This window comes from Stegodyphus dumicola, chromosome 7, assembly GCF_044657685.1.
Source record: "Stegodyphus dumicola isolate Sdum_Otavi_A_Nest chromosome 7, ASM4465768v1".
Taxonomy (NCBI): Eukaryota; Metazoa; Arthropoda; class Arachnida; order Araneae; family Eresidae; genus Stegodyphus; species Stegodyphus dumicola.
In genome coordinates, this window is record NC_140774.1 from 12844661 (window position 1) to 13067616 (window position 222956).

The 222956-nt window shown below is 32.5% G+C and overlaps 4 protein-coding genes across 4 annotated transcripts; 2 read left to right on the plus strand and 2 right to left on the minus strand.

Annotated features, from left to right (window-relative positions):
- Positions 1 to 57458: 57458 nt before the first annotated feature.
- Positions 57459 to 78133, minus strand: Thor (eukaryotic translation initiation factor 4E binding protein thor). Its single transcript, XM_035371180.2, has 3 exons — positions 77857 to 78133; positions 58634 to 58801; positions 57459 to 57933 (listed from the first exon to the last, which is right to left on the minus strand). Exons 1-3 carry the CDS (start codon positions 77999 to 78001, stop codon positions 57896 to 57898), a joined length of 351 nt encoding a protein of 116 aa, XP_035227071.1. The 5' UTR covers positions 78002 to 78133; the 3' UTR covers positions 57459 to 57895.
- A 238-nt stretch (positions 78134 to 78371) lies between these two features.
- Positions 78372 to 117199, plus strand: LOC118199343 (alpha-2-macroglobulin receptor-associated protein). The gene is made up of 7 exons (XM_035371178.2): positions 78372 to 78615; positions 93179 to 93320; positions 99919 to 100080; positions 108429 to 108530; positions 111409 to 111653; positions 114661 to 114798; positions 117086 to 117199. The coding sequence occupies exons 1-7, from the start codon at positions 78454 to 78456 to the stop codon at positions 117143 to 117145; spliced, it is 1011 nt and encodes a 336-aa protein (XP_035227069.1). The 5' UTR covers positions 78372 to 78453; the 3' UTR covers positions 117146 to 117199.
- Positions 117200 to 117506: 307 nt separating this feature from the next.
- LOC118199344 (NFU1 iron-sulfur cluster scaffold homolog, mitochondrial-like) lies at positions 117507 to 148863 on the minus strand. Its single transcript, XM_035371179.2, has 7 exons — positions 148709 to 148863; positions 147441 to 147532; positions 140227 to 140429; positions 132989 to 133103; positions 126763 to 126866; positions 122432 to 122566; positions 117507 to 117727 (listed from the first exon to the last, which is right to left on the minus strand). Exons 1-7 carry the CDS (start codon positions 148780 to 148782, stop codon positions 117650 to 117652), a joined length of 801 nt encoding a protein of 266 aa, XP_035227070.2. The 5' UTR covers positions 148783 to 148863; the 3' UTR covers positions 117507 to 117649.
- Positions 148864 to 150805: 1942 nt separating this feature from the next.
- Positions 150806 to 211306, plus strand: LOC118199342 (glycine--tRNA ligase-like). Its single transcript, XM_085821350.1, has 18 exons — positions 150806 to 151307; positions 151491 to 151592; positions 153986 to 154088; positions 164892 to 165033; positions 169869 to 169957; positions 171117 to 171193; positions 176729 to 176874; positions 181780 to 181923; positions 185710 to 185872; positions 186865 to 187029; positions 189685 to 189800; positions 190633 to 190723; positions 194788 to 194930; positions 197902 to 197987; positions 200173 to 200282; positions 200377 to 200470; positions 208340 to 208527; positions 210427 to 211306. The coding sequence occupies exons 1-18, from the start codon at positions 151044 to 151046 to the stop codon at positions 210538 to 210540; spliced, it is 2337 nt and encodes a 778-aa protein (XP_085677476.1). The 5' UTR covers positions 150806 to 151043; the 3' UTR covers positions 210541 to 211306.
- The last annotated feature ends 11650 nt before the right edge of the window (positions 211307 to 222956 follow it).

A 222956-nucleotide genomic window follows, 5' to 3' on the forward strand; every position in this document is an offset into this window, starting at 1 on the left:
AGAAATTAAATAATGAAAAATCTGCATAAATGTATGTATATTTCTCGTATTGTGATAAAACAACGGTACATAGAGTCATCGAATTTTGAATAACGTAATCTCCAACGAATATGAGCATGTGGAAGACCAAATTTGAAATTTGAAATTTGTTTTATGATCGATTTCCTATTTTTTAAAACTTTGACGAATTTTGATTAACAAACTCAAGGATTTCAAAGCGAGCAATGGCAACGTTGTGCAGAAAAAAACATTTTTATCTCCAGCGCGTGAGTCTCTGTACCGGAAATTCTAAAGATATGCTCGTTTTAAAACTATTTTGCGATATTGCTGTTGCACTGGATCTTATGGTTTAAGTGCGAGGAACATGATATTTAATAAAGAAAGGTAACACACAAAATGTTAAAAAAACGCCCCTTTGGACGTAATTTAAAATCTGAAACATTTCAGATTTTTTTTTTTTTTTTTTCCTTTTCTCTGCACAACATTGCCATTGCTCGCTTTGAGTTTGTTAATCAAAATTCGTTAAAGTTTTATAAAATATGAAGTCGATGATAAAACAAATTCCAACAAAGCTAAAAAAACAAACAAAAGCTAAAAAAAAAGATAATGTTCACCAGCTCTTTTGCCGAGGCACGTGGTTCAGAGAAAAAATATTTGTAGAACCCTGTGCGAAGACTATTTAGCAAGATGTAAGTGGAAATACATTGTGACCTTCGATGATGAAGCATAAGTTTACCTAAATGAGAAAAAAAAAAAAAAAAAAAAAAAACTGAAAGCTTTCAGATCTTATATGCACAAAGGGGAGTTTTTTTTTTTAACATTTTGAGTGTTACCTCTATTTATTAAATATCATGTTCTTCGCACTTAAACCATAAAATTCAGTTCAAGAGCAATATCGCAAAATAATTTTAAATTGAGCTTATCTCTAGAATTTCCGATACACAGTAAATCCCTGGAGACAAAAAAAATTTTTTTTTTTTTTTTTTTTTTCTGTACAACATTTCCATTGCTCGCTTTGAGTTTGTTAATCGAAATTCGTTAAAGTTTTACAAAATATGAAGTCGATGATAAAACAAATTCCAAATTTCCAATTTGGCTTTCAGATGTCCATATTCGCAGTAGGATTACGTCATTGGATAACTCAAGATACCATTGTTTTCTCACAATGCGAGAAACATACATACATTTATGCAGATTCTTCATCATTTAATTTCTTCAAATGTAATACAGGGCGATAATATTTGGTGGCAACAGTTTGAAAAGTGAAACGAACATTCAGAATGATTCGATGCAAAATTGCAAAACGAAAACAATAGTCCCTCAGGGAGAAAGTGCCTTTGGACTAAAAAAAAAGTGGGGCTGGTCTATTTATTATCGAAAATTAAGAGAAAAACGTATACAAATCTGCTTCTGTCAATGCAAAGAAAGTTTCAGTAAGAAGTTTTTTTTTTAAGATTGTCTCAGGATTCTATTACAATATAATCCACGTACGTACTTTCTAATCATGTTTCTAATCTTTCTAACCATCTTTCAAATGTTAAAATCAACTCAACGTTTTTCCAGAGAAATTTTTAGGTCTAATATCTACAGAAATTCCCTTTCTTTATCCCAGTGACTAGAAGAGTGAAACTTCAAGACAAAGCAACAAGTCATACTTCGAAAAGTGTTACTGTATCCTTTAAAGAAATGAAGACTGATATAGGTATTGCATATATACCTTTTCAACACATTCCAGCGAAGTCATCTCTGACGTTTCTTTCGCCTATGGACTACTGCGCCTTTAGCATCTTTAAAAAAGGTTAGTGGAAGAGGAATGAAAATCAATACTCCTCGAGATTTTATGAGAAGCCCTTTCGTGAAAATCACTAAGCAGACTTACAGTCCAGGAAAAAGGCTATGAGGCAGAAAATTTAAAGAAATACTCTTTGTATTTTAAACATTAATTAAATGGCCCGGAAATCGTTCTAAAAATGTATAAACACATTCTATATTAGCTTATAAGCTAATGCTTTAGGTTTGTTTGCTGTTTTTTAATCGTAACAAAAATGTATCTTCCGTTCACCAACTTTAAAAATTAAGTTCTTATCAATAAAATTTCGGAAACTGTTTGCAAGCTGTAATATGATGTTAATTAGTTTTTGATTGTTTCTTACATTTCGTCATAGCAACGGAGGATCATCTACTCTTACATTTTGTCACAGCAAAGCATTTCCCTGGTTTATTTAATAACAAAAAAGCATAAAATGTTAGCTTCTGATTTTGTTAAATTAAAAATTATTGGTAATTTTTAATTTTTTGGAGTTTATTTATAGTATGAATATGAATAAGTTATATAAATATATGAATAAGTTACTAGCCAAACGGGGCTGTAGCCCAGAAGGGCTATTGGTTTCAAAATGGCATTTTGTGGCGTTTCGCTATAAACGGTGAATCAGTTTTTAAAATGTTGCCATCAAATATTATCGTCCTGTATTATATTTAAAGAAATTAAATAATGAAAAATCTGCATGAATGAATGTATATTTCTCGTACTGTGAAAAAAAAACGACTGTACCCAGAGCCATAAATTTTTGAATAACGTAATCCTCCTCCCGAACATGGGCACCCGGACGCCTGAATTTTGAATTCCAAATTTGTTTTATTATCTATTCCATATCATTGTAAAAATTTAGCGAATTTATTAAGAAACTCAACGATTTCAAAGCTAGCAGTGAAAACACTGTACGGGAAAAAACAGTTTTATCTTCAGCACGCGTGGCCGTCTATCGGAAATTCTAAAGATAGGCTGTTTAAAATATTTTTAGCCAAAAGGAATATTAACACAAATGCTCTCGAAACATGTATGTGTATGTAAATAAAAAGAACGCCCCTTTGGGCGTAATATAAAATCTGAAAGCTTTCAGATTGTTTTCTTTTCTTTTCTTTTCTTTTTTTTTTTTTTTTTTATTACGTATTGATTTTTTGTCTTGTTTTAATAACATTTATATATATCGAATATTATTCACGATCTTTTTAGCTTCGTCGACTATACTAACAACAGTATTAACAATCTCAGTTAAAAACACTAAATCTGGCAGTCAAAACTAATTTGTTATGAGGTAATTAAAATGTATGTATTTCAGGGAAATAATAAGACTGAAAAATTTCTTAATACATCTTCAGAAGAATTAATACTCAAGTTAATGAGCAAAAATTATAAGGTATTTCTCCCGCCTTCTTGGCATGCCTTCGTGGTGTGGTGGTCTGCACGCTCAGCACGTAATTGAGAGGTCCGTATTTCGACTCCTGGCGAAAGTGTTGCATATTTTTCATCTTGCCTGCTTCCAAAAAATACCTAATGTCTCTACAATGTTATTAAAAGCAATACTCACTAAACAGAGCGCATACCGTTAGTTCATCTCATCTGTTTTCGGACACTTGTATTATTGAAATTTATTTGCATATATCTTGTAGTAAATATTGAAACAATGACGCAAAGTTGGTAGCGCAAATGGCGTTAGCCCGGAAGGGCTATTAATTTCATTTTGTCATTTTGCGTTGATTCACTGTAAATGTCGGCTCATTTTTTAAATTGTTGCCACTAAATATTACAGCCCTGCATTATATTTAAAGAAATTAAATAATGAAGAATCTACATGAATGTATGTATGCTTCTCGCACTGCCAAAAAACAGCAGTACCTAGAGACATCAAATTTTTAAGTTGTCCTTCACTAGAATATGGGCATCTGGAAGCCCTAACTTGGAATTTGTTTTAATATCTATTATATATTTCGTAAAAATTTGACGAATTTTTGAATAACAAACTCAGCGATTTTAAAGTTTTAAAGGAAGTAACGGCAATCTCCGGCCAGGAGGGGGGAAAAAAAAAAAAAAAATCTCCAAATACGCGAGATTGTGTATCGGAAATTCTAAAGATAGGTTTTTTTTTTTTTTTTTTTTTTTTTTTTAATTTTGTGAAATTGTTGTTGAATTGAATTTTATGATTTAAGTATGAATAACATGATATTTAATAAATAAAGGTAACACACAAAACGTTTAAAATGCCTCTTAGGGCGTAATATAAAATCTGAAAGCTTTCAGTTTTTTTTTTTTTTTCTTTCTTTCTTTATTTTAAGCGCTTGCTTGTTGCAAAATAAATGTTATCAAAATATTCCTTGTAATAAATCATTTATTCAAAAAGTGTTAAACAGTAACTCTCATAATAGTTTCGATACTCGAATGTTTTGTTGAAATGTATTGGCATAGTGTGTTTCTCGTTATAATATTTTGGTTTAAATGAAAATACATCCCAAAAATTATTGTCTGTTATTATTAACAATTCCATATTTGAAATGAGCATGAGAAGACCCTACAAATTGACAACAAGTTGTGTTAGATATTTAATTATTTATCATTTTGAAGAGAATAAAATTATTCGAAATACTCCACAGTTCCTTGATATAAAGCATTCAACTATTTTCAATGTTAAAAAACGATAGAAATTGCATGGAACTGTCGAAAGTATACTGTAGTGTGCACCCATATTTAATGCTAACACCTAGAAATCTGAGGCTTAAATGAAAAATCAAACGAGACCCAAAATATAACAGTGCAAAGCTCGCAGTGGGTTCAGAAGAGCTGTCTGCAATCAGATATAACCCTTAAACTATTAGATATATAGATATGGATATGGTAAAGTGTGGTGGACACTCTTTTTTAACCACTAGCAATGAGGGTATTGTTTAGTTGCATTAATTATCCAGATAACTTAAACTCCACAGAGCCTACGATGGGCCCAGCCAAGCGTTGCTTGCAATACGTAGTATTTGGTGCTTTCCACGCCACGGGCTCTGCCCATTTCGACAGGTATTGGATCTCTCTACAGCCCCGTCTGGTGTTTGTTGTCAGATTTGATAAGATCTTTTTTTTTTTTTTTCCCCATTGATGCTTTTACAGGTTGGTGCCTCTCGCACTTGCACGCTATGGAGAACAGCTCCAGTTTTTTTTCCCCTACTTTGTGGCGATTAGGTGCGATGTTTGATGTCACATTCTACGATTTTGCGTGAAATTGTTAGGTTTTTGGACACATCTGCTTTTGCGATAGAGTGTTAGAATTTGATAAGTCAGAAGGTTCTCATCAGGTTTTCATTGTTAAAAGTCTCATTGTCAGCTATATTACTCGATTTTTGTAGTTGTATGCAGTTTTCCTCTTACAGTATATGTTGTGCCACTTTTGGAAATAGGACGTTATTTCAATTTCACTTTTTGCTAGTGAATATCTTTGTTACGCTATTTTAAATTTATTTAAGTACTAAGCCTAGCTAAGCAGTCATTTGTTTACATTTTGAACTGTTTTTTTTTTTTTTTTTTTTTTTTTTTTTTTTTTGTTTGAAGATATTCTGAGTTTTTATGTATTTTTATCTTGCCGAGAAGTGAGAACTAAATTGACTGAATGAGAAGTATATCTCTAATGAAATTCGAGAAACTAAGTTGACATGAAGTGCGGCAAAAATTTGTGTAATTTAATAGGACGTATGAGGAAGTCATGTGTGTCCACATGAGATTTTCTACACAGAGTGTTACTGTATTTAACTCACTGTAAATTTAGAAACAGTTGTCTAATGTTTATAATTTGTTTTATAAGGAACGTACATGATAGGCAACGCATTTTAATACATTGGGGGTACACTCAGACACTCCTGGCCGCGAAGTGGCCTCATGGTAAAAAAAAAAAGAGTGACTCCGAAAGAACATCAGATACAAAATAAATAATACATAATACAAAATATAAATAAGATACAAATAAAACTCAAATATAAAATAAAAATAGGGAAAAACATATAACAAACACTCACGAACATACAAACAAAAATTAACACAAAGGACAACATCAGATCAGAATTCCAATTACACCTCGATTAGCATTCATAAATTTAAGGACATCTTGTGCAAAAGATATAAAAGCCTTGATATCAAAATTATCATTAGCATTATCAATTTTGTAAACCTTCCTCTGATCGGCGAAAATAGAACAGTCCTCCACAAAATGTTTCGCGTCTCCAATGGCATTACAAAAAGTACAAAGTTCATTATTTTGTAAGTTGAATATCTTAAAATAAGAGGATTGAATTTGAAAAAGAATTTCAATTTTGTAATAATAGGATCTATACATTTCCTTACATGTTAGTACATAAGTATATGAAAATTAAATAAATTGTTTCAAATCTGAAGTTCAGATTAGAAGACATATAAAAAGAAAGAAATAAAAACATTGTTTGAAAAAGGTTCAGATTTTAACGGTCTCCCATAACCATAATGATGGCTCTTTTAAAATTTAATAGGATATGTGCCATTTCAGGCTTTCCCAGTCAAAGCTTTTTTAAAAATCGTACCATTTTAGCATCTTTTGATAGCATTTTCTTTCTGCTTTTTCCTTCAGCGTCAACGCAAAATCCGATAACGCAATAGAAAGCCACGTGATTCTGAAATTTGAATGAAGTGATGTCAGTATGACGTCACGCTCTGTGCCATATTCGTGGCATTACCAGTCATGTCATCAAGTCAAGTTTAATCTTTTAAACTTACTCGTAGTTTAGGCACTGCTTAGACAAACCATAACATTGGTGATTATCCCTAATACGTAAAACAAGATGCTTTTAAAATCTGATTACAGTTCATTGTTCTTCTTCTTATTATTATTACTTTGAAACAGGATCGTGTCGATTTCTAAAGATCAGTCGCAGATAAAATATTTTGAGAATTCTACATACGTCTTGAGAATTGAAACAATGTAAGCAAAAAATGGAAACTTTTGAGGATGTAAGCAAGCATTAAATTTGGATTAAAAATGCAGTTCTTCAAAGAATCGCGAAAACCGTTAGTAATATTGCTATCACAGTTTTTAATTAAATAGATTAATATTTTGCATTTTTTTAAATGTGACTTTAGAGAAGATTAAAACTTTAAGTTATACTATATAGAAAAATGGATTTTTTTTTTACAACCATCTGCCTAAGGAAGTTACTCTATGGTGGGAAAACAAAAGATATGTTTTCCTTATAGTGACATAATTGTTCTTTATGACCTTAAAAAGCCTCCTTTTTTTCCTTATTTCTCTCAACATTTATTCCGAAGTGACTTAAAACACGCGAATTTTACCCCACAATTTTACTCCTCCAATGTCTTCCCTCCAATTATTAATGAAAGGTTAAAAATAGAAAGGCTAAAAAAGTGCGATTTTTTATGTTCTTATCTGAAACACCTGAAAAAAGCGTTGAAAAAAAAGGTCTGTAATAGCACAGTTTTTGTTGCCTGAATTGAGAAAGTCCAAAATCGGACATAATGGTTTATCACTAGAGATTATCAATATAGATGGCCTAAGTGGAGAATTACATAAAGCGTTCTTACAAAGTTTGTTCTTCGTACAAACTTACTGCATACACAGCAACATATTCGTCTCAAACTGCATAATCAAAAATACAAGATCTGAAGAATTTTTAGTTAAGAATGAACTCACCTTTCTATCAAGTGTACATACTTTTTTTAATTCCTCCAGAAACGTAAATTTAAAAAAAAAAAAAAAAAAAAAAAAAAAAAAAAAAAAAACTGTCTTTTAGTGACGAACACGTGTTGCTTACAGTCTATCCTTAGATCACTCATTAAACTGAACATTGTTTTACCTTTAACGTTCTACACGCTAGTGAAACCATAATATGAAACCTGTTTGGTCAAAATTAGAGCACCAGGATCTTCTTGAGCAATAATGCCACTGTTGTCCCTCTCTAGGGTAGGTGAACATGATCAAAATATCGACGTCTTTATGAAGTGAAAGTCTTATGCTTTTCACAGTAAAACATTATTAACATCAGGGCCTAGTATACAAAACTGGAAATCAGGGAAAAACCCGTTATAAAGACCACCTACCCTAATTATTTAAATGTAGTCGATATCACTGATGTGAATTATATTTCATGTAAAGAACATTTCATATAAAGTATTTCATGAAATGACCTAATGAATCAACATTTTTCATTCAAAGTTATTAAAACAAAAATAAATAAGTATTTGACGTTTCTGTACGCTTTGTTTTCAGGATTTTCGTTTGGTTGCAAAAAATGTAATTTTACACATTTTAATTACATTAAAAAAAATCTGTTGTGTACACCACATGACTTCCTTGTACGGAATATTAAATTATACGCATTTGTTTCTTGCATTTCTTTTAAACTTATTGGATTTAATTAAATCTATTTCGCCGACAGCGCATAAACCACAATAGAATAAAGGCATTCTTTAAAATTCACTCTATTTGTTTAACATAGCGACACTCTGGCACTAGGTTCACTTAACAGTATTATATTTCGTTCATATTATAACTCAGAATGCACAAAATGTATATCATTTAAAGAATTATCTAATCGTTGCCACATGTTCTTTTCAAATACTATAATAAAGCTAGAACGATGTAAAAAAGAAATTAAGCAAACAAAATAAAAAAGAAACAGTTTTTCACAGACGATTGAGTATTTCTCATTCAATTAATTCAGTTTTCACTTCGCGACAAGACAAAAATACATAAAAGCTCAAAATATCTGTATTAAAAATTACTAATTATTAAAAATTAAATTACTAATTATTAAAAATTAAGTAAATTTTAAACACTTATTTCCTCGACAAAAATTCCAGAAAGGATTAAGCATGATTTAATTCGAAATAATAAATGAAGGCGTTATTTTTGTTGTTGCGAAGCTTAGTCTCTCTAGATTGGCAACAAATCTACAATTTTGCTGTTTTAAATGTAAACAAATATGTCCGCCATGTTATTTAAAACTTAACCGCACTTAAACAGCTTTTAAATTGTTGATAATTGTACAAATATTGCATCCAGAATTACGAAAGGCATAAAAACCTTAACCGGAAGATAAGCATAACATAATTCAATCATTTTTAAAGCAAAAAATGTACAATTTACAAACATATAAGAGTAAAGAAACTGAGATCACTGTGCCGAGTAACAAAGTGGATATATATATAAATATAGTATTTATATACGTTTCGTGCGGCCGATTGCAACCAAAATACGAGGTGCACATCTACATGTTATAGCAGTCCTATATACAAAATTTCAACGTTCTGAGGCTACTCGTTTTTGAGTTATGCGAGATACGTACGTACGTACGCACGTACGTACATACGTTCGTACAGACGCCACGAAAAATTCTCTTCAGAATTAATTTTAAAGCAGTTTTACAATTTTTTTTGGAGGAAACGAGTCTTATTCTGTCCTTACGTACAGATATCACGCAAAAACATCGTTAAATTGCATTCGATAGCGGTCAAAATGGATATTTTCGTTGAAATATGCTGCCTGAAACTTTTCGCGATTACAATACTTCCTTTTTACTTCGTACAAGGAAGTAAAAACGTAGTTCTAGGAACACGATTTTGCATTTATTTACTATTACTTTAAATGTAATCCATTGTAAATGCATTGTCTCATTTTCCATTCGAGTCTGTTGCCATTCGGCAAAATGTAAGATCTTTTGAATTTAATTTGTCTGCTATTGAATAACAAAACTAAGCTATTTAAAAGCAAAAAAGCAAAGGTGCAGTTCATAAGAATATTATATTTTGACTTCCGAATCGGATTGATTTAAATGTTTGTAGCTCATGATATATCTAATTAAAAACAGTATCTTTTTAGAGTTTTCCCAAACAGGGACTGTTCATGCGATGCGTGCGTTGTTATACAACAATTTCAAATTAACTAGAAGTGGACTGTACTAAATATTTTATTCGACAACTTTAATCAAATGCGTGTCATCTTTCAAGCGATGACTTACTACTAATAACAACAGCAATAAAAAAACTGAGTAAGCGTTTACAGGGTTGCTGTAATGAACATCTGCGCCATGCAAGGCGCCAAGAAGAGAAAAAATGACGTAATCTTACAGTTAAATAGTCTTAATGACTTAACATACCCCCCGGCATTGAAGGGTTACTTCAATAATTTCGTGCGATAATACTCATAATAACCCACAAAATTGTACAATTACTACCTTATACAATAATGCAATACGAATAACATCTCTTAATTCAATATAATAATATACAATTTTCAATACAAAATTTTATACACAATACAATGTACAATACAAGTTTTATAACAATAAGCTAACACTTAACTAACTTTGGAAGCTTCTTCTTGGGGTAAAATTGCAATTTTTGTAATTCCACGCTTAATGATGCCCTTTGCTGTCTGTATTTCTACTACTCTAACCTTACCGTCAACTCCAGGAAAAATTCTTGTAATGCGCCCTAACACCCATCTACAAACAGGAAGCTCATCCCCCTTAACTAGTACTAGCATACCTATTTTAATATTCGTTTGTTCTACCTTCCATTTTGAACGCTGTTGTAGTGTGTTTAAATAGTCCCTATGCCAACGATTCCATATCAACTGGACAAATCTGGTAGTTCGTTTCCATCTTGAGAGTCTGTTTTCAGGTATATCAATTAATTCGGGTTCTACTATAGCATTCAAGGGTCTTCCAATGAGAAAATGACCTGGTGTTAATGCCTCTAAATCATTTACATCGGAAGATAAGGGAGTAATAGGGCGAGAATTTAAAACAGACTCTATCTGAGTTACTACAGTTAATAACTCCTCGAAAGTCAACCTTGCATTACCTACAATCCGCTTTAAGTGATATTTCACGGATTTTATTCCAGATTCCCATAGTCCACCAAAATTAGGTGTCCGTGGGGGAATAAACTTCCATACTATTCCTTCTTCACCTAAATAATCTGCTAATTTTTTGTCAGGATTTCTAATTAAATTGTTAATTCTTTGCAATTCGGCATTTGTGCCAACGAAATTTTTTGCATTGTCTGAGAAAATGATTGAGCATTTTCCGCGCCTAGCAATAAATCTCTTTAAGGTGGCAATAAATGCGTCAGTGGTGAGTTCACTCACTAGTTCGAGATGCACTGCCTTTGTTATAAGGCAAATGAAAAGAGCTAAATATACCTTATGAAGAGTTCCTTTCCTCTGTCCGTTGTACCTAATAAAAAATGGACCGCAAAAATCGGTGCCGACATGATTAAAGGGTGAGCTTGGATTTACGCGCTCTGCAGGTAATGACCCCATAATTTGTTCGATAGTGACTGGTTTATTTTTACTACAAATTATACATTCATGGGTAATCTTTCTAGTTAAATTCTTACCTTGTAATGGCCAAAATTTCTGTCTCATAAAACACAATAATGTTTGCGAACCTACGTGTAAATATTTCCGATGATAATGCTCAGCAATCAGCTTAGTTAGTTTGCATTTAACAGGCAAAATTATTTGATGTTTTTGTGAAAACATTACATTGGCCCCTTGTAATCGGCCTCCTACTCTCATTACATTATTTGCATCCAAAAAAGGGTTCAAAGAAAGTAAATTACTTTTATTATTAACGGGTTTACCTTATGCGAGGGAGTTGTAATCTGAATAAAAACTACATTTTTGAACCTCTCTTACTAAAAAGGATTCTGCCTCATTTAACTCCTTTGAACTTACTCCTCCTGTTCTTCTCTGTGCTCCTTTCTGTTTTGAACACCTAGAGTTCCAAATGAACCTGAAAATATAACTAACAATACGTAATAATTTTAAATAATTGTTAGTGATATCTAGGACATTATCAATAAATTTTGAAGGCAAAGTGCATAAATAAGCAATGTCAGTTCTTTTTCTCAGTTCATTAGAAAATGTCTCTGTTTTTTTTTAATTGTTCAAAGTCAATGTTCTTGTTAGGTATGACACCCTCACTCAAGAATGGAGGACCTTTCCACCACACATCAGCATCATGCAGCTTGTCAAAATTCAGTCCTCGGGAAATAAGGTCTGCTGGGTTCTCCTCTGAATGCACATAATTCCATTGGCATGTATGTGTTAGCTCTTGGATCTGCAACACTCAATTAGCAACAAAAGTTTTTAGTACATACGGGGGATTCTGAAGCCACGCTAACACTATGGTTGAGTCACACCACAGACATATTTTGCTGATGTCCAATTTCAATAAAGGCACCACCTTTGCAACAAGCTGTGCTAGCAGTACAGCTGCGCAGAGTTCCAGTTGAGGTACTGTCAGCGGTTTTAGTGGAGCTACTCTGGACTTGCTGCAAAGCAAATGTGAAGATAAATTATTGTCACTTCTACAGCGTAAATAGATGGCTACTCCGTATGCGTGTTCTGATGCATCTGAAAATCCATGAATTTGTATATCATAAAAACTATCCTGTAAAACATATCTACTGACTTTCAAATTGTTGATAGATTGCATTGAATCAATAAAAAGTTGCCAATCCTTAATTATCCTTTCGGGTAGCGGATCGTTCCAATCAAGCTTCAATAACCAAAGTCTTTGGATGAAGATTTTTGCTTTTGTTATCCCTGGACCAAGCAGTCCTAATGGATCATAAATGCGAGCAATATCAGACAACACTGTTCTCTTTGTGTAAGTAGTTGGTTTCTTGATCGTTGATTTGTACGAAAAACAATCTATCCTTGGATTCCATAATAATCCTAAAGTTTTGATGCTCTGATCGTCATCGAAATTACTGAAAGAATATTCCTCTTGTCCATCCGGAAACTGCAAAAGATCAGGATGATTAGCACACCATCTGTGCAGACGCATTCCTCCACGTGATAATAGGTTAATCAATTGCGACTGTAATTCTTTAGCCTCTATTAGAGTATGGGCTCCTGTGAGTACGTCATCGACATAAAAATCCCTTTGTACTATTGGCGCTGCTAACGAAAAATTGTTTTTCTCGTCTTCTGCTAATTGATTAAGTGTGCGTGTTGCTAGATATGGTGCGTTGGAAGTACCGTAAGTTATAGTCTTCAGTCTATAGACCTTAACTGGTTCTTCTTCACTACTCTTCCATAAGATGCGTAATAAATCTCTTTGATGTTCTTTAATCAAAATCTGACGATACATTTTTACAATGTCTGCTGTGAAGGCAATTTTATGCGTTCGAAATCTGCAAATAATATCAAATAGTTCGTCTTGAACTAACCTTCCATTCAGTAGAATATCGTTTAACGAAATTCCAGTAGTCGTAGGAGCAGCGGCATCGAACACTATCCTAAATTTAGTGCTAGGTTTCTCGGGCCTGAAAACCCCATGGTGAGGAAGATAATATGAGAAACTAGAGCTATCCCCTTCATCAATTTCTTCGAAATGGCCTAATTCATTATATTCCTTAATGAAATCTTCGTATAAGTGTTTCATTGCGGGATTGCGAGTGAAGCGTTTAAGTAGATAATTCAGTCTTTTGCTAGCGTTTTCTCTCGATTCCCCTAAAAGGCTAAGTCCTTCCTCCTTAATTGGCATTTCCACTACATATCTGCCATCATCTTGCCTCGTGTGTGTACGAAGAAAATGCTGTTCACAAAATTCCTCTTCCTGACTTTTCACTTTTTTTGCTTCATTAATACCTTCAATCTCCCAAAACCTTCTCATGTTGTCAGATAAATTATCCCCATTTTCCACAAACCCACAAAAATTATCAACACTGCCTTGCTGCGGCATGCGTACTGACCCGCTAACGATGTATCCAAAAACTGACTGATGGAGAATCAGGTCTTGCATATTTATTCTATTTGTTCCCAGTAAATCAAAAAATATTTCGTTAGATAATAAAACATGTATTTGACCAGGTTTATAAAACTCTGGATCAGCTAAACCAATAAGTTGCAACTGCTTAACATCAGGAATGTTTATACGAGGGCTATCCAGAAAGTAGATTACGTTTCCGTCTGTGTCCGCTAGGGGCGGGGCTAGCGCGGCCATCTTGGGGTCAGAGCGTTGCGCAGCTCAGTCTGCATCTAGCCGTGCTAGTGAGAGGTTCGTGCTGTGCTCCGTTCAGATACTGTGACGGTTTGAAATGTCTGCGTTAATTGAAAATCCCGCGAGCTGCGAGGTGCGCTCAGTAATAAGGTTTCTGACTGCAAAAAACTGTAAACCGATAGAAATCTATCGGCAGCTTCGTGAAGTGTATGGGGACAACATTATCACTGAAGGTGGAGTGCGTCAGTGGGTCATAAGATTTCAAAATGGCCGAACCAATGTTCACGACGAAGATCGAAGTGGGAGACCCAGCATAGTGACCGCCGAACTTCTCGAAAAAGTCGATGCTAAAGTCCGTGAAAATCGAAATTTCACAATAACGGAACTTTCTTTGAGTTTTCCACAAATTTCGCGAAGTTTGTTGCACGAAATCATCAGCGAAAAGCTTGGTTACCACAAGTTTTGTGCAAGATGGATTCCAAGAGATGCAAGAAGAGGTAACGAAGTGGTTGAAGGCGCAGGCGGCCGAATTTTTCGACGAAGGAATTTCCAAGCTCGTACATCGCTACGATAAATGCCTTAATTTGTATGGTGACTATGTAGAAAAGTAGTATTTGAGTGTGGCTTTCATCTGTATATAATAAAATTTGTTTCCTATACTTTGTTTATTTTTTTATTCCAAAACGTAATCTACTTTCTGGATATAGCCCTCGTATATCTAGCAGGCGTTACGCGAGTTATTTTTGGAACAACAAAAAATTGTAAGGTACGAATAAAATCTCTAGTAGCGTTAGCGATGGTTGCTATAGCTTTTTCCTTAACACCCATAACTGTACCATTGATATCTGAAATAGAAGCGTTTATTTTTCTTTTCTTCAAATTCAATAACTCAGCACCTTCTTTAATAATGAAATTATTTTGAGAACCGGAATCCAGCAAGGCTCTCAGCGAGATAAATTTTCCATCATTACCCTTAACGAAAATAATTGCAGTTGAAAGTAGAACTTGTTTATTAAAAGAACTGGAAATATTCAACGCAGTACCGTTAATGGACTTTGCTTGGTTGGTTTCATTAGTGTCACTAACCTTTTGGCTGCTTGCCATTGGAGTAAATGTATCAGCATTTGGAGAAAGATTACTGCTTAATTTATTAGTCTTGTTTGTGATTTGATTCGATGTGCCGTTTGCTTTATCGAAATTTTCTTCATTTCGATCAAAATGTAAGAGCGAATTGTGAAATTTCTGACATTTTCTGCATGTATTAGAACTTTTACAGTCCTTGATTGTGTGGACCGAAGATAAACAATTGAAACATAGTTTTTTGGTCTTTACAAACTCAAATCGTTTCTTGACTGTTAGATTTAAGAATTGCGCACATTTCAACAATAAATGATCAGCTTTACAATAAGGACAATTTTTTGAATTTTCCGAAAGTGATGTAAGAGCTTTGGTATTAAATGAACGTTTCGATTCCCCATGCGGAGGTTTGTAATGTGATAGGGTGCGAGCGTGTTCCTTCAAAAAACATGTCAGTTGTTTAACCGTTCCTATCTCGTCTTTTTTAAGTGACCTTTCCCACCAACACCGAGTATTTCTATCCAACTTTTCAACTAATAAATAAACAATTAACGTGTCTGAAAATTCTTCCACCTTTTGCTCCAATGCTTCCAAGGATCGTAAACATTCATGCACCTTATCGATAAATTTTAAAAGCGACGAAGTAGAATCACTCGTTTGAGGTATAGAAATTAATTTCTTTATGATAGAATTGATCAAATCTTTTTTGTTGCAATAGCGATCAACCAACAGATTCCATGCTATGTCATAATTCGAATCTGAAATTGGAATGGACTGAATAATATTTAAAGCGTCTGCCTTACACGAACTCTTTAAATATTGCAATTTTTGCGCATTAGTTAATTTGCTATTTTTATGCACAGCTGCGAAAAATAAATCCTCAAATTCAATCCATTCTTCGATTTTCCCACTAAATATTGGAAGAGACAATTTAGGCAATTTTATATCCGAAACAATTATGTCTTTACTCGAACCTTTTTCATTTGAGCAGCTATTCCTTTGAGAACTAACTGATCTCAGAAATTTTTCTTTTAATTTTCAAATGAATTTCATCGAGATTATCTACTACATTTTCCTTTTCCTTAATGAATTCGTCAGTGTCCTTTTCTTCACAATGTGCAAATAAAGAATCGAAAATGTTACTTAATTCCTTTTTAAATTCTAATATTTTTGATTCGTATAACTCCAATAAGGAAATATCTGCTTCATCCACTGTAGAATTTACCTTATTTTCAAACTTTCTGATGCTGCATTTTAAACTCTTTTTGTTAGCTTTATATCACTTACCGTGATTGCAGATTTCTCGACAGCAACACCGGAAATGAACGATGACACAGTATCCAATCTTAATTGCGTAATCCACACGAAAACGAAAGCATTCCAAACACTCTATATGAAGTTATCCGTAATACAACCAAACGAAAGTATTCCAAATGTTCTAAAAAGTTAATTTTAGCAACGATGTCTTTTACCTGTGGCTCGACGGGCCATAAAGTGTTCATGCGATGCGTGCGTTGTTATACAACAATTTCAAATTAACTAGAAGTGGACTGTACTAAATATTTTATTCGACAACTTTAATCAAATGCGTGTCATCTTTCAAGCGATGACTTACTACTAATAACAACAGCAATAAAAAAAAACTGAGTAAGCGTTTACAGGGTTGCTGTAATGACATCTGCGCCATGCAAGGCGCCAAGAAGAGAAAAAATGACGTAATCTTACAGTTAAATAGTCTTAATGACTTAACATGGACTATTCCCCTCTTTTGGGAGGCGGGGAGGGAATTTCATAATTTCGGGTTTCTGGGGCAATGCAGTCAGCCTTTTACTAACCTGTTACGTATTTAGTTTTAGTTTATGAATATAAAAAACTACTTTTATCAAGTTTTTGCATTTATCAATATTTTCTATACTTTTTCTTGTTTAATTTCTAAAATAGATTTAAAATAATCTAAATTTAAATAAATATATATGTACTTTCTGAGTTTGGGAAAGGGAGGGGAGAGTGGTCGTACAGCAATGGTGAAAGAGCTGCATGGAGCAAAAAACGATGAAAACCACTGTTATAGAATTACATTATACATTTTTTAACTTTTCAAATATAAAGAAGTCTCCATATCATGTATTAAATATACAGCAGTCCCCATGTAAATTTAAATGTGTGTTCATTTAACATCGTATAAAATGCTTCGCTATTCCACCTAGGCCATCTCTATTGCTGTACTGATAAACCGTATTAAACTTCTGAACAGTCCTTTTAGGGAAATGTTCAAATCCGAATTCTTTCATATTTTTTCTTAATTTGTTTGTATTCCTTCCCTGATATACATGGGAGGGGAGGGGAAAAAAGAAGAAAAAAGAGAGGGAAAACGAAGAGCCTAATGAATTACGTATAGAGATATGATTAATTGTTTTTGTTGTTGCTAATGCTCACTTGTCCGACCTACAGTCATCTCAAGCCCACGAAATTCCTCGTGGCAAGGAGCGCAAGTTTACGCCTGTCGTTAGTAACACTCTTGAGCACCTAAAGAGGTTATCTCATCTAGCGACAGCCCCTGCTAGACGAGACTTTTCTAAGAAACAAGATTCTGGTAGCATCAAGGAGGATAGAAGAGACCTCCTTGGTGCTACCAAAATCTCGTGGAATAGACCTCATTGGAATATCATATTCTAACCTCCTTGGGTAGCACTGGTTTAAACGAGAGGATTCCTAGTAAAAACAGCTCCGCTGGAAGCGAAGTCCCGCCTAGCTACGGAAACGATATACCGGCTACGCGGGATTCTTTGAAACTTCGCCGAATATGTTTCGGCTTCAGTTCTGTCCCGGGTAAAGACCAACCAATAAGACGAAAAATCTGCTTCTGAAGGTTCACGTGATCCCAATTTGAACAATAATCGATTACTGTTTGGCGTTCAAGTCTTTGTAGTAAGGAAAAACCTAGCTATGTAGGTTTCGTAGAAATGTGCGAGTTCTGAGAATTGTCCCTTTCGACGTCCAGTCCCTCGTAGCGGAAACATATGTGATTGGGACTTTACAGGTGACAGTGCGATTTAGCTCAGTTCCGTCCCCAGTTATAATGGAGAGCATCCCGGAGGGGGACGGGTCTCCCACTCCTCTTCCCTTACCACCACCTCTCGATAGAACTTTCGGCTCACACCATATTTGGAGTGTCCCCATGCCGCAAAGACACTATACATTTACAAGCATCCAAGCCTTCTCCGGGATTCGAACCCAGCCCTTCGGTACTGCAGTCAGTGACGCTAACCACTATACCGGTTGGGCGACAATTTAATTGTTTAGTAATTCAATAAGCAAGCACAAGAATAAAATGTAGAATTAAGTAATTCATTCTTTTAAACGAGGAATAAATAATTCCCTTTATGATTCCTTCTTCTCCTTATTGAGTGGCATTTATATCTTGACCTGCTTAATTAATTTTCAGTTGTTGAAAGAACCATGGCATCTCACTCGCTGTAAATCATAATTTAATAATCTATAGTTTGAGAATAAGAAATAAAGAGCGCAGAACGTTTTAGTACATTTTCTGTAATTAAATAATAATTAATTCAAATGAAAAAGGCCCATAAAATTTAATATGAGTTGCTGGAATATGCTAAAACAGGGATGTCAAACTCATAGGTACACTTGGGCCAAACAAACAAGGTTTAACTTTAGGCGGGCCGAAAAAATAAATAAATAAATAAATATTCATAGAAACGTAGATTTATTTCGAATAATACAATAATAAACATATATATATATTTATATAGAAAAGAACAAGAAAAATTTAAAAATTTAATGTTTACGTCCTGATACTTGACATCTCTTCTCTGCTATTATCTTTCCTATTTCGGGAGAAATTTTGTTTGCAGTGATAACTTTCAACGCTGACCCAAGGTGAGCATCATTAATACGGTTTCTAATAGGAGACTTATTACCTTTCATGACTAAAAATAACTGCTCGCACCGATAAGTGCTACCAAACATGGAAATAATTTCATATGCGAATTTTCGAGTATTTTCAAACCTGGCTGGTAAATATTTGTAAAATTCAGGCACGCCCACTTCAATGAATTTTGCTTTCGAATTTGAGTTGCATTGAATCTCGATCACCTCAATTTGCATATGGCTGGGTACTGAGTCAATACTTGAGAAAATCGAAGAAAACAAAAAAAAAAAAAAAAAAAAAAAAAAAAAAAAAAAATTGTCTTCGAGGGAACTAAAATCATTAAACCTCGTTTCAAATTCAGTTGTTAAATTTACAATTTTTTCTGCGTATTTTTGATACGAACAAGTATCATCTAAACTTGATTTGTTCATGCTGCACGTCGGGAAGTGCGTCAAATCTTCATTTTTAAGTTGTTTTCCCCAAAGAATTAGTTGACATTTGAATGCTTTAATTATGTCAAACATGTTCGTAATGATATGATCTTTTCCTTGTAACGATAAATTTAAATCGGTTAAGTGTTTGGTTATATCAACCAAAAAAGATAAATCTTGTAACCATATTGGATCGTAAAACAAACTTACGTCTTGATTTTTCGTTTTTAAAAACTGACATATTTCTTCTTTCAAATCCCAGAATTGTTTGAGAATCTTGGAGCAAGATAACCAACGTACCTCGGTATAGTAGGGCAAACCTCAATATTCACTATCTAACTCACTTAAGAAAGCAGTGAATTGACGCTGACTTAAACCTCGAAATCTTATCAAATTTATAACTTTTTTTTATATATGACAAAACATTCTCCATATTTATTACTTTCGTGCATAGAACTTCTTGATGTATAATAAAATGCATATGATGAATGTTTGAACCGTGAATTTCACTAAGTTTTTTTTCTTAATAATGCTACCAAGCCCTTGTTTTTCCCGGTCATTGATGGAGCGCCATCTGTAGCTACAGAATTTAATTTTGCCAAAGGTAGATTGTATTTCTGCAGAAGTCCAAAAACACAAGTAAATATATCTTCTCCTGTGGTAGTACCAGGCATCGGTATTAGTTCCAGTAATTCCTCAAAAATGTTAAAATTCTTGTCACAAGAACGAAGAAACACTGCTAATTGAGCTTTGCCACTAATGTCCGTGCTCTCGTCACAGGCAATGGAGAAACTTTCGAAACTAGATGATTTTGCTTTGATCTGATCACTTAAATTCGCGGCTAAATCAGTAACTCTTTCAGCAACTGTATTTCGAGACAATGAAATTGATTGAAAAGCCTTCACATTATCAGGACAAACAATTTCTCCAGCTTTCATTAGGCATTCCTTGATGAAATCACCGTCAGTAAAAGGCTTCGAATGTTTAGCTATCAACTCGGACAAGACGTAGCTTGCATGTACCGCCGCTTCACTTTCTTGCAATACTTTACTAAACATGGACTGTTGCTTTTTCACTCCTAACTTGAGCTCTTTCAACTTTTCTTCTCTCATTAATCCTTCGTAATTGTTATATTTCGATTTGTGTTGTTCGTATGACGTTTAATATTATATACTTTGGTACATTAATAGTTATTATTACATATCAAGCAGATTATTTTATCTTTTATTTCACAGCAAAAATATTCCCATTTTACTTGGAATATTCTATGTTCGTCAGCGATTTTTCGTTTAATTTTACTGCCACTTGGTTTTGATATAGACATACTGAATACAAAGGGCTGGAATAAACACGGTTAACGTTAAAAAGTTAACAAAAAATTATTCTTTCCACAAGAGATAAATCAAAATGCTGAAATATTTCTTCAAAAATATTCTAACAGTATCACAAAATGTCAAACGTTTAGCAAAAATCAATTCAAAACAGAGAAACTAATTCTATCTCACAGCGAAATCGCTACAAATCAATCACAGCATTAAGTAAACAACAGTTCGCTAGAACTACAGCTACTGCTGAGATGAGTTGTTTGTTCTCGGCTTTTATAAGCTTTATAATTAATTTCTCGAATATACTGGAAACATCTATAAATATCTGGATTTTTGTGGACGGCAACAGCAATTACGAGATATTTATTTATTAGGTATTAAATGCACGCGCTGTTCTATTTTTAACCTTCCAACGCAGCTGTCTTTTCAAAAATCGTCTGCGTTGCTAAGGCAACATGAAGCAAATCTAATTACAATTTCTAAATAAAAAAAACTAACAAAATAAATAACTATGAAATCCGTAACAATATGAATTAAGTAATAATTAATAATAAAGCAAAGTGCATGCACATGCATGCACCAATACAGTGTCTCAAAAAAGTGATGGGACACTTGTGCTTTACAAAAGGAAACTGCAATAAAATAAATTTAAAAAACATGTAAATTCTTTGTGGGTGTGTTTCATACTTAAATTTAGTAACAATTATTACATAACATACATTTTCTCAAATATTAAAATATTAATTTAATAAAAATACAATTGTTTAGAACGGAGCAGAAAATGGCTCACTTAAGTGATGGGACAGTTACTTTTCCATCAAATATTTATCCAAAAATTTTACTTTTTAAAAGGTTTTAATATTTTGTTGGATTTCCTTTCACTTTTAAAACATGATTTAATCTTCTTGGGATGGATTCGACTAATTTTTTTGTGATTTCTGGAGTGATTTTACCCCATTCTTCTTGAAGCACCGATTTTAATTATTGTTTAAAGAAATGGTGTGTTTGCGAATTCTTGATTCCAATTCTTGCCAAATATTCTCTATGGGATTTAATTGTGGAGATTGTGGGAGTGTTTTTATTATTTCAGGACAGTTATACAGCAGCCAGAGTCTAACGTTCAAAGCACTGTGCTTAGGGTCATTGTCCTGGTAGAATTTAAAATCGTTGTGAAGGTTCAATTTTCGTGCTGAAGATTTCAAATTTTGATTTAAAATGTCAATATACTTGTACTGATCCATTATACTGTCAATAAAAACAAGATTACCAACTCCAGCGGATGACATATACCCCATACCATAACTCCTTCTCCACCATGTTTTACTGTTGGTACCAAGTTCTGTTTGCGAAATTCTTCCCTGGGTTTTCTCCACACCAAGATTCTACCGTCAGAACCAAATATATTAAATTTACTCTCATCAGCAAATATAACTTCATTCCAGTAATCAGAATTCTTATTTATGTTGGATTTTGCGAAAGCCAGTCTGAGTTTTCTATTCTTTTCACTTACGAAGAATTTTTTCCTGGCTGCTCTACCGTGATATCCAGTAGATCGAATTACTCTTCTAATAGTCTCAGAATTAACAATTACTCCATATAATGCTTGTAAATCAGCAGCAACTTTAGGAGCACTCATGCTTGGATTTTTTTAAATATTTCGAACGATAATCGCTTTATTCCATTGGATAGCTTTGATGGTCGGCCAGGTCTTCTTTATCCTGAATCATATGATCTTTTTATATCGTTTAATGATATTGAAAATTTTGAATGACTGAAGTTAACTGTTTCAGTAGTTTCTCTAATAGATTTTCCACGTTCAATATGCAAATTAATAACTAATTTTCGAATTCCAGGCAAAGTTTCTTTTCGTTTAGCATTCATGGCTGCACAAAGCTAAAAAACACAAAAATTCCAAAACAAACTGGAGAGAAATACTGCAGACGATTTTATAAATTATTGGCAATTGCTTTTGAGTAAAAATAAATACCCAAAAGATATTTTTATTGCTTACTTCAGACGATTTTTGTTGCATAGTACGTAGTGTCCCATCACTTAAGTGAGCCATTTCTGCTCCGTTCTAAACAATTGTATTTTTATTAAATTAATAGTTTAATATTTTGAGAAATGTATGTTATGTAATAATTGTTACTAAATTTAAGTATGAAACACACCCACAAAAAATTGTACATGCTTTTTAAATTTATTTTATTGCAGTTTCCTTTTGTAAAGCACAAGTGTCCCATCGCTTTTTTGAGACACTGTATATCGTACAAAACTATGATTGGAAAACTGAGACCATGAGTTCGACCACATTCGGCTATCGGGGGATGCGTACAAGTTCTGAGTGCACGTGTCCCCCAAAAGCCGAAGGTAGCTAGCTGAACGCAAGCTACTCACGCATTTGTAATTTAAGTAGTGTGTGTGTCAGCTCGCTGTGAGTAATCTAACAACACTGAATTAATTATCGTTAATTACTTAGCAGTAAACATTTCATTTTTTTTCTTCGTCGATATGTTATTTTATTATTATATATTATTATTTGCCGATATATTGGCCGGGCCGCAAAATGTTTGTTGTGGGCCGCGAGTTTGACATCCTTGTGCTAAAAGGTATTTTCTCCCTCCTTTCAGCATGCTTTCGTGGTATATTTGCAATCACACTCGACACGTATTTGAAGGGGTTCAGGATGGTTCGAGTCCCGGCAAGGACACTGCACATTGTTCACACGTCTCCCATAAAAAAAAATAAAAAATAAAAAAAAAATAAATTCTCATGCCTTCCACAAATGGCGCCGAGACGATAACTCGCCATACCAGGATTTGGCGATTGGGTCGCCTAATTTCTTGTCGTCCTTTAAAAAAGGGGAAGTATATAAGTTTTTCTCCCTCCTTTCCTCATGCCTTCGTAGCGTAACTGGAAGTCTACGCGTATTCGAGAGGTTCAGGGTTCGAGTTCCGGCGAGGGCATTGCGCATTTTTTTACGTCTCTTGCTTCAAAACAGATTACTGACTCTACAGTGGCGCCCGAACTAAAAGGTAGTGGATGATAATTCGTCACCCACCAGGATTGGTGACTGCATTCCTTAATCTCCAGGGGGTGTATATAAGATGTTTTCTTCCTCCTTTCCGCATGCTTCATGGTGTAATTGTAAGTATATTCGACGCGCATTCGAGAGATCCAGGGTTCGAGGCAAGGGCATTGCATATTTTTCATGTCTCCTGCATTAAAAAAAAAAAAAAAAAAAAAAAAAAAAAAAAACACTAATGTTTTTAAAATTCTCTAAAAAAGCAAGTTGAAAATTCTAATTAAAGAAGATTAGATGTTCAAAATTTTAAATTGCTGTAAAAAGTTTGTAGTTGTAATATTCTGGTTAAGTTGAGCGTTCTCATAGAAAAAGTATATTTTGAAAATTCTAACGAAAGACGTTCACAGCTATGAAAAATTTAATTGCTTTGTAGTAAATCTTGTAAAAAGTTGTAGTTGTAATAATCTAGTAAGTTGAATATTCCAATAGGAACATTTCAAATGAGAAAAAAATCGAATAAAGTTCTGCTTGACACTTTACTGAATACTTTACTTTGGTTAGGTTAGGTTGGTTTGTATGTTGAAACATACGACAGCCATTTGCCTAAGGAGAAGATGGACTTGCTAAAGGAAACGGTCTCGCATTCACGTTACTTATGAAGAAAACCTCCCAAACACCTATACAACTTCGTTTCGGGCCCCGGTCAAACTACCACTGGCACAAGGGTCTTAACCACTCGGCTATTGCTGGTCTAGGTAGATTGGAGACCCTTTAAAAGTGGGCGAGTGGAGCACGTCCCTTTTTTTCCGTGTAGAAACTAAGCCCTAATTAATATAAACATTACTTTGCATAGAACATTAATTGTCAGGATAATTAGTTACAATTATTTTTACATCTCCGAAAATTATAGTTAAAAGTAAATTGACTGTAATTCCAAGAGATAAAAAAATAGGACGTAATAATTCCATAAAGAATATATTTTTTAAAATTGTTACACAAAATTACACAAAAATATCGAAAAACTCAATTGTTCATGATAATCACCTAAAAATTTGCGAATTTGAGTTGCCAATTGTTGTGTTATATACAAGCTTTAAGCTAATATTAAATGAATGTTTCCCGAGCATTTTTATGCTTTCTGATTACATACTTACTGATCGATGCCTCATAAGCACTCATGAGCAGATAAAAAAGTAGCACTGCATTTTTGACAGGCCATCCTCATTTTAACAATGCATAAATATATTACATGCTTTTCTTTAGCATCAGCATCATTGTTCTAACATAGCAATTTTTGCCCTACAAAACTAAAAATCACAAATTATTGCCTGTCGAAGAGGCATTGTGAATATAAAAGTTAAGAGAGCTGTGTTATATCGAGTTAAGTTATAAGGAATAAAAACAATGCATTTATTCAAAGTTGGACAACATATTTCCTCAAATGGTGATTTATCCTAGTGATTTCACGTGAATTTACGTATATTATTATCAAACAGAAGCTAGCTGAGCATCTCTGTTCTCTATAGTACCATAGGTGATTAGGGTATTTATTGCTGTACTTAGCTTAACAATAAGAATCCAGACAAGTTTTGAAATTCGAGATCTTCAAACCCCCCTGGAAGTTGCATTGAGGTAGGAAGTAAGATGGAGTCGCCCTAAACAAGTTTCTCCCGTACCCTGCTCTGAAGCATCGGCGATCCCTACGTGGTGACCAAAACATTGGGTCATTTACCATTGAGTTCTATGGGATTTGACGCGTTTGGATGTAAATATTTTGTAATTACGTCGTAAATATACATATAAATGTATATATTTTCTTTTCTTACAACACTTCAGAGTCCTAAGTATGTGAAAACAACATATTTTTAAACAACATTTCATTCTGAACGGAATTAAATGCTATACTTTTCGCAGAGCAGTTTTCTCAGAATGGTTTAATTTGAATGAAATATTTTCACAAGTTTTCGTTAATTACATTAGAAAAAAAAATTAAGGTAATTCGATTTTATTCGGTTAAGGTACAAAAATTAAGATCAAAGTTTATTGTATTATTAATATTAAAATTATGCATTATTTCTTTTCTATTTATAGAGCTACTTCCTAAAATACTTTCTTAAATATGACATGATTTTTTGGCTTCTGAGGCATCTTTTAAATCGAAAAATGTAAGTCAATTTATAATTAATGCTCTATTCGGTTCATTTTAAATTAGAGAATTATTAGGAATTAGCGAAATAAGTATTTCGCTAATTCCTAATAATTAAATAGATATTAAATAGTACTTGACTTTCTCTGAACATTTCTGAAAGGGAATAAAATAAGTTTTTTTTTTTTTTTTTTTTTTTTTAAAGTATTATTTAAAACTTGTAACTGAGTTATTATAAAATGTAAAGGGAATAATTCTTTTAATTATACTTATCAGATTTTTTTTTTTTACCCTTCATTTCAACAATACATATTCCAAAACTCTTTATTACGTTATTAAGTGCGCATCTCATAGCATTTGCTTTACGATACCTTTTAACAGATTGCTTTCCAATACGAACAATTCTTGCTTAAATAGTTTTATAACGTATTTGTCAACAGGATTTCAATTTATGTTTACAATTCAATATTAATGTTATTATATATTTAGATAACATTTATAATCATTATAAATTAGATACATTTAATAATTAGATTTCTTCACAGTACTTTCACAGTTGTTTATAAGTGAATAAATTCTTCATTTCAAATACATTTATAAATAATTTAATGAATATTTAAGTATTTTGCCAAAGGCAGGTACATGCTTTTTGCAAGCACATGCATAAATACCCATACATATTTCCTATTTTTCATTTCCGGCATGTGCAAATCTTTAATTTCTGTGCATTCACTATATTTTTCGTGTAAAGTAATTTACATTAATTTAGCATACACCCGAAAGTTTTACATAAAAAATATATATGAATATAATTTGAATGAAAATTATAAGTATTATTTTTAATACCCACTCAAAGGTCAGTTTTTCTTCAAAATTCCTCCACGATGGCATCTCTCTCTTTAGGCAGATGGCCCTTGCATGCGTTACTCTATTTAATCTGACCTATGTGCCTAATTACAAATATTTTAACATACATAATTTTATATTTATAAAACGCGTAAGCCCAAAGTGATTATTTTTCAGATATATAAAATTAAAACGATAGGTTTAAAATGAGCAGCAGTAAAGCCTCTCCTCTAAAAAATTTTAAAAGGTACATGTTACAATAATATATGGATGTGAAAAAAATTTGTTTTATTTAAAACATTTTGACGTTTGTAAAATAAAATAAAAGTAGCGAATACTCTATCAAGGGTATCGAAAGACGTACACAATTTTAAATGTACCGTAAGGTATTTTTCATTCTTTAAGCATAACATTTTTCTTAAAATCTATATTTTTGTAGTGCAACAGCTTATAATTTTATAAAGCAAATTCATAATCAAAATCGCTGTTGTTAGTTATCGAAAAATAACCAAGATGTGATTTTTGCGTAAATGTCACTAAACTATACAAATTGCTATTATCCATCACACTATGAATGTTTCTTTCATGCGAAAGTGTCCCTTTTTCGATTTCTATGGAACTGTCGTGTGTCGAAATACTATCAGAATCTTGTCAAGCGAGCTTCTGAATGTAAACAAAGAACACCCTGTTTGGTGACCCAAGCTTCAAAGCAGTGCTTCACTTCTAGCGCGGAATGGCCCCTTCTCCCTTTCCTACCTCCATGGGAGGTTGGGTATTTCGAAGATCTTCCACCCCTCTTTCCCTACCGCCAACCGAGAGGATTTCAGCTCGTTGTGTATTTTGAGTGCTTCTTTCCCGCATAGATACTATACGTTTCAAACATTTAACACTTCTCCGGAAATACTTCAATACAATAGTCAGCATCATTAACCACTATCTCGTCTGCGCAGCCTGTATTATAAACATGTATAGGTAGAAATAGGCGGGATACCAGAATTTCACCATTGGTCGTACATGTATAGTCCCGCTCCAATTTTGAGAGAGAATATCCCAAAGGCGGTCCTAGGGTTTCCCACCCCTATTTCTCTTCCACCAACCTCTCGAGAGGATTTCGACTTGAAGTACCCCTTTCCCGCACAGATACGGTCCGTTTATAAACATCCATGCCTACTCCGGAATTCGAACCCGGGCATTTTGGTACGACAATTAGCGTCGCAAACCATTATCGAGCAAACTAAAATTCTTCTGTAGAATATTGTTTGACGCGTGTTGTTTATTATACAAAGCCAGAAATACATTTAAATTTTTATACAGTATAAGTACTACTAAGGTTGAAACATGTAGGTTGAAACAATGGGTTAAAAATGCATATATGAAATACTAGTATCATTTTCCATTTTTTTTTTTTTTTTTTTTTTTTTTTTTTTTTTAAGGAATGCATTGACACTTTTCGAAGTATGACTTGTTACATTGTCTTGATGAAGTCGCACTCTTTGAAAGTGGAAATGGAATTTTTTCTGTAATTATCATACATAAAACATTCTCTGGATAACATAATGAGTAGATTTTAACTTTTCGAAACTTTCTTTGCATTGACGGAACCAGGTTTGTACATTTTTTTGTCTTTGTTTTCTATAATAAGTAGAGCTTTTTTTTTGTTGCAGTCAGACAGGTGTAAGCCCATGCATCCAGGTGCATAATGTATTTCTCCATCTGTGTCCTGCTAAATACTTCTGGTACAATGTCCTACAAATTGTTCTACATTACACATGCCTTGGCAAAAGCTTATGAGCATTATATTTTTAAGCTTTTCTAAGTTGTAAATCTTATTTATTATTTTGCTATTTTATTTATTGTTGCTACAAACGTATTTAAAGACTTTGCAACTGATTTCTGTGTCAGGGGATTTTTCTTTTGTTACCAATGGTTTAACTGTAGACAGATTAGAAAACAGTACCTACATTTTTCGGGTATACGTTTGGAATCGTCTTTCCACGTAGAAGTAATGATTGACGGTTTTTCCTTTTCCCATTAATAATGTTGCGTATTTTGCATTTAAAATTTTTATTATCATGTATTTCACAACAGGAATAGGAGTATTTATTTCTCTTCGGAAAGCGTAAAAACACAGCCTTCAATCCACAGCTTGTTTACGTAAGGCATTTTGAAAGAATAAATTTAAAAGTAGCAGACGATATTTCTTGTTTCAAATAATAAACTGTTGCCAGAAATGTTTTATTTCAAATAACTTTTTTTAACTCTTGGTCAAAATTGTTCTAAAAATTTACAAACACCCTCTTTAGTAGTAATTATATACTAAAAAATTGCTTTCGGAGGTGGTCCGCGGAAAATTCTAGTTTATAAAAGTGGTTCCCGACTTAAAGAAAGTTTGAAATACACTGTTTTAAGTGATTCACAACAGATGACAAAATATAATATTAATTTAATTAATCAACACTTCACAATAATACAGGAATTGAAAATCGAATGGAAGTTAGTAAGTGCTATAATTTTTTAACATTCTTTTTATATTTCAAGAATTTTAATTTATTTGCAATTTGTGTAAAAATATTAGGTTCATTTATTATTAACATTTACCTTTATGGAGAAGATACAAAAGTTTTATCCTCGTATGCTCGCGATGCAAAATTCAAGGAAAAATGACTAACATTTGGCAGTCGTCCAGTAATTGTGATGTCTAAGGAAGCATTTATAAAAATAATATTTAATTCGATTGGTATCAGGTTTACCACTGATTGCTTTTCCAAATGCTATTTTACAGTAATAACTAGCCACACTCTGATAAAATATAAACCTTCAATTTGATACTATTTATACTTGTAGATATTTACGAGTGCTGTGCTGAATCTTAATTCATTAGTGACCCTTATTAACTTCACTATTTACACCGATATTCTCTGTTTGTTTCCTAGATTTGAAATTGGGAGGGGAAGCTGTTATTTAATGATTCATATTTATTACTCGAAATACAAACAAAGCAGTAGCAAATAGAGACTGAGGTAAGAATATTACATAATTAGTTATGCAATAAATTTATATGAGAAATTAATTTACTTTACTGTTATTTTGATTACGAATTCTACAGAGATTTTAATCACAGTTATTAGCAACTGAAAATTGGCCTTGGATGTGTGTACTAAAATGTTTCAGAAATGCAGAATATAATTTGACCTTGTTCATTAGCGCATCACAAATAACATTATGCGGGATTCATATGTGTAACACGCGTGCACATGATGTAGAAGCTTTACCCACATTGAATTCAGGTCGAGGTAAATCTGAGGAAATATATCCTTTGATGAAACTGTGCTTAGAAACGTAGAAGGAAAAAAAGTGATGAAAAGAAAATATAAATTGAAAAATTATATGAAATTTGCGGGAGTGATTTTAGAGATCTTTGAATAATAAATAATACATATAGTTTCACATGACTTAATTCCAGGAAATTTATTTTAATTTTAAAAGAATTAAAAATGCGATGTTGTAGGAAAAATTGATGAAATTGAAACTAAAAGCTCAGTAGACTAAAGCAGCAACTCCCAAACAGTGTTCCCTGGAGCCTTAAGGGCTTTGCATACACTTTCTAGGAACTCTGCGGCTGCTTCAGGAAAATCAAATAAATAAAAATTGAGTGACATTTAAAAAAGGGGGGGGGAGGAAAGTAAGAAAGAAAGTCTGAAAGGCTAACATACTGCTCCTAATACATTTTTACCCTTTTTAGCTTTATTATTAAGCATCCCTTTCTTTGAAATAAAAACCGCATAGAATTCAACACCAAAATGGTAAAATATTTAAAAACAGCATATCTTTAGAACTCCCGATAGAATATTAGGGGTTGTCACACATTTTTTACTTCCTTATGCGAAGTATTGTAATCTCGAAAAATTTTGGGTAGCATATTTCAAAGGAAATATCCATTTTGAAGATTACCAAATCCATTTATTTTATTTATTTATTTTTTTTTTTTCCGTGACATCTGTGCGTACGGGAAAATAAAGAATTTTTCTTTTTTTTTTCAAACGAATTGTAAGATGGATTTGAAATGGATTCAGAAGAGACTTTTTCGTGACGTTTATACGTATGTAGGTATGTATCTCGCATAAACAGCGCAGGATTTACGTATAAGCTACACAAGATATAGCTTAATGCCTCACTTTCTTGGATGCCCCCGAAAAATTAAAATATAGTATAACAGACTTATAAAGGGTCTCATATCTCAAATAGCTTAGGGCCTTATCAAGTCTAAATCCGGCTCTGAGCATAAAGCAAAAATTATTAGTCGTAGAAGGTTGAAATTTTGTATATGGGACAGCTATATAAGATTTAGTTGTGCACCTCCCTTTTTTATTGCTATCGGCAATACCAAACGTATATATAATGCCCACCTCCTTACCAGGCTTAATAAGTCCTTACTCGGCCTTTATTTTTGCAATCGTTTGTCGCAGTCATATACTTTCAGTTACAGAAGTATTTTAGATGACGAAAATATTCCTGCTTTGGCAATGTCAAATTTAAAAAAAATTCATTTTCGACAAACAACGAAATCTAACTTTTAATGTGATCTTCCGGTTCCTATAATTGTATTTAGGAAAGTTTTATACTCGTTATGAAAAAATAAAAACCAAGAAGTTTGACTCGAGAACGACAAAAGTTGATCTTGATATTTTATTTCAAATTTACAGTTTTTGATGTCATTTTCAACTTGCCTTGGGGAAGTGTTTAATTAAATTAGAATATTTCGAGGAAATAAGTTCAGATGAAGGCCGTTTAAATGCCGTCATATTTTTTGTAGTGTCCACATCATATTTTTTTATATCCACTGTATATATATGTATGTATATATACAGCGAATAAATAAAAATAAAAATAAAAAAACTTTCTTCGAAAACCACCTGCTCGAAAAGCCAGCCGCTTAGAGGCGCTATCAAAGAAATAAAAAAGTGTATAAAAATTTGAGTGAGTCCAAATAGTGTCCTTTCATAAAAATATACATGACATCTCATGATTTATATGCATTTTTTTAAAATCAATCCGATCAAAGTAGAAAAAATATTTTAAGAACTGCGTTTATTGCTTTTTTTAGTCATTTGGCTTGCTACTAAGTAATCGAAAGATTAAATTTGAAAGTTAAATATCTTGTGCTCACTGAATAGCAACATGCTGGTGCTTAGAAGTAATTAGTATTCTGTTTGAGGTAATGTCAATATATTGCTTTCAGTAGTCTAATTTGTGTATTAAAAGATAAGTACCTTACATTTACTCAATGGCGACTTCCACTTACGACACTAGTCTTCAATGGCGGGCACTTGTTCTGAATCGGTGAGATGGCATGATTAGTGAGCCTAGATTTGGCGAGAATCACCGTATCATCGGCGTAACAGACAAGAAGCATATTGTGATCATCTTGTAGACTGGGGACGTCGTTAGTGTAGATAATACACAAAATCGATCCTAAAATACTTCCTTGTGGAATTCCCGCTAAGATAACCTTGGGAGAAGAATAGGAGTTGCGTGTCGTACGATAAAAGTCCTGTTATCCAGGAAGGACTCGAGTATCAGGATTAGCTCGCGAGGTAGGTTCATTCTAATAAGCTTGCAGATGAGACCCTCATGCCAGACGCGGCCACATCTAGCATGAGGACGCAACACTGAGCCTTGTTGTGCAAGGAATTCATCTACTCAGGTTAACTGCTTCGTAGTTGAGAGTCCCTTACGGAAGCCGTATTGGACATCACTGATGGCATGCAAGTACTGTTGAAGTCTGTGATAGATAATTCTTTCAAGGAGTTTTGCCAATGTAGAAAGCAGACTGATGGGACGATAGCTAGTAGGAGAATCTGGAGACTTGAGATGTTTAAGAATTATTTCAAAATACGAGTAGGAGAATGTTTGGTAATGTCCTTAATTTCAGCAGGAGAAGTAAACTTCATAATATTTTTTTTGGGGGGGAGGGAGAGGAGATGCATTCGTTGACAAATTTCATAATATCTTGATCAGATGTAGGATTTGTGGGGAAATTATTTGGTCTAAACTGATTTTGGAGAAAATCAGCAAAAACTTTAGCTTTCTTGTCGTCAGTGTAGGCAGTGGAATGCTCGCTCCTGATTGGTTGGGAGTGGGGCCAGCTCGTTTTCAGCATACGAACGTAACGCCAAAAGGAATCAGCTTCTAAATTGAGTTGGTCGTTCTTGTTCTGCCTATTGTTTGATCTATGTTCACTGATGAGATGTTTAATTTTGCGATTAAGTTGATTAATTTTGGTCTTCACAGAAGAACTCATGTTTTCTAGTTTCACTTTTATGCCTCGTGAATTACGGTTGGGCCGAGTTTTCGACCCGAAGATCTTTACTTCACAATTTTGTCCCCTTACTGGGGCAGTCGTAGTGAAATGAGAAAGGAGATCCACTTAATTTAAGTGGAAAATTCTTGAGTTTTAGCTGTATTAAATTCTTGAGACGTTGGTAGTCAAAGTCCGAAAGAGTGTCGCCATCTGGTGATAGTGAAGAAAACTTTAAAGTTGAGAAGTCCGCAAATGTGTGTATTCGGAAGCTTAGTGAGAAAATCTTTATCTGTGGGTGGGAGTGGCAGAACTTTTATTTCTTCAGTTTTTTCGAATCTTCTTTTATAAACCTCACAACCACGATAAGACGATACGTGTTCTTGAGAACAAAATAAACATTTAGGTTTCTTGATTTTCTTTAAGAGTGCAAGTATTATTTCTGTGATTACCGGTGCATTTAACACATTTATTCTGTTTATAGCAATTTGTTTAGGAATGGCCGAACTCATGCCAATTATAGTATTGGATGGTTCTTTTCTTGGGGGTGTTTTGTTTCAATGATAATGTTAAAATCGAAAATATTATTGAGTCTATGAATATTTTCTCTTGCTGGATTGCGGTGAAGTTCAAGAAAGTAAATCGGGAGTAAAATTTTATGATTTTCTATTTTCTTCGAGAATTATTTTACTTTAATTATCGGGAAACCTCTTCTAGAAAGATCGTTTTGTATTTCTGATTCAGTGATGGTGCTGGGCATATTTTTCAAAATAACTTTAATAGTAGCTTCATTATTTAATTGGTAGGAGTGAAATTGGATGCCTGACTTTTTAAGCTTTTCTACTGTAATTTGGAAGTTATCAGAATTTTTGGTTTGAAGATATATTTCTCTATTTTTCATGTCTGCTTCGATGCTATCCTTACAAATCTCCATGCACACTTTGTGAATGGATTTCCAATCTGGATTTCTTTCAGTGATAACAATTGGTGAGATTTTTCTTGAAGATTTATTTTCGGTTCTTATCTGTTCAGTATCAAATGTAGTAAATCTATTTTTTTTTTTTTTTGGTGGTATATCAGATTTCTTAGTTAAATTAGTGATTGGTTTGTAGGTAGGTTTTGGTTGGCGAACGCCATTCAGTTTTATCCTTTGTGAATTTCCTGTGTTTTTATGTGTTTAGAAGGGCTATTAGGTGAAGTGGAATTTTATTCGGTATTTTTCTTAATATTTTCGTCCGTATTTTCGTGAGTCTGAATTTCTGAATTTTGATTAGTTAAGTCAGTGCTTGGAATAATATCTCCGAAGGGCATATTAAGAATTTGCTGATGTAATTCAAGCTCTTCGTTTATAGCGAGTAAAACACGTCGATTCATTGGGGATAGTTCTTTATCATTGTCGTGTCCGCTTAACAATTTCTCTCTATCAGTTTCTAAGAACTTTATACGTTCTAACCTCCAAATTGGGGAGTTTGGTGGATAAACTGAGGGATGTGATGGAACTTCGTTCATTTTTGCGCTCTGGTTGCCTTTCTTCCTAGTTTTCATGTTGCTCGAAATGATACCGTTAAGTAATGCCGTGGAGAGTCACCATTAATACCATAAAGATACTTACACGCAAGTCTGGCTGAAATCGCTGTAAGAGGCGAAAAAACATGAACTAGACTCTTCGAGCTCAAACGTTCGATTATGATGACTTTCTGCTTCTCGAAATTACTGGAAGGCATATGAGTGCCGAATTACTGTTACAGCTACATAGAGCATCAATTACAATTATTCAATTACGATAAGTGTTACGATGATATAGGGATCGGAACAAAATGTCGCCAAATGAACTCAAAGTTTGGCGACGAGAATTAGTTGCCAAAACTGATGGCGATATCTCTCCAAACTAGCGAGCTATAGTCATTTACTCAGTGTTTAATTGACGTGACCCTGTATTCTTACGATTTCAGCATAGCATTGTCTCTCTAGATTTTCTTTTCATGTTACATTATATACAGAAAAATACAACGGGGGGGGGGAGAAAAGAAAAAAAAAAAAAGAGAGAGAGAACAAATAGAATTAAAATAAAAAAAAACTAAAACTTACATCCTTAATCCTTAAGAGAAATCCGCCAAGTTATATTTTGTGCCTTTAGTTCTGTTCTTCTGCTAGCACTAATTATGCGCTATTTCACCACCACTAATTTCAAAATTATCGTAATGTAAGATTAACAGACGGCGAAGCTTAGCAAGCTCTCTCACTCCTCTGTGCTCCTTATCTCCGTTTATTGGCTCTTCCTTGAACTGAATGCCCAAATGATTTCTTGGAAATGCACATTTGAGAAATTTCTCGTTCATTCTCAACCCTTCGCGAATTCCGGAAATAAGCTCGAAATTTAACCCCATATAAATTTAGACAAGTTAATGGATTACGTCATTTCACAATGAATTTATATAATAGTAGCATAATGAGTTTTTAGTGATTTTTCTGTGTCTCTGAATTGCTCGTGAGGTTTAGTTGTATAATTAGTGGATATTACTTAATAAAGTGTTTTATGTACTCGTACATTTGAATTCGTTACTTACTGTGATGGATTATTGACTTCAGAAGAACCGCTCTCACATTTCATGGAACTGAACGTAGTAGCAACATTTTGTTTCGGGGGGGCAGAGAATGACGCCCTATTTGTGGTAGTTTTGAATGGTGAAGAATATGTGCAATTGGCCGAAACTGAAATTTTTGGCAAATGAATCTATCATTACGAAGAAAACAAATGCCGCAAATTATTGCTGCAAGCATCAGAGCTTAAACTGCGGACCCAGGCTCCGGTACTTCTTAGTTTTGGGAGCAAATCATAATTATAGCCGCAGCACACTGGAGTCCTAAATAAGAAAGCTCCGGCACTTCTTTTATGTAACTGAACAACAAATTCAGCAGAAATCTGATCTTGAAATTTTTTTAATAATGTTACGAAATGTACAGGCGCGGTAAGATGGCTTCCCCGCAAAGAAGATTTAGGGTTGCCACATTTGGCGAGAAATCGCTCATTTGGCGACAAAATTCGTGATATGCCATGGACGGATGGAGAACCTTCTGGAACGAATTCTTACGGTTTAGCCCAGAGTGTTCTCGAACACAAGCCGAAAGCTATATAAACCCTGCTGGTCCGCAGTCAGTTAGAGTGTGCTTCGAGAGTGCGAGTTGTTAGTTTCGAGTAGTTGGTGTCTCGTCTAGCGAGTCAATCCCTGCAGAGTCGATCGAGTTGACAGCCGAGCAGCGAGTGCCGAATGGGTCTTCGAGTGCACTGAAAGAGTCTCGTAGTGTATCGCGGTTAGTGCATCGTCGAGAGAGCGTGTTGAGCTCCGGGAACGACTGAACCGAAGAGTCGGGAGCTGTGCTCTGTGTGTCGTCGAGTGCATCGCGAGTTATAGCGTGGAGAGTCTCGAGAGTACATGGTTCCGAGAACGACCGAGCAGAGTCGGGAGCTGTACTCTGGTGCTTTGCAGTGAAGCTGTCTCCACCGTTATTGCCTGATAACCTGAAGGCTGTTTCCCTGATCGAGTCAGCGTGTTTATAGTAGTTTATCGACGACTGTAAAAACGTGATTTTGGAGCTGTCCTGTGGCTAAATAATGTGTGTTTTGATACTTCATTAAGTGCTGTCGTCATTATTCACTCCAAATCTACAGAAACCCCGTACGAACGTGAAGGAAGAAAAAAACGTAACAACTGGTGTCAGAAGAAAAAAACGTAACAACTGGTGTCAGAAGAAAAAAAACGTAACAATAATAAAATTATGTTAAAAGCCAATTGTAACTTCTGAATACATGCCTCTCTTTCCTTGGGAAACAAACCCTTAGTCGGATGGGGCGACTTTTAATGAAAGAAAAGTCTCAACCTACATGTCAAAGGGTTATTCTCCTGAAAGGACAATGAATTTATGACACTTGTGTAAAGTTTTCGTTCTAACGCTAGTGTATTCCCGTGGAAAAGAGCACCTGCAGACTTTCCGGGAAGATGTAACCAAAGACAGGGATGAAAATTGTCATTTGTTGCTTATCACCTAACCATCGGATTCGGGGAAAATTTGTTTCCGTGTCATATTCCTCTTGACAGCTAGAATTATACTGACAAGAGTTCGTGGTCAGATGGTCGGACAGGACTCTCTTTTTGGTTTCATATTTACAGATCATCTGGTAAAATTTCCTCTATATTCTATTGCTGTTTCTAGCATTCTCTGTAGGCTTACTGGTAACGCTTTAACCATTTTAACGTTTTTCATTGGTATGCTGGAAAAAGGAATGATCTTTATTTCTATCATCCCTTTAAAATAGTTCATTATATTCAAAGCTTAAATTCAAATGGAGACCGGTTGAGCTATTTCTAATTTTTTTGTGCGAAATTTAAATTCCAGCCACAGTGTCAAACCTCGGTCCAGTACTTTATTTTATTATTTACTATTTTTATTTAATATCTTGTTAAATTTTTATTTCTTTCTTTACATTTTATTAAATTTTAATTATTATAACCAATAATTACTTAATTATTTTAATAATTAATTATTTAATTTTTAATTGCTTTATTAGCTATTTTATTAGTCCAAAGGCGTTTTCCCCCTCAAGGACTACTGTTTTAATTTTACGATTTTGCGTTGAAAACTTTAAAAGGTTGTATCACTTAAAATCGTTGCTACCAAATACTATCGCCCTGTATTGAATTTGAAGAAATAAAATAATAGCTAAATAATAAATGTACGTATGTTTCTTGCATTGTGATAAAGCAATGTTACCTAGAGCCATCCAATTTTGAATGACGTAATCCTTCTGCGAATATAGGCATCTGAAAGCCCAAATTTGAAATTTGTTTTATTAACGATTTCATATCTTGTAAAACTTTAACGAATTTTTGATTAACAAACTCAACGATTTGAAAGCGAGCAATTGCAACACTCTACGGGGGGGGGACCTTTTTCTCTCCAGCGCGTGGAACTGTGTATTGGAAATTCTAAAAATATGCTCATTTTAAAATTATTTTGCGGCATTGCTGTTGAACTGAATTTTATGGTTTAAGTGCAAAGAACATATTTAATAAATAAAGGTAACACACGAAACGTTAAAACGACGCCGCTTTGGACATAACTTAAAATCTGAAACCTTTCAGATTTTTTTTTTTTTTTTTAAATTTATTTCTTCTTGTTTCTGTTTCCTGGTGGTGTTCCACAGCGCTCCGTCACTTTAAATTTTAGAAATTAAGCCCTGGCAAGCATTAAGTGTCGTCTTTTAACAAGAAACACATACTGGTGTGCGTGGATAAGGAATATATCTATTGTTTACCTTTGCCAAATAGTTTCATAATCGAATCTAACATTCAAGATTTAAACCGGCGAAAATCTGAAAGATTTGCTTGAATACTATTTTCTGAGAGAACAACAGAAGGTTCTTCTTGATAATGGGATCTGAATATGTAAAGCGTTCAAGTGCAAAATGCGCTTGTAATAACTTACTTACATCTTCTTTATCGGTGGTTCTTGTGTTCTATTGGCCAAACAAAGACACTTTCCTTTAACTAAATCTATTTAATGAAGAGAAGACTATGTACAAATATTATATACAGATTACAGAGTATCTAGTTTATGTGACTCTCAACCACTCTCATCAACCTCTCAAACCTCTCTGCTGAAAACTCTTAATTAGCTAAACATACGGGCGGCGCAGCGCCCTCTATCTCTTTTTTTTCTACATCACTCCCCACCTGTACTCTTTAATAAGAGTACACAAACTTACTTACATAACAATATCAACATTAATTAATAATGGATTAATACTAAATGGTATGACATATATAAATGAATAATATAAAAGAATAATCTATACTAGTATATATCAAAGCCACAAATGAACATAATAATTAATAATATAATAAAACTCAATAATATCAAAAGTTCTAAATTAAATCTCGAAAGGATATAACATCTGGATCGATCTCCTGAATTGTCCTTTGGGCGTGCGAACAAAGCACGCTCGAACATGTCCATCTCTTCCTATAATCACGTTTTCAATTACACCCATGTCCCAAAGTAGTTTGGATTGTTTTGGTCCTTCTACCAACACAACGTCTCCAGTCTTAATGTTCCGCTCAGTTTTAGGATTAGCAAAGTTATGCGCATTTCTAAGATGGAGTAAATATTGCTCTTTCCACTTGATCCATGTTAATTTTAAGAGCTTAGATTGGTAAAGCTTCCTCCTGGTTAAAGTCTCTTTGTCGGATAACTTGTTAAAATTTTCCAAGAAATGCTCGGGAAAGTTAAATGTACCACGTCCTGGCAATAAAAACTGTGAAGGTATGAGCGGGCGAGGTTCACCCAGCTCGTTGCTCTCGTATGTTAGAGGTCTATTATTTAGCACACACTCGAGTTCAGTTAATATTGTAGAGAGCTCTTCGAAAGTCAGTAATGCTCTCCCTAAGATTTTCTTCAGAGGTTCCTTGATGCTTCTCATCAAATGCTCCCAGAACCCTCCCCACCATGGGGAACGCTCAGGTATGAATTTCCATGTTACCTCTTTGGATGTCAAGAAATCACTCACACTTGGATCTGCTTTGATTCTTTTAAATCCTTTAATTATTTCACATGTGCTGCGGAAATTCTTGGCATTATCTGAATAAATCACTTTGCAGCTCCCTCTTCTTGCTAAAAAACGTCGTAATGAAAAAATGAAACTTTTTGCTGACATATCTGAAACCACTTCAATGTGTACAGCACGAGTGACGGCGCATGTAAATAAGGCTATGTACACCTTTTTGTGGTTATCCGCTTTTTCTCTAATAGTAACTGCTCCCGTTAAGTCGATGCCTACAACCGTGAAAGGATTACTTTGGACTACACGATCTCTGGGTAACTGACCCGTTAACTGTTTGGCGGGCTTCACTGCAAACTTTTTACACACCAGACAAGTGTTAATAACTTTCTTTACTACTTGTCTTCCTTTAGGTATCCAAAATTTATTCCTGACTTTGGATAATGTTGCCATGACTCCTGAATGGAATACTTTTATGTGTTCACTAAATATCACTAGTTCGGTGAACTTCCTTTTGGGCAGAATAATGGGATGTTTTTCGTCATCTATTAATTCTGCTTGTTCCAAACGACCTCTGACACGCAAAATACCTCTACTGTCCATATATGGTGCTAAACTGTAAAGCTTAGAATCTGGTGTTATTAGATTATTCCTCTCTAGTTGTTGAATATCCGAAAAGTAATTCGCTCTCTGTACTTGTTTTATCCAGTACTCCTCAGCTTCTTGGATCTCCAATACAGTAAGAGGACCTTCTTCACAGGCACGTTTTCTTAGCTTGGCGACAAACCGCTTTACCCAAGCTGTAACTCTCAACAATTTTTCGAGACTGCTGAATTTGGTAATGTCTAACGCATTTTCTTCTTCTGGAATAGTCATTTGAACATAAGTGCTTAAACGTTCTAAATTTTGAGAATCAGTTTCTACTTTAAACTTCTGCTCAGGCCATTGATCTTCAGAATCTTTCAACCATTATGGACCATGCCACCAGTTATTATCTTTCACCAATGCATTTGCTGTTTCACCACGAGTTAATTTATCTGCTGAGTTTTCCGACCCTGGACAATATTTCCACTTATCAGGCGAGGTACAGTCTTGTATTTCTGCAACTCTATTCGACACGAACTGCTTCCACTCACGCGCTGACCCCTTTATCCACCACAAGCAAATTTCGGAGTCCGTCCACAGAACTAACCTACCTACCAAATCCTGAAATATTTTCAATAAATATTTTCCTAACCTAGCTGCAATTACAGCCCCCATCAATTCCAACCTAGGGAGGGACAACTTTTTTAACGGAGCTATCCTACTCTTCGACATTATAAACGACGTACATACCTCTCCTCTCTCATTCTTATATCTAAAATATGCCACCGCTCCATATGCCACTACTGACGCATCACTGAAAATATGAATTTCAACCGACTGACCTTTACTTAGAACTTCTGTAAAGTAGTACCTCTCTATTTTCAACGCGTTTAATTCCTCAATTTCAGCGCACCACTTTATCCATTTGCACCTTAACTCCTTTGGCAACTCTGCATCCCACTCCAAACCTCTCTCCCATATTTCCTGCATCAGTCTCTTAACTCGCACCACAAATGGAGAAATAAATCCGACTGGGTCAAACACCTTAACTGCTGTGCTTAAAACCGATCTTTTACTATTTCTCAACGATTCCAAACTACTCAACAATGATGTAACATCTACTCTCAAACCATCCTCTTCTAAGTTCCACACCAAGCCTAACACTTTCAAATTACTATCTCTCTCAGACCTACTTTCTTCACACAACCCTTTTTGAACCCACAAGTCACACAGCTCTTTAGAATTAGTGCTTAGCTTTCTCAAATTAAAACTCGCGTCTCTCAAAATAGATACCGCCTCTGATGAAAGACTGAAAGCTGATTCTACACTTTCCCCTCCATAACACAAATCGTCTGCATACAGTGAGCTATTTAGCATCTCGACACAGTTTTTGTTTGTTTCCGCATATTTCTTTAAATGATGTTTGATCGTTGCACTCAATAAAAACGGTGAACAATTACATCCAAATAATACTCTGTTCATTTGCATAATTTTAAAGTCCTCACTGTCATTATCAGGATACCAGAGAAATTTTAAATATTGCCTATCTTCCCTTGCTATCCCAATCATCAAAAACGCCTTTTCTATGTCACCGCAGAATCCAATTTTAAATTTTCGAAAGGAAAGAATGATATCCAAAATATTCGGATTTAGGTTTGGGCCCTTTTCTAAGCAATCGTTTAACGATAGCTTTCCTCTTTCGCAACTGCTGCAATTAAATACCATTCGAACTTGAGTGCTTTTTTTATCTTTACGGACCACTGCTCGGAATGGCATAAAGTATCCCTCTCTCGTATCCTCACACTCTTGAATAATGTTGTTTTGTGTCTGAAATTTAATTATTTCCATAAACTGTTCCCTCACAAAGCTGTTACTTTTTAACTCTCGCTGCACCCTTTCGAACTGCCTTTTCGCTAAACCAAAATTATTTTCCAAATGCTCTGGACTCCTATTCCACAACAAGCGAGCCTCATACCTCCCGTCTACATATTTCAAATCCTCTTCAAATTGTTTAATTATTCGCTCATCGCCAGAACCCCTTTCCGACGCGCACTCAGAGATTCCTAGACTTTCAATCTCCCAAAGCTGACGAATCTGATCCGATATTTTTAATTCCTCTTCCGAATCGATGTGTATAAACAAGCCGGTGGAGTCTGACCCTGAACTTAACTTCTTACTCTCTCCCCCCACTCTACCACTCAACGTCCAACCGAATATGCTTTCATGCAGTACTAAATAGTCTGTTAACCGATGTGTTTTCCCCGTTAAGATGCAGTTCAAGTAATCATTCCCAATTAAAATCTGTACCTCTGCCATTTCACTATCGCAGCTGTCAGATAAGTGAAATCCTTGTTGGCGAAGATTGTTTATAATTTCTGCAGATGGCCTGGGTAATGCATTGGAACATATGGTTTTTACTTCGAGTGCTTCGATGATTAGAGTGAACCCTGTCTTATTTTTTAGAGAAAGTCTTTTTCTTTTAAATTCTCGCACTGGCGGATTCGAAGATGCAAATGTATGAATTCTTAATCTTTCTTTACCAATAGTTGGTAAACTTGCTTTTCTGGAAATAGACTGACAAACATAAGATCTTTCGGAAGCTGAATCGCATAACAACCTAACGTTAAATGTGGAATTATTTCCTACCAGTTGACCTCTCAATGTCTGATAATAAATCACGTCATTAGGAATTTGCTTGCTCAGTGTTTCGAGGAATAGTGAACTAACGTTTGTCTCTTTTGCTGCGCTCGCAGTATTTTTAATGGATTTATTTTCTTGCCCTTCTGCATCACACAGGCTCTCTAAATGCGACAAAGATTTGCAAATATTACATTTAACCCATTTTGCCTTACAAAATGGTTTTTTGTGGCCCTTTTTTAAACAGCGCTTGCACTTAAATTGATCGTATAATGCTTTGTGTTTCTCTGAAATACTTAAGTCGCAGTCTTTAGAAAGGTGAGATTTAAGACAAAAGTCGCACATATAATTTTCGACTGATGTATTAAGCGTCGCCGCTGATACCATTTTCTTTTTAATTGGAGCAACACTCTTACGATAGTTGTCGGTATTTCTTTCACTGGTTATCGAAAGTTTTTGTTGTTTAAGACCCAGAGTTAGTGACTTTTCGCGCGCTTCTACTTCTCTCTTTAGAAACAACAATAAATCTGACACTGTTGACTCTGTGTCGACCTTTTGCTCCCTACTAAACTGTAACACTAAATCTTGCGGTATACACTTATATAAAATAGGAAGTAATAGATTGCCGTAAGAATTAAAATTAATATCTAATGTCTCTAAACTTCTTGTTTGAACTGTTATTTCATCATATAGTTTTCTTAAACTGGATACATCACTTGATCGGCGTACTGGCTCTAAAGCTAGGAGAACGTTCATATGCGCGCTAACTAATATTTCTTTTTTCCCAAATCTGTGAGTTAAGATTTCGATGGCCTTTATATAGTTTTCTCCTATTAATGGCAATCCGCTTATAGCTTTTGCAGCTGAACCGGTGAGTAAAGATCTTAAATAGTTAAACTTCTCAACATCTTGAAGCGTATTGTTTTCGTGAATGGCAGCTTTATACTGTGCCCAAAATTCAGTAAATTTACATAAATCGCCGCTGAAAGTTTCTAAAGTAATGCGAGGCAATTTAGTATTATAATTAGTTTTGATTTCCGAAAAGTGAAGTTGTTCCGGTTTTACCCACATTTTGAATATATCTATTGACTTTAGATTTACATCTAATGATGGATTCGCTGTATTCTAAACAATGTTCTACTTCTGTCTCTAATTCCTGAACAGTGCTTTGAGCATTAATAACTTCATCATATTTTAACAAGCTAGTTTCTCTCTCGATTAACACTGAAAGTGATTCCTGCAACACTTCTAGGTTCGGATTCTCGCCTTGCAATTCCTCATCTAATTTCCTTATTAATTTTGTTACACTGGTACGAACCGAACCTCTAATTTTTCTATTTCTCTCGACAGTTTCTTCAAAACTCATTATCAAAGATAAATTGCATGCAGATAAAATGAAATGACTCACCTTCTGGCCTGATGCTACCAAAACCTGAAGTATGTAATAACTTACTTACATCTTCTTTATCGGTGGTTCTTGTGTTCTATTGGCCAAACAAAGACACTTTCCTTTAACTAAATCTATTTAATGAAGAGAAGACTATGTACAAATATTATATACAGATTACAGAGTATCTAGTTTATGTGACTCTCAACCACTCTCATCAACCTCTCAAACCTCTCTGCTGAAAACTCTTAATTAGCTAAACATACGGGCGACGCAGCGCCCTCTATCTCTTTTTTTTCTACAGCGCTTAGGCCATTTTATTTATCAGGAATTATTGTATATCATTACATCAATAAAATTCATGGTAATTTATTTTTCTCAAGAATGTTTTTACTTTTCAGGAATAAAAGTACTATCTAGGAATCTCATGTTCATGTGAATAAAATCTTAGTACCACCAAGGGCTGACGCTAGGCTTTTCGCCGTCCGGTGCAATCCCTGAAACTTCCAAATTTTGTCGTATGGTTTCTTCAAATGCTAAATACACTTATTTCCAAAAGTTAAGCACGGAGAGGAAAATGCTAATTTCCGGAAGCCAATCAGAATTGAAGAGAATGCAATTCGCTGCAGAGGTAGATGGAAGTATGCAAATATGTTAGGTAACAGCCAATCGCGCTTTCATGTCAAGAAATATGCAAAAACGGCAGTCTTATAAGAAGCCAGCTTTACAGAACAATTAAGTTGGAGAATTCGATGAGATATTTACGTTTTGAGCTTGTTCTTTTCAGTTCGTTGTTACGATTTTTTTCTGAAGAATTTGATCAAGAATAATCAGAATTTGATTTTTGAAAACGTTTATTTGACTGATTAATTACCTTCGGGTAGAAAATGTCCTTTTATAGGACACCACTCGATAGTTCTGATGAAGAGGACTACCGAAGCGAGCGTTCGTCCAAATCCAACAAGACCTATCCATTGAAGAAAGAGGATTTCATACTTATGGCCAAAGAAAAGAAAAGTAAAGCAAAAAAGGCGAAAACTATGTCAGATACGGAAAGCGAACAACCAAGTAAGAAGAAAGATGTCAAACCTGGTAAGGAAAAAAGAGACATTCAAACACCGAATGGAGAAGCTACTGATGAACAGACACCAGAAGATTTATCAATGGGAAATGATGATTACATCCCAAAATTCAAGTCATGTTCTGAAGAAGAAATCCGGGAGCATATTTCATAAGTGCACATCTGTGTAGCCACCGAGGGAATGGCTTCTAGGATGGACCAATGGGCATCCAGTAATATTTATGTCATGTCACATTACTTATCGCGCGCTTTAAGATTTAAGCAGGATGGTTGAAAATATTTTGCCACGCAATTTTCTGTAAAAAATAATTAAAGCATCGTCGCTTTCTTCTGAAAATTTTATTGCGAAGTTAGATCAAATATAAGCTATTGTAACGATTGTGTAATAAATATAAGCAGTTGTGTCGATTGTGTAATAAATATAAGCAATTGTGACGATTTCAGTACTTGGTTGAAAGAATTTGAGATGAATACAAACACATATTGGATATTCTGCAAAAATATCCACGTGAAATATTACTTAATAACTAGTGTAAATAAGATGAAGAAAGAAATATGTTTTAAACGTCTGAGCCCAAGTGCTATTTTTACATAAAACTATGCATATGAGAAAAATGTTTACACCAATTATATATGTAAATTGGAGTCAGCACTTTTTATTGCAGTCTACATGAAAAAGCTGTTCTATAATAATAGTCAGTGCAGAATTTTATTCAAAGTTAACTTTTCTAATTTGCATTCGTATGTACATTTAGTATGTTAACTTTCACATTTAATAATAACTGCTCACTCTTAAATGCACTGTCTACACAAGAAAAATTCGTGAAACAGAATGAATTTATCTTATTCACAACGAGTATATTGAATTTATTCACATACAACTTTTAATGTTAACAATAGATATAATCAAGTCATACGTAATATGTATTCTGAATTTCACTATGTATTGTATTCACTTTCAAAATCAAAAGAATGCAAAACACTAAATTCATTGTAACACTTCCAGTCCTTCTCAGCTGAATAATAATAATAATAATAATAATAATAATAATAAAAACTGTACACTCGAATCCTCTGAATCCACAGGTGTTAGTAATTGCATAATATTCTAGGCTAATAGTAGCTTGAGTCATCTTCTCGATGTAAAGAGCGATGATGTGCCGTGAATATCAATCACTACGAGATTTTCTACTGTTACACCATACATTTATAACTGCGAAACAGTAAACAACATACGCTCACATGCACGACAATTAAGCATCACTAGAGCAAAGAAGCTCATTGGTCGATTTTGGAAACCCCTCCCCCAGTGGCTCCGCTGATGTGCACTTGTGAAATATGCAATCCGGGACCAGATTGCGAAATTTGGATTTTACGTAATTTACAATTACTTTCATAAAAGAACTAAGGGTGAGATGGATGTAGAGACATTCACGAAAAAATTTTATCCAGGGCAGATAACTGAAAGAGGAACAGACAGCAGGGAACAAGAATGGATTTCTCCTAAGAAAACCGCGAAAGTATCAGAAAACGAAGCTCCAATGGAAGTTACGATGGAAAATCGATTTGAGCAGCTAAGTGAAGTAGAAGGTACGGAAGAAGAAGGAGGAGCCGAAAAAGAGGAAACTCCACCCCCAATAGTTTTCCAGCAAAGCGAAGTGGATTGGCCTAAAATTTATGAAATCCTTATCAATACCTGCAGTGAAGAATTCGAAGCCGATATGAAAATGAAACTACTATATGGTTATTTAAAGTCAGTAGACGATTACAGAAAAGCAACTCTGGTTTTGCAGAAAAGAAATATACCATTTCATACTTTCCAGTTACTCAGCGAAAAACCTATTAAGGTTGTTCTTAAGGGCCTCCCATCGACGATGAAGGAAGAAATAATCCAGGCAGATCTGGAGAGAAGGAAATTCCCGATAAGTAAAGTCAAGCAGTTTTCCAGACGAAGAGGAGACGCTATCGAGAAACTTCCGATTTTCCTGTTGGAGCTGAAGAAAACGAAGGAAGGACGTGCAATTCATGGACTTAACAATATGTTAAGTGTTAATGTCAAGATCGAGAAGTTTGCCCCCAAAAAACGCGTAATTCAATGCTATAGATGTCAAGATTATGGACATTCGCAACATCTTTGCTCAAATCCTGAGCGATGCTGCAAGTGTGGACAGCACCATAGAAGTAAAGAATGTCCTCTAAAGCCAGAAGAAAAACCTAAGTGCATCTTCTGCTCACTACCGCATGTAAGTTCATACAGGGGTTGCCCCGTGTACAAGAAGCGATATGAAGCAAAGAAGCAGCAGGCGAAGCCAGCAGCTAAGATCCCTACCCCGGCAGATTTTTCGAAATTCATCGAAACTGAGGAAGACAGCAGTAAAACCGAGATGAAACCTCTCTACAGTGATAGAGTAAAGAAAAAATTGGAAAACCCACCCACAGAGTACAAGGATATCATAAACTGGATCCAAGATCCTAAAATCAAAAAATTTCTGAACAGTATGGTTGAGCACGTTGAGAAGATACGCGCTGCAAAAACCACGGCTGAGAAGTTTACTGCCGGGTTCAAAGCAGCCATGACACTGATGAGATTTCTGAAAGTGAAGAGTAATCACCAGCTTAGAAGCATTTGAGGGAATTTCACTATGTTTACGATTTCTTTCACTTTTTCAACACACAGGTTTCCCTGTTTACAGCAGCAGAGCTCGGGGTCAGTACTTGGGTGGGTGACCCCCCACGTGACTGGCCTCGACGTATCATCTTTCTTCTAGTGAAGATACATCACAGCTTGTACGGCGGCCAGATGCTTGAACCCTCCTTCTCCAAAGTCTACTTGACCAACTCACGTGCATTAGCACATGTCCCTGCTTCACCTTTGTCGGTGCGGTGTAAATCACCTTAATTTTTAATTCTTCCCAATGCCTTAGGGCATATCTCCAAAAGAGACGGTTAAAGTAGCAGAGGCTACTAAATGCCGCCTAACCATTCACTCGATTTCGATTTCGAGGGTTACAGAAGTTGATTGTAGTGCTGATAGAAGGTGTTTAAAACTTTCGTACAATTTGTTTTCAAGAAATACGTGTTTCTATGACTTCCAGAAGACGAATGGAGGATTCTGGGCGCTGGCGTGCTGTGGGGCGCATTGAAGCAGGACAATCGATCACAGATGTTGCTCTTTCCTTTGGTCTTCATCATTCTGTAATTTCACGTTTATGGAAACAATTCCAAGCCACACAGACAGTTGTCCGAAGGCCCGTAGCCGGTCGCCCAAGAATTGATTTCCACGGGGTTTGTAGAGTTACAAACCCCGTGGAAGATTGATATATTGCTATCGTAGCCAAGTGGGATCGCAGAGCGACCTCCACACGTCTGACATCTATGGTTACAGCGTGCATTGGTAAGGCGATTTGCAGCTACTGTACGCCAAAGATTACATATGAGTGGACTATACCTCGAGTTTGTGTTCCTCTATTCGTCCAATCAAGAGGGGCACGATTTCAATGCTGCCGGGAATATGTCAATTGGAATGAGTCTGACTGGGGCAAAGTCATGTTTACTGATGAGTCAAGATTTGCTCTGGAGCCAGATGACAAGCGTATAAGGATATGGCGTGAACAACGAACACGCAATCCGTCCTAAAACATCACGCATTCCGAGGCGGAAGCATTATGGTGTGGGCAGGGATTTCATTAGGATACCGCACCGACCTGCACATCTTTAAACGGGGTTCTTTGACGGCTGTCCGGTATCGAGATGAAGTCCTAGAACCCATTTTGAGATTGTACGTACGCTGCAGCAGTTGGCCCTACTTTTGTTTTAATGGACGATAACGCACGTTCCCATAGAGCTGACATCGTCGATGACTACCTGGAGAGCGAAGGGATTGCGCGTATGGCGTGGCCAGCATATTCGCCCGACCTTAATCCCATTGAAAATCTTTGGGATGCTCTCGGCCGTGCTGTATCTTCACGTTTCCCACCTCCAACCACTCTTATTGAGCTGGAAACTGCTCTACAAGAGGAATGGCGATTGCTTAATTTTGCGGTGGTTGACCACCTCATTGAAAGCATGATCACAAGATGTAAACTTTACACACAGATGAGGGGGATCACATACCCTATAAATGTCCTTTTTTTCATTTTATGCTGTTTATTTTCACTTTATACATAATTCTGTTTAAGTCTCCAGTATGTCATTCTCTGATAACTTACAAAAATTTAATATAGTTTATATTTCTGTATATAATTGCTGATTTTGTTTTATGCATAAATATATATGCTACTTTCCTGCCGAATTTTGTGTCAATTAAAGCAGTATTTGTTGATTTTTTTGCATTTTACATCTTCGTGCTTAACTTTTGGAAGTGAGTGTATTTTGCCGCTCATCAATTCTGCCGTTCGGTGAAACTTTGCGCCAGTTCTGGTAACATATCAACGCATTACAAATACCGTTTAGTGATTAAATGCAGTCTCATTAGTGCAACTGAGCGATAACACACCGACAGTCTGAAAGATCCCCCCTCCCAGGTGATGCCAGGAATTGCTGACTTATCTGTGAGACAGTTTTATCTCTAAACAGGAGCTACCAAGGTCAGAAGCTATAAAATCTTTCTCTTTTCGAAGCTGGAGACAATGATGTCAATCAAAGTGAGTTCGTTCGCTGGTTGGAAAACTACATACGCATCGTTATCATATTAATGGAAACAGGGATTTACGAGTCAATGACGTTGATGTCAATACGCTTGTAGCATAGTAAATTTCGACAGAATAAGATTGCTAAACATTCGAAGTTCGTTCTAAGTTTGATACCCAGTGAACAGGCTGGCAAACATGAGAAAAAGGCCATGTGTGTTTTTCCATAATCAATTATCCAACCAATCAACTCTAGTGCAAGAGGATGGGGGTTAGAAGAATGTTTATTTGATAATGACAAATCACACGATGACTACTTGCAATGCAGTTATTCTATTCATCGGGATTCGAATCACGGTTGGGGTTACCATTATTCAATACTAGTATTAATTGGCAACTGGCAAGGGCAGATTTCGAGGAATTTTCTCACGTGCCGGAGACTATAGCGCCGCCTCGTCATCTGATTTGGATGTTTTAAAAACGAATGATATAAGCTGAAAATTTTTGTATCTTTATGCCGGGACACCCTTATTTCTTGGTGAATAATGTCCAATTTGTAAAAAGATGCCGATATCTGTGCAGATTGACGGCCCCGTTCAGACCCACTCGATCTGACCCCAGCCACAGATGAGGGCAATTCTTAAGAAGAAATAAAGAAGCCGAAAAACTGTAATCGTTATTAATAAACATACCGTTCGATTCCACAAACATGACGCAGCATAACAGTCTAGTGGAAACAACGCAATATATTTGCAGAGCGTGATCTCTCTAAGAAAAAATTTCTGGTTATCAAAATCTGACAAGCAATAAAATAGGAAATTATCAATGTTTTGCCATTTCAGTTTCATGTCTGCATAACGTCCGTATTTCTATATAAATCTCACTGTGCTTATTCAACCCTGACACTGAATCGCTCGAAAACGTGACGCTATGTTAGCGCAATAAATGATTACAGTCGAACATCTGTTCTATTGTAAACCATACTCGTATGAAGGTCATTCACTTCAGAATGTACGCGTATTTGTTTTGCTTAGGAATTATAATTTTCTGTATCGGATATTAAATGACTAAACCTTTCGAATTTCTTTTGAATACAACTGACTACAGTCACTAGAAAATCAACGTTTTTTCTAATATTATATTAATTAAGTTCATGATAGAAATTGCGCAATTGTTTTAAAATAATTGCGTAGCCGAATGATACTGTTCATGAGTCATTTGACTCAAATGATTTGTTATATTCTGGACGCTGAAAAAATGTTTATAATATATTTAGCAACTTGTAAAATACATTCCGATGACCTCAGAGATAATGTGACTTACGTATATCTAATTTAAACAATGTAAACGGCTTCAGGGATCATGACACACTTCATATCCTGTCCTCTGAACTTCTTCATGTTTTTATTTTCAGGTTCACTTAACTGACAACTGGCAAAAACCTGCAAATCTACGCAGGCTACGACCAGTATATAGTAGAAAATGGAATGGAATGGAGGGATCATGTGACTTATAGCTAATGTAAAACAATGTTATTCTTCCTCTACCGGAATGCGAGTCATTACTTGTGCCACCATATTCTGGGGATTGTGAAAAAAGTCACATTTTTTAAATCACCATAACATACTTTTCTTTTGATTTTATATAAAATCTACATCCATATAATGTTGTTTTATATCTCTATTTATGCATATCTGATTTACCTCTTCCATACATTTTAAGCAACATAGTCTCATCAATTCGTTCTCTACAATTTTCTGCATTCTAATCACCATTTAAAGGATTTCCACAAATCACTTTTAGTTTTCATAAATGTAACTTAAATATTCAGGATCACTGGTTAATTCTTTGAGAATCAATAAAAGCTACTTCCTTTGTTTTGACCTCTTTAACTTTTGAGAACTGTTTTTAGAAAATGAAATTTCTTTTCTTCTTGTTCAGTATGTTACCAACTTTTACATAAAACCAATTCTTAAGACATCGAAGATGAAAGCATACTAAGCACTCTGACAATATTTTATTAATCCCTAGAAGTAACATCTTCCTTTTCAAATAGAATTTTTTACAATGTATGTTTCTGCCCCAACTATTGCGCTCGCATGAAAAGCAACAATATTTTATGTATCCAAAGAAAACAACTCTATTCAGAAAAATAAAGTTATAGCTTTTCTATATATAACATAAATCGATTTAATTTTTTGAAGGGCCTTTATATTTAATTTCACAAAATTATTCTTCAGATTTCCATTGATGAATAATGAGCATATTTTAAACTTGCATTGCTGAGCAAAGACTTCATAAGTCTTGCATGTGTAGCACTGACAGATAGTCAGTTTCATTATAAAGCTTTCAGCTTGCTTTTAAGGTTACAGAAAAAACATTCGTTCTTCAAGATTATGCTCCTTAATTAAAATTTTAAGCTGCAATAATCCACTTAAAAAAAAAAAAAAAAAAAAAAAAAAATTAAATACTTACTGTTTTAAAGAAATTTTTACACTTTTGTGCTAGTTAATCTCAGATATTGTCACTCTGAAGAATCTTATACTAATATTATCCATTAAAAAATAAAAATAAGAAAAAGACTGATCCAAAAACATACGATTACCAAGAGAAAAGACCATTCCTACCCGTGGTGACACCCAAAAAGGAGAGAGGAATGACAGCCAACACACCTTCTTTTATTAACCTTGTGAGAATTGTAACTTATATTCATATTCTTCAATACTGTTCTAGATATAAAATTCTTCTGTATTTTATTATTATTTCTTGCTTTTAGGACGATACTTTTAAGGTTTGCGTTTAACAGAATTTATAGCAACATGTTTTGTGTTTACGTATTTTTCTCTTACACAGAATTGTAATCTTTCCATCCTGGGAGCAACAAAGCTGGAATTGTATAAATAGCTTGAATCGAACAAAGAATATGGGGGTAACAATTCTGAAAATTCCGGGAAAAAAAAAAAAAAAAGCAACCCCACTACCGATCCTTCCACAGTTCATGCTACAGTATACAAATACACGCCGGAAAGCTACTGAATTCAGTGGTGGATATCTGCAAGATTTAGCAGTTAGCTAAACTGGTTTGGTTTGGTTTACTCTGAGAGTAATTTTTGAGAATTGATGATAGTTCTTGTGTGCTGAGGAGGAATCGAGTAATATCTGCATTCTCCTCAAACTATTTATCGTGGCGTGTGTTGTGAATCTTTATGATAAATTGTTCATTTCTGCCTTCTATTATCAGAAGTTTTTATTTAAAAAACATTAACAAACTTGTAGCTGGCAATAATATGTACATATTTTCATGTTTTAGTATTTGTTAAGCATAAAACTGTTTAAAATTCAAAATAATAAAAATCAAAGATTTAATTATTTTTTTCTGAAAAGCTATACTGTCAGCATAGCCTTGCAAAAGCTACAGATCATAAACCCAAGATAGACAGCATGTAGCTTTATATGTAAACTTAAACTCTTTATTAGATAAATTTCTATTAAATAATAGCAGCCAGAATTATTTCTATATAAAAAGAGTGAAATAAATTAAATCTTGTTAGTTTGTATTTTAGTAAAATTTTATTAATAGAATTCGGAATCTTTTCCCACATATTTATTTACACTGGTCATCAAAATTAAAGGATAATGAGAAAAAATAGGCTCACTACGTTAATGTTGCAACTAATACCCAATGCTGTAGTTATTTATGTTGATGAAATATAATTGAACACAAAATTGTCTGTAGTGTCAGCTGGAAGTCCTGTCTGTAGTGTTGTTTAAATTGAATGTGGTTTTGAAGAGTATTCAGCATTCAGTAGTTATGGCTCAACGGCATCATTTAAATGAAGTTCAAAAGTGGCGAATAATTGGTAGAATCGAGGGAGTCAAACACAAATGGAGGTTGTCCAAGATTTGAATATCACTCAAAGTGTCATATCAAGAGTTTGGAGCCGCTTAAACACTGGATCAGTTGATAGACAGCCTGATCAAGGAGGACCAAGAGCAACAACTGCGTCAGAAAGGTGTCTTCTGTCATTATTGGGCCAAGGAAACTGAGAAGCGACTACAAAAGATTTGGCTTTAGACATCCAGAACAAGAACTTGAATTAGCTGTTCTACTGCTGCCCAAAGGCTTAACGAGGTTAGACTGTTTGAGAGGAAACCAATATTTTGTGCACCACTCACTCCAGCTTCTAAAGTGGCCCATTTAAACTGGTTCCATTGTCATGTTCAATGGAGCCAAGACAAGTGGGACAGAGTATTGTTTACTTACGAGTCCAGATATAGTCTGAACAATGATTCTAGATATGTTTTGATCTGGAGAGAGGAAGGAACATGCAACTTGTCTTCTCTTGTATGTGACATATCCAGGATGTATGTGACATATCCAGGATATTTGGGAAGGAATTATGACAAATGGGCGTACTGAGCTATGCAACTTTCAAGGAAGTTCTGTAACTACTCAGAGAGATATGTGAAGTAATGGAACCCCAAGTTAAGACTGTTTAGGAGTGCTGTTGCCTTAAGAGTTTTTGCAAACGGATGGCAATGGAATAGAAGATACCACTCAAATGGACTGGCCACCTTACTCACCCAACTGAGCATGCATGGGATGCCTTAGGGCACCAAATTTCAGAATGCCAAATTCCTCCCTGGATCCTCCAGGAGCTGAAAAGTGCACTTTAGATGAGTGGCGTGCAATTCTACTATACTTGATCAACATTTTGGTAAAGTCTATGAAATCATGATGTGAGGTATGCATATCTGCCCTAGGTGACTATAACTTCCAGATATTGGTAGCTAACTGTATAAATAGCCAAAGGTCATACTGCAAGTTTGTTAAGGCATTCTTAGAAGAATTTTTGTGCGCAGTTTGGATGTAGAAGAATGCACCACATTTTTGCGCTCCACAGAAAATACAATCTTATTTCTCTGTTAATAAATGGAGCTCTTAGGTAATGATGGAAAGAGAGCAAGGAAGTTGTTACTGAACACACTACAGAACTTTTCAATTCCCACTATGAAGAACTTGCACTTGGATGACGGGAAGAAACTTAATCTAAACTCTGGAAAATAAACAAATAAAATTAAAAAAATTACAAGGGGGTAGAGACAATTTCAAAATTAAAAGAGTTAAATCTCATTATAGTTCGCATAAATATCCTTAAGATACTGGCAGCCCCACTTGGTACATTGATCAGTGAAAAATGAGCATGAACTGAAATCACAGACATAGCTGCCAACCTTGAAATATAAAAAACTGGGAGGTTCACCCACACAATAAGGGAGTTTCTGAGAGGTTTTCACACGCAGTGGCACCATTTTAAAGGAACTCACAATTGATTTAAATTTTTTTTACAAAACATGATTCAGTTCATTCAATTATTTATAACAAAATTAAATATAAATATTTAATAATTAAACATTTAGTTAAATATTTAGATTAAATTTAACTTTTTTTTTTAAACCTTCATTGGCCACTATTACGATCAGAAGTGGTGGCCACTTTATTATGAAAGCACCTAATTAAATACAAATATTTAATAATAAAACATTTGGTTAATAAATAACAATCTGTAACAAAATTAAATACAAATATTTAATAATTAAACATTTGGTTGAATATTCAGATTATATTTTACAATTTTTTTGTTCCCCCCCCCCATTGGCCACAACTAAGATTGGAAGTGGTGGCCACTTTATTACGAAAGCACCTAGTAATGGGCCACTGTTACCTCCAATGAATGGAAAATTACAGGCATGCCCTCTTTGGGATTCCAACTCGAGCCTTTGGTATAACAGTAGGTTCCCCCAATCACATGAGAGGCAGGCAATTTTACAAATGTCAACGATATAACTCAGATGAAATAAAATTTAGTACGGAAAAATATGTTGAATATCACTAAAGATGGGTGAAGGAAATTTGCACAATTTAAGCATCATTATTTAATAATGAACAGATTTTGTTTTATTGTTGAAATATCATTTTTGAAGAAAAAAAAATTAAAAAAATGGAAGAATTGGCATCCATAACTTAGCAGCTATGGATGCGGTTTGCAGCATTTAGTACAGCATGGAGAAAACACATTTTATTCACCATGTGCTGACGAAAGAAGAAGTATTATATCCCACTCAGAAAGTAAAATTATGAATTTTTCAGCTAATACAAAAGATGATCCTCACATTATTAAAACTCCTAAATTCTCTTGACTAGGAACTCCTGATGACCTCCTAAATCGAGGAATATAATTTTAAATTTAATGAAAAGTGAGTAATGAGCTCGGAAGAAATAAAAATATGTTTGTCCCCCCTTTTTTTGAAACCTTTATTAATCCAGGCTTCAGAGTAGGATTCATATGTAATGATCATATACAAACAGGAAATTATTGAATTTTATTTAATGAATACAATGGAATGTCTTACACGTTGCTTTATGTAATTATCTGCCATTAGAATAAAACTGTTCCAGCAGCATGAAAGCTTCTTAATTCTAAAAGAATAAAAGTCTTTTGACTATATGTTGTTTAATTTTTTTCAGTGTCAATAAGCTCATTAGACTCGAATACTAAATAAGCATGCAATGGGAAAAAAAAAAAAAAAAAAAAAAAAAAAAAAAAAACACTTTCATTCTGCAATGCACTTATGTTTATCCCAAGTCCAAAAACTTATTTCCATCAATTTTTATGATGCTGCAGAAGTTCTGTGACTGCAACTAATCTTCTTTGTGTTCAGGCATGAAAAGATGCAAACCCATCTCATGTTCAACTTAAAATAATCTGTAACTAATGTTTTCGCATTGCTAATACTTATTTTAAGGTCTTAGCAATTTCTTTGACAGTTAACCTCCAACTGACCCAAATTAATGCATCAGTGGCAGTCAGCTTGTATTCATCAATTGTGGTTCTTAGACAACAAGCATGGTGTTCATTTTCAACTTTAAGACTCGATGCTCACTTCTATACCATTTTCAATCTGAAAAAAATCTGAGATCATTGTTAGGTCAAAATCTAATAATGATTCACTTGCAACACCGTTCCAACATGTTGATTATAATTAACAAAAGTTATGGAGAGAAAAACTAGCAATACGATTCCTAATTTCAAACATGTATGCATTTGCTAATTAAGTCAAGATTACACTGCACAATTATGAAAACACAGCTAAAAAATTACTGTTCATATCTGGAAGTCCCTTATATTCCACTCTTTTAAAAATTCTTATGGTAATAAGTTTATCAGCATTTATAAACTCTGAATTATAAACAACAGTAATGCTTTATTTTTGGTAAAAACTAACTACTAAGTACAACCCTTTCTCCATCACATATATGAAGAAAAACTACCTTATGTCTTTTAGCTAGATTTTACTATCATTATCAGTCTGACATAAACAAAGTTTTATGCAGTGAATCCTTTGGTAGTTTTGCTTAGAAATTGGGAGGTAATTTAATAAGGCAAAGCAATGAACTTATTTAGGGAAAAATAAGAACTTCATATTTTTAAATCTTTAATATTTCAATTTCACATATTTTATATGTCATGCATACACTTATTTCCATATAGATCCTGAAATGTGATGCTTGCAAAGCTAATATTAGTCAAAATACAGAGCCTCATATAATCAATTGTAGATATAACAATAAACCCGTGGAAGGGGGGGGAACCTCTCTTGACTCGCAAACCCCAAAAAAGATAACTTCCAAAAAAGCTGTAAAACAATAAAGAACATTCAATAAACCACAAAAATAACAACTTTTATTAAAAAGCAATCTTTACTTCCGCTAACCTTGGCCATGCAACAAAAACAAGTAAATCATATAGAAGTAAGTATATCGCAAGATCAGTCTATAACAATAAAACACTTCAGTATAAATGGTGGTATTTGTACTGAACACAATAAAATCCTGGACCGTTACTGCTTAGAAAACAATTATGCAGAATTCATTTTAACTCATTTTATGATCTTTCAAAAAAGCAAAAGATATTCAATCAACGTAATATTTTTAACAAATAAATCAAATACAACAAATATGGCTTATCACAGATACAATCTGTGATGACCGAAATATAAGACTTGTTTTGTTAGCCAAAAAGTGGCTTTAAATCAAGAAACAGGTAATGGCACGGGATATCCAAGGTTTAAGCTTAAGTTTTCTGAAGAAAGTAAGTTTCACACATCCATTGTAAACAGAGCATCCTCATGGTTTTCTGAAAATATAAATAAGCAAATATTCAGTGTTCAGCTGGTGGGGGGAAAAGGACTTAACAGAACAAATGAATATCACAATATAAAATTAATGAAACAGTTTTCACTTTAATGTAATAATAAAAGATATTTAATATAATGAAATGTAAAAATAATACACTTAACACAACACATGGTCATATAATAAATATAGAATTGAAATCAACCCACATTAAAAAAAAATTTTAAGGCTACTAAATACAATCCAACATATGGAATCTTAACCTTTAAGATTACATGTAATATCTCTAGAAATGAACAAGATCCTAAAACTCAGTTAAAACTGAATTCTTGCAGGTAACTCAAACCAAAGCAATTAAAAGATAGCTTGACATAAAAGCTAGTTATCCTCACACCAAAAACTGGCACTTACGTGGAACTTTATGTAATATAACATAAAGTCACATAAATGTTTACAAAACTGTTCAAAATACTAACAATATATAATCTTTTCACAATAGCATGCTCAAATCAATACATAAAACAAAATTTGCCAATTAATGTTATTTAACTTTATTTAGGATTTATATATTAAATATTCTGTACAAATTTAACATAATTAAGGCTTCTGGGACACTTTCTTAATATGCAAGGTCAGAAAATCATTATAAATGTATTTTCTAAGGATGAAACTTAATTAGAAAAAGAGTTCAAAAAAGCTACCTTGTTTATCTGCAGCAGTGCCTTCAGCAATAGTACCATTCTCCTTTGGTTTATTCTGATTGAGACTAGTAATTCCTGGTATGTTAGGTAGATTCTTTGGAGGGGTTCGAGCAATAGGGGAATTGCGCATTTGCATTAAAAAAGCTCTATCGTATATAATTCGAGTTCCTGTAAAATAAAAACGCAATTAAAATGAATTTGAATTTACTAGCTCTCATAAGAAGAAATTTGTAAATATCTTTATAAAAGTATAAATAATTAAAAATTCATCATTATTAATATTCATGATTAAAAAATCAGCATTATTCTCTCAACAAGTGAGGCTTTAATTATAACAATTTTAATTACAAGTTTATCAGAATATAGGCTATTACTGGACTAAAGCAACAAACATTAAAGGGTGACAAATCACACCAGAACAAACATTTTACACCATAGAATGCACAGAAGCAAATGCAGCAGCTATAAGCTCGAGCAGGCCTTGGCAATTTATGACTTTCAGTCACTGAGAGTCCATTTCATAATTTTGATTGACCCACTTCAGTTCCGAAAATAAAGTCCAATATATAAAAATAAATTATAAAACATAAGTATGAATAGAATGCTTGAAGGATTCATACAAAAAATTAAACTGAAATAATGACTTCTTATTTGATTATAAAGCTGCAGTAAAGAATATGCATTTTTATTTAAAAAAATAAAAAACTTTAATATAATTTCAAGAAGAAATCCATAATATTGGCAATGCCGATTTGTAAACCTGAATTCCAAAAAACTGGCCTTGCCATTTTGTCTGCATTATAAAGTCAAGCAAATATTTTTACACATGAAATTTTTTTAAATTAAAAACGAGCAGCCTAATTTATGAAAATTTAAATGCTAGTATTTGCCTTAAGACAAATACTAAATACAAATAAAAAAATGGGCAAAAGCCCAAATTTGGAATTTTTTTTATCAACTATTTCATATTTTGTAAAACTTTCAGGAATTTTTTTATTAACAAACTCAATGATTTGAAAGCGAGCTGTGGCAAAACTTCACGAGGAGGGGGGGGGGGAACTTCTTTATCTCCGGCGCGCCAGACTCTGTATCGGAAATTCTAAAGATATGCTCATTTTAAAATTATTTTGCGATACTGCAATTGAACTTAATTTTATGGTTTGAGAACATGATGTTTGATAAATAAAGGTAACACACAAAACGTTAAAAAAACGCCCCTTTAGAAGTAATTTAAAATCTGAAAAACTTTTCAAATTTTTTTATTACTTTTTTTGGGGGGCAGTAATTTTTTTTTAATTAAAATTTTTTGAAGAAAGGTTTAACAATTAAAATGTCATTTTTCTCCCACAGTTTTCAATGTTTTTTCCAAATTTTCTTATTGTATTTATTAGAGAGTTCTTAATAACTTTAATGATCGATTTTGCAAATAATGAATTAGTTTCTAAGAAAAATAAAAACATATTTTTATGTAAAAACTTTGAAACAAATATCTCATTCCCATTTTCATTTCAAATAAATTTCTTTTCAGTATTTTGCAAAACCTATCCTTGTTTCTATAAAGTATATAATTTTAAATAAGCGGTAAAAATATTAAATAATTTAGGCCATATCTATATAATTTTTAGGATATTAAATAAAAGGATTTATCGAAAAAATGCAAACTGAGAAAAAGCACTTTAAAAAATATAAACGGCCTAAATTGTCATTCAATCATTTCAAATTCTTAAAAATGTTATTACTGAATTTCAATATATATATATATATATATTTGTTTACAGCACCATTCTCTTTATAAAAGTTCCATCTTCCTTAAGATTTAAAGGACCAGCCCGTACGTTGTTGTAATTTTTGATTAATAGCAGACCGCTATTTATTTTATTTTATTTTTACATTGCTCGGAGTTGCAATTGCTTTTAACACCCTAATGTGTATTTCAGCGGACGCATCGGGAAAAAGGAACAGAGCAGTGAAGCTCCAAAAAAGGATTTATTTTAAAAAAGATATATTCGGGAATACTAATGTTCTTTTATAAAAATTTTTTCGCATTAAAAAAGAGCTTCAATGGTCTGTTTCGGCGAAACGCGTAATGGTATTTAACCTAGTTCGACAATCAGTTTTTTTCCCATGAAAAGCCAATTGAGAGTACGAGTGGGTTAATTTACCATTTTCCGCTATATAATTATAGTATTTTGTTTTATTGCAATTTGTGTCTTTATTTTAATTTTTACTTTTTATGTATTGGCATTTTTACAATCTATGTCTTTTATATGTACTTTCCTTGTATATTTTTCCGTCGATCTATTTTTCATGTGAGTTAACTTTTCACATATCACAACGGTCAGATTAATATTTTCGTGCATTAGCAAGTCTTCCAGCACTAATTTTGGCAGTTTTTTCCAGACAAATTTCTTCTTAGTTTTTATTGTTGTAATACTGCGTTAAAACATTTCGTGGAGCTACAGCTCCTGGTAACTTTTTAGCAAGATCGCTGCAATGTTTCTATCTACTGCTATTATTATTATATATATATATATATAATATAAAACCTAGTGGTATTCAATTGGTTAATATAAACATAAATTATAAGCTTTTATTTAAAATCTTCGTAAAACAGGTTTAAAACAATTTTAATGCATGAATTAATTATAACATTTTTTCTAAAACGACAAATTCAAAAACAATATTAAAATGTTTATAATTAATGTAAATAATATTAATTTGACGTTTTATTCATTTTTTTCCCAAAAAGCAGAGTTTGAAATTTTAACAGCCAGAAAACATTTTATTTAAAGCCATTCAGCAATATATGTGATTTCTTTTCTTCTTTTAACCATTTGGTCTCGTATATAAATTGCATTTTAAATTAATTTAAGTGTATTTTAGTTAACTAAAAAGTTAAACTCCGATAGCAATAGTAAACAATGCCAAAAAAGATGTGAGCAAACGTTAGAAATCTGCCAATCCGATCCACGTTTCTGATATCATTCATTGCTCGCAGTGGCTTACGAATTGAGGGATGGAAGACGATGTGCATCTGAACCAGTCCTGAAGGTGAAACTGCTTCATATCCCTGTTTCTCCCTAATAGAAACGGTGGCTGCGTGAAAAAGCATTGCATGTGAACGGGGCTTAAGAGGCAGAAAAATGGAAGTTAGCCATGGGAAAAAAAAAAACAAAAAAGAGTTGGGAATTTTAAAAGGGAATGAAACTTTGGCCATAGTGCCCAGGCCAAAAGAAAGGAAGGTTGTTAAATGCAAGTGCGTCTTCAGGAGAATACTTTATAAAGATGGACAGGTGGAAAGACATAAAGCTCTTTTTAGTTGTTCGTGGCTGCATCCAAGTTGAAGGAATTGACGCAGGAGAAGTTTTGTCCTGTAACATGAGTTAGAACTATATTAGCATTCTCAGTTGAGCAGCATTGACAGTTTCATCAGGTGGATATTACTGCAGCCTATTCAAATGGAAAATTAAGTTAGCAATTTTCATGGAACAGCCACCAGTGAATCTGCATGACAAGTCTTTATGGTCTTCATCAGTCTGGGAGAGAGTGGAATATCTGCCTGGATAAATTTTTTAAGTCAGCTAACCTAACAAGATTCAGAGCAGACCCTTGCGTTTACTTCAATAAGGAAAAAGAGTTAATTGTAAGTGTGTACATGATGACTCCTCGTAATGACCAGCAAAGTTTCCATTATTCAGGAATTTACGGACAATATTGCTGCCACATTTAAAATCAAGGACTTAAATAGAAATACATCACCTTCTTTCCATGAGGATAAGCAGAACAGAAGAACTCATGATCAGAAACAATCGATATGCTAAAGGAGCATCAACACCATTAGATCCAGGTATGAAATATACACAAGCCATTAAGGATCATATGTTGGATGCTGAAGGAGCATATAGGCAGGCTGTTGGAGGACTATTGTACCTGGCAGGAGGAACAAGGCCTGATTTAACCTTTGCTAACATTTACATGAGCCAGTTCAATAACTGTCCAAGCAAGGATTAGGCTGCAATACAACCTATTCTTCGTTACGTAAAACATATCAAAGAATTAAAACTGACTTTACAAGACTGAAAAAGATTTGGAAGTGTTCTTTGATTCCGATTGGGCTGGTGATAAGATTGATAGACGATCATTCAGTGCCTATGTTGTATTGCTAGCAGCTGGAGCTGTCTTGTGGAGCAGTAAGGAGCAACAAATGCATGCCTTGTCAACAATTGAAGCTAAGTGCTTCTCAATGTGCTACGCAGCCAAGGAAGTGCTGTTGTTCCAAAACGTTTTGCAAGAAATTGTGGAAGAACATTTTTTTTAACTTCCCTCAAAACATATTTGTTGATAATCAGGGTGCCATTTCTTTAGCTAAAACCCATGTTACTTCAGAGCATAATAAACATATTGAACTCACACATTTTTTTCTTAAGAGAGAAGACCGAATAGAAGTTGTTGAACCTTACCTATGTTCCTTCCAGTTCAAATGCAACAGAATCGTAGACTAAGAATGTGAAAAAGAAACCCTTGTATAGCCAAAAGTTCAATGTAGGACTGAGGGAAATTTCATCCCGGGGGAGTATTACAAATGACTTTCATATCTGTGATTACATTTCCCATTATATTTTTGCAATCTGTGTGGCAACACGCTTTTCATTTCTTTTCTTTCTGGCAATGTTTTCAGATACTGTCCCTGTATTTCCTTTTACCATGTTCCTTTTGGGTGCTTAATAATATATGTTAATACAGATGATGTTTTACTTGTCTCCATTCATAACGTTAGACCTTTAACATGAATGACTAACATTTTGATGAACTCGTTTGTCAGATAGCAAAGCTCGAGTTCCTACTTATTTAAGTTCTTTTAAATGCTATATCCATAGTTTATATTCGCTGATTAACTAATTTAACTAATTAAATAAATTACAACCCATTATTATCTAACTAAAGAATAATCTGTTCCTTCAAACTTCAAGTGGAACAAATGGCGTTAAGTTAGATGGGATTTCCATCAACTTTCACAGTCGACAAAAAAGTATGAAGTACCCTAACTATTCAATGAACTACTAATAATTTTCAAGTGGCCACTAACAGATTTTGATAGGATATCAGAGAATATGAGGGTTATCTGTTTCATGGAAGAATACCTTCATAGAGGATTTTTTTAAGAAATTGGCTCATGTTTCCATTACATAAGAACTCAGCAGATTGAACCACTTATATGCTTGGCTCATGTTTCCATTACATAAGAACTCAGCAGATTGAACTGTAATGTCACTTATATGCTTATTATTATTAAAAGTGGAGTTTCTGATAATAATAGAGAAATAATTCAGCAAATAGTATGACTACCAGTGCCCCATTTTAATATTCAGTTTAATAAACAAATTGGTCAAATCAATCAGCATTCAATTTATCAATGCTTCTACCTCACAATCAAAATTTAATCAATGCATGAATGTTTTAATCTTTTTCACAGCTTATCTACTTCCTATGATATATCAATGATACTGCAATTTTATCATGAACATGTTGAAATTGCTGGATTAAAGTTGATAAGTTTTTCACTGTTTCAGTTTTTAAAGCAAAATTCTGGTGTCTGCTAAACCTTTTGGATAAGGTTTCTTCATTGAATATTTTCGTTACAGCTACTTTATTCACTTAATAATTATGCTATAAAAGTTTAAAAGCCAAAACAAGATTGATAGTAAATACACATATTCTAATGACAGTACTCAATACAACTGCGTCACTTATACTTTACTACTATAACTCCTAATCACAAAAAAGTGTAATTGATCGAAAATATAGCAAATCAAATATATAATAAATAACAATAAAAAAAAATCAAATGAAAGGAAGGCTTTCTGTCCTTTTAGTTAATGAAGAAAGAAAAATACGTAAAGCTGCATAAAAAATTTCATGTATTGGTCATAGTTTTCATAATTTTAAATTTTAAAATTGAAACCTTAACGACAAATATAAACAACCTCCCCCTCTAAAAAAAAATTACACAAGATGATAAAGTTTTGCATGCATTTCAAAAACACAACTGTTTGGTTTCCTTTGAAAATAAAAAAGTAATGCTTAATGCAAAATCTGTTATATAAAATGGAAAAAGAAATATGTTATTCATTGACAATGCATACAGAAGGAGGAAGAAGTCACAAAATTCTAACAGGATAATAGTGATGATTGGTACATAACATTATTTACTACAACAGGAAGAGTTTTATAAATATTGGAAGCTTCAAGGAAATCTGTTTGTTTTATTACTATTAACTAATTACAGGAAGCCGTGCAAGGACTATCTCAAATCTAATTCATTAATAAAACATTTTTAACAACTTGATTACATATCCAACTTTTTCCCCGAGCTAAAATTAACAAATTTCAACAGCATTTTTTTAAGCTTCCCATATTCCTGAAAATCTATTTCAGCATGATATGACTTTCAGGTCTTTCTATCCTATGACTTTTCAAACATTTCCCTCTCCCACATACTGATGATTCCAAGATGCTTAAACACATTAATTTTTTATATCACTTTACTCAGAATAAAATGCTCTCTCACTGTAATTGTTATGTATAATTATTTTCATATTTTTCTCCATGTAGACTAAAAAAAGAAAGAAAGAAGAAAAAGAGAAATTCTATTGGATTCTGTCTACTAATTTTCAGTCAAATCATGCCAATTCATGCAGGCTTTTCTACTATAGCAGTTAAATTTTTTTAAAGCTGAAAATCGTAGTTTTGTTAGGGTATAAATGTAAGCAACAAATGTGTATCCTAATATTTCTTTTTTTTGGCATGAACTTTCAAAAGTTTGCAATATAACATATAGTTTCTTTTTATACCTCATGGAGAAATATTTTATAGAAAAAGGCCACTTCAAAACTTATAATTCTAAAACTGCTTGCACTGTCAACAATTTTTAAGTAACTTTGTTAGCGATAACTGCACATATGGCTCACTAAAAACAATGGAAATCTTAACATTTCAAGTATATTTATAACAGTTAAACTTGCCTGTTGTTTCATAAAAGATAACTTTAACAGCACTTACAAACGCAGAACAATATAATACAAATAAAAAATGGGTAATGAAGGTAGGCTAGGTATCATTCTTTGGAAAAAATCAGTTTCATGTCTCAGTTGTCTCTACCGAAAACTATATATTTAATCTAGTTTTTTGAGTTTACAACATTTTCATGCCACCAGAAAAATAGTTTGTGCCAAAAACACAGTACACTGCATCAATGACATCCTTATTCGATGAGAATTTCTTTCGACCACTTCAAATTTAGGATAAAGAAAACATTTAGCGATACAGAACAGAATGAATGAGGAATCAATTTAAAGAATACATCAGGTCATTTTATATTCAGTTTGAGAGATGATGGTTTGGTGAAAGAAATAATTTTTGTACACCAATTTCAACTGTTTCAGTTTTAAAGTTCAATGAGGCCACATAATAGGCCCCCGTCACTTTTCTGCCCCTGTTCTTTAATGGAATCTCTTTAACAGGTTATCAGAATCTCCCTCTCCTCGGGGGGGGGGGGGAGGAAGGAAGAAGTCCTTACTTTCCAGCCACAAAGTGGTCTTCGCCTTAATTTCAGTGCACTTTCACTACTTGCTGTCCACTGCTTTAATTCAGTTTCATAAAGGTAGATCCACGTTTAGTCCACATATATTTATGAATTAATATAAGAAGTTTCGGGAATTATAGTTAAAACATCACTAAATGTGTTACTTTGGGATCTCCTTTTTCACATGCTTTGGTATTTATGGAAATTCCCATCGACAACAAGAGATGTCGTCAATAGCTCTATAACAAAAAAATAAATACTAAATACAAGAAAAAAGTTCTATTCTTATTTTTCTTTCAAATTTATTATATTATCATTTATTTATGTTTAATTTTTCATTAAAAATTTCCATTATTTTGTATTAAGGAGATTTACTGTAGCAATTATAAGCAATTATTTTCTCTATGTTTTAATTTTTGACCGGTAAGATTCCATAACTTGGGAAATATTCAACAGCATGCTCTTCTGAAGTAGGCAGGTCCCAAATTTTAATCATTTTTTTTTTAATGCGTGATAGAGGGGAAAAAAAAAAAGAGTCTTTACTCAAGAATAATAACTAACATGTGTAATCAAGGTTACATCAAACCCAGCATGTTTGAAGAAGTCTTTTCCATTTTTGGTGATAAATCACGTAGTTTGGTGTCTTTTCTTTGACAGGCAAAAATGGTTGACGTATTTTCCGTAAGTACCTATGCTTTTAATCAACAACAATTATGGCACCAACTGTGCACATAGCTTCTTCCTCAGCAATTTTCAAAGTGGGATCTGAGAGCCATACTGTGCGAACCAATTAAAATTCCAGAGGGGGTTGGATATTTGTTAAGTGCACAGTGTCTGTACAGCATGGGAGCACTTAATGTACTGGTAAGTTAAAAGTGTCCTCAAGAGGTTTGATGGCAGCAGGAGAAGAATGGGAAACTTTGGATCTGTCTTCTGTGGTATCCTCCATCTAAACTGAGAAAGATCTTTCCCATTCTTGCTGGGATAAAATTGGTTGCCCATCATGCACTTATTCATTTCAGATGCTTATATATAATGAGTAACTTCATGAATTTTCATTCACTAGTCTTCCATATTGATATGATGGCTTTTTCAAAAATATCAGTTATGGTGACATAAACTAGGCATCCAGAGTATGCTTCACATTCAGATCACGTTTATCCAGGTTTCAACTTGTTTATCTAAAAACAAATGGTTTTCCATGCTAAGCAAAAATTCTGTGAGCTTCAAGCAATTTTTTATCCGAGCAGCGATCCACTTCCTTAAATGCAAATGTTTTACCAAGATAGGGAAGTAATTTTCCATTTTTGTTTTTTCAACTCTACAATGCTTGCTTCAAATAAGTACCATTTAAAGAACTAAAGCAAAATTAAAATTCCACTATTATTTACCAAACCATTAGTTAAGTCTTCATAAAGGGTTTTATCAATCTCTATAACAAATCGAAATGAATCTCAGCAAATAAATATAAACTAAACAGAAAAATTATTCTGGAAATCACTTGCATTATTAAAAAAAGTATATATATTTTTTTCACAGCATATCCTTTTCCTTTGATACTAGAAATCAATTTTTTTCCAAACCTACATTTGAAACATGGAACTTTAGATAAGATTAAAAAAATAACTAACCTCCTATATATCCGGATTCTTTTCTTTCTCTTTATTTTTTTATAAATCAGCAAACATGAAAATTAATGATTTCTTTCTAAAGCTTTGGTTACTTTCAAACCATGGCCAATTTCTAAACACATTTAAGTTTATGTAGCAAACAAAAGCTTCTCTTTTGCATTATGTACCGGCCCTGAAAAAGGCATTTTAGATGCGCTGAAAATAGAAATAATTACATTTTTATTCACCAAGACATGTTTGATTTTCAGATTAAAATTTTTATTCATCAAAATGGTACATTCTTGCAAACTGTACATTCCCTGATACTTTGAATATCCTGCTAATGTTTTTATTTTCTTGCTGTTGCAAGCATAATTTATATATATATATATACATATAACTATATATTCTTCTTTATAAAGATGACCGGAAAAATACTGAAATGCACCTGAAGCCTGGTTTCTTTACAAATTTGTATTTACTTTCTTGTACAAGTTTTGGATCAAAATTACATTTTCTTAAATTTCTGTAATGAAGAAACTTTGCAATATTCTGAATTCATTTAAATTAAAAAAAAAAAAAAAAAAAAAAAGTAATGCTATTACCACAGACTACATAGCATATTTTAAAAAAGTTACTATTTCTAGATATATACTGCTAATTACACAATTTTCTAGAAAAAGGTGTGGAATTTCATGAAAATATTCTTAAACCTTTAGGCGAGGAGAACTGTCTAAAAAATACAACTTTTTACATGACTCCCTAAAAGAAAAATTAATTATGCTTTAATTACGTGAAATGGAAATTTTTATTGTGTAGAGCAGGGAATCCCAATTTATAGTGCAAGATGGAATTTCAGGTGGTGATGAATCAGGAATCATTCATCAGCTGCCATTGTGCAAACATACTTTTAGTGGATGTGATTATTGAACAAACATTTCTTACAGATGTAGAAAATAAATTTGGAACTACTGTGGAAAAAAAAAAAAAAAAAAAGAGGAATGCTCAGAGATAATGACTTTACTAACTTGTTGCTGCTTTTTCGGACTTGTTTTTGAAGGAACTTAACGCTTTCAAGCAGTACCTTTTTTGTATCTTTCTGCAATAACTTATCCCTCCAGTGTTTCTTCAAAGGCAATTTGCTGATTGGCAGCTCCTCAGTTAATTATACCAAGTATTCTTTGTGGAATTTCTGAAATTCCATCTTACATAGTTTGTACAGATTTCTGCACGTGGAAATTAAGGATTTTTAGGGACCTTTAAGGATCTTTAATGGAAAAAATTAAGGACGCATCACAAAGGAAATTTGATAAACGAAAGCAATTATCAATACCCAAACTTCACTTTTGTAATACCATTCTAAGAATAAAATAAATCTCTAGTACTTCTAATAAAATAAATCCAAGTAGGATACATTATTATAATCTAATATTTAACATAGTTAGACATGTAATTTATGATACTGATTCTATTATTATGATATTAGGATAATGACACATAAAAAACTATAAACATGTATGTCCCATAGCAACAACTCGCAATAAAATAAAATATGGGTCTTTCCTTAATTTGAAAAATTTCTACATACTTTGGCTAATTCACAACATTTTCTTTTTAGCATCTTTTCTTTGAAAATTTTCCACATACTCTGGCTAATTCACAACATTCTTTTTTTAGCATCTTTTCCAACTTTATTTGTTTCAATAAACAAACCAATGTTTTCACATGTTTCTGCTTCATCCCCTGATCAATTAATCCTTTAACAATATAATCTGAAGAATAACTTTCTTTTATGTAGTCAAATCCTTTCTCAATAAGTTTCCTTTTTCTTTTAAGATTTCAGATTTCTGTTTTCTAAAGATCTGCATGTATTTAGTAGGTAATGGTGAAACAGCTAACTTTATTTCTTTACCAATATGTGTATTGAGAATAAAAGATAAAAGATCAAGGCTGACCAGAGCCAACGTGGCAGAATTTTAGAAGTTAGTGAAGCACTGAGCAACAAAAATTAGGGATTATGAAAAATTTTAGAATTTAAGACAGATACTAGGCAGGACTCACAAATGATCAATTCAGGTCCCATAGAGACTGCACCAGTTGGCAAAATGCCTGCCACTGTGTGAGTGAGATAGATAATACAAATCTTTTAAATGGTCAATTTGCGGTTTCTTTATTAACAAAAAAAAAATTCTTTTCTACTGATGTCTGTCCACGTGACAAGATTAGAACCATTTTTGAAATTTTCGACTTGTCTAGTGAAACAATGAGAAAATAAAGATAAACACGTTTAGAGAAAGAAAGACTTTTCAGGATCAAAAGTAGAAAATTCAAATACCTTTGTTTTCACTGTTCTTACAAAAAATTCTCCAAAAAGTAAGAAAGTACACATTTCTTATTAAAAAACCCATTCATTATGTGCTAATGCCATGACATTATCAATTTTACTACAGATGGGGGGAAGGAAGAAAGAAAGAAAGAGGATAAAAAACTTCCAATACAGTATTCAAAATCACCAAAATGCTGTTGAGTCATACCTCAAAAAGGAATTGATCTTCATTCTAAAAAAAGAAATTATTTTGAAGTGTTACTGTTTCTATAGAAAAAAGGTCTGTTTTGGGCCCAATAATTCGGGAATCGCACCGCTCATATTAAGTAGGAGAGAATTCAAATGATAATCCATAAAATACATTTGTCAATGAATTACCAAAAAATATTCTTCAAAAATGTTATTTAACACTCAAAAGGGCTGTCACAGAAAAGACAGATATCTCAGATGATTAAAAATATGAATCTTTCATAGATTTTGACCAAAACTGAGGACTTTTAAAGAGCGTAAAAAAACACTGTCTTACAGATCCTCCTTTGAACGTTTGCAAATCTTTAACACGTTACAAAACTTCATTTTCAATTTATTGCAATGTTTGATTTGCCTTCAAATATAAACTTACACAAATTTCTTACCCTGATGATTCTAAATCTTCTTCAGTTGACAACATATGAAACTGAAAAATTATCATTTTATTAAACAATGACCTAAATTTCATAATATTATTAAATGAAACTTGCATGTGCATAATGTAGAGTTTGGCATACTTCATACAGTTTATCACTTTGTGGTCTTATGGCTGGTAGACCAAGCCATAAATCATTTTCAAGATACACTAGTCTTTTCCTACTTAAATTTGGTTAGTTTTAATGCAGAAACCGGTATTCATATAATAGTAGGAACTCAAGAATATACCACCATGACTGTAAACTTCTACGAGCAAAGAGCATTGTGGTAACTCTGAGCCATCAAATTTTGAATAATGTACATCTCCACCCAAATATGGGCATCTGGAAACCCAAATTTATTTTATTATCAATTTCATATTTTGTAAAGCATTTATGAGTTCAAAGCGAGCAATGGCAGCACTGTAAAAAAAAAACAAAGTTTTTTTTTTAAATCTCCAGAGCACAAAACTCTGTATTGGAAATTCTAAAGATAAGCTCTTTTAAATATTTTGTGCAATAAAGCTATTGCTGTTGAATTGAATTTTATGGTGATTGAAGTGTGAAGAACATAATACTTAATAAATAAAGGTAACACACAAAACGTTAAAAAAAGTCTCCTTTGGGCATATAAGATGTGAAAGCTTTCAGATTTTTTTGTCTTAACTTTAAAATATGCAATTTGCCAGCAAGGGACGAAATTACACTCAAATTTCTGCAGGAATGCAGAATTTTGCTGAAAATCTCTATAGGGAACAATGTAGAGGTGCATTTAGTATGACTGGCAGTGTTGCCGAAGTTCATGTGATGAGTCTCTTCAATTCTCTGAAGTTTTTTATGTGAAAGCATATTGGTGTGTACTTTGAAAAAAAGAATAGTGTTAAAAATTACATAAAGATTTGGAAAAGAATGAAAGAATTTTATTTTTTTAAATAAATCACAATATTTTAATAAATGTATCACATAATGATTATTTAATAATTAAAATCTGAATAGCTAAAATACGTGTTCTTTTCATATGTTGATAAATATCACTTGGACCTAGTTAAGGAATCATTTTAGAAAATGCCACAAAAATCATCTAGTTACAACCTATAAGCAACCTTTTCATATTTTCATCTATAAAAAATCACCAAACTAAGTTATGTTAATATGCAAGTACAAGCTATGCATTACATTCAAACAGTAATCACCATTATACGCATTCATCCATTTCATAACGGATGTAAATAAACTGCCAAACAGACATCTTCTGGACTTCATGAAAATTTTCAGGTTACAAGGTGCTCTTCCGAGTAGTGCTTTTCTGAACTGAACTTACCTTACTGAGAGCTATATAAATATGAACAGGAGACCACAAATATCAAAGACATCCAATTCTTTTGCCCCTCCCATGTACACACATTTTCACATTACATTCCTATCAACATAGCTTTTCACAATCTGTTTTTATTAACAACATTCTACCAGTTCTAGTAATGAGAATTTTTTTATTTACATGACAATCGTTTCTAAGCATTGGCGTAGTGATGCTACCAGCAGAAAGAAGCTGTGATGTCTTTATCAATGAGAAAGTAAAAATTTTGGAGAGTAAATTTTAATTACTGAATTAATACATTATATGAAGTGATGTTTACCAGTACACTTCATTATTTATTAATATTGTTTTAGCATATTAAATTTGTCAATTAAACTTCCCCAAATTATATATGTTATATGGAAATCTCATTCTACTTGACATTTGCTCTCATCGGCAGTTATGCCCAGAGGACACTGGGGCACTAGTGTATGTTTTTCTTAAAATTAAACAAGGAACAAGAAGTTCACAAATTAGAGTTATTTTAAAGAAAAACCACAGATCAGTCTACATGAACTCCCAAATGCTTATCACTAATTGCAGGAAAATACATAATAATTCACCATTTGTAGTTAAGTCGCACGAAAGTGTTATTTTTTTAAAATATCCTTAGTTTCTTTCATTGTAAAATTTCTGCTTTTTTTCTTGCAAACATGCAAAAAGAGGTTGTTTGGGCTTAACTCTTCAGGTAAGTTATTTTAAGGAATTACTCTCTCAATTTATTAATGCCATAAAAAACACATGTTACAAAATTTCATGGCACACTAGTTGGAAAACAGCTCTCATCCCATCAAATTATACGTAAAATTCTTTACAAAGCAGGAACTCTGCATTTTAATAACATGGTGAATTACTATATCTTCTGAATGGGTAATTTTACAAGAAACTAAGAACAAGTAATAAAGTTTTTCAGAAGCTGCAGAAAAAGTGCTAGGTCCCAACAGAAAATCAGAAAACAGATAACATGAATACACATTATAGAGTTGACATGTTCTCGAGTTATCTGGTTTGTTATCTAGCAAACACAGATATGATTCACCTGCATATTCTACAGAAAGATAAATTCCATATGATTCATGTTCTGTACATTTTGCAGAAAGTGATAATGAATGCATAAACAAAATACAGACGATATACAATAGAAATTTAGTATTCATATTAAAAAATGACTTGAATATAGAATAAATCTAGAGATATCCTTGTAGATATTGCAAAATTATTTACAAGTTGAATACAATCCTACATATATATGTGATCATACATCTTTAAAAATTTGCTTGCCAATTACAAAAGTCATGCAGATATATTCCACATTAAGAATTCTACTCAGAGCTTGATAAAATGTAATGTTTGTTCTCTATGCTACAAATAAAAGTAACTTTTATAAGTGTTATTATATTGCGGGTCTATAAAAATTTTCTCTTCTTCTTTGCAGAAATATTTGGTTAGAGTAGACTTTAAGGTATCTCTTGTATTATGGCGATGCTGTTTTATTTACTGCCAAGTTGTTGTTTCATTTATGGTAACTTGAGTAGTTGAATGTTATGGAAACTCTACTGTGACGTAATCGGGTGCATGATTCTGGGAAATTTTGAATCATGGGATGTTTTGTAAGCACTTTTGTGGTATGTGTTGGTTTTATTGTTTAGATGGTAGAATGGCTCAATGTAGTAAGATTAATTCGAAGTTTCTGTACGATTTGGAATGAAAGGGGGAAAAGAGCGTTAATTGACTGGTGTGTAAATGAAGATTTACTTAGTAGCCATTATAAGTGTCCTGTATGTAGGAAGGATATCCGTCTAGTCGAACGTAAAAACCATTTAGATGGATTTGAATGGGTTTGTAGGAAGAAAGGTTCAGATGTGGTGCCGCCGATACACAGATTCGAGTTCAGATAATTTTAGGAAGTTTTGGTTAATCTTTGGATTATGGTAACTTGGCGATTTTTTGGTGAAACTTTGGCAACCAACCCTGCTACAGCAACCTGCTAGTTTTTGTTTGGACGCCATTTTGTTTTCACGAAGGCACTTTTTTTCTTTCTTTTTTTTTTACTCAACATTTTTTCTAACAATCTGCTAGCCGAATTACGCTTATACTAGAACTTTTATGGAACAAAAATGCTTAATCATGACGAAGATTAGGTACGAAATTGGGAGAAAGTGCAGAATCGCCCACTGCTTGCCGCGTTTTTAAGAATTGCACATACACGGTATCATCCATGTACACGTCAAACTATTTTGACTTAAAAAAATATCCCAGAATTGCACAAAAATGGCATTGAGCACACTCTTGACTTTATCCATGTACACTGCTAAAGTCCTAGCTAGTAACCTTTATCGCCTTACCAAAATGTCGCCAAACTACTTGTTACCATATTCCAAAGATTAGCCAAAAAAAAAAAATCCCAGAATTGCACAAAAATGGCATTGCACACACTCTTAACTTTATCCATCTACACTGCTATTTTCTCATAAATTACAAAAACTTGCACGAAAATGCAAAAAAAATCTGTGAATCTTTAAACTCGGTAAAAAGCACATATATGAAATTACCTGATCGCGAAAAAGGATATACCCTTTCCAAGGATGACCCTCTTCACTATATCCATGTACACTGCTTTTTTCTCATAAATTAGAAAAATTTCACGAAAATGCATTAAAATACTCAACGTATTCCAAAATACTACAAACATATAACTCACAAAATCACGATCATTAAATTAAAAAACACTACTTAAAATATAAATAAGCACATACATTAAATTAATAAAAATTAGATTACAATCCTAATTACTTTAAACTAAATCATTGCTAATAACAATTTTCAATAATATCATATTAATTTATTTACTCCTTACATTTAGAACAATGCATAAAAATAATATCCACAAATGATTAAAAATACTAACTTACCTAATCTTCAGAATCTTCATTACGTGGCACACACACTTCCACTATTTCACACAACGAAGCTTAATACAAAATAATATAGTACTACAGTTTTCCAAATTCCCCCCCTTTTCCGATTAAAGAACTGTAATTCGTCCATTAATGTCACATGACATATCTCATGATCTCTCATTTCTCTCGCACAAAATAATGCGCAATCGGAACTAAGTATTTCTCACATTATTACCAAAGTCCTAGGTAACCTTTATCGCCTCCAAAATGTCGCCAAACTACCAGTTACCATATTCCAAAGATCAGCCAAAGTTTTTTTATGCTGTTAAGAAATTTTGTGCGTCACAAACTAAAGACGAAGGAACTTCAAAATATGGTAAGTGGATATTTGCTTTTTGTAGTGCTTAAATGTACAACATGTTTTCCTTTTTTATGTTATTTTATTGTTTGGTTTAAAATGTAGTTTATTGAAATTATGTTTTTTTTTTTGTTTGCCTGTATTATAGATTGGGCGCTCCTTTGACTTTTTAAGTGAAAATATATCGATGTGTACATGGACAAAGTCAAGGGAGTGCACAATTCTTGAAATTTTTTTTGAAGTGAAAATAGGTCGTTGTGTACATGGATAAAATCAAGGAGTGCGCAATACCATTTTTGTGCAATTCGGAGATTTTTTTTTAAAGCAAAAATAGGTCAATGTGTACATGGATCGAGTTTGTGCAATTCTTTATCGTGTTATTTTGGCTGTGTGTCCCAAAAATTGCCGTTATGCAAGCCAAAATAATAAGTCAAAGAATTGCACAAACTCTGTATTCATGTACCGCCAAAAATCACCAAGGGGCACCCTAAAATACACTTTTACCAAATATTTTGGTACTTATCTGTTATTGGGACCCGATTCAGAAATTTATGTAGGCATGTACATGCATACATTCTGAATCCAATCCTGATGACAGAAATGAACCAATATTTTAATAGAAATAACAGTTGATGTTCTAAAAAAAAAAAAAAAAAAAAAAAAAAAAAAAAAAAAAAAAACAGAAGTATTAAATAATTTATGCTAAAACGGGTATTATAAAAGTTTCACATATTAATAAATTTAATTTTCATATGTTTTGAAATACACATTTAAATAAAACAGATGAAAGCATTTAAACAACAAACTGTCAAACTTTAAAAAAAAAAAAAAAAAAAAAAAAAAAACTGCTTTTAGACCTTTTATAAACAGATAAGACTTCCCCCCAATTTTTCAATTACTGTGTCAATTAAAAAATATGTCAAGTGATAAACTTCCTCAATTATGATCATCATAGGGAAAAGGTGTCCGGTAATAATAGGAATCAAATGCAATTTATGTCACAGGTTTTATTCCATCAGCTGACAGTTCCTTGAATGTCAGAAATCTAATGGAACTAAGCATAAATATTAATCATTCCATGTTGGTAACAACACAAACGTAAATAAATGTAAAAAAAGGATACAATATAATTTAAAAATTTGTATCAAAAGGATAAAAATATTTTCAATCCAACACTGAGAGCTTAGCTTCTCATATTAACTGTTAAAACAGACTAATGCTCAGAGAGAAAATATTCTTTTACTCGCTGAAAGCTCAAAAAAAATTTTATATCAGTGCGATGAAATATCAGACAGATATGAGATCTTTCCTTCTAGCGATCATACAGTACCAATGAAGGGCAGATGCTTTTTTCTCTCTCTCTTCAGCATATCAGAGTCAAGTTCATCATAAAACTAAATTTACTTGCTACACTAATACTTCATGATAGAAAACATGCCGTGCAAAACACCTGCAACAGAATTGAATCAAGTGCCATATTATTTATTGAAAACTATGTGCTGCTTTTTCTCTTTTAATCAGGAACTATCATCAAAAGATGAAATAAAGATAATTAAAAACATTTCTATGATAACTATATTTGTATATATAATTTAAGGCAAAAACAAACATGCCTTAAATTAAGCTTTAATAGAGAATTGCATAAAAAACTACTTCATAGTTAAGTAGTAATATACGTATTTCAATCTTTTACTTTGTTATGACAAACTGTTCTCATACACTACCTAAAAATCACTGCAACTCTACTACAATTTTTGGCTACTGCCCATGTAACCGGAAACAAATCAAGAAACATATACACTAACATAATATCATAAACTATCTTTTATACTAATATTTGATCCTCTCTTTATCTAAAATCAATAATTAAAATGGAAAATATGCTTGAATGAAATAAAAAAGTGTAAGAGAAGAAAATAACTCGAAGCTTCGATATAATAAATATTGTCTTTTTAAATGGCCAAAATTTAAATTTTTTATTTTTTCTTCATGTATGGCAGGAATTTATTTCAAAACACAAAAGTTAATGTATAGCTCTCCGGTATTACAAAACTAGAAAAAACAACTGATTAAACATTACGAGTACAACCACAAACAAATGGGCGTGTACGTGAAGACATTAGAGAAGTTTTGTTTTAACAATTTTGACTTCATCGATTTCATGAGTTAAACAAGTATTTCCAACCACATAAATATAAATTATGCTTATCATGCATTACATATGCTTATCACGTTTGATATCGACGCTGCGATCATCTTCCGCAAACAAGACACATACCACAACAAAGTCACATGCTTTGATCAAAACAGAACATATGTCGCAGAAGTAAGAACTACATATGGCACCTGATTTAATAATGTAAATTCAAGGATAATTCATGAGCAAAAATTACATTATGAAAACCATGCAAGATAAAATACAAACCGCCAGGAGTAGTTGAAAAAATGGTTCCACCAGGTGTAGAAGAGTAGTCTATTGGTAACTGAGAGGCATCGTTAATAACTACTCTACGGCCAGGAATTTCCCTTGTATTGCTACTTTTCCTCTGAGGAGAATTGTTATTCATCATTATAAAATTATTTACAAGAATATACAAATAAATTTATAACAAATAATTAACTTCAATTCATTCACAACCCAACCACGTTGTTTCCAACTTCAGACAACGCGATTAACACGCAGACCACAAAAACAAGCACTTCGTTTTTCGTACCGTTGCCAAATGCGTAGCATACATTGTAACAAAACTTCAGTAAATATATTTATAGAACTTAACGTTCAGAGTTATTTTAGTAATATTAAGAGTTTAGCATGTATTTAAATATCATATTAAGTTATCATATTTACTAGTATAATAATTTTATTCATATTGTCAACATTCCTTTAATCAAGCCATGTTTAATATGAAAGTAAATAAATCATAAAACTGTAACCTTGATATAAAAAAAAAGCATCGACTGCTATTTACACAGTGTAGGGGGTATATTCGTTATTAAATTTTTCATAATATATGAATGAAAGATGGCTATAATTTATTTAGTTTTCTTTTCATTATTATTTACATCTTCTTTGTGTAATAAGTACTCGGAGAAAATGAATTCTCCTGAATACCAGAATTTACTTTCACTAGATAAACCATTCAGAATGCAAAAATTAAATTTAGTTTGGGAAAAAGCCGCTAAAGTGAGTATTTCTTTGATGTGTCAAATGTAGATTTTGATTCGTTTATTTGTTTAAAGTTTGTCAATGCAGTCTTTGTTCTCAACTGTCTAATATTTTTTTTTTTTTTTTTCCAAATAAATATATACAATAGCTCACATTTGTTTTCGGACACTGTTTTTTTTTTTCAGCTTTATTTGCTAACAACAGTTGCTAAATATTAGTGAAATGATTTTACTCTTCTTTCACGGGCATTATTGATCATTTTTAAAATCTGCTTGTTAAAAACAAGTTTAAAAAAATTCGAAATTTTTAGTTTAAAAAAATTTTGTTTAAAAAAATTCGAAAAGCTGAAAAAGTGATCTCACATAAGTAATCGATCACCTTGAGCAAATATATTTTCTAAAACATGCTAAACATATATTTGATAAAAACAGGACAATAACATACCAAGCATTTCATGAGATATCCTTCATTTAAAATTGCATCTTTCTTGTGCTTTGTCATGGATTCAACAAATTTTTTCATGTAAGGATGTTCTATTCTTGCATAAGAATTTCTTTTAGTAGAACTTAAGAAGAAATGTCATGTTTCTTTATTCGTTTCTTCAATTCACTGCTTACCTGTTTGAAAGAGTTTAAGTCTGACGAATATGGAAGAGTTTTGTAACTTCAAGACATTTGTATAATAACCACAAGCGAACATTTAGGGCTGCATGTTTAGGATCCTTATCCTGATAGAGTTTGAATGTATTTTGCAGTGGAAATTTTCCTGCAGATACTTTCAGGTGTTATGTAAGAATATTTATATATTTACACAAATCCATATTATTTTATACAGAAATTAAATTTTTCTTTTCAGAAGGAACAGGGGCCCTCTAGCGGCCAAGCAGTAAAACCACTGAACACTGGTATTTCGGTCTAGGGTTTGAATCCTGACGAACAGCCTGGCTGCATGGTCATTTTCATTGTTTTCCCATGTGTAATATGTATGTGAGCCTTTTCCCTTAGAAAGTCCTCCATGAGGGCATCCATCTCCTTAGACAGCTAGCCTTCATGTGCTTTGCCATAATCAACTAAACTAAGCTAAACCAAACCAAAAGCAGTGAAATATCTCCAAACCATTTTGCTTCCACCCTCATGCTTAAGAGTAGGCAGTAGTATTTTTGGTTGATCTTTACATTATGGTAACTTGGCGTTTTTTTGGCGAAAATTTGGCGACCAACTCTCCTACAGCAACCCTCTATTTTTTTTCCCCGCCGCCATTTTGTCTTCACGAAGTAAAGACATGTTTCTTTTCTTTTTATCTACTGAACACTTCTTCCAACAATCTAGTAGCCGAATTACACTTATGCTAGAAATTTTATCAAACAAAACTGCTTAATCATGACAAATATTCACTGCAAAATTGGGAAAAAGTGCACAATACCATACTCCTTATGCGTTTTTCAAAATAACACATACACATAAACCATGTACACGGCGACTTATTTTTACTTAAAAAAACATCCCAGAATTGCACAAAAATGGCATTGCGCACACTCTTCACTATATCCATGTACACTGCTTTTTTCTCATAAATTAGAAAAATTTCACGAAAATACATGACAATTTTCTCAATCTTTAAACCCGGTAAAAAGAACATATATGAAATTACCTGATCGCGAAAAAGTATTTACCCTTTACAAATATGAACATTTCCACATATAAAATAAATAAAATATCCAAAACCTTTTACCTCTAAATCATCTATTACATTATACACGTCACCAACGAATTCATACCGCAAGAATTACAAATACTTAATATCAAATATTTAAATTATTTCCATGCACATTTATTTCAACTTAAACGTATACCAAATTCCTACAAACATAAAATTCACAAAATAACTATCATTTCATTAAAATATAATTAAATTCAAAAACACTACTTAAAATATAAATGAGCACATACATTAAATTAATAAAAATTACCTTACAATCCTAATTACTTTAAACTAAATCATTGCTAATAACAATTTTCCCAATAATACAAAATTCCTTTCCACCTTACATTTAGAACAATGCATAAAAATAATATCCTCAAATAATTAAAAATACTAACTTACCTAATCTTCTTCAGAATCTTGATTACGTGTCCGATAAACTTTTCTTGAGTTACGGCCATGGGATCCAAAAATTCACGAACACTGTTTCACACAACACAGAATAAACCAAATACAAAATTTCTAGATTTGTTCCCGATTCCCCCCCTTTTCCGATTCAAGAACCGTAATTCGTCCATTAATATCACATGACATATCCCATGATCTCTCATTTCCCTCACACAAAATAATGCGTAATCGGAACTGAGTACTGCTCACATTATTACCAAAGTCCCAGGTAGTAACCTTTATCACCTCCAAAATGTCGCCAAACTACCAGTTACCGTATTGTAAAGATCAACCATATTTTTCGATTAAGGCTTAAGGGTAGGCAGCTCTTCATTAAACTTTCATCCCACCGCAGTTTGTCCATGACACCCTAATACATTACATTTTGATCCAGTTATTGTAGTGGTGTAGCTAGGGTGGGATGAGAGGGGACATCTGTTCTCAGGCACAGCATTCGAAGGGCGGCAAATTGATGCTACGGAATTTTTTAATGAAATGTTTTCCATTCTTGGCACACAGAAAGGGGTGCAAATTCTTCAGTTGTCCCCCAGTGCTGGAAATTCTAGCTACACACCCGAGTTATTGTCACCAAAAACTAAAACTCCTTATCCAATTAAAAGTAGAAATTTCGTGGTAAAATCAAAAGATTATTCATGCATTTTGTGTAAAAAGTCACATTCTGTGTATAATTATTCCTTATTCTTAAAAAGGAACTACTCTGATATGTGCCCTCAAGTCGCCAAATTTCTCGCCAAATGTTTTTGGCGAGAAACTTCACGCTGCCATATTACTATCTAAATTTTTTGTCTACATTTTGAACTTTAAGCCTAAAATGTCTCCAAAAACACGGTTTTCGCACATGCAAAAACTACGTTTTGAACACACGATTTAAGCTAAAAATCCGAAACAAAAACAAAAAAATTAGGTAGCAAAAACGTAAAGTTTCTAACCAAAAATATTTGACAAGAATCCATGTACACAGCGACATGTTTTAACTTAAAAAAACATCTACGTATGGCACTCTGTAGGCAACGAACGAATCTACGAACTACGCACACCTCGCTTTAATAAATTAACATAACAACAATAAATTTCGAAGAATACCATGTACGCAGCATTCTGTTTCAATTTTAAAAAACATCTACGAATTGCACAATCTACACTAAAAACAAATCAAGAAAATAAACTAAAATAAATTTCAGACAATTCAAAAAACAACAATAAAAACAGAAATTCATACAAAAAACAATGAATATAACATTCTACAAAATAAAAACAATAAAATAAGATTCACTTACCATAATGAAAGCTTCTTTTAAAAGCAGAAATATCTTCCCCCCCCTATCTTCTCAGATACAGAGCATACAAAGTCCAAAATACATTCGTTAATAAAATTTCGCCAGTCACACAACGTCTGTGAAGAAAACTTCCACGATTTTGCTATATCACATGCCTTCCTACAATTCAAAATTTTGAAAGTAACAATAAAAACTTCCTCCAACGTTAACTTGCTACACGAAATCCAAGATCCGAACCTTAAATTCCGCTGACACCCACATACTTTATTAGCAACAATTTGACTGCAAACCCACACAAGTCTATCAGAAACACAATTTTTCGTCTGAGTTCTCATATCAGCTCTGCATTTCGGACACTTCAAACTCCGTTTTAAAAGTCCCGTCTCCCACAGAAATTCCAAAAATACACTACGATCCCCATAAATACATCCGTGAACAAAAGACTCGTTAACAACTCTAACATCGTACCTTTTCATACTAAATTTACTCTATACACAATCTAAAATACGCGGCTGAAACCTTCCCACCACGTCTTTCATCGCAACATAGGCCATTTCAAAAACACACGCGACACGAACCAACTAGCAATTAAACTACTCCACCAAAAGATTTTTCAATGTTGACGTGGTTGCCATACAACACGCAATCGCGCCAAAAACCAGCGCAAAACACATATCGCCACATTTGGTGAAATTAGGGCATTTATCAGAGTTGTACTCTTAAAAATGACTGCTTTTTAAAGATTCATAATATTGTTAAAATAAATATTCATAATATTGTTAAAATAAATTGTGTATAAATTGTCTAAATGACAAACATAAGTTTGTTTCATGCAAATCAAATCTTCTTGCTGCTTGTGCCAAAGCAAAATTAATTATTGTATCTGTCTGAAAATAATAGTCCTTTGTATGAAAACTTCACTAGTCCAGAATAGCTTGCCTAGCTCACAGTCAGAGAATGATACGCTACTCATGATATACAGAGAATAAACAATCCTAACTTGGCATTATAAGTAAGGAATGGTACTCTTAATGTTATGGGCCTGCCACTCATTTTGTCGGGTTTTTTAATTGTATATAATTCCTAGTTATGAGAATAGTTTATAGATGACAAATACACACAACGAGTATAATATGATCTGCCACCACCAAAAAGCATGGCAGATGCATAACAGATAAGAGTGCTATACTTAACATTTGAAATTTTAATTAAACATTTTTAATTTAATTTATTTAACTATTCACCTACATCTGGGGATCAAACCATCTGTTGATTTGCTTCATTTGTGCAATTTATTTATTTCAAATTCCTTGTTTTTTTTGTGTTTGATTTTTGTAGTTTATCACAATGGATTTAAAAATTAGAGATTTAACTGAGCAGTGAAGAAGCAGCAGTTGAATATTCTTTCAAGATAAAGGTCCTTATCTATAGAGAAAGACTGTGTATAAATAATCATCGGATGAAAATCGAATGTTTGCTGAAGGCAAAATTCTTCTGCTACCTTTGCTCATGCGGAAAAGAGAAAGGCATCCAAGGAACGTGCTTTGAGAACTCATTCATACCGTTTCTCATCAGTCTACAATTTATTTATTTGTGGTGCAAAAAGCTGACTTCCATTAATACTTGTAAATGTGGGGATCGATTAAATCATGACATTACAGTGGACTGGAACAATTATCTCCAAGAGGTTTATTGCAATTCTTCTATGTCTTGTTCTAAAACTAAGATGAGTGATGCTGACGAAACCATCGAAATTGATGAAAGTTTGTTCTCCAAAAGGAAACATAAGTCGAATATTACCTCCACATTTGTGTTTCGGAGTATGTGACAAGAAGCAGGAGAATGGTTTCTAATCGCTATTTCAGATCACTCTGCTATGACTGTAATGGATGCACTCTGCTATGACTGTAATGGATGATATAGCAGATGGAACAATTTTATTCTTGAACAGCTGAGAAAGCTACAAATCACCGAGTCAAAAGCTGCAGGATATGATCACTTCACAGTGACTAATTCATTTTAATAACCTGATCAAGAGTTGTCATACTGTATCTGTTGAATGTTTTGGGCAGTACTAAATGACAGAACAAATGCTGAACAGTTTTGGGGAGAACAAATGCTGAAGCAGCAATGCTGACTAATATTTTGATTCCTGCATAGTAGAATTCAAGGGGCACCACCTACATCTGAAGGCCAAAATGTTTTCTGCCATACTTGTGGATACTATTTGTAAATTTATGTCGCCTGTTTAGTGTCCTCATTCATTTCAGCTTATGTTTTTTAGTAATTAAGAGTGAAAAAAAATTTTGTAATAATAAATTGGTATCTATAAACTATTCTTTATTGATCTCTTATCTATTTGACCAGAAATTGTTTACAATTAAAAAAAAAAAAAAAAAAAAAAACCTTGCAAAATTTGTGGTAGGCTCATAGTGGAAAATTACCTAATAAGCATTCTGAACCCAACTGAAGTGGTACAGACTTTTTGATGCTTTAAAATATCAAGCAAACAGTTCTGCTTTCTACAGCCATCATTAAAGTTTGGCCCCTGATGCTGAAGGCTTATGTTAGTGGAAGAGCGATACTTGATAATGCATCTCGGTCACATTTTTTTACCTTGCAATTGACTTCTGTGCTGGCTCTTTTCAAGCAAAAGGTAAACATTTTTGTTAATGGTTTTAAGTAGAAATGCAATGAGTATTAGATAGAGAATAAATAATGCTCTTATTAACAATAATAATTCTTCTTTTACTCCAGTAACAGACATTCTTGTTGTATCTAAAATTACAGATTTCTTTCTTTATCAGGTCCTGATCCTGGATTAAAAATTTAAATGTGCCTCATCACTCCACCTTAACAGACCCAAATTTTAATATCCTTGGAAATATAGATATGGTTTTAGGGTCTGAACTTTTTCTAAAATTTGTATTATTTGGCTTTATTGCCAGCAGATCAGTGTTTTAAATACCAGTTTAACAATGTTGTTATTACTAATTTAGAAACCATTGATGATTCTTTAAGAAAATTTTAGGTAGTAGAAGAAATTTCCTTTGATCAACCCTTAAGTTCAGGAAAACAATTTTATGAAAATCATTGTAAAAAGAATATGTAAATGGAATTGGATAAGTATATTGATTATTCAGATGTCGCTGAAAATGAATTAAGTATCTGGGTAATTTATGAATTGTAGTGGAAAAAAGACTGCAACAAACTGTTAGAAGATTGAATAAAAATCCTGATATGCATAAAAAGATTGAATAAAATCCTGATATGCATAACTTTTATTGTGAGTTTCTTCAAGAATATGAATCACTAGGTCATATGCAGAAAGCAACCAAGAATTAACTGGCCCCCATAATTTACTGTTTGCCACTTCATGATGTCTTTAAAGTTCAGAAAACTTGTAGCAAACTTTTGGTAATTTTGAACAGGTTGGCTCCTACCATTTCTAATCAAAGTTTAAATGATTTCTTGTAGGAAAAGTACATGAAGATGTTTTTGACCTTGCACTAAGATTCAGAAGTATGCACTAATTTTAATGGCTGATATTAAACGTATATTTTGGTAAATTTGGATGGATTTGACATTGAGAGATTTTGTGGAAAACTGCAGAACATAAAACTCTTAGTACAAAATGAATATAGTGACTTATGAAACCAAATGTGCACCTTTTCTAGCCTCTAGAGTTGTAAAACAGTTTTAGAGGAATCTGCTGAGTTATCTATGATATTATAATCAGTAACCAAGATATCTAAATTTGGAAAATTCTTAAAGACCAATAAATTAAACTATTTCACTCATGTGGCATGAGTCTACATAAATGGAATTCTAATTGTGATGAGCTTCTAGAAATAGGAGAGCAAAACTTCGAAGAACATTTATTTGTCCATACTGAAGTAATAGTTCTAGTCTAGGTCTACTAAAACTCTAGGTATAATTTGGAATTCAAAAGAAGAAATTTATTTTTGAAGTTTTAGTAAAACTGCAAGATTTTATACCAAATGAAAATTTTTATCAACTATTGCTAAATTGCATTTGGATTTATTGGACCTGTTATAACTGAAGCCAAGATATTTCTTCAGAAGCTTTGGCTAGAGAAAATTAACTGATGTAATGAACTTACTGAACAATGGAAAATTGAATGGAAGGAGTTAAACCTAAAATGGAAGAGCAAAATGACATCTTTGTCTAAGGAAAGAGTCACAGTAAATCCACCTTTTACCAGTAATGGTATAGACTTTTGTGGCCCATTTTATATAAAATGTAAAAACATGAGTGTAAAGGTATTTTAAACAAAATTTTAAATAGATTAATATTTGTTTTGCCACTCATGCAATACACTTAGAAATTCTCATTATCTAAGTTAAGGCTTTGATCATGACTTTAAAATGATTATTTGCTTGTTGTGGCATGTATTCTGGGATATTTTCAGACAGTACTACTAATTTCATGGGCATTACTTCAGAACTCAAAAAACTGTATCACTGTGCTTCTAGCCCTCCTGAAAATCTAGTTGCTTATTTAGTGTCACAATCAGTTTCTTAGGAGTTTTGCTTCCTAGATCTCCTCATTTTGGTGGAGTGGGATAAACAGGAAGTTAAGTAATTTGAATACCATATGAAAAGAACCATAGGAAATTTCGATTTAACTCTTGAAAAATTCTTAACCATGTCAATCAAGTTGAAGGTATCTTTAATAGTCAACCCTTTGTTCCATTATTGTAAGATCTAAATGATTCTGAGACTTTAACATCCAATCATTTCTTAATTGGTTAACCCATCAGGGTATTCCTGAACCTCAACAAATTAATGTTTCAAATAATAGACTTTCTAGATGGCAACAAGTTAAAAATGACCAAATTATTTGGCAAAAATGTTCAAGAGATTATTTAAATAATCTTAAGAAATAAGAAAAATGGCAATTTGAAAAGAGTAATATCCAAGAGGATAGCTTTGTACTGTTAAAATAAATAAAGAAAGAAAATAACTTCCCAATTTGCTCTTTGTTAGTAGGCAGAATTCACGATATAATGCCTGAAATATGAGAGAATACACATTGTTTTAGTAAAAACACCTTGTGGGATTTTTAAATGTAGTATTTCTAATGTGTGTTTATTACCTGTAAATAATACATAAACTTTGTTTACCCTTACAGCATTTTATTAGTCCAAAGGGGCATGGTCCCTGAAGGACTATTTTCATTTTGCCATTTTGCATTGAATCACTATAAACAATGAATGACTTTTCAAACTGTTGCTGCCAAATGTTGAGTCCTACGTTATGTATGAAGAAATTAAATAATGAAAAATCTGCATAAATGTATATATATCACTCGCATTGTGATAAAATAACGGTACATAGAGCCATCGAATTTTGAATGATGTAATCCTCCTATGAATATGGCTATGTGGAAAACCAAATTTGGAAATTTTTTTAAAAATCAATTTCATATTTTATAAAACTTTAACCAATTTTTGATTAACAGGCTCAAGGATTTCAAAGCGAGCAATGGCAGCGTTGAACAGAAAAAAATTTTTATCTCCAGCGCGCGAGTCTCTGTATCGGAAATTTTAAAGATATGCTCATTTTAAAACTATTTTGCGATATTGCTATTGAACTGAATTTTATGGTTTAAGTGCGAAGAACGTTATATCTAATATATAAATGTAACACAAAAATTTTTCAAAAACGTCCCTTTGGACGTAATTTAAAATCTGAAACATTTCAGATTTTCTTTTATTATTATTATTATTATTATTATTATTTTGAATGAACGTTGTATATTGTATTTTAAATACTTTGTTATATTATTTTGTTCTTTTGAGTTTTTGAAATATTTCACTATATAACTTCTGAAAAGCTTCATAATAATTTTACTAAACCAATTTCGTTGAAATCCAGAGGATTTCAAAGTCAGGAGGTGTTAACAACACCGTGTATAAAAAACCATAAAATGAAACTTCTTAGTGCCACCAAATTGACTATATTTATACTGCTTAATATGGCAACCTTGTGTTCTGGTAAAGCATTTTTTAAGCTTTAACTCTTTGAAGACCATAAAGCCCCAGACGGCCTTTCATTCAAACAACAATTGATCCAAATAGCTGAAATTCTGATGTTGTTTTCTTCCCTTCCATAAGGTATGCAGTAGCAGGTGCAGTTTCCCCAAATGCATTGTATCAGTTTATTTCAAACAGCTTGCTCTAAAAGGATTTATTTGTGGTTTCTTATCTTTATTTATTAGAAGTAGAAAGGCTGCCATTTGAAATCTTCACTCTTTTTTGTGCATTAATGGATGAGGAGGAGAGGAAATTGCTGTGACTCTCGAAAACCATTTTGGGCGGTTGAGTATATTAACATACAAGTTAGCAAAGGCTTCAGTTTTCAAAGAGTTAAGTCAGTCGTTCACCTCACTGCTCTCCCAGAAGCAGAATTTGAAAATAATTGAAAATAAAGATCTTCTTAAATTTGTTTCCTTCTTTTCATGTTCGTAAGGATTTGGAGTGAATAACGAGAACAGCACTTGATGAAGTATCAAAACACACTTTATTGGCCAGTATTCTCAGGAAAGCACCAAAATAGCGTTTTACAGTTGTCAAAGATCTACTATAAACATGCTGAAATGATCAGTGACACACAGCCTTCAGGCTATTACGTTGAAATTGCGATGCACTCGACGATACACTAGAGTACAGCTCCCGACTCCTCGATTCAGTCGTTTCCAGATCTCAACACACTCTCTCGACGATGCACTAACTGCTATACACTAAAACTCTTTCGGTGCAGCCGACGATCAACTCGGCACTCAATAACTGACTATCAACTCGATGGACTCTCACTAATTCTGCACGGACTAACTCTCCATGTACCAGCAGGGTTTATATAGCTTCTGGCTTGTGTTCAAGAACATTCTTGGATAAACCAGTAAGAATTCGTTTCAGAAGGTTCTCCATCCGTCCATGGCATATCACCAATTTTGTCATAAAATGGGCGATTTTTTGCTAAATGTGCAAGCCTGCCTACCCTTGCCATTTTCTGGCAACCCTAAACATGCTTTGCGGTGAAGCTATCTCACCGCGCCTGGATATTTCGTAACACTGCCCCCTCCCAAGGACTGCATGTTCCGGGCAGTACAATCCTTGGTCAGAAGCCAAATTCAATGCAAATAAAACATTATAAAACAAACAAATAACATAACTAAAGGAACAAATATTTACACTATGTACAAGTTATATACACAAATTAAACACATAACAATTTTAAATTTCTACAAAATTAAAGTTCAGAATGAATTTCAGTCTCAGTTTTTTCATTAATTTATACCCGAGTCAAATACTTTTGCACTGCAGCTCTGGGATGTGTTTTTGTTTTGCATTTCACAATCTGAAGATTCAGTACTTTCAGGCTTTTCATCCACAGGAAGATCTGACACAGTTTGTTCACCACGCTGTAGTTTATTTGCAGCATGCCAGTTCACCTCGGTACTTTTAGCAATTGATACATGCTTATTTTCCTCCGTTTTCTGGGAACAAGCTTCAAATTCTGCATCGGAGTCATGAACGGAACCCGGTTCTTTACAAAACACAAATATCCTGGTTTAGAATCAAGTTCTTGTCTGCACAATCTGAACTATGAGACGCACACATAGTTTGCGAAGTAGGTGAATTTTCGGGGATGGTGCAGAATCACCCACTGTTTGGCGTGTTTTTAAGAATTGCACATACTTGGTATCCGTGTACACATCAACCTATTTTCACTTGAAAAAATATCCCAGAATCGCACAAAAATGGCATTGCGCACTCCCTTAACTTTATCCATGTACACATCGACCTATTTTCACTTAAAAAGTCAAAGAAAATTGACAAAAATTCAATTCTTCTTACTCTTGTAAAAAGTGCCAAACAAATAAGTGGGTGATTCTGCACTGTACCCGAATTTTCTTGCAATACTGGAGCACACTGCTTAAGCTGTACATCAGCTTCTCCCATCTCCACATCACATGAACTTTCAGATGGTTCAATACTTGCTAACTACGACTTCGTAATTTCACTAACAGTTTCGACGAACTTGACAGTCGCATTTTCACTTTCTTCCACTTCCACTTCAGGATCAAAAGCTTTTTTACCGTCTTTTATTTCTTCATGTTTTTGTTCTCTTTCTTTAATCCTGTTAGATGTTTCATCCTTTATTTCTTGATCTTCTTCAGACAGTTCATCAGCTACTTCATTTATTTCTCCATTTTTCGATTCTTCAGATGCCACTTTTCTCATTTCCACATCTTCTTTTATGGCTCCAGTTTCGTAATTTCACTAACAGTTTCGACGAACTTGACAGTCACATTTTCACTTTCTTCCACTTCCACTTCTGCTTCAGGATCAAAAGCTTCTTTACCATCTTTTATTTCTTCATGCTTTTGTTCTCTTTCTTTAATCCTGTTAGATGTTTCATCCTTTATTTCTTGATCTTCTTCAGACAGTTCATCAGCTACTTCATTTATTTCTCTGTCCTTCGATTCTTCAGATGCCACTTTTCTCATTTCCGCATCTTCTTTTATGGCTCCAGTTTCTTCTGCAAGCTCCACTTTCATCTGTGGGAGTTGCTTTCGCACCTTTTCTTGGCCGACATTTGTTTCTTCTCGTCCAGCTTTCATCTCAGCCCTCATCTCTGCTAAGAAGTCCATCAAAGTCTTTGTTTCCTCTACCATGGCTTTCTTCTGCAAGCGAGTCATTTGCATTCACTCGCAAACCCCAGGCCTTTACACCAGTTGTTACATTTTTTTCTTCTTTTCACATTCATAAGTATGGGTTCGTGTGGAATTTGAGTGAATAATGAGAACAACACTTGATGAAGTATCAAAACACACTTTATTGGCCAGTATTCTCTGGACAGCACCAAAATCACGTTTTACAGTCATCGAATATCTACTGTAAACACGCTGAAACGATCAGCAACACAGCCTTAAGGCTATTAGGCTACTACGATGAAGACAGCTTCACGGCAAAGCACCAGGGTACAGCTCCTGACTCTGCTCAGTCGTGCTACAACTCATGAATCACTTGACGATACACTGGAGTACAGCTCCTGACTCCTCGGTTCAGTTGTTCTCAGAGCTCAACACACTCTCTTGACGATGCACTAACCGCGATATATTAAGAGACTCTTTCAGTGCATTCGATGACCAACTCGGCAATCGCTGACTGACTATCAACTCGATGAATTCTCACTAACTCCGCACGGACTAAATCTCAGCATACCAGCAGGGTTTATATAGCATCTGGCTTGTTTTCGAGAACATTCTGGGCTAAACCGGTAAGAACTCGTTCCAGAAGTTTCTCTATCTATCCATGGTATATCACCAGTTTTGTCGCCAAATGGGCGATTTCTTACCAAATGTGGCAACCCTAAACCTGCTTTGCGGGGGAAGCTATCCCACTGCACTTGGACATTTCGTAACAGTATTAAATTGTTTTTGTATTTGTATTTAGAATTATGTTACAATACATTCTGAAAAAACATGAACAATATATATAACAATATTGTAATTTAATATTATTGGCAATTATATTATTGATAATATTCAGGGTAGGAATTTGGTGAAAATATGCAAATTCTTAATAATTAAAATGCATTGCTGAAGTAAAGGAGTTTATAATAAGACATCTTTTTCAAGACATAAGATGTACCTAATGTAATCTCTGCAAAAAATGGATAAAGGCCTATCCGTCTCAAAATTATGCAAGAAGTATGGCATTGGAAAGTCCACTATATATGACACAAGAAAAAGGAACTTTTTGAATTTTTTGTGGAAGCATCTTAAACAACTTACATTGAAAGAAATGTTTAATAAAGTAATTAAATAAATATTAAGCTTCTTTTTGTAAATTTTGATACCCTTTAGATCATAATTGTTCTTTATTTCATAAATTACGATTTCATATTTTTAATTGTATAATTTCTGCATGCCATCTTACCAGATTTAAATTGATGATCTGTAATCCGGAGTCGCCTGAAGTCCTGATGAGTCTGGATTATGGACTTTGTACTGTATTATTATTTACCATTATTTGGTAAATTGTTAGGAATTACTCTTATTTCTTGACTTCAAAAGTATCCTAAAGTTACAGTGGCACCTAAATTAAAATGTAGTGATATGTAATTTGTCACCATGTAAATTTTGTTTATTGGGTGTTGTGCCTTTCCCTGCTGCTCTTTCTGAGTGAATGTTAGGAATTATTGCTTTCCACTATGTATGTTTTTGAAGTGTACTGTTTGATGTGTCCAGGTAGATTGGAAAGTCCATAATTGAAAGAGCACTTTTAATTTTTTATGTTTTTTGGCTAGGAAAAACTTTTTAGTATCTACAGTGGTGCTTATGAAAAATGGCCATACCATTCCTGACATGCATGTAACCCATTCCAGTTAATATGAAGTATAATATTTTCAGTATGGATATGTATTAACTATAACAGCACCCTACTTTTTTTGGGGAAAAATTGCTGTTTTGTTTCTTATTTTTGATAAATTTTTTAACACAATTATGTGTTTATCTTAAATCTTGCTATGGAATGTTTTTGTATACACTTGAGCTGCTACATCAGAAAAATGAGATAAATATTAATATTTTGCTGTACAGGTATGTAAGATTTTATCATACAAAATGCTTCGTAGTTTTTTTTTCAAACATGATCTTTTATTTTTTTGTGCACTTCTTGCAAAATATTGTGCACGTATATTTTTTCTTTCGCTGATTCCTTAGATATAGTAATTAATATTAGGCAAGAAGAATAACATCTATTCCTTTGAATTAAGTTACTCTGGAACCTTAATTTTAATAAAAATGAAAATTTATTATTTTATAGAGATCAAGTTCATGATGTAAATTTTTAATTTATTATGTTATTTTATTTTTTTTTTTTTAGTATAAGGGTTTTATTGTTTCATATCTTGCAAATATGAAAGGAAAGGAGTAGAATTTTTTTATTTTTATGCCAGTAATGTATATTTAACTGTATAATATACTTTAAAATTAATATAAAATTATTGATTTAAATCTCCTTGCTGTCATTTTTTGTTACACCATTTAATTCAGTTTAACAATATTATATGGCTTCTTAATCTCAGTACTCTCATCTTTAGAAAATGTCTCCTGAAAAACTGAAGCTGCTGTACACTGATCTGAAGTTTCAAGATAAAGAAGAATTGGCATGGAAGAAACAGAAGGCTGAAGGTCATGACAAAAACGGTCTTAAAGAAGCTGTAATACAAGGAAGTTTTAAAGGTTTGGGGGGAAAATTTAATTTTAATCTTTATTATGACTTGGGTAGCCGGTTTTTACACATTCATTTGATTTTTCTCTTGTTTCTGGTGTTCTGGACATTCTGAATATGATTTTGTTATATTTTTTGAACACATACTCAACTTCTAGTTTTTAGACATATAATCAAGAGTTCATCTGTCAGATTTCATTTTAAATATCCAATTAAAGAAAACTCCTAAATACTGACTATATCTTCTTAATGAAATGTGTTTTTTATTAGACATTTGTGATTATCTTCATGTGTAACCTAAATGCAAGTTCTTTCCATTTAGAAAATTCATGAAAGACATCTTTCTCAGTGATAGATAGGATTTTTATATTTGCTATAAATAATGAAATAAACTGGCCAGCTTTAAAAATATTTGCTATAAATAATGAAATAAACTGGCCAGCTTTAAAAATATTTGCTATAAATAATGAAATAAACTGGCCAGCTTTAAAAAATTTGCTATAAATAATGAAATAAACTGGCCAGCTTTAAAATAGGTTTAATTATGCTTTTTGATGAATCTAAGAAAGGTCTTTCTTCTTCTAAAGACAAAGTTTATTTTTCCATTTTGTTAAACTTAATTACTTAATAAATAAAATAAAAACAGCAATAATAATAATTTTAAAAAGTGGCAAGCTCATTGTTGAGCAGAATAGGATAGAATAAAGTAAACTATTGGAAGTGATGTTTTTAATACTGAGAGCTGAGCACTGATCACAGCTGGTATTAATTTACTGGAGGTGTTAAGGCAATAAGATTCAGCGAAATATTCATAAATTTGCAGCACTAGTTTTGAAAGTTTAAACATAGAACCTCTTCTTCAGCTGCAGAAATACAAATGATGAAAGAGAAGCATATGTTCAGGCTATAACAATACGAGGAAGCAAGTCAAGCTACTAGCACCATAATTCCCTTAAAAATTGGTAAGTTTTTTCAAGTGTTAGCAAAACAAAATACAGTGGTACCTCAGTATATATCATTCATTCGATTCAGATCCTTTGACTTGTACTAAACTGGGCATATACCAAGTGAAGTTTTCAAATAACAAATAAAGGGAAAATAATTAATGTGTTCCTATAAAAAACTTTGTTGTTAATGCTGTCTTCATACTTTTCAACAGTCTCTTTTTTCACCTCCGAGATGATTTAGCAAATGCTAAGCTGAGGCAGAGTTGAAAAAAGGAAAGATAAAAATGCTCAGAGTCTCATCTCTAAGAACAAAACAATAGTTCAAGTAAAAACAACATGTACTTAAAAGTATATGTTCTCGTTTTGTAGGGTTTTTATAATAGATTATTAATTTTTTTGTGTGGATCTTTAGAGCCGCAACTTTACATCAAAAGAGCTGTAGGTTGCTGACTCCTGTTCTAAGGGAAAAAAGTGTGGTATATCAGTTTATTAATATTTTTATATTAAGGTATACAGTACAATGTCTGTAATCCGGACTCGTCAGGACTTCAGCATTTCCAGATTAGGGGTTTTTCCAGATTATAGATCATTAATTTAAATCTGGTAAGATGGCACGCAGAAATTATACAATTAAAAATATGAAATCGTAATTTATGAAATAAAGAACAATTATGATCTAAAGGGTATCAGAATTTACAAAAAAAAGCTTAATATTTATTTAATTACTTTATTAAACATTTCTTTCAATGTAAGTTATTTAAGATGCTTCCACAAAAAATTCAAAAAGTTCCTTTTTCTTGTGTCATATATAGTGGACTTTCCAATGCCATACTTCTTGCATAATTTTGAGACGGATAGGCCTTTATCCATTTTTTGCAGAGATTTCACTTTTTGTTTAATGGGCATCTAAACATGCTTTCGCTTTGTAGATCCTTTGCCAGCTCCAGAATTGGAAACTGTTTTTTGACGTAATCGAAAGTTCAAGCTTAATTTTTATAAAGTTGTTCTAACAGTCTGCAAAAAATAATAAGCTGGATCCAATTAGAAGTTTAAGGAACAGCGCAATCTGCAACATTAACTGAAATGCCTTAGATAATTTTAGCCTAGCTTATACCATCCGTTATGCATTAAACACGCATGCATAAATGTATTACACGCATGTGTAAACTCATATGCCAGTCTGAATTATGGACGTCTGGATTACAGACTTTGTACTGTATATAAGTTTATTAATATTTTTATATTATAGTCAAAAGTCTTTAATCCAGACTCGTCGAACACTTTGTCGATTCCGGATTATCGATTTTTCCAGATTATAGATCATCAGTTTAAATCTGGTAAGATGGCATGCAGAAACTATAAAATTAAAAATGTGAAACCGTAATTTATGAAATAAAGAGCAATTGTGATCTAAAGGGTATCAGAATTTACACACACACACACACACACACACACACACACAAAAAAAAAAAAAAAAAGCTTAATATTTATTTGTTTACTTTATTAAACATTTCTTTCAATGGGCACATGCCTAAAGCATACATTACGCATAGTCAAAATTGGAAAATTGCAACCAGAAAACTATTTGATGTGTATTCGTGATATTTATAATGGCGAGGAATTTTATTTAAATCATATCAAAGACGGAGTACATTGAGATAAAATACTACATTTAGTAAGGAATTATAAGCCGAATAAAATAAAAACATCTGCCCTGAAGATAAGGATAGTGCTGACAGATCAACTTCCAGTTCATTGCGTGCCGCGTCGTCCCTCCCCCCACAGAGCAGTGTGAAATTGATAAACAGATTTCGGAATGGTTAGAGAATAAAAGGATATGCCTTTATCCATTTTTTGCAGCAATTCCACTTTTTGTTTGATGGACATTGAAACATGCTTTTGCTTTGTAGATCCTTTGGTAGCTCCAGAATCGGAAATTCTTTTTGACATAATCAAAAGTTCAAGCTTACTTTCATAAAATCTCTAAAAGTCTGCAAAAAATAATAAGCCAGATCCAATTAGAAGATTAAGGAACAATGCAATCTGCAACATTAACTGAAATAGATAATTAGATAATTTTAGCTTAGCTTATACCGTCCGTTATACATTAAACGTGCGTGTGTAAACTTATTATGCGCATGCGTAGATGCATACGCGCAAGTGTAAAGGTATTATGCGTATGCGTTGACGCATGCGCAGAAAGTTTGTAGCTTCGAGGGCCGGATTATAGATCATTCCGTATTATGAACGTCCGGATTGAAGACTTTTGACTGTACTATTAGATAAGTAAAATCTTTATTAGTTAAGTAAAAATTTTGTTAAGTAATTTTACAAACATTGTCTTACTAAAATATTCATTCACTTAAATTTGCCACTCTTTGTTGAGAAAGATTATCTTCAGTTATTTTAATTGCCAGCATAAAACATTTACAAAGAAGAATAATGTAAAGGATCAATGATAACAGAAGAGAAGAAGGGGGAATGTTTATTGGAATTAGAGGTTTTCAACATGCTCACCATTGTAGATGATAACACATAGTACGTAGGAGATCGTTGACAGCAATGACAAATGTAACGTTGTAGGAGGAATCTATATAACCTCATATTTTATGGCATCTTTCAATTCTGACAAATCCTATCTTTCTAAACTTATAATTTTTGTTCTTTTGATTTCGAAATATTTTAATCTAAAGTTAAATACTAAAGATTTAATCTTAATTACTAAACTGCTTGAATAGACTGGACTGTAAACTCTGAAATCAGTGTGATTAATTGTAGTGATGTCAAAAACAAAAATGAACTGCTTTTGACACCATTGATTTATTATACAATATTAGTTGCTCAACAAAAAATTAATAATGTAAATAATATGGAAACATGAGAAATAATTTAAGAAAAACTGTTTCATAATCTGAAGCAAACTTGCACGATAAATCACAGGATACTGAATAGATAGCAGGCGTGCTTTCCTGTATTCAATCAACTGAATAATCAACAAACAAAACCGCGTTGAATGAACAGTCAACTGTTTTATTCCATAAGAGTAATTTTGCCATTGCACATAAGGACTGGAAATATAATTACTTTGTTTATGTGGTACACATGGTACATTGAAGGCAAAATCAAACATTTTGATGGTGACCAAACTATATACAGGGTGTTCATAAAAAAAAAAAAAAAAAAAAACTTCCTCAATATATGAGCCTGTAGTGGCCTAGTCAGTCAACCAGTTGAAAGAAAATTTCATATATTGTTATTTGAAAGTATGCGTTTGAGATTGTGATGAGTTAAAACAATACAGCTCCCACGGTTAGGATAAAAGTGAAAAAATTTCAAAATTTTTAAAAGGTGACAACAGTGTTTTCCTTTACAAATTGATCAGCACATTGAAAAACCTTAAATGGCCCTGAAATTATACATATCTGATGAAAATTACCGGCATAGAACATTTGATTGGAAGAGCATTGTGAAGGATCAATAACATCTTAAGAGAGGAGAGGGGAAAGGCTTATATTGGAATTATAAATTTTCATCATGTACAGCATTTCAAGATACACTGGTGTTCAAAAATTAAGGATGAGACGGTTTTTTCAATATAACTTTGTACAAAAGCTTTCCAAATCAACACATTTAATACCGTAAGATCCCCAATACGTAAGGACATGAGTAATGTAAGCAACACTTACTAAAAGAGAAATCAGAGGGATAAAAAGAAGCTTTATTAAAAAAGTAGCATGGAGTGCAATGCGACTGAAGGCCGAAACATCCCTGTGATGGGTGTCCAGCAAGAAACATCCAGTCTTTAATAGGGGATATGATCTCCCCTGACTGCTAGGCAGGTTTCACAGCGTCTGCCCATACTGAGAATGAGGATATCAATGAGTTGTTGAGGCATTGCTGCCCATTCGTCTTGCAGCGCCAATCGAAGCTCCAGAATCGTTATTGGTGGTAAGGTACAAGCTGCCAAGCGTCTGCCTAGAAATCCCATGCATGCTCGATGGGATTGAGATCCGGAGTGTGCCGGACGTTCCATATGTTCAATATCTTCACTCTGTAAGAGCTGTTCGGCAGCTACTGTGCGATGACATGGTGCATTGTCATCCATGAAAAGGAACTGCGGACCCATAGCGCCTCTAAAAAGACGCACATATGGAAGAAGAATCTCGTTACAATAACGAGTCCCGTTGACTGAACCTGCGTCGAAGATGTGAAGGTCTGTACCACTACCAAGCATGATGCCTCCCCAAACGACAACACTGCTATCTCCATACCTGTTCCTTTCAATGATATTCGAGGGATGATTGTGGCTTCTCCGCTCTCTCCAGGTGAGTATGCGATGAGAATCGCTACTCAGACTGAATCTGCTCTCATCTGTAAAGAGTACTCGTCGTGTGTCTAGCGATTTCTCCCGCTGTTTGCCGTCTGTTTCTTCTGGCCTGTAAGGCAATATACCGGTCATCTGTGGGTGTGGTTCCTCGTGGACGACCACTACTAAACCCCCAGATAGCTGTTCCTGTAGTTTGAAATTGTCTCCAAAGTCGTGAAACGATGCCGTGAGCAATTCCGAACTCTGCAGCCACACTACTGTGGCCTTCCTCCAACTTCCCAATGATTCGACACCGGGTAAAAGCAACCAGATGTCGTCTAACAGATTGATTAATCGCCATTTCTCGCTGAGGCAGCAACTCGGTGTGATTTTAACTGCTATACGGCGTGCAATCCCTTTGCCAGAAATACTGATCTTACACCGACAACATGCTTTATACTACTCAGACACTCCCCCATTACCTCTACCTGCATATCTGCGCATGTGCTACCGTACGTCACCTTACTTAATTTCATGTTTGGTCTTTCTGTCCACTCTGCCTCTTCGTTCATCTAATATGCTAATTTTTCGACTTCGTCCTTAATTTTTGCACACCAGTGTAGAGTCATATCTTGCAATTTTGGGGCCACCACAATCTCTCAACTTCACTCCAGTGGATTTCTGGTTCTGGGATTATCTGAAATCTAAGATTTACACATCAAATGCATAGGATTTGTCAGAATTGAAAGGTGCCATAAAATATGAGGTTATATAGATTCCTCTTACAATGTTACATTTGTCATTGTTGTCAACGATCTCCCACATACTGTGTGTTATCATCTACAAAGGTGGGCATGTTGAAAACCTGTAATTCCAGTAAACGTTCCCCCTTCTTCTCTTCTGTTATCATTGATCCTTTACAATGTTCTTCTTTGTAAATGTTTTATGCTGGTAATTTTTATGATATGTGTGCCATAAAATGTGAAGTTACATAGATTCCTCCTACGATGTTACATGCATCATTGTTGTCAATAGTCTCCCGTATGCTATGTATTACATAAAGGTGGGCATGTTGCAAACTTGCAATTCCACTAAAAGTTTTGTTCGATTTATTGAGTGGCTAAGCCGCTAGGAAGTTTTTTTATGACTACCCTGTATTTGATGGTCAGAGTTACATTGTTGAGCTTCATTTTGAAGAATACTATTGTCATTATCAATACTGGTGTTTGTTTATATTCTCAGAAATACTGGTAATTTTTATAAGGTGATCTTCTACGAGAGGAGATTGCACTATACTAATATATAATTTTATTATTTATTACTTTGACCAAGTATAATCTTTACAATATTTTGCAGCAATCCTTGAAAAATATCATTTAGTGGATGATTTCAGAGACCTAAAAGATTCAGTTAAGGCTAATGCACCGGACATATCTGATGATGCATATATGAAAACAGTCTTCAAAGACAAGAAATTAAATAAGTTATGGTTGAAAGCAGAACAACAAGGATTTTCAGGTAGATTCTGAATAAGATGTATATTTTCCTAAAATCTGATGATAAATTTTTTCTGAATTTCCATATTATTCCAATATTTAGCTATTTATATTTAGTTTATTTTTAATGAAGATTGAATGGTATAATACTTACGTATTTTTGCAACCATCCTAGTAGAATGTGCCAAATTTTCTGAATGTGCCAAACTCTGATGACCATGCGCATAAACGTTTTTTAGCCTACCTTGTTCGTAACAATCCTTCAGTAAAGCAACGTCCCCATTTTTGTATGCATTCATTTTGTTGTATTTCAGGTTCCAGTTGTTTTTATAGACAAATCATTATATTTTTTGTCTTCAAATCAATTTTAAAATATCACTTGTGGAAGAAACTGCGGTAAAAGTTCTGCTAGATTATAGTAATAATGCAAAGTCTAAAAGGAACAATGAAGTTTGGTAGATAGCCCTTGCGCATTGTAATAACTTACTTAATCTTCTATTAATGGTGGTTCTTGTGTTCTATTGGCCCAAACAAAAACACTTTCCGTTAACTAACTCTATTTAATGAAGAGAAGACTATGTACAAATATTATATACAGATTACAGTATACCGCTCTCGACCACTCTCATCAACCTCTCAACTTTCTCTGGTGAAAACTCTTAATTAGCTAAACATATGGGCAGCGCCCTCTATCTCTTTTTCTACATCGCTCCCCACCTGCACTCTTTAATAAGAGTACACCAACCAACTTACATAACAATATTAGCATTAATTAATAATGGGTTAATACTAAATAGTACAATATATATAAATGAATAATATGAAAGAATAATCTATACTAGTATATATCAAAGCCACAAATAAACATAATAATTAATAATATAATAATAAAAACTCAATATCAAAAGTTCTAAATCAAATTTCGAAAGGATTTGGATCAATCTTCTGAATTGTTCTTTGGGCGTGCGAATGAGGCACACTCGAACATGTCCATCTCTTTTTATAATCACATTTTCAATTACACCCATGTCCCAAAGTAGCTTGGATTGTTTTGGTTCTTCTACCAACATAACATCTCCAGTCTTAAGGTTCTGCTCAGTTTTAGGATTAGCAAAGTTATGCGTATTTCTAAGATGGAGTAAATATTGCTCTTTCCACTTGATCCATGTTAATTTTAAGAGACTAGATTGGTAAAGCTTCCTCCTAGTTAAAGTCTCTTTGTTGGACACCTTGTTAAAAATTTCCAAAAATGCTCGGGAAAGTTAAATGTATCACGTCCTGGCAATAAAAACTGTGAAGGTGTGAGCAGGCGAGGTTCACCCAGCTCGTTGCTCTCATATGTTAAAGGTCTATTATTTAGCACACATTAGAGTTCAGTTAATATTGAAGAGAGCTCTTCGAAAGTCACTAATGCTCTCCCTAAAATTTTCTTCAGAGGTTCCTTGATGCTTCTCATCAGATGCTCTCAGAACCCTCCCCACCATGGGGAACGCTCAGAATGAACATATAAATTTCCATGTTATCTCTTTGGATGTCAAGAAATCTCTTACACTTGACTCTGCTCTGATTCTTTTAAATCCTTTAAGAATTTTTTTTATATGTGCTGTGGAAATTCTTGGCATTATCTGAATAAATCACTTTGCAGCTCCCTCTTCTTGCTAAAAAATGTCGTACTGAATAAATGAAACTTTTTGCTGACATATCTGAAACCACTTCAATGTGTACAGCACGTGCGACGGCGCATGTAAATAAGGCTATGTACATCTTTTTGTGGATATCTGCTTTTTCTCTAATAGTAAACGCTCCCGCTAAGTCGATGCCTACAACTGTGAAAGGATTACTTTGGACTACATGATCTCTGAGTCACTGACCCATTAACTGTTTGGTGGGTTTCACTGCGAACTTTTTACACACCAGGCAAGCGTTAATAACTTTCTTTACTACTTGTCTTCCTTTAGGTATCCAAAATTTATTCCTGACTTTGGACAATGTTGCCATGACTCCTGAATGAAATACTTTTATGTGTTCACTAAATTTAACTGGTTCGGTGAATGGTTTTCGGCAGAATAATGGGACCTATAAATTTGTCACCTATAAATTCTGCTTTTTCCAAACGACCTCTGACATGCAAAATACCTCTACTATCCGGATATGGTGCTAAACTGTAAAGCTTCGAATCTGGTGTTATTAGATTATTCCTTTCTAGTTGTTGAATATCTGAAAAATAATTCTCTCTCCGGACTTGCTTTTTCCAGTACTCCTCAGCTTCTTGGATCTCTAATACAGTAAGAGGATTCACAGGTACGTTTTTATTAGCTTGGTGACAAACCGCTTTACCCAAGCTGTAACTCTCAACAATTTTTCCAGACTGCTGAATTTGCTAATGTTTAACGCAGTTTCTCCTTCTGGAACAGTCACCTTAACATAAGTGGTTAAATGTTGCAAATTTTGAGTATCAGTTTCTACTTTAAACTTCTGCTCAGGCCATTGATTTTCAGAATCTTTCAACCATGATGGACCATGCCACCAGTTATTATCATTCACCAAAGCATTTGCTGTTTCACCATGAGTTAATTTATCTGCTGGGTTTTCCAACCCTAGACAATAATTCCACTTATCAGTCGAAGTACAGTCTTGTATTTCTGAAACTCTATTCGACACGAACTGCTTCCACTCACGCGCTGACCCCTTTATCCACCACAAGCAAATTTCGGAGTCCGTCCACAGAACTAACCTACCTACCAAATCCTGAAATATTTTCAATAAATATTTTCCTAACCTAGCTGCAATTACAGCCCCCATCAATTCCAACCTAGGGAGGGACAACTTTTTTAACGGAGCTATCCTACTCTTCGACATTATAAACGACGTACATACCTCTCCTCTCTCATTCTTATATCTAAAATATACCACCGCTCCATGTGCCACTATTGACGCATCATGAAAATACACTCTCTTCCAAAAGTTAAGCATGGAGATGTAAAATGCAGAAAAATCAACAAATACTGCTTTGATTGACACAAAATTTGGCAGGAAAGTAGCATATATATTTATGCATAAAACAAAATCAATAATTATATGCAGAAATGAAAACAATATTTAATTTTTGTAAGTTATCAGATAATGACATACTGGAGACTTAAACAGAATTATGTATAAAGTGAAAATAAACAGCATAAAATGAAAAAAAAAAGGACATTAGTAGGGTATGTGATCCCCCTCATCTTTATACAAAGTTTACACCTTGTGACCATGCTTTCAATTAGGTAGTCAACCACCTCAGAATTAAGCAATCGCCATTCTTCTTGTATAGCAGTTTTCCAGCTCAATAAGAGTGGCTGGAGGTGGGAAAATGTGAAGATACAGCATGGCCGAGAACATCCCAAAGATTTTCAATGGGATTAAGGTCGGGCGAATATGCTGGCCACGCCATACGCGCAATCCCTTCGCTCTTCAGGTAGTCATCGATGATGTCAGCTTTATGATGATGTGCGTTATCGTCCATTAAAACAAAAGTAGGGCCAACTGCTGCAGCATATGTACAATCTCACAATGGGTTCTAGGACTTCATCTCGATACCGGACAGCCGTCAAAGAACCCCGTTTAAAGATGTGCAGGTCAGTGCGGTATCCTGATGAAATCCCTGCTCACACCATGCTTCTGCCTCGGAATGCATGATGGTCGGTGAAGTTTTGGGACTGATTGCGTGTTCATATCCTTATACACTTGTCATATGGCTCCAGAGCAAATCTCGACTCATCAGTAAACATGACATTGCCCCAGTCAGACACAGTCCAATTGATATACTCCCGGCACAACTGTAATTGTGCCCCTCTTGATTGGACGGATAGAGGAACACAAACTCAAGGTAATCGGGCATATAGTCCACTCGTATGTAATCTTCGGCGTACAGTAGCTGCAGATATCGCCTTACCAATGCACACTGTAACCATAAATGTCACACATGTGGAGATCGCTCTGCGATTCCGCTTGGCTACAATAGCAATATATCGATCTTCCGCGGGGGTTGTAACCCTTGGGTGACCAGCTTCATACAACTGTCTGTGTGGTTTGGAATTGTTTCCATAAACGTGAAATTACAGAATGATGAACGCCGAAGAAAAGAGCAACATCTGTGATCGACTGTCCTGCTTCAATGGCTCTACAGCACGCCAGCACTCAGAATCCTCCATTCGTCTTCTGGAAGTCATAGAAACACGTATGTCTTGAAAACAAATTGTACAAAAGTTTTAAACACTTTCTATCAGCACTTACAATCAACTTCTGTAACCCTTCATAAAGCTGGCTTCTTATAAGACTGCCTTTTTTGCATATTTCTTGAACACATGATTGGCTGTTACCTAACATATTTGCAAACTTCCATCTACCTCTGCAGCGAATTGCATCCTGTTCAATTCTGATTGGCTTCCAGAAATTAGCATTTTCCTCTCTTTGCCTAACTTTTGGAAGTGGGTGTATGAATTTTAACCGAATGACCTTTACTTAGAACTTCTGGAAAGCAGTACCTCTCTATTTTCAATGCATTTAATTCCTCAATTTCAGCGCACCACTTTATCCATTAGCACCGTAACTCCTTTGGCAACTCTGAATCCCACTCCAAACCTCTCTCCCATATTTCCTGCATCAGTCTCTTAACTCGCACCACAAATGGAGAAATAAATCCGACTGGGTCAAACACCTTAACTGCTGTGCTTAACATTGATCTTTTACTATTTCTCAATGATTCTAAACTACTCAAGAATGATATAACGTCTACTCTCAAACCATTCTCTTCTAAGTTCCACACCAAGCCTAACACTTTCAACTTACTATCTCTCACAAACCTACTTTCTTCATACAACCCTTTCTGAAGCCACAAGTCATACAGCTCTTTAGAATTAGTGTTTAGCTTTCTGAAATTGAAACCTGCGTCTCTCAGAATAAATACCGCCTCTGATGAAAGATTGAAAGCTGATTCTACACTTTGCCTTCCATAACACAAATCGTCTGCTTACAGTGAGCTATTTAGCTTTAAATGATATTTGATCGTTGCACTCAATAAAAACGGTGAACAATTATATCCAAATAATACTCTGTTCATTTGCATAATTTTAAAGTCCTCACTATCATTATCAGGATGCCACAGAAATTTTAAATATTGCCTATCTTCCCTTGCTATCCCAATCATCAAAAACGCCTTTTCTATGTCACCGCAGAATCCAATTTAAAATTTTCAAAAAACAAGAATGATATCCAAAATATTCGGATTTAGGTTTGGGCCTTTTTTTAAGCAGTTTAAGGATAGCTTTCCTCTTTTGCGACTGCTGAAATTAAATACCATTCGAACTTAAGTGCTTTTTTTATCTTTACAGACTACTGCTCGGAATAGTATAAAGTATCCCTCTCTCGTATCCTCAAACTCTTGAATAATGTTTTTTTGTGTCTGAAATTTAATTTTTTCCATAAACTGTTCCCTCACAAAGCTGTTACTTTTTAACTCTCACCGCACCTCTTTGAACTGCCTTTTCACTAAACGAAAATTATTTTCCAAATGCTTTGGACTCCCAATTAACAAGCGAGCCTCATACCTCCCGTCTACATATTTCAGATCTTCTTCAAATTGTTTAATTATTCGCTTATCGACAGCGCTCCTTTCTGACGGGCACTCAGCAATTCTTAGACTTGCAATTTCCGAAAGCTGGCTAATCTGTTCTGATATTTTTAATTCCTCTTCCGAATCGATGTGTATAAACAAGTCGGTGGAGTCTGACCCTGAACTTAGCTTCTTACTCTGTCCTCCCACTCTACCACTCAACGTCCAACCGAATATGCTTTCATGCAATACTAAATAGTCTCTTAAACGATGTGTTTTCCCCATTAAAATGCAGTTCAAATAATCATTCCCAATTAAAATCTGTACCTCTGCCACTTCACTATCACAGCTGCCCTATAAGTTGAATCCTTCTTGGCGAAGCTGGTTTATAATTTTTGCAGATGATCTGGGTAATGTATTGGAACATATGGTTTTTACTTCGAGTGCTTTGATGATTAGAGTGAACCTGGTCTTATTTTTTAAAGAAAGTCTTTTCCTTTTAAACTCTCATACTGGCAGATTCGAAGATCCAAATGTATGCATTCTTAATTTTTCTTTACCAATAGTTGGTAAACTTGCTTTCCTAGAAATAGACTGACAAAGATAAGATCTTTCGGAAGCAGAATCATATAACAACCTAACATTAAATGTGGAATTATTTTCGAGTAGTTGGCCTCTCAATGTTTGATAATAATTCATGTCATTAGGAATTTGCTTACTCAGAGTTTCGAGAAATAGTGAACTAACATTTGTCTCTTTTGTTGCGCTCGCAGCATTTTTTATGGATTTATTTTCTTGCACATTTGCTCTCTAAATGCGACATAGATTTGCAAATATTACATTTAACCCACTTCACCTTACAAAGTGGTTTTTTGTCACCTTTTTTTAAACAGCGCTTGCACTTAAATTGATCGTATAACGCTTTGTGTTTCTCTGAAATACTTAAGTCGCAGTGTTTTGTGAGGTGAGATTTAAGAAAAGTCGCACATATAATTTTCGACTGATGTATTAAGCGTCGCCGCTGATACCATTTTCTTTTTAATTGGAGCAACACTCTTACGATAGTTGTCAGTATTTCTTTCGCTTGATATTGAATGTGTTTGTTGATTAAAACCCAGAGTTAATGACTTTTCATGCGCTTCTACTTCTCTCTTTAGAAACACCAATAAATCTGAGACCGTTGACTCTGTGCCGACCTTTTGCTCCCTATTAAACTGTAACTCTAAATCTTGCGGTATAAACTTATATAAAATAGGAAGTAATAGATTGCCATAAGAATTAAAATTGATATTTAATGTCTCTAAACTTCTTGTTTGAACTGGTATTTCACCATATAGTTTTCTTAAACTGGATACATCACTTGAACGACGTACTGGCTCCAAAGATAGGAGAACGTTCATATGCACACTAACTAATATTCCTTTTTTCCCAAATCTGTCCGTTAAGATTTCGATGGCCTTTTTATAGTTTTCTCCTATTAATGGCAATCTGCTTATAGCTTTTGCTGCTAAACCGGTGAGTAAAGATCTTAAATAGTTAAATTTCTTATCATCTTGAAGCGTTGTTTTCGTGAATGGCAGCTTTATACTGAGCCCAAAATTCGGTAAATTTACATAAATCGCCGCTGAAAGTTTCTAAAGTAATGCGAGGTAATTTAGTATTATGATTAGTTTTGATTTCCGAAACTTGTGAAGTTGTTCCGGTTTTACCCACATTTTGAATATATCTATTGATTTTCAATTTACATCTAATGATGGATTCGCTGTATTCTAAACAATGTTCTACCTCTGTCTCTAATTCCTGAACAGTGCTTTGAGCATTAATAACTTCATCATATTTTAACAAGCTAGTTTCTCTCTCGATTAACACTGAAAGCAATTCCTGGAACACTTCTAGGTTCGGATTCTCGCTTTGCAATTCCTCTTCCAATTTCCTTATTAATTTTGTTACACAGGTATGAACCGAACCTCTAATTTTTCTGTTTCTCTCGATAGTTTCTTCAAAACTCATTTTCGAAGATAAATTGCATGCAGATAAAGTGAAATGGCTCACCTTCCGGCCTGATGCTACCAAAAACTTGTATATAATAACTTACTTAATCTTATATTATTGGTGGTTCTTGTGATCTATTGGCCCAAACAAAGACACTTTCCATTAACTAACTCTATTTAATGAAGAGAAGACTATGTACAAATATTATATACAGATTACAGTATATTTAGTTTATACCACTCTCATCAACCTCTCAACTTTCTCAGGTAAAAACTCTTAATTAGCTAAATATATGGGTGGCGCAGCACCCTCTATCTCTTTTTCTACACGCATTGCCAAGCTTGTACAAATCTCTGATGTTTATTTAAGAAAAACAGATCTGTACAAGAGAAGAACAACAGCACTAAAAAATTAGAGAAGGATTTTACAAAAAATGCATTTTATTTTTTAATGTATAATGTAATCCTTATTTAATAATTTAAATTCGTGTTTTAAAATGTTTTTCATTTTGAAATGTTGATAATGTTTACCTACTTTCGATAAATATTGATGGGGATGTTTGGGAATTTTTTTAAAACATTGTGAAAATTGCAAACTTGCACCCAATAAGTAATTTTAACCTTTTCTTCTGTAAAAAACTGCCAGGATTGTGTTAATATGTAAATTTTGATTGAATTTTAACATATGTGCATGTCATAGTACCTTTTCAATAAAGTTTAGCATTTACTTTCTTTCTAGAAACTAAATGCTAAAGTTATAATGGCATAATATTTTATCACTTTCAGAAGAGCAACTTAATATGTTGAAAGAAGAGTTTCAGCATCACCAGAATAAAATTGACCAATATTATCAAGTCTTGAATCAGCTTCATAAAGAGCCAACAAATAGTAAGTTTTATACACAAATGATGTAATTATGCAATTGATTCTCCATATCATTTAAAAACTATCATCATAATTTCTTATTTTGATCAAATTCTTATAAAAAGTTAAACGCTGTCATCCAGACAGTATAGTGGTTAGAGGAACCTGCTATGGTACACCGAAGGACTCGCATTCGAATCCCGGAGGAGACATGGATGTTTGTAAATGTAATAGTGTCGGTGCAGCATGGTGGCATTCTAAATATGCAGTGAGCTAAAAGTCCCCTCGTGTGGGATTGGTGGAAGTGGAGAGGGGTGGCAGACCCCTCAGAAAACTTCACACCTGGGTGCTCTGCCTCAGAATTGGGGGTGGAAAATAGAAGCCCAACCTCTCTTTGGAGTAGGGTCTGGCAACTATTGTTCCGTGTAATATGGACAAGACAACAACAACAAACAATAAAGCTATTCCAATAAAAGTTTTATATATCTTTAATTTCCTTTAGAATGTTTAAGTGATCTAAGAAATTATCTTTTGAAAAAAGTATATGCAAGATAACTAGTATTGTGATGAATTTTTATGTGCATTTTAATTATATATATAGATTTATAAAGGGTGTCCCAAAATTTGAATTTTGTGCTACTTGTGCGATTAATGTTGCAAAAAAAAAAAAAAAAAAAAAAAAAGACAGCACGACAGCTGACAGTTCAGGGTTATTAAAAATCAAGCGCTACATGAAAGAACAGTATGTTTTCATTGTTGAGCAATATTTAGAAAAAATTAATGTTTGGGAGTTACAGTTCACATACAAAATATGGTCAGAATAGTGATTTAACTTCATCAACTGTGAAGAGATTAATTTAAAAATTTAGGAAGACTGGATCAATTAGTGAACTTAAACACTCGGGCCATCCTTCAACATTCGGATGACTCTATTTGCTAATGGTTTTTATGTGCAAGATAATTTTTTAAAGCCTCAGTGATAAACTTTTGTAAATCATCAATAATATGACACTGCGTATTTATTTTTGAGGAAAAGGAACTGAAATTTTTCTCCGGATGTTTCTGCTGTCTTAACATTTAGCAGTTTTTTATATGGCTCTTAAAAATAACTTTTTAATGTGTCTGTTTTTTATATTAGCATAGCTTTTAGTTCATTTTCTTTATTAAATTATTGCATAAGTGTCTTTTTAATTATTATGCTCTAGTAAATGGGTCAACTGGCTAGACATTTTCATAATTTTCGCTGTGTGGAATGTGAATATGGGCCAATTTCCATTAGAAATTGCCTGTAGAAGACATTCCATCTTTTACGTAGAAGCCCTTGAGTGTGATATCTTAATCAATTTGTAGAGATATTAGGCATTTTTTGAGACCGGAGAGATTGAAAAATTAGCAACGCCTTCGCCGGGAATCAAACCACGGACCTCTGGAATACCTGCCCAGCATGCAGAACCACTATACCACGAAGGCACGCTGGGAAGGTGGGAAAAATACCTTATATACTCCCCCCCTTTTGAAAGGGTGACTGGGGTTTACAGGAGACCCAATCGCCAAATCCTGGGTGTGGAAGAAACCTCATCCAACGCCCTTCTAGTTTGGGTGCCACTGTAGAGACATTAGGTATTTTTTGAGGCCAGAGAGATTGAAAAATTAGCAATGCCTTCACCAGGAATTGAACCACGGACATCTGGAATACTGGCCCAGTGTGCAGAACCACTACACCACGAAGGCATGCTAGGAAGATTGGAGAAATACCTTATAAATTAAATAAGTATTAATAGTGAATTAAATTATAAAAATGTGCATTTAATGAATATCATGGAACCATTTTGAATACATAATGTAATAGGAAAAGCAAAATTATATCATATACTCCAGTGACCTTAATTTTGATTTCATAGCTTATATTTTATTAAAAGTATCCAAAAAGTGTTATAATTGCTTTAATTACTTTAAACAGAAATAGCCAGAGTAGAGGAAAATCCATGTATATTCTTCAGTATATGATAATACTGTATTTAATTACATATTCCCCCCTTTTCACTGATATTTTCATACAAAATCGAGAGGGGGGAATTTTTCAAATAATTTAATTTCGAAGGACATGGTTACAGTAAGAACACAACAAATGAAAAGTAGGCATGATAACGACAAGCAACTATCATATTTATCTGAAAGAAACGTACATGCAGTGAGAATATATAGTATTATTAACATTAAAATATCTAATAAGATAGCTTCATTTCTGCTTCCTTTCATCTTGAATCTCATTTACTGTTGTTGGTATTTACTAGTACTCTCTAGATTTCAAATCATTTAATGCTTCTGGAACTGCAGTTTGTATCATCTGCTACAGCATCGACATTGTTGTCATTGTTTTTGTCACCATTCAGTCTGTCTTCCCATGATGATGATCTTCAGAACCATCAACAGTATTAAATGTTCTCGTTTTCTTGAAGTTCTTAACTATTATTGCTTCATCAGTCAGAGCCCATGCACCCATAATCCATGAGCAAATCAGCTAGTAAGATGTAAACGACCACTACATGGATGACTCATTTTAACATTTTGGAAGCTCTCTTTATGAACACCTGAGGAAGGGGGAAATTACATGAATACTTAAAAAAAACATCAGAACCTTGTGCTGGGGGAAAGTGGGTAGGGAGAAAATATATGAGGAAATATGATATTCATTTTTAATCATCATCATTAGTGCCTTCTGTTGAGTTGTATTCACTGCTTATTTTTTTAAAACACATGATTGAAGATGGTGTCATGTTGTCACTGAGAGAAAGATTAAGATAGATTGAATTTAAAATTACCGATTTAGAAAAATAAATAAACCACATAATGCAGGATTGAAAGCACATGAAGAATTTTCAATTTCACAATTTATTTTCAGATGAGGTTGGCAATACTATTGATCATATTCTTCATGCAGAAGAAGGAGAAAAAGTATGGAAAGCTGATAATCCTCATCAGATTTTGAAAGAAAAACATGCTCAGTTAAAAGCAGGATATGATTATTTAACAAGTAAAATTATACCTAATTTTAAAAACTTGGAATTTGAGGAGCCACAAGTAAATAGTCTTTGGGAAATGGCAAAGAATGCAAGTTTTACTCCAGAAGAATTAGAAAGTTTAAGAGTAAGTTGAATTAAATATTAATATTTTAGAATTTTTCCTCCCTGTATTCAGTATACTTATATACCAGTGGTCTCAAATTGCACTTGGGCTGTATGCTCAAAAAACAGCTGACAGGTCACAATTTTTTTTTTATTAAAACGAAAATTTTTATCAATAAAATAAAAAATATTTTAACTAAATTTTAATTTTTGCTTGCTAAATATTTTCAAAGCATATGTAAACAATAATAATAACAACACAAAAGGAAAACTTCAAATTTATATTAATTTTTTTATTGGAAATCTAAAGATTGATATCTGCAAGAAATTGCTCTTGGTTTCACTTTGTAATTCAAACATATTTGCAGCTAAATATTATATTCTCAGAGTGACATTTATTTCAAATAATTTTAATATGCTATTTAATCATTAAATAACTATAAATTAAACTAAAAATAAGTAAATTATGAAAATGTTTTAAGTTTTCAGAGGAAACTTTGCAAATAGGACAAAACTTGAGAATAAATAATGACAACCTTGTCTTGTATTCACTTAATTTTTCTTTGGCATATAAATAAAAATACATACGTTTGTATGTAAATTATAAGCTACATTATTTCTTACTACAGTTTGACACTTAATGCCATTTGATTAAGATAAAGTTTGTAGCCTTGAAGAAAAATTACTAGAAATTATCTTCATTACAGATTTTAGATATTCATCTGTCAATTAGGCTCTTTTTTTTTTTATTATTTATTTTCAACTGTGATAAAATGCTGTTCACATACACATGTGTTCACAGACAAAGCAATTATTCTTGGTGCAAAAATTCATAAATGAGCTTATTTATTTTTTGACGAGTGCAAATAAAAGTTAATGAAATCTGTATCTTCAAAACTTTGAGTAAGATTTATATCATATAGTAGATTAATGAGTTCCATTGGTGCGTTATCCATGTTTTATTTTTAATGGAAAGTAAAATAATCAGACTCGGAGTTCAAAGAACTAAAATCTTTAAAACTTTGCAATACACACATATTCGTTCACCACATAAAATTGCTTCAGGGGCTGCAAGTTTGAGTTCAGTGCCATATACACTAAAATAAAGCATGAGAACTTATTTCCTCATTGAACATATTTAGTAAAAAAAAAAAAAAAAAAAGAAAGAAAGAAAAAAGAAAAAGAAAAAGAAAGAAAAAAACTGTCACCAAACAATGCAGTTTAGTACACATACTGGATAAGCATGATGCCAAAACATACTCATAAGATATTTGCTTTGGTTTTATGCAGCTCTTGGTTCTCAATAACCCTGTTTATGTTTTATAAAGACAGACATCAGTTAACGTTGTTTCCGTGTTTTTCTCTTGTATTTGGAAAAAAAAAAAAAAAGATTAATTTGGAACTTGTCTGGTACAGAACAGCCCATAATGGAATATTTTCAGTACTTATGCATTATCCCATTGACTATGAAATTTTCGCCAAGTGTGACTTAGCACCAATTACAGATAAGCGTGACAAATTCCATATTCATAACATCTGCATTTAAACCATGTTTTGATTTCACGAAGATGGGTATAAATTAACTGTTATTGCTATATCCCCCCTTATATTTTAGAAGAAAAAAAATTAAAATTTTGAACCTGCCTTCCACAGAACGGAATGCAGTAGTTTCAAAGTTATGGTTCTTACTATTTAAAAAAGTGTATATGAGTGATCATGATATTGTCAGTTGAATATGGCCATTCTTTCTTGGTCAATAGGTTTGCTGTTTTGTAGAAGGCAGGCCCAAAATTTTAATATTTTTTTCCTTCTCAAAATACAGCAATAGTATTTAATTTATATCCTTGTTCATAAACAAACTATGGCTTAATTAAGATACAATAACACGCCAAACAAATATTAATTTAGAAGTCAAACAACAAAATCAGCGTTATATTTTCAAATTTTCGCAGGACATTTGCGCTTTTGCAGCTGAGGATGATGGTTTGGTAAAATCATTGAAACTAGTCCTACGAAAATTTGAAAATATAATGCTGATTTTGTTATTTGACTTCTAAATTAAAAATATGGCTTATCAAGAACCAATCAAGTTATGTCCATTAAACATAAGCCAAAATTTTAAGAATGCATTTTTATGTTATGCTGCTTGACAATTCCATGGTCAGAGGGATAATACATAAGTACCAATGTTAATAATGAGCTACAGGGTGCTTGCACTAGTCCTTCATAAAATTTCTCTAATTTACAAGCTGCTTGTTCTTTTTTGTTTGTTCCTTTATTTTTTGAGAAAAATATATGTCTTAAATTTCATAATCATACTTTTATTTCATATCAAAGTACAGAATGAAAATAAATGATTTTGGGGATTTCTTTGAGATGAGTTTAACAAGAAAACTGTATAATGCAATTCCTAATAGTGTGAAGAAGCTTATTTCAGAGACTATCACTATTAATAGTGCTGATGTTGGAGAAGGTTTTTCCTAGATGAACCATATTTCAACATGATCTTCTTTGACTACATTTCAGATTTAATCTTTCTTTGCTACATGTTTCAGATTTGATTTAATGAGTCTTCTTAAATGGAAAAACTTAATGCAAATTTATTCTTAAACCTTATGTAAAATATTTCTCAAAAATTCATTGCTTGACTGGGAACAGTCTAGAGAACATCAATGGAGGTGAATGAAGAAAATAATGTGTGGTAGTTCCTGCCATAAATTGCCCAATATAGTTTAATTTACTCATTATTTGATTTAATTTCTGTGTATTTTACAATTTTATTATCTATTTTTTAAATCTTTTTTCCCTTTTATGCATAAATTTTTCCTTTTTGTTAATTGTAAAAAATAAAACATTTAATTAAAATTTGATATTTTATTTTTACACAGTGAAATATGAGCCTTTTGTTAAAATTTTCATAGCTCATCACTAGTTACTGATATTTTTCATTTTATGGCTTTTAATACACATGATTGTTATTTTAATATTAAAAATGTTTTGTATTATATAATAAATTATGCACCTTTCAGGGAGAACTCCACCATTTTGAGCATAGAATAAGGAAATTAAAAACTCTGGCCTCTTTAGAAATGGAGAGAGATCACAGTAATCATGTTGATGAAGTTGTGGCCAAAAGAGAGAAAAGACTGAAAGAATATAATTACAAAGTACACTTACTTTCTTTTTTTAAAAAAATTAACACCATTTTCCCCTGCATCTTTAAATTTGGTTAATATTTTTTTCAAAGTAATCACTTGCATCCAGACTACCTTTACATACATAAAAACATTGATTTCTGATAAACTGTGCAATAAAATTACATATCTCTACTTGGAGTGAAACACATTATCATAAAACATAAATGCAAACAAAATAATTAGATATGAATGCATATAACTCAAAATTATATTATGAAACAAATAAAACAAGTAACATGTGACAAAAATTCAGTAGTGTTTGGGGGGTAAGAAACTTAAGAAAAAATTATCTTGAAACCAAATACAGAATTTAGATATTAATAGATAAAGAAAATATGAAAAAAAAGTGAAATTTTAGGGAGAAAACTTAATACGACAGAAATAAATGCAGAATTTTGACATAAATTAAAATTGAAAATGATATTCTGAAACAAAGTAAATTGAAATACTATGCAACAAAAAAAATTTCAAGGGAGTCAGTACTTTTGAGAAAAAATACAGAATTTTGACTTTAATGCAGAATGTGATCAAAATCTTGGGGAAAATTTTGGTATTAGAGAATGAAATCTTTCTCTACGTCATATATTCATATCATAATTTGATCTCCTGTAAAATGATTGAGGGCATAAGTACACTCTTCATCAAGAATAGCCTTCAAGGAAATGAGAGCTGTAAAAGCAGAATTCACTATGCAGCATGTCTTCCAAATTCCATACAAGATTCAAGATTTTGCTTGCCATTTTATTCACTGTTTAGTTTAAAAGAATGCCCTTTTTCATATTTTTTTTCAAGCAGAAATGCATTATTATCCATTTAAGGAAAAAAATTCAGATGTATGTGTATCTCTAAAATACCTTCCATAACATATCTCGATGACTTTCATCCTGAAATCTTTCGACAGACACATCTCATTTGAACATCTGTAAGTAAATCCTTATTACTTACATTTGCACTGTTGTAATAATCATATTTCTTAATAGAAGTATTTTGCGTTCCTAGTCCTAACTATACATGTGTTTAGAATCATGCTAAAATGAACCTTGATTTGTCATTGAAGAGAACACATTATACTCCGATTCTGTTTCCAATAGTAGCTGTAAACTGTGGTTGCACTCAAGGTGCCTGGTGGCAAATATCTTGTTGCATGGGACAATTATGGAAAGAGATCAGTTTAAGTAGTAGTAGTTTTATTTCTTTGACCTTGGTTTATGTTTGTAAGCAACAGTTTCAGAATCTAAATGTTTTCAAAGGGAAAGTAATTAATTGTTTGAACAATTCAGCCATCTTGTCATTTCGATAATTGCCTGTCTTGCTTCTTAATGGCAGCAGTTCTCCATTTCAGAGATTCTTCTATAAGAAACTGTTTTAATTCTATAAATGTTGAAATTAAACTTTGAATTTCATAAGTTTACAAGGAAACAGTTTGTAAAAGCATGTGTTATACTTCTAGAAGGCATGCTGTTATTTGCCTTTCAGAAAGATTGATCAAATTGGATTGAATAATGATAAATCAGGTTTTTCGTTTATTCATTTCATCAAAAAATAAAATAAATTGGTTGCTTCATGAGGTACTTTTATGTACAATGTAAAAGATAATTTTAGATAACAATATAGTTACATAATGTGCAATGTATTTACAAAATTTTAAGACCGATTTTTTCCGTAGTAATTCCAGCTGCCAAATGATAACTAGTATATGTGATTATTAACATAACTTAATTTCTGTAATATATTATTTGCTTATGAAGAGAAATTTAAATGAAATTTTTTGTTTGATTTCATACACTTGATATATACCATCATGGATTCAAAGATTAAGAAGCAATATTTGTGCACTCAGCTCTCATTAGAATATGTAATGGAAAGTGTAAATGCTCTTAGTCATCCCAGATAACTTTTCATATTCTGGAATAAAATCTTACCTTTTTAGATCATTTCAGAAATTCAAGAAGCATAACAATTTTTCAATGACTTTTATGAAGGCATTCTTCTGAATGTTTCACAAAAGTCAAGATGATAAATTCTCTTCTTATTTTCATGTAGAAGTTCTGTGAATATAATAAGCAATGTATAACGTTGGAAGGAATGTATGTAGATGATTAAGCCGTGATTCTTCACTTATTAGGTGTCCTTCATTCATTAAATGTTCTGTATATGTATGGAAAAAATAAATAATTAAATTAAAATGTGAATTTCTTAAACTATTTTTTTATAATTTTTGACATTAAGCTGATTATCATGTATATTTATCTTCCAGGTAGAGAAAATTCAGAAGGAACTAACTAATCGTATTCTCCAAAGGCATTCAGAATTATAGACGTATCTGAAAATATTTTGTATTTCTGAATAAATTTGTTATTCATGCAGTTGTTATATTTTAAATGTTGATTATAAATTATATTTTTTCTTTTGATGACCTTTCAGGTTTTAGGTCACCAAATCACTGAACCATTTTTATGTTGTAGTTTTGTAATATTTTCTTGTGTTTGTTTTGAATCTCAATGCAGCTGTTTTATAAATGTGTTCATAATTAGTTATGCTGTGCTTGAATACTTTTTATATGGAATCTGTTGACTATTTTTTTTTATCATGCTCATATAAATATTCACTTTTGTATGACTATTGTGTAAAAAACATAACTGCTACAATTGTAATAATAAATGATTTTTAAAATGAAATAGTTTTCACAATATAAATTTTATGTTTACCTTTTCTTTATAGTTCACAAATTATAGATTCACTTTTAAATTGACACTAAAATCTGGCTTGCAGATTAAATTTTTTAAATCTAAACTGTACAATAAATACATGATTTTAATTATCAGTTGTCAGTCTTTTCTAGCTTTTCTTCAAATGTTCTGAATTCCTTTTCAGCAATTTCATCCACTTCATCTGTAACCTAAATTTTAAAAGAGGAGGTGTGATATAAGATTAATATCTGTTTGATAAAGTTATCATTGAAAAATGTTCTTTTACTTAAAAATTATCTCTAATTAAAAACTGGGGATGATCATGGACATCTTAATACTGTGAAATATTAATTCAGAAGTCAAACAACAAAAATCAGCATTAATTCACAAAATTTCGCAGGACTAGTTTCGATGGTTTTACCGAACCATCATCTTCAGCTGCAAAACCGCAAATGAACAAGATAGGAAATAATGTTTGGATAAGATAAGAAAGCCTGGACAAGAATAAGCAAGTGGCGCCATCTGTTGGCGAAACCAGAACTAAAACATAATTTCTCTAAAAGCCGAAGGCAAATTTGGATTGGAATTAGGATCGTTAACTAGCACAGAAAGGTTTTTATGAATGTGAAATGCCTCTAGAAAATCCAGTTCTCCAATGGAAGATGTTTTTTGAATAATTTTGGCAGCAGAAAAATTGAAAGTGTGATTTTCGGACCAACAATGTTGAGCAACAGAAGACTTCTGTGTTTCCTTTCTTCTAACATATGCCTCATGTTCTTTGACGCGAAATTTTAAGGTTTTCTTAGTTTGGCCAATGTGAATTAAACCGCACTGGCAAGGAATCCTATAAATACCCCAGGAATTCATATCCGGAATGGGGTCCTTGAGTATAGAAGTTGGAATTTTATTGATGGGAGAGTAAACAACCCGAAAGTTAAATTTCTGCAAAATATGTGCAACTTTATAGCTAATTGATGGAAAGAAGGGAATGACAACAGAATTTTTATAATCTCCTAAAATAAGAGTGTGGCTTTTAGTGTGTTGAGATGAGAATTTTTTAACTGCTTGATTAATAATGTTGGGTGAAAAGCCCCTGTCAATAGCTATTGCTTTTAAATAATTTAGTTCTTCATCAAGGGCTAGTTTGGAGGAGCAAACTTGAAGGGAATGACAACAGAATTTTTATAGTGCTCTTCAAGTTTGCTCCTCCAAACTAGCCTTTGATGAAGAACTAAATTATTTAAAAGCAATAGCTATTGACAGGGGCTTTTCACCCAACATTATTAATCAAGCAGTTAAAAAATTCTCATCTCAACACACTAAAAGCCACACTCTTATTTTAGGAGATTATAAAAATTCTGTTGTCATTCCCTTCTTTCCATCAATTAGTTATAAAGTTGCACATATTTTGCAGAAATTTAACTTTCGGGTTGTTTACTCTCCCATCAATAAAATTCCAACTTCTATACTCAAGGGCCCCATTCCGGATATGAATTCCTGGGGTATTTATAGGATTCCTTGCCAGTGCGGTTTAATTTACATTGGCCAAACTAAGAAAACCTTAAAATTTCGCGTCAAAGAACATGAGGCATATGTTGGAAGAAAGGAAACACAGAAGTCTTCTGTTGCTCAACATTGTTGGTCCGAAAATCACACTTTCAATTTTTCTGCTGCCAAAATTATTCAAAAAACATCTTCCATTGGAGAACTGGATTTTCTAGAGGCATTTCACATTCATAAAAACCTTTCTGTGCTAGTTAACGATCCTAATTCCAATCCAAATTTGCCTTCGGCTTTTAGAGAAATTATGTTTTAGTTCTGGTTTCGCCAACAGATGGCGCCACTTGCTTATTCTTGTCCAGGCTTTCTTATCTTATCCAAACATTATTTCCTATCTTGTTCATTTGCGGTTTTGCAGCTGAAGATGATGGTTCGGTAAAACCATCGAAACTAGTCCTGCGAAATTTTGTGAATTAACGCTGATTTTTGTTGTTTGACTTCTGAATTGGTATTTGTTCGGCGTGTTATTGTGTCTTAATTAACTGTGAAATATTGTTTTTGCAACTGTAACACAGAATAACTCATGGTATTAAATCTTTGATAACAGTAAATTTTAGAATTTAAATTTTTAAATGAAAAACAAATAATGAAAAATGAAAAATTGAAGTTCAATAATGAATTTAAATGAAAAATTGAAGTTCAATATTTTGTGTATTCACCCATTCCACACAACACCTATAAGTTGGAACATAAAGATATGTTTTTCATGTTAATATTATGATTTGAACATGAGAATTGTTAGCAATATGAGGAGGGTTTACAACAATTTATTGTAATATATTAGCATCTTAGGAAGGTAGTTTTTATTATAATTAATGGACTCTTGTAGACATTCACAAAAATTTGGATAATACTTTACTATAACACAGCAATACTAATTTGGTGAATTTAAATAACAGACTGGGACATTAGGTCAGAAGACTGAGCTGGTCCTTCAGTGCTCCAAAACTCACCTATAGCACTATCCTATTGAACCAAAAAAATATCAGCTTTTTAATTTTTATTCATCAAATATCAGCTTTTGTAAGTTTCCATCAGGTTCAGGTCAAAAGCATAGAAAAAAACCACATCCACAATGGTCGTTCTTTTTGAAGAAATAAGGACTGATGAGACCCTGTTACTGTTTTACTATCAAATGACTTTTTATATGCAACTTCTGCTGGCAACTTTTATGAATTATTATTATTATTTTTTTTTTTTGGTAGAAACTGCTGTAGCATTGCAATTTTACATATAAAATCCATTTTTCATAACTTTCGCAATTTTTTTTGCAACTGTCAGTTTATTGATCAATCACAAAAATTGCATTTTAAGCATGTAATTAGGGCATCTGAAATGCCCTAACTACAGTGTCTTTCTGATATCCTCAATTATAATATTATTTTTAGTTTCATGGAATTTGTATTTTCTCTTCAATGGCTTGTTTAAGTTTTCATTCTGCATATATTTTAATCCTAAATTTAACTTTTAATTCTTTCCCCAAATGGAAAAGTATTTTAAAAACTCCCAAATCCATTAAATTCATAAACCTATGAAGATGAACCAAAGATAAAATGTAAGGCATCATGGACTATATAAGGCATATTATCTGAACTTCAGTTTTGTGCACTCTGATAACTCTTTGCCTCAGTGTATCTCTGTGTGTCATGTGGAAAGTTTTCATATGAAGCAATGGTGTCAAGTAAACTCACTGGCACCTTTCTACAAAGTATCCTTCATACATAGGCAAGGATTTTAACTATTTTAAATATGTGCAAATTCAAACTCGGATGCAAAGTACTTTTATGAGATCAGCCACAATGGTATCTAACTGAATTCAAGTTACAAAGTTTAGAAATTGATAGTAAAGCCTCACACATTTGTTGAATCACTCATTTTACCAGGTTGTATGGAAATTGTCAAAACGATGCTTGGAATCGATGAATTAAACAAAAAACTGAAAAAATACCATTTTTAAATATGATCATCAGAAGATGGATCAGTTAATATAAAAATAATGTTAATTAAAAATATTTCTGATGACACAACATTTTCCTTACAGCTTGATGAATGAACAAATGCTAGCAACTGGTGTCAGCTAATTGCACTTATTTAAATACCAATGAGAAAGAATTGAAAGTGCATTATTTTTTCTACAAAAAACTTCAAAAACAAACCCATAAGTTTTTATATTGATGGCATGATTATAATGACAAGAAAAATCATAGACTTGATATCTGAGATTCAGTCTGAAAACCTTGATTTTCACTTCACTTTATTTAAAGAGAAGATGTCATATCAAATAGTTTACCTCTAGAATTAAAGTCTACATTTAATGACTTTATAAAGGTGGTAAGCAATCCATCAGCAAAAAAGCTATGAACTTTCTTTTACCATTCGCAAGAACTTAGAGACCACTATGAAAAATTCTGAATATGAACTGTGTGTAGCTCTTTTGAACACAGACCCAGATATGCAAAAATTGCATTTACAGAAACAAGACCAAGCATCTCGCTAAATTGCAGCAAAGAATATTTTAGATGTTTATATGAATATTTAAAATAAAAAATTCTCGTTAAAATGCTTATTTTGTCATTAAATTATTATTAGTATATTTATACACAATAATTCTTTTGTCTCTAATTAATTTTAATTTCATATTTTCCTATCATGATTTTACATAAAAAATTTAATGACAATCAGCGATTTTTTATTCTATTTGTACTATTCGTGCTTATGACTGCATAAGACTTATCTTAAATGAATGTTTTAACTGTATTAGTATTTGAAAGAAAGATTTTACTAATTAAAATTCCTAGTATGAACTAGAATAATGAAAAAATGTTCCTTAATAGAGGGTCATGAGATATTTATGCTTATGAGATGCGCTATGAGATATGATCTATGTTAAAACACTGCTAAAGTTGAACCTTTAGCTGGTGGAATATGGAAAACGATTGGTATGTTATTTCAGAAAAAGTCCAATTTTGTGTCAAAATACCCATGTTAGAACAATGCTTTATATAAATATAATATATATATATATATATCTTAAGTTGTGCTTTCGAGAGATGGAAAACACAAGTTAAATTTCAACTCTACCTTTTTTTTTGTGCCAGTTGTACATAAACATATACTTTGATCAAATCCTATTTACCATTTTTCTAATCATTATAAAAAATAACATTTAATCTTTAGTTAAATACAAATTAATTGCAATAAACAAACAGGCAATATCTCATTTACCATTTGTTTCAGAAAGTAAAGACAGTAGGATATGTACCCGTCTCAATACATTGGAGCAAAACTATCAAGACACAGTGATTTTGAATAATTACGAATATCAGAACAGATAGAAAAAATTATATATTTACCTGCACCACTCCTTTAACTTCAGGTATATAAAACTGAAGCATGTTTTCCACACCACTTTTTAGAGTAACAACTGAACTAGGACAGCTAGTACATGCTCCTTGCATCTTCAGTTTCACTAAACCATCTTCAAAACCCTGGGGGGGGGGAGGAACTGACATAGTAAACAGTATAGAACAAACAGAAGCAAGAGAAAATACAGTCAATAGTCCTTAATTCGGACACCCATAATCCGGACCTCAAAGCTAAAATCTTTCTGCGCATGCGCCGCGTGGACGTATGCGCATAGGCGTTTTACGCGTGCGCGCAAGACATTTACGACTGCGCATATGCGTTTGCGCAAGCGCAGAATACGTTTTCGCGTGCGTGTTTAATGTATAACGGACGGTATAAGCTAAAATTATCTAATTATCTATTTGAGTTAATGTTGATGATTGCGTTGTTCCTTAATCTTCGAATTGGATCCGGCTTATTATTTTTTGCAGACTGTAAGAGCAATTTTATAAAAGTACGCTTAAACTTTCGATTATGTCAAATAGAATTTCCGATGCTGGAGCTCCCAAAGAATCTAGAAAACGAAAGTATGTTTCGATGTCCATCAAACAAAAAACGAACTGCTACAAAAAAATGGATAAAGCCATATCCTTTGTTTATCTAACCGTTCCGAAATCTGTTTATCAATTTCACGCTGCTCTGCGTGAATACATAAGTATACATTTACGTATCTCAAATACATAAGTATACATTTACGTATTTGTGGACCTGTAATTATGGAATGGATATAAGCACACAAGGGGTTTTCGGTGATTTGTGTTTATACTCCTTCACCACATTCGTCGTATTTCTCGCAAGAGTTGGGTAAATTTTATATGGTAAAATGAGTAGCCATGAATATATGGATAATAGATGAGACAAAGAATTGTTAGTAGACTGGAAGCAGCCCAATCACAAGCCCTCAGGGAGCATACACAAGCCTAAGGTTCTTGTTTACAAACTGGAAAACTAGACAAATGGAGAGCAGAATGGAAGAAGGTTCTAAGAAAAGCTATGGCCTACCTTGGGTTGACATAACCTCAATTCTTATTCAGATTCTTATCCCATTAATATATAACAGCCTCAATATCTCCTGCATCCAAGTCTTTGGGTTGCTGCTGCATTAGTTTTTGTTGCATGAAACCTGACACTGTTGTGATAGAACAACTTGTAACTCAGAAGGACAGCATATTTTCAGCAAATTTCAACTTGACACTGCTACAGTACATTGCTGTAAGATGCACAGTCCCATTTATTCCTCACCTTACAGTCCACTATTCCTTTAACGTACATTCTTCCAGCATAATAGCCATTTTCATTCTGCCTTCAATGACTGAAATTGATCAACAAAAAGCATGATTTTGTTTTGACCTGATGGTATATTTTGAAACAACTAATAGTTATTTCTTTTTATCTCACAGCAGCCTGGAATGTGTATGCATCAAATGGTAACTAGTGATGAAAAATGAGTGATATAAGTTAATGTTAAACATGAAAAATACCGGACCAGAAAAGAAAAAGCTCCATGAAATGTCAATAAGGCACGCTGGTAGGGAAGGTGTTACTCATTTGCTGGCAACAGCAGTCGAGTTTGATACATTATGAACTATACCAACATTAGTAATAATTTATCCACCCACCATTTGAAATGTTTCTTTCAGTACTGGTAAAAAATATCCTATCTGTTACAAAGTAATATTCTATCAGGATGACATACAAACTCATCTAGCAAAAATTTCAAGAACTTGGATGGAAGCTTTGATCCCACCTACCTTATTTTCCTTAACCTAGTTCCATTTAACTTTAACATTAAAGATTCTCAGCTTTGTTGAGATTTTATGTTTTTAACTAACTATGGGAAACATGAATGGATGTTTAGTGATTTTGTTAAGTACTCACAGTTGATCATAGGATACAGTAAAAGTTATTAGCTCCAGTATCGGGAGGATTAGGAATTTAGCAGCAGATGTTCAGCTTTGTACTTAATATCTATTTTCCTAATCTTCCCCAAGGAACAGTCTTCATAACTTCATAATATCAAAAATTCTATTAATCATACTATGGGAAGGGAACTGGACTACATTGGAGACCTAGTTAACAAAAGATGTATTTCAAAATTCACATAAAAGCAGTAAAGAATAAATTCAAATACAGTTTAATCCCTTTCCTTTAAAACTGAATGAAAATGTAAAAACTATAAAATAAAATTATTTTATTTAATATTATTATTATATTGTATGTGAAATGCATACTTTTTCCTTCAAGCTAGATCAAGATCTAAAATTTTGCAGAGAAAGCATGCAATGCTTGTAATATCAGCAATGCTTTTATGCATACAAGCATTGCAAATATTAGCTACATATTTAAATTCATACACATGTTCAGTGGTTCATCCCACTGAGACTTACACTTGTATTCACCTTATGAAATAGACATGTAAATATTTGAATCCATAGGACTATGGATTGGATTATGACAAAGCGCATTAAAGCTTATATATTTAAGGGAAGGTATATTTTCATAGAAGACATCCTATGGAAATTGACTTGTAGTCAGATTACACATCGTAAAAACCGTGAAAACTCTTAAACTTAAAGACTACTGGTGTGCTTAGTGGTAAGATTGCTGAACATTGGTTAGTTTGAGATAGGTTTAAATCTTGATGAAAGGGTTGGTTGTATGAGACTTTTCGTAGTTTTTCACATAGATAACATGAATACAAGCCAATTTCCCTTGCAAATCTTTTACGAAGGCATCTTGTTTCTTAGGCAGATAACCCTAACATATTTTGCCGTAATGTACCTAATTCAATCCAGTCCTGCAAATATTTATTTATCTATTTCATAAGGTTTATAGTATATGCCTATGCACATTTTGTTTATGAAAGATTATGTATACAATTTAAGGTGAACATACTACAGAACTGAACTACTCTTGGAAAACATTTTACAAATTAATAATAAATACAATAAATAAAATAATCATTACACCCATTTTATTTTGTTGCAAGCATCCTGATATATGCAATCACAGCTAAAATTTAACTATCGGAATAATTTCACATTCTATATAACATGCATGGTAAAAATACTTCGACAGTGCCATTAGACAAGGTGATGCATTGGCATGCATTCTCTTCAATCTGGCACTAGAAAAGTAATAAGAGATTCAAACATTAATACCAGAGGAAACATCTTTAATAAACTGACACAGTAATTGGCTTTTGCTGATGACATTATCATTATCGTTAGAAACCAGCAGCACTAAAATGGGCTTTTATATCTCTAGAGAAAGGCGGCACTCAGGATGGGCCTGAGAATTAATGAAAATAAAACAAAATAGATGCCATGCAATAAAACAGACTTCAAGGACACTCAGAAATTGAAGAATATAAATTGGAAACTGTTGACAGCTTTACATATATAGACTCTGAATTTAACAACAGGGACAATATTACTATAGAAACACAAAGAATATAAATACTATTCAAATACAAAGAGAAATACTATAGAAATACAAACAGAATTACTGCAGCCAATGGATGATTCAATAGAATACAAAAATATATGAAATCAAGTGTAATTCAAAGAAAAACATGGGTTTTATTGTATAAGAGCCATATAAGACTAATTTTGGCATATGCATGTGAAATTTGGACCATGATGAGCACGAATGAGGATATGTTGGGCGTTTGAAAGGAAGGTTTCAAGAAGTATTTTTGGAGAAATACAAAAAGATGGTATGTGGCATAGAAGATCAAATTTGGAGCTATATTGCTCATATAATGAACCTGACATCATTCATTTCCTTGAATGCCAAAGAATAAAATGCACAGGCCACATTATCACAATGGATGAAAACTGTGCAACAAAAAAAGATTTCAACATCAGACCGACAGGCATGCGGAAACCAAATCTAAGATGTTACACTGCCTATAAAATGACCTACTGACCTTACAAACCCAAAACTGGAAAATGCTAACAGGGAGAAAACTGACCTGGGAAAAGCTTCTTGAGAATGCCAAAGCCCACCCTGGGCTGTCGGACCATTGTCGAAGGAAGGATATAACACGTAATAAAGGAAGAAAAAATGGGACATATTAAAAGATAAAAGCTGGCTTTTCAACTAAAAGTTTCTATTAAATTTTTACATAAAATCATTTATTAAACTTTATATACTATACTCTTAGAATTAATATAAAAGAAAAACAATTAATTACATTAAGTGAATATTCATTGAGATTTTAATATAGTAATACATATGATATATTCTTAAAAAATAGTTTCATGTATTATAATACCATATATATAATGTCACCACCATCTTCTTGAACCACAGGTCTAATTCTAGTTTCAAGCAATTCTTTTATCATCTGTACAGTTTCATCATCATCATCATCAACAGCTAATGAATGAAAATTATACAATTAATAAATAAGAAGAGAAACCTACTTTTCATATAATGATTTTTTAAAATAGATTAAAGCACACAAAGAACATTTTCTAAATAACCAAGGCTGTGTTTCATCACAGTTAGAATTCACAGTATTATTTCCATAAGTTGATGTTGTTATATAATAACATTAAACCATTCAATAACTTTTATAATCATTGGCAAAGCAATACCATTATGAGTTTTATATTTAATAATTTATACTTAAGTACATAAAAGTACTTAATGCAAAAGTTCCACATAAAACAAACATTATTGTGTATGAAACACATTACAACCAGAAATAGTTATATTACTTACTCACTGTAGTAAGAGTTAGACACATACTAATTATAATAATAATTGAAAAACTGGCAATATTAAGTCACTTTCCTTAAGCTAATTAAGATGAACAAACTTCACAAACTTCCGATTTGAATTTCATACAATATTATATCAATCTATGAGATCTAAAACTCACTACACTCTGTAATAATACGGTACAAAGTCCGAAATCCGGACTCATCGGGGCTTCGGTGATTCTGGATTTTTCTGGATATTAGATCATCAGTTTAAGTTTCGTAAGATGGCATGTACAAATTATAAAATTAAAAATATGAAATCATGATTTATGAAATAATAAAATATTTATAATCTAAAGCAGTGTTTCTTAACCTTTCTAGCGATTTGCAGCCCATTGAATCTGAAAATATATCTCCGCACCCCATTGAAAAATGTGTTTTAATTTTTTTAGTCTAGAAAAAAACATTTTTTGCGAAACTTATTGTTTATTGAAAAACATTGTACATTTTATATAAATACAAAACAATATTATTTTTATTAATGACTAGTCTGTTGTTGTTTGTTCATTATTATACTGGCGAAGCGAGGTTCCTTTTTTGAAAGACATATGCGTAAGTCATCACTTGCATTTAAGATATTTCTCACTTTAGTTTTTATATGCAAAAGCGATGAAAATCTCATTTCGCACAAGTAGGTGGTAGCAAAGGGTAAGAGTAACTGCAGTGCTTCGTTCGCCAACTCTGGATAACATTGTAACTGTGAACACCAGAATTGTTGCAATTCTAATTGTTCGAATTCCATTTAAACATGTCCACTTGCTCATATTTCAATAAGTTAATCTTTTTTCAGATCACTATCATCCATCAAATTTAAGTCAAATAGAAATGGATCCAGTATCCATCTCTGAGTTTTGGTAATACTTCCGGTAGAAAAATATCCATTGAATGATTCGCTCAATCATCTCAAATGTATGCTGGGATAACATTCTCCGCTTGTATTCCCACAAAGTTTTTTTTCTTTTCTCCGTCACCTAGCTGCCGGGTCGCGTTCGTTTGTAGCGTTTCATGCCCTTTCGTAGCATACTGTATACACCCATCGGCACCGGCTCTTTCCTGTGTCTTTTGCCGATAAGTGAGCTAGGTGCTATTAATTTTTATGAGCTTCAATATTGGGGACACTATTGCAGATTTCAAATATTATAAGAAATTTAATAAATGATATTTAATAATTTTTATGATTAGGTAGGGGCTTCTCTCGCACCCTCAAAAATACATTCCTGCACCTCTCCCCAGTTAAGAACCACTGATCTAAAGGGTATCAAAATTTACACAAAAAAAAAAAAAAAAAAAAAAAAAAGCTTAATGTTTATTTGTTTGCCTCATTAAACATTTCTTTCGATGTAAGTTGCTTAAGTTGCTTCATTTTTTGTGCTAATACTTTCTCTTTAATTCTGTACACAGACATAATCTCTTGTTTAGTTACATTGCTGAAGTCCTGTAACTGCTGTGTCGAGAATTCCAAGTAACTTGTCAGTTGAAATTTTTTCGTTTTCAATAACTTCTCCGTCACTTTCTTCACTATCAGTAGCGGTATTTTCTGGATCTAGAACCATACTACAGATTTTGCCATTTATTAATTGATTGATGATTGAGAAGCATTGTCATCACAATGAAAAACTTCTTTTATATCATTTTCATTTGTTACCGCTTCTCCACATTTCTTTACAAAATCCGTTAATTGGAAAATTTCACCTTTGTTTTGTGATATCTGAAAACCTTTAAAATTTGAAGCTATCATCATGAAATTTAGCTGTTGTTTACTATACATATTTGGCTATGCATCATGAGCTTGGCAACTAACAACAAGTTGTTCTGTTAAATTTTATCTTGCTACTATCACATACTGAGACAATTAAGCCTGAATTGTATTAGTTCAGTTATTTATTATACTTATGCCTATTTCTTGCACATGCTTAAAGCTTATCAGAGATTTGAATAAATAAATTCCCACATATACTTAAGCCTTATTGAGGGCCAGTGCTAGATATCTTACCGCCTGATGCAGTCTCTGTGGGTCCTAAATTCTCGACCCGGTGCGGGAATACGAGCCCTGGCACTAGTTCTGGGTTTATGTGAATAACAAATTAGTTATTCTTAATTTAAACAGGCCTAAACATAATCTTTGGGTCTATGAGTGTCATCAACAAAATCTATTTTTAGCATATGGAAAGATATTTTTGTTAAATATTTTCTCGTCAACATTTTTTGTACATTTAACTTAAATCTGCAACAACTGCCAAGCATAATGTCAACATAAAAGGTTACCATACTCATTTATTATTTAATTACTAACACAAAAAATTGTTTAGACATCGCTACATGAGTCATTACTCAAGTTGTCATGTGTTGATAAACATGCAGTGATGAAAGGAAAGTATAAAAAATAACGATTCGCCAGGTTGGTGTCAGGTCAACGATGTATCTATGTGGACAGTTTAGGTTTGAGATGTGTGCCAAGCAGATACGCAGAAATGGAGCCAAATTTATGCCAAAATGATTGTTTCTTCAATAACAAGGTATTTTATTTAGTGTCGAAGTGAAATTAAGAATCGGGACTCTCCAGATGTTTTATTATGCATGGAGGGGGGGAATCAAATGCGCATGCATAAAGCCTAAGAGAAAAAAATGTTGTTGGTGGTTTTGAGGTCTGGATTTTAGATCATTCCGGATAATGGCCGTCAAGATTTCGGACTTTGCACTAATACAATACATACAAGTATGAACATATCTAATTGGAATTTACAAATTCAAATAAAATTTTACAATATCGATCTACGATATTTTAATCAAAGTTTTTTCATGTAACATATTTAGAAAAGCAGTTTACATGGCTCCCACATTCTTCTCTGAATGGTCATATATAAATATTTATAATTTCATGGAAATAAGTATACTTCTTTCCTATTTTTCCTCTAGAGCAATGAAATTAAATGCAGTACTTTATGGACATTCATTTTGGGGTTCTTATGTTTTATCGTAACCACCTTAGTAGAAATTGTCAAATTACCAGAATGTGCTGAGCTCCGGCAATCATGTGCATACACATTCTTCAGGCAATCATAGTCATAAAATCTTTCAGTCAAGCAACACTGCCATTTTCTTAAGTGCTCTTTTTGTTCCAAGTTTCAACGGTTTATAGAGACAAATTGAGATATTCTTTTTGTTTTCCTTTTATGCCTGAGGTGCAATTTAAAAATGTTCGGTTGTATACTCTGCTAGTAACAGCAGAAATTGTCATAAAATTTCTGCAAGAATACAGTATTTTTACAGCAAAGTCATTAATGGATGGAATAATGACAATATTTTGACAGGCAAGCCTCCTAATAATGCAAAAGTTATGCATGATGCCTCGTTTGTGCAATTCTCTGATGTTTTTTAAGCAAAAACATAGTGCTGTGTACATGAGGAGATCAAAAAATAAAATTACAGAACGATTTTGAAAAAAAAAAAAAAAAAAAAAGTTTTATTTTATTTAATTATTTATTGTATCATATAATCCTCATTTAATAATATTTTGTATTTTAAATTACTAAAATGTTTCTATATATATTTATATATATGTGATAAAAACTTGGTGAGACTGCTGCATAATTAAAAAGATGACACACAAAAGAGAGACTTTATAGACGGACGTAGCCTAATTGAGCATAATCTTTATTGCTGAACATAAACTAATTATCAAAACCATATTTTTCATTACATGTGATCATAGGTGCAATATGCACACGACAGTTTTTTATAGATTATCACATTTTAAATAACGGTATAGTTAGCAGTATGACAAAGCACAAATGAAATGCAATGATTTTTCAAGCGGCAACAGAGCTACAAGCTAACTCCACATTTATCCAATTTGGCAATCTGTAAAGAGAAAGGTGTTGGTTTAAGTTAGAAAGATTCCAGTTCTCAGAGTTTAGATTCCAAAATAACTATATCATCAGCATTGCGCAGGCCATGCAAAATGGATTGATCTAGAAATGATGCAATCGAGACGAGTTATTACAATTTTTAGGATAGAGGGGAAGAAGTAAGAGATTACCATTAGTTTAAATTATACTTCTGATTTACATACTTTTTTTATCTTACTCATTTACATAATTTTTTATCTTACATACATACATATATATATGTTGATAATGTTTGCTGATTTAAAGTAAATATCAATAGTTTGAGAATCTTATTAAAAAAAAAATCATGAAAATCACCAACTTGCACCTGATAAGAAACTTTCACCTTTCCATCTGCAGAAAATTGCCAAATTGCGCCAGGGTGGTAGCGTTAATACGCAAGTACCCACTTTTGCTAACAACTGCTGGATATTCAACTTAGAGAATTAACAGTTTCACTGTGTATTATTCACTGTTCAAAATATTAGCTAAAATTCAAGAAGTTATGCAATTCAAAAGTTATGCAAGTGACATAAAAAGAGTTAGAAAACTCAGGAATTAATAAAATCTAAGGTTTGAAAATGCAACTGATTTTGGTTAAACTTGATTATGAGTTAATTATTCACCCTGTATATGGAGATAGTACATTTTAGATACTGATTTATTTCATAAACTAATGCTAAAGAAGTTCAGAATTAATAATTTAAAAGCAAAATTTTTCAGTTGCTCTAAATGTTAATAATAAAGACAATTTAAAAAAAATATTTACTATATATACGCACGTATAAGTCGACAATTTTAAAGGGGAAAAGTCAAACTTCAAAGTAGGGTGTCAACTTATATACAAAACCTTTAAAAAAAAAAAAAAAAAAAAAAAAAAAAAAACCACAACTACTGCTTTTGATTGATGACATGTCAGTGAACTTGATTATTAAATATATCATTCATACAGAAAAACACAAAATTTTTATTTATTCTTTCAATTTTATTTATTAGTTTTTTATTAAATTTCTTTTGATTTTATTTTCTATTTACTAGAAAAGTATTTATTTGCAGATTCTGACTTTGAATCAGAATTAGAAGGATTTGATTGAAATTCTCTGAAAATGTTGTATATATTTTAAAATTTTATCATGTGCTAAAATGGAAATAAGCAAATATTCGCTAAAGTGAGAATGTAATTTTATCAAGTTCATCGGTATGCTGTTTTATCGGTGAAAAATTCATTTTTCCAAAAATTTTTCTCCAGAGTCGGGGGATCAACTTATACACGGGTATATACAATAAATATTTTTCATTTCTCTTCAAACTTGCATATCTTTATTTACAATATGCACAAAAACAAAATGTAAAATTTTAAAAGAAGACTTCTATTTAATTCAAATTAAATTAAGACATTATTTCCTACAGTACTGCATACTGTGCTCAACTTTCTCAATTAATTTAACAACTCCTTAAAAGAATATGTATAATAACTATTTTAAACATTATTTTTAAAAATTTTTAAATGAAAAAATAAAAATGTGAATAAATTAACTACAAGCTTCATTTTACTTGGCCTAGAAAGCATAAAAATAAATCCAGATAATTAAAATTCTTCTGTAATTAATACTTTTATAAATGTTATGTATCTACATACATAATTTAAAAAATTTCATTTTGCAAGAACTCTATCGTTACTAAACCAGATAAAAGCAACTGAATTTACAATTATTTTACAAATGAATTTTGATTAAATTTTAAATTTAAATTGAAGTTTTTTTACCTCAGTTAACTCAGTTGTGACTTAAAAATAATCTAAATTCTTCCCCTCCCCTCCAAAATATTTATTGAAAAATATAGCTACTTATATCAGATGCTGGTGGATCACATGTCACTACTGGCAGACCAGTCGCAAAAAAGTCCATAATAGCAGCAAAAATCTGTGGTTTTAAAACCTTCCACTCAATGTCATCATCTGACTAAAAATGAACATAAAATTTAATATAATAGTAAAAATAAATGCAGCAATAAAGGCATGTAAAACTGTTTTCTAACATAAGCCTTTTTATTGCTACTTTGATTTTCTCTGTTTAATGCATTTTTAGGGTCAAACATATGTGAAGCATGCCAAAGTGAAGTTTAAAACCAGCAAGAATGCAATCTTTTTTTTGACCTAGATTTTGAATAAAATACTACTGATGTCAAGGTGATCATACACAGGCCCCTATTCTTCAGCAAGGAAAAGAAAAATTTCAAAATGGCAGAAGTGACAATTGTTTTTACACTGAAGAGAAGTGACAATTGTTTTTATACTGAAGAGAAGTGACAATTGTTTATGCTTGCTTAGCTCCCTCCATTTCTTTTTTACATAAAAACAGTTACTGTTCATCCCATTTTGCAAATTTTCTTTTTCCTGAAAAAGAAGGATCTGTATCTGATCGCCTTCATAATTTTATTCAAAATCTATGACATGAAGGTGTTTTTTTTCGTCTAATATTTTTAGAGGCCTGAATTAGAAAACACAATTAAAGTACCATATCACAAAAAAGCAATTTCACAAATTAAATTTTTGCTAGCATGATGTTTAACCACTTAACAGTTTCTTTTTTCCGTCATATTATATAATAAAAAAAAATTAGCATATTTTTGATAAACATTTTTACGAAGAAATTCATTATATAAACCCAAATCAGCAGTCAGAACTATTAAAAGTGTTGAATTTATTGATTTATGCTAGTTTTTAGTTTAATCGTAAAAAGCACATTTTCCCCTAAAGTTGGCGGTGCTACTTTGGTAGATCGTTGCACGGATTTTGGGGAATTTTTTTGGCGAGCGATACGACTTATGGTAAACCCATTCCTGGACAAGTTACTTATGGTAACCGATACTTTGTCGTCATTTTATTTAAAAAATAATGCGTTTTGTTATGCATAAATTCTTTGTTTTAAATATTATTTATGGCTTCTAAATATTAAAAATCAATTTAATTTTATATTTTTATTTGAAATAAAAATTTTATTGTTTATGACATTTTCTATAATTTATGTTGTGGATGATGTAATCAATGACGTCACCTTGCTTTAAAAGTAATTGGTTTAATATCTGTAATTTTAATCTAATGTTCATCTCTTTGAATTCCTTAGATTTCATAAGAAATGGATATGTCCCTTTCAAAGATTAGTGTTGATATTGGTAAGTACCAAGAATTATTGGTATCGGAATAAAAAAAAAAAAAAAAAAAAAAATTGCCCTTTAAGACCTTATTTTCGCCAACCTGGCTTTCCCAATCAAAGATTTATTTATAAATTGCTACAAGGGTCAGAGGAAATTTATTTTAAATTTTTGGAGGAAACCTGGCTAATTGCTTCTTCAATGAAGTGTGAAAAATGTGGATCACAGATGAAGATGGTTAGAAGAGCCAATTCTGAGGACGGCCGTATATGGGATTGTGGTCACGGTGGAAGAAATAACTGCTGTAATGGTAAAAAAAGTATTACACATTTCTCCCTTTTTTTACCGGCAATAAACTAATTGCTGTCATTTTTAGCTCTAGTGTACAAAGTGTTACTTATTTACTTATTTTAAAGTATTTGAATGATAGTAATATTTTAATTCTTTTAAATGTTAGTATGATGGTTTTTAATTCGATATTTAATTTACGTAATATTTTAATCCAGTTAAACATTGGCGCAATGTTTTTATAGAGATGTTTCTATTCTATTTCTGTGCTATAGGAAAGTAATAATTTAACCTTACTTTAGCATTTTATACTAGTAGTAAATGTATTTATTTACATTTGCCTGCCCTTTAAAAAAAAAAAAAAAAAAAAAAAAAAAAATTAATCCATTATTTTTAACGATATTTATTTTTTTAAAGTTTCGAATACTTTACTATGGGCAAAATAACGTAAAAACAGCGTTTTTCAAGATGGCTGACAATTGTAAAAACCGCACCAACAATTGCGGCAAAGTAAATTGCCAAAAATCTGTGTAACCATCTACCAAAATAGTATCAAGTTGGCTTCTTTTTAACAAGTAAGCGAACTGGAAAGAACACTTTACAAAAATAAATGTCAGAATTTAAAATGCTTTATTGTTATTACATATCTGTTCGATTCCAAAGAAGAATTATTAATATCAAGAAAGAAGGATTATTAATATCAAGTTCACAAAAGTTCTGAATTTGCGTTAGATTATCTATACTTTCCGTTTCTTCATCACTAGAAAAGTCAAACAAAAAACTGTCATTACTTCCAGAATCATTCAGTGAAATTTCAGATTCACTGAATAGTATTCACAGTAGCTGGAACACTGAGCTAGTGAAAAGAAATTTCACGCATTTACTTGCGTAAAAGAATTCAGTAAAACCTAACCTTGAAACCAGTTGTTTTGCAATTCTAACTTTATTGGATTACTAGCACTATCTGTTATAAACATTACACACTAAACAAGCAAAAAATTCGTGCAAATCAGTGTATTAGACTAAAAAAAAAGGTTGCCTCAGTGCCGCTCAGGAAAATAAAAAAGTGCCATTTCCAAGTACCCGAACGGCGTTCGGGCAAAACTGGGAAGTGGTTAATCAGTAAAAATTTAAAAACCATTTTAATTTCTTTTTTTTAAATACTTGAAAATTAAAAAGAGCATACAAAGTCCTTTAGGTTTCGGCAACATGATAATAATAAACTATAACTTTTTTTCTAATAAGAATTGATTCCAAATCACAACTTTCATTGAAATTTATTAAATGATCATTAGATACAATCACATAAATCCATGATGTTAAACACAGACTTTTTTTTAAAATGTTAATGAAAGCTAGTTATCCCTTTTCTACTTAATGACAAATTCTTGTATAAAACTAGCAGTGTCCTTACAATATACCCATAAACCTCCTGTAAAAAAATAATGACTAAAATCTCTTGCTCGAATTTTTTTTTTAAATATAATAATCATTCATAGTAGCAGTAAAACTAAAATTACCAAGCTGGAGAAAAGCATACTGTAAAGCAAATGAAAAATCTGGCATGAATTTTGCACTTTTGATCTTTAAGATCAGAACAACAAAAAATAGCATTTCTTATAATAAGTTTTTATCTCCCTATTTAATGCATCAGTTCTGAATGCAATATATTCCTTTTACATTTTCTACCCTTTTATAGTCAATTCACTTCCTTAAATTCTCTAATTTCAGATGAAAAGAGTTTTACAGCCCATGGCTTGTCTTAATCTTGTTTCTTCCTAAAACAGACTTAAAATATATTAAGTCTCTTATATAGAGGGAAAATTAGCAGCATCCTTACTCGAAGTTAGAAGGTTTTTGATTTCTTCTACATTCAATGAGATGTATCAGGTTTCATTGATTATAAGCTCAAACCTCATGATACAACTACTTAACAACCCATGAACTTGTTTTTCTTCTTTCTTCTTTAACAGATAATGTTTAAATCCCTTTTCAAATATGTTTTGTTCATGTATTGAATGGATTATTACACTCTTAGAAATTGCATTCAGAAATATTTTTAGTGGAGTGAATGCCACATGCACGCCATATTTTAATAATGGGTTAATGCTGCATGTTCCTCTACTATCTATTATGAAAACTTATTTTGATCACAAGGTACTCACTGTATATAAGAAATTAGGGGGAAGATATATAATACTTCACTCAGCACAAATTTGCATAATTTGAAACACTTTCCATGATATGTATGTACATTGCATCACCCCAACAGCAAAATTTGTGAATTTCTAGTTTTCTCCAATTGCTATGCAAAGCTAAGATTATATGTAATTCAACATCCCAACAGATAAAAATAACAATTTTATTAATTATTCTGAACCAGTAAATTACTTTAAATCTTTTTTAATCTTGGATCCATTTCCTTACACTTTTGCTGATTATCATATGAGTTTGTGTTGGCAATTATTGCCTTGACACAGAAGTACATTATACTTACGTATTTGACGGCATATAAAATGCACTTTTTTTCCTAAATTTGGTCTCAAAAAAGTTACCTGTGTCTTATGCGTGAAGGACACAGGTTAACTTTAAATACTGAATGCTATTTTTAGCCCGGATAAAGGTCTAGACACGCATAACTTTTCCTACATCTTCCATAATTATTTTGCGCATGCGTGAAATATCTGTTGCCAAAAAGCACCAAAGCTCAAAGCTAATGTCGAAGTTCAAACAGGTTCGATGGTCACATTACGTCTATGGAGCCTTTGACTCAGCCGAAACACGTGTTGGTATCGGTGCTTAAAATTATTTGTTTTAAAAAAATACCCTGGAAAATATGACTACAGGAAACAAAAGATTAAGCTATACAATTCAGTATAAACTAGGAGTGTTAAACTATGCCAAAGTGCATGGAAACAGAGCAGCAGCAAGGGATTTCGGTCCACCACCTACTGAAAAAAAATAGCTTGCCGTTTGTTAATTTTCCTTAATAAAAATACGTTTGGTAACTGCATTCAATGATTGTTTATTTTGCTTTTACAAAACGTGAGAACTAAAAGAAATTACATTTTAAGTTATTGTGGTACCGCGCTATCGCACAGACTATTGAAACTTTTTTTCCTTGTGTGTGGCCGCCTAAATAAGGGTGCGTCTTATATGCCATCAAATACAGTACATGCCGAATTACTTATTATAAGAAATATGATTTAAAAGAAGTAACAAAAGATGATTACGTGTATCACACTGATTACTGAATCAGATAATTTTATTACAACATGCCAGCATGTGATTAGCACTAAACGTAAAATTATTTCCCAAATGCCACATTATGTGCTGCAAATGGCATTTTAAAATGAACCAAAATAAGAAAATAATATACATTATTTTTGCACGAAATTAGTCACAAACAATATACACATTAGAAATGAATTTATTACAAGGTGGTAACAATGATATTATTACAAACTATACATTTTAGAATGTTATTCATGTATAAAATCATAGCACAAAATGAAACTTTGCTTTAATTCACAACCACATACATTTGCAACTAATTTCTCACCACTCCAATACCAGTATACATACTCAAAACATAATGCTGACTGACCTGGAGAATAAACAATATGGCATTATTTTTCCAATGCCTGCAGATGACTGGCACCTGAGATATCAGCCCACACTAGATGCCAATGCATGATTGGCTCTTCAGTGATAACACGACATCATATGACAGCGCATGATTGATAGCATACATGTTGATATGTTTTTCAAAAATACAGAATATTCATTAATAATTAAAATTACCAACACACATTGCTCAAAATAATAATTACAAAAACTTCTTTCCTCTTAATCATGTCTGCAGCTTAAAATTTCCTTTTTTCACACTGTTTTATGCTATTAAATCATTATTCATTAACATTATCCTTTCTACAATAAGCATCCATGGGACTTGTCAACTGTCAATTCTCTTCACATAAGATCTTTCAAATTATAAAAGCATCCTGCTTAACAGGTAACAAACAGAGAAATTAAAAAATAACATGTAATTTAAAATTATACAACCGTTTATATCATTAGTATATTCTATAAAAGATATTTCTAATACCATATACAGCTATGTACCTCCACAAGAAATTTGTTTATTCATTTATTTATTTTAGGTGCATATATTTTGCTTTTTTAATAAGTTGCAATGACAAATGTTTTTTTAATAAATTGCAATAACAAAGTTGATTGTATGATATTTTTTTAAAAACTTTTATGCAAGCTTAAAGAATTCTATGTTGAGATGTTGGATAATTTAATTTTTTTAATTTTTCAAGTAACTTGATCAATTTTATACAGTAAAAGCTATTCAGGAAGCTTAGGAAATGCCAAATGCCAGATATGTAAAAATACCAGATAGTTTAGAGTATAAAAAGTGCAATTCACAGAAGAAAAAGCCAAATGAATGGATTTCCAGTTTAAAATTATAAAATCAGTCATCTTATTTGTTAACTTAAATGCTCAAAGCCTACATTCAAAATTATGAAACTTTTTTTTTAAATGTACATGAAAGATGATGTACATTCATAGGCCTTATTCAAAACACAATTCATAGGCCTTACTCAAAACATATAAAGTCACATAGTGTGTCTCATTAATGCATGAATCAATTAATGCATTAATGGATCTGTTAATTTTACAAGTATTCTACTGCCTGCTGTACCACTGAATCTGGGTAAAAAAATTTAACCTTTTTTTTTTTTAATGCAAAGTAAAAAACAGATAACTAGCAGTTAGCATATATTGTTCTTTACAAAAATGAAAAGGCTTATTGTGAATTAATTTGTTTTAATTGGCACTAAATTTATTGTTTGGCTACAATTTTTGCTTCTTGAGAAACAGAAGTTTAAAACCATCAGTGTTAGACATACTAATGAGAATAGTTCTTGTGAAAGCAGACACGGCAGCCTCTTGCTTAATCATGTGAGCACACTATTGTGAATTTCGGAGTGTCTCCTGTTCCCGTGCCATATTAATTCCTCATTTTTTTATCTATGAGAAATATTCCAACTCCAAGGAAAATTTCTTGGAACAGCACAATAGCAAAAACAGCAGTTAGTAATCAACATCTTCTGAAAGGGAGCAGTATAATTGCATTTACATTTTATAAATGAGATTCCAAGTATAACAGTTTTACAAGTCTCTCATTTGCTTCAATTCTTGCTTAAAAAAAGCTTCTAAAATTATAAAATATTTTTGTTGCTTGAGCTTTCTGGTCAACTGAATGCTAGTAGTTGGGCATTTATAATATAAAAAGTTGAGTAATTTAAAATTTTTAAAGTAATTTAACAGAATTTTCAGTATTATGTCTCATATCTAGAAGAACAAAAGGCACTGAAATATTTACATGTTTAGACAAACACAATGATGTAATACAATTTCTCCAACTCAAAGCAAGGAAAAAGAGACATGGTTGCGATTATTTTTGCACAAAGCCATTAAAATTTGCATATAAAAATCATTCTTCTAAATTTTAAAAAGAAAATATTTGTAAAATACAAACTAATACAAAATTAAATATGAAATGTTTTTATAATTTATGAATAAATTGATAAGAATTAAATTGCTCATTCTATAAATAACCAAATTTATTACCTTCGAAACAGTAATGAAATCTGAACCAAAAAATACAGATGTTACACCTTCTATTTGAAATAATTGCCTAGCAAGAGGAGATTTGGTTGCAGCCATGGCATTTGGGACATCAAAAGTACCAGACTCTAAGACAGGAATTCCAGGCACAAATTTAAGGCTATTTGGATTTGGTGTTTCTTGAGTCTGTATGAAGAGTGATCTTCCTAAAAATACATAACATACAATCGTAACTTTTATTCAACCATAAGGTGAAAAATTAATCTATAATTTATATCAGTATGTTGCAAATAAAGGATGCCTTCATATTAATAACATAATAACTGCCAAATCCAGTTCTGTCTAATATAAAATAAAACTAGTACATCTATTATATAAAAAGTTGAAGATAATTACATAGATTATATACACTACCCTGACACTGAAAATGTAGAAATGGTCTGAAAATTATACAAAGTTCAGGGTAGGCACACGTCATTAAGTTATGTGAATGATATGAAACATGCAATTCTCCAGCGCACGTTGAAGATATAAGGGAAGGAACCTGCCGAATGTTCAATTTGCGTGCCATTATTTCTTCTAGGGAAATCATTAGAAAATTTGTTCTTATCTCAGAGAACATGCGTAACAGCAGAGAATGCCAGGCTGTCATCAACGGAGGCAGTTCCAGCAGGCAGACGATTTTATGAGGGACATGATGATCGGACTGAAAAGGGCAGGTTGATCCATACGTCAAATCTCTGACAACAGCTGGGCACGTCCACAGTGCATTGGCTGTGGCAACAATGGTTGGAACAAGCAAATGTAGCAAGTTCAAGAGGTGCGGTGTGGCCAGAGTGATGTCAGCATACATAGATCGAGGCATCTGCTGACAAGCGGTGGTGCAGCCACCAGCCACTACCTCCATTTTGCAGCTTGTTCAAGATACTCTGGAAGTTCTCATATCGACCAGAACCATTTGCTGTTGTTTGGTGGCTAATGCACTGCACTCGTTGCATCCATCAAAGAGAATACCATTGACCCCCCACATTGGAGATGCCAACATCTGCAATTGTGCTGGCTTGAGCAATGTGAACAATGGAACGGCACAAGATCTTGCTCTCAGATGAGTCACGCTTTTGTTTCTCCAATGATAGTTACCACATATGAGTGTGGCATCAATGTGGAGACTTGGAATATGGGAGCAATTCTGGAATGCCTCACCAAGCAACAACGTGACATCATGGTTTGGGGCACGATTGCATACTATTCCAGGTCACCAGTAGTTCATATTCAGGGCACTATGACTGTCCAACAATACTTCATGATGTACTTCAGGGAGTGCCCAATGCCCTTTATCAGCAGGATAATGCCTTACCACACATAGCTTGCCTCAGCCAATGTGCAAAATGTACAGATGATTCCCTGGCCACCGTTCTCTTACCAATCAAACACATTTGCCTGCCATTGCCATGTTCAGAAGACAAACTGTGGCAAGTGGGTGACAGGGAATGGAAAGCCATTCCTCAGGACATCATCTGTAGTTTCACTGCTTCTGTACCTAATTGTGTTGCTTCATGTTATCGCCGTCCAAGGTGGTACTGAGTCAACGCTGCTCTCACTCTGTATTACAAATACCATTTCAAAATAAAGATTACTTATTGTTCATTGCTGTCTCTCACTGTCTGCCAAGTTTCATCACATTCTGGCCACTCCTTCTTTATGTTACATTTTCAATGTTAGTGTATATTACATTTACTTGCATATCCCGCCTCTTTTCCTACTAATTTCTCTGCTTGAAAACTGTGTGGGGAAAAATATACGGTGTATACTATTTGAAGAGTTGGCTTAAATAGCACACTAAAAAGCAAACAGTCTAATATAATTACATTAGGTATTTCACAAGACTTATCAGTTTCAGTATTACTCTTTTTAGTTACACAAATACATTCTTATTTGTACATACACTTTACAGTGTTATAATACATTAGACTTTTCTAAATCATAGGGAGATTAAAAACTAGGTAGAAAATATTTGAGGGGAACAAATATGTGAGCAAATATGGTACATAATATTTATGGTACTATTAAAACCACAAAAATTTACTAATAATGTACTGAAAAAAGAAAACAACAACATCTAAGTATTCTATATCACAAATAACACATTAAGTTATTTATTATGGCAAAATTATTTATTAAGCAATGATTCTTAACCTATTTTCCCTTATGCACCCTTTTTTTTCACCATGCCTAGAAGATAACCCTCCCCTTCCTTTTCAGAACTTTAAACTACATGCATTAAATTTAGATTGCATTTTAATCTGTTTTACAACTAAAACAACAAAAAGTGTAGAAAACATACACAAGTACCAAAACTTGAATAAAACTAGTTTTTAAATTTATAAACTAAAGTTAAATATTTAACAGCTAAACAAAAGGCTGATTGCATTCCTCATCCTAAAGCTATAAAATTCTATCAATTGGACATTCTATCACATTCTGTCATCCTGTACTTGAGGACTGTCTGACATGCTTTTATGGAGGATTTTCTGAAACAAACTGACTTATATCCACATTACACACAAGTAAAATCACAAAACTCCTTGCAGCCAGCTTATGCAGTGGCAGGGAAGCAAACTCCTAGCAGTGTAGAATGATGTTTTTTTTAGATCCCAAGAACAAGTCTTTAATGTAGTATTAACATCAAGAGAAAAGCTTACTTAAACTAATGTTGAAATATATTAAAATCCATTGCAAACCCAATAATATGGCTTTGGCAGGCTAATACATAATGAGAAGGAAAAGTTACATGAGCCCCCAACATAAAATCAGACCATTATTTTTAAATATAAACTTCAATAACTGTACACAAATACTTAAGCCATATCTCTCCATATAGCATCATTTTATGTCATCATTTAATATTCCTAGCTAAATATATTATTTCTACTAATTAAATATTTTCTTCTTACATTAAAATATAACTGATAAACATCTTTTAATTAAAGATTAAGAAAATAAAAAAGTCTCAAGTTCTTTGAATATTTTTTTTTTTTTAGGGGGGGGAGGATATTTATAACTTCTTCAGCCTAGTCATGCTTAAAATACTCTTGTCCTAAGATTAACACCATTCTTAATAAAGATTTCAGTTCTTAAAGCAGACCTGATAAATTTTTCTGTCGATTACATTATTTTTCGACTGCAGATTTCCTGATATCATCCGTCAGGTGAAATTTTAATTCTTAGAAAAATAACTTAATTCTAAAGATTTTACTTTTGGAATGAAGAAAAATATCTAAAGGGCAGCATCAGATAAGCAAACATGGTGGTTACACATTACCATGAATCAAGAAATGATTCATGTACAAGAACATTGTTCTCAATGGAAAGACGAGAATTATCTCTAAGCAGTTTAGCAGTGCCATTATGACAAAACTATCAGACCTTGAGTTTTTATAATGTTCTGCGACCCTAATATACTTGTAGTATATACTTTTCCAAAAAATAATATTTACCAAAATATGGACCTTATATGCATGATAGAAGTAAGAAAGCGCTGATGCAATGTATTAAAGAGTGGATTGAGCCTTGTACAACTATTTTTTTTTTTGGATGGCTGGAAATCTTACAAGGATTTAGGAAAACAAGGCTTTGAACATTTATTTGTGAACTATAGTATGAATTTTGTGGATAGCGAGTCTGGCTGTCATATAAATACCATATTGAGCATTGTACAACTATTTTTTTTTTTTTTTTTTTGGATGGCTGGAAATCTTACAAGGATTTAGGAAAACAAGGTTTTGAACATTTATTTGTGAACTATAGTATGAATTTTGTGGATAGCGAGTCTGGCTGTCATATAAATACCATAGAGAGCACGTGGCGGCATGTTAAAGCTACGTTCTACTGTCCGAAGAAGCATCCATTATGGTAAGTGCATTTTATTTTATTGTTTTTATTTTGTAGAATGTTATATTCATTGTTTTTTTACTATGAATTTCTGTTCTTATTGTTGTTTTTTGAATTATTTGTAATTTATTTTAGTTAATTTTGTTGATTTGTGAGCAATGCCTAGATTGTGCAATTTGTAGATTTTTTTTTAAGTTTAAACAGAATGCTGTGTACATGGTATTCTTTGAAATTTATTGTTGTTATGTTAATTTATTAAAGCAAGGTGTGTGTAGTTCATGGATTTCTTTGCTGTTTAGATTGTGCAATTCGTATATATATATTTTTTTTAAGTTAAAATATATCGCTGTGTACATGTATTCTTGTTAAATATTTTTGGTTAGAAATTTTACGTTTTTCCTATCTAAATTTTTTGTTTCGAATTTTTAGCTTAAATTGTGTGTTCAAAACATGGTTTTTGCATGTGCGAAAGCCACGTTTTTGAGACATTTTAGGCTTAAAGTTCGAAATGTAGACAAAAAATTTAGATAGTAATATGGCACGGGAGAGTTTCTCGCCAAAAATATTTGGCGAGAAATTTGTCGCTAAGTGAGGGCGCATATAAGAGTAGTTCCATTTGGTATTTATGTGTTAAAGAAGTAAAAGCTAAAATTCATCAAAAAAGAGTCGCTATTGTAACCATATAACTTCACTAAGTTTTAAGAACACCTGTAAACTGCATTTTAGGAATGGAGTTTTTTTTGTTAGCCTATATTTAATGGTGCCCCTTGGATTATCACAAAGTTGTTCCTTTATTTATGGTAACCTGAGTAGTTGAATGTTATGGAAACCTATTATGACATGATTGGTATGTTGTTTCATTCATTTAAAATGTAGTTTATTGAGATTATATATTTTTTCTTTGGCTCTAGTGTAGAAGTGGGTGGTCCTTTGACTTTTTAAGTGAAATAGATCAATGTGTACAAGAACAAAGTCAAAGAATTGCCCAAACTCGGTGTCCATGTACCACCAAAAATCGCCAAGGGGCACCTGTAAATATATTTTTTACGTTTTTATTTTTTTGAGTGCATAGTTTAATTATTGGTATATGGATTTTACTAAAAAATTTAGGTGATGCTATTAATTATGGTCAGAAATGGAGTTCTTTAAAAAATATCCAGCAGGTACAGGGTTCATGAAAATGATTGAACAAAAAACATAGGAGTAGAACAAGATCCAATTTGAAATTACACTTAGCAGAGTTCATGTGGCAGCAGCTATATCTCAGGGTAAAAAACCATTCAAAGTTAATTTAGAAGTTATTGCAAAACATTTTCCCCCTAAAATAAAGTCAGCCTATCTTTTTCTGCTAATACATAAGTACCTTCATTTTAGCATCCCCCCCCCAAAAAATAATTCCTGATAGAAATTAGTCTTAATACCTCAACTTCTTTTTTGGAGAGAGGGGGTCATAGAAACTTTTGCCAGTATTATTATGACTGAACTTTTGTCCCATCACCAATGATAATTTGATCATAAATATTTTGTCTTCATTTGCACACAATTTAAAAATCTCTCACAGCTTGTAATATATATGAAATTTGAATCAGCAGCTAATATCCGAAAGCTTTATTTTTTTTAAATCTGAATTACTAGATGTAAGAACAACTTTACAGTAATTCAGTCAGTAGAAGATGACAAAATCCAGCCGAGAGATTGCAATTATAGATCTTTTCTGTTGTACAATAACAACTGCCAAACAGTTTTCTATAGAAAAATATGTGAAACAACTTGATAATGGAAAAGATCAAATTCTCATTTATAAGAAGTCATATGGAGCTGACGGAATAAAGACAAAATTCCATTTGAACATATCTTTGTTGAAACTCATGCCTACTGGCTGCCTTATTAAACTAAATGTTATATTCTTTTTTGGCACTCTTCTATTATCAGGATCAGGGACCAGATTCGGAAATGTGTATGCATGTATGTATGTGTTCATACATATATATACATGTATACACATACACATGCATACATATACATGTGTATACATATATGAGAGAAGTAATGAATCCCTGAACTTTATTCCAGATAAAATGATGTGCCAAGATTATGTGAATCCTCCTGTGAACTATTCTTGAATTGTCTTATCCTGATGGGGTCACCAGCTATTATGTCAGTTTTATATCTACCAACTTTCTATTCATTTTAATAGTTTAGTAATAAAGTAGTGTAGTTTATATATTCATCTTTTGCTCAAGTCATCCATACCCAACATACGTTTCTGAATCTTGTCCCAATAACAGAAGAGTACTTTTTCCTCATGTAATGGAGTTCTTAAAAAAAAAAAAAAAAAAAAAGTATTGTTAAAATAATTAAAAGTGAGTTACACTACCTGAGGTCTTTGTCTGTTGAAATAAATAACTTGAGAGAAATAATTCAGTGCTTTCTGATTATCTGCAACCCCTATTGAAAAGCTGCAAACTTGTTGATGATTTTAAACAGCACTCGTGAGCTTGCTGGCAACTTCGGACAGAAATTCTTGTATGGGTATTTTTACATCTATTTCAAGATGCATCCAGTGCACTGCTGCTTACTTTTTTTTTTTCATTTTTTTTTTCCAGATAAAGCATGCACCTTCTTGGTTTTTTGCACTGTGTTTCTTTCACTGAATGATGCCTTTACCAAATTATGTTCCATGCATGCTGAATATCTGAGATTTTGACTTCAATGATGATAAAAATTGCAATATGCCACAGTGTAATGCTAAAATGCTGAATTCCCATATAAGGAATCACATTAGACAGAGAAAGAGTCACACTAGTGAAATCTGAAGACGTGGAAAGCCATATGGTGAGATGCTATGCACATACTTGGGTTAATACATAAATATTTTTAGTTGACATAGAGCATTACCTTATTTTTTATAGTTTTTAGTGGGGATGGAGATAATCAGAAAATAGAAATATGTTTAGAAAAAATTTGGTAGTTCTGGCCTAGTCACTAAAATTGGCAAAATCTTAACTATCCAGCCCTCAATATGTAACCTTTAAATGTCCATAAAGGTTATGAAGGGAGCATTTTTAATGAAGAAATTCTAAAAACTTTACCATCATGTTTTCCTAATATGAAAAAAATCTGCAATTATTAACAGTTTCTCAAATTGTCATTTGAAAATCTGAACGTATGATTTTGCAAGTTTCTCTTTAAAAAAGTGAATGCGACTTTATTCAAGACTAAATGCAGTTGTTTCAAAACTGCCTACAGTCTTTGAATGAAGTTCATAGGATACATATAATTACTATGAAAGACAGACAATACAAATAAATGTTTTAAAAACTTACTAATTTGGTAATTTCTCCATTCTGTATTTGAATATCTTTTGGGAGATAAAATAAGTTTCTTATGGCTATATAACCTATTAGCTTTCCAAAGGCTAAAAGAGAACTTTTATTAGATGTTATATAATATAAAATTTGAACACTATTTCATGAACTAATATAAACAAGAACAAATATGAATAGATAATGTAATATCACATCTTATTTTTGAAACAGATTTCTTTAAATACTTGTTAGCAAAAACCTAAATTGTAGTATTTTAATTTAAAGATGTCTGACTGTTGACCGTGATGATTCTTAAGCAATTAAACACTGCAAGTTTTAACCTATAGTTGGCGTTGGCAGGTGGTCAAGGGCAATCGGCGTAAGATTGCTTAAGAACTTGTAATTTTGTAATAAATGCCACTACAAGAGGAAAAAATAAATGCATGTTTGAGCTTGTGATAAATCATGCAGTAACAGGCAGAATTAGAAAAGTTGCTGTTCTATCTCGCCATCTAGTGACGAATGAAGATCAGAAAAGGTGAATAGTAATGAAATGAAATTTTAAAACACAGCATAGGGGCTGTGGGAAATAAAATACAAAACGAAAACAACATAATTAGACGAATACACATGAAATATAGAATAAAATGTGTAAATAATAAGATGAAAATAATAACATTAAGTCCATATCCTGCTTTGCCAGGAGAAACAGAGACCAAAACTGTTTTATCAGTTAATTGAATTAATTTCAGAATAATTACAAAGATTTACATTTATGTACAAGAGCTAGTAAGCTGCATTGTGGAAAAACGTGCTCAGTCGCTTCTAGGGATGCTGAATCGTTAGATATGTGAATATTCTGAACTTGCAATAAATTTGTAGAAATTACATGCATTCATCAGCATGAAATCTTGAGCATGTGAGATGTCAAGATCTTGATTGAAACGGATATTTCGCAAGAACTAAGGGCCATTGCTAATGTTTCTGAGAGTTTTATTTAGAAAAACACAGACTTTCTTGGTGCGCTTGCCCAAACTGGAGCTCCGTATAAAAGAATTGGGCAGATACAGAAATGAGTAACGAAGACAATACAACAAAATATAAACGCGCAAACCAAATATATGCTATGTGAAAATGCAAATACAAAAACAAATAATTAAATAACCGAAAGCTGTCTTGATTTAAAATTAACACTTCCATTTTATAAACAGCCACCTTTTATGAAACTAACAAAATGCTGAAAAAAAATCATGACGTGTCAATTTTCTCTTGTAAGGAATTATTACCTAGTCCTCAGAAAGGCGGGCAAAAGAAAGTGATTGCTTTGCATACATGTTCTCAGTGCATTGGTAGTTCCCATGTCTCATGCGTTTGTTTACGATTGAATTTAATGTCAATAATAAGTTGAGTTGCTTTCTTAGCTTCGACACCGGAAGAGGCTCTATAAAAATGATTAACAAGTGAAAACTTGCAAATTATCTTCAGATTCTTATTTTATTGTATAATTACGTTAAACAGCCTATATATATTTTGCTATTAATAATTAGTATCCTAACTTTTGAGAATGCAGGTAAAGAGGAACTTCTTATTGGATGCAAAATCCTTTGGTCTGAAGTAAGTTTGCACGCTCGCACTTTCAGTAAATGTAGGGTTATATTTCTCATAATTCGAAAATTTTATTATGTTATTCGATGAGGGGTAGGGCTATGGCGCCCAGGCACCCTGGTGGTTAAGCACCACAGTTCAATGTATAGTAAATGTAGGAGGCTTTCAGTTTATTATGAATCTACATTTAAATACGCAATCATAGAGTTAAGATAGTCTTTTAAAAATTTATAATGTGCTCATGCTAATGCATAAAGTGAGCCGGTAACTAATGAGGCAAACAATATGGATGTACACTGCCTGAAAAAATGGGGGGGGGCAGTTTTATTTGTCTCGTTTTACTGGGCCAAGGCATGGCCAAGGAGGTTCTTGTACTGGGCCGATTGACGAAATTCAAATTGCGTTTTCCGTGTCTCGAAAGCGTAACTTAATATATGTATAAGTTTTATATACAGCATTGCTCTACTGTAGGTATTTTGACACAAAATCGGATTATGGAGAAATTTAAAAATTTATCTTGGCGTAATGGCGCAAACTGAAACTTAACAAATTTATAGCAAACTATTTCTTTTCCTTGTACATGAGCGAAAAAAAGTCATCATTCATATTTTCAAATAATTTGAACAAAGTGCCTAAACCACATTTGGCGTCATTCTCACTTATAACAAATATGTCAAATTTCAAAACGCGCCAATATGTAATTTCACGTATATCTTAGGAAATTTTGAATAAAGAACTCTAATTTTTTGCAGATTTTCTTAGAAAGACATCTACTTTAAGATGATAGAAAAAAATGTACAAGTTCATAATTCAAAATTTTTTCCGAAAAATTTATAGTTAAAAATACAAATTTTAAGAATACATCATAAAAAAATGGGCGAATTTTATTTAGAATGAACCTAAACTTCGAATTCTGGAAGAAGGAATGAAGTCACTTTAATAATAATAATAAAAAAAAAAAAAAAAAAAAAAAAGAGATATAAATAAATATATATCAAAATCAGTTAACATTGGGGAGCTAAAATTTTAAGAGCTAATTGTTTAAAAACTAACATAATAAAACCATTCATGCGATTTTTACAAAATTTGGCAGTTTTTCGTAATTTGAGTCGAAGTATCGAAATATGGAAAAAAATTCGCATGTCATTTCAGAAAAAGTCAGATTTTTTATCAAAATAACTATATTAGAACAATATTATCTAAGACTCTAATACTATCATACTCCAAGTTGCGCTTTCGAGACATGAAAAACGCAAGTTGAATTTTGTTAATTAAGACAAAATAACACGCCGAATAAATCATCGAAACTAGTCCTGTGAAAATTTTGTAAATATAACGCTGATTTTTGTTGTTGGACTTCTGAATTAGTATTTGAATTTTGTTGTCAACCGGCCCAGCAGAACGGGAGATGAACTGTCCCTTTTTTTTTCCCTCCCGCAGTGTACATACATGTTCTTTGGTTGAAGTACGTTTCGAAAATTTACTTTTGGAAATAATTTTTCCCCAACAAGGAAGGAGCCAAAACCAAGGAGGAGAATCTCCTTGTCCAAAATGCACTGACACCATAAAAGTTCTTTGCCACAAGAGCCCACTAAAAGTCTTTTAGTAAAAGTTATTGCGCGATTAATTTATAATGTGCTCATGCTAATGCATAAAGTGAGCCGGTAACTAATGAGGCAAACAATATGGATGTACACTGCCTGAAAAAATGGGGGGGGGGCAGTTTTATTTGTCTCGTTTTACTGGGCCAAGGCATGGCCAAGGAGGTAATAATACTTTTTGTCGCTGTTCATTCAGAAGTTTCTCCTTTCTACCCATCCTATTTCCAAAGAAAGCGGATTGACGGTCTAGTGCAGAGATTCGCGTGTTTTCGTCATTTAGTATGAGTGCATTTGTAATATTCGTTTACATTCCGTTAGTTCGAAAGCACATTCTTAAAAATCTTTTAGCTTGAAACACGGTTGCAAATTATATGTACTCTAACATTAATCTTTCCTCTATTTTTTGCCTGCTCTAATGTTTACATGTGGGTATAACTTGTTTCGGTCATGCTTGTATTTGACAAGTTTGACACCTGTGCTTTCGGCACCTGTCCGTGTACGCACAGTAATTTTTTTTATTCGCACATTTGATCGACACCAAGGAGGTTCACCTAGAACTCTTCCCGAAAATTGGGGTAAAAATCGATTAAGGAAATATAAAATAGATTTCTCAAGGAAGACTGAAGATCCTAAAGTACAGGAGGTACTTCAACCTTTGCGTACGGCTGTCAAAGAACAAGTATTTATTTATTATCTTTTTTATAAATAATCTTTTTTTCTTACGGGATTAATAATATTGGAAATCACAAACCCGGGATTTGGATTTTGTTACTTTTTATGATTTACAAAGCTTTGCATATTTTGTATTATGGCCGATGGGTAAAAGTGATTACTTTTTTATTTTTAATTATTTGTTTTTAAGGAAGATTTTGTGCGCTCTCTGAAAGAAAGTGGTGCCCCGGAGTTAGATGTAAAAAAGGCTGAAAATGAGTTGGAATCAAGAAAAAAAAAATTAGAAGCCAAGGTAACTTTTCTTGTTTTTATTTATTTATATTCAGAGTATTTTAATGTGCTGACTTGACTGTTTTATGTGTGTTAAATTTTAAATATATAATGAGTAGTTTAATTTTTAGTTTTTGCTGATTATTTCATGTAATATCTAGATTATTTTTAAAATTAATCTTATTAACCTTTTTTTTTTTTTTTTTTTAATTTAGCTTCATACTTAATTCCAAGAATCAAACTTTTTTTTTAAGGTTTAAATATTAATCTTAAATCGACTTTTTATAAAGCATTGACTTTATCAATAATATGTAAAATTTTGAATCTAAATATTGTATTTTGTAGAACTTCAAATTTAGGATATGCATTTTAATAAAATCATACTGAGACCCTGTTTCTTCTAATTTTAGAACTTATCTTCCTATTAAGCAAGGTGACAAAATTCTGTGCCATGAATATTGTGAACTATTCTAAGTAGTTGAATTACAAGTAGAGTACAATGAGTCTGAAATGAAATATTTGTCAATGAAAACATCAGATCACATTCTGAGCATTCTTCTTATGATAATTTATGATAATAAAATATACTGCCTTCACGTGACATTAAAGTTTTCTTAGTTTTAATTTCTTCCAGGTATTAATTTTTAGTTACTGTATGTGAATAATGTACTTTGAAAGAAATATGATATAAGGATACAACAGGATTAAACAAATTTTGAAAGTTTACCTTAATTAAATCTGGATTATTTCAAATTAATCCTCTTCTACATTTATGCACTGATATCGGCATTTACATTCCCTAGAGGTCTTTTAAATGTGTTTCTGCAACTTGGTATGAATTTGATATAGAGAATATTTGCTTTAAATATAATCTTTAGAAATGCAAAAGATTTTAATGGCAAAATGGAGAATGATATGCAGAGTAGGAAATTATGTACCATTGCAGATTTTATTTCTAGCAAAAAACTTTATTTTTCATTATTTACTAGTCCATTAATATTATTATTATATTTTTATTACTATGTGAGAACCTGAGGTCCTTCATTGTAATTTCCATAGCCATCTAAGAGTAGGAATTCGTTGTTTATTGAGACGTTGATTCTGTCAGGCATTTATGCTAAATTACAAAGATATTAAATACTTTTCAATTAAGACTTCCTGGGGCATTGTAATCATATTAGGGGTAAAGGCATTGTAATCATATTGGGGGTAAAGTGCAGAATCACCCACTTATTTGTTTGGCGCTTTTTACAAGAGTAAGAAGAATTGGATTTATTTCAATTTTCATTGACTTTTTAAGTGAAAATAGGTCAATGTGTACATGGATAAAGTCAAGGGAGTGCAGAATGCCGTTTTTTTGCAATTCTGGGATTTTTTTAAAGTGAAAATAGGTCATGTGTACATGGATACAGAGTATGTGCAATTCTTAAAAACACGCCAAGCAGTGGGCGATTCTGCACTTTCCCCCATATTGGAACTGGTGCATAAATGTGAAAGGGGTAGAGACCACATGAATTTATAAGTTTTCAAAATTTGATTGACAGTATGTTTTTTCCCCTCCCCCTTTTTTTAAGAATGTATTATTATTAATGCATCATCTTCAACAGTATATTTTTGGAAACAAAAAAAGCATTTTAATAATCACTTTTACAATTTAAATGTAATTAAAATGGTTAACTGATTCTTAGGGAAAATTTAGCTGCCTTAATTAGTATAGTAATGAATAGTAGTAGACTTTTAACCGTTATGGTTCTTGGTTCAAATTCTAGCCAAGACATGAAGGTCGAGTTTGCCTTTGGAATGGGGGTACTTATAATCCATTGGTATAAAAGTTATCTCAGTAGGTTGGTTGCAGGTGAATAAGATTACAAGATTCTCATAGTCCAATCACAAAAGTGTTCTTGATCAGAATTGGGCTAGAATTTGAGTAAATAGGTGACATATTTTCTATTTTAACCCCCTGAGTGACATGATCACCCTTATCCAGTAATGATATTTTTTTCGCTTGGTATATATTAGATTATAATTTAAAAATACTTTGCTTTCTTACTCTCTTTATCAATGCATATGTCATCTTAATGGATGGAAGTTTATGCAAACAGAGACTAAAATAAGTAATTATAAAAACTTAGCTCATGGAAGCTATTTAATTACAGGTTTTCATGAGCAGATCTGAAAAGCCATGCTACTAAGAGGGCTAATTAAAAAATGCAATGCTTGTAAATTTAAACTAGATTATTAAAGCTATGAGTTATTAGAACGATTAATTACTCTTAGATGAATGGCATAGTTTAATTTAACTTTATTTATTGAAGCTTTTCTTTAGTTATTGCTTACAATTTTACTCCTTATTTATAATCTGCAACTTAAACCGTATAATTTTTTTTTTTTTTTTTTTTTTTTTTTTTTTTTTAGGAACTCGAACTCGCACCTCCTGAAACTGGATTTGTTCAAGCTCGCATGGCAGATTTATTGAACAGACGTTTCTATATTAAACAGTCATTTGAAATTTATGGTGGTAAGTTGCAAATAAAGATAAACATTGCAACTAAAATATTTTAACCTTTATTTAACACTGAGTAAACTTAATACATTGTATAAATTAAGCAACACTATGATTAGTTAACAAATTGTATTTTAAACCTATTGCATGATATTTAATTTTCAGCAAGTTTTACATCTAATTTAGCATTCTATAATCCAGTTTCTTGACTGAAAAATCTCACTATTAATATGTGGGTCTGCTATCAGTGTACTTCTTGACAGATCCACATATCAGTGGCACTCATAGTACAGTACAAAATCCAAAATCTGAATGTCCAATATCTTGTATGACCTATGAGATCTTCAGACCACCAGTAAGTGCACACACACAAAGGGGGGGGGAGAATCTAAAATATTCTACAGAAAGAAGGTGGCAAATGTTTTTTTTTTCCGGACTCACTAAGATTTCTCCATGTCACATTTAGATACATGGTGGCTTGGGAATTAACTGTACTATAGCCAGTGGCGATGTTTTGATGTTGGCCACAATCACTAACAGCAGTTATTGTTTTTTTTGTCTTATTTGAACAAAAGCAAAACTTCCATTTGCCATGTCTACATGTCATCTCACTAGATTTAACCCCGGATGATCTGAAATCTTCAACCAATGTCTGTTTTTGACACGTCAGCCATCTGATGCTATAAGATCCAGGCCTATCCTTCCATTGTATCTTCTTGGGATTCTACTTCCAGAGCACTGCAGATGTTGAGAGGATCAACATTTCCTTCTAACTTACATAGGCAGCATGTAGGGGAGCTGACAATGCTGATTTTATGGAGATGGCTCTGGGAGGTAGTCATGGCCTATGGTCAGTCTGAAAATGGCCACAGTGACATCTAGAGGCAGATTTTTGGGGATGGATCTTGATGTTATTGTTTCCCATTTTCTAACAGCAGCTGACTTCTTTATGTTGTCCATGATCATCTTGACTTTCGATGTAATTTGCTGCATATGGTTCTGTATGTTAGGGGGGGTGTTGGCTGAGGCATAGAGCATCCTTCCTTTACAAGTCTGTACATCTTTTCATTTCCTGTAATATCACAGTGCCCTAGAAACCGTGTACATAAATATATGTTGTATCCTGTAGTTTGAGGAGTTTCCTGGCACTCTGCTACAAGTGGTTGTTGTTTGAGTGTTCTTTCTTGATGATTGCTTGTATTGAAGCCAATGAGTCGGAGAGGAAGACTACTTTTTGTTTGTTGTGAAGTGGTAAAGGGCATTTACTGCCTCACTTATAGTAAATATCTCCCTGTTGAAATTTGTTATTGATTTACTGACAGGGAAAGCTCCTTCTGAGGGAGTTAAAGCCTGCTCCAGTGTTGTTGCCGATAACTGACCCATCTGTGTATGTGACTATTACTATGTCCATTCAGGCCAGGGTATTTTGTAGCAATCATTTCTAGTTCAACTGCTTTCAAGACATATGGACAGATGCCTGTCTTTCATACATCTATGCTTGGGAGAGAGATTGAAAACGGTATCTCAGATGTTTCATGGGTCTTTTAAAGGCAGCCATTGACCTGCATCTGGGTTATATTTCTGAAAGAGATCATGAGCCAGTGGTGTATTCCGAAACTTGAGTCTTCTGCTGAAAGGTGCATCATGTTCTCGGAAGTTCTCCGGCATTCTTTGGCTTCTCTTGAAGTTCTTCATCATTGCCTTGTCTTGGGGGGCTTTCAAGCAATTCTATTTGTGCCTGAAATTCAAGGGAGGGGATTGGATTGGATTTTGCAATACCAAAGAATATTCATAGAGATTTATTTTTAATCAAGTGTGTGGGAGTGGATATTCAAGGGAGGGGATTGGAGTAGATTTTTTTGCAACAGCACAGATTATTCATAGAGATTTATTTTGAGTGGAATTTGGTTTCTTTTTAACGGCTTTGCTAGCAGTGGAAAAGGGCTTTGCATATACAGGGGTTGGACAAAAATATGGAAACACCTTTAAAAAAACATGTTTCTTTGCTTAATATGGTGTAGGAAACCCGTTGGCATACAAAACAGCTTGCAGTCTTCTCGGAATGGATAAATACAGTTCCTGTATGTTTGCCAAGGGAATATTATACCATTCTTCCTGCAAAACGGTGGCAAAATCAGATAATGATGTTGGCGGTGGATAACGAGAACGCACTTTCCGTTCCAATGTAGACCACAAAGGTTCGATAATATTCAGGTCTGGTGACTGTGGTGGCCAGGGGAGATGGGACAACTCATCCTCGTGCTCAGAAAACCAGTCCTGGACAATGTGAGCTGTGTGAACAGGGGCTTTGTCGTCTTGGAAGACACCATAACCATCGGGAAACAAAGTTTGTACCATGGGATGAACTTGATCAGCCAAAATGTTCACATAAGTCTTGGCAGTCATGTGCCCTGACACAGTTATCATGGGGTTAGCAGAGAACCACGATATGGCTGCCCAAACCATAACAGAACCCCCGCCATGTTTCACTCTTGGCAACAAGCAGTCTGTATTATAGGCTTGAGATGGCGTTCTCCAGACGTAAACTCGGCCAGAAGTGGGAAACAATGTGAAAGAAGACTCATCAGACCATATTACTCGCTTCCACTGCTCTATAGTCCAGGCTTTATGACTTGAACACCACCTTTCCCTGTTACGGTCGTTAGCATCACTGATTTGTGGCTTCTCAATTGCAGCACGGCCAGCAATTCCCTGTTTATGAAGCTCCCTTCTAATTATTTTGGTACTCACAGGGTTCGGTAACACAACATTCATTTCAGCAGTAACTTTTGCAGCTGTAGTCTTCTTATTTTTCGTCACAATTGCCCTTAATTATCGTCTGTCACGATCACTCAGGACACACTTTCGTCCGCACTGTGATTTAGCAGATGATGTTTTTCCGCTTTTCAAATATGCAGAATAAATCTTCGATACAGTACCTCTTGAAACACTAAACACCTCGGCTACCTTGCTTACGGAAGCACCTACCATACGTGCTCCTACAATTTGCCCACGTTCGAAATCTGTTAACTTTGACATAATGCAATGACAACCTCACATAACAGTACTCCGACAACAACTGAACTGTTTAGCACGTTTACGAAGTTGTATAGGTGGCGTCAGTAGTCAAAAATGCCAGCGCCACCTACATATTTCATTAAAATCAATCTTTCTATTCAAACATGCATTTCACAAGGTGTTTCCATATTTTTGTCCATCCACTGTATATTCCATCAGTGACTTGATGTAAGCCTTATTGGTGGTCACAAGGATGACTTGCATTGCACCCCATTTAGTCCCAGTCAGTCTTTTCGGTATCCATATTCATGATGCATATGGTGGCTATATCATCAATGTGTTGAACCGAATTTAGCTTAGAGTCCAGCTGTGTTCCCAGATATTTTGCTGTAGGCTTTGTAGCTATTAACGAGCCATAGTATTGAAGATCTGTCTGATGATTGAATAGCTGTGATGTGGTCTTGTCTTTGCATTGTCATTTTCTGTGCACTATAATAATTTAAGAAGTTCATGTGCCAGATTTAGCATTTACTCCAGGGCAGGTACATTGCTACTGGTGGCCCAGATTGTTACATCATCAGTGTAGCACAAAATATCAATACCCAGGATCTTTTTCAGTTCAGTTATCAAATCATTAATCATGATGTTAAAGAGTGCAGCTCAAAACAGCACCTTGAGGAGGGCCTCTCTTTTGTTGTCAATATGTTGAGGTCACATTGTAGTATCTAACTTTTACAAAACATTGGTCAAGGAAGCCCTTAAGCCAGGTAAACATCTTACCACTTAAGCTTTTCTATTTGTGCCTGATAAGCAATTCTATTTGTGCTTCAATCTTACCTAAAATCAACTTAAGCTTATACCGCTTAAGTTGTTTATCAGTATATATCAGCATATTGTGTGATTTGCGTCCTGGAAATCTATGAAGCAAGCCAAGGTGGTCATTTTATGATGAAATCCATCTTTCACAAAATGTGTCAGTTTTATGACTTGATCTGTTTTGGACCTGTGTTTTCCGAAGTTGGCAAGCCTCATAATTGCTGATAATATTTCTCCTGTCTATTAATCTCTTGTTTACCTTGAGGTAAGACTTATAGGTCTATGGTTTTTGATTAAGGCTGGGTCTTTGTGAATGGGTATTATTTTGGCCTTCTTCCAAGCTTCTGGTGTACTTAAGTGACAGATTTCATTTATGGCTCACAGTAAGGTTCACATGGCTCCCTTTCCCAGATTCTAAACAAATTCTGGGACAACTCCTTTAAGTCTGCTCAGTTTGCATGTTTTTATAGCATGAATCACCTGTCTCAGTTCTGTTATGTTAAAATCATAGTTTGTTTTTGACCTGAATCTGAAATCATCAAAGTTCTGGTAATTCCAAATCTCGGACTTTATACTATGCTCATAATTCAAAAGTTTGTTTACATTCTTCCAGCTAATTTATTTTTTTCTAGCCTGTTATTTTTTTATATTCTGTTATATAATAATTCCTCAGATATGCAGCAATGGATTTGTGGAATCATATCAATTTCTAATGTGGAAGGCAGCCAAATCAATTTCTGAGTTAAAAAACAATATTGTACTTAAACTGTACGTTAAACAAAAGGTCTCAAGCTCAGGTGACTGAAAAAAAGAAGTTCTACGAACCGACTTAGAGTTATTCACTCCTGAGCCACTTGCGGTTTTTTTCTGAGAGAGGAGAGTGAAACAGTTTGTCCCAAATGTGATGCACTGAGAGAAGTGCATCATTTTTTAATTGTCCTTTTTTAACAGATTTAGAATGAAGTATTTTGGTGAGTATAGCTTTAGACCAAATAATTTGAAGAGACCAATACAAATTTATTTCAGTATCTGAAAAAGACAGATGTTTATTATTAAATTTGATTTTATTTTAATGTAATGCATTGGTATTGTAACACTTTGTATTTTATATTCATGATTTGTGTTTTTATTTCTGTTTTTAGATTTGATACCATTGTCTTAATTTCAAATACAGTCAAAAGTCGTTAATTCGGACACCCATAATCCGGAATGATCTATAATCCGGACCTCAAAGCTACAAACTTTCTGCACATGTGGCGCGCAATAAATTGGAAGTTGATCTGTCACCAGTATCCTTATCTTCAGGGCAGATGTTTTTATTTTATTTGGCTTATAATTCCTTACTAAATGTAGTATTTCATCTCAATGTACTCCGTCTTTGATATGATTTAAATCAAATTCCTCGTCATTATAATTCGCTTCCAATAGTGAAGAAAGTGACACAGAGGTTAATGAAAACGAAGAAATTTCGATTGACAAATTAGTTGGTATTCTCGACACAGCAATTATAGGACTTGAACAGCGGAACTTTGTAACTGAAGAAGAAATTATGTCTGTTTATAGAATTAAAGAGGAAGTATTATCACATAAAACGAAGACACTTAAACAACTTACATTGAAAGAAATGTTTAACCGCTTGCCTGATTATCCTGAGTTATCTCGGGTTCGTATTTATTGCAGTTAATAATTATCCCGAGAAAACTCGGGCAAAGCAGAATTTGTTAGTACGATTTCTTTATCACGGTTTTATTCGTTCTGGAGGAAATGAAATGAAATATGCAGCTTTGATTGGCAATTTGCCAAATTTTGTTGGTTGCGCGATTCTTTTGGAGGGACTGGTCACGTGTTTCCCTATTGTATAGTATACGCTGGCTTGTGGATTAGTAATGTATAAAGAAGGATGCATGCGTTGAAAAAAAAAATAAAATAATGGTAATGATTTTTCAGATAATGATTATGAAGAAGTGGAAAAAATTTTTTTTAAAAATATCAAATCCAACAAGACAGTGTACTCTGTACTCCCGTGAAAGAGATTCCAGCGGTAAGCCAGTAAGAAAAGGACCAGATACCAGTGTAAAATGTCAGGTATCACTCTGTGTTGTCCCTTGTTTCAAAAACTATCATACAAAGATTAATATATCACTTTTTTCCATTTGCCTGAGATAACTCGGGATAGTAAACTGATATTAAAAATAAATGCTTTTACACCTTCAAAAAATAAAAAATTCAACTTATTTTGATATGTTTAACCTACATATTTTGATATGTTTCATTTGTTATATTTAATAATAAAATAAAAAAAATGTGATGATTTTTTGCAATTTTTTTCAAAAAAATTTGTAAAGGAAGCGGTTAATAAAGTAAACAAATAAATATTAAGCTTTTTTTTTTTGTAAATTTTGATATCCTTTAGATCATAGTTGTTCTTTATTTCATAAATTACAGTTTCATATTTTTAATTTTATAATTTCTGCATGCCATCTTACCAGATTTAAACTTATGATCTATAATCCAGAAAAATCGATAATCCAGAATCGCCAAAGTCCCGACGAGTCCGGATTAACGACTTTTGACTGTACTTGTCCATCTGAAGATGTCATTATATACTTCAGGGTACCCCTTGTCGAAAATTAGCAATTTTTTGGTGCCATTCTTGTTTATGTGCAACGCCCTCTCAAGTAAAATAGTGTCCAAGATATAATGCAGTGAAATGTAATTAAAACATTAAAAAAATTATAATCTCAATAAGCTGTACTTTAACCCTCTGTGGCATGGTGTGTACGGTCTGGGTACACCTAAAAATTGTATGCACAGAAAAAATTAAATGAAAAAGGATTTATAGGTTACTCTGAACCTTCTTTATTTATAGTAGATGGCAGCTCAACACAAACCAATCCATATATTTTAGCCATGTTTAGTTTTTTAAGACCCTCATTTTTCAAAGAAATCTTCCAGAATTTTTAAGGTATAAAAAAAATTGTTTTGAAATGAAAGTTCTATGTTATTTTTTTGATTGTGTGCTAATCTCCTTATTCTATATTAGTTTTAAATTTTTACCTTGAAATCTTGCCTAAAATCGAACGGTGAACCTCATGTGTTCCCAAAGTGGGCTCACTGAGACTCTAGGACAACTGAAAGACTGTATTCTTTGTTTCTCCGCTTTTCATCGGTCAATTCATTGACAACAGAAAGGTAGGTCTACATCTGTGTTTCATTTCCTACATCCTTTCATTTCCTACATTTCCTTTCATTTCCTACATCTGTGTTCATCTGTGTTTCATCTTAAGAATTCGAGTGGTATAAAGAAAGTTAAGAATTTTGTTTCCTTAAAAAAAAAAAAAAAAAACCATGTAAAACTTTTTATATAATTAAAATCACATATAATTAAAACATAATATAAAAAAATTACAATGAAATAAGCAATAAATCTCGTATTTTCAAGAGAAAACAGTCAGCAGTCCAGTATCCAAAGTAATGAATGAAAAACTGTTGCCAAAACCACATTTCTAAAAGAACTATCATCAGAAAGCAATAACCAATCAAAATTCTGCTTTGTGGATGACATAATTCAAAATACGACAACTTCTTTGCCATTAGGTAATAAAGAGAGAGGGAGAGAGAAAAAAAAATTATTTCTGCTGTGCCTCGTGAGACACATGCATGTCAAAATAAGAAGATTGTGATGTACGTGTTGCATGTCCATAAATCAAAAGAAAATAAGCAGCATTTTATCCCATATTTTCAACAGTCAGCAGTCCAGCATACAAAGCATTGAATTAAAATTGTTGCCAAAACCACATTTTTAAAAGAATGAAACTGTTCAAAATGATGCGATTTCATCAAAAAAGATAAAAACAAATCTGATTTGAATTTTGAAAAAAAAAATCGCTTCAAGGTGCACTGGCTCTTGTCTAGATGCACCTATGTACCGAATTTCGCAGCCCTGAGTCTATTGGCTTACTCACAGCATGAACTAAAGACAAACAGACAGACAGACTCTTTCTTTTATTATATGTAGAGATTATGATGTGGTTGTTCCTTTAGAAAATGTGACACGAAAAGGGTAAGGATGCTGCTATGGCCAGAGGATAGTTGAAGCCAATAAAAAGCTTTCAATTTGTCTTAACTTTACATTTCTTCTAGATTTTCTTTCCATAATCAAGGAATTTGCTCTGACTTTTAAATCAGAGTGTTCACGATTTTAAGCAGGGTAGAAGTTCGAATAGATAAGGTGGTGACAAAGTTGAATGACTTGGAATTTAAAACAGGCACATATGGACAACAGTTTATCAATTCAACTGCTATTAGTGAGAAGTTTAGGAACATTCAGCATACATATATTGATAGTCAGATTTTTGATTCAGACAATCAGAAAATAATTTCACATGGAATAAAGTACCTTAAGAAATGCTTTCTAGGATGAAGTGTGGGTGTTGTAAAGACAAACACTGTCTTTGACACTTTCATTGTGGATTGATGATAATTTGGAAAGCTATGGAAAGGATAAAATTGTGACTTTGTGCAATCACTTTGAAGGATATCTGTCATTTCAAACCGAAGCTTCTGAAGAGAAACACTGGAAATCTTTATTAAAAGAATGAGTTTAAAATTTTCGGGCAGGATGCAGAAAGCATAGATTGCTTTCAAAGCAAATTCACACACAGACAGATTTCCTTTTCTCAGCCACTTATTGTCAATAGTCGCAGTTTTATGATCCACAGCATCTTGTGAATGAGGTTTCAGCCAAATAAATATCATTAAGATTGATCTCAAAACATGCATAGACAACATGACATTTAATGACTGTATGATGATTAAACTCAATGGACATTCACTAATAGACTTTCAGCCCAAAAAAAAGGTATAAATTATTGGATTTTTGGAAACAAAACAATAATACAGTCGAAAGTCGTTAATCCGGACTCGTCGGGACTTCGGCGATTCCGGATTATCGATTTTTCCGGATTATAGATCATCAGTTTAAATTTGGTAAGAAGGCATGCAGAAATTATAAAATTAAAAATATGAAACCGTAATTTATGAAATAAAGAACAATTATGATCTAAAGGGTATCAAAATTTACCAAAAAAAAGCTTAATATTTATTTGTTTACTTTATTAAACATTTCTTTCAATGTAAGTTGTTTAAGTTGCTTCGTTTTTCATGTGATAATACATTCTCTTTAATTCTATAAACAGACATAATTTCTTGTTCAGTTACAAAGTTCCACTGTTCAAGTCCTATAATTGCTGTGTCAAGAATACCGACTAATTTGTCAATCGAAATTTTTTCGTTTTCAATAACCTTTGTCACTTTTTTCGCTATCGGAAGCGAATTATAATGATGAGGAATTTGATTTAAATCATATCAAAGACGGAGTACATGGAAATGAAATACTACATTTAGTAAGGAATTATAAGCCAAATAAAATAAAAACATCTGCTCTGAAGATAAGGATAGTGCTGACAGATCAACTTCCAATTCATTGCGCGCAGCGGTGTTAAAGACAAACAAAGGATATGCCTTTATCCATTTTTTGCAGCAATTCCACTTTTTGTTTAATGGACTTCGAAACATACTTTCGCTTTGTTGATCCTTTACATATTAGTAAATATATATCAGAAATTCTATTTGACATAATCGAAAGTTCAAGCTTACTTTTATAAAATTGCTCTAACAGTCTGCAAAAAATAATAAGCTGAATCCAATTTGAAGATTAAGGAACAACGCAATCTGCAACATTAACTGAATTAGATAATTTTAGCTTAGCTTATACCGTCCGTTATACATTAAACGCGCATTCGTAAACTTATTTTGCGCATGCACACACACATATTCGCAGCCTTAAAGGTCTTCTGCGCATGCGTCAACGCGACGCATGCGCTGAAAGTTTGTAGCTTTGGGGTCCGGATTATAGATCATTCTGAATTATGGGTGTCCGAATTAACGACTTTTGATTGTATGAAATAGTGGTACAACCAAAAAGTGTCTGAAGCATAAGTTGGATGAGAATGCAGCTGAGAGGACGTGTAAAATGTTTGTTAAGAGTGACTAATACTAGTAAGTTTTTATTATTTTGGAGGGTGGGAGTAAAGGGGTGGTAACAAGAATTTGTTTTTTTTTTCAGCTAGATTTTTTAAAATAAATTCAATCCCTGTTTATGCGTATCGGTGAAATAACTGACTTTGCATGCTTTATGTTGTAGATGCTCCATTGTTCAATTATAAAGTAAGTTAAAAAGAAAATATGGCTTAAAAATCATCATAAGATAAAATACATTTAATCACTATTTTAAAATTAATGCTAAATGTCCCTTTTTCAAAAAATTAATGTTATTGATATTTAAATGTACATCTTCTAAATATATTTCAAATATCTGGATCAATACTGCCTTATGCTGAAAAACAATGTATAAATTTTACAAGTATTACTAGCACTAGACATCAAAAATGAGTGTTTTTCTTAAATGTCTTTGTATATTTCATGTTAATAAAAGGTAAATAAACTTACATGTATTTGATATATTTATCACATAAACTTTTTCATAATTTTATAATGTTTACATACTGCACACAAAGGTGGATTTATAGGTCACATAAGGTACTATCTCGAGACACCCTTCATTCTGAGGTGACTCCATATCAGCTTTCCACATTCATAGAAAAGAAGGGTAAAAAGTAGTAGACATATTTTGTCTCATAAATTAAGAAGCCTTCAGAAGTTTGAATGTAGTGAGCTTCCCATATCATAAGTCTGCTGATGTTTGTATAATTTCATAATGAGTTTTAACTAATATCCAGAATGTTTTTCCTTATATTTATTTAGGGAGAAAATGTAATTTAAATAAAATTCATAATTAGGACTCATGTTGTTGAAGGATCAGCAGCATTTATCTCTTCAGTTTCATCATTTAAGAATCCCGGGGATCTTTTATTATTATGTTTGTTTGTTGAATTTAGTAATGTAAACATTTGATTTTTTTAGGTGTTGCCGGGCTGCTTGATTTTGGTGATTTGGGAGTTAAAATGCAAAACAATATTCTGGCTCTTTGGAGATCTCATTTTGTTAAAGAAGACGACATGTTAGAAGCTTGTTGTTCAAGTCTAACACCTGAAAATGTTTTAAAGCAAGTATTAACAAAAATTTATTTACCAGGCTTACAATTTCTCACTCCAGATAATACTGTACATAGTTTGAAAACACATGTCCAATAAGCAAAATGATGTGTTATGTGGACCTCTCATTATTTTTTTTTTTTTTTTTTAAATTTTCCTTTTTCTCACATAGTGTAAAAAGGGATATGATAGTCAAGTAAAGGCAAGTGTATCATAAACTGACTTTTGTCCTGATAAGTCGAGTACCCTCCCCCCAAAAAACATTATTCATTATAATATTGTATCATTCAGATTGTATTTCGACCTTAAACATCTGGTGGCTAGTGAATCACATTTTCGGCTTTTAAAAGGTTGTGAACGACAACAATTTTCTATCTTATTTAGTCCTGTACATTGACATGAACCCCGAAAGATGGAGTGAATTGTTGCACATACTGGTTTCCTTTTGCCGGTATAGCAGGGACTGCTTATTATTTCATTGTCTATTCTCATTATCACTGTTATCTCATCAAAATTAAAGTTTTGGTTTCCTTGAAACTTTACATCATCATTAAGCCATTGAATATTGGAATGCATGCTTGAAATGTAGATAGCCTTTTTTAAATCAAGGCATCAGTAAAACCATTCTAGAATTCTTGAAATAATTAAATTTGAGAGTGGAGCATTGCAAGGTCATGAGAGAACAATTTTACAGATATTTTAAAAAATGCTTCCATACGTGGCTTAATTTAACTAGCTGCCCAGGCTCTTAGTTAAATTAGCCATCAAGGGGACAGTTACAATTAGGTAAAGGTATATTTTATTTTGAATTATGAGTATGTTTTATTTATATGGGGTGCCAATCATACTAGGGTACCAAAAAGTGCTGTGCCAGTTTTTTTTTATAGCCAGCTGCTATATTTTTCAATGATAGTTGCCAATTAAAAAGTTTTCAGATAACATCATAAATTATGCTAAATGAAGATGATATAATTGAGGTCTTCCATTGCAATGAGAAGGTCCCAGTGGGTTACTTAACAGATGGCAAAATCTGCTTTAAGCAGAAATAGGAGAAAATATCATAATTTACTTTACATCACATTTTAATTTCAAGAGGTAGTTATTCAAATCAAGTCATTTTTGTGCAGTAGCCTCTTTCTTAAAGAAATAAATAGTACAGTCATTTGTCATCTCTTGGCAAACCAAAATCATGAAAATCTGTCTGAGTTTAAAATAAATAAATAAATAAATAAATAAATAAATAAAATTAAAAAATAATAAATAAAATGCTAGATAGAAAATATGTCAGGAAAGAAACCAGGTGAGATGCCTAGTACCACAGAAATACACACACACACACCTGTGTGTGTGTGTGTGGGGGGAACTTTGATAGTAGAGAATCATAAAATTTTCTGAATGATAGAATATGGGAAGAAAGGCTAAATGAAGATGATATAGCTGAAGTCATTGCAGTGATAATGTCTCACTGTCATCAATCAATTAACAGATAAGAAAACCTGTAATATAGTATTATTTCTATCACAGTTGATAATGAGAATAAGATAAAGAAATGCTCTGAATGGAAAAAAAATTACTTCAAAATTTTATTTGATTATTTACTTGATTATCTTACTTGAATTTTTGAAATTGCAATTATAGAACTCAAACTATGAAATTTTGCAACTGAACAAGAAATTGTCTCTTTATAGAGAAAGTATTAGCAAATAAAATTAAATTTCTTATACAACTTATGTTGAAAAAATAATTCTTGAAACAAAGCGAATGTTAGTATTGAGCTAATTCAGAAGTCAAACAACAAAAAGTTGTATTGAGCTTTAGCTGTTTCTAAATTTTACTTCCCTTAAAATATGAAATCCAGAATTGCGGAAGTCTCAACAGTTCCAAATCTTGGACTTTGTACTGTATATACAGAGTGATTATAATTAAAGTTTAAATTTCAAAACACTGTAAAAAAGGAATCACTGATCAGAATGACGTCAAATTTGAATGGAATATTATCAAAGAAGGCAGAAAACATATGGTAGTAGAAAAATAAATAGTTAAAGATTTTAACAATAGATGGCGCTGAAAGCATCAGAATATGTAAATGAAAATGCCTGTCATATGCACGACTCATTGCAGTTGTTATAAAAAAAATGCTGGGTACATGACTTTTCCTCATCCTTTCATGATTGCAATTATGTTATACACCTTCATGGCAATACTTGTCATTAATCCAAATACGTTGTGCTATGTGCGATATTCACACAATAATCTGGTTTGATTCTTTTTCTCATTTTGCTTTTGAAAAGTTCACCATGACTGTCTCAATGAAGGATCATAACATGCTTGTAAAGCTTTTTTACAAAAGCGATGACTGTGCGTCCGTAGCTTTGGACACTCAAGAGTATGAAAAAAAGCATTGGTCCAACTACTGCTGTGGGTCTGGAGAAAATGATTCAGAAATTCGAAAAGACAGGTTCTTTTGATGTGTAATCTGGTAGAGGAAGGAAAAGAATTGATTCAACGTCAGTTGAAGGAGTGGCCATAGCATTGTAGGAGTCAAGTTGAGCAGTGGTGTGCAACTGTGCCAGGCACGGGCAATTGCCCAAACTTTGGACATGCCTGTTAGCACAGTGCGTAAAATTCTACAAAACGTCTTGCATTGCTATCCATACAAAATTACTCATGTGCAGGAGTTGTTTCTTGCTGACCTTCCAGCAAAAGAGACTTGTTTCACAATTTAGTGCAAAAGTGGACTATGAATAGCTGTGGAAGTGGAATATTTTGTGTGACAGACTAAGCACATTTGTATTTTACCCTTCAAATTATTTTTATTTATCTTGAATCATTTGATTTTTCTTAAATCGAGTACTTTTACAAGGAAAGTAAGTAGCTTAAATCTTGTAAATCATAAGATAATACATGGTTTATCACTTATGCAAAAAGTTATGGTACTTTAATTTTATAAAATTAAAAATGTTATGCTCTATTGGACAAGCCAATAGAATTTTTTTTTTTTTAATTCCTAATTTAAAAGATTGGAATTTTCAGATTTAGAGACTTTTTTTAAATATTTTTTTTTAATAAGTATGGCAGAATTTTCCACCTCTCTTTTAATATATCATATTGGACCAATTTCAATTTAAATATAAAAAAATCCTAAATTTACAGTTTTGTTACAAAACCTATATATTATAGATTAAACTTTAGGGAAGGTATCCATAGTTTTAAATATTAATTGCCTATGCACATTAAAATTTTTTTATTTGAGTAAATCACTATTTTAAATGGCAATAAAAATTATTAAATTGAAGAAAAGTGCAATCATCTTCCATTTATCTGGGATAGTAATAGAGTAGCATTCATGTTTTTAAGTCAAAATACTGCTTAATCTGAGGGCTGTTAAAAAGAAGCTCGTGAAAGATAACTAACCTAATTAATAAAAATACTATTATTAGAATAGTTTTTTTTTTTCTCTTTTTTTGCATACCTGAGATGTTTTTGATACATTTTACCTGGGATGCATCATTGGAATGCATCCCAAGCTGTTTATTGGTGAGACAGGATTGACCCTGTATCTAAGCCAGTCTCAATTACTTAGTTTTCTTTCAGTCATTCTACCTCCCATCTTTGGAAGTAATCCTACTTTTAAAATACCCACCTAATAGGTAAGGCTTATGAATTAATCTATATAAGTATTTTTTCCTCCCAACATTTCAACTTCAATGTCTCTGAAGATTGTTGATTTAATTTTTGTTCTGCTTATATAAAAATTTCATTTACTTATTAAATAAGGATTTTATAGGTGCATATGACTTATTTTATTTATTTATTTATTTTTTTGAACTGTGCTAGATAAAGGGCATTGTGCTTAAAAAACATTAGCTGTGCGTTCAAAAGTTTAATGCGCAACTTATCAACTATTAACAGTTTTTTAAGCAGTTTTAATCAGAATAATAAATTTGTTTGGTTTCATAAATTAAATCTATATTTAAAGTACAAAAGACTAAACATTGTAAATATTGAAAACACATTGTAAATTGTAAACATTGAAAACACATTGTAAATAAGAGAAGAATAAATATCATTAGAATAACTAAGTTATAGATAGTTATAAAAATGTAATCCTAAGCGAACTTGAATAACATTATTGAGTTCAAATAAGGATATTGTTTGAACATGATTAAAAAAAAAAAAACTTTTTTTCTTTGGTAGGGAGGCAAAGATCGTCTGGTAGACAGCATCTGCTGTCACTGCTATTATTTTCATATTTTCCTCCCTATATGTATTTCCCATTAGTTATGTATATATTTTCCATAGTTATATAGGATGTATTTTTCATACATAGTTTTGCTTTACATTAATTTCCTATGATAGTAATTTTTGCAAAAAATATACTTAACCTTTTTTTAACTCAGACCTGGTTAATATGCAACTTAGTTAAACCACCTCTACCCGATTTAATTGGGAGCTCTCTCTATATTTCTTTTAATTCTAAGATTGTTGAGAACTTTCATGTTGGGCTTTTTGATCTCTCTTTGAAATTTTTATAAATATTAAATATACATATAAAGAAATGTGACTGAACTGTAAACCTAGATTCACAATTGTGTGTTTTAAATAAAATCTTTGTTTTTTAATTACTTTTTTAATAGACTACATGCTAGAAGAGCCATGCATAATTAATTTTATTATGTTTGGTTTTGTATTCTGATTGTGATATGGTTTTAATAATATATTTCTTTATTACTTTTCAAAATTTACTTTAAATTTTAAAATTATGTATGTTTGGAATGCTCTTTTGAGATGTGTTAATTAATTAATGGCTTGTATAGTAACAGAGCATTGCAATTTTTTTCCAAAGATCTTCTGGACATGTTGACCGGTTTGCTGACGTGATGGTTAAAGATTTGAAAAATGGAGAATGCTTCAGAGTAAATCATTTAATAAAGAGTAAGTCTATGTGTGATGTACATTAATATTATTTGTACTTTATTATTAATAAATTATCGCTGAGAATATGTCCATGATTTAAAATTAGTCGTGATTTGCTTTTCTAATGCTAAAGCTATGAAAACGGCTGTAATTCATCATCAAATTAGCGATGTGTATGGAGAAAACGTGAATGATGGAATGGTATGGAAGAACTAAGTTTGTACAAAACTGAAAGTCTAAAAAATAACATTCTTGCTTCGTTCTTTTTAATATACAATCCTTGTAAGGTTATAAAGTACTTGACATACTGATACAACTGCTTGATTCTTTTGTAGAACTCATTTTTTGGAATACTGTTCAAGTCTGGTTACAATTTTCTGACTCACTTCAGTGCTATTAAAGTAACAACCTTTAAATTGAATCTTAACTTTAGGGAAGATAAAGTAGTCTGCAAATAACAAGTCTGGTGAATAAGGAGGATGTCTCAGAAATTTAATGGTGTTTTTTTGGGGGGGTGGGCTACATATTATTTAGCAGGAGCTGAGTGGCACCACATTATTGTATAATAAAAATATATTTAAGTGAGCTTTTTCAGACCTAATGTGCTGAATTCTGTCTAGAAACATGCTTTTTTTTTGCCTTAATAAAATATGGAGTGTTCTTCCCTTCAGGAATGCATTCTTTATGAATTATGTCTTTCGAAACAAAAAAGATCACCAGCACAATCCGTATTTTAGATATTAATTGCAAAAGCAGTTACTGTCTGATCTCATAGTAAATAAAACAAATGAAAGAATTTCTTGAATTTTTATTATTTTTATTTTTCATTTACGCTTTCATTTCTTGTTTAATTTCCAGTAAACTAATTTTTTTATTTTTGAGCTAAATTAAATTAAACAAAGTTTGATTGTTTAAATTTAATTGCTGAAAATATGTATGTTTTATTATTTTGATAATCAGTAAGACAACCATGTTGTCTTAAGATATAACAGTACAAAAATTAGAATTAGTGAAATAAGGATATTTCTATTTTCAAATGCGAAACTATGTAAATTCCTAAGCATTAGTTTTTGAATAAATAATTTTTTTAGATTAATTCCTACTAATTTTTAACATAATGATGCTTGTTTTAACTATTAATTTCCCTTTATTTTTATTACTACTATTATTATTATAGATCATTTGGAAAAGATGATGGCAGATGAAAATGTTACCTCTGAGCAATGTGCAGAATATGAAGACATTATTGTGAAGGTATAGTAAGTAAAACTGTGTTACGGCACATAGTTTATCAAAATGTATTTAATTAATTCTTTATTCAGTTGTATCTCATTTTAATAATGAAAAATTATAAAAATTATAAACTGTTGGTCTTAAATGTTTAAGGTATTGATAATGCATTTTGAATCCTTCATAATAATATTCTCTGCATAATAGACCACTTAATGCAGTCACAGTTAATGTTATCTTTCAGATATTGTTATTGATTTGTCGAAGTTCTATTTGCATTTGACAGTATGGAAAGTACCTTGCTTTCTGTGATCAAGTTGGTTAATATAATCGAAATAGTACAGAATAAATTTTTTAAACAGAGCCACCAAATAAAGTCAAAATAGACTACAGTCAAAATTCGTTAATTCGGACTCGTTGGGACTTCGGTGATTCCAGATTATAGATCATCAGTTTAAATCTGGTAAGATGGCATGCAGAAATTATAAAATTAAAAATATGAAACCGTAATTTATGAAATAAAGAACAATTATGATGTAAAAGGTATCAAAATTTACAAATAAATAAATAAATAAATAAATAAAAAAGCTTAATATTTATTTGTTTACTTTATTAAACATTTCTTTCAATGTAAGTTGTTTAAGTTGCTTCGTTTTTTATGGGATAATAATTTCTCTTTAATTCTATAAACAGACATAATTTCTTGTTCAGTTACAAAGTTCCGCTTTTCGAGTCCTATAATTGCTGTGTGGAGAATACCAACTAATTTGTCAATCGAAATTTTTTCGTTTTCAATAACCTCTGTGTCACTTTCTTTGCTATCGGAAGCGAATTATAATGACGAGGAATTTGATTTAAATCATATCAAAGACTGATTACATTGAGATGAATTACTGCATTTAGTAAGGAATTATAAGCCAAATAAAATAAAAACATCTGCTCTGAAGATAAGGATAGTGCTGACAGATCAAATCAGAATTTAAAGGATTCAAATGAAATTCCTTGAAAATTACATACATATTTAAAAATTTTATCATGTGCTAAATGGAAATAAACAAAAAATTGCTAAAGTGTGAGTGTAATTTTTTCAAGTACATCAGTATGCCATTTTATTGGTGGCACCAACACTGCTCATGCAACAAATTTGTTTTTCTGAAAATGTTTCTCAAAAGTCGGGGGATCGACTTATACACAGGTATATACGATAGTTTTTAAATGAACTTTTGCATTTTACTAATTAAAATGCTGTGAAAATACTTATTTATATGTTTCTTGATATTTTTATATATAGATTAATTAAATTCCATTCTTATTTTCAAGGATATATTTTCTCATCATTTGATACTATTATTTTGTTATTACAGTGTAAAGTCTGAAATCCAGATATCCAATATATCTGATCTAATACTGGGAGCTTTGGACCACCAGTCCAATAAGTACATATATAAATAAAATTAAAATAACAAGAAAAAATTTTTCTCCCTGTTTACAAATTCTAGGGATGAACAATGTAATATTCAGTGAGGGAAAGTAGATGCACCCTGAATGGGATTTTTCTCCCCACTGACTGAGATTTCCACTTTCAAACACCTCGTGGCTATGTGGAATGGTGCTGTGGCCAGTGACAATGAATTGATTTACATATTAATTTAGAAGCCAGACAACAAAAATCAGTGTTATATTTGCAAATTTTCACAGGACTAGTTTCGATGGTTTTACTGAACCATCATCCTGAGCTGCCAAAGTGCAAAAAGCACTTTAGCAGCTGAGTATGATGGTTTGGTAAAACCGCAAATATAAAGCTGATTTTTGTTGTTTGGCTTCTAAATAAATGTTTGTTGGCGTGTCATTTTATCTTATGACATATTAATGTTGGCTAAAATCATACTTCTTGAATGGTTGTGAGAGAGTTAGCATTTTTTATCTGCCCTACACAAGTCACAGAGCCCCAAATATTTGCCTTGTCCTCAGGTCATTTTACTGAATTCATGCTGATTATATAAAATCCACAAATTTCTGAAATCTGGAATCGTAGAATTTCTGAAATTCCGAATCTTGGACTTGTACTGTATCAAAATGATCATGGGGGAACATGATCACATAAAGCAGTGCCTCCTGTATTTGTCTTCTGTCATAGCCTTGTCAAGAGAAAACAATTGAGTAATTCGTTCTTATAGAAGTGTGATTTGTTGCCAACTATTAAAAACATCCATAAAATGAAGTTGACTATGGTAAATGATAAATCAGCAGTTCATTCAATATCTAGACAATACAAGTTATTTAATATATACATACAATTAAATTTTTTTAGAAGAAATTTAGGTACTTTTCTGATATTGGGACAACAGTCATTGCAAAATGTTTTGCTAAAGATTACTAACCTTTTGCCAAGAGACTAGTTTATACGAAGTTGCCAATACTTATTTTTAAAGTCATTATAATTTTTTTTTCAAGTATGCCTTTTCAAAATTGCCAACAAGACTACAAGTTCTAAAGATGTAATGGTCAATTCTGTTTTTATTACTGTTCTATTTATCATGGATAAGAAAATTTGTGGCTTGCCTAATGATGAAACATCTGACAAAATTTCTTCAGGATGAGGAATAATTCGCTCTGAAAGAAAGTGCATGGAAAACCAATGAAGCTGTACTTCAGTTTGATGGAAGCACCAAAATGGAGATGTGAAGATAATGACGTGCTAAGGAAAAAAAAAAAAAAAGATTACGTTCAAATATTTTGAAGGATCTATAATCAGTTTCTTAACAGCAATTTGTTTCATTTATGCATGTTGTTTGGTATTAACTTCTCATGAATTTTGTTAGCATCAACTTGATGAAAATCATTGCACTGCTGTTGATTGAAACAGTTATATGAGGGAAGTCTGTGGCCAAGCATTAATGTCTAGGGGGGCAGTAAGAATTGGCAAAACAAGCGTCAGTGCTGCACTGACCATAACCAATTAGATTCTTATTTAATTCAGTTTATTTGGTGGCAGAAGCGTTATGAAACTCAAATGTTTTCAGACATTTTAAATGATATCCGCTTTTATGCCTTTGTGTTAATCTTAATTTGATAAAAGAATTTTTTTTATTTTTTTGGCAAGTTGTTTAATTTGCATTAAAATTTTATAATTTGTCGAATATCTGCGATATTTTTCTTGGATTTTCCTTCAACTCAACAGTATTATAAATATTTTGGTGATTATTTTTATGCTGCGAATTTTTCTCTAAATCGCCAGCTTTTGGCGATATCTGAATCAAATTCTGATAACAGAACAGTACCAAAATTCGATATAAATTTGTGTTTATTATGGTATTTAATACAATTTTGTCAGCTATTTATTTAAAATAAAAGCATGATTAGGCAGACTTGGTTCAAGATATATATTAATTATCGTATTTAATGCTAGTAAGTAATTAATTTAAAGTAATGTATGTAAACATGCAAAAAAATTCTGTTTATTATTAAACATACCAGAAAATTCTATTTTTTATTAAACACCAGAAAATTCTATTTATTACTTTATTTAATGCAATTTTATGAGCAGTTTCTAAAAAAGAGAATTGTGAATTTAAGGGAAAATTCATGTTCTCCAGTCTTTTTCTGGTGGCCACAGTTCAGAAATTGCTGCTAGTAAGGCCTCAAACAGAAACTATAGCCTCTTTTTTGTTGATGGAAGTTTGAAAATAGTGAATACTTTACAATGAAAAGTATCTATACTAGTACAGTACAAAGTAGTCCGTAATCCGGACTCGTCGTGACTTCAGTGATTCCGGATTAGGGGTGTTTCTGGATTAGAGATCATCAATTTAAATCTGGTAAGATGGCATGCAAAAATTATACAATCAAAAATATGAAACCATAATTTATGAAATAAAGAGCAAAGGGTATCAAAATTTACAAAAAAAAAAAAAAAAAAAAAAAAAAAGAACTTAATATTTATTTGTTTACTTTATTAAACATTTTCTTTCAATGTAAGTTGTTTAAGCTGCTTTGTTTTTTGAGCTAATACTTTCCCTTTAATTCTATAAACAGACATAATTTCTTGTTCAGTCCTATAATTGCTGTGTTGAGAATACCGACTAACTTGTCAATCGAAATTTTTTTGTTTTCATTTCGTCTCTGTCACTTTCTTCACTATCAGAAGCGCGCATGGGTAAATGCTCACTGATACTTCACTAACAGTCTACGCGTAGTGGATGCGTGTATTAAACGCGCATGTGTAAGTTTGTGGCTTTGAGGTCCGGATTATAGATCATTCCGAATAATGGACTACAGATTTTGTACTATATAAAACAATTATGAAAAACCAGTTAGATCATTAACCATTTGTTTCTTGCACTTGTACAGATTGGTAATTGCTTGTGTCTTATCAATGCATAAACTCGTTAACTCATCAAGGCCAACTTCCCCACTTTCTCATCAAGGCCACTACAGAAGACAAGTACAATATATGTGCAATCTCATTATTTTAACTTATTTCAGTATCCATTTCATTTCACATATGTTAAATGTATTTGCATCTGTTATACAGGTGGACTCTTTTTTTTTATAAGATATATCTATAATTATCGAGATATAATATATAATTACTGAGGAAGTTTGTCAGTTCTCTGACCTGCCATAGCCACCCTGTTTTCATGGTAGCTGCAAAGCTGGCTGCTAGTCTTGAATCCCAGAGAAGTCATGTTTGCAAGTGTAATGCCTTTGTGGTATGAAGGCACTTAAATACTATTGAGCTGAAAATCCTTTCAAGAGGTTAGCGGTAAGGGAAATGGGATAGGAGACATTTGGATTTATTGCCTGGATTGCTCTTTGTCAAAATTGGCACAGAGTTTCTTCTTTTGTTGCAGATGTTACTGGGTTGTGCTCTGTGGTACACCTAGAGCAATCTTCCCATTTATGAGGTAGCTTAATGAGCAATAGACCTGCCCCGCTTCCAAAAATTGCTGAGTGTTCAGTCATGAGGGAAATGATAACAATCTTTGAAACAGCATTTGCTTTACAAACTGGTGGATGAATTTAAGTGCAACTGTTTTCCATTTAGCAACTGTCAAATCAAGTAATCTACTATTTTCTTTTTTAAAAAATTAGCAGAACTTAATAATAATAATAAAAAATAACAGAAATTCTCAAAAAATTACTAAATATATGTTTATTCTTTTTACTTATTGCCTGTGGCATCACTGCATAGTTGTATGTAAGGTGAGGTAAAGAAAGTTATCACATTTGGCATTTTGGTGCAGTTTTTCACTTAACATTCCATTAACTGGTGAGTAATTTGTAATTCTACTGATGTAAGGGAAAGACATAGCAGACAGCTGGATATTTCTGCCCTTTTTTGCTGTTAAGTTATTATCAGTGTTATTTATTAATGATTATATAAACCTTCTAGCTAAGTATTTAATTGAGCAAACTATATAATATATTGTTCATATTTTATTTTGGTTCATAGGAAGATCAGCAAATTATATGCAATCTGTGTGTTTTAGGTATTAAAATATGTAAATTATGTGACAGATGTATTAATAAAATTCATTCTCTCTTGCTCTCTATTAGTTGGATGGCTGTTCTAAAAAAGAAATGAATACTTTGCTGAGAAAGTTTGACATAAAATCTCCAAATACTGGAAATGATTTATCTGATGCTGTGGACTTTAATCTCATGATGAATACCTCAATGGATCCTAGAGGAAATAATAAAGGGTATAAAATAATTCTTTTTATCATTGAAAGATGTTTTATTAAGTTTTTCTTTTGCATCCTTTTTCACTAATAGGGTATTAGCCAGCCTCACTGATACCTCACCAACAGTCTATTATTACCTTTCAGCAATAAAATATATTTTCAGTATCAGTTGATTAATTAAGTAAGTTTTAAAAATTTTTGGTAGATTTTGCCTAGCAATCAAAACTATATGGTACAAATTGGTGTTTTCCACTGCTTTTCTCTGCTTGCTAATTCTGCTGATTAAGATAAGTCAGTTCCCCAATCATTTCTTATTCTAACATTACAGTTATTAATATTATATTTCCGATGTACACCTTCTATCATGTACAATTACATTACATGAAAATAAGAATACTTATTGATTTTTAGGGGACAAAATATCGCACACTTCTTGAGCAGTCATGATTTAGCTCCAAGTATCCAGAGGTGTGGTTACAGGGTGTTGACTACATGTGGTCGGTATGTTATTCCAAGGATTAAGCAAAGTTCGCATACAACATTTATTATGATGATAACCAGAATGCATCCCTATATAGATACATATGATACAAATTCAAGAGTAGAGCTACAAGATTTTAGTTCTTTCAACGCTTCAAGATATGCATTTGCTCATGATGAGTTACAAGAATTAACTGGTACATTTTTGGCATGATGATAGTGCCATCTACTAATCGACTAAGGACAGAACACCTGTAAATAATGAATTGCTTCTGCTTAATTTCTTGATAAATTTTGAAAATTCATCATGCAAAATGCAGTGAAAATTAACATCAAATGAATAAATATTATTCCAAAAGCTTTTCACTGTAAACAAATTATAAAAAAAGTGAAGTGACACTTTTTCTAATTGGCCTGATGTTGAAATAAAAAAGCTATCTCTACTCTCCTTTAATTTACTTTCAAAAAAGGATGACCCTTCCCCTAAGCAGGCGAAACAAGAGAAGGGGAGACTTATCTTTCCAAAAGAATCCAGAGTAGCTCTTAGAGTTACTGCAATGCTCACAGAAGAGAATCATTGAGAATGTATCAGTAGGTGCTGCTATCAGTAGGTCCTTTTTTTTCTCTTAAACAAGATGTACATTGCATTAAGAATTATTATCTGCTTGTATCCTTATGAAAAGCATTTCAAATATATCATTATTTTTGTGAATGTGCAATATTAACGGAGCTGGGATCCCTTAAAGTTTCATTATATCAGTCAACATGTAATAAATCCCATATGACTTCTGCAGTGGTCAATTGGTGAAATCTTTCGTGTTTCTTGTGTACTCTATTGGTTGAGGATTCAAATTCATCCCTTCACTTTTATGTCTCCGTCTCATTGCTTTTGTTTTTCTGCAAGTAGCTGTACATTTTAGAAATTCTGTAAAACTTCCTGAGGAAAGTGTTTCCTTTTCATAAAGGTGCATTTATAAGATATATATTTACATCAATTGTATTGCTTTAGATTACTATGAATAGCTGTGGTATCCAAAGTAAAAACAACCATTTTTACTAATTTTATCATGCTGAACATAAGTACAACCATTAAAATTATTTATATATTTAAGTTTCAAAGATTATTAAGAATATATTTAATTGGATTGATGTCTAGTAGCCCCCCAGTGCAATGCAAACAACTTACTCCTTTTGAACTAGCTTCTTACCATATACAAGAACATGTGTGTGTATAATTACATAGTAATTGGTGTAATTATATTATAATATTTAATGTAGGTGAACTTATAATTTTTTTTTTCAATTTTAATATGTGATTATTTTTAAAATTTTCATCTTTAATTCGCACATGCAAATATGAACATTATAAATTTATTAATTAATTATTCCTGTTACACTAGATTATATTTCCGATGCTAGATTATATCCAATGCAGGTAGAAATACTACAGTGTGCAAATTTATTGGGATAAAGCATTTTTTTTTTTTTTCACAGAATTTTAAGTTGGTTGCCAGTTGGCACCAGTATGTCCCTCAAAGCAGTTTTATCTGCATTAATGTTGTCTGGATGTCTGCTTTTGACTGCTTAGAGCTGGGTTAGACAATAAATTAGAATTATTGCAGCAATTTTACATTTGTTTCTGTGTGAAGAGTTCAGTGATTTCTGCTTTTGCAGACTTCTTAAACAAGTTCATTCATTGCAAACATAACAAGAAACAAACATAACATTAATTCATTTTAGAGTACTAACAATGGATATAACATCTAGAAAAAAAGCAAAGATTACCGCACTTAACAGTCACACATGCACAACTATAAGGAATATTACTTCTGCAAAACAAATTAGAGTTTCTTATTCAAAATTTCCTAAAATGTACGTGAATTTACGTTTTGGCGCATTTTGAAGTTTGGCGTATTCGTTATGAGCAATAATAATGCCAGATGTGCTTATCAGGTTCAATGTTCTGTCTTACCTTCTTCGGGAACATGCAAGGACCTGACTCGGAACAGAGAGCTTACTAAAGCTATGTTCAAAACTGTGGGAAGTAGACAGGATACACAAGAAGGGTATACAAAACCCTTTATTTTTCTCTATTTACAATAATTTCCGTACTTCGGAATACAAAGACCCACTACTTGTGGTCTGAACGTAAGAATATAAAAATAAAACTAAACTCTAATTTAACTTTAAAATAATAAACGTGGAAGATTGGCCTTATATTAACAGGAAGCCGTATGTAGTACAGAGAACTGTGAACACTACAATATGTTTAAAAATTATCAAGAGGATTAAAACCTCTAGCCTGGAAGGCAACCAGCAACTGAGTAAAACTTCTAAGGTAAGCGGCCTGCTTCGACTCACTGCTTCCTCTCTCTCGCTTGGCAAAAAGCCACAACTTAAATACTTGGCGTTCGCCAGACAAACTTTGCATAAATACATTAACGTTTATAATTCTGGCCGGAAGTAGAAAATAAGAAGTGATAGTAAAGATTTAAAATAAAATAAGTGTTAGTAAAACTTAAGATCCTTACATGCTGAACAGGAGACATAGAACTGTCCCATCTTTTTTTTATGCAAGGTATACAAGAATTATAGCAAAAATTATTTAATAAATTTGTGAGTATAATGCTCTACTCTTATCTGTAAACAAAAAAGAATAAATTTTTAAAAAAAATCATGAAAATTTATTGAAAATTAAAATGCCCAGCAAAGGCAAATCATTCATTCCATATTCTGTAGCCACAGTATCAAACCAGTTTATATATAGAGAGAGAATGAAAAGTCATGCACATCAAGCAAAATATTGTGTCATTAAATTGAATTGCAGTTGTAATAATTATATCATCTGTCATTAGATGCACTGTTAGAGCTGTTTTTATTACTAGACAGACATTTTTTCAAAAACATCAATTCATTGTCAAACAATCAGTTGTTGAAATGCATATATTTAAGAAGTATTTGGATCTGGAAGTGCCTAACAGTTCAATGAACTGTGGTTTCTAACAGTTAACAATGAACCTAACAGTTCATGAATCATGCATTTTTGGAAATGTGGTTTAGTTGCAAACTGCATGTGATCTGGGAGACTAGCCATTTTGAGAGGCTAAACTAGATGAAGTTGAAAGGATGATGTAGATGTAACCTTAACCCTTTGACTACTAATGGTACATATATGTTCCATTAAAAGTTTAAAAATTGCTGCTGGGTTAAAAAGTATTTAGAATCTCATGAATGTTGGGGATCATCTTTCAATAGTTGGAAAATCAAGATGCTGCTGTGTTCATTGTATGCAAATGAACATAGAGAAAAGAACAAATGAGTTGGCTAATGTGTAGTGTTGAGTTATGCAAAGAATACTGTACCATACGATGTAAAATCTGTTTCATAAAAGTTTTCCAGAATAATAGGTGTGATCCTGTCAGTCACTCTCTGCCAGGCTTTGTTAATGAAATTGAAAATATTAAATTGATGTTTCCAAAAGTCCATGACTGTTAATTATGTGCCATAAGTTACCTCAAAACACCTTTTAAAATCATATTTTGTAGATCTGAGTATTTGAAATTCAAGACACCATTTGTCACCTGAGGTGTTTTTTGTTGATAATTTGTTTGTAGACTTGAGTATTTCAAATTCAAGACACTATTTGTCACCTGAGGTGTTTTTTGTTCAGATAATTTGTTTCCGGACCGTATTTTCATGATCCAAAGTTCCACTACGCTCTGAAATACTTGTTTACACCAGCTTTTGAAAGTGTTGTTAATCAGTGATATAATATTTTGTCATCATATCATTCTTGAGAAATTCCTGTATTCACATATTTTCTTGTCTATATGAAAAGTTGCAGACATCCTGCCAAATTTATGCAAACTTAGATAAATAATAGCTCAAGCTGTCAGGTTATTTGATAAACAAGTTAATTGAAATTAGTGTCAGTCAGTCGCATCAGAAAAAATGTAATGGCCATTTAAAGCAGCAACAAAGTCGTTTTTATTTTTGTGAATACTTTTGTGAATTTAAATACTTAACTAAGTTGCATCGTATAATTCTGCAGCATCTTTTATTGTGCCATTTTGCCAATTCTTGCATTCTTTCAGTGTTTTGAGAATGCACATCAGTGTACACAATTCTGTAACTTTGGCAGTTCTTCTCTGCTTGCTCTTCTGTAAAAGGAAAGCTCAAAATTTTAGTATTTTTTCAAAATTTAAGAGAAAATCAGAGAAATATTAGTTAATTTTTATCCTTCATTTCAAAATTTAAGCTGGCTTATGGAAGATCGAGGTTGCATAAAACCAAAGCAAAAATCAAGCAATATGTGTTGTGACATCATATTTGTTCATTACTGGTGTTATATTATGCTGTTTAGTGACATTAGCTCTGATATTCATATGCAAGTTATCATGTGAGCTATTTTGTGACGTTATTTTCTTTTCTTGACCTTTCTAGGTATCTGCGTCCAGAGACAGCTCAAGGTATTTTTGCAAATTTCAAACATTTTGTGAAGTCTGACCAATGTAGGCTTCCTTTTGCTATTGCTCAAATTGGAGTTTGTTACAGAAAGGAAATTTCGCCTGGTCCCCTTAGACTGAGGTAAGTTAAAGTGCTTACGAAAAGAATGGTTTGTAAAGTAATGATAGCGCTAGAAATATTATGTGTTTGGAGAACTAAGAAAAATGATTGTTGCATTCCTTTCCAAACCTTTTTAAATGTTTATAACCCATTTAGGGATTGATATATTTGCAGAGGGGCCCTGCAGGATTTTAGAATGAATTGGTATAAATAAATTTATTTGGTTTTCTGCTTTTTATTTATTGTTACTTAAAAGATTTAATTAAAGATTTTTATTAAAGTATTTATAGAAATATTTTTTTTTTAAATTTAAATTCATGTTGTGGAACATTTCAATTTTATCATTTTTACAAATTACCTTCTTGTACGTAACGGCTAAATTCCTGACATACCAATAATTAGACAATTTTTATTATTTTCTAAAAATGTTAAACTTAACATTAATAAAAAAATCTCATGTGTACTCCACATGTATTCCTTGTACGGAATATTAAATTATATGCATTTTTTCTTGCATTTTATTTAAACTTATTAGATTGAATTAAGCCTACTTCGCCGACAGCACATAAACCACAATAGAATAAATGCATTCTTTAAAATTCACTTTGTTTACCATAGCGACACTCTGGCACTAGGTTTACTTAACAGTACAGTCAAAAGTCTTTAATCCGGACTCGTCGGGACTTCGGCGATTCCGGATTATCGATTTTTCCAGATTATAGATCATCAGTTTAAATCTGGTAAGATGGCATGCAGAAATTATAAAATTAAAAATATGAAACCGTAATTTATAAAATAATGAGCAATTATGATCTAAAGGGTATCAAAATTTACAAAAAAAGAAGCTTATTATATATTTATTTACTTTATTACACATTTCTTTCAACATGCGCATGCATAAAGCATACATTACGCATAGCCGAAATTAGAAAATTGCAACCAGAAAACTATTTGATTTGTATTCGTGATATTTATAAGGAAGAGGAATTTGATTTAAATCATATCAAAGATGGAGTACATCAAGATGAAATACTACATTTAGTAAGGAATTATAAGCCGAATAAAATAAAAACATCTGCCCTGAAGATAACAATAGTGCTGACAGATCAACTTCCAGTTCATTGCGGGCCGCGACGTTACCCCCCTTCCCCCGTGCAGAGTAGCGTGAAATTGATAAACAGATTTCGGAACGGTTAGATAAAGAAAGGGTCTACCAAAAACCGAATTCAAATTACTCCATTATTTCCAGGCATGAGCTATTTTGTCAAAAAATCGTGAGTGTTCCAATTCTTATGTAATGAAACTGTGCATACAGAAGTTATGCAGTGTCAACAACTGCCAACAATATGCTGGAATGAGAACTGGGAGTTGATTCAGGAGAAGTCTCCTAGTTTAGCTGAAATTATATGAAGGCAGAGACAAGTATTTAATAACAGTCTGATGTGGTTTTAGATGGATTGTTGGACAATACCTGGGGGGGGGACTGATTGATTAATTTTCTGGCATCAGAAATACATATGGGTGGTGGTATCAGAAAGTTTTGAGACTACCTCTGTAGACCCATTGTATCCATATACACATGTTTTATCTCAAGCAGTTACCTTCAACATGAAGGGCAGACCATCCGTGGTACGCTGACAGAGTTTTTGGCAGGCTTCGATCTTCTGCTCCTGGGTCTACAGCCTGAGAGTGAATTTCGCAGCAACGCATGTTTAAATCACACGTGAGCATCTGCTCTGACACATCGACAATGGCATCAGTGTTTTGGATTGTACTACCATGATCCTTATGCACAATTTCCTAAATGATTTTGACATTTTCAGGTGTTGGGCTGGTTGAAGGTAGTCCTGATCTCTCGTCATCTTCCAGTGATTTTCTTCCAATCTTGAAGCATGTGTGGCATTCAAAACACATCAAACAACTAATTGCGGCATCGCCGTGCACTTGTTGAATCATGTCAAACGTCTCTGTGGTAGTTTTGCTCAGTTTTACACAGAATTTCAGATTTGCTTGCTGTTCTAACATGCTAGATATGATGAAATCATAGCTCGGTTACGCAAGTCATCTGAAAAGCACCAGCTACACAGTTCCCAGTGCACACAGGATGGTTTCTCTTTGCACTGTATGACTTATGAAGGTCGGTGCTGTCTGAGCCTGTGTGTGTAACCTTGTGATGCTATCTGTTTCATGTTACAGAACTAGTCTTACAACTTTTTGATACCACCTCACATCATAACTAAAAAGTGTCAATAGATTGTTAGTTTACTGGCAGGTACCCACTTATACTCAAATATCAAACATTTAGTACTGTGAATATTAGAGATGTTATAATTGTTTTTATGAAATTGTTTATTATGAATCATTTTTAAACAGTTTTTTAAAATGTTGTTTGTTTGAAGGAATAGGTTCCATAGAAAAAAAAAATTCCTACCAATTTTTCTTAGGTTGGTAATATTTGGGTGATTTGTCAACGCACCGTCAGATGCCGGCAAGAGTGCATCTTATACTTTAAATTTTTAAATATATTAAAATCTTCACCTCTCTTTTTTCTCTCTCTCTCGAAGATAGAATTAAAAAGGAAGATAACATTCAGTTGTAAAATATTCATGATATTGATCAGAATATTATGGGTGGAAGACCATCTGAGTGATGTTAAAAATAATTTAATGCATTAAGAAAGACTATTGAAGTGGCAGAACTGATAGCTAATTTATTGATTAATGTGAAGCATAACTTTCTTTCATTGCTAAAATTAATTCATTTTGTATAATCTTCGATTTATGTTAAGAATATTAAATTTTAAATTCTTATTGTCTAATTTTACTCTTTTCAAATTGAAAAGTGTTATTCTAGTATTAAAGATGTAGAATCTATTTTAATTTAAATGAAAGTTAAAAAAAATAGGTTTTTAAAATAAAATCAAAAGTTTTATATCTACTTAATGATTACTAATGTATTTTTTATGTATTTTTTACGGGCCCACCAGCGGCCGAGCGGTAAAGTCGCTGAACACTGGTAGTTCGGTCCGAGGTTCGAATCCCGCGAACGGGTTGGCTGCATGGGTGTTTTCGTGGTTTTCCCCATGTGTAACGTGTATACGAGCCAGTTTCCCTTAGAAAGTCCTCCACGGAAGGCATCCCTCCTCTTAGGCAGATAGCCCTAGTGTGCTTTGCCATAATTAAATACACCAACCAACACCTATGTATTTTTTACATTCAATGCCTAAAATTTAAGTGATGGATTTTCATTTTATGTTGCTGAGCAGTCTCATACTGCACAACTAAGCAATGAAAAAAGGAGTGCTGCAGAATGTGTACACACATGTGTGTATTCATACCTTTTCTGGAATTCGAACCCCAGACCAATCTATCTCCAAATTGTGCAGTCTAACTGACAAAATGCAATGTTTTTCAGATTGGTCGATTGGCTAATCCGGCTTACTGATTACTAATGTATCTTATGGCTTACTGATTACTATGTAAGTTACAAACATTTTTCTTCAGCTTTTTTCATTCCTGCAGCTGATGCACTCCTCCTGATAGTATTGGTGTGTTAGGTCTGCGGATGTTAATGGTGTATTTCATAATATTTATTATAAAAAGATGTCTTTAAATTCCTGCCACTGTATTTGCAGGTGCCAGCTAATATCCAAGTGCCATTATAATTCCTAAATTTCAATTTATTTTTTATATAAATTGTAATGACATCAATAATTTTGCTTGTATATTTATATTGTGTTATACAGAATTAAAATGTTGTATAGAATGCTAATATATCTGTCTCTAGATAATTTTTCAACTGTTATAGAGAGTTCAAAATGGCTGAAATAGAGCATTTTATTGATCCAAGACACAAGGAACATCCAAAATTTGATAAAGTTAAGGATCTGAATTTAATGTTGTATTCTGCTTGCAATCAAAAGGATGGGGTACCTGCTGTTTTAACAACAATAGGAGATGCTGTTGAAAAAGTAAACTTATTATTTTTTTAATTATTATCTATTTGGAATTTAACATGAATTTTTGCCACTCCATCATTTATCATCTCCTTACAGTTTACACCAATTTTATTACTTTTGAGAGTTTTAAAAGATCAAATTTCACTTAAAGGTTCCCACTCTAGAAATTTGAAGGAATGAAAAATGATGAGGAAAAATTAGAATCAGTCTTCAGTCTATCTTTTGGCAGAAAATATTTTACTTCCCCTTCTCCCCTTCAAAAATAAATATTGAAGATAAGAAGTCATTATAGTGCATGATTGTATGTTGTAATAAATAATTATAAAAATCAAAAATCTTTTTCTATCCAGTTTAAACTCCTTATTTTATTTTGAAATACTAAAGAAATAATATTTTGCCTTATTACGGAAAATAAGGACAGTCTTCAGGCTGCAATATAACCATCGTAATAAACCTATTCTTTCCACCTTTGAAAAATGTCAGCTGAGCTGCTAAAAAAAAAAAAAAAAAAAAAAAAAAAAAGTTTTTTTATGTTTAATCTTTTCATACCTAGAGCAGTAAAGTGTTCTTACAGCTTATGCCATGAATACTGTTTGAATCAAATTTACTAACTGTTGATTTTTGCTAAGTTGCAATAATTCATAAATCAAATTTTTGTGATAACTATATAAAGAATGTTAAAATCCTGTATACATAAATTATGAAAATGTTTGAGAAGTTCTTTGTATGACAGGTATATATTATTTTTTTAATATAAGCTATATATTTTCAAATTGTGGTTAGACAAGCTATTGGAAATTAAAAGATTTCTAAAAAACCACTTGAAGTGGATAATGAAATAATTACAGTAGAAACCTATGTCATATCTATTATAATTTTTTCTATGCCTTTTTCAGTGTTGCAAAAATAGAAAAAAAAGTTTTATTTTTTATTCTATAAATCTTACGTGAATCTCATTTTATAGTATGACTTATAGTTAAATATTTATACATATTTTATTTCAGGGTGTTGTTGCTAATGAAACATTAGGCTATTTCATGGCAAGAATATGTCAATTTTTAATAGCTGTTGGTATCAATCCAGAGAAGCTGAGATTTCGGCAACACGCATCCAACGAAATGGCTCATTATGCAACTGACTGCTGGGATGCAGAAACCAAACTAGCTTCTGTAAGTAGTATTATTACAGAATCTATAGCTAATACTCTCAGTTCTACCTAACTTCTAAATGCACTATTTTGAAGTCAAACTTTTTTTAAACTGTCTTTTTCTTTCTTCATTGGCTATGTTACGAAAATAAGATTTAACCAAGATTTTATCTGTTATGAGTTTGATTGATCCAGCCATCCAGTTTACTTTTGCAGCAGAATGTATTGAATCTATTGTAGTCTACCTGTCATAATGCCGTTCCTTTACTTGACATCTACAATTACCTGCGATGAATTTCATTTCAGTACTAATCCTTTACTATAAACTTTTTGGTTTGCTTTCCCCCTTCATATCAACTTTCTAAATGAGAAGAGGAGATAGTTACTGTTTACTATTTTGTATATTGTGCTATCAGAGTTTGTTCTTCAGAATCTTTGCTTTCTTAATTTGAAACTTTTGAAATTGGTTGTCATTTACAGGAAATTTATTTTAGTCTTTTTTTATTTATTAGTCTTTTATGAAACCTTTAATGCAGTTGCTATTGATATGTAAAAGGGCATTGTCTCGTATAGACCGATAGTATAGTAATTTTGTATAGTAATTTCCAAAACTATTATATAGTAATATTCAAAATTCCAATATTAGAATTCAAGGTTGTTATAATGAAAAATATGACTATGTCCCAAATTGATTGTGATTGGTCTTTAGGATATAGATTGAAGAATAGTTCATTTTCGTGAACGGCTTGAACATCTCATACATGGGACTTTTTTTATCAAATAGACTGAGTCCTATATATGGTCTCAATGGTCAATTGAATTAGCTCAGGGAAAAAACATATCTGAAGGAAAAAAACATATCTGAAGCGAAAAAAAAATTATTTTCTTGTTACAAAGCTGACATGAACCAAAAAAAAAAAAAAAAGGAGCAATGAACAATTTGGTAGAAATTACAATGCAAAACTTAAGGAGTAATTTTATGGTATATAGTAAAACATTGGTCTAGTGAATACACAACTGTGTACATATACACATTGCACATGTAGATGTTAACAGTTTCCAAACTTGGGGACATTTTGTATGTTATTGGGAGTGTTATTGAATAACTGTAATTAATCCCTATATATAACTGTAATCTTATTGAACGCTTATATGTAACTTTAACCGTATATAACCTTCCAGTAATTTCAAGAAATGGAAGGTACTAGAGACTTCTCGGCAGGCAGGAAAAATTATATAAGTCTGAAGAGAGCATCACTTCTCAGTTTTTCAGTTCAGACTAACTTCAACGTCAGTACCCCTACACATGCAGCAGTATTTAATTTTTCTTTCACATTTAATGTGTCTGTTATTGATTAACAAATTAAGTGATTTAAAAGTTATAAATATGGTTCTTCATCTCTGTCATTATTAATTTCTAGCTGAGCCATATAAAAGAATTATTAAAGTAATAAATGCAGTTCTTCATCTTTGTTATAATTAATTACTGACTGGAATTAAATTCATTATATACTTTTTTACAATAATTATTTTAAGTGGCTGGCCATATGAGAGCATGTCATAAATAAAGGAAAGAAACTTTGTTGAAAAATTTTGTGATGCTTTTTTCTATGACACAGTGATTATTCAAATTATTTCATTTTTTGAGTATTGGGTCATAAATGAAATGGGTATCTATTTCAGATGCTTTTCAAAAATCATGTCTTATAATTTAAAATAACATATTTTACTCTAAAATTAATTTTTCTATTTAGTTATTCGTACTATCAAAAACTAAATATATACTGTAATAACAACAGTTTCATTTTTGATATTGAGTGTTAAATTTTCTTATTGATATATGTTTTTAATTAGCAAATTTATGTATGTTTAACAATTTTAAATGATTTAACTAATTCTGTTTATCTCAATATGAATTTATATTTTTGGTAACTACATTCTGAAGTGAAAATTTTAAAAATTCTGGAAAATGATGCTGATGTTTTATTTGTTTTATATTATGGAGAGAAAATTATAATTGGTGTAATAATAAAATTATAATAATAAAAATGATTATAATCCTAGAAAGTAATAGTGAGTCTTGAATTTTTTATTTTTTTATATTATCCTGATAAACTTATAATTTAAGATTCTTAAAAAATGATGCTAAGTTTTGAATTTCATTATTATTATTATTTTATATTATGGAGAAAAAACAATAATTGGCTATTCCTGAAAACTATTGAGTATTGAATTTGCATTTGCTTTTATATTATGAAGGGTAAAGTATAGTAATATATGAAGGGTAAGATACAGAGTTTTGAATTTTTTATCAGACTTTTAAAAATAAATTCAGATTTATATATTTCTCGTGATAATTCAGTATTTTGTTGGAATTCCATGTCATGTTTTTCTCTGATATCTGAAAAAAAAAGGGGGTCTGTGTATAGGTGTTTTTATATATATATATATATATATATATAGAATGTAATGAACCTAGTACTTGCATTTATTAAATAATTATATAAAAAATGTTTGGTTGCCAAATTGTTTTTCTCATTTAACCCCCCCCCAAAAAAAAGGCTGTGTATGTGTAAAAATGTAACAGCTAAAAGGAAAATCTATATTTAGATATTGTTGCATTTTGACTGTTATTTAAAGTTGTAATTATGAAAGATTTTTTAAAAATTCTTTTCAGGGTTGGATTGAATGTGTTGGCTGTGCTGATAGATCTTGTTATGATCTTGAAAAGCACATGGATGCAACTGGAGTCAGACTGACTGCAAAAACTACTTTTAAGGAACCCATATCCTTTTCTTGATTTAATGCAGTTAAGATGTTTTCTTGTTTTAATGCAGTTAAGATGTTAAGTCAAATCAAAGCTTTTTAATAGTCACCCTGATCAGTATGGTAGTTTGTGATGCTGTCTGCAGCATTACTGGATCCAGGTTCAAATTCCACAAAAGACACAGATGTCTGTAAATATATAGTGTGTTTGCAGCATGGAGGTACTTTAAGTATCATCAAGCCAAAAGTCTCCTTGAGAAGTTAGTGGTAAGGAAAAAAGGAAAAGAGACCTTTGGATTTTGTGCTGCAGAGAATTCTTAGAAACTAGGATAGAGCTGAGCAAAGTTCTACTATCATTTAGAAGGTGGCCGAAGCCTTGGCTTATGACAAATGCTATCTTTCTTATAGCTGTCATTAATTTATGGACCTGATCTGAATAAATATATCAGGAGGATGAGTAGCATGAAAACAGTAATAAAAACATCTTCAGTTTTTTTTAGCAGTGAAAAAAGGAGTAAAGCTGAAAAAGTCATTTCGCATAAGTATGTGAGGCTGAATAGCAAAAGAACATTTAATGCCATTTCAGAAATTGTGGGGAATTCATTTCTACCTCTAATCCTGAGTTCAATCGAGGATTTTTTGTGGAAACTCAATTTTAAAGTCACTAGATGGCCGAGCAAATTCTTCTTTGACCTAAGTGATAGGTGATTAATCTCGATATCAATCAAAAATACGTTTTGAATACAGTATAACTTAAATCAAAATGCAATATAATGTATTTGCAAAACTGGTCTTTTATGATTTTTAAGTTATCTAAAATAATTTTTACAATCAAAGTTGTAAAATATTTTTTTTTCAGGTATAAAACTGTCGATAGTCATAAACATTTCCAGCCTGTTCTTTCAAATATTGATTTTTTAAAAATAAAACCTTCAATTTTATCATTCGAAGTAAGTTGAAAAGGCAAGCTGAGATTGTTCAGCTTTGATAGCTATAAGTCACATCGAGGGGAAAAAACCCAGCAAGATCAGATTTTTTTTGTTCACTTAAAACTATAAAAATTTCCTCTTTTTAATAACAGTGACGTTTTTCGACTTCACCCTCTTGAAGTCCATTTTACTTCTGTGATTAATGATAAATGTTTGTATTCATAGTCCATGCCTTTAAAGAGATTTGAAAATAAATGGCTGTTAAGTGCATGGTTTTTAATCCAATTTATAACTTTGGCAGTATCTTGAAGCACGTTGTTCAATTTCATTGCTAATTTTTTGCTTCAGTATCCTCATGATAGATCAGGCAATGTGAAAAGTTACAAGATCATTATTAGCAGTTTTAGCAAATGATTTATAATCAATAATTTTGTTGTCATCGCTTTTGCATCTGTTCAATTTCGTTGCTAATTTTTTGCTTCAGTATCCTCGTGATAGATCAGGCAATGTGAAAAGTTACAAGATCATTATTAGCAGTTTTAGCAAGTGATTTATAATCAATAATTTTGTTGTCATCGCTTTTGCATCAGCTTTATATACTCCAGTGCAATTTTTCTTTTCTTTCTAACTTCAGTTTTTGAAAAATTTATTGATTGTTGTAGATAAGTCTTTCCCTTTTGTAAATTCTTCTAAAAGGATGACCAAGTAACTATCATTTATTGATGCTTTTTTTATAAATATATCTAACATATGTATCAAAAAGTGAACTATTTTTTTTTTTTTTTAAATGTCAGTTGTTTCTTCAAAATGAATTGTAAATCTTGGGTTTTCTTTGAGTTGAGTATTAAGTTGCTTAATCTTTTCTAATTTTAGAAATTCTATTTAAGGACAGTATTTTGATAAAGGAATTTTCTGGATTTCATCCACATATTTACTTTTGTGAATTATTTCCACCATTTTAATAGCAGGTAATACAAGATCTTCTCCTGCAGTGTATGATTTTTTATTTTTAGCAATTAGATATCAAACTTTTTGTGAGTGGACTAAATATATTTAATTAAATCACAATTTTTTCAAAATATTGTTTTTCTTTATAATAAGATTGTAATAGTCCTTCGAAACGTTCTTTTGGTTTATTGTCTTACGAAAGATGCTTGAATTCAAGATGCTTTTTTTTTAAAGCCAAATTAGAAAAAATGTTTAATCATATTTTTGTTTGCACTTCTTAGTTCCTTCTTTCTGATTACTAAATCCCATTTGAAGATACTTTGCAGCATTAACATGTGCATCATTGCCCTTCTTACTCAAGTTTTCTTATTCTCGGCACAAATGTGTGGTGCAGAATGTTACATATTGTAGGTTTGCGACATATTTTGATTCTGAATTAGATGCTAAAATTGCAATGTGGCACTGCTATTATGATGCACTTTGTGATATTTTTAAATATGTAAATGTAATTTACAGCTCAGTTATACCAGTAATATGAATTTAAGACTGTGTTATACAAATCTAATATATTAAATTAACCCTAATGATAGGATTTTGACTTATGTTTCATTAAATTCATGTATCTAAATTACATTTTCAGGATTCCAACATTTTGCTTTGCGAACCCATCTGGGGTTGCATCCCACAGTTTAAGAAATGCTGATGTAGAATATTGTTTGTAGATTTAATAGAACAGCATCTACTCCTCCTACTTCAAAATAATAATAATAATTAATTAAAAATTAAAAAAGAAAATCTGAAAGGTTTCAGATTTTAAATTACATCCATAAGGACTTTTTTTAACATTTTGTCTGTTACCCTTATTTATTAAATATCATGTTCTTTGCACTTAAACCATAAAATTCAGTTCAAGAGCAATATCGCAAAATAGTTTTAAATTGAGCATATCATTAGAATTTCTGATATGCACTGGAGATAAAAATGTTTTTTTTTTTTGTACAACGTTGCCATTGCTTGCTTTCAAATCCTTGAGTTTGTTAATCAAAAATTCGTTAAAGTTTTACAAAATATGATATCAATAATAAAAAATTTCAAATTTGGGTGTCCACATGCCCATATTCACAGTAGGATTATGTTATTCAAAATTCGATGGCTCTATGTATCGTTGTTTTATCACAGTGCAAAAAACATACATACATTTATGCAGATTTTTCATTATTTAATTTCTTCAAATGTAAGGACTCTAACATTTGGTGGCAACAGTTTGAAAAGTGAAATGGACATTTATAGTGAACCAACACAAATTCGTAAAATGGAAACAATAGTCCTTCAGGGACAAAGCCCTGACTAAAAAGTGATTTTTAGCCCTGACTAAAAAGATTTGGACTAAAAAGTGGATCTAAATTGAGCCAAAGTTATACATTGAAATTAATAAAACAGGAATAAATATTCAAGTGTAGTATAAAAATTTCCCAAACAATGTTTAACTGGAAAAAAAACTTGAAGCTTTTTTTTTTTTTTTTTTTTTTTAATGGTAAGAACTAGCCATTTTAGGCTTTCGCCACTGCTAAGGCCAGAAATGGCATTTTATTAGGAACAGATAATTTACATCCATGCCTTTTCCAAGATTCGAACCTGGGCCCTTTGTTATGAAAGTAAATAGATTGGTTTTGCTTTTTGTAGCTTTCTGTTGTTAATTTTTTCTGAAGTATAGTATAAGCAGGAGAAAATATAGATTTTGTAAAATCTTATTGTACTGGCAGCAGGAAATACAGATTTTGTAAAAATTAATAGTATTGGTATTTTTTTAGCCAGAATGTTATAATGATTTATAGTCCATAAATTAATTTCGTTCTATGAAAAATAGCTGCACCTTAGAAGTCAACTGCTACTATATTTTCAAATAAGTACATTGTATTCAGAAAACAAATCACTGTCTTCAAGATGCCACCTTCAAGATGCAGATATATTCAGCTAAGGAAAAGTGCATGAATCTCAGTAACTGCCCCCCAAAAATGGATTTGCTGAGCCTGTGAACTTTTATCTTTCTTAATGATATTAGGCTTATGTAGTAGCTCTGATGAAATATGTAAGCATTTAATTTACATGTTCCTGAAGAAACATTTTCTCCTACATTTGAATTCCTGACATATGGTATTTTTTATCTGTCTTTTTATATTCTCCTAATCATTATATATGTATTATAAATAATCGTTATATATGTATTATGTGATCTTCTGCTTCCACTTCTGCATGATAAATCACCCCTCAAAGTTGATTATTATGTGGTTCTAGTCTGTTTCATATAGTCAATTGGAATACTGTATAATTTGATTGGTAGCATGGGCAGATATTACATTTGCATTCATGTTATGAATGAACTAATCCATATAAAAGTTGATTTTTTTTGGATTATTTTTAAAGAATACTTTTCATGACTTATTTGATTTTTATAAATTAATGTTTGATATTTTTTCTCCTAATTGTCATGAAAATTCTTCATGACCATTAGATAGAGGGTAAGCCTGTCATTGGCCAAAATTTTGTGCATTTTATAAGTGACAATGAAATTTTTGTTCATTTCCATCTCAGTTCTGATTAAGAACACATCCTACCACCAATCTATAAATTTTAAGTGCTCTCATGCCAAAAAAAATTGTTGTTGTAACTTTCTGAGAAGTGCAAAGTGTATAAGCACTACAAGTATTTACAAGGTACTACAAGGTAGAATAAATTATTGTATATGAATATTTATGCTCAATTTTATATTTTGTCTTAACAATTATGGTATTTTCCTAGTTTTTTTCTTGAACTTTTAAAGACAGTGCAGTTAACAATATTAAGTTATAAGTTAAACAATTTAGTTTGTAATTTCAGTACTGTAGTTAACTGTATTTATAAAATTTGGAAAGTAGTAATATTTTTCTGAAGTTTTTAAGGAAGTCTTAGATATTTCTCAGGTTTTCAAATTCATATCAGATTTGTTCATGGTTGTTGCAACTAATATTTTTTTTCACTGCCTACTGCTCAACTAATTTTTATTTGCCTTGTTTTGAATAACTATTTTTTGACTATTTAGTACTTTTGAATGATTGCTTTTTGAATAGTTAGTAAATATCTTTAATATACTGTAAAAGACTGTGCAAGTTACAGAGCTGAAACCCCAAATGGCTGTGATAAAAAAAGCATATAAAAAAGATTCCAGAGATATCATCAAAGCATTAAAAAAGTTAAATGAAGAAGAAACTTCTAATATGGAAAAATTGGTAGAATCTAAAAAGTAAGTATTCCGTGGACAGAAATTTTTCAGATAGGCATTTAATATTTTATAAGTGCCTGAATTTTATTGACATTTCCACTTCTTTGTGAAGGGACAGTTATGTTAAGATTGCAGTGATGCACACTTAGTGTGCAGGAAAGACATTGCCAAAATTACTCCTATCAGAGACAGCTGTTTTTGATGTGATCAGTGATCGAGCTATGGAACTCATGTTTCCAAATTTTGTTCTCAACCTGAGGAGCAGCAGCCAAGAATAGCAACTTTCACAAAAGAAACATTATCATTAATATCTAACTGATCAGAACAGGAGCAAATGGTTCACAAAACCAATTATAAATGGTACCACTAAGACCAGCAATGTCCCAAATAAGCAGTGGCAATGACAATCGCAATAGTATGTTTAAAATAATTTGCAATTTAGGTACTTTTGCAAAAGCCACCTGTTTAATTAGATGAATAATATAAATAAATTTACAATTAAGAGAGCATTTGGGAGAGGTTTATGAGTATCAGGCAGGAATATATGTGGTAAAATTTATTTCACATATATAATGATATAAATTGTTAATTTTAAGGTTTTAAAGTTACTTAAAAAAATAGGGAACTGTCTGCTGTAAATTATACAGAATGCTGATTTAAAAAACGAGTATTTGATTTTTACAATCGGTGCTTTGTAATGCTACATTGAAAATATCTACCCAACTAAAATTGCTTTTTTGTGTAATTTTAGATTTCTTATTGCCATGTTTCTCTTCCATTTGAAATTTTTGGCTATAAATGTTTTACTTTATTATGAGTAGCCCTTTGAATAGCATGTTTTAAAAATTACATCATTATTTTGGAATGAGGCTTATAAAAATTGTATTTGTTATTGAAATATTGTGTTTGATAATTTGATTTGCTAATAGGTAAAATTTGAAACTATGCCTTATGTATACATTGTTTTCCAAAAATGAAGGGAAAATCACAAAATATCGGTAACTTGTTAAAAAATAAGCCAATCCATATAAAATTTGAATATGTTGCCAAATAAGAATAGTTGAGCAAAACTGCAGTATGCAAAGTAGTGGCGCTGCAGTCAAAATAAGTCTATGTGGAGCATAAAAATTAGATGTTTCAAAGCAAGCCTGCAAATTTCACGGACACTGAGATAAGAAATCTGGGATAGCCAATTTGTAACAATGACCTTCTGGCATCATTTGCCTGAAGAATTGCAATGGACTGCTATTGAGAGATTAGAGGCAGAACAAAGTCAGACAGAAATGGCTAAACGTGAGTTCATCTTTTATAGACTTTAGGCAAAAATTTCTTCAGATTTGGAATCCGTGAGGTTCAGCCAAGGATGGCCAACCGCAACAATGAGCTCTGATGACAGATATTTATTGCTATGTGCTCGAAATAATAGAACCTCAACTCTGATCCACTCTTGCTGCAGCCACTGGAAGGTTGGTGTCAACATTACTTCAGGAAGGAGGTCTGTATGTGAGGCGATGAGCCATTTGCTCGCTGCTCACGTCATGTCATAGAAGAGAACGTTTGAGGTGGGCATTTCAAGTCCAGGTTTAGCCTCCAAAGCGATAGTAGGTGTTATTTTGTTTGGAGAGAATTTGAAACCCGTTATCATCCATCAAACATCCATGAAGAGGTGCATCTTGAGGAGGTCGTGTCTGTGTGTGGGTGGTATCTCTTTAAGTGGACGCACAGACCTCCATGTCTTTCCTCATAGAACCATGAATGCTCAGGTCTATAGAGATGACACCCTTGATGCTTATGTGCATGCTTATGCCAGGGCAATATGTGACAATTTTCTGTTACAGGACAACAATGCTAAATTGCACTAGAAGATAATCATGGATGATTATCTTCAGCAGCAAACAATTCAGCACTTAAAGTGGCCAGCATGATCACCGACCTGAATCCTATCGAGCATGTTTGGACTGCTTTAGGAATACATATAGCTGCTCTCAGTCCTCCTCATCAAACCCTTGCTACACTTACAACTGCTTTACAAGAGTAGCGGCTCTCACTTCCTATGGAACTACTAGACTGCGTAATTGACAGCATCGTACATCGCTGTATGTGTTGTATTGCTTCTAAGGAATATCCTACTCCATATTGAAGGTTATTTTCCTATACCAAAGCAACACATCTGATCTGCTCATTTTATACATAGGCTAATTTCTATACATCATAATTATTTGGTAATTTCTTTTCATATTATTTTATACCTTACTATCTCTTTATCCATACCTATGAAATGTTTGGTGTTTAATAAAAATAATAGGTTTAAATAGATAGTTGATCATACAAATAAAATGTTTTTTTTATGTGTTTAATTGATACTGTGAAGCTTTGCTTTTAAAAATGATGAAACAGAAAATTGAAAGAATGGCCAGTACAGCTTATTTTATTGTGCCCAAACTCAATTCACCCCCTCCCAATTATGCTATGCAAAATAGACTGTACAACATCTACTGTCATGACCTTGTAAATGATAAGCATATTTTTTTAACATATCGATATTTAAAAGAATGAAAAAAGAACAAATTATTGAAGTTCATTAAGAATTGTTATTCTGCTTCTGCATATATATGTAATACTTTATGTAATATTTGACTGTTGTGTATGTAGTATGTTTGCTGCTTTTTTTATGGACACTGAATTTTTGAGAGGGGAAAGATTTTTAATAAGTGCATTGATGAAATAATGATGTATTTCAGTTGTTAGGAATTTGCTTATAATTAAATATACAAAAATACAAGTATTTATGCAAGTACTTGCAGTTTTTCATAACTTTTTTCTATTCTTCCATGCTGGCAAATTTTACCAGTAGTATTTTTAATTGAACCTTTAGATCAAAATATTTCTTAAAAGGTCGTATTGAATAAAATCAGATGTTTACATAAAGCCTTCTATTGCTGTTGAACTATGCACCACTTTTAAATAAAAAATTATTTTCTTTTCTTTTTAGTGAATATAAACTTTGTGTTGATGGCAAGGAGTTCAGTATAGTTAAAGATATGATTGTAGTAAGCAGAGGAGTGAAAACTGTTAATGGCAAGTTATTAAATTTAATAGCTGTGATTTTGGGTTTTATTATGTATTTGTAATCACTTAAACATATGTTAGTTTCAATGAGTATAGAAATATTATTTTACATATTACTTTTATAGGGGAAAAAAAATCTTGGTTTAGTGTAATTAAACTGAAAGTTCTGAAGTTTCTGAGATATATGTGGAGACTATCCTAATCAACTGGTTTTAATGAAAATTGATATACAAGCTATTTAAATCATAAGTGATTTACAAATCATAAAAAAATTACAAAAACAATTTGATTAAATTACATAAAAAAGTTGTTCAGTTAATTATTTTAGATGCTTAGCTTTGCAGTCTACATGGTACTGAAAAATTCTTTTGAATTCTGATTGTGATTTGTGGAATCCCGGTATGGTTCCATCATACATAGAACTATTGCTATTCTCGAACATCTGTTTTCAAAGAAGTGATTCCTAATGTACAGTTGGAAAGCAAACAAAGTGTGAATGTGGTGAGAGAAAACTTTGAGGCATAATGGAAAAAAAAAAAAAAAAAAAGGAAGACATAAACTGGAATATGATACATTCTGTTTTAGAACTTCTGTGTAAAATCTTCTTATGTTGCTCCAATAGCCTACAGAATGCTATTAATTCATCTTGGATTTGATCCTTGCAACAGATTAACTACATGGGATTTTCATAGTTTTTCTTGCATTAACTCTCTAACCACCATAACGACCTTTATCTACTCATAAAATTGTCACTCGGTACATACTACCGCATTACTTGTAATATTTTTGTAACTTAATTTAACATTTTAATTACCATCCTAATGAGTCTAAGGTTATGAATACAATTACAATATCCACCCTAAGGTAGATAGTATTTGCATTCTTTGTCAAAATTAATTTAATTAAATCTATTAGTAAGTTAATTAATTTTGTATATTTTGGAAGTCTTGTTAAGATAAGTTATGCATACTGGAACAAGCTTCATTTCAGTTTGTTCTTGCAATAATCCACATGAAGCAAAGAATCTTTATGTACATTTACCACTCTAATAACAATCTAAAGAGTTATAGTTTATATTTAAAATAAGCACCAAGATCATCGTGACCATTTACGATCTTAGTGTATGTCATTATTATTGCACAGAGTAAATTATAAGATTTTAGTAAATTGGAAGATTTGACCTTTTTTCTGCAGCATTGCTACTGTGGTTATGAGTCATTATTTGGGGGGGGATGATTTTTAACTGCCTATTTTATTTTGAAGTAATAGAGGGTGAGAAATTTATATGCGAGTTTGAATTTCTAAAGTATAGAATAACATGGAGTCATGAAAAGATGGGATATGACATGCTCCGACACTAAAGAAATAATTACTTCCCCAGCAATGTTTCCACTTTACATTATTAATGTAATCCAACTTAATGACAGTTGTAATATGTCTGTCACTGAACAAACTCAATTTCAGTGGGATGTTAGATCAATGATTACACAATTCTTCTGTATTATCAGCCATAATGAATCAGAAAACTTAAAATACAGTGTGGAAACTAAAATGCATGACTAATTCACTTCGCAAAATCAGACACAGCAAGTATGCAGAATGCTGTGAAACTCTTATCTAGAGAAAATTCTAGAAAACTTTGTCAGCATGAATTTCAGATAATAAACAACTTTATTATCTTAAAACGGATAACAACATTGTTATCCATTTTCAGATAACAAAGGCAAATAATTATATTTTACCTTTAAAAATGTACTGGCTATCTCATGGCTGCTTCAATACAATGAATACTTTTTGTTAATTTATGTTGTTGATATGCTTTATATGTTGTTCTAAATAGTTGAGACACTTGCAACTTCTTCATAATATAAATAATAATTATTTAACCTTTAGGTAGAAATTTTACAAATATGTTAGAGTACACTATTACAGTTGTTAATAATTTGGAATACAAAACCAATCACCAGTCACCATACTTTCTTGTCAGAGACACTGCGAGAAGAGTTAATAGTTTAAGCTAATAGGAAGTAAATAGAGAAACATGGATATTACGAGCTAGGCTGCATGACTTTCCTGTATAAATTCTTTCCATTCAAATCTTTACCATAAGCGTGAATTGATTACATGTCTGTTTGTGTAAGTGATATCTTGAATATTTTGTAGTATATTCATTTTTAGCTCCTGAATTTTTCAGTTGAAGAAGTCGTTCCATTTGTTATTGAATCTTCATTCGGTATTCTACGCATCGTGTATTCCATTTGGGAACATAATTTTAGAATGAGGACTAAAAATGCAATGCGAACGGTAATGATGTTCAGTTATGTGTGATTTAATTATTTATATTTATCAATAATTTGTATTTTGCCTTTAGTAATTAGTAATAATTTTCTTTTTTCAGTATTTTGCATTACCTCCTGTTGTTGCACCTTATAAGTGTAGTATTCTTCCGCTAAGTGATCACCCTGATTTTTCTCCATTAGTTACTATATTATGTAAGTGTAAATTTAGCATAATCTTAGGTTAAAATATACTGAAGATTGATTATAATGGCTCTGAGATAAAACTGTATTTTAAAATTTAAAGGATATTTCAAAACTATAGCTTAAGTTTTATTTCTATAATAATTAGTACTTTCTGTTACAGCTATAGCTTACATTTTATTTCCATAATAACTAATATTTCTTGTTGCAAAGTTCTGAAGAGTAGATAAAGAATTTTATGTACACATTTTCACTACTGTACATGAGAGAATTGTATAAAATTAAAATCTAACCTTCTGATGATCCCCATTGATAAAAAAGTCCAATTAGTAAATTATTTATTACATTTCTTTAAGATAATAAATACTTAAATTGTATGAAAAAAATTTTGAAACTTGGAATAGAAGAGTTTTATAGTATAGTAGAATCTCTCATGACTGGCAGCAATAGGATCTCTCCCATTCTAGTAAGAGATGAATGAATATATATATATTTCTAAAGCTTGCCTGTTCCTAATTTGTAACGCGATCTGTAAAAATTTGAGCACACAGAGTCAATTGGTCCCCCCCCCCCGATATTCAGCCACAGTTAAATAAATAATGTCAAAACTCTTATAGATTATTTAAAATAGAATACATACATACGAAGACTGTCCTGAATGTAATGTCAGTGAATTTATTGTGATGCGACTGTACGTCAAAGCGCTGTCGGTTGAAACTAATAGTGGGGAAACCTAACTAAGCAGCGTATTGTCGCTCAATGTGCTTCAAACATCCGAAGAGTGAAGATGGGCCTGTCCATGAAAGTTGTTTTTCCCATCTTGTGCTAGTGAAAATGCAGCAATCATTAGAACAAAGATTTGCAATCAAATTTTGTGTGAAACTTCGCACGACCGCTACGGAAACTATTACTATGATCAAGTCTGCTTACAAACTAAGCAGCGCGTTGTCGCTCAATGTGCTTCAAACATCTGGAGAGTGAGGATGGGCCTTCCATGAATGTTGTTTTCCCGATCTTGTGCAAGTGAAAATGCAGCAATCGTTAGAACAAAGATTTGTGATCAAGTTTTGTGTGAAACTTTGCAAGACCGCTACGGAAACTATTACTATGATCAAGTCTGCTTACAAAGAACATGCCTTGTGAGATCGGCAAGTGCCACTGAAAGTTTAAGAAGAAAGTGCCACTGAAAGTTTCCACAAGGCCTTGGGCCACCAAGGTCGACGACGAGGACCATGCCGGACAGCCATCCACAACTGACAATGTGACGTGAGTGAGGGAACTGTTGAACTCAGACCGACGGTTAAGTGTTCGTTTAATGGCTGACATGTTAAACATTCCCAAAACTCAAGTTCATGAAATCATTACAAACCATATCCGTATGCACAAAAATGATTTCAAAAGTGCTCACTGATCACCAAAAGTCATGCCGTGTTAAAACGTGGCAAGAAAACTTTGACATGTGCAAGCGTGATCGAAAATGTTTTGATAACGTCATTACAGGTGATGAGACTTGGGTATTTGAATATGACTCGGAGACCAAACGGCAGTCATCGGAGTGGCACACACCTTCATCCCCTCACCTGAAGAAGACCAGGATGAGTAAATCAAAGATCAAGATCATGCTCATCATGTTTTTTGACATCCACAGACTCGTTCATCACAAGTTTGTATAACCTGGAACCACTGTAAACTCAAACATTTTAAGTTGAAGTCCTCAAAAGACTGAAACCCAGGGTTAAATACATCTGACCGGACATCGCAGACAACTAGAAATTACACCATAATAACACTCCGGCCCACAGTGGCTTCTTCGGCACTGACTACCTGGTCAAAGCAGGGATGCTAACGATCCCCCAGCCCCATACAGCCAGGACTTGGCTGTCCCCGACTTTTTTTGTTTCCATGCCTCAAAACACCCCTGAAAGGCAAGAATTTTGGGACAGTAGATGGGATCAAAGCAGCTTGCATCACGGCATTAAAAGACATTCCGGAGGAGGACTACCGAAAGGTATTCGAGAGATGGAAGTCCTGCTGGAGCCGATGTATCGATGCAAAAGGAGACTATTTTGAAGATTTTTAAACACTTGTAAGAATAAATTCAATAAATGACTTTTAATAGATTTACTGAGATTACTTTCAGGAAAGACCTTGTATGATATTGTTGCGTGCGTACGGGTTCGTTATGAAATGAATGCACAAGTCCGATGAAAAATGAACAAAAATTTATTATTATCACAACAAAAATGCTTAAATTTTCTCAAATTATCATGCAGTATTACAATATCTCACAGTAGTTTTCTTTTAACTACTCAAATGTCCAATAGAACGTAATTCAAAACAGCTAAAAAACGCTAATCCGCAAATTCGCTACAATCAACAACAGTAGTTTTCTAAACAACAACAAACTAAGCAACTACTACAAACTGAGATGTTTTCCTCCTTTAATAAGATTTTAAAATCACGCGCTAGAATTTTCCAGTACTTTCTCGAAATCAAAAAGAGATATTTGTTTGTTTAATGCACGCGCTCTTGTATTTTCAATTTTCCGGCTTAGCTTTCTTTTAATATTCGTCACGCGCTGCACTGCGCGAGAAATAAAACCATTTAATTTATAATTAAACTAACATTAGCTTTTTAAATACCAAATTCGTAACACTGCCCCATTCCCAAGGACTGCACGTCCCGGGCAGTACAATCCCTGGACAGGAAGCTAAACTTAAAACTGTGGCATAAATGCATTAATAAGCATTACATTACAATAATAAACAACATGAACAATAAATGCAATACATAAAACAAATCAAATGCTATCAAATACAAATCAAATACACATTTAAAAACAAAATGGACCATGGTCTTATACTATTTACAATTATTTACATTATGTACTATGGCCATAGTAATGAGCTAACCTGTCGTAATGAACGACTTTAGGTTTAGAGTTCGAAGACTTACGAATCCGAACCACGACGTCATTCAGCCTGTTTAGGACTGTGTACGGCCCATCCCAAGGTGACTGTAATTTCGGACAAAGTCCTTTCCGTCGAGTCGGATTCCACAACCACACCTTGTCTCCTTCGTGGAATTGATGTTCACTAGCTCTTGTGTCGTATCTGGTCTTCATATTCTCCGTCGCCAAGTTGACTCGATTTCGTGCAGAACGATGCATCCTCTCAAACCGGGCCTGGGCATCTTGGATGTGTTCCTCAGGTGATGAAGGCGCATCCGTAGGGCGACTAAACAGGCGGTCACAAGGCAGACGAAGGTCTTGACCGAAGAGCTTCTGAGATGGAGAATAGCTGGTAGTCTTGCGTTTCTTTTCGACCCTGGTATGATTTCGGCAGCTTCCCGAGCTCGATCTTTCGGACAAGGCGTCGACATTTCCAGGCGAGGATCCCTTTTGAGGATGGATAGTCATGCCATCAGATGCTGAAAGCAGCTTATTGTTTTTGAAATCTAAGGAAAAATTGTATTTCCTTAAAAAGTCCAATCCGAGTATGCATGGATCTGTAATATCCGCCACATATGCCGTGTGATGGTAGGCGGCACTTCCAAACATGACGTTTACGTTTAACTTCCCAGTTATGTCGATCTTGTCACCAGACGCAGTCTGAAGGGTAACACAGGATGGCATCCAAATAAGTTTATCTTTAAACTGTTCAGCTAAATCTTTCCTAATGATGGTAACATTAGCTCCTGTGTCAATGATCATATTGCAAGGAACTCCATCGATATTCCCATTAATGGACAGTCTGTTACTGTTGCCACTCACTGTATAAATTTTAAGCGCTTTAAAAGAAGGTTTTTCATTATCTGGCAACCTCCGTTCCTCGATATGGTCACTAATTTGTTTACTGCGTCGTTGCTGGGAAATGGTCTTATTTTCCGTACCTTGGGGTGTTTTGCAGTTTCTTCGTATGTGGCCTTCAACTCCGCAGTTCCAGCACTTTAGAAGTAGTTTCTTTTCACTTCTGTTCCGTCTCAAGCCACTGACTTGTCTGGTAAAATCATCTGCTTTATATTCCGTACCCTGGGGCGTTCTGCAATTCCGTCTTAGGTGACTTTCACTACCACATCTCCAACACCTTAGAGCCACTTTCTTCTCGCTCCTACTCCGTATCAAATCGTCGACTTGTCTGGCTAAATCATCTAAACGAGCCATCACTTGATCCACTGGCTCATGGACTCGCACAGCTCTAACTGGGTAGCGATCTCTACTAGTTGCTTGCTGGGCTGCCTCGAACTTCATGGCGTACAACAGGGCGCTTTTTACATCCTTTGCATCTGCCATTCGCAGTGCTTTCTGTATTTCAGGGTCCCGAATGCCATCGATGAAATATTGCAGCGACAGGATTTCCCTCGTTTCTCTCGGGCACTCCGTAAAGGCAAGGTGGGACAGCCTTTCAACATCCGTGGCAAGCTCCTGAAGTGTTTCGGTGGGCTTCTGCTGACGGGATTTTAGTTGAAGCCTGCTGTAGTCTTTTAAACACTTCTCTCCAAAGCGCAGCTCCAATGCGCCAGATAGAGCTTCAAAGTCTAGTCTTTTGTTTTCGGGAAGAGTCTGAAGGATATCCGCTGCGTCGGCTCTTAGAGAAGCGGCGAGATGACAGGCCTTAGCTTGGGAATCCCATCCATTCGCATCTGCCACGATAGAAAATTGTGTCTTATACACCTGCCAGGAGGTCTTCCCATCATATGTGGATAGCTTCAGAGGTGGACGAGCAGGCATTGGTAAGAATTTAAAATCATCACTCCTGCTCCCTGCCGACGCTACGAATTTCTTTAAAGTATCCATTTCTTTGGCAACTGCAGAAACTCTCTCATCAATTTGTTTTTCGATTTGGTGTTGGACGGCACAAACTCTTCCTTCAATTCGTTCCTCCACAGCAGAAACTCTCCCTTCTATATGTTCTTTTACAGAAGAAACTCTTTCTTCTATTTCTTCTTTCACCGAAGAAACTCTTTCTTCAATATGTCCAACTTTATTTTCAACTGCATCAATTCTGCCTTCCATAGCTTCAACAAATTTATTTTCTATTATGCAAGTAATTTCTCTTTTCATTTCTTCTTGACCAGCTTGAACGGCTTTCATTTCGTCCTTAACGGATTCCTGGCCCAATTTCATTTCTTCCTTAACGGATTCCTGGCCCAATTTCATTTCTGCTTTAACGGATCTAATCTCTGTTTTAACAGTCTTTCATCTCTTCTTTAAATGATGCTTGGCCAGCTTCCATCTTTTCTTGGAATGCAGCAAAAGCACTAATGAGCTGTCTCAATTGTTCTTCCATCGCTCTTGTTATTGGCATTCAAACCCCACTCCTGACACCAAAAATTGTTGCGTGCGTACGGGTTCGTTATGAAACGAATGCACAAGTCCGATGAAAAATGAACAAAAATTTATTATTATCACAACAAAAATGCTTAAATTTTCTCAAATTATCATGCAGTATTACAATATCTCACAGTAGCTTTCTTTTAACTACTCAAATGTCCAATAGAACGTAATTCAAAACAGCTAAAAAACGCTAATCCGCGAATTCGCTACAATCAACAACAGTAGTTTTCTAAACAACAACAAACTAAGCAACTACTACAAACTGAGATGTTTTCCTCCTTTTATAAGATTTTAAAATCACGCGCTAGAATTTTCCAGTACTTTCTCGAAATCAAAAAGAGATATTTATTTATTTAATGCACGCGCTCTTGTATTTTCAATTTTCCGGCTTAGCTTTCTTTTAATATTCGTCACGCGCTGCACTGCGCGAGAAATAAAACCATTTAATTTATAATTAAACTAACATTAGCTTTTTAAATACCAAATTCGTAACAATATTATAGGTCAAAGTAGCAGGCGTACCTGAAAAGATTTAATTTACAAAATAATAGTCTTTTGTAGTACTGAAGGCAATGCATGCCGTGTCGTCGAAGATTGCATATTATTGTGACATGTTAGGGAAAAACAGGGTAACATAAAAGAATTATACTGCGGCAATAAGAGTTTAGGTTTGCAAAGGATTTGATGAACTTTATAAATAGCAATAGAACAATACTGGGAATTTCGGTTTGATGTTTTTGACTATATTTCTGCTTTAGTCTTTTAACTGTGTTTTTGTTTGTCTGTGTTGGGTGTTCTGGTGTTAACTATGAGGCCTATAATTATTGGCCAGGAGGGTTGCAACACATTTGGTCTAATGTGCTTTTGCACTAAAAAATACACTGCTCGACATTGAAAATGCAACACCAAGAAGGAGTGATCAGAAAGTGATGAAATTTGGAAAAAAGACAGAGACAGCAAGCAGCAATAAGTGATCTTTATTTCAAAATAATAGTCAGAATACAGAGCAAGAACGGCGTCGGCTCAGTAGGATGTAGGACCACAGCGGACAGCGATGCACGAAGAAACAAGTCTAGGCATACAGTTAATAAGAGTGCAGATGGTGTCCTGAGGGATGGCTCTACATTCCCTTTCTACCATTTTCCACAGTTCGTCTTTTGAACGAGGCAGGGGCAGAGTCTGCAAATGGCATCCAATCACATCCCACACATGTTCGACTGGTGACAGTCAGAAGAGTACAGTGGCCAGGGAAGCATCTGTATACCTTGCAGAGCATGTTGGCAGATGCGAACACTGTGTGGTCAAGCGTTATCCTGCTGAAAAATTGCATTAGGCAGCCCCTGAAGGTAGGGGATTACCACCAGCCACAGTACATTATCCAAATATCATTGGGCCGTCATAGTGCCCTGAATACGAACTAGAGGGGACCTGGAATCATAGGCAATAGCACCCCAAACGATTATGCCATGTTGGTGCGCAGTGGGGTGTTCCACAGTTACTGCTGGATTGAATCTGTCTTCACATCTACGCCACACGCGTATGGGGCGACTGTCACTGGATAAACAGAAGCATGACTCATCTGAGAACTCATCTGAGTTGGCATCTATGCTGTGGGGTCAATGGCCATCTTCTTAACGGATGGCGTGAGTGCAGGCCACGTTCAACCAATCGACGGGAAATGGTTCTGGTCGATACAGAAACATCCAGGGTATCTTGCACATGCTGCAGAATCGCACTACAAGTGACTTGTGTGACCACCACAGCTTGTCGGCGGATGCGTCGGTCCATGCGTGCTGACGTCACTCTGGCTACACCTGTACCCGTCCTTCTTCCAACCATGTTTGCCATAGCCGATTCACCATGCTCGCATCCATGTGGGTATCAGCTGCGATTTGATGTAAGGACCAACCCGTCCTTCTCAGTCCAATCACCATACCCCTTGTAAAATCGTCTGCCTGCTGGAAGTGCCTTCATTCACGGCCGCCTGGCATTCTCTCCTATAACACGTATCTTCCGGGACAAAAACCAACTTTATTCGATAATTTGTCTGGCAGAAATAACGACACGAATATTGCCCATTCTGCACGTTCTTTCCCTTATATCTTACTTCACATGCGTAGGAGAGCTGCGCATTTCACATCATTCGCATAACTCAGTGACGTGCGTCTACTCTAATTTGCATAAATTTCTAACCACTCCTTCTTGGTGTTGCATTTTCCATGTCAAGCAGTGTATTAACATGAGTTTTATGCATAAAAGTATGGGACATTTTGTACCTGATTATAACGTAGTAAATAGTTTGCTTATTGGACTGTCTGGAACCACATGAAATACATTTTGTGTCTATAAACCCATGCGTGATAAATCTTGATAATTTTTCATAAAATTCTATACCTAATTTTGAGAAATTTTATATTTAGAAGTGTAGGTCTGAGATAAATACATAAGGAAATAAAGTTTGCAGCTGCTAGCTTTAGAATATTTTCATTTGCATTAGCATACTATCTGTAAAAATGTATACTATATTTCTTTTATGTAATTTCAAGGTGAAAAATTTAAAAAGGACGATGTTTTTCATCATGTCAGCAATAGCAATGAATCTATTGGGCGTAGATATACACGAAGTGATGAAATGGCAATTCCATTTGGAATTACAATAGACTTTGATTCTTTGAAAAAACCTTTTTCTGTTACTTTAAGAGAGCGTGATACAATGGAGCAAATAAGAGTGCCTGTAAGTTTTGCAATTTTTTTTTCAGTCTCTCTATTTAGTAATGTATTAATTTTAGGTGGAAACATATTAATGTCACATAAAAATCATTGATAATATGATAATTATCCACTAAGAAGATATGCCAGAGTTAATGATGTATTTTAACTTTTTTTTTCCTCCAATGGCAGATTATGAACAATTACAAATGTAACCCAGTCCATTAATCTATACAAGGCCGGATGTGGTGGTCTCTTTATTATGGAGGCACCTAATAGGTGGGCCACCAGGGACAGAAAATTACAACCATGCCTTCTCCGGGATTCGAACCCAGGCCCTTTGGGAATGCAGTCAGCTTCTCTGACCACTATACCGACTGGGCGGCATGTATTTTAAATTTAAATTAAAGATAATTAATAGAGATAGATGGATTATATTAATTTTTATTCGCTTATACAGGAAGAAAATGGTACTCAGAGAAGAAATGAATCCATTAAGTGTATCTCACAAAACATTTTGATCTCCCTCCTACTGTGTTGCTACATCTTTGGCACACTAAACAGTTACAACCAGTGATGAGCTATAAAATGTTAACAAAGAACTTGCCCCTTATCTTACGAAAACAAAATATGAAATTTCTAAATAAATGTTTTACATTAAAAAAAAAAACAGTTTTGTATGAACAAGAATAATTTAAACTAAAAAAACTTTTAAAAATCCCATAAAATAATGAGTAAATTTAATTGTGCAGCACAAGTTGCCACAGTTTTTTAGAAATTTTGACTTCGTTACAAGAGTTTGGAAATATACTGAAATACAAAATCTGGGGTTATATGTAATCTTTTAATGTGCAGTGTATAAAAATACATTTTTTTAAAGGTTTAAAAATAATTCCTTCATTCAGTTTTGATATGAGAAAAATAAAAAATTACCTTATTAGGACCTTTATAAAAAAAAATCAATGTTTTTTTTTAATTTGTAAGATTTAATCTACTTTCATTCCAAAATTACACAGTTGTTTCTAATTTTTTCAAGGATAGTGTTGAAGATATTGATAAATTTGCAGCTGATACAGAAACTAATAGGAACATTGATTTAATTATAAAAGCAGATGAACTTAAGAAAAGTAGTTGGGAAATAAATAAAGTAAACTAAAATATTCAGAAAAATTTCAGATTAAAAAGACACAGATATTTTGCAGTATTATAGATGTTTTGTATCTTTTAATATGTAATTATTATAATGCATTTTTAAAAACCCAGCAAAATAAACTATATGTATTTTTCTGTTATTTTAAATTGAAAAAATTCCTTAGACTGTTATTTTAATTGTGCTTTTTTAATGAATATTTAAAAAAAGGAGGGAGGACTTTTTAACAGTTACCTTGTAAATCTTAAAATAAATGTGACTGTTATCAAATGTTTTAAGAAATTCTCTCTCTAATTTAATATTACCTTTTAAGGAATTGGTATTATTCTCAATTTTGTTTTACAATTATGCTAAATATTATATAGTGTTTAATAATAATACATCATGCATGCTTCTGTTTTATTTTTAGAATGGTATTACAAGACGGAAGTCAGTTGCATAAATAATTAACATTTTACATGAAATTTAAGTCACAGGAGGTTTTTAAAATTGCAATAAAATCATTTTTATTTTTACCCTTATTTTAATTCTAATTTGACCTTAGTTATTTAAAGCCCAATTACTGAAGATGATAAATTGCTTTTAATTTAAACTGCGCCATAATTTTATACCTTAAATCTGAATAAAAATATGGCTTTAATACCACAATGTGTCTCATTTCTTTTAGGATAGACCTTATATACTTTAATACTTATTGGCTCTTATTTTGTAAACTGTTTTTATGTGAACAAATTATATTCTTTTAATATATGTTACTCTTTCACTCTTTTTCAGTTAGACCAAATTGTACCCCTGATTCAGGATTTAACATCTGGAGAGAGAACTTGGAATAGTGCAAGGAGTTGCTATCCAAAATTTGAACACCAGAAAGCTGCTAAACCTGGATAATCTTTAAAAATACTGAATGGTCTAGTTATTAATAAATATGAATGGTCTAGTTAATATTACTTTAAAGTGAGCTAATTATTAGAAGAAAGCTAAGAGCTTATAAACTAAGATCAGAGTTTTAAAAATTAAAACCTTGATCTAGTTTTGCCATATTAAAAGTTAGATATTTAGAACTACTGAACATGAGGTTACATATGCTTACAAATGGAAGAAAAAAAAACAATACATGCATTGTAAAAAGTTACAATTTTAATATAACCAACACACATTTAGGAACATTCCATTAACACTAAAATTTCAAGTTGAAGGAGAGAATAATAGTTTCACACTATGAAATACTTCAGTAATTTTACTATTAAAAATATGTCGTTTCTATTCCACACCTCTAAAAAGTTAAGCTTTCCTTAGTTCTTAAGAATATAAAATATTTTGAAAAAGTTGTACCTGAAGTTATTTAAACTCTTTAAAGGCAATTTTAATATAAAAATTTGTGTTTAGAAATAAAATACAAATATTAATTCATTTAATGAAAATGCATGTGTAGTAAGAGGCATTTATGATCTCTTTTTTCCCTGGCCTTTATTTAATAAAGAAACTGAATCATATTGTTTTATTTTGAGTGGACTTTTAATTAAAATCAAATGAAAGCTGGCATTATTCTAATTAAAGTTCATTAAGTGTTTCTGTCACATGCTATGATTGAATGTTTTGTACAGTTGTTGGCTATTATTATGTATTATACTCAATAATAAAATTTTTACTGAAATTTTTTATAGCTCATAATGAAACAAAATGTCATAAACACTAAATTTAATAAATAATCATCATTAAATTTTGAATTTCAAATACTTAACGGTTAACTCTTAATTTTTTTTTTAGAAGAGCAATCTGAAAAAACATTTTCCTAAAATAAAAGTTAATTAAAATTTGAATATTTGATTAGAAAATGAGAATATAAGATTTTTGTGGAGAAAAAATTAATCTTGATTAACTCTATGAAAATATTTAGCAGGTGCCCAACACAGCACATGTTGATGCCTATTTCAGTAACATATTTTAAAGTCAACTAAATCACATGTGGGCATGTACAAATTTCACAGTTGCTAGTACTCAATAACAACAATTGGATTACTTAAATAATAAGAAATGTTTATGAAAATCATCAAAATAATTACATCATATGTACTTTGATGCATATATATGTATATACTTCCATGCTAAAGTATTGTTTATACACCTTTAAAGCAACTGTTCAAAAAAGACTTATAATAGAAATTTCAGTTTAAGAATATGATGCATATATTCCAGCTTCAAATATTTAATGCTACTATTATATTCATAACTTACTGGTATTATGTAAATTATTTTTTTTATCTTGGCTTTAGTCTGTTTAAAATACTTTGAAAATTTAGATCTCTGAGATTTAAATAGAATTTTAAAATTCATGGACATTTCAATTGACAAAATAGGGAAAATCATCTCCTCATTAATTGAAGACGCTGACTCTCAAAATGAATTCACAGATGTTTCATTAATTTAACAAATCTAAAAAAATCCAGTTCCTCAATTATAAAGCATGAGGTTATAAAGAAAAAACAATAAAATTCTGTCATAGTGTAAGGTAATATATATCTTGTTCTAATGAAAATTTTTCGCCCAAAAAACATTTTTAATAAAGTTAGGGAAAAAAGAGGAAAACAGTACCTTTAGTGCACGTAGTAATCACCAAATCTATGTTTCTCTGGCAATGTTTTAGTAGTTTTTCAAAGCCTTCGGCCCAGAAAATTGGTGGTCGCAAGTCCCAAAACAGATCAACCTTATTTTGGACATTCTGTGCAGAATGGAAAATAGTACCACCAAGATGTAGCTGCAGGTATGAAAAAAGGTAGAAATCCAAAGGAGCAATCATGGGTGTGTCAAAAGATCCCATTCAAGTTCGTATAGAGTTCAGCTGGTGAGTGCAGACACATGTGGTCTTGCATTATCCTGATGGAACATCCCCTTTTTGCGTGGGAACTCAGTTTGACATTTTTCCTTGTTAGCAGTATCAACACGAACTACCAGCTCTCTGTACACCTTACTGTCGAAGGTTTTACCTTTTTTCAGATGCTCTTTGCGGATAATACCACAGCAGTCCCACCAGATACAAAGTATGATCTTTTTGTTAGTCAAACTGCGCTTTCCAATGCTGTCAATGGGTTCACCGGGCATAGACCAACTCCCCCCTTTTGGTATGTGTTGTTGAAGTAAATTCGCTTTTCATCAAAAGTGGCGATCCGGTCCAGAATTTTATCCTTGCATTGATATCTGAGTAGATTAGTGCAGGCCCTAACACAAACTTGTACATCAAGTTTATGCAATGCATAGCGCGGCTAATGGACATGGAACTAACATCTTACTCCTTAGTAAGCTCTCAAATAGTTGCATACTGATCTTCTTTCACAAGTTTTCAGAGGCTGGCCAGAGCACTCTTTTTCTTGAATGTCATAGGCCTTGTTTTTGAACTTCTAGTACCAAACCATCACAGTTTTATATAATTGCAACATTAGTACCTAAAGCTTGTACACTTGTCTTTATGACATTTTGTAGCAGACTTTGCATCAGAACTGGAAGTAAATGATGGTTCTAATCTGGTAGCATGATAGTTCCATTTCAGACACCTTGTTTGTACCTAATGATAATACCTTTTTACAAATTTTACAACACAGTATTCTAAAGCAAGTCTCTTTCTTTCAAATATCAAAAATCGTTTGACAAATATGATTAAACATGGAAATGTGAACTGTTTGTGCAGACAATGTGGGAAACTTTCGTTAAAATCCGATACATATATGTAAGTACCTGTAAAATTTTTTAGACAGGGGTGGATAATATGCACTATAAAAATAGCTATGTAAATTTATCTATCATAAAATAAATTTTTACAGAAAAGGAAACACAGCTGATAAAGAGCATTATTGTGCTATGATTTTAACGTGGGAATAAAAAAGAACGACTTCTAGGTCTACAATTAACATGTAGAATTAAAGCTCCATCTTGTGCCACTTTCAGATGGTTTACAGAATTTCACAGAAGTCAAAATTCTCTTCTGGGTAAAGAACACACAGGAAGATTTTTGTCAGCTGTAGTCCCAGAAAATATGTGTGCCATGTGAAAAATTTTAATAATAATCGCTATACCTATCAAATGATACAGAAGGAATTTAACATTGGATTTTCAGTTATAAATAAAAATATTCATGAAGAACAACAGATAAAAAAATTAGTTTGTTTTTGGGTCCTGCATAATTTAAGGGGGGTATTATTTCTTTATTATGTATTTTTCTTTTTAAGTAATAACTGGTAATGAAATGTACACTTGGATGGTTGACGAAAGACACAAGGGAAAAAATAATGTTTTATATAATGTATGAATTGGTAAGTTTTTATTAGAATAGATATTTAACTTAGTCAACTTATTTGTAATCAAGTTGTATAAATATCTCTTATGTGCTGAGTCATCTACATATCCCTCATCACATTAGTTGATAACACTGCATTTATGAAGTTTCCATATTGTATTGTATATTACTGTTATTCATATTACCGCTAAGCAACATAGTTGCATATGTTAGATAGACCGTACAAAATGTGTTAAATGGTTCCTTTTAGAATTCGACATTTAGGTTCGATCTTAATAAAATTCGCACCGTTTTTATGAGTTATTTTTTTAAGATTTGTATTTTTAAATAATTTCCATAAATTTCTCAAAAACCATTTTGAATTATATTCTATAAAATATTTATCATCATTGCAAAATATATGTATTTCTAAGCATACCTACATAAAAATTATGAGTTTTTCATTCGAAATTGGCATATTTGTTATAAACGATAACACCAAATGTAGTTTACACACTTTGTTATAATTTTGAATTGATTTCAACAATTATTTTGAACCTTAAATTTCCAGACGTACTTTTACTAAGGATAGCTCACAGGGAATTCCTTTATTTTTCATTTTTATTAATAATGTATAATAAATATTTATTAATAATACATGAAAAGCTATTTTTTAAATTTATAAAGAATACAGGGGTTCGTACACTTTTCTGCACATGGAAATTAAGGACTATCAATGAAAAAAATTAAGGACCTTTTAGCAAATGAGAGCTGAATAAATTCAATTCAAGATATTATCTATGCCTGAATTTTACTTTTGTGATACCATCCCATGAGTAAAACAGATCCACAAATAGAATGCATTATTATTAAACGTAATTATAAAACAAATTTGAGAATAAAATCAACTTTATAAAATTTATCAGGTAGCATTAAATATTTTACACTTATAATAGTTGGACATATTTGAAAGAAGATAAGTGACATTTTATTTTCATTTTACAAACAGTTGGCTTTATGTTGATTAATTTTGTGTCTCATTTTGTCACATACTTGCTCAGTCTGGAGATTTAAATAGCAGATAGATTTTACGTCAAGCAGCATAGGTTAAAATGAGAAGTAAAAATGCATGATTCATAACAAAGACTAGCTGTTGTCACCACTGCTGTTTGCAGAGAGACCTGCTGATCAGAACAAACCTGAAGAGTCTGATCTAGGCACGGTTGGCAAGTTTTGAAAGTTAGTTGGGCTCTGTCTGATGCAGTTAGTGTTGTAGTTTCTGTAGAGTTCCAGGGGTTGTAACCCAGGTAATATACTTTAAGGTTCCGATAAGCCAAAGCACCAGAGTGATAAGTTGTTTTGTATTATTTCAAGTCTCACTAAATGCGAAGAATAAGTTTTACATGAATTTTACATTTTAAAGTTTTATCTTGTAACTATGGTAAGGATAAATGAAACGTAATAACTCCCTTTAATATGCAGAGACAATTTTTAAGGGTAAGCAGTTAGTTATAAATAATTTAATTTAATTAGTAGTTAGATAACTTTTGTCCTTACGGATTTACATGATCACTATTAGATTTTATTTATTTAAAGCCCTATTAAAATCCCAATCTAATAAAATTTCACAGTTTTAAATATATGCAATTTATGACATTATTTCTTAAACAATATTAGCATAATTACACATTAAAACCTACAAAACATTTGTGTTTTGCAGCAACAACACTCAACAAAATATTTATGCTTCCTTTTAATTTAAAGCCTTTCCACAAACTTTGGCTAATTTATATCTATTTCCTAAGCATCTTTTTTAACAATCAGAAATTTGCCTCAATATGTAAACCAATATTCTCAATAGTTTCTGCATGCTTTATCTCCTAACTTGTAAATCTCTTCACAATGTACCTGTTTGGTAAAAGTTAAAATACATATTTAAATTTATGCTAGCTCAGTAACTCTAACATCATAACAAATTGAAATATCAGCAGTGATAATCCAAAGTAGTTACAAATGATCAGAGTTGGCATGAACTAATGGAGCAAAGAGGCGGAGGTCAGAAACACATCCTGTCTTACACTCCAAAAACCTCAGTTTAAAAACTGTCCAAGTCATTCTGGTCAGGAGAGCGAAATGAGAAATTATAGTAAAGGCTGAAATTATAAGCAATTGGTAATTTATGTATCAGTAACTGTACATATCTTTGAAGAAAAATTTTCTTTCTCTTTATGCATTCAGTTCCTTTCTTCAATACATTTCCTTTTCATTTTAGAATTTTTGGATTTAAAGATTTCTAATATTCTAAAAAAACTAAATAAATTTAGAATGTATAGAAAGAGCTGGTAATTTTATTTCATTAGTCATATGAACATTCACAAGAAATATAAAATATATATGGTAAGAACTGGTTACAGTGCTGGCGTGGCAGAATTTTTAGAAATAAAAAACACACCAAGCAACAAAATCTAGAAATAAAAAAACTTTTAGAATTTAGAGCAGGTGCTGGAAGCAGAATTTAATATCCACAGAGATTGAATCAGGTGGGAAAATGCCTAGTGCCAGCCCTGTGTATGATGCATTAAGACATATTAGATGAATCAATTAAATTGTCAGTTTTCAATTTCTTTATTAATGAAAAAATTTATTTCTATAATCCCTGTCCATGTCATAAGATTAGAAACATTTTTAATACTTTCCATGCTTGTGTCTAATAGAAAAAAGGGGAAGATAAACATGTTAAAAAAAATATTTTAGCATCAGCAGTAAAACATTCAAATATTATGTTTTCAGTGTTCTCCAAAAAGTAAGAAATTCATCACAAACTTTCTGTAAAATACATCCATTACATGTGAATACCATGGAGGCATTTTTCATTTTGTCACATTTTTCTGGAATCTTCTAGAATTGTGGGTCTAAAAAAATCAGAGGGGGAAAAGTGTAAAATTTTATAGAAAAAGCTGATTCATATTCTGAATATTCTGCAACAATAAGATGGAAAAACTTTACCATTAAAAAAAATTAAAAAGAAGATATTTTTAATTAATTACATAGCTATTTTGCTTTTGCTAAGAACTTTTTCATAAATTGGACTATAGTATTATTCCTTGTTTATTTTTCACATTTAAAATATTGTATAATAAGCGGCCAAAATAAAACTATATAATATGACAGCAAAAAATGCTTTATTTTAATGTTATTTTTGAAACATAATGTCAATATGTTACCATTATTTTAATGAAATTCATCAATGTTTCAAAAAAAAAAAAAAAAAGTTGTCGAAAAATTCTCAAATCTTGGAATTAAAAATTTTCTATAGAAACTGATCTCAAAATCGCCAAAATGTTGATAAATCAACAAATTTAGAACTGTTTAATAAAAGAATTCATATCACCAAAAGGGAAAAGTTGTTTAAGAGCTCTTCATTAGAAACAAATGAAGTAATTTCAAAATGCTTATGTTTCATGTCTTGCTCAGAAACTTAAGTATTCTGCCATTTATATTAGAACAAATTATAACCCATGAACCCATTTAAAAGATAATCATATTTGTCAGTCAGTCGCCACACAGAAATTTCTGATGATTAAAATTAAGGACCTTCTATCCATTTTGCCCAAAATGAAGGACTTTTAAGGACCAAAAATCAATTTAAGAAACCTAACCTTTTAAGGACTCTTAAGGAATGTACAAACCTTGGAATATTAACGAAAAGTTTAAAGATTTTTTATTTTTTCCTCTTCAGAAGAGCAAATTTTTACTTTTGCCATTTTATCCTCTGTTATTTTACTTGTGTTTTATATGCAACAGAATTTATTTTGATGATTTCAAAATTGTGCATCATATATGCATTCAATACTTTTGAGTATGTCAAATAATGCATCAAAAATATAAATATATCAAGCTCTCTTCTACTAAATGTTTAACACTGGCAAAATCTACTAGGATATAAGATTTTTTTTTTTTTCTTTTTTATATGTAGCAACAAAAATGACTTTGAAGATGTTTTAGGTTCAAACATATTGTGGCCTTTACTGCATAATAAGTTTCTTAAACAGCTGTTGTTTACATTTAAAAGAGAAAAATTATCATCAAAAACCCCCTTTTTTTCAAAGCAAAAAATAATATTTTTATGTAAACATAGGATTTAGAATAAATGCATTTTTAAAAGTCAAATTGTGATTTGTCAAGACCTAAATTCTAATCCTTAGTAAAAAAAATTAATTATTATTATTATTTCTGTTATATTAAAATTTACTAAAATTTTTCTTGTAAAATAATTTCAAAAATTTAGATTCTTCTTCTCTATGGACATATTGCAAATTTTAACACCTGAATTTCTACTCTTTCTGGCAAAATATACAAATTAAATACAGTGATACTAGCAGTGTATCCATCATATTCCTCCAGAGTGGATAACTACAATAGGCTTTGGTTAGTTTCACATTTTCTAGAAATTGCTCATAAATTAGGTTGGTCGGCTATTTAAATATAGAAAAGTATATGGAGGCTATCTGCCTAAGGGGAGGAATGCCTTCAAGGAAAATTAACCACTTATTATGGTTTAAGTTTTTACTATTATTTCTCCTTTCTGTACTTCTCACCAGAATGCAAATAGCTTTGTGTGAATTTGAGCTAAGTGTTTTGAATCTTTAGAAGTAAGAGATCTTTTGACAATTGAATCTTGCTGTTAATATTTTTAGCCAGCTCTGTTTAAAAATTATATTCTGGCTTTTGCATTTTTGCTAGCCGATACTTTAAACACACACTGGTAAAATAAATAAGACTGCTTATTCTATTTAATGTGCAGTCTTGGACTACATTACTGACATTCAAATTTGTCTGTTCCGTTAATTTAAAATATCCACAAGTACTTGAAATTTGATCTGTAGCACAAATCGTGCATTTATATTTAGGAAGTGAAATAAAAAAGATTATTTAAACTTTCTGCATTTTATGAGTTGTTCAAAACGCAGTGATAACTTGCTATCTGTCTTGTAGGATCTGCAGGATTTTAGCTCTAGTTTCCAGTTATAATAGAACACTACATATTCTAATTTACTATTTGATTTGGAAATATATAAAGTATTATTATATTCTCAGGCACAAACAGCAGACTATTTCAATTACAACTGCTATAATTGAATTAATTCACTTGGTGTTCATGAAATCTAAGCTAAATATGATCCAATGATCTCTCTGGTTTATTCACCAAGGGAAGATTAAACAAGTAACTTAGACTAAGTGACAGGAAGTTCCCATAATGAAAGAGATAAAGTTTTATTTTACAAGCTGAGATTGTCCCTCCCCACCCCCCTTTTTTATTCTCTAGAATAGCTAATTTTAAATTAAGCTGAGAATTCAACAGATAATTGTTAATCTTATGTTATTCATTTGGAAACCATTGTATTGCAAGCTATTCCATAGAACTGCTCTGTCCTGAAAATAAGTTAAGTGTACTTGGTCATCCCACGTTTCTCTACCACTGTCTCCCATGATCATTTTTGCTTTACAAAATTCAAGTGTAAAGCAAAGGTGGAATTCAGAATATTAGTCATTTGGAAACCACTGTATTGAACAATATTCCATTAAACTGATCTGTGCTGAAAATAAGTATGTGTACTTAGTCATCCTGTTCTTCTCTAGATTTGTCTCTTGCAAACAAAATTCAGGTGTCCTTTCATAAGAAAGTTTTACCTGTCATGGAAGAGATGAAAGGAATGTGACATTTTACTCTGAGTTGTGCCAAAAACAGACCTCAACAAATGTTGTCTTTAATTGTTTATCATATTTGTATTAAGACAGGAGATTGCATCAATGTAACTCATCAATGTTTCTGTTTTTTAAATACACTTACTTAATTGCCATACCAGGAATATAAACCAAAATTTCAAATACTTGAAACTTAAACAACTGATTGTGCTCTCTCATATCAAGAAGAGCTGTATGAGTACTTTTGTGGAAAGTTCCAGAACCGTAAAGTGTTTCTTTTGTTATAATAAATTTTATCAAGCTATCATTGATTCTGTGTGCATTCAATCCATTACGAACCCATATGCATGCAAAAATATAATTCTAAATTAAAATAATACAGATAATACAACTTTCTCATTATATATCTTTTCTGAATGCTCCATTGAAGAATATATTACCTGTGTTTTATAATATTTTCTTTTTCAGTGCAGAAAGCAGTTTTTGAAGGCATCATGGTGTTGAAAAAAAAGCTATTCAATTAAATAAAAATCCAATTTAAAATATATTCATATATATATATATATATGAATAAATATATTTAAATTACACAAAGCGAATGAATAAATAGGAATTTTTAAAATAAGTTTGAATACATATAATTCAGCCTCACAACTTCAATTAAAATAAAATTTTAAAAATAACAAATATGATTAAAAAGTATAGTATGAAGTTAAAATATTTACAAGAAAGAAAAAAAAAGATGCTTTCTTCCCGCTTGCATAAAATGAAAGAGAAAGGGAAATGCATTGCTGTAAACTGAGAAATTTGCCAAGTGGATTAATCTTTGCATAAAGTTAAAAAGTGTGCCTAGGTAAATTTCACACAAAATTTTACAAAATCTTGTTTCTAGTCATAATCTGAGTCGTAAAATTGAGATATGGAAAAAAATTTGTATGTCATTTTGAGGAAAGTCCAATTTTTTGTCAAAATATGTATGTTAGTACAATGTTATAGCCAGAAATCTAATGTGTCCTAATTTGAGCTTTCAAGACATAAAAGACACAACTTGAATTTCATGAATCGGCTGAGTAGAATCATAAAAGTAAAATATAGACTTTAAAAATGACTCCAAAGCAGTGAAAAAGATAATGTATGCTGCTTTCTTCGGAAGTACAGGACTGGTTAAAGCCATCAAGTTACAGGGATAGAAAACAGTTATAACAAACTAGTAAGTCACTGAGTGTTTTCTTGAAATTTATCAAGTAGTAAATATTAGGAAACTCATGCTTTACTGTGATAATGCATCTTCTCATTTAGCAAGATTGACAATAAAATTTTTTGAATAAAGATACATCAAAGTGATAAATCATCTGCCTTTATTCTATTGTTCTTTGCTGTGTCTGACTGGCTATTTTTTAATCTAAAATGCTTCATAATTTCCAAAGCTGTTTCTGATCCACTTTGCATGTAATGAGTAAGTATGTGCCAATAGAATGTTTCATTTAGGATCCAGGTACACACTTTTCTGTATCTTTTTCTTATGTCCACGTTTCAAACTCAATGTTAGAGTTTATCATTTTAAAAACAGTTTTGAAATGTAATAAAAAAGTTATCCAGTAACTTAACAATACTACTGCACTTCATAGTTAATTCTGTTGCTTAATATAAAAAATCTGATGTATACACCACATGACTTCCTTGTACGGAATATTAAATTACACGCATTTTTTCTTGAATTTCATTTAAATTGATTGAATTGAATTAAATCTACTTCGTCGACAGCGCATAAACCACAATAGAATAAATGCGCTCTTTAAAATTCACTATATTTGTTTACTATAACGACACTCTGAATGCACAAAATTTATATCATTTGAAGAATTATCATTGCCACATGTTCTATTCAAATACTATACACAGACGATTTAGTATTTTTCATTCAATTAATTCAGTTCTCACTTCGCGACAAGGCAAAAATACATAAAAACTCAAAATATCTGCATTAAAAATTACGAAGTAAATCTTAAACACTTATTTCCTCGAAAAAATTCCAGAAAGGATTAAGCAAGATTTAATTCGCAATAATAAATGAAGGTGTTATTTTTGTGTTGCGAAGCTTAGTCTCTCTAGATGGGCAACAAATCTACAATTCTGCTGTTTCAAATGTAAACAAATATGTCCGTCATGTTATTTAAAACTTAACCGCACTTAAACAGCTTTTAAATTGTTGATAATTGTACAAATATTGCTTCCAGAATTACGAAAGGCATAAAAACCTTAACCGGAAGATAAAAACAACATAATTCAATCATTTTTAAAGCAAAAAATATACAATTTACAAACATATAAGAGTAAAGAAACTGAGATCACTGAGCCGGGTAACAGAATGGATATATATATAAATATATTTATATACGTTTGGTGTGGCCGATTGCAACCAAAATACGAGGTGCACATCTACATGTTATGCAGTCCTATATACAAAATTTCAACGTTCTGAGGCTACTCGTTTTTGAGTTATGCGAGATACGCACGTACGTACATACGTTCGTACAGATGTCACAAAAAATTCTCTTCAGAATTCATTTTAAAGCAGTTTTATAATTTTTTTGGAGGAAACGAGTCTTTTATTCTGTCCTTATGTACAGATATCACGGAAAAACATCGTTAAATTGCATTCAATAGCGGTCAAAATGGATATTTTCGTTGAAATATGTTGCCTGAAACTTTTCGCGATTACAATACTTCCTTTTTACTTCGTACAAGGAAGTAAAAATACTTCAGTGAGCCGTCAACTTGATAGGGCTTTTCCATGTTTCCCTCTCCTTTCACAATTAGCATGACGACAGAACATATTTTTTTCAAATGCAACAAGGACTTGCACGCATATACCATGAATGCACGTAATAGTCCATTATATCAATGCTTCACTCATGGTGTTTTTTTACATAACAATGAATACCTTCCCCATGTAAATAAATCATGCTATAGATAGTACCACTGACCAAGAGAAAATCTATCATAACAAGAAAAACTATAAAGGCTTACTTGATATTTATTTGTTAATGTGAACCATTTGAAATAATTTTTAAACACTGAATTTCATCAATGGTTTTATATTTTATTAATCATTTGTGCACCTATGCCTGAATTTATGTAGAAAGTTGCTTCAGCTCATCTTCCATGTGAAATTGCTCATAAGAAAAAAACTTGCATTATTATGTACATATACAGTCAAAATTTAAAATAATTTGTTGAAATATTTAAAATACCATTTGAGCAGGTACTGCAGTGTCACCTAGAAAAAATTTGTTATCTATGAAAACTTTCAAATTTAACTAGATGAACA

What these genes read in the sequence shown, in the direction of transcription:
- LOC118199343 (XM_035371178.2), top strand. Translation starts at nt 78,454, where the DNA reads ATGGCTATAATTTATTTAGTTTTCTTTTCATTATTATTTACATCTTCT. An exon ending in AATACAAGGAAGTTTTAAAG is followed by an intron (nt 93,321 to 99,918) that starts GTTTGGGGGGAA and finishes AATATTTTGCAG; the next exon opens with CAATCCTTGAAAAATATCAT. An exon ending in TGAAAGAATATAATTACAAA is followed by an intron (nt 114,799 to 117,085) that starts GTACACTTACTT and finishes TTTATCTTCCAG; the next exon opens with GTAGAGAAAATTCAGAAGGA.
- LOC118199342 (XM_085821350.1), top strand. Translation starts at nt 151,044, where the DNA reads ATGTTTACATGTGGGTATAACTTGTTTCGGTCATGCTTGTATTTGACA. An exon ending in AAAAAAAATTAGAAGCCAAG is followed by an intron (nt 151,593 to 153,985) that starts GTAACTTTTCTT and finishes TTTTTTTTTTAG; the next exon opens with GAACTCGAACTCGCACCTCC. An exon ending in TAGGAGATGCTGTTGAAAAA is followed by an intron (nt 185,873 to 186,864) that starts GTAAACTTATTA and finishes ATTTTATTTCAG; the next exon opens with GGTGTTGTTGCTAATGAAAC.
- LOC118199344 (XM_035371179.2), bottom strand. Translation starts at nt 148,782, where the DNA reads ATGGGAACTACCAATGCACTGAGAACATGTATGCAAAGCAATCACTTT. An exon ending in ATTTCATTACTGTTTCGAAG is followed by an intron (nt 133,104 to 140,226) that starts GTAATAAATTTG and finishes GTTCATTTTTAG; the next exon opens with TCAGATGATGACATTGAGTG. An exon ending in AAGTTAAAGGAGTGGTGCAG is followed by an intron (nt 117,728 to 122,431) that starts GTAAATATATAA and finishes TTTAAAATTTAG; the next exon opens with GTTACAGATGAAGTGGATGA.
- Thor (XM_035371180.2), bottom strand. Translation starts at nt 78,001, where the DNA reads ATGATGAATAACAATTCTCCTCAGAGGAAAAGTAGCAATACAAGGGAA. An exon ending in TTTTTCAACTACTCCTGGCG is followed by an intron (nt 58,802 to 77,856) that starts GTTTGTATTTTA and finishes TTTATTTTACAG; the next exon opens with GAACTCGAATTATATACGAT. An exon ending in CACTGCTGCAGATAAACAAG is followed by an intron (nt 57,934 to 58,633) that starts GTAGCTTTTTTG and finishes TTATATTTTCAG; the next exon opens with AAAACCATGAGGATGCTCTG.